The 267,492-nt window shown below is 43.1% G+C and overlaps 7 protein-coding genes across 11 annotated transcripts in view; 6 read left to right on the top strand and 1 right to left on the bottom strand.

Annotated features, from left to right (window-relative positions):
- Positions 1-8,750: 8,750 nt before the first annotated feature.
- LOC123001017 (60S ribosomal protein L39-like) lies at positions 8,751-8,909 on the top strand. The gene has a single exon (XM_044383953.3). It carries the CDS (start codon positions 8,751-8,753, stop codon positions 8,904-8,906), a length of 156 nt encoding a protein of 51 aa, XP_044239888.1. The 3' UTR covers positions 8,907-8,909.
- Positions 8,910-40,348: 31,439 nt separating this feature from the next.
- On the top strand, positions 40,349-75,559 carry RIMKLA (ribosomal modification protein rimK like family member A). Its single transcript, XM_026498353.4, has 5 exons — positions 40,349-40,562; positions 55,531-55,761; positions 59,744-59,830; positions 65,504-65,707; positions 67,656-75,559. The coding sequence occupies exons 1-5, from the start codon at positions 40,400-40,402 to the stop codon at positions 68,144-68,146; spliced, it is 1,176 nt and encodes a 391-aa protein (XP_026354138.2). The 5' UTR covers positions 40,349-40,399; the 3' UTR covers positions 68,147-75,559.
- A 3,635-nt stretch (positions 75,560-79,194) lies between these two features.
- On the bottom strand, positions 79,195-103,972 carry ZMYND12 (zinc finger MYND-type containing 12). 2 transcript variants are annotated; one of them, XM_026498351.4, is made up of 8 exons: positions 103,779-103,972; positions 94,676-94,817; positions 93,326-93,497; positions 85,995-86,164; positions 83,310-83,432; positions 82,966-83,077; positions 81,483-81,628; positions 79,195-79,694 (listed from the first exon to the last, which is right to left on the bottom strand). In XM_026498351.4, exons 1-8 carry the CDS (start codon positions 103,886-103,888, stop codon positions 79,569-79,571), a joined length of 1,101 nt encoding a protein of 366 aa, XP_026354136.1. In that variant the 5' UTR covers positions 103,889-103,972; the 3' UTR covers positions 79,195-79,568. The 2 variants fall into 2 exon arrangements, with proteins under 2 accessions (XP_026354136.1, XP_057166705.1); XM_057310722.1 differs by lacking the exons at positions 93,326-93,497; positions 103,779-103,972 and having other exon boundaries at positions 94,676-94,977.
- A 398-nt stretch (positions 103,973-104,370) lies between these two features.
- Positions 104,371-107,782, top strand: PPCS (phosphopantothenoylcysteine synthetase). 3 transcript variants are annotated; one of them, XM_026498347.4, is made up of 3 exons: positions 104,371-104,952; positions 105,122-105,225; positions 106,941-107,782. In XM_026498347.4, exons 1-3 carry the CDS (start codon positions 104,445-104,447, stop codon positions 107,259-107,261), a joined length of 933 nt encoding a protein of 310 aa, XP_026354132.1. In that variant the 5' UTR covers positions 104,371-104,444; the 3' UTR covers positions 107,262-107,782. The 3 variants fall into 3 exon arrangements, with proteins under 3 accessions (XP_026354132.1, XP_026354134.1, XP_026354133.1); XM_026498349.4 differs by having other exon boundaries at positions 104,391-104,507; XM_026498348.4 differs by lacking the exon at positions 105,122-105,225 and having other exon boundaries at positions 104,698-104,952.
- A 2,198-nt stretch (positions 107,783-109,980) lies between these two features.
- Positions 109,981-228,955, top strand: CCDC30 (coiled-coil domain containing 30). The gene is given in 19 exon segments (XM_048220523.2): positions 109,981-110,592; positions 118,620-118,696; positions 121,033-121,153; positions 124,866-125,059; positions 129,849-130,002; positions 136,110-136,160; positions 142,141-142,256; positions 143,839-143,937; positions 187,991-188,170; positions 194,772-194,981; positions 198,964-199,118; positions 203,484-203,646; positions 204,143-204,255; positions 215,202-215,343; positions 218,700-218,836; positions 221,262-221,376; positions 228,201-228,265; positions 228,613-228,769; positions 228,772-228,955. Coding segments are annotated over 18 exon segments (2,232 nt in total). The 5' UTR covers positions 109,981-110,592; positions 118,620-118,687; the 3' UTR covers positions 228,823-228,955.
- A 2,424-nt stretch (positions 228,956-231,379) lies between these two features.
- Positions 231,380-249,234, top strand: PPIH (peptidylprolyl isomerase H). The gene is made up of 10 exons (XM_026498345.4): positions 231,380-231,463; positions 231,805-231,869; positions 232,166-232,189; positions 232,463-232,507; positions 232,754-232,796; positions 236,811-236,903; positions 240,379-240,466; positions 240,948-240,988; positions 241,772-241,860; positions 249,056-249,234. Exons 1-9 carry the CDS (start codon positions 231,398-231,400, stop codon positions 241,838-241,840), a joined length of 534 nt encoding a protein of 177 aa, XP_026354130.1. The 5' UTR covers positions 231,380-231,397; the 3' UTR covers positions 241,841-241,860; positions 249,056-249,234.
- Positions 249,235-253,843: 4,609 nt separating this feature from the next.
- Positions 253,844-267,492, top strand: part of YBX1 (Y-box binding protein 1) — a 21,207-nt gene continuing 7,558 nt past the window's right edge. Inside the window, exons 1-3 of one of the 2 annotated variants that reach the window (XM_026498343.4) lie at positions 253,844-254,161; positions 254,854-254,917; positions 266,075-266,108. In XM_026498343.4, the coding sequence (XP_026354128.1) occupies positions 253,996-254,161; positions 254,854-254,917; positions 266,075-266,108 (264 nt within the window). In that variant the 5' untranslated portion in view covers positions 253,844-253,995. The remainder of the gene's footprint in view (positions 254,162-254,853; positions 254,918-266,074; positions 266,109-267,492) is intronic. The other variant, XM_026498342.4, reaches the window with a different exon arrangement.

The following is a 267,492-nucleotide window of genomic DNA, read 5'->3' as shown; positions in this document are numbered from 1 at the left end:
AGGAAATGGAATGATTGATGTAATGTGGTGAAAGGGTTTAAAATAGAAGACTTTTGGAGTGCCTTGGTGGCTCAGTCAGTTAAGTGTCTGACTGTTGGTTTTGGCTCAGGTCACAATCTCGCAGTGGTGTGATGGAGCCCCACATTGGGCTCTGAGCTCAGGGCAGAGTCTGCTTCAGATTCTCTCTTCTTCCCGCCTCTGCCCCATACCCACCCCCTCTAAAATAAATAAATAAAATCTTTAAAATAGAAGTTTTTTTTAAGATCTTTATTTTTTTAGGTAATCTCTACACCCAACATGGGGCTTGAACTCACAACCCCGAGATCAAGAGTAGCATGTTCCACTGACTGAGCCTGCCAGATGCCCCATAAAATAGAAGATTTGAAACTCAGTCTTGATCTATGGGTTTAGACAAGACTTTATAAGGATAAGAAAGGTTCCATAGACTATGTCATGTACCAGAAGAAGTTACAAAGATTAAGATATGATCTCTGAGACTTGAGACAAGAGCCATCCTCACATTCACTTTTTTTAACAATTTTATTTTTTTTACTTAAATTCATGTAATCAACATATAGTGTATTATTAGTTTCAGAGGTAGCGTTCAGTGATTCATCAGTCTTATATAACACCCAGTGCTCATTACATCACATGCCTTCCTTAATGTCCATCACCCAGTTATCCCATCCCCCCACCTTTCTCCCCTCCAGCAACCCTCAGTTTGTTTCCTATGATTAAGAGTCCCTATGGTTTGTCTTCCTCTCTGACTTCCTCTTGTTTTATTTTTCCCTCCCTTCCGCCATGATCCTCTGTTTTGTTTCTTAAATTCTACATATGAGTGAGAGCCTATGGTAATTGTCTTTCTCTGGTGGACTTATTTCACTTAGCATAATGTCCTCTAATTCCATCCATGTTGTTGCAGATGGCAGGAGTTCATTATTTTTTGATGGCTGAGTAGTATTCCATGGTGTGTGTGTGTGTGTGTGTGTATACACACCACATCTTTATCCATTCATCTGTTGACGGACATCTGGGCTCTTTCCATAGTTTGGCTATTTTCACATTCATTTTTAAACATAGCACCCTACTGAGTGCCTGGCACCCACAAAGCACTCAATATATTTTTGTAAAATTTTGTTGAACTAATGCTGTGGAATGATCTGGAATTATAACTCATGTCTCTTAACTCTCCACAAAGGCTCTTCCTATGTTGTGTTTGCACACTTGGGTTAAGGGATCTTGGAGGGGAAGGCTCTGGTAATATTTTTTTTCCAGTTTTACTGAGAAATAATTTACATACATCACTGTATAAGTTTAAGGTGTATAGTATGATGGTTCGAATCTTGTGAAATTATTACCACAGTAGGTTCAGCTAACATTCTTCTTCTCATACAGATACAACAAAGGGAAAAGAAAAAAAGGAAAAAAATATCCTTGTGATGAGAATTGTCAAGATTTATTCTTTTAACATCTTTCCTATATATCATACACCAGTGTTAACTGTAGTCATCATGTTGTACATTTACCTGATAATTAGAAGTTTGTACCTTTGGGCCACCTTCCTCCCATTCCCCCTCCCTCCACCCTCTGTCTCTGTTAGCAATAAGGCTGATCTTTCTCTATGAGTTCTGTTTCATTTTTAAATTCCACATAAAAGTGAGATCATACAGGATTTGTCTTTCTTGGTCTGACTCATTTCACTTACCATAATGCCTTCAAGGTCCAGCCATGTTTTCCCAAATGGTAGGATTTCCTTGTTTTTTTATGGCTGAATAATATCCCATTGTATGTATATATACCCCAGCTTCTTTTTTGTTTTTTTCTTAAGTAAGCTCTACACCCAACATGGGGCTCGAACTCTCAACCCTGAGATCAAGAGTCACATGCTCTACCGACTGAGCCAGCCAGGTGCCCCCTATACCACCACTTCTCTATCCATACATCCATCAGTGGACAGTTAGGTTGTTTCCATATCTTGGCTATTGTAAGTAATGCTGCTATAAACATGGGGTTGCAGATATCTTTTGAATTAGTGTTTTTGTTTTCTTTGTATATATTCCCAGAAATGTAATTGCTGGATAGTATAGTAGTTCTATTTTTAATTTTTTGGGGATTCTCCATACTGTTTTCCATACTGGCTGTGCCGGTTTACAGTCCCACCAGTGGTGCACAGGGTTCCCTTTTCTCCATATCCACGCCAGCATTTATCTCTTGCCTTTTTGATGATGGCCGCTCTGACCGATGTGAGGAGATACGTCACTGTGGTTCTAGTTTGCATTTCCCAAATGACTAGTGATGTTGAGCATCTTTTCATATACCTGTTGCCCTTTCATATGTCTTCTTTGGAGAAATGCTACTCAGGTCCTCTGCACATTTTCTAATTGGCTTGTGGTTTTTGCTACTGACTTGTGTGAGTTCTTTATATATTTTGGATATTATCCCCTTATCAGATATATGGTTTGCAAATATTGTTTTTTCCCACTCTGGAGGTTTTCTTTTCACTTTGTTGATGGTTTCCTTTGCTGTGCAGAAGCTTTTTAGTTTGATGTAGTCCCACTGGTTTATTTGTTGTTTTTGCTTTAGGTGTCATATTTATGGTAATATTATTAGCAAATTTATATGCATTTCATTTATTTGAAATGCCACAGAAATAAAAAGTATCTCGAACATTAGCATCTGCGGGGCTGGAGTATCGTAGGTACTCAGTAAAGGCACACAAACCTCCCTGAGTAAATTACAAAGAGTATAAACCCTGAAGAGCCCAGGGGACTTGGCAATGAGGAAACTAGCTTGAAGTGCACTGTGGATCAATTTTTTAATGGGACCGGACTAAGAGAATATACAGGCGAGGGTCAAACTCAGACAAAGGTGCAGGGCCCTGAGGCATCTCCAAAGGGTACAGAGCAGCAACCGGAAAACTTTCCTTGGAACATCCTCGAAGCAAGCACCGAAGAAAGTCCTGAAAACGAATTAGGACTGCCCAAATCTGTGGATCAGTCCTTCAAAACCAGGAAGAGATTCAATCTGTTATTATTATTATTCACTTAAAAAGTTAAGACACTGCAAATATGATATACATCTAATTCTGAAATATAACAGTATCTGGGCATAATTGGAATATTCAAAGGGCTAATGCAAAGCAGAGAAATGAAGAGCGATCCCGTGAACCTATTGGATTAACCAAACTGAATAACATGTGCAAAAAGATTCTTTCTTTCCTTCCTTCCTTCCTTCCTTCCTTCCTTCCTTCCTTCCTTCCTTCCTTCCTTTCTCTTTTAGAGAGAGAGAGTGCAGGGGGGAGGGGCAGAGGGAGAGGAAGAGAGGGAATCCTAAGCAGGTTCCACACAGGGTTTGATCCCACAACCCTGAGATCATGACCTGAGTTGGACACTTAACCCACTGAGCCCCCCAGGTGCCCAGGATTCTTTATTTTTTTACCAGGAGACTACAGTGGGGTCTTTTGGTAAATAAATAAACAAACAAACAAACAACAGAAATCCTTGCAACTGAAATATTTAAATAATGTCTGGGATTTGCTCTTAAATACTCCAGGAAAAAAATGTGTGGGAGATCTATGAAACAAGACTGGCAAAGTGTTCGTGTCTATAGAAGTTCAGAGGAGGGAACAATGGCTCCCTGTCAGGCATAGGGAGTGGGAAAGGAAGTAATAGTTGGCCTTACTAAATCGCTATAATGATGCTAAGTTGGAGATCATTGTCCCCACTTTACAGACAAAGAAAATTGAGGTCACATTGCTAGTGAATGACAATGTAAAAACTTGAGTCTCAGTCTTAACGACTTTGAAATCTTTCCTTTTGCTAATACCCCACATTGATTGTCTAAATATGTTTTCTCAGATTCTGACATTTTACTGGAAATGGAGAAGAGTGGTTTTTCTGTATAGAGGAAACTTATCTGTAATTCCTATATCTTTCACCTTTCATTATAGGTTCTCATCTCTACTTTTTTTTGATAAGTAATCTCTATACCCAACGTGGGGCTCAAACTCATACCGACTGAGCCAGCCAGGCACCCCCCCCATCTCTACTTTTGAGTAACTGTTTTGATTACTTCCTGACTCATGAACTTGATTTAATCTCATTTAATCTGAATTCGTGATCCATCTATGGTTGACTCCCAATGTTCAGCACAGAATGAATATGGCATTTTTTTTTAAAGATTTTATTTACTTGAGAGAAAGAGACGATGAGTGTTTGGGGGGAGGGGCAGTGCACAGAGGGAGGGGGGGAAGCAGACTCCTGATGTGGTGTGGGGTTCGATCCCAGGACACTGGGATCATGACCTGAGCTGAAAGCAGACACTTAACCGACTGAGCCACCCAGGCGCCCTGGAATGGTTTTTTTGGCAATGATTCTCAAAGCAAGAGATGGCACAATGTCTGCATACACATGCATGTACGCACAGACCCACAAAGTTTATGTTTAGTTACGTAAGCATAGTTTTTCCTTTTCAACAACTTAGCAGTTAATTTGTGGCCTGCTAGTCCCACTGTCTCTATCCAATTGCTTTTTCTGCCATGTTAAGGAGAGCCAAGCTCAACCCTTCTAGTGGGGTTTGTTGTTCCTTGCTACCATGAAATACATTTGTCATCCTTGTGCCTGTAAATTGCATCTGGATTTGATCTGTGTCTAAAATGAAATTTATTAGAAATACGGCTGTGATGGCTGTCCATTCATTCAGTAAACACTTATTCAATGCTGACTCTAGGCTGGGTCCTGTGCTCAGGGTTTGGAGTACAAAGATCAAAACAAGAGCTAGGGGGCAGCACAGCATAATAGTGATTCAGTGACTCTGGTCGTGGTAAGTAAGCGCTGGTGATAAGGGAGTAGGGGCTCCCTCGCCTGGGGTGAAATCCCAGCCCTGCCACTCAGTAGCTCAATGACTTTGGTTGGGCAAATCGGTTAATCTCTCTGAGCCTCAATTTCTTCATCCGTAAATGGGTATAATAATAGTACCTACTGCATAGATAGTTGTGAGTTAACTGAAACAATGCACTTGTAGAGAGTTTAACACGGTGCTTAGATCCTAAGTGTTATAAATGTGAGCTCTTTCTGTTCCCCATAGGGTTCATAGAGGAAGGAGAGTGGAAGAAGAAAGCTGATCGGACTGGGGGTGGATTTTATTTTTAAATTTTTATTTGAATTCCAGTTAGTTAACATACAGTGTAATATTAGTTTCAGGCATACAGTATGGTGATTCAGCACTTCCATACATCACCCAGTGCTCATCACGACAAGTGCCCTCCTCAATCCCCATCACCTATTTCCCCCATCCCCCCCCCCACCTCCCCTCTGGTAACCAGTTTGTTCTCTATAGTTAAGAGTCTGTTTCTTGGTTTGCCTCTCTCACTTTTTCTTCCCCTTTGCTTGTTTGTTTTGTTTCTTAAATTCTACATATCAGTGAAATCACACAGTATTTATCTTTCTCTGACTCATTTCACTTAGCATAATACTCTCTAGCTCCATCCATGTTGTTGCAAATGGCAAGAGGTCATGCCTTTTTGATGGCTGAGTAATATTCCATTGTACGTATACATCACATCTTCTTGATCCATTCCCCAGTCAGTGCATACTTGGGTTGTTTCCAGAATTTTGGCTGTTGTAAATAATGCTACTATAAACATCAGTGTGCATATATCCCTTTGATTTAGTATTTTTATATTCTTTGGGTAAATACCTTGTAGTGCAATTGCTGGATCATAGGGTAGTTCTATTTTTAACTTTCTGAGGAAACTCTATATTGTTTTCCAGAGTGGCTGCACCAGTTTGGATTCCCATCAACAATATAATGGGGTTCCCCTTTCTCCACATTCTTGCCAACACCTTTGTTTCTTGTGTTGCTAATTTTAGCTATTCTGACAGGTGTGAGGTGATATCTAATTGTAGTTTTGACTTGCGTTTCCCTGATGATGAGTGATGTTGAGCATCTTTTCATGAGTCTATTGGCCATCTGGATGTCGTCTTTGGAAAAATGTCTCTTCGTGTCTTCTGCCCATTTTTTAACTGGATTATACATTTAGGGGGTTTTCGATTTTATAAGCTCTTTATATATTTTGGATACTAACCCTTTATCAGGTACGTCATTTGCAAATATCTTCTCCCATTCTGTAGGTTGCCTTTTAGTTTTGTTGCTGGTTTCCTTCCCTGTGCAGAAGCTTTTTATTTTGATGAAGTCCCAATAGTTTATTTTTTATTTTGTTTTCCATGCCTAAGGAGACACAACTAGAAGGGTGCCTGGCCAGCTCGATCAGTGGAGCATGCAACTCTTGATCTCAGGGTTGTGAGTTCGAGCCCCACGTTGGCTATAGAGATTATTTAAAAATAAAATCTTTAAAAAAAAAAAAAGGAGACCTATCTAGAAAGAATTGCTATAGCTGATGTCAAAGAAGTTACTGCCTGTGCTCTCTTCTAGGATCTTTATGGTTTCAGGTCTCACATTTAGGTCTTTAATCCATTTTGATTTTATTTTTGGGTATGGTGTAAGAAAAGGGTTAAAACATCTATACTACCCAAAGCAATCTACACATTTAATGCAAACCCTATCAAAATACCGACAGCATTTTTTACAGAGCTAGAACAAGCAATCCTAAAATTTGTATGGAACCACAAAAGACCCCAGATAGCCAAAGCAACCTTGAAAAAGAAAAAGCTGGAGGCATCACAATTCTGGACTTTAAGTTATATTACAAAACTATAATGATCAAAACAGTATGGAACTGGCACAAAAATAGATCAGTGGAACAGCATAGAAAACCCAGAAATGAACCCACAATTATATGGTCAATTAACCTCCGACAAAGCAGGAAAGAATATGCAATGAGAAAGAGAATATCTCTTCAACAAATGGTGCTGGGAAAACTGGACAGCAACATGACAGTGGATGTTTTAAGAAAAGTGTGCAGACACAGAAACATTTGAGATCAGCCTTGAAGGATTAGTTCAGGTTTGTCAGGGCAAGGGAGGCAGGAGGGTGATTTCAAGAGCAAAGGCCTGGCCCCAGTGCTCCAGGCTGTACGTATTTGAAAGGCCTTCCATCTCCTGAGCTCTTAGGAGTTGCTCCTTCGGCAACAGTATCACAGGTCAACTCCTTCTTCTGCCCATTCTTCTTGACTTCACTCCCCCGCTAGAACTGATCACAAAAGGACACTTCACCCCCCAAAAAAACTTCTTCCCGCAAACTCCCTATCAGAGTCTGTTTTTTCAAGGAATTTAACCTACAACATATAAAAGATACTAATTGTAATTTGAAATAGAAAAAATATTATTTCTGTGCACAATGTAGAAACCTCAGTATGGAGGGCCACCTAGGGGAGATATACATTAATTTATTCATTGAACCAACATGGTGCAGTTGTCCAACACTGTAGTAAGGAATATTCTGCATTTCTTTACATCTAAACGTCTTTGCTATGCATCCAGTATTGGATAAATGGACTTACTGGGTTTTTTTAAGATTGATTTACTTATTTATTTCAGAGAGAGAAGGAGAGAGAGCATGAGCGGGAGGGGTACAGGGAGAGAGAATCTCAAGCAGACTCCACACTGAGCGTGAAGCCTGACACGGGGCTCAATCTCACCACCCCGAGATCCCAACCTGAGCCAAAACCAAGAGTCAGGCACCCAAGCAACTGCGCCACCCAGATGCCCCCGGACTTACTGTTTTCAATATGATTCCTTAACCTCTTCAAACTATTTTCTGTGGAAAACTTCAAACATATGCAAACGGACAAATAATACACAACCCTCCGCATCACCCAGCTTCGACAGGAATCAAGTAGTATCCACCCTGTTTCCTCTAGATCCCTACCTTCACCCTCCCTTTGCCCCTTCTGTGTGACTTTAAAGCAAATTCCAGATACCATACTTCATCAACGCACACATATCTTAAAAGGGAATCTCCAAAAAATAAGAACTGCTGTTTTAACACATCATACCATTATCTTACCTAAAAATTAATGGGAATTTCTGAAGTCAGAAAATACATATATGAAGACATAGAAGAAGACAGATCTTTGGGATGCCTGGGTGGCTCAGTCAGTTAAGCGTCTGCCTGTGGCTCAGGGCATGATCCCAGGGTCCTGGGGTCGAGCCCCACGTTGGGCTCCTTACTCAGCAGTGCTCTCCTGCTCTCTCTGACAAATAAATAAATAAATCTTAAAAAAAAAACCAGACCTTTGATCCATCCTGTCAGTATTTAGATTTCCTAACCGCTTATGAATTTCTTAAAATTTTTTTTGTTTGACTCAAGGCTCAAGTAATAGCCACAAATGGAAATTGGATGATCTGTCCCTTAAATCTTTTTTAAATTTATAAATTCCTTCTCCCTCTTTTTTTCTTGCAATGTGTTTATTGAGGAAACTACACTATTTTTCCTGTAGTATTTCTCACAATCTGGATCTCGTTGATTGCTTCCCTGTGGTGGTTTTTTAACATGTGCTCTGCCCTGTGTTTCCTACAAATCCGCAGTTGGGTCTAGAGGCTGAATGACATATTCATGTGTGACTTTTTTTTTTCTTTTTTGGCACAACTACTTCACTGGTAGTATGTTCTTCTATCAAGGAGGCACAAAATATCTGGTTATCTCTCCTCTCCTTTTTCTAATGAAATACTTAAAAAGGTTTTCTCCTGAGAAGTTAAAATCAGCATACCTTGGACTGCACGTTAAGAATGGCAGCCGCGCTTGCCCCTTTCCACCGCCATCCTGGTGTGTATGGCCCACTGATCTTTGCCATGTCTTCTCACAAGACATTTGGAATCAAGCGATTCCTGGCCATGAAACAAGAGCAGAATCATCCCATTCCCCAGTGGATTCGGGTGAAAACTGGTAATAAAATCAGGTACAATTCCAAGAGGAGGCACTGGAGAAGAACCAAGCTGGGTCTATAAGGCATCACACATCATGAAATGACACACCTAATTGGCACACATATTTAAGCTGCAGGAAGATCATGTGTTCCTATCCTATCTGTCCGTAAACATCCCTCCCACCTGGCCAATAGACATGTTTTATCAGGGAAATGATTTTTCTCTGTTACAATGCCTCTACACCAGTAGGTCGGTTCAGTAATAAATGTGAGAACTTTCAGCTGAAAAAAAAAAAAAGAATCAAGCAACTGAGGTATAGTTGGGCCATCACAGGACAAGTGATCTTTAAGGACCCAGGAGATTAAATCTCGTCCTACCGTTATCCTATCATCTGTCATCCTTGTCGTCTTATTCATCAGGTATTACTGAGTGCTACTCACGGCATCCAGGACTGGGCTGGGCGGCATGTTATAATAATCAGGACTATTTACTGAGCCCCGACTGCAGCCCAGCTACTTCATTTAGGTTATCAGTAATCATCACAACAACCCTGCAATGCACGTTTTATTATCCCCATTTTAGAGAAGAAAACTAAATCTCAGGAAGAGAAAATGACTTTCCTAAGGCCACACAATTGGCCAATGGCAGAAGCAGGGGTGGTATGTACACACGAATCTGGCCTAAAGGGCCAATTTTTTCCAATTACCCCCAGTCCTTTGAAAACACACTGAATTATAAGAATGATCCCTGCCTTCAACAGGATTACACCTATGTAGGAGAAAGAGATAAATTGCTGAAATAATTAAAGACTGTCAGACAAGAAAACACTTATAGAACACGAACAAGGAAAACGTGTGCAGTTTGCAAGCGGTGGTTGCTATAAATGAACAGGAAGGAGGAGGGGGGCCATCAATGTTGATTGAAGTTCCTGGGGGAGGTTTCATCAAGCAATGCAGGAATTATTGCAAATATAAAAGCTTTACCAATGAGCAAAGGGTCCTTTGCACAAGCATCTTCTCCCTTGGGATCCATGTCACACTGACACAAAGATTTTGTCACCATGGCAACTGGTCATTGGACCAATGAAATAATCAGTTGTCATGGTAACATGATCTCCATGTTACTCCCACCAGGCACCTGTTCCAAATCATCACATCCTCCAACAACCTCATGCCACCTCAGTGCTCCTTTCTTTTTTCCCTATTCACCCTGTTACCCCAGCCACCTATGTTTGAGCCCCTAAATTTACGGCTAGATGTATATCTGAGACTATTAGAGCGAGAGCAAAGGAAAGTGACTTTGTAGTGTAGACCTTCACTACAGACAGGGGAACCTCTAAAATGAAAGAGTTGAATGAGCCAGAGCCCTGAAGAAAAAGAGCATGTGATGCTTCCCACCCCTTACCCCCCACGTTTCCCTAAGTAAAATTCCTTTGGATCTTGAAAGCTTGCACTTCCTGATTCTCCTCCTACTTCTGTCTACTCATTCACTGGGTGCTTTCCCTCCTCCTGTCTCCTAAATGCAGATATCTCTCAAGGCTCCATCCTTTGTGTCTGTTCTTTCTCTAAACACCGCTGCCCAATAGAGTAGCCACCAACCACGTGATGGTTATAGAGCCCTTGAAATTAATTATAGAAAGACTGAACTGAAATGTGCCATAAGTATAAAATGCATACCAGATTTTAAAGACTTCATACCAAAAAAAAGAATATAAAATATCTCATTAATAAGTTTTATAGTAATTATATGTTGAAATGATAATAATTGAGATATGTTGAGTACAACTAAAAATGCCATTAAAATTTAGTTTTATCTGTTCCTTTTTAATGTATTTAACATGGTTACTGAAAAATTTAAATTGCAAATGTGGCTCACATTCATGGCTTGTGTTATATTTCTATTGTGCAACACTGCTCTGCATTTTCTCTTTCAAGCCATCTCACGCATGTTTTAGATGTCAAGTGCCTCCTCTATGAGATGATTCTAGGATCCCAGATCCCAACGTCTTTTCTGAGAGCCAAACCCACATTTCCAATGGACAGAAATTCTAGCCCCTTCACAAATAACCACCAGCTCCTTAGCTCTGCAAGAATAAAACCATGAGCTTTCCTTCAAATCCTGTCCTTTCTCCTGATTAACTTTATTACACTTTTGTGTTAGCTTCTTATTGCTGCTGTAACAGATTACCACAAACTTGGGGGCTTGAAATAACACAGATTTACTATGTTACAGTTCTGCAGGTCTGAAGTCTCAAACGGGACCCACTGGGCTAAACTCAAGCTGTCTCCAGGCTGGGTTTTCCTCTGGAGGCTCTAGGAAGGAATCCACGCCCTTAGCTTTTCCAGGCTGTAGAGGCTACCGTCATTCTTTGGCTCCTGACCCCCTTCCGTCTTCAAAGCCAGCAAGGACAGGTCAAGTCTTTCTCAGGCTCTATTCCTTGGGCAGTAACTCTCCCGCTTTCCTCTTTCACTTCTGAGCTCTGTTGTGATTACCCTGGGCCCATCAGGATAATCCAGGATAATCTCCGTATTTAAAGGTCAACTGATTAGCAAATCTATTTCCATATTCAATCTTAGTTCTTCCTTGCCTTATAAAATAACATATTCACCAGTTCCAGGGGTTAGGGTGTGGACTTTTCATCTGAAAGGGCTGGGCAGAATCTGTGTGCGATCAGGGCAGATAGCTCTCGTTGCTTTCAAGGCAACCACTGACAGGAATTAAAGGGTCTGGCTGGTATGGACATCAATGGTCTAACAGCTTTCTTAGTTTACTGCGTAATCTACCTCCTCTAAGACTCCTTTCTCAATCACTCCTTTTCCCCAGTTACACCTCTCCTCCATGGCAGTTTTTGTACATCTGAGACATCCTTCTTACTCTTTCTGTATCATGATTATGTATGTATGCACATGGTCTTAACCTCTCTACTAGATTGGAAAATATTTTGTGAACAGGAACTATTTGGCTTGTTTCTGTTTTCGTTTTTTTTATTAAGTAAACTCTACAACCAACGTGGGGCTTAAACTCACAACCCCAAGATCAAGAGCCATACAGCCTACCGACTGAGCCAACCAGGCACCCCAGGAACTGTTTGTTTCACCTTTGTGTTTAACCACGATGCCTAACATGATACTTAATGTAGTTTCCCGATAACTATTTCTTGAATTTAGTTGAATGGATACAACTCATGTTGACTTAGAAAGCATACACTTTGTCACCACAACCACTGATTTCCTTAAACAGTGAACACCTTTTTTTTAGAATTATTTTTAAAGATTTTATTTATTCCTTTGAGAGAGAGAGAGAGCACAAGCTGGGGAAGCAGCAGGCAGAGGGAGAGGGAGAAGCAGACTCCCCGCTGAGCAGGGAACCCGATGCAGGGCTCCATCCCAGGACCCTGGGATCATGACCTGAGCTGAAGGCAGACGCTTAACTGACTGAGCCACCCAGGTACCCAGTGGACACTTTTTAAATTGACTTCCACTTAAATGATACTCTCTATTCTGTTTTTAAAAGAACCATCGGGGGCGCCTGGGTGGCTCAGTTGGTAGAGCCTGTGACTCTTAATCTCAGGGTTGTAAATTCGAGCCCCATGCTGGGTAGAGAGATTACTTAAAAATAAAATCTTAAAAAAAAAGAAAAAGAACCATCAGTATCATCCTTGTAGGTAATGGGCTGCTGTGCACATGAGTTTTATGCCCACCTGGGGTCAGCTGTATTTGATTTCATAACCTATTGATGCCAGATGTACTTAAATTATAAAATATCATTTAATTTAAAGTTACATATAGCAATGTAATACGGACATGAAGAGAAAGAGAATTGTTTCTTTGAAGACTGAGCTGGTTATCCCCAAAACAGGTGGAAGTGCAACACCCTAAAATCTACTGATGTAGCATACCATGTGACCAGATTAAGGGAGAAAACCTGACCATTCAAAAAAAAAAATCGACAAAATTTAGCACTCATTAATGATTTCTAAAGATCTTTAAAACTAAGATTAGAAGGCCATTGTCCTTATTTACAAATAACGTGATTGATTACATATAAAATCCCAAGATAATCCACAGAATAGAATCTATTAAAACTAATAAGGGAGTTTAGCAAACTTGCTGTATTCAGGATTAATACGGAGAAATCAGTAGTCTTTCAACATCAATAAATAATCAGAACTTGTGGTAAGAACAAATATCCCATTTACAATAAGGACAAAAATAAGATTACTAGCAAAAAGTATCATTGTGAAGCAAATTACAAAATTGAAGAACACATGTACATACATACAGAGAGAGACTGAATAAATGGAGAGATCTACCAGGTTCATGAATTGGAAGATTTAATGTCACAAACATGTAAGTTCTTCCCAAATTAGTTCATAAATTCAATATAATTTTTTTTTAAAAGCAAGAGATCTTTCTTTCTAATGACCAGACTGGGTCTCTACCCAGGGTATCTCCTATTTTTTTTTTAAGATTTTATTTGTTTATTTGACAGAGAGAGACAGCCAGCGAGAGAGGGAACACAAGCAGGGGGAGTGGGAGAGGAAGAAGCAGGCTTCCAGCGGAGGAGCCTGATGTGGGGCTCGATCCCATAACGCCGGGATCACGCCCTGAGCCCAAGGCAGACGCCCAACGACTAAGCCACCAAGGCACCCCAGTTCAATATAATTTTAAATAAAATCCAAATATGACTATTTGTGAAACTAAACAGACTGGTCTTAAAATGCATATAGGAGAGAAAAAGGATAAGACAGTTTTGAAGATGAGAACAAAATAGACCATCGCACCAGCTATCAACTTATTTTAACGTTACAGTTAACACAGCATGACCCTGGCTTGAGGATAGACACACTGGTGAATAGAATAGAAAAGAAACACTGGAAAGAGGTCTGTGAATATGCAGACTTGATATATTCCACAGTGGCATTATAATGGCGGGGGGTGGGTGGGTGGGTGGAGAATGAACTATTCAATTATGAGAAAATTGGTTGTAAAGAATTCAAATAATATATCTGGACCCACCTGCCCCTGGAAGCCCCAGAAGCTATTGGCGTTTCTTCCTCTAACGCTTCCAGTTGTCTCAATCTCGCTGTAGAGTGAGAGCCTGGCTTTGGTGTGGCTTCCATTGCTCCCGACACAGCAGAAGACAAAGTGGTTCTGGTCACCCTATTAAAATCATGGAGGATGTGCCTCTTCCATCACTGTCAGGCTCAGATAAAGCATCGAGCTCCATACAACAGCGCTGGAGACTGGTTTGCCCACTGGCTATACAGACAAAATGTGTAAGTCAACCCAGAAGTGGGTTAAATTCCAGTGGAGTAAACTTCAACCAAGAACGGGAAGAAGAAAAGAGGATCTTGCAGATAAATGGTTTGCCCTTCCCCCTCTCTCTGCTGGACTGTTCTAGGTGTGGTGTGTACACGGAACATGTTGGAAAGATGTCCTGGGTGACCAAGGCTGGATTTCCTTGGGATGCTATGGCCAGCTTGGTAACATATCAACTATACTTGTTTTCTTTTCTTCTCCTCCCATTTCCCTTCTCCTTAACTCTTGCTGCCTTGGGATTGCTCCTCTCAGTACCTCAGCAAGAGGTAGTGCCTTGGGGGGCGCCTGGGTGGCACAGCCGTTAAGCGTCTGCCTTCGGCTCAGGGCGTGATCTCGGCGTTCTGGGATCGAGCCCCACATCAGGCTCCTCCGCTGGGAGCCTGCTTCTTCCTCTCCCACTCCCCCTGCTTGTGTTCCCTCTCTCACTGGCTGTCTCTCTGTCACATAAATAAATGAAAAAATCTTTAAAAAAAAAGAGGTGGTGCCTTGGGTTCTATTTTTCAGAGAACCTGGGGAAAGACGGTCGTGTATATACAAAGAAAGAAAGCTAGGTCCCTACCTCCACACCGTACTGAAAACCATATCAAAGTGGAATAAAGACCTAAACATTAGAAATAAAGCTTTAAAACATTTTGAAGAGAATGTTAGGAGAACCTTTTTCTCAGAATAAGCAAGTATTTCTTAAAACCCAAAAGCAAAAACCATGACAGAAAAGATTGATAAATGTGATTACCTATAATTTAGAAACATTTATTCAACAAAAGATGACATGAACAGGGGCACCCGGCTGGTTCAGTTGGAGGACTGTGTGATTCTTGATCTCAGGGTTGTGAGTTTGAGCCCCATGTTGGGTGCAGAGATTTATTTAAAAATCTTTTAAAAAAAGAAAAGATGACATGAACAAAGATAAATTATGAGCTGCGATCTGAGAAAGATATTTGCAATTCATTTAATCGACTAGGCTAGGTATCTGGAATTTGTTTTTTTAAAGATTTTATTTATTTATTCGACAGAGATAGAGACAGCCAGCGAGAGAGGGAACACAAGCAGGGGTAGTGGGAGAGGAAGAAGCAGGCTCCTAGCGGAGGAGCCTGATGTGGGGCTCGATCCCATAACGCCGAGATCACGCCCTGAGCCGAAGGCAGACGCTTAACCGCTGTGCCACCCAGGCACCCCTAGGTATCCGGAATTTAACAAAAATTTCTACAAGTCAAGAATAAGAGATAGCAGAGAAATGCGCAAAGGACAGAAACAAGCAATTCCTAGAAGACTCTGGATGGCCAATACACACATGAAAAGATAATAAATCTCATTACTGATTGGGTAAATTAAAATCACTTGAGATACCTTCCACACCTATCTCACTGGGGAAAAGCCTGAAAGAATGATAGGGTGAATGTTGGGTACGGAGCAATGACCCCCCCACGCTGCTAGGGAGGGCATCAACTCCAAAACCACGTTAGAAAATAATTTGTTGATATACTTTTAAAGATACGCATGCCCTTAGACTCCCAAATTCCATTTCTTGTTCTATTTTCTAGGCTACAGAAACTCCCACATATATCTTCAGGAAAATTTATGAAGGAATGATCGCTGTAGTGTTGTTTGCAATGGAAAAAAATGGAAATAACTCAAATGCTCAACAAGAGAAAAAAATCAAGTTTTGGAGTATTTACAAAATACTATGAGTTGAGTGCAAACGTATTGACTAGAGCTCTATATAGCAACAAGGACTAATCGCAAACACATAATGATGAGAGAAAAAAATCAAGTTGCAGAATCATGCGTGCAGTGTGACACCATTTACAGATAGATTCCAAGTATGTAAAACAAAGCATGTATTTATCGGCACACATATGTCATGAGTATAAAACACATGTGGGGTAGTGCCTGGGTGGCGCGGTCGGCTGAGGGTCCAACTTTTGATTTCAGCTCAGGTCCTGATCTCAGGGTCATCTCAGCCCTGCGTCTGGCTCCACCCTCCCTGGGGAGTCTGCTCTGGATTCTCTCTCTCCCTCTCCGTCCTCCCCTCCCCCCAAGTAAATGAACAAACAAACAAACAAACACCACAGATGAGTAAGGTAAATGCTGAATTCAGGAGAGCGGTCCTGGATGGGGAGGGTGGAATAGAGATGAAATCAGTGTGGAGTGCTTGTAGGAGGTTTCAACTCTATCTGTAATGTTTACTCCTTTTTGAAAACTCTGAAGCAACTTTAGCAAAATGTTAGCATTCATACAGCTGAATGTGGGCACAGGTGTTCCTTCTGTTTTTCTCCTTGTATGTTTGCAACATTTCATTAAGTTTTTTTTTTTCCTAAACTAAGTGGAGTGCTTTGAAAAGATCCAGTAAAAGCTGAGTCACGGAAAAACAGAAAAACAGAAAAACAAAAACAAAAACTACCATTGAAATAAGTGTGGGCAAAACAATTGTAAAAAGTTGGGTAAATAATTCTAAGCACAGTAATTTCAAGTCCTGCACACAGATTGCCTTCTCAGGGGTGTTAAAGTTCTTGTTCCACTTTAAAGAAACCCAAAGCGGGGGCCTGGCTGGCTCAATTGGTGTAGCATGAGACTCTGGACCTCAGGGTCCTTGAGTTCAAGCCCCGCACTGGGTGTGGAGTCTACTTAAAAAAAAAAGGAAACCCCAAATGGAAATCATCAAAATGCATATCATGGGTGTCGGCTGCCCAGGAAGGACAATGCAGAGCCCCAGACAGAGGACTCATTCCCAGCCTTGCCCGACATCAAACAGTGGTGAGTGAGTATATATAAATATGCTCGAAGCTAAAATGCAATATTTAAAGTAAGTGTAGGTCCCATTTTGTGATTTCTTCCTTTAACAGAATGATTCAGTTTCTGGTCCTGATCTGCTGAATGAGAAGACTTCTTCGGTAATCATTCCAAGGTCTAACAACTCATATTGAAGGCCTCCGCGCTATGCATTGACCTAGGTACAGATGGCTCCCTGCAGGATTGAGTGACCAAGGAGGTGAGGGTGCGAGCATCTTGGGCAGAGGATAAAATGGGAGAAAATTCAGCAAAACATGGACAGGAAATGGAGCATGGATTTCTTCTACTGGAAGATGTAGGGGCAGGAGAGAAGTTGAAATAGGTTATGGTAAGACTGAAGAAAGAGGTACTTGAGTTTCGTCTTAATCTCAGTTTTAGCGTACGGTGGTTTCCAAACTGAATGCATTTTATTCATGATATATTTTTTTTATTCATCATATTTTAAGTTGTCGTGTCAGAGAGTGGTCATCTGCAGTTTCTAAAGCACTTTGGAAAAAGCCTATGTTGGGACGCCTGGGTGGCTCAGTTGGTTGAGTGTCTGCCTTTGGCTCACGCCGTGATCTCAGCGTCCTGGGATCGAGTCCCAAGTCAGGCTCCTTGCTCAGTGGGGATCCTGCTTCTCCCTCTCCTTCTGTCTGCTGCTCCCCCTGCTTGTGCTCTCTCTTTCTGACAAATAAATAAAATCTTTAAAAAAAAAAAGGAAAAAGCCTATGCTGATGTCCTTTCTTTATTTTTTATTTTTAAAGATTTTATTTATTTATTTGACAGACAGAGAGACAGCCAGCGAGAGAGGGAACACAAGCAGGGGGAGTGGGAGAGGAAGAAGCAGGCTCCTAGCGGAGGAGCCTGATGTGGGGCTCGATCCCAGAACGCCGGGATCACGCCCTGAGCCGAAGGCAGACACTTAATGACTGCGCCACCCAGGCGCCCCTGCTGATGTCATTTCTAAGAATAACACAGTGGGATCAGAGTTATCTCTTTCACCTTCTATAATAATTAATAAATTGCCATATTCCATTTTTAAATAAATTCTGACACAAAAATTTCATTGCACCTTTACTTTTTTTTTTTTTTAATTAATGCACTTTTACAGGGTACCTGGGTGGCTCAGTCCGTTAAGCGTCTGCCTTCAGCTCAAGTCATGATCCTGGGGTCCCAGGATCAAGTTCCATGTACGGCTCCCTGCTCTCTCTCTCACTCATTCTCTCTCACTCAAATAAAAAAAAAAAATCTTTAAAAAAATTAATGCACCTTTAAACAAAATAAAGACATTACAAATTAGGCCATGGTTCCTTTTACCACCATCCCAATGCTAGTTCCCTCTCCCCACATATATTTAATTTTTTAAAGATTTATTTGCTTATTTTAGAGAGAGAGTGAGAGAGTGGGGGTGGGGGGCAGAGGGAGAGGGAGAGAGAACCTCAAGCAGACTCCCCACTGAGCGTGGAGTGTGATACGGGGCATGATCTCACAACCCTGAGATCATGACCTGAGCTGAAATCAAGAGCCAACTGCCTAACAGACTGAGCCACCCACATAAAGCCAAAGTAATATAGGCGCCCCTCCCCTTCCCCACATATAACTGAAGTTAAGACCTATAGCTATGGAGCAAGATTGTCCAAGTTCAAATCTTTTGTTTGTTTGGTGGGCTTGGGTTTGGGTTTGGGTTTTGATTTTTTCTCTTAAAAAAAACCCCACTTTATCGATGTATGATTCACATGTAAAAAGAGATTTATGTTTAATGCACATAATTCACGGTGTTTGGGATTAAGCGTATGCCTGTGAATTCATCACCACCATCAAGCCCATAGATGTTTCCATCCTCCCCCCAATTTTTCTTCCTTCCTCTTTATTATTATTTTTGTTATGTGGTAAGAACATTTAACATAATAGCTACCCTCTTAGTAAAATCTAAGTATAAAATACAATACTGTGGGACACCTGGGTGGCTCAGAAGGTTAAGGTACCAATTCTTGGTTTTGGCTTAGGTCATGATCTCAGGGTCCCCAGGACTGAGCCCCCTGTAGGGCTCCATGCTCAGCCAGGGGTCTGCTTCTCTCCTTTTCCCTCTCCCTCTGCCCCTCTGCTCTCTCTCTCTCTCAAATCAATCAGTCAATCAATCAATCTTTAAAAATAAAATAAAATATTGCCAGTTATAGGCACTATGCGGTAGAACAGATTTCCAGAACTTACTTACCTTGTGTAACTGAAACTCTGTGTTCTGTGACCATCACTTCCCAGTTTCCCTCTCCCGCAGCCCCTCTAGCCCCCGTTTGACTCTCTTCCTCTATAAGTTTGACTATTTTAGATTCCACATATAAGAGAGGTTATTTACAAATTCAATCTTGATCGTGCAACTTACTCATGACTTGAACAAGTCATTTAACCTCTCTCAGCTTCAGTTCATTATCATGAAGATGACCGTGGTACACATCTTATAGGGTCATTGTAAGAATTACATGAGATAAATCTTTCAGAGGGCTCAGAGCAGTTTTTTTTTTAATAGAAAGCACTCAGTAATATGCTATTATTGGCTATTATTTTCAGTTTGGTAGTAGCTCAGCCCTTACTCTTATGTTTCAAATATACCTGCAGATACATTGTTTTGTGTGAGGTTGTTTTACTAAATGGTATCACACCAAACATATTGGTCGGCAACTTTGTTTTGTCACCAAGAATAAATCCTGGAGGTCATTCTCTGCACATAAATATCAACCTTCTCTTTTAAATTGTGCATAGCCAGTCCACTTCCGATAAACTTAGACCTTTAAATTTCTTCCCAATTTGTCCTATGATGAGCAATGCTGCAATGAACATCTTTATATAAGCAGCTTGCGCACCTGTTTGGTTTTTTTTTTAAGATTTTATTTATTTATTTGAGAGAGAGAGCACAAAAGCAGGAGGAGGAGCAGAGGGAGAGGGAGAAGCCGGCTTCCTGCTGGGCAGGGAAGCCTGACTTGGGGCTCGATCTCAGGATCCTGAGATCATGACCCGAGCCAAAGGCAAACACTCAACCAACTGAGCCACCCAGGGGCCCCATTTTTGTTTTTTTGTTTTTTTTTAAGATTTTATTCATTTATTTGAGAAACAGAGAGGGCACGAACCAGGGAGGGAGAGGGGGAGGGGTGGGGGTGGGGGAGGGGCTGGGAAGGGGAAAGGGACAGGCAGACTTCCTGATGACCAAAGACCAGGGAGCCACGCCTGGGGCTCCACCAGGACCAAGAGGACCGTGAGATCACGCACTGAGCAGAAGTCAGATGCTTAACCGACTGAGCCACCCAGGGTCCCCGAGTTTGGGCACTTGTGCTTCACTGTGGAAGATGCTGAGAGAGGGGCTCCCAGGTCATAGTATACACACATTTAAAATTTCAGGCAGTGCTGCCATTTGCCTTCCCAAGCGGCTGAGCCAATTTACATTCCTATGAGAATCAGGCATTTCAACTTTGTGAAAGCTTTTCATATCCCTTCTAACACTGAATATTAGCAATCTTTCAAATTCTAATCTAATGGGTGAAATTTTTTTTTTAAGATTTTATTTTTAAGTAATCTCTACACCCCACATGGGGCTCAAACTCACAACCCTGAGATCAAGAGTCATTTACTCTTCCAACTGAGCCAGCTGGGCGCCCCTGAAATTTTTTATTTTAAATTAAATTTCTCCGATTCCTGGGAGAATTGGTCAAATGTGTGTTTTAATATGTATATTAGCCATTTGTGTTTTCCCATTTGTAAATTGTTGGTATCCTATTTTCTTTCTTTCTTTTTTTTTTTGTTTATTAACTATAGGCTATAAACTAATCTTTATACATTATGAGTCTTAATTTCGAATACATATACTAAAACTATTTTCTCAGCGTGCTGCCTTTAACTTTACTTATGGTATCTATTGCTCTACAGAAGTTTTTAATAGTGATATAGTCAAATGTATCACTTTCTTTTAAGGTTTTTTTCCTATATGTATCTCCCTCAGCAGGATTTTCCTTCCTCCTAAGGCCATAAAAATTTTTCTACAGTTTTTTCCTAATAATTTCATAGCATTTTTTTATATTTAGGTTTTTAATTAATCAGAAACATATATTTTTGGGGCGCCTGGCTGGTTCAGTCAGTAGAGCATGTAACTCTTGATCTTGGGGTAGTGAATTCAAACCCCATGTTGGGCATAGAGTTTACTTTAAAAAAATGTGTAGGGGCGCCTGGGTGGCTCAGTCGGTTAAGCGCCTGCCTTCGGTTCAGGTCATGATCCCCGGGTCCTGGGATCGAGCCCCACATCAGGCTCCCTGCTCAGTGGGGAGCTTGATTCTCCTTCTCCCTCTGCCACTCCCCCCTGGCTTGTGTGCGCTCTCTCTCACTCACTCTCTCTCAAATAAATAAATAAATAAATAAATAAATAAATGAAATCTTTTAAAAAATGTATATTTTTAATGGTATTGGTAAGAATCCAACTTGACTCTTCCCCAAAAGGATTTCCAGTTGTCTCCAATTCCATTTTTTGGACATCAATCAGCTTTATGGAGAGATAATTCACATGCCATATAACCCACCCATTTAAAATGTACAAGTCAATGGGGGCACTTGGCTGGCTCAATCGGTAGAGCATGCAACTCTTGATCTCAGGGTTGTGAGTTCAAGCCCCATGGTGGGTGTAGAGAGAACTTAAAAAAATAAAATCTTTAAAAAAATAAAAATAAAAGAAAATGTACAAGTCAATGATTTTTAGTATATTCACAGAGTAGTACAATCATCACCATGATCAATTTTGGAATATTTTCATCATCCCCAGAAGAACCCTCATCCGCTTTTCACTTCAAACCTTCTCCCAGTCCTGGACAACCATGAATCTACCTTCTGTCTCTACAGATCTGCCTATTCCAGACAGTCCATATAAATGGGATCATACGACATGTGATCCTTTGTGTCCTGCTGCTTTCACTTAGCATAATGTTTCAAGGGTCATCAAGTTGTAGAATGTATCAGTATTTCATCCCTTTTTATTACCAAAAAATACAACATTCTATTTATCTATGCATCAGTTGGCGGACATTTGGGTTGTCTGCATTTTTGTTATTATGAATAATGCTGCAATGAGCATCATGGCCCCAGGCAATCACGAATCTGGTTCCTGTCACTATAGGTTAGTATGCCCTTTTCTAGAATTTCATATAAATAAAATCATATAGTATGTATCCTTTTGTCTCTGGCTTTGCTTTACTGAGCACAAGGTTTGTAAGATTCATCCATGTTATTGTACGTGTCACTAGTGCACACCTTTTTATGCCTGATTGGCATTCCATTGTGTGGGTACATCTCCAAAGTTTTAAATTTTGATGGGACCCAATTTACCAGTTTTTAAAAATTCCATGTTTTTTGGATCTCATTCACAATGTGCCTTTAAAATTCATTCATTGGGGAAGATTTCCTCTCTGGTCCTGACGAATCTCAGGCATTCACATGACTCTTAGATAATAAACAGATCCCGTGGTCACAATAAATGACAGTTTTAGTTCAGGCCGTGGAATGCCCGATTCTATGTAATAATCTAAATGCCAGACTTCATTAAAGTGAAAACCCCTCTCCTCTCCCTCGGACCTTCTGCACGAACACTGACAGCAGGAAGGCAGGCAGGGAGGGCCATGGTTATGTTCTCTTTCCCTGTCTAGGTAATCGCCTCCTCTTCCAGGTGGCTCTCTCAGGTTTGGAAGAGTCAGGTAAGAACTTTCTCTTGGGTTTGGGAAAGAAACACTTTCATTAAATAGTTTCAAGTTCTTTGGGATTGGCAAATATTCAGAGTATTTCCTTCTTGGCCGTGTTTCTGGGTTCTGCATAGGCCCCCAGTAGACACATTTTGCCGTACCCGCCACAGCACCGGCGACACCATCTTTCTTCCATTGGCTGCTCCCGTCTCAGCTCTTGTGTTTTGGTGGTCCACTCTATGGTGGCTCTTTCTGCTGGAGTCCCATGGCTCTTCCAAGCCATTCTCTTGGGCAAGATTTAATAGGGTTTAAACCCTTTTTCCAAAGAAATCTTCCACCCTGAGTAACTCTTGGAGCGCAGGCCCCTTGACATCATCATTTCTCCCCCTCCCCTGTGGTTTGAACAGCGAGCCAGCCCATCTCTGCTCTTCCCATGCTCCAGGCCTGAGGTCGACACTGACCTACTACCTGGAGGAATTACAGATCAAGGTCTCCAGGTGGTCCCATTGAAATGGCTTCCTCTTGACTTGAGAAGGGGAAAGTACCCCCCACCCCTGCTCCCTGAGAGAGGGGAGGAGAGATACAGCATAGCTCTCTTCAGAAAAGTCCTCTTCACAAAGTTTTACAGCAACCTTTACACCCCCGAGGGTGAGGGGGTTGAGAATGTGCAACTCGTTTTTGACCATGTACTTTGAAACTCCTACAAGATGGCCTGCTGACAACTTTGTTATCCAGTATCTACTGCCTTAGGGTTTCTGGCTGAAACTTCCAATTTAAAATCCTATTACACTTTCATTTGTGAGCTAAATGCTACTTGGATGTGACGTATTAGACTTTGTACTATCCTAATGGATTAAATTTGTCAATGTTTTATTTAAGGTTATGGAATTTATGTTCACAAATGAAACTGACTATACTCGTGCTTTTTTTGTACTGACCTTGTAAGTATCATGCAGCAGGATAGAAAGTTGCATACTATGACTCAGATGTGCAAAAGAATATAATGTTCATTATTTTCTACAACTAATTCTATCTTAGACTCCAGCCTCTACTTCTGCTAATAGCATGGAGAAAAAAACACTTTTAATTATGTTTATGTCTCTATGAGTTCAAATTGAATTTAGTCAATTCAGAATTCTACTTCCTGCTGGCTGTTTTTCCCCCTCATGGCAGCAGGGGAGGAACCCCACACTTTCCTGCGGCCTTCCCTGATCCCACTGTTCAAGCCCACTGAGGAGAAAGCTGGTCCTACCTTATCTTTTGCAGTATTATTCCGATGTCTCCTACTGAGATCCATCATCTCTGCATTCTGCATTTCCGCGTGCCAACCGCAGGCAGGGAAATAATCCAAATTATTAAGAAGGGGAAAATGCATCAGGAGGTATTTTCTAAACATTTTAACTAGCTTCCTTACATTTAAATCCAAGACATTTATGGTTCCTACGCTTTTGATCCTAAATCAAGAATCCGATCACACAGAATAGCTCCCAGTTATACTGGTGGGGAAGCAAGCTGCTGATTTCCTCCAAGTGCTTTACTCAGCTCCTCAGAATCCTCTCATGGCACCAATGTTAATAACTATTTCTTCCCCTTCTTCTCCTCCTCCTCCTCCTCCTCCTCCTCCTCCTCCTTCTTCTTCTTCTTCCTCCTCTTTTTTAAAATATGCAACGCTTCATGAATTTGCGTGTCACTATTACTTCTAATAGCCCTGCCAGGTGCCTTCCTTATATTATTTTTAATTCTCGCTATAACCCAGTGGCGTACATAATGCCATTGCCATTTTAGAGAAAAATAAATTGAGGCATAGAAAAGTGGCCTGTACTCCTTAGGATACAGGCTGACCTGCTGTAAGAAAGAGGTAACAAACTACAGTGGTTTTGAACAAGCTGAAGGTTTCTGTCTCCCTCACGGAACACAACAGAGACAGGCAGAAAGTCTAGGGTGGCAGACGTCTCTGCCTCACTCAGTTATCCGGGACCCAGTACCTTCTGTCTCGTCACTCCACCACTGAATCATCCAGGGTGCTGTCCTCACCTTTTTGGTAAAAGCTGGCTCACCACCACACATACACGCCCCAGCCTGTGGGAAGAAGGAAGAGAGGATGAAGGACAGGCAGTTCCTTTAAAGAAACTCTACACAAACACTTTAGTTTGTGTCCTGTTTGTCCAGAAAGATCATAGTCACACGGCCACAACTGATTGCAGGAGAGGCTGAAAAATATAACCTCTACTTAGTGGCCCCAGGCCAAGGGAAAACTAGGGGTTGATAGGTATGGTGGTGATTCTGTTCCTAAAAGAAGGGAATCATGGACGTTGGGGATTGTTTAAGCCTCTCTGCACGGGATCTAGTATGATTCCTTCCTTCCAAATTCTGAGCAGCGTGTGCAGAGGGAAAATCACATTTCCCATGTACCTTGCAGATAGGAGCCGTCAATTAGATACACACCGAAGTCACTGTGCGGGGCTTCCCGGAAAACTTTTGTTGTCCTTCCTCCTTTCATCCTTCCTGCTGCTTGGAAAGCAGAAGAGGTGACCAGAGCCTCCAAAGCCACATCAGACCATGAGTGACCTAGAATGTGCTAAAGATGATGGGGGCATGCCGAGTGGAAAAATCTGGAAACGTAATGATCAAGGAGCTACCATCCCAATCTTGAACCACCGAACTCTGCACTTCTTTATTTTGAGGGAGAAATCAGCCTCTTTCACATTTCAGTTGCTTTATGACCTATGAGCAACCAAATGTAATTCTTAACTAACTCAAATTACTCAGTTAAGCAATGTATTCACAGTCATGCAGCTAGGAAGATGTTTATACTCCGATTTACCGGGCTCCAAAACCCATATTCTTGCTCCTGCTGGATTAAATTAACCTTTTACAAGACAAAAATGGTATCCTTTTGTTAAGATTCTGCAATGCAATAAAGAAATCGTGGTAGGCTCCATCATATTTAGGGAAAGATATTTATCCTTTACATCTAGAGTCCTTGATGGGATAGGGCATCTGGGCTAGCGAAGTGCTTGTCTGTTACATGCATGCAACACACGGTTACAGAAGAGCACCATGAGCTGTCGACGACGCATGAGTTGTTATTCTTGTCTCTGACTTTTTCTATTAATTTTAATTGGCTTCCTGTTCATTCCTTTTGCTGTCTGCTAGCGTGTGCTGACAGGAAGCAGGAGGAGGCACCAGTGTTAAAGAAGATGAATAGGGAACATCTTTGAAATGTGTAACAGTCTATTCATCACTGTAAATGTTTTCCCATTTGGAAAAAAATCCATCATTATTTAACTTAAAGTGTAATATGGTGGGTCCACCTTATGGGACACAGAGTCGAAGAGTCTCTGATCGACGTGATTGACTGATGGGCCTTATACTGTTAGGATGGAAAAATACATAGAAAAGGAACATGTTGGGGCGCCTGGGTGGCTCGGTTGGTTAAGCAACTGCCTTTGGCTCGGGTCATGATCCCAGGGTCCTGGCATTGAGCCCCGTGTTGGGCTCTCTGCTCAGCAGGGCATCTGCTTCTCCCTCTGCCTCGGGCTGCTGCTCCCCCGGCTTGTGCTGTCTCTCTCTGTCAAATAAATAAAATCTTAAAAAAAAAAAAAAGGAAAGAAAGAAAGAAAGAAAGAAAGAAAGAAAGAAAGAAAGAAAAGAAAGAAAGAAAGAAAAAGAAAGAAAGAAAGAAAGAAAGAAAGAAAGAAAGAAAGAAAGAAAGAAAGAAAGAAAAGGACCAGGTTATGAGAGCTATTATGACCCTAGGAACCTGGATAAAGGCTTTAGTCTTTCCTGTCTAGAGAGCCTTAGGGTAAAATCAACTACACAGATTACTTAACCCACATGTTCTAAATTGCTACTAGGAATAATATCACTAGAATTAGTGAGGAAAATTGTGCTACTTTTAATGGGCAAAATACCAGAAAGTTGACATAAGTTGTTTAAAAGGGTTTCTTAGATTATTTTTTTATTATCTCCTTTTGAGAAAAGGAGAAATGACTGTCTGCCGCTGTCAAAATGTTTAGATTCAGAAAGTCCTGTGTAGTACAAAGGAACTAGGTGAGACTGTGACTTTGTCATTGGAGGGGCTTGTGGTAGATAGAATAATGAATGACCCCCAAAGATGTTCATGTTCTCATCCCCAGAACCTGTGAGGATGTCACCTCACATAGCAGACGGGGTTTTGCAAGTGTGATTAAATGAAAGGTTTTAAAATAAGAATATTTTGAAGGCTGTAGAGGTTGCTGTGACACCACTGAGGAGGCCACGAGGCAAGGAACGTGGTTTGCCACCAGATGCTAAAACAGGCCAGGGACCGACTCTCCCTTGAGTCTTCAGAAGGAGGGCAGCCCTGTCAACACTTGAGTTTAGCCCCGTAAGGCCCGTTTTTAGACTTCTGACCTCCAGGACTGTAAGATAATAAATTTGTGGGGCACCTGGCTGGCTTAGTTGGTGGAGAATGTGACTCTTGATCTCGGGGTTGTGAGTCTGAGTCCTACGGTAGACGTAGAGATGACTTAAAATAATAATAACGATATTGATAATAAAAACTATGTGTTGTTTCAAGGCACAAATTTTATGGTTAGTTTATGGTCATTTGTTTAAGCAGTAATAGGAAAGAACACGTTACAGGAATATTTGGAAACTAATACAGGTTTCAGACTTTCCTGGGGTTAAGCATGGTACAATAGTTGAATCAGAAAAAGTGAGGTCCCGTTCATTATACTCCCAACCTCCCTCACCACTTTCTCGCTTTTTGTTTTAAAGATTTTATTTATTTATTTGAGAGAGAGAGAGAGAGAGCACAGAGGGAAGAGCAGACTCCCTGCTGAGCAGAGAACCTGACGTGGGGCTCGATCCCAGGACCCCGAGTTCATGACCTGAGCCAAAGGCAGACACTTAACTGACTGAGCCACCCAGGCGCCCCATCCCTCACCACTTTCAAATGAGTTCATTTTAGATACAAAAATGAGGATCAGGAATGAAGCCTGGCTCGTTGGACGAATGGCTGATTCTAGGGTTGGGACAGGAAATATTCAAGATGAGCCTGAAGCTCTTTAAAAAAAAGAAAAAGATTTATTTATTTATTTTAGAGAAAGAGAGAACGTGCAGGTGCTCTCGAGTAGGGAAAGGGGCAGGGGGGAGAATCTTCAGGCAGGAGCCCTACACTGAGCTCAGTCGCAGACCTAGTAGACCAGGACCTGAGCCAAAACCAAGAGCCAGGTGCTTAACCGACTGAGCCACCCAGGCGCTCTGAGCCTGAAGCACCTTGGTTGTGCCAGAAAGTAATGAAGTGCTAAAATACAAAACAGAACAAAAAACAGTAAGACAACGATGGGGATGTGTCAGAGAGACACAGGAACCACCCGAAAGAGCTCCTAATGGCTGAAGCTGGAAGAATTTGAGCAACAAAAGAAACAAATTAGTATTGGGTTATAACCCAATGTACAGAATAAATATCCATGAGAATCCAATGTGATTCTCTCCTAAATTCTGAGCATGTGACTGGAAAAAAAAAACCCCACTACATTTCCATTTCTTTTGCAGATAGGAACAGCAATTAAATATAAGAAGTCCCTGTGATACCAATGATTGAATGAATTAGTAAAAGGGGGAGAAGAGACAAATGTCCTGTGCAAAAAAATTCCAAATAATTTATGGAGATGTTCTGCCCTTAAGGGGGAATATAATTCCCACTAAGTGCGAGCTGCACAGAGTAACATCCCTCCAAAGAGTACAGTATGCAAAGGGAAGGTAAAGAGTAATTTCACAGTAGAAAAGCCTGGTGATCAAGGTCAACATCAGGAGTAACAAGTCGTATTGATGGTTTGTATCCTTGATATAATGTGATGAAAAATGGCCTCTGTTACAAAGAAAACCACAGGCCCCAAATGGTGTCACTTAGGTCAACTCACCAAACCCAGGCTTAATACCTAACCTAACTGCAGTTTCAACCTCCCCCCAGAAATGTAGTCTTCACAGGAAGTCCAGAATTTTCTGGGGCGCCTGCCTGGCTCAGTTAGTGGAGCATGTGACTCTTTGATCTTGAGGTCGTGGGTTCAAGCCCCAATGTGGGCACAGAGCTTACTTAAAACTTTTTTCTGATAAGCACCAATGAGATCATCTGTCACATGGGCCTCTCCATCCTCCTCCCCATCCCCGAAGGAAAAGGAGGTAATCTGCATGAAAAGACTACCTGCTCTTTCCCCTAAGGGAAAGTGACCTAACCTGAAACAATCTTTTCTTTCTTTTGCTAATAACTTCCTTGCCCCACCCTCCTTCCTACAAAAATCTTCTATTTTATACAACTCCTTCCAGCTCCTTCTTGTTAGGTGGGATGCTGCCCAACTCATGAATCACTTAATAAAGTGAATTAGATCATCAAATTTACTCAGTTGAATTTGTTTTTTTTAACAAATCCTACCTCTTGTGGTCTTCCTCCCAAAAGGCAATAATCTGGCTGGCTCAGTTAGCAGAGCATGCCACTCTCAATCTTGCGGTTGTAAATTTAAGGCCCATGTTGGGTATAGAGATTAATTAAAAAAAAAAATCTTAAAAAAAAAAACCCGACCAATTGTCCTGAAAACTATCATGGTTACCAAAAACAAGGTAAGTCTGAAATAGTGTCTTTTTTTTTTTTTTTTTTTTTTTAGAGGTAGAGCTTGAAGGGGGGCAGGGCATTGGGAGAGGGAGATAGAGAATCTTAAGCAGACTCCACGCCCAGCAGAGAGCCCAACAAGGAGCTCAGTCTCACAACCCTGAGATCATGACCTGAACTGAAATCAAGAGTTGGACGCTTAACCGACTGAGCCACCCAGGTGCCCCTCTCCTATTCTTGTAGACAATTGAGGGGGTATTTGGAACCTAAGCTGTGCCATCAACAAAGTACAGATCACATCTTATAAGCATGAACAGTACCACAGATCAAGAAAGGCCGGGAGGTAGCCAGTAGCCTTTGGGCCACATTTGGGTACATCTATAAAGGCTACAACAACATAATTCTTCATGCTGGTGTTAACCACGGGTCTGTTCTGTTGTGTACGACCTCAGCCTCGATAGGTACATGGAGACCTGTGTGAGTAGGTCTTTTTGGATAGATTTCTCTAGAGATAATAGACAAAAGACAAAAAAAGCAAATCACAGAGAATTCTTAGACGTATCTTAGTAAAATATTTGGACGTATCTTAATCTCACACCTAGATCATAAGGAACATTTAGTGAACCCAGGACTGTTTTCCCGGTACTGTCTGTCATGGCCGCTGTGCCCAGCCATCACACTCTTCCCTGGAAAACAAGGGCAGACTTCACAGCTGTCTCTCTGGTCTTCACCAGCTTGGGCTGGTTTCTTCCCGGTAGTTGGCCCAGTTCAGTTCATTTGCTCTTGGCTCCTGGTGTTTATCTGTGAGGTTCTTGAATACCTGGTGATGCTTCCAATGAGACTATGGAACTATAGCATTTTATTTTATTTTTTAAAGATGTTAAGTCATCTCTACACCCACTGCAGGGCTTGAACTCACAACACCGAGATCAAGAGCCCCACGCTCTACTGTCTGAGGCAGCCAAGCCTCCCAGAATAGTAGTATTTTAGAGCTGGCTTTAGAGGTTAGTTAATTAATTTTTAGAAAGAATTTATTTATTTGAGAGAGAGAGAGAGCACAAGCAGGAGGAGTAGCAGAGGGAGAGGGAGAAGCAGGCTCCCCACGAAGCAAGGAGCCCAATGCAGGACTTGATCCCAGGACCCCGGGACCATGACCTGAGCCGAAAGGCAGATGCTTAACCAAATGAGCCACCCAGGTGCCCCAATTAATTAATTTTTTAGATTTATTTATTTATTATTGGGGGGGAGAATCTCCAGCAGACTCCATGCTGACTGCAGAGTCCAACACGGCACTCCACCTCACGACCTGAGCCAAAATCAAGAGTCAGACTTGTAACTGACTGAGCCACCCTGGTGCCCCAGAGGTTATGTAATGTAAATAATGGGTTATCTCGTTTAAAATTCTTCATCTTGCAGATAAGGCTAGTGAGGGTTAAGTGACTCTTCTGACATCCCCTTGCTGGCTACTCAACAGTGCTGACGACGCAGGGCAAGAACCTGGGCCCCCTAATTCAGCGGGGTTTCCCCCTGCCTGTGCTGCCTCCCATGTAGGCCACCTCACGTCTGCTGTACACAGTCCACTCTCTTCTGCTGAACGTGACTAAATTCTCTGACGCATTAGCTGGCATCGAGATTTAAGGCTTCGGCAAGACCTGACAAGATAAACACCACACGGTATGTTGCCAGCTTCCCGGGCAAGAAGGGACTGAGTCAATGACTCTTAGTTTTCCCAAGTAACGGGTGTGACTCGTGTCACCGTTGCTCCCCGGCGGTTTAGTTCAGAGGCACAGGACCACTCTCTGTTGGCAAATCAGCTCGAGAGGGAATTATTCACAGCTGTGTCAGTCGCATTCCTGAGATGATCTTTCTCCGCTATTTGCTATTTTCTTGAATCTGAGCGACGAGACAGAAGCTCCCGTGATTCGCGGCATCTCTCGCACCCCGCGCACTGGCTCTGGATGAGTTTCTTCTCTCTTTGATGCATTCAGGAACCACCTCAGGAGACCTCCCTTCCACACCTGCCTCGGTCAGTGGCTAGAACCCGTCCGATGTCGTTTCACTGAGGATAACGCAGCAGCAGAACAAGAGAATGTCCGAGTGGCAGATTATGACGCACTCCCGTGTCTTCAGTCGTATGCTCTTCTAAGAAAACATAAAGCCGTAGGGCAGCCAGCGAGGGCCACGGGTTGAGAAATGTACACGTGTGTTTGACCACCTTTGACCTCACAGAGTCACCGCTCCAGGGGACGCACCAGGTGGCAACAGTGGCCATAGGCCCCTCTATTCCTACCACAGCGAGTGCCCACTGGGACGGAAGTGGGATCTCGACATTGCTGGGGTACAGGGAGAGGATTATCCTCCAGCTTTCTGTTGCCTCCTGTGCTGCCCGACTGTGGAGGAGGCTTCCAGGAAAAGAACTCAAGCCATACCCACACTTTCCATGTAGGTATGTCTGAGGGGCTGGGGGAAAGCAGGTGGGACTCCAGATTTCTAGGACAGCATTCTTCACAACAGCAGGGTGTGGTGCCATCAGCCACCGGCAGCATCAGGGCTCCAGGTCTGGTTAGTAGGGTAGTTCTGGGACCAAGGGTGGCTATTACCTCAACTTGTCAAACCCCAGCCAGTCACCACTGGAGTCTTCCATATGTTCTGGGGAGCGGGAGAGGGGCACGTTTAAGCTGCTTGTAATGTGAAAAGGCCTGCCTCGGTAGGTGGGAGAGCCGTCTCCATCTCACTGCGTGACTAGATGTGAACGGGCTTACTCTGACATGGTGGTGGGTATCGCCATGAGATGGTTCTCACAGTCTTTCAGATTTTCTTTCTTCTCTTTCTTTCTTCTTTAAGATTTTATTTATTTATTTGACAGAGCACAAGCAGGGGGAGTGGCAGAGGGAGAGGGAGAGGGAGAAGCACCCCATGTGGGGCTTGATCCCAGGACCCTGGGATCATGACCTGAGCCGAAGGCAGATGCTTAATGGACTGAGCCACCCAGGCACCCCTAGATTTTATTTTCTATCTTGATAAAAAATGTGCCCGTTTCAAGAAAACAGAACCCAAAATGCTTTATCGTTTCCACAGCTGATGGCTGTGTGCTTTTGACAGCTCTGTCACATTCGTGATGGCTTTTCATTATTTTTCGCTCTGGCACATCGGGAGGGTGTATGAGGAGTTATGGTTGGATGACAGGGTGGGCCTGGGGTCCCTGCTGCTCGGCCTGCATTATGTTTAAGGCAGTGGCATCTCTTTGATACACTGGCAAACAAGAGAGGGAGCTGTTCCTCTGCTTTTCAGCGGAAACTGTTGGAGCTGTGCTTGTGCTAGCCTTCAGCTGCCTCGGGGCAGTCACAGCTCCAGGGGCATGGCTCGGCAAGCTTTCAGAAATAGAAAAAGTGCTTCTTCCTCCTGGAGAACACATGTGGGTGGGTGGGTAGCTTAATCGGAGTGAACTACATTTTGTGCTAGACTTTGGTCCCCATGTGTGCCCTCACTGGGTGCCCTTGTTTGCTGAACAACTTCTACGACTGTGCGTAACTACACAAGTCTAGGCACTGGCCCCTGTGCAATCATCTGGCAGGCTCATGAGCACATCTCCAAATGGAGGAGTGAGAGGAGGTCCGGGAAAGAAACACAGCACAGGCATTGGCCTGAGCAGCAGAGTGGCCAACCACAGTCCAGCTAAGTGACGTCAGCATCAGCAGCAGGCAGTCCAAGGGAACCACGGAGCAGGGATCCACACAGCACCAAGCAGTGATCAGCGTGGAACATTACAAGTAGAAACATCAGAAGTATGAAGTGAAGCCTGAGCTATTTAGTGGGAACACTTGAAATATTTGCCAATGACCACAACCCCACTTCAGGCTGGTGCTTTTGTCCAAATGGGAAGAAGAATGCCCACTTATCCAGCCTGGCCGTTACGGATGAAAGCTGTAACTCAGCGGGCATGTCTGGGGGTCAGGCGATGGCGCAACTTACTTCACCCACTGGCAGGCAAGAGGAATTCAGCTCAACTTAGGTAGTAAGGATACAAATATGACTGAGACACAGCATAATTGCTCTCTAATTGCTTATAACCTAGACGGAGACAGAGCATAAAGAGATGATTTCAAACGTGTGCAGATACTGGAGGACTTGGACAAGTGCCAAAGGAGAGGAACGCATAATGTGTTATGGGAACGCAAAGAAGGGTCACTGACCTCTAACTAAGGTTTCGGAAGACTTCCTGGAGAGGATGCTACTTGAGCTGATTCCAGCAGGCAGAGAAAAGTGAGAAAGATTTACCATGAACAGTCATGGAGGTGGGACACAGAAAAGCACATTCGGGGCATTTCAAGAAACTGGATATTACTAGAGTGGGAAGTCCGTAGAGTCTCCTACGCCATGCTAAGGTGTTTATCCCACACAGGGGTGGGAAGGTATGGTGGGAGCTCTTCGTCATCTTCATGCCCATTTCTCCTCTTCCTTTTAGCAGTAGACGCCCTTCTCTCCCTGCACTGAGTTTTAGCTGGGTATACAAGTCCCCAGTTAGGGAGTATGGTCGCTTCCCTTGCAGATGTGACTATGGGACCAAGTTCTTGGCGTGTGAATGGAAGTTAGGAGTATAACATTCATGTTACAGCATTCAAGGGAAGCCACTCGTTCTCCACTTTCTTTTTCTTCTTGTTCTCCTTCCAGAAGTCTGGAACACAGATGTGGCCAAGAGAGCCAGCCTCAGACATGCCAACAATGACCACGCCCCACGGAAGGTGTCACCCTAAAGATAGAAAGAGCCTGGGTCCTGGGATGAACCCGTGAAGCTGAGCCACCTCCTCAACCCAGACGTCCTCTTTACTGGACTCCGGAAGGAGAGAGAAACACCTTTCTTGTTGAGTCACAGTCTTTGGGGTCTCTTACTGCAGCATAGTGTGTACTCAAACGTGAGAGGGGAGGAAAGATGGTGTTAGGTTTTCTAATAGGATTCCCAACTCGGTCAGCAACGGCTAAGGAGCTAGCAAAGGCTGAGAAAACCACCCTCTGTCTTCAATGATGAGAACTGAACGAGGCCGGGGCTGGCAGATAGCGAGATGAGCGATGATGCAGCCTTATCGCAAGAGAGAGAGGGAAAGCCCCTTGAGAACTATAAACTTCTACCCAGCGCTGAGAGCCCGGTTCCTCCAGGACGGCAGCCAGCAACCTCCCGCACGTCTTCCTTGTACTCTGCCTTGCAAAGCTGTGTCACTGTCATCTTCAAAAGCGGACTCCGACGAGCTTCACCTGAAGACTTCATGGACAAACCCCACTTAGTCATTTTGTGTTAATTGTGTTTGTGGAAGAAAAACATTATTTATAATCGCCTTCTATTTCCTGAAGAGGATGGGTCCTCTAATTGGAAGAAAGTCTGTTTTGCTAAACACGGTGCTTTGTCGGGCACAGGTGTGGAAGTAGAAACTAGGATAAAAGGCATTCCTCTGAGTAATAAAGGGTTGAGGAATCTGCATAGGGCTGGGGGTGGCCTGGTGAAGAGCAGCAAGGCTGGAGGCTGGGGGTGGGGATGGGGAAGATCCCTGTGGCAGAAGCAGAGAGAAAGTACTCTGGAGAAAGAGGTGTGTCATGGGGGTCTTTGGTTGCTGCAGCCTACGTGATATAAGTCCTGTCTCCCCTTCAGCAACTTCTGTCTTGTTCACGAAGACGTTGGTATGAGAGGGCATAAGGGTGTGAGTCTGAGTAAGAGGATGAGGGAAACGCTGACACGCCTTGTGTTAGTCATTAATTCTATCATTTGAAATGATGTGTCCTGGACCGTCTTAATCTGAGTTACCATTCACCCAGTAACCACCCAGTGCCCATTACTGGAATAATCATCGCTAGCACATATTAATCACTTATGAAATTCAGAAACCAAGAGCTTTCTTCTAGCTGAGGGTAGGGTGAACGCAAGGGAGACAACATGGCAGGAGCTGCGTTTGAGCTGGGCCCTGAAGAAAGGACAGGAATTGGTCATGCAAAGGCTTTTTGCAGGAAGGCAGCAGCATGGACCATCCGACCTAAGGCAAAGTCACGCATTTTTTTTCAATGTATACTTACCAATGTCCACTGTGTGCCAGGCGCTGTGCGAGGTCCCAGGGATGTGAAGATGAATTTGGCTTCACAGATTTCGGTTAATCTATCCTGCTATTTTTCTGTTCATTCTGTTATTGGTTTTCCACATCTGTCAGGTCTTCTTGGCCACATTTCTGCCTGGCCGGTTTTTCTTTCTTGAATTCATGTGTGTGGTGCTTCTTTTGCTCCCGAATGCATTTTAACCTGCCACCGATGACCATTTCTCTAGCTTACTGAGCCCGACTGAATTTTGATCTTCTATATACTTGGCATGTCCACCTGCTTGGGGTCATATGTAATATTTATGAAGACCATCACTTTCTTTCCACTGTCCAGACCTGCATCTCAGTACACTTTTGTGCCAATACATACCGAAGTAAGATGAGAAATACAGCTCCAGAATCCCAGGTTACAGAAGCTAGTACACGTGACCCGTGAACAACACAGACTTGAACCGTGTGCATCTGCTTACACATGCATTTGTTTCAATAAATACAGTATAGTACTCTAAGTGTATTTTCCCTCCCTTTTGATTTTTTTCTTTTTAAGTTGGCTTGAACACGAGGCTTGAACTCATGACCCTGTGACTAAGACCTGAGCTGAGATCAAGAGTCAGAGGCTTAAATGACTGAGCCACCCAGCCGCCCCTCCTTTTGATTTCCTTAATAACACTTTCTTTTCTCTCTTACTTTACTGTAATAATACTGTATAAAATACATATAACATACAAAATGTGTATCGTTTACGTGATCAGTAAGGCTTCTGGCCAATAGAAGGCTATTGGTAGTTAAGTTTTTATGGAGTCAAAAATTATACATGGATTTTTGGCTGTGCAAGGGGTGGCATCTCTAACCCCCATGTTATTCAGAGGCCAACTATGTATCTGTAATTGACCACAGTTGTGTCAACTGAAAATGCAATGATGTCTCTTAATGACAGTCATCACTATTTTCAACAGATACCTGAGTACCTATGACAGGTAGAAACAATGATACATGATGCGTGGCCCCTGTTCTTAAGAGGCTTACCGTCTAGATGAGGAGGCACATAGACGAGGCACCGGGGACTTCTCCGTTCCTCTTCCCAACAGAGCAGGAGAGAGCAGAAGTGAGAATGTGGGAGCATAGGAAGGAATTCCCTTCTCTTCTGCTCTGCCTTCTTAATGGCTTCCTTCAGAAGGAAGAATTTGTTAATCTGGTTGGTTGGAACCCAGGACATCAATGAATTCACATTTTACATGGTGGGGTCACTTTGGGTTGGAAGGTCACACGGCCCTGTGTGCTGCTGTGCTCCCCATTCCCCACTAAGTAGATCCAGCTCGGTCTCCAGCACACACTTAGAAGAGTACAGCTGGGCTGCTTCACAGATCTGATCATCTGCAGGCATGCCCACGCATCCTGGCCCCAAAATGCAGAGGGTGGAGGGGGAACAGGGAATTAGGAAGCTTCACCACAGCAGCCTTAAACCTACGCCCTGTCATTCCGCCTCGTCTTCTGGCAGAGTTCTACTCTAGAGGTTATCGGTGCTGGCTGAGCTATGACTAAAAGGACCCTTGGGTTTCAACTCCAATTTCTTTCTTGTGTACAGTCCCCTTGGGAACCCCTAAGGAGAGGAGAGACCATCAGCAGAGCAGGATTTCTGTTTCTGGTCCTTGAGTGTGGCACGCCATATTGTTGGCCATGGCTTTTCACAGGTTTCTGCTGTCCTTCCCTGCGGATGTCCGAGCTGGCCAGTGGACTTGTTCTGACCAAGGAGACATACCAGTTCCACACAGAAGTATGAAGAGCCGGTGTGTTATTCACCATAATCGCTTTTCTTCTTTCACGAGACCAACATTGTCCTGGATCAGGGTCGCTTTATAAGCTTGGGTCCCAGCATGAAGACAAATTAGAATAGAGCCAGCTGACCTGCCGTGAACATGTCGGTATTTCAAGAAAAAACCCACCTTGTTGCTATAAAGCCACTTTGAGATCATTTGTTATCACAGCCTAACCCAGCTGACATGTTTACCCTGTTACCATCTGTATTCAACTCTGTTGTTTGTCCTCTTAACATCTTTCCTCCCTTCATTTCTCCTAAAAAACCCTCATTTTGCCCAGGTTGTTCGCCTAACTCTACGTGCGCTTGGGGGAAGGGATTCTAATTCCCAGCTGCAGGAGCAAATCGTAGTTAATTTAAGCCATTCATGATAGTTTCTTCCTCCTTGATGGCAACTGGTTTAGATGTGGGCATATGAAACTGTGGGAAGTTGGCTTGAGGGCTTCCAAGACAGGTTTTCCAGGCAAATAAAAAGGGACACATGGGAAGAAACAGTCCCTCTACTTCTGCCAGACATTGGGTGGTTGCATGTGTTAGGTGGAATTGTGGCAACCATTTTGTAACAATGAGGAGCACTAACTGAAGAATGTCAGAGTGAAAAGATGGAGAGAATCTGGGTCCCTTGATAGTGTTACTTAGCTGTTAAATGAACTAACCCTAAAGCTGACCTACCTCTAAATTTCTTGCTATGTGAGATAATATATTTTCCTTTTAAGAGAGCAAAATCTGGAATGGAGGGGAAAAGAATGAGTTTAGTTTTAGGGACACTGAGGTGATGGCAGGACAGCATCCTTTTACATTGCTGAAGCTCGAGAGATGTCGAGATTAAATTTGAATTTGGGAGTCATCTATGGAGAAATATTATATACCAATACATCTGGGAAAATAATCCTATACCTGAGACAGAATCTCTGTGCTTGAAGAATTTTGGTAACACAACAAAACATTACACCTAAACAAGTATAGCCATCGCCTAACTGGATATGCCACTGTCCCAGGTCCTCACCTGTCACCTATTCTAGGAAAGGGAGACCACAGGGGTGGTCGGAACCTCCTAGCAAGGGAGAGCAAAGGCAGTGAGGAAGTGATGACACCAGCTGGGTCCTCAGACACTGCTCTCCTCAAGCCTGGATATGCACGAGCATCTGTATATGACTGAAGCATTCTAATCTTGCATAGATGGCTATGAACATGGATTATAAGCAACTGCTCGATTTACTGCCTCTTATATAGCTTTTAGTAAACAATCGTTCCAGGAAACTATGGTTCATCATCTCATAGACATCCTATGTGTGATACTGCAAAAGCCCCAAAGGACATACCAGGGTCAACAAAATGAACACCATGAAGTATCAAGGAAGTGATTAACGTAGAGGATGGAGTCTCTAGGGCCCAAGCTGATCTGTGGTTAGAAGACCGTTTTGGGGGTGCCTGGGCGGCTCAGTCAGTTGAGCGCGGGGATCTTGATTTCACTTCAGGTCACAATCTCTGGGTCATGGGCAGCATGCCCCCCTCCCCCCGCCGTGGCCTCCACATTCAGCGTGGAGTCTGCTTGAGATTCTTTTACCTCTCCCTCTGCCCTTGCTTCACTCATGCTTGCTCTCTCTCTAAAATAAATGAATAACATCTTTTTTAAAAAAGATGTTATTCATTTATCTGACAGAGAGAGAGAGAAAGAGAGAAAGAGCACAAGCAGGGGGAGCCACAGAGGAAGAGGGAGAAGCAGACTCCCCGCTGAGCAGGGAGCCTGATGTGGGGCTGGATCCCAGGACCCTGAGATCTTGACCTGAGCTGAAAGTAGAGGCTTAACCAAGTGAACCACAAGGCGCCCCTAAAATAAATAAATAAAATCTTGAAAAAAAAAAAAAAAAAAGAGGAAGAAAAAGAAGATAGTTTTGGAAGTCACTAATCCACGGGGCACTAATTTACTGATACTTCAAGAAAATACATGGGAGGGGGTTCTACTGCGACACAAAAGGATTTACCCAACATTGCCTGAAAAATAATTAATTTTTGAAATTCTGTTCAGATACCACTTTTCCAAAGGCGCATCCAGTGGGTAAATGCACACATCTGCATAATATTTACAGTGAAGCCTATACTTTACCTGAGACATCTTAAAATGGGTTTCTAAGTTGTCGCTGCTGGGCCTGCACTGAAATAATTCTTGCTTCCCTAAGCCAAAAAAAAAAAAAAAAAAGACATGTTTTAATGAGCTGGAAGAGCAAATGCAATAATCTTCAAAGATGGCTAACTTCAGTCTTGCAGTTATTTAGAAAGGATCTGGCTTCAAACATTGTTTGCAGGCAAAATTTGCAATTGGCCAGGACCAAGGACGGTATTTAAAGATGACTCAGTGGTACGGCGTGGGGGCGGGGGGAAGGGTGAGGGGAGACCAGCCAGTGGTCCTTCGAAAAGGAGTCTCAGGCCCGTTTTCATCACATTGAGGTTCTGAGGCCCAGAACCGCCGCCAACGAGGAGGTGCTGTCCAGTGTAAGGAAATCGGAGACCCTGAGAAAAGCACCTTCAAATTACCCGACTGGGAGGCGGCTAAAACGCAACTCCCCCCAACCCCACCCCCCGCTCCAGGCCAGGATTTCCGCAGAGAATTCCGAGGCCAGGGTCCAACTGGGGGCCTAGCCGGGTGACCTTCGCCAGGCCCAGAATCCCCCTTGGGGCGTCCCTGAGGCCCCGCTCCGCACTCCGCCGGGCCCGCCGGTGCCCTCGGCCCCGGATGCTCGAGACCGCCGTAGGGACGCAGCCCGCTGCGCATCAGCAGTCGGGGAGCCGGGACATCCTCTGCGCCCCGCGGGCCGCCGCCCCGGCCCCTCCCCCTCCCGGCGCCCCACCCCGACCGGCGGCGCCACGCCCACCGGGGTCCCGGGCGGGGCGGGGAATACCTCCCGTGGCCGCGCCGCCGCCCGCCGGCGGCCCCCGGGCTTCCCGGGCCCCGAGCCCCGCCCGCCGCCCCTCCCCCGGCCGCCGCAGGCCCCCGGCCCCGCCGCCCCTCCCCGGCCGCCGCCCGCCGAGGCCGCCTCTGCAGCCGGCCGCGCGGGGCCCGCGCCCGCCGCCGCGCGCTGATTGGCTGGCCGGGGCCGGCGGCGGCGCTGAGTGGCCGGGCGGATTCGCTGGGTCAGGGCTGCAGAGGCGCCTGGCGCACCGGCGGGAGCGGAGCCGCGGCGCGCGCTCGCCCGGGTCGCCGGCCGGCCGCCCGCCCGCCAGCCCGAGCGAGCGGCCCGGGGCGTCGAGGGGGCCCGCGCCGCGCCGGGCGCCGCCGCCCTGGCCGCCATGTGCTCCCAGCTCTGGTTCCTGACGGACCGGCGCATCCGTGAGGACTACCCGCAGGTGCAGATCCTGCGCGCCCTCCGGCAGCGCTGCTCCGAGCAGGACGTGCGCTTCCGGGCGGTGCTCATGGACCAGATCGCCGTCACCATCGTCGGCGGCCACCTCGGTGAGCGAGGCGGGCCCCGGGAGGGCGGGGAGGCGCGCCGGGGTCCCCGGGAGCCGGCCGGTGGGCGCGCGCACCCGGGCCTCCTCCAGCCAAGTCTCCTTCGGGCCCCCCAGACCAGCCGCCCTCCCCCGCGAGCCCTCCTTGGGTTGCAGAAAGCCCCTAACCTTGAGAGCTTCCTTTGACCACCACCATCTGCCCCGAGGCCAAGATTTGAGAACGGGATTCCGTGTACTTAGGGGACTTTGTTTTGGGAGGAACTCGAATTCGCCTGAAGCCGCCTGGAGGTACGAGGACAATCAGGCTGCAAACCCCAGATTTGCAAATTCTGCTCGCCTCCGTGCCCTGTCAGTATAGCTTTATAGCAACCCTCACCACATTTACGAAATTGCCATTAAGACGGATGTTTTTAAAAGTTTTCCAGGAGTGTGTAAGCATCAGTAACGCACTATAGAATATCGTGCCCGAACTAGGAACCTACGTAGGGGAGAAATTTAGGATTGGAGTCACCTCTTGAGGGTGTAAGTGGGAGAGTAGACCGTGGATGGGTTTTCTTTAAACTCATCCTCCTTCCTAAAGGTGTTGAATTCTGATTCCAGAAAAGCCAAGATTTCAGGTACAGACCATTCTGGCCTCATATTTCTCCACTGCTATGTCCAAGAGACATTTTTGGGTAAGACATGGTTATCATCTATGACCCTGACCTCAAAAGGTTAAGTATGTTTTTAGATATTCTTACCTATCTGTAATGCAGGCAGTCTCCGATGGGAATCCTTGGTTTAGGAAACCCCTCTATCCTGCAGTGTTGAGTGGCTCCAGCCTCCACTCTGGAAGTAAGCCAGCTACTTCAGGGGGATCAGATGTGGCACTGGGGGTGGGGAGAATTTGGGCCCAGTTCACAGTGCTTTTGGGGACATCATTATTATTTCAACCATATCTGGTTCAATAAGCTTATAATTTGTTACTTTTCTTTAGAAGGGGAAAGGGATTCCAAATTCGGAACAGGTTACTTATAGGGATTTTAAATATGACCTGTGTCTAATGTATCTGTTCTAGATGCTTCATCCATAAATTGATCTAAACCCTTCGTAAGTAATCTCAGACTGTATAGCCTCCCAGAGAAATCTACTACAAGCATTAGGTGTCATACATTTAGTCTGAAACAGTGTGTCGTCTGTAGGGGGTACTGTCTTCTCCGTTCTTGATCTGCTGAAACTCTTAGGGTTAATGCAGAGCTAGATTCCTGCAGAAGCGTCTGCAGACCTGGATTCTTAGCACAGCTTTGCTGCTAACAAGTATCTTGGCCTTGCCTTGGCCAGGTCACTTTATGTCATTGAATCTCAGGTTTCTTGTTTACATGAAACTAAGGGTTAAGGATTTTCCAGCTCTAAAACTGTTATATGGAATAATGTTATATTTTACTGATCTACACCTAGTATGTACACCTTTCTCCCCCCAGGGTCGGTTTGTGTGCTCTTCATTTTATTTATATATTTTACAGCTTGTGAAGATGCCTTTTTGAGATACAGCAATTGAAGTTCCACATCATACCCCTGTTGTAGACCCGTCACACGTTCTGTGAAAGAGTAGGGAGATTCTCTCTGTTTTGTATCTCAAACCCCATTTTAGGAGCACCCGGCTGGCTCCGTCGGTAGAACATGTGGCTCTTGATCTTGGGGTCATGAGTTTGAGACCCGTGTTGGGGATGGAGATTACTTTAAAAAAAAATAATAAAAAAAAAAACCCAAACATTTTAAAGAATTGGTCCTAGAAAAAGAAAATTATGTCGTCAGTGCTGCAGGAAACATTTAAACCTTTTTGTTTAGTGTCCTAAAATTTTTACGGGAATTCATGTGTGAATGTATCTCCGTCTGTTCACAAACTGGAAGTTACTTCTGTTTAAACTACAAGCAAATACACGTAGTTATTTGCCTCGTTGCTGGAGAAACTGAAGACAGGCATTTTTTGAAGCAGTTTTAATGTTTTGCTAATTCAGAGATAGCCAGATACAATTCATGACACACAAACCGATCACATCACTCTTTCTGCCATCCAGAGCAGTGAAGAGATTGATTGGTCACGGGGGTGGATTAATTGAAGCACAAGGACGAAGCTCCATGCAGAGTGAGCTCCCTTGCTTGTTCAGTGCTTTAACAATGCCTAGAACCCTGTCTTGCAGGAACAGGCACTCAGTAAATATTTTTGGGCGAATAAAGATATGCTCTATTTCCCAGTTTCTTCTATCGTCAGACTGTAGACGAGCCTTGGCAATTTGCTGCCAAATATTCCTCTGAAGTAAACTCTAGAACTGGCTTTGAAATACAGAAATAGTTACTGATATTCATGCCATTTCCCATTTGCAAATTATCGAGGGTGAGAGCTGGGAAAGCCTTGAGACCCTCCGTCCTGACCCTTTTGTTTTACTAACGAAGGACCGGATGGTCAGAGTTACTCAGTGCCATCGAGCTAGTTAGCCGCTAACGACAGTTCAAGACCTGGTCTGATGCCCAGCTCTGCGTATGGAGTAAGTATGTGAGAGGGCATCTGCAGCCCATAGTACCCTTGTCCGTGGATGTGGACTTGGACTGAATTGAATTACACTGAGGCTAGACGCTGACTTTGCAAAGGGATTTTAACGTTTAGGAGGTTAAGGCACCCCCTTTTACAAAGTCTGCATTCATACCATTTCTCCCTTCGTTCCTTCTCGAGATTTGTGCCGGCGTCGATGCACGAGTCCGTTTGGGACGGTGTGGGCAGGACCTCAGCCAATTACTTAAATTCTTTCCTGGGCTTCCCTCTGCGGAGTCTAGTGGGACTCCAAATCCAGAGACCAAAATTTCAGGTTCTATCTGGAAATAGGATTCATACAAGCGATGAGAAGTTCGGGATTTAAAGATTACAGGTATTGGAACAAGGTAATACAAGTAAGCTGAAGACGCCATGCAAATGCGAGGTTTCGTGATGAGTGACCTCGCTGGCCCAGCATAGGTTTGGACGGGGTGAGTGGCAGTGGCCACGGGGGAAGAGTGGAATGACCTTCCGGTGACCGGAGCAATCCTGCAGGGAACACTTTCCCTTCACCTCTCTGCGGGACGTAGCATGATGAGAGCCATGTCTAGCTCCGTTCCTTCTTAGAAGCCACAAGTTTTTCATTCATTCAACAAATATTTCTTCATTATTCTCCGCCGCGGGCTGGGATGGTGGGGACTGTGTCACCCGGATGCACATAATAGTCCAAGCAAAATACGCATAGTGTCCCTTGTGTGCTAGGCAGATGTCGAGGTTCTTTGACAAACTCACTCTTACAAACTTCAGGAGGGTATCTGGCACTTAGGACCAGTACTCAGGAATTGCAGGCTCAGCAAACTTGTTTCCTCTCTTGCACTCCACCCCGGCCATGCATCGCCCGCCCTGACTCCACCGGCCCCTCACGCTGAATTCCCTGGGCCCGAGGTGCCCATCCAGTGCAGCTCCCTCCCCCTCACGGGGCACACCTGCATTCCTCCTCCTCCTCAGCTCCCGTCACTCCTCTGTCTGAGGTCTGTCTTGAATTCCCTCCCCTTCCCTCGGGCGATCCCTCTCCCATCTGCTGCCAAGTAGCATTGTACATCCTTTTAAAATAGCATCCATCATATTTTATTGTAATTTTTCTGTTTCTAAAGTTCATCTCCTCTCTCTCCCTCCCCCCCCCCAAACGACTGGGGATCCCTCAGGGGTATGCTTCATACCTGGTACACAGTGGGCCTCCGGTTAATGTGTGGATGATTGAGTGAAGGGCCTGAGAGGCTAATTTGAAGCGTAGGAGGCTTTTACCGTGGGTAGGTTCTGTTTGGGAGATCATGCTTGTGTGAATGTTTTTGTGATGAGCCATTCTCGGAGGGCAGAGTCACGGGGCAAATTAAGTTCTTTGACCACCCACAGACCTTTACAATGATAATTTCGTGTCTCAGGAAACAAACTCAGGGATAGACAGCAAGACCGAAAAAATGCGTCTGACCTGGAAATGAGGGTGTGTAATAGTTGGTCTCTTAGGAGCAGAATGATTCAGCATTCCTTGCCTTCCTTTCAGAGCTGAAAACCTTGGTGGCCATATGGTGATTTCTAGGTCACGTTCTTTATTATTTTTTTTACTTTTATTTAAGATCTATTTACTTATTTACTTATTTTGGGACAGGGGAGAGTGTGTGACTGTGAGTGGGGGAGGGGCAGAGGGAGAGAGCCTTTCAAGCAGATTCCCCGCTGAGCACGGAGCCCGATGTGAGGGGTTCGATCCCAGGACCCATGAGATCCTGACTTGAGCTAAAACCAAGCGAGAGATTCCCAACCAGCTGGGCCACCCAGGCGCCCCGAGGTCAGGTTCTTTAAATTAAGGTGTCTGGGAAAGCTTTTCTTGTTTTTCTGCAGTAATCAGCTGAGTAAGATTTAAAAGTTTGGGTGGGGGGAATCCTAACTGAATTGGAGGAAGAGATCGTATGGCAGCCTTCCAGAAGACAACAGAGGCCTCATGGAGAAGGGAAGGACTGCGGTTGCCGTGCAAGGAGGCGCTAGTAGGCAAGGATAACCTAGGGCACAGAAGTTGTTGATCTTTGACCTCGTTCTCTGCCAAGGGCCTGTGCCTGACACCCTGTCATCTGAATAAGCCACCCTATAGGACTAGTGGAAAAGTCAGAGAGCAGATAGAAGCATCTATCATATGCTGTTTCTAAGCTGACGGGAGCACGGAATGGATCTGCTTTACTCTGTGGGTCCATGTTTATATCCGTGGGTGAATCTCGGGGACGGAGGATGGAGCGGATGTGTAGTTTATGATTCTAACAGATTTTAGGGATACCTCATGACCTGTGTTGGAGAAAGCTCTAGAACCAGTAGATTGGGATCTTTAGTAGATCTCAAAGCCTTACTTAGAGATTTCTGGACCACCTCTTGCTGCTACCATAACACTTCCACCAAATTTGTTAGGCTTGCCTGGTGGAAGGGGTGGAGCTATCATCAGAGAGGTCAGTGTCACTTCCATCCGTCCACACCTCCTCCTTGGCACTCCCCTTACAAGCAGGGAGTCCAATGACATGCAGGCAGGTCAGTGCTAGCCTCACCTCACTCCACCCCCTTCTCCGGTGGGTAAGTGCGCCACCTTGCCCACTTTGCTGAGACTTCACCTTATTATTTTAACAAACCTACAGCATGATCTGAAGTTTTAATCTATTTCTATTTGATCTTTCACCGTTAAAGAGTAACTCAAGAAGACCACTCACCCCCCATGAGAGAGTGATAAATTTAAGTTACTTTGCGTTGAAAAAATAACAGGAATAATGGTTCTTTATTTCGGTAACTCTGTTATTAATACTTCCATATCTTTTATGTGCCTTAATCTTCACAACCATCCTACTCCTTCAATGGCTGTTGCCTGCCCAGCAGAAGAGCAAGAACACAGTCTCCATCCTTATTGTTAAGATTTCATTCATTCATTTGGTCGACAGATACCCGCTGTGTAAGGTGTCATTCTAGGTACCAGAACAAAACAGGCAGAAATCTCTGCCTCTCCAGGAAATTACAGTCTAGATGGGAGAGAGAGGATATAAACAAGATAAGTAAAATATGTAATATGTTGGTGAAAAGGGCTAAGGAGGAAAAAGCAGGGAAGGGGAATGGGAGGATAGAATGTTTCTGGAGGTAGGGGAGGGGATGCAATTTTGGATAGTGTGGCTGCGGTGGTCCTCACCTAGGAGATGGTGCTCAAGTAAAGACCTGAAGGAGGTGAGGAAGCAAGCCATTTAGATACCTGGGATTACGGGCACCTGGGTGGCTTAGTGGGTTAAGTGGCTACCTTCAGCTCAGGTCATGATTCCGGGATCGAGTCCTGCATCAGGCTCCTTGCTCAGTGGGGAGCTTGCTTCTCCCTCTGTCCCCCCCCACCCACTTGTGCTCTCTCTCCTCTCTCTGTCTCAAACAAATAAATAAATAAAATCTTTAAAAAAATAGATATCTGGGATTAGAATAGTGTAGACTAGGGGGAGCAGCAAAGCAATCTGGCCAGAGCAGAGTGAACCAAGGGGCAAGCATTAGGAGAGAAGGTCAGAGAAGTGGACAGTAGGGGGAGAAGAGCCAATGTATAGGGCCTCGTGGGTCATGGAGGGATTTTTTTTTTTTTAAGTAGGCTCCACACCTAGTGTGGAGCCCAACACAGGGCTTGAACTCACAACCCCAAGACCAAGACCCGAGCTGAGGTCAAGAGTTGGACACAGCCGACTGAGCTACCCAGGTACCCCGGTCATGGAAGGACTTTGTGCTTTACTCTGGATGAGCTGGGAAGGGTTTTGGGCGGAGGGGTGACGTGATCTGCCTTACGGTCACAGGGTCATTTTGGTCACAGTGTTGAGAACAGACTGATAGTAGCAAGGGCAGAAGCAGGGAGATCGCTGGGGTCATTGCTACAATTCAGGTGAGAGATGATTATTGGACTAGAATGATTTCAGGGGAGGAGGTGCAGAGTGACTGGATTTTGGATAGATTTTGAGGACACAGTTGTCAGGACTTGCCTACCGAATCAGAGGCTGGGTGTTCAGGAGATACTGGACAAGGAGGACTCCAAGGTGTCTGGCCTGAGCAGCTGGAAGAATAGTTTGCCATTTACTGGAAAGGGTGGAGGAGTAGGTTTGGACAGGTGCTGAGGATCAGGACTGAGTCCAAGATGCCCATCAGACATCCAAGTGGAAATGTCAAGTAGTCAATTTCCTATCGTTTGGGATACAGGAGAAAGCCCTGGCCTAAAGATATTAAAAGTCAAAGCATCTCCATACACCTGGCAAGGGAGTGACTACAGATAGAAAAGAGAAGACATCAAGGACTGAACTCTGGGGCACTTCAGTTAGTGGCTGGGGGAGAGGGGGAGCAGCCAGCGAAGAGTCCCAAGTATACGGGATGAAGAAACCCAGGAGCGAGGGGTGTGTTGGAAGCCCGGTGGAGAAGGTATTTAAAGAAGGAAGACGTGATCAGATGGTGTCAGTCTTTGCTGGCTGATCAGGTCAGTTGAGGGATGAGAATGGACCGTTGAATTTAGCAACGTGGACTCAGCATTAGTGTCCCTTGTAAGAGAAGTCTCATGAAGCAATGGAAACCAACGAATATACACGCTGTCTTGGGAGTCTCGTGATAAAGGGAAGGTGAGAAATGGATTGATAGCCTGCTATGAACTGAATTGTGTTTCTCCCCGCAGTTTTTTTTCTCTCTCTGTCTGCCTTCTGAGGTTATAGCAAGAAGGCAGCTATCTGCAAGCCAGACACAGGGCTCACCAGAACCCAATCATGCTGGCACCCTGTCCGACTTCCAGTCCCTAGAACTGTGAGAAATAAATGTCTCTTGTTTGAGCCACCCAGTGGTATTTGTTACAGCAGCCTGAGTTGACTTAGACAATGCTCAAACAGGAGATGGGTTTGAGAAGCTTCTCTTGAAGAGAGAGAAGTAACAGCATGTTGTATGCTCGCATGAGTGATCCAATGGAGAGAAATTGATGATGCAGGAGGGGGGCCGTGAATTGCTGAAGCAGTGCTTTAAGCGACTGGGAGGGGTTGGGATCTATTGCATATTTCAAGGAATTGGCCTGAGCTAGGAGCAAGGACATTTGAGCTGTTACAATAAGAGAGAAGGTAACCTGTATGACCCAGGTGTCGGCAGGTGGACAGGTGTGCTTGTGGGAGCTTGTAGAGAAGTCCCTTTCTGATTGCTTCAGTTTCTGTCCTTGTAATAGGAAGAAGGAGAAGGAGAAGGAAGGAGGAAGTAGCAAGAAGAGAAAGTGAAATCGTTGTCTAGGGTCAGGGAGAGTGACTGGACCATGGAAATAGGGTGCTTGCCAGGCAGCAGGAAGGATGCCCTTGAGACCAGTCAGCAGGTCTGTGTATTCTTCTCTCCGCATTCCGTTGCACAGGAGGCACACGGAGTAGGCAGAGTTGGATCAGTCTAACCAGGGACGTGGTTGAGCCAAGCAAGAAACAGGTACAAGAGTTGAGGATGTACCGTAGGTTTGCAGATGTGTGCTATGGTGTTTGACTATGGAATTTAAATAGGTTAAAAGGGGAAGTGAGGGACTTTGAAAAGACGGGGACCCTTGCATGGTAGTTCCGGGGTCAGAGTGAGGGCAAAGTTTGGCTGGAGCTGGGGCACTAGAGAGAGTGAGCTGGAAAGATAGGAGACAGTGATTGGGGACTGGAATTATGATGAGTGCATCAAGTCTAGAATGTAACCCAAAGTGGTGGCTGAGGTGGGGTGGTGGACAGCGTCCTTGGAGGAGATGAGGCCAGAAAACTGGCCTGGGCATTGGAAGATTTCTGCACAGGGAGATTGACATCACCACCAGCTGTGACAGCGCGGGGAGCCGGTGAGTCAGGAGCTAAAGCTCCAGGGACAGAGGTAGGTGGCTGGGGTCCCTGGATGACCTGCACGGCTGGAGTGAGGTACAGCGTGATGAGAGTCAAGCTGGGAGTATTAGGGGAGAGAGAGGAGGATGGTCTGGAAGCCACAGTGAGGAGCAAGGAGCGTCTCTCCCACTGGCAAGCTCAGGAATGCAAGGGGCCAGGCAGAGAGAACAGCTGGGAAGGGATTTGGGGAAGCAGTGTTAGTGGGGAGAGCAGGGGGTCAGCTGCATGCAGGAAAAGAAAGGCCCAGGATAGGGGATTTGCTGCCCCTTGAGTCCTGGAGGACACTGCGAAGGGGAGAAGGAGTGGAATATGGGAGCAGAAAAGACGTCAGAGCCAGGCGGGGTTCAGCATCTAGTGAAATGAGGTGGCCTTAGAGGCTGGAGTCTTGGGTGACTGATCCACGAAAGGGGTAAAGGGCTTGATGAGCTTTGTTTTCATGGTTGCAAGGAGCTCGTGTTGGTAAGGTGGGGGTTGGGGGGGTCAGGGGGCGGTTTCCAAGTTCTGGGACTCTTCTGTTTTACAGAAGCGGAAGCTGACACCCGGAGACACATGTGTCTTGCCAAGTTGTTAAATGACAACAAGGAATTAAATCAAGTCTCTGACTCGGAGGCCAGTGCTTTATCCATTTCACCATAGTTGGCTTTCAGCTCAAGTCAGCCCAACCTCTTGCCATGCCTTTGTAAATACATTGGCCCTGAGATATTCCTCAGCTCAGGGCTTTGTAGATGCCGGGCCTTGACCGTGGATTTCTTTTGGAGAAGTAGACGTTATGCATTGACTCGTTTTACACATTTCTTCTGAGCCCAGAGGCACCATGAGTCAACAGCTCCTTTCTGAAACTTTGCTTGATTCTCTCTCAGAGATTATCACCAACTGCTTCCTCCTCCTCTGCCATCACCATACCCGGATTCATACGCCCGATAGACCACTTCTCATGTTGTGTTAGAATCAGTCGCCTCCTCTCCCCACCCACTGCCCAAACCAGACTGATGACTGCCTCCCCCCCAGGTGCTCTGCACAGAGTGTCAACGACTTCATCACAATTGCGTGCGGTCTTCAAGTCCAGGGATCACCCCTCCGCCCCCACGCCCAGCCTTTAAGATGGTGCCTGTTCCTTAGCTGTCATGCCCTGCTGTGTCCCTGTTGCCCTTACCATTTGACGGCCCTGGGGCCCACATATGCATGGCAAGCCAGAAGGGCCAGGAAATTACTGCCACACCGCTGAGCAGCTTTCAACCGAAGACAGAGTGGGTGTACGAAAATTACTGATTGCCAGCTCCCCCTCCCCTTGAGTGGGATAACTGAGGCATGTGCACTGAACCATTTCTTATTGTTATGAGTAAGCCCCAGTTGCTGGGGGGTCCCTTACTAGATAACACCCCTGTATTTGCCACACTGCCTCCTCTACTCCCCCACCTGCGTTTCCTGAAATTACCACCCTAATAGTAAACTTCCTGCACCTGTCTCGGGGAGTGCTTCTGGGGATCCCCGAACTGACACTGGACTTGGCCCAGAGTAGGTGCTAATAAATATTTGCTGAACGGATGTGTTGAGTGACGGGCTGAATGGATATTTAAGTTGTGTCTGTGTGTCCATAAGGAGACTAAGCTCCTCGTAGGCAGAGATTACCTGGTTCAGCCTGGTGTTCCTGCTTAATAGTGTGTCTGACTCATCCCAACAGTTCAGTAAAGGGTGAAGTGAATTAAATGACCTGAAAACAGCAGTTGGTGGAGAACAAAAGGGGCCACATAACGACTGTGGGTTTTAATGAGGAGGTAAGATTTCTTTGGGCACTGTAACAAAGAACTTTAAAAGGAAGGAGGAGTGGTGATAGCATGTATTCCTTAAAAATAAAAATAAGTTCCTTATGACCAAATAACTTCCTTGGGAGAAAGTGGTGGGTGTAGGGGAGAAAGTGGTGGGTGCAGGGGAGAAAGAAACCAGGGAAAACCTGGAGCATCATTGAGTCGAGAGCCAGATCGTGTTTCAAACGGCACATCTTCCTCCTAGCACAACAAGGTAATGCAGACCTCTCCATGGGTTATCCACTTACTTTATTTATATTGTTGATTCCTTTCTGACAGCTTGCAGAGCTCCCCTGCCAGCCACTGTCACACGATCCTGTGGAAATAGAGGGGTTCTAAAAGCTGCTGGAAGTGAGGTCCTTACTTGCCGCCATGCTATCGTGTCCTGTAATTTCTTATTTCTGCTGCTTGCTTTGTCCATGAAGGCTTTTTCTTAGTACACTAGAAACCAGTTTACTTTTGAAGCCTTTTCTTCTGAAGCCGGGGTTGTGTGTGCATATGTGTGCCTGGGTCGGGAGGGTCGTGACCCATGACGCATCGGTTCTTCGTCAACGTGGAGACTTTTGAAGTCAGATCTATTGCAGGGATCCATATAACAAGAAATGTTTCATTTATTAATTTAATTTAAAAATTATTTATTTTAGAGAGAGAGAACAGAGGGGGGAAGGGCAGAGGGAGAGAGAAACTCTAAGCAGACTCTGAGCTGAGCGCGGAGCCTGACGCAGGGCTCAGCCTCCCAACCCTGAGATCACAACCTGAGCCGAAACCCAAGAGTTGGATGCTTAACTGACTTTGCCACCCGGGGGCTCCTGATTTTTTAAAAAAGTAATCTCTACACCCAATGTGGGTCTCAAACACACAACCCTGAGATCAAGAGCCACGTGCTCCACCGACAGCCAGGCACCCCAAGAAATTTTTCCTTTAAATGAGATAATATATGTGAAAGGTCTTAGCAACAAATGCTGAATAGCAGTGCTCACTGGATTCAGATCTGAACGTCTACACCGCCGACTATCTCTGTATAGGCTCTGCTTCCCGCTATGGGTGTGAAGGGTTGAGAATGGTTTTTAATTTTTAGAGCTCTCGTTTTTCTTTTTTAAAGATTTTATTGATTCATTTGTCAGAGAGAGAGAGAGGGAGGGAGCGAGCGCACAAGCAGGGGGAGCGGCAGGCAGAGGGAGAAGCTGACTCCCTGCCGAGGAGGGAGCCCGATGCGGGGCTTGATTCCAGGACCCTGGGATCATGACCTGAGCTGAAGGCAGACGCTTAACCGACTGAGCCTCCCAGGGGTCCCTACAGCTGTACTTTCCAAGAATGATTTGCTTCTTTCTAAAGGTATTTCTTTGTATTATAGAGTACGTTTCTTCACTGTTGTACATACAATGCAGAAGTCTAGTTTTGTAGAATTAACTTAGTTTAACCTGATACATGAGTTAGAAAAGAGCAGATCCAGTTCTTTGGGAAAAGTTGTGCCATTTTTCTAGCTTGCTTTTAATGCAGTAAAATATTTCCAAATATAAATAACAGTTCAAAAGGACATCAGAATATAATGGACCATGGACATTGAAGACGTTTTGAGAAGTAATATGGAAAAAATATTGTGGTGGCTTCATTAGTTTGGGGTCTGATCTTTTTCACTATCTTACTGACCTGTTTGGGGACAGGGTGATTTAATTTAAAAAAAAAAAAAAAGGTGGTTTGAGGCTAAACAGTACATTTTGAGCCCATTGTAGGAGTCTGGGAGACGCCAAATAATATTCCAGAAACAACTCTGCTCCCTTCCTCCTGCCCTGTTCCCCACGTCAGGGTGATGCCCAAGAGCACTGGGCACTTAGTCACATGAAATCCCTTGTTATTTGAGGGCACGAGCTCTCATTTCCCTCCATCCACCCGCAGCCAAGCAGAGCCCTGCCCGCCCTGATGTCCTGCGTCGGCTCTTCATGCCCTTGGCTTGAGGCCCATAGATTGCAGTGGAAATGTTAAGGACTCTGGGAAAGGTGACCCATTTAAGCTGCATCCTATATTAAGTTCATCAGTCCTTTCTTGAGAGCAGATGTGAATGGGGAGAGGGGAGCCATTACTAAGTGGTTCAAGGTCTCAGAACTCAGCAGCGGGTTTGCCAAGAGCCAGCCTCGCACCCAAGTTGTTCTCGGCCATGGCCATGTGGATCGGCTGTTCGCACTGAAGCCACAGAAGAGTGGCGCCTCTTGTCTCCTACTTCTGGAAATGGTGATTTCCCTAGGAGTAGATGGCAAAGAGAACAGGGATGAACGGGGCAGGCGAAGATGCCCACGGCAAGAATGCTGGAGCCGTGAACGAGGGCAGAGGAGGGGCTGGTCGTGCAGATGTGCTCCTGGCCTGTCCCGGCCCTCAGCCCGGAGCTGGACGCCGGCCCGGTCAGAGCCCACACCTGTCTAACTGCTAGGTGTAGAGCCTTTTCGGCTCCGCTTTAACCCATTCCGTTCTTCATTTATTGAAGGCTTCAGTTGGAATGAGCCAGGCCCAAAGATTTACCTTTGGAGAAGAGAGATGAAGTTCTGGTAAGATTTCCTAGGTGTCTGTGAATCTGCTTGAGGCTGAGCTGTCTCCGTCCACCTGTGGTTGGTATCTCCAGAAACGACTGAATTCTTTTCTTCCCATTTAGAAGTTTAACTGTTCGTCTGTGGCCTCATGTTGGGATTTGAAAGCCAGACGTTTCTGCTGCTTCTCATTTCTCTAGGTCACTTTTCTGTTGCAAAGCCATTTTTCTCATCAGGTGGTACAAACCTCCATAAGCTGCCCTCCCTTGCTCAGTGGAGTGTGTGTGCCCTGGCGATGCCAGCCCCCCCCCCCCCCCCCCCCCCCCCGCGTGTGGATGGCTCTGGAGAGTTCTCAGAGCAGATCTGCATATATTACCGTATCCCGTGATGTCGTCCTGGGCTGTTGCTTCTGCCCTGAGTGTTTACTCACCATTCTCACCAACTGGGATACTTTTCTTTCTTTCTTTTCCTACCTTTTGAGGATGCTAATACAGGGTTTGCTTTCTTTCTCCTTTTATATTCTTTTCCCCGGGGGCTGTAAGTGGCAAAGGAGAAAAGCCAGTATAAATGATTCTGTTTTCTGATGGCCAAGTGAAGATATCCTGAATGCTCTTTATAAGTCATCCCTGAGAATCATGCTCCAGTTCCTCGGGTTCGTGCTGTCCACAGAAGTACTGAAAACAGTGTATCTTAATGATTACACCTGCCCGCTTTTGTTAAATAGAAGGAACATCTGGAATGGGGGGAAACTGCAACTTAGATCCATACAGTAGTTTCGGGGTTTTGGTTTCTTTGTTTCCTCGCGTTTTTGTATTGACATTATTCATCCCCCCAGTGGAGCAATAGTAACTTTTTCATCAGCATCTTTGGTGTTCTCGGAATTATCTGGTTGTAGCACATTGCTTACAGAGTGGAAGGCGCTGAGGTTAAAGCCTATATAGAAGATGGTTTTGAAATTTTTTGAAAGATTTTCTTTAGAGCCTTTTAAAGACTCTTTTAAGGCTTCCTAATAAGACCAACCACGTAATTCCCTGAACTCACTTCTCATTGCCCTTCCCATCCCATTTCTGGTCTCCATGGTTCCAAATCTGTCTCCCTGTGGCTTCTGAACAATTCAGCAAACATCAGGTGCCCGTCGTGCACCAGGCACTGTTCTAGGGGCTGGAGATAGAGGAGCGAACCGAGAGACAAACAATGCTCATGGATGGCTGTATCTCTTGGGGTCAGAGAAGACACACCAAGGAAGTCTTCTGCATGGAAGCCCTACAGATACCTGAACGCTGAACTCCGGGTCCTCCAAGTCTTCACTTCAAGCTAACACTCCCAGTTTACCAGTATGATACAGGCATAGGTCCTTTCGCCGTAGGGACCAGTTGTCTTTGGCTGCACTCTACATTTGTTTGATACCAAATTGATTTTTAGTAGATTGATTTTTTTTTAAGATTTTTTTTGTTATTATAAAGGCAATATGCACTTGGAGACATTTTGGAAAACACAGTTAAGTATAAAATAGGGAATCCCCCATCATCCCATTACCCACTGTTAAAATGTTGGTATATTTCCTTCTAGTCTTCTCTAACTTATATTTATCACTTTGCGTCTTGTTTTTTTTTCCACTTAACATTGGCATTTTTACATTCATTATATTCATAAAAATCATTTAAGTGGTTACATCATTTTCCGACGAACTTTTATCTTTTTTGTTGTTGTTGTTAAGTAATCTCTGTGCCTAACGTGGGGCTGGTACTCACGACCCCGAGATCAAGAGTCGCAGGCTCTACTGCCTGAGCCAGCCAGGCGCCCCTCCAGACAGACCTGTAAAGGTCAAGTCCTGAGAGACTAGTAAGGGTTCCTTAGGTGGGCTGCACTGCTTCCATTTCGTGACGTCTCCAGCCTCCTCACCCACCACACTTTGAGTAATACGAGGGCTACAGGGAAGGAAGGTACGGGGCTGTATTATCTATCCCCTGTGGATTCTTTCTAACTTGGATTATTCTCGATATACTGCTTTTCTTGTTTTTCCTCTGTCCATTCTTTTGTGTTTCCTCATAATCGTGCTCTGCCCATTTGTGTGGAGTGTGGCATTGACTGGCTTTCTCGTTACTACAGGATTTCCGGTGCCATTTTCAAGGCTGTCTTCTGCTGGGTTCAGTCTTGAGGAGTCGGCTGGAGCCAGTTCTTCTGGTGGGACTAGACTGGGGCCAGCACAGAGCTCACTCTTGTCCTTCAATTGCAGGCCTTCAGCTGAACCAGAAGGCACTCACCACCTTCCCAGATGTGGTGCTCGTGCGGGTGCCCACCCCCTCCGTGCAGTCGGACAGCGACATCACGGTCCTGCGCCACCTGGAGAAGCTGGGCTGCCGCCTCGTCAACCGCCCCCAGAGCATTTTAAACTGCGTCAACAAGTTCTGGACTTTCCAGGAGCTGGCTGGACATGGGGTTCCCATGCCAGACACCTTCTCCTACGGTGAGTGTCCTTGGGATTGGCCCGGACCTTTCCAAACCGCCTGCCTCTCTCTCTTGTCTCCCCCCAAAGCGCTCTAGTGTCTGGTTGGTTCTCACTGGGAACTTGTCCATCTTAGGTGATTCGGCATCTCTCGAGTCTTTAACGCGGACGCTCCCTCCATCGGTAACTCACTGATGCCGTGTGTGTGCGGTCCGCACTGTGCACCGCTGCCATCCTGGGTCCTGGGCTAGAGCAGTAAGCGAGAGCGTCCTGCCCCGAAGGCGCTCCCGGTTCGTCAGAGGTGGAGGCAGCAAGTGAACAGGCAGCGTCAGGGCAGCGTGCTGAGCGTCACGATAGTTAGCGCGTGGTGGTATCGGACACACGGACGGCTCCACGTGCACTCAGGAGACATCGAGGGAGGTTTCCTGAAAGAGAGGATAGCTCAGCTCAGCCGAAGTCATCCAGCGGAAGCAGCGGGGACAGGGCAGTAACCCAGGCAGAGAGCAGAATGTCGATCGACCTGGAGTCAAGTGAGACCTGACGGATGGGTGGTATTTTGAGTAGTTTGCAGGTATTTGGGAGACGGAGTCGAGATGTAAGAGTAGCTTATGCAGTACGGGGAGTAGACGAGTGTGAATCCGGAGGCTGACAGGGCCTCACGCAAGGGGGTGGCCTGACCGGCGTGCAGAATATCACGTCGGCTGCACGACCAAGAAGGAATCAGACGGGCAGAGTAGAGACAAGGTGTGTGGCGGTAGGCTTTTTAAACTACCCAGTGACGGTCTAAACGAAGGGGCCGTAGTAGGAATGAAGATAAGCGAACAGATCCAGGAATTACGAAGGAGATCGCAGCAACAGGACGTGACGATTGGCTGGATATGAGGGCTGTGGACGGAATATATCAACATGCGGGTTCTGGTGTGGGCAGCCAGGTGGGAAAGCAAACATTCACTGAGGCTGGAAACACGGGAGAGGAGACGCAGGTTGGTGGGTAGAGGGCGAGGGTCATCGGGCAGAGATGATTTCAGTTCGGGGCCCATTCCTTCTGAGGCGTCTGTGGTATAAGCAAGTAAGAGTGTTCTGTAGGCGGCAGATAAGTGGATCTGGAGCTCCCGAGGGAGCTGGGGAAGTCTAGGGAAGCGGATTTGGAAACCGTTGTTACGTTAACTGGAAGTCACAAGAATGGATGAGATCGCTCGGGGAGAATATATAGAATGAAGACAGGGCTGAACTATACGCCTCAAGTGGTAACTTCGATGTCTGTTTTACCACAATAAAAAGTAAAATTCAGTGAGAGGGTTCAAGAGGGAACCCTTCAGAGCGTGGGCCAAGGAAGAAGAATGTGTACAGGAGACCAAGCAGGAGCAGCCGGAGAGGTGAGAAGGGAAAGGAGAGATGGCAGATGCCAATGGAAAGAACATTCCAGGGAGGATGGTATGATTAAAAGTGCTGTCTGGTTCTGAAAGGACAAGTAACACAAGCGCTGAGATGTGTGTTGGGTTTAGCAACAGGGACTTGATGAATACAGCTTCAGTGGGGAGAAAAGCCACACTGTCAAGGGCGAGGGAATGAATGAATGAGAAGTGAGAAAATGCAAACCTGTTTGAGTAGCGTGATGGTAGAGATACAAGCTTGTAGATATGACCTTGTTTGTTGAAGATGGGAGAGAGCCCAGCATGTTTAAACTGGCGATGGAGGGGCGCCCAGGTGGCCCAGTCGGTTAAGCATCCGACTCTTGGTTTTGGCTCAGGTCATGATCTCCGGGTTGTGAGATCGAGCCCTACGTCGGGCTCTGCGCTCAGTGCGGAAACTCTTGAGACTGTCTCTACCTCTCCCTCTGCCTCTCCCGCTCGTGCTCTCTCTCATAAATAAATCTTTTAAAAAAATTAAATGGCGATGGAACTGGGAACTGGAAGGTTGAAGACCCATCAGAAAGAGCACACTTAATGGTGCAAGATCCCTGAGGAGGTGAGAGGGAAAGGGTTCTAAAGCACAGGTGCGGGGATGGCCTTGGATAAGAAGGACCCCTCTTTCACTGTTCTATAGGGAAGGAGAAGAGGTTAGCTAGAGAGGAGTTAAATATGTCAGTGGATGTCAGGAAGTTGGGAGTTCCCTTTTGTTTAAGGAGATAGAAGTTTATTAAATACACTGCAAGGGATCAGTGGGCAGGACAGCAGAGGAGAGACTGTGTGCCAGGAGGCAGTGGTGGGGGGCTGTGGTTAAGGGGGAGCGTGAGGGGGTGTGGGAACATTCGGAGTTTTTCTTTTTTCATTCCTGTGCCCGGTTGTAAGTAGCCCATTGGTCAGCTAGGGCTTATGGATATTTTGGGGTCACCTAACGAGTTTGTTAGTGTTCGGCCAGAGGGTCACTATGGGCCCTTCCGTTGCTCAAGCCTGTTGCCTGAAAGCAGCCTCTGCGTTCCCCCCAACAGATCGACAGCCCCCCCAACAAAATCTCCGGCATTTGGGCGAAGGTCTCGTCTTCAGTAGCTTCTTCACGCTGGAGAGGGGGGCAGGCTGTCCCTGCCTACACTGGTCGTCCATCCGGGGTTCTGTGCGGTTACAGACCAGAGCATGGTATTATGTCAACATGCAGGTCGGAGATTTGAGTGAAATTCCTTGGTGGCCAGGTCCGTGGGATTTAGGGGGAGGGGATCCTCCAGTGGTAGGTGCTGGGATCCTTGTTGAATCATCATTTGTATATGTAATTGTTGGGTTTACGCAGACACGTAGGAACAAACGCTTTTTGTCTGAGATCAAGATGGCAGCCGGATGCGAGGGAACAAAGAAGAAAAGTGGGGGCCTGCAAGAAGCAAGGTGGCGGAGAGTCAGCATCAGGAAAGGGTCCCAGCCGAGTCTCTAGCATGTGTGGATTCACTCTGGACGAGCTTCCACTGCCAGACGTGCCTCGGGTTGGAGGCCTCATGGGGACGGAGTGGGAGAGGAGAGGAAAAGGGTCCTTTGTCCTCACAGGCCCTGGGCAGTCTGACCTGTTCACCCTCAGACCTTCAGACCACATGGGGAGCTGCCCTGGCCAGAGACCTTCAGCTGTCTGAGGAAGACTGAGGTTAGCCCGCCGAAGGGCCTAAAAGAGAGAGGAGATGGAGGGAAGGATCCGTCCGAAGGGCAGGAGGGGAAATCCCTCACCCTTTCGGGCAAGGGCAGTCTGGCGGGTTCCCCCTGGGGCTTCGGATCCTCACCGAGGAGTAACCTCCCCCGGAGGTCATCGGTACCCCAAGGAGTACTGGAGTCTCTCCCCTGAGGGATCTCAGAGAATCCGGGGAGAGTCCTGGCCCACCGAATGTGGGGCATCTGAATCAGACGGGGCCGGGGGCCCGGGCTGTGGAAGGACCCCCCGGGCACAACAGAGCAGATAGGAGTTTATTGAGTGCGGTGCAAGGGAGCTGCGGGCGGGACGGCAAAGGGGAGACTGGCTGCGGGAGTTCTCTTCGTTCTGTTGTTTTAAGGATTTATGTATTTGAGAGAGAGAGGGAGTAGGGGGAGGGCCGGAGGGGGAGAAGCTCAAGCAGACTGGCCGCTGAGCGCTGAGTGCGGAGCCCGAGCTGTCAGGACCCCTGAGATCTCAGCCTGAGACGCTTAGCTGCCTGAGCCACCAGGCGCCCCAGGAGTCCCCTTCTGATAAAGTGCGCTCTTTGTGCAGATGCGCCGATCGTGGACACGGCCTCGTCATGGTTTTGTTTTCATCGTTCACGCTTTGCTGAACGCCGGCCATTTCACCGGACAGAACTCCTGCCCCCTGCGGGGCCGTTAGGAGGGTTGCATGAGCTAGAGCGCGTGGGGCCCTTGCCACGTTCACGTTCTTGGTCAGTGTTGGTTTCCTTATCTCTCTACTCCCACGGAAGTTCACGTCTGGGTGGAATGGGTTTGAATTGCTTTAATCAGAGGAACAGGAGGCCTTGAAGGAATTTGCCCAGAGGGGCCGTGCTGGGTGACCACTCCCGAGCATCAGCCTGACCTTCACTGACTTCACCTTCTCTTCGCAGGTGGGCACGAAGACTTTTCCAAGATGATTGATGAGGCTGAGCCCCTGGGCTACCCGGTCGTGGTGAAGAGCACACGGGGACACCGGGGTCAGTGCTGCTTCTCCTTGGCTTGTGTGAGGGCCGCACCCCTGCCGGCCTCATCAGGCACGGCCGAGCGCTGCTCAGAGAGGTGGAGCGCCCCCTCGCAGGGCCCGTGGTGCCGTCCGTGCCTCTGTCCCCTCCTCGCTGTCCCCACTGTCCTTGCTGCAGCAGACCCTTCTCGTTCACTCCCTGGACTCGGCAGCAGACTCCTGACTCGACTCTGACTGGTCTCCCTAACCCCAGTGCCAGCGCGTCCTCTCTTCTTAGGGCGTCATCTCTCTGAAACATCTCTTCTTGTCACTCCCTCAATAACAAGCACTTCCAAGGGCCTCGTTGCCTCTTAGACAAAGTCTGGATTCCTCGCTGTAGCACCGAAGGCCCTGAAGCTTCACCCTTCCTTCGCAGCCTTCTCCGGCCACGTGCACCCTCCATAGGCCGCTGCAGACTGCTTCTCCTTTGCTAGCTAGACCACGTACTTTCTTTTCTTTAAAACTGCTGTCCTCTTCCCTTTGCTAGCAACGCCATCTTCCTCTGGCCTCTAGTGAACCTCTGTTCACCCGTAGAGGCCAGCTGGCCTCTGCCTCCACTGTTGTTTCTTTCCCCTCCACATCCCTGGTCCCCCTCCCTCTCTGCCAGCTCTTCCTTTGTGTCTCCGTGGCGCTTTGTCCACGCCTCTAGCACAGCTCTACCCTTTATGACAGTTACCCAAGTGGATGTCCCTCTCCCCCCGGCTGGCTGGGAGCTGCTCAGGGGTGGGAACCCGGCCCCGGCCCCTCTGTCCCAGGGACCTGCTGCAGCTCTCGGTGTGGAGTGGGGACGGGTAACGGAGCGGAGCACGCATGCTGCAGGAAGTTCTCCTGCAGCGTGGGGGCGGGTACCCCTGACGGGACCCAGGGGTGACACTTCCACGCTCAGGGCATCTGCAGTGAGGGGAGGCCCCCAAAACAGACATGCGCTGAGCAGGTCCTGTGCTGTAGGGACTGGGCAGTGAGCTGAGCTAGCCTCGGTCACTGCTCTCCAGGCGCTGCAATGTGCAGGGAGCAGAGATGCTTGAGTCGCAGGGTGACAACCTCCATGGCAGGCTCGTCCAGCCTGTTCGCACCTGACAGAGGGGGCCGGCTTGGCCACAGGGCAGGGAAGGCCTCCCTGGAGGACAAGGAGACTGAAGTTGGAGTGTGGAATTCAAACTGGAGGAAGTGAGTAAGCAAACATACGGAAGCAGGTGTGAGCAAAGCAACCTGGGAGCCAAGGGGTCCTGTTGAGAAGGAGGAATGAGTTTGGGGGGCAGGCTGGGGCCCTTAATGCTGTTCAGATAGATACGCTACGGTGCTAAAGTTCAGCATCTAATTTTTTTTTTACTGTGCTAAAATATATATAATTGAGAATTCAACTAATATTTACTGAGTGCCAGGCACTGTTGTAGGCTCTGGGGATACAGAAAGGAACAAGAGGAAAACTCCTGTCCTCAAGGAGCTCACATTGTAGGAAGGTAAGACAGACAATAAATGGAAATTAAATAAAATATTTGGTATTTTCAAACGTTTTAAAAATTGAGATGTAGGGGCGCCTGCGTGGCTAAGTTGGTTAAGCATCTGACTCAATTTCAGCTCAGGTCACGTTCTCAGGGTCGTGAGATCAAGCCCTAGGTCGGGCTCCGTGCTGAGCGTGCAGCCTGCTTAGGAGTCTCTCTCTCCCTCTCCACTCCCCCCACTCCTGCTTGCATGCTCTCTCTCTAAAAATATAAAAATAAAAAAATTTAAAAATTGAGATGTAATTCACATAAACAGTTCACCATTTTTAAGTGTACAATTTAGTGGATTTTAGTATATTTACTACTGTATACAACCATAGCTGTTACCTAATTTCAGCACATTTCCATCCCGAAAAGAAACCCTGTACCTATTAGGGGTCAATCACAACTGTCTCCTCTAGACTCTGGCAACTGCTAATCTACTTTCTATTTCTATGGATTTGCCTCTTTTGGCCATTTCATATCAATGGAGTCATCCCCTAGGTGACCTTTTGTGTCTGACTCCTTTGACTTAGCAGGGTGTTCTCACGGGCCATCCCTGTGGATCCGTACTTCAGTGCTTCTGATCCCTCAGTAATAGTCCGTTGTGTGCGGAGCCCACGTTTTGTTTATCTGCTCACCAGCCGATGGGCATCTGAGTTGTTTCCACGTTGTGGCTGTTGGGACTAATGCTGCTGTGGACATGTGTGTACAGGTTTCTACGTGGACATACGTTTTCATTTCTCTTGGGTATCTACCTAAGCCTGGAATTGCGGAGTCAGATGGTAACTCTATGTTTAACTTCAGAGGAACTGCCAAACTGTTTTCCACAACGGTTATGTCCTTTTACAGGCCCTCCAGCAGTGCGCGAGGATTCTGATTTCTCCTCCTCCTCCCTGATCTTGTTTTATTCATTCACTCATTTAGGATTAAATTTTTTTTTTTGAGCACTAAGTAAAACTTTTTGATTGTATGTATTAATTTGAACGTTTGTAGCCTGAAAAGTGGGCAGGCCTAACTCTTAGAATATACATATATGAATGTCCCCTTTGCCTTGACAAACTAGGCTAATAGTCACCAGACTTCCACCATAAAAGCAAGCCACAAGCCAAAATACATGTTTCCCAAGCATCAGTAATGTAGAGGCCCACTTTACTTATTTATTTTTAAATGAATTTTTAAAATATTTTTTGCGGTCTAATTGATACACAGCATAAGGATTCGACATTTGTATACGTTGCAAGCTGCTCGGCACAGTAAGTCTAGGTAACATCCATCACCGTACAGAGTTTTTTTCTTATGACGAGAACTTGTAGCAACTTGCGAATATGAGATTTGTTTCTGTTACCACCATCCCCGTGGGTGTAAGGAGGCATCTTGTCGTGGTTTCGCTGTCTCCCTGACGATGAGTGATGTTGAGCGTCTTTTCATGTGCGTATTGGGCATTTGTAGATCTTTGGACAGCTGTCTATTCAAATCCTTTGCCCACTTTTCATTTGGGTGATTGGTGTTTTTATTACTGAGGTTTTTTTTTTCTTTTTAAAGGTTTATGTATTTATTTTGGTGGGGGAGGGGCGGAGGGAGAGAGAATCCTAAGCAGGCTCCACGCTGAGTGCAGAACCCTGAGCTCGGTCCCAAAACCCTGAGATCACGATCTGAGCCAAAGCCAGGAAGAGTTGGATGCCCCTTTTTATTGCCGAGTTTTTAAGAGTTCACAACATACGAACATAATTTGAACATGTTTTTTCCCCACCGTGTAGGCCGTCTTTTTACTTTCTTGATAGTGTCCTTGGACGTACAGAAGGTTTTGATGCCGATGGACTTCAGTTCATCTGTTTTTTCCTTTGGTGGCTTGTGCTTTTAGAGGTCATTTTGTGGCTACCTAATCCAAGGTCACACAGATTCACACTTGTGTTTCCCTGTAAACGTGTTTATAGTTTTAGCTCCTACCTTTGGGTCTTTGATCCATTTTGAGCTGATTTTTGAATATGGTGTGATGAAGGAGCCCAACTTCCTTCTTTCGCACGTGGATATCCAGTGTTCCCGGTAGTATTTGTTGAAGACGATTCTTCCCTCCGTGGGATGCTTTTGTAAGTCTTGTCATAAAGCACCTGACGATCCGTGTGAGGGTTTGCTCCGGGCTCTCAGTTCTGTTCTGTTGATCCGGACGTCTGTCACCGTAGGGCAGGCCACACCCTCTTCATTACTGTAATAATGAAGTAAGTTACTGTTGCAAGCTCATTACTACAGTAACTTACAGTGACTTACTGCAGTAAGTTTTGTCATTGGGAAGTTGGGCTCCAACTTTGTCCTTTCTTCTTTTCTTCTAGATTGTGTTGAATATTTGGGATCCTTCCTTTCCACATGAATTTTAGGATCAGCTTGTCAACTTCTGCAAAAAAGGAAGTTGGACTTTGGTGGGGACTGTGTTGACTCCATAGAGCAGTTGGGGGGTGTTGCTATCTTGACAGTATTACGTCCTCTGGCCCCTGAACAGGGGTGTCTTTCCATTTGTTTAGCTCTTTAATTTCTCTGAAAAATGTTTTGTAGTTTTCAGTGATAAGTCTTATACTTCTTTGGTTAAATTTATTCCTAATTTTTTTGTTCCTTTTGATACTCTGGTAAATGAGATTGTGTTCTTAATTTCATTTTCAGTTGTTCATTGCTAGTGTAACACGTAGTATCTTAGGGAAAAATGGATTGAGAGTAAACGAATTGTAGCGGCATTTAGACTCTAGTATATGGAAATAAATCTAAAGAAGGCATTGGAATGGTACGGGCTGTGCCCTTGAGAAAGTTACTAATCTTATAGACCTTTATTTCCCTCTCCTGTAAAACAAAAATAACTATCCTGTCCTAATGGCTTCATCGGGCTAGTAGGAAGTGTAAATGAACTCATAAAAGAAGTGTGTTTGGCACAGAGTATGATTAATCTTGGTCCTCTTTCCCACCCCCTCCCCCCTTTTCCTCTGTGCCTAAAGACTGTAGCTCCTTCAGTAACTGCAGACTAGGCCCCGTATTAGAACCTGCCACCTGCAAGGCACCAAGGCCCTGTATCTAGCCCCCATCTCTGCTGAAAATCCTACCTAATGTCCAGGGAACCCCCAGTGCCTATACTTGAATCCCAGCCATCTGCAGTCAGATGCCAGATCTCCTGGTGCCTGATGTCCAGTGATGGCAACGAGTTGGAGGTTACTTCTCAGTCTTCTGTGCCGCTAGGGGCTGATGTCCATCACTCTTTTTATTAAGACTTCAGAAGGGTCCCACTCCTTCAGTGTGGTGACACAGATCTTAGGAAAACCATCTCTTTGTTCCATATTTACTAACAAGGCTCAGACTGGGTGTGCTCTTGTCCGATTGGCAGAGCAAACCCATCAGGGACTCTGCTCAGATCTGTCAGCTAATACGCAAATGGAAAAGCAGAGGCCAACTAATTATAAAAGCATTGGTGATTCAAGCAGCAAATAAAGGATTTGGAGTCAAGAAGGAACGCTTTCCCTAGATTGCAATAGAAGTATGGATAATTTCTTTTAGAATTAAATAGGTATAGCTAGATCATAAGTTTCCTGTGTTTAAAAGGAGGAGGGGGTCTGTCAGTGGTTCCCTCTTTGACCTCCCAGGGCACTTGCATAGACCTGTCTTCACGCTCTATCCTGCTGTATTACAGTTACCTTTTGTGGGTCTCTGTCTACCTAGCCTTGGAATTCCTCCAAAATGTGTTTAGTTAATTATGTTCTGTAAACGTGGACTGACGCCTGCTTTGTACTCCGAGTCAGTGTGAGATCTGGGGTACTAACAAAGTGGGGTAGGGACGGACTCCGCCTAATCAGCATCCCGGGGTGATAGGACTTGCGGCCTGCTTTTGGAACTGAGTTGACTAGATCCTTAGGTTTTTATCGTGGCCTCTTCTCTGTGTTTCTGGAATACAATGTTATTTCATCCTGAAAATAGAGTTGTTGTGGAGGGAGAGGGACCTGAGTAAAACCAAGAGAAAATAAGGTTTGAGGCCATGATAAGAAGCGAGAGTCTGGTCAGAGAAACAGAAGGCGCGGAGGTAAGGCACGTTCAGAAAGAATCGACAGCCGTGTGGGACAGGGAGGTGGGAGGGCGAGGACCCGGCTCAGAGGCTTCCCTAACCACTCCTCTTGCTCTTGTCTTTCATCTTAAAGGAAAAGCTGTTTTTCTTGCAAGAGATAAGCATCACCTCTCAGACATCTGCCATCTGATCCGCCATGATGTGCCCTACCTGTTCCAGAAGTATGTGAAGGAGTCACACGGCAAAGATATCCGGGTGGTGGTGGTCGGGGGCCGGGTGATAGGCTCTATGCTTCGCTGCTCCACGGACGGCCGGATGCAGAGCAACTGCTCTCTCGGTAAGGTCGAAAAGCTCACACTCCGTTTCTCCGTGAGGGACTTTTCATTAGGATGCTTGCACCCATTCAGTAAATGTCGATCGATCCCTCCTATCTTGTCAAGTCCTCTGCGAGGCACCAGGATCACAGATAAGAATGAGAAACAAGCCCTGTCCTGTCACAGCAAGCAGCCCAGGAAAGGGACAGACGGGTGTAGGTGCCGTGACGGAGGTCAGGCCTGGGTGTCAGGCCACTGAGACCGAACCCTGACTCGTAGGCGTTGGGCCTCAGCAGTCCGGTGTAAAGCAGGGAGCGGCATGGGGATCCGTGTTTGAGAAGAGCCGACACGTGGGTGCAGGAGGGATTGAAGGCATGAGGCATCCGGAAGACTCTCAGTCGCTCTGGCGAGGGGATGAGCGCGTACGGTAGGGCAGCGGCAGAAGGCAGAGCATACCTGCTTTTGCGTCGTTAACTGAAGGCTGTGTTTTTCTTACGTGTATGATAGAAGCTGCAGTTCATGTTCGGATCAGATGCGTAAGTCCATCCCGTGAGCCGGGGTTAACCTCGTGTTCTGTTCCGGGGAATGGAGCTGTTGCAGGAGGGATAGACATTCTTGTCCCCGTCACAGAAGGTTATTGTCACCCTCATTGAATGAGCGTGTATGTTGTTAATATGAAAACAAATGCCCACGGTTATATCCTAAATGGCCCTGTGAGTGTCCCGAGGCTAGTGACTAATAAAGAGGCTGAGACACAGTTCGGTCCTTCCTTCACCAACACCGGTCGAGCAGTCGCCGCGAGCGGACTCGATCGAGTGCGACTAACGGGAGAGTCCCTGCCCTGGGACAGCTTACCGTCCCGCAGAGGACAAGACGCGAAAGCAGATCAACTCTTTTATAGCCTTTGCCTTGTACATTCTAACAGGTGGAGAAGGGACAGTGTTAAGGTGAAGGCATTAGTTGTTGGACCTGAGAATACAGGTCTTAAGTCTTTCCAAGGAGACTCTTATCCTGAGGTCTTAGCTCTGTCGTGGCTAAGGGCAGGCAGACGCTCTGTCTTTGGCATACGATTTTGTCTCATAAGCCTTTCCATCTCCCTCTTAGTAAAACATAATGTTAATTTTTTTTTTACAGATTTATTTATTTGGGGGGGGGTGCAGAGGGAGAGAGAGAGTCCCAAACAGACTCTGGGCTGAGCATGGAGCCTGACACGGGGCTCAGTCCCACGACCCTGAGATCATGACCTGAGCTGAAATCAAGAGTCAGACACTTAACCGACTGAGTCTCCCAGGTGCCCCAACACAATGTTAATTTTGCTTTTTCTGTACAAAAGGAATCCATTCTCATGTAGAAAATTTGGAAAACATAGCAAAGTCCTAATGAAAAAGATGTTTATCATTAAAAAATATTTATCATTAATCCCACCCTTTAAAGACAGGCATTGTTAACATTTCTGTATTGTCCTTTCCAGCAGTACCTTTTTGCACGGTTGTGGTCATGCTGCACAGTCTTAAATCCTTCCAGGTATTTTTCCATGGGATCACCAGCTCTCTACGAGCATTATTATTCATGATTGTAAAATATGCTGCTTTCCTCTCTTGTGAGATATTTGTAGTTTTTCATTTACTTATCAACAAATGTTTAGGGAGTGCCTATTATGTCCCAGGATTTTGATTGTTGGGTATCTTAAATAACCCTGCCATCAACATCTTTGTGCATAAAGCTTTTTTCCATTACATAAGATTATTTCCTTAGTGGTAGGTCAGAGGAAATAAACATTTTAAAAACTCTCAGATAAGAAATGACCCTATTGTTTTTCCAAAGGGCGTCCTGATTTCCAAGCAGATCTTCTGTCAGTACTAAGAATACCTGTCACCCTGCCCCTCCTCAGCATTGCCTGTCTCTTCTTTGAAGGGTCCTTGTGTCCTTGGTGTCTGATGTCACCATTATGTCACTGTGCTTTCCCCACAGGTGGTGTGGGCGTCATGTGCCCGCTGACAGAACAAGGCAAACAGTTGGCTATCCAGGTGTCCAACATCCTGGGCATGGACTTCTGTGGCATCGATCTCCTCATCATGGACGACGGCTCCTTCGTGGTGTGTGAGGCAAACGCCAACGTCGGCTTCCTAGCCTTCGACCAGGCGTGCAATTTAGATGTGGGTGGCATCATCGCGGACTACACCATGTCCTTGCTGCCCAATAGGCAGACTGGCAAGATGGCTGTCCTCCCAGGACTGTCCAGTCCCAGGGAGAAGAAAGAGCCAGATGGCTGCGCTTCAGCTCAGGGAGTTGCAGAGAGCGTCTACGCCATCAATAATGGGTCTACCTCTAGTGAGAGTGAGCCTGAACTGGGAGAGATCCGGGATTCCTCAGTGAGCACGATGGGGGGCCCGCCCCCCATGCTGCCAGAACCCGGCTACAACATTAACAACAGGATTGCTTCAGAATTAAAACTTAAGTGAATTCCTGCTTTTTGGCAGCATTTAAACCAAATCCTACCGCTTCCCTATAGTTTTGAGTGAATAAAATCTGGACTAATGTGATTTCATTTGCACAGAAACTAGGAATCCCATCTGGGCACTCAGCATTCTTCTAACGATGATTTAAGCAAACGGCTTAGCTTTGTGGTTTTTACAGAGACTAATTATAAAAACACTCACCAAGAGCAACATCCCGACCGATCGACTCGAGACCGATGTCTGCTGCGGGCACTTGGGTACCACGGCTGACGTTTAAGTCGCTGACTGCGTGCTGCTGCCTCTGGCTGTTACCAGCAGAGCCCGTGAACGCAGCTCCCGGCAGGAGGCACCGCCGGATGGAGGCGGGTGCAGAAGAGATGGATCGCGACTGCAGTTACGTGCTCTTCCATACGCGCGTGTGTGGGATGCTGGGAGAATACACAGTTCAGTCTCTGCTCCCCGTCAATCACCATCTTGGCCATATTTCTCTGACACTCAGGATATGGTGTTTAAGGGGGCTTCCTCATTAGCATTTTCGATGAAGCACTTTGTAGAAAGTTTGAGATGGAACGTTATTTGACTTCACTGGTTGGCAGATAGATACCCTGCTGGGGCTTTCTACAAATTGCTTTGCCACTCCGAACTTACAGACCCTGCTTCAACTAATGCCAGCCCCAGCAGCCTCTTGCACCTTTGCTGCCTTTGGCCTCAGCTGGAAATGCACTTCAGTGAGCTAGTGGCCACACACTTTATTTCTTATGCGTGCACTAGAATCGAACGCCATGAACTTTCTTGTCAGTGGACTCTGTTCATTTGTCATCCAGAAGCCGGTGGGTTTTTATCATAGAAAGCTACTGGAAGATAATCGTTTTCCCCCTTCTCTCCTAAAACTTTGTGTACTGCTTCGCTGTAGAAAGTTTTCTTGTATGTGCTGGTGTTGTGGGCCTGTTGGGTAGATAGAGCCATTGGAAACACACTATCTCATCCCCTCGACATTCTAGTCCTAGCCAGGCTCCAGAGACCTGTCCTTACCCACTTTTTCCAAACTGGGGAGACTCAGGAATTACTCATTGCACATTCAGAGGGGGTGGGGTTGGATAACGTAGAAAGGACACCAAGTGCTTTTCATTTTAACTCTTTAAGCAGTAGATGACGATCCTTCTCTTGGGTGAGATCATGGAGATGGCGTTTAATGAAGTATAATGAGAAGGAGCAAGGCTCCCTTTTTAACCAAATACACTAAAACGTGAGCACTCAAGAGTTACCATAATCTCTGTTACTTCCTTGGGAGACCACACTCTTGAGCTGGGATGTTGTATGTGCCGAGAACAGATAGGATTCCTCTTAGGAATTATCTCTGAAGCCATGCAAGGCAAGAGGCCTCACAGCCTTATAGTCAGACTTCAGTTTTCACGCCACCCTCCCCGGGGGTGGTCCCAAGCTTCATCACCTATTTTATTTATCAGATTTACCTTCTAACGCTCTTTGGCTGTTTAAAAAAAATGATCCCTCAAAACATCAATCTACCCATAAAGGACAACAGTGAGGAAGCTTTACAAGTGGACAGTTTCCAAGGAAGGCTCTAGAAACAGTGTGAGTTAAGGTCAGCTTCACTGGACTAAACACGCATCTTCCCAGCTGACTAGTTTGAAGGCAGCAGCACCCGTCCGGGTGCTTCAATTCCTGTGCTCACTCCGCTGCCGGCGTAAGATGTGCACACAGTCAAAACTATTACATTCTTCACGACACATTTAAATAGAAATTGGCTTTTAAAATATTGTGGCTAAAAGCACATCTCACCAAGTAACACTTAGACAATTGAAAAACGTTTGGCTCCACGTACTGGAGATACTGCACTAGACAACTGTAGTTTAAATGCAGCCAACACAGGGTGCATGCCACTCCGTTGTCACTCTAGTGATGTGTCTTGTACAGTTGACAAATGATTATACTTCACCTTTACGCAGCTTAGGACATTTACCTTATCTCTACCACTCAGGGTGGGTTTAGAAGGATAGTTCTCGGTCTGTTCTTGTTGGAATTGTCCAAATGCTTTCTACATAAACATCTGAACCGAGTAATGACCTTCTGGAAGCTGCATTCACACATTCCCACTGTTCAGTGGGAGCCCAGTCTCCCCACTTTATCCAAAAGGACACTAACAGGCCCTGTCCCGAGCAGAGCAGCTAGAGGATGCTTCCAGATTTGTCAGAGGGCCCGTCTTCCAGCTGCTAGTGACATCTATAGTCATTAGCACCATTGCTTGAAATCTAGCCCAGCCTGGAAGCAGAGAAAGCCGGATCACAGCTCCCGTCTCCCCGCCCTGCCACCCCCCTGGATTTCCCATACCCGCTGTGGGCCCTGTGAGCCTTGGTCATGGGTCTAGGCTACACTCATTACAGCTGCCTGCAAGGCCTGCTGGAAGGAACATGGGACACACAGCCAGTTCCTGGTTCTGGCTCTCCCCTTAAAGAGCCGACAACCTTGCACAATCAGGTAGGCTCTGCTTCTCGTTTTTCCATTCTTCCAATAGGGGACATGCCTGTTTACCTCTTGAGGGTGCTTTGAGGTTGAAGTGAGCTCATTAATGAGACTGTGCGTCACGTGGGAGGTGGTGGAAGAATTCCTCCCACATCTGGTTTTGTAAGTTTCTCATCACCCCTCCTCTGAGGGAGTCGAGGAAGAAAGAGGCCACGAATTCTTGGCATTAGCACACCAACAGTGGTAGGGGGCCTGAAAAGGGACGCAGCTTCTCAGAGGCCTTACCGCCTGAAGGAGTGAGGCTCTCAGTGTACACACACAGCCTTCTGGATGTATCGTGTATAATCTGAAACTCCTGACTCCTGTATCAACCAACAGTCTTCCTTGTGTTACAGAAATTGCAGCATCTGTGTACAGTCTTCCCATTACCTGATAGTAGCATCTTGAAACTGGTTAAAACTTGAATGCCAATAGCTCCGTCACTCAGAATATATATGATTCTGCACTTGGGAAAAATGTCTTCATGCTATCTGTCTGATTGCTGAGCGGTACGGGTTTGCGAGAATGTGGATTTGGGGCTTTAGGTCTTTAACGTCTGATAAAACAGTGTAAGTGGATTATAAGCTCTTACTATCACCATTGCAGACTCATCGCTCCCAGCTAAGGGGATTCCATGACAACTGGGGATGGGGCAAGGAGGAAAGGGAAGGAGAAAGGTCTTGGATAGTTTTATGCTGTTTCAGGGGAAGAAATACATTGGGATTTGGAATTCCAGGGGAAGGAAGAACAAATGGCTCTTCTGGGGGTTGTTTAGATGGAAGAATCATGCACACGTATGCATTAGAGGTGGGGATCTTTGACGCTCTTCTGTATAAAGAAAATAAATCCCACGGATTCTCCTCGGTCTTGGGGAAGTGGGGGAGACATGGCTCGGTGCTTCCTTAGGTCCTGATGGAAGCTGGTCTTGATGCAAGTGGAGGGGAGATGGAGGCGGCTTGCAGGGGGTTCCAGGGTCCCCTAGGTAACCTCTGGCTTTTCTGCAGAATGTCCTGTGCGGGCAGGCCTGGAGCCACAGTGCTCCGAGGGGGGGTCTAAGGAGCCACGTTGGAGTGAATCCAAAGCCAGTAGAACGGGGCACCGCAGCTTACCTCCCTTGCAGCTGCAGGTGAGGCTTCTGTTCGCTGTCAGTCTGTGCAGATGTCTGGGGACGAGCCCTGACAACAGCCGTCTTTGTCACTGTCCCTGAAGCTCGTGTCCTTCCATCTGCTGCTACAGCCTAATAGCTAAGGCTTGTGCTGTTTCTGACTTTCTCTGAGACTCGAGATCAGATCATGACTTTAAAATGCTTTTACCTGGAAGACCCCCTCTCCTCCCATCTCAGGAATATGTTGTCGGAATCCTTCCTGAAAACTACATTATGCTTCCATTCCAAGTCTCTGGCCAGACCCTGCAGCCCTTCCTTCTAAAGCACACAGCTGAGTATGACAGCTTGATGTTCCTTCCAGCTTTTCAGCGTCCTTCTCCCGGTGTGGCTCCCGTGGCACTCCCTTGGGCCCTGTGCTGGCGTCCTCCCCCAACCCCCCTACCCCCGTTTGGTAGTCTCACTGTGCCATTTCATGTTCACTGTGGCTCCGAGGCAACACTGAGAAAGTCACCCACCAAGCCAGATTTTTTTTTTAAAGATCTTATTTATTTGAGAGAGATCGAGAGAGCGCACGAGCAGCGGGGTGGGCAGAGGGAGAGAGAGAAGCCGACTGCCCGCTGAGCAGAGACCCTGGGATCAGGATCTGAGCCGAAGGCAGACGCTTAACCGACTGAGCCACTCCGGTGCCCCATCAAGCCAGATTCGAGGACATGGGAATAACAGCCCTCCGGACATGAATTCAGTCCCCCATTTTACAGACGGATCTGAATCCCAGGGGCCACGGTCACAGCTAGTCAGCCGCAGAGCTGGGACACCGGCAGTCCGATTCCCCGTTCTGGTTTAGCACCCTGCCAGAGCTGGCTGTTCTTCCCTAGTGCTCAGCACTTGCTGTCATCCTGGACTCCCGCCTGCCCTTTCCCCCGCTGAGCCTCTGCTCTGGATCCCCATGGCGTGGATGTGCCAGCTCTGAAGGCTTCACCTCTTGGACGGCTTAAATGAGAGCCCTAGAGGCGTATGTGAGATTTCTATGGTGCAAGCTGGCATATGGCCTGCGCCTTCAGACCCTCCAAGACCATTCAGCCCCACCTCACACCATCAGTGATGGATGAGGGGGGAAGGCCCCTGCTGGGCTGGCTGAAGGCTCCCTTGGTCCCAACTTGGCTGGCGTTTCCCCACTGCGGAATGTCTTGGATGTGTGGAGGCCTTTGTGGGCCTCTGTGGAGGTCAAGGGCTCGAAGGTCCCAAACTTCTTCCATCGGGCACTCCTGCAGGGGGTCCTGATGGATGCACGTGTTCCAGCTGCAAAGAGCCACAAAGTCAAAAGTGTCCTCCCACTTGGTTCCACAGCACATTCACCTGTGGCCAGCCACTAGGCCAGATTCTTCCCTCTTGAGGCCCCTATGTCAGCCGGGGCCCGTGTAGGCCTTGAGACCCAGGCACGTCTGGTAACTGGGCCTTTGGATGTCTGTGATCTCTAAGGAGCTGACATTTTGGCAGCCAGACTTCTACCTCATTTTCAGTAATGATGGGGTCTCCTCCCTGCAGTCCATCAATGACACGAAGCTCAGTTCTCTCTCCGATTCCCACACACAACGAAATTCAAATGCGCCAGTGCGTGTGGGTGTGTGTGTGTTTTCAATGACGTGGGAGCTAACGGAAGACATTACGGCAATGCAGACGTGGTACCCCCTTTGTAAAGTGTTCTTTGGATATACCACCAAGGAACCCATCCCCTTCTACCCCACACGTACCCGTCTCCCTACTTGGGATAAACCAAATCCACTTCGCGATCTCCCCTTCTCCAGCGGGTGGCTTAGTAAAGGCATTTTCCTAAACAAAGATGGCTCCCTCAAGAGGAACTCTAGCGTCATCTCTCAAGGGGATACATTTTTCACCCGCACGACGCTACCCAGGCATCACAAACAACCAGAGTCCCCACCGTCAGGGTCTTCGCGCTCTGTGGAAGGCAGCGCGGGCTCCCGTCAGTCGTGCCAGTTTGAGTCAGACATCCTCGGTGCCAATCCCACCTCCATAACCTAGAGCTCGTGTGTCCTCGGGAGAGTCACTGAATCTTGCCAAACCTTCGTTTCTCTACCTATGAATGTGATTATTTAATAAACAGTCGTGAATGTGAAGCACTGAGCCACATGCCTCGCTTTCCGCAGCCTCCTCCCCACTGTCAGCCACAAGCAGCTCCTGCCCGTGGTCGTGGCTCCGTGCCAAGGGAGGGGAGCAGGCAGACAGCGGCTTCACGGCTGGGAGGCCGAGGAGGGCTGGCGGCTGCTCGTGCATGCCATGGTCTGGGCTTCACAGTAGGAACGTTCCGTCCGTCCTTGAGATCCTAGGATGCCGGATAGTGTGAGATCTAGAGGTCTTGGCTTAATGATGAATTTGAAGGAAAGGCTGCCTCGGACAACTGGGAGGCTGAAAGCTGGCGAGCAGCCTGACCTTGGGTGATTTAGCACCTGGTTTCTTCGGCTTTTCCTGTATGAGGTTTGCTGGCTTTGCATCAGATGGAAGGAAGAGGTGCCAGGGACTTGCATGGAATCTGTCAGACAGAGGGTGAGGGGAGTGCAGGAGGCCAGGGCTGCGCAGGGAGCTCTGAGAGCCCAGCAGCACCATCTGGACTTGGCGGGGCTGACAGCCCTGAGAGCAGAACGAAGCAGCCAGTCAAGGGGCTCATATTCCTGCTGTCCTGCGCCTGTCCTGAGGGAGGCTCCCAGCATCTCCTGTCTGGAAAGAAGGCTCATCTCCTGCGAGGGGGGCTGGGGCTCTCAGTCCCTCCGCAGGACCAACAGAGGTCTCTGGGAAGACGGGATTCGGCAGGTGGCTGGTTTGGTGTAGTCCCCCCCGGGAGGTGGTGCCCGCGTGCCACCGGGGTGCTGGAGCCCGCTCATGCTGGCCCAGGAGAGGGGATCAGCGTTTGCAGGAATTTAGTGAGCTGGCTCTGAAACACAGCCATCATTTAAAAAAAAATTAAAGTGATATCAACCTACAATGAAAGTATATTCCAAAAAATATATTAAAAACATAGGTAATAAGCACTCAAAACTCATCACTTCCCTATTATTTTACTACATTTTTCTGTTATGGATGCTCTCGGGGTTATGCTGTCGGATCCTCGAGGCGGACACGCCCTTTGACGAAAGGATGAAGGGCGTGCTGCTGTGCGTCTCTGCAAAGGCCACCGTTTGGTGACATCACGTTGGCGACTGGACATCAGCCCTGGTGGGATATGTGCTCCCCCAGAGATGGGCAGATGCCGCATATCACGTTTCTACCCTGGAGGGCTGGTTGTGACACGCCGACCAGCACACCACTGCTACCCGGTGACCGAGAAAGACATGGAGCTACGTGAGCACTGAAACCCCTCGTTCCGGGGAGGCTGGCCTGGGCGATGGATTTCTTGAAGCAGGTGTCCTGGTAGAATGTGCAGAACCGACCGAGAAAAATGCTAGAAAACGCTGCTTCTCCGCTTGTTTTGTCTTGCTTCTGTTTCCACACGTGAGACGTGTGTTTCGTTGGCTTCTCTGCTTCGGGAGTGATGTGTGAGTTCTGTCTCACTGCGGGCTGTACTTCGGCTCAGTTCCCCTTCAGGAAAGTGAATCGTTGCTTCCCCTGCCTAACTGGCAAACTGAAAATGTGCTGTGTACAAGGAATATATCTCAGCCAGGCGCTGAGAGAGCTCAGCGGTTTCTACAGCAATAACAGTGTTAACTTCTCCAACAGGGAAGAAATCATTTATAAATGATTGTTTTGCTGTCTTTGCTTTTTATTAAAATTATTACTGTGGAACAAGATGCTTTATGTGCCTTTGTTCGCCAAACTCTGCGCCTTTTGGTTGTTCTTTTTAAGTGAGGACCACATGCTGAAGCTACATTTTATTATTTTCATATCATAAAATGAGGGAAAAGCTTCACAGAAACTTCATCCTATTCACTCGCACACCAGCTGCATTCTGAAAAACCATAATTTTCCTTTCAAACGCAGAGTGTCGTCTGAATTGTAATATTGCCAGCTCTCAACTGTCAAGATGATGGAGGAAAATACTAATGCAGATGGTATGAGCCTGTCATGGGCCTGCTCCGTGAGCTCTCCTGGGCTGACATTTGAATTGAGATTCAAAGAGCAAGCGAGAGCTGGAAGCCATTAACAGTGGCTGTGCGGCACAGTAAGGGCCCCGGGGGACTGAGAGAGTCTGTGGACCCACCTGCAGAAGGCTCCCAGGTCAGGCCGAGACACCGGGACCTGTGTTTGCATGAAACTTCACAGGCCTTCCCGGGAACACTGGTAAGACCTTTAGCAAATCACTCTGGTCAGCACCAGGCCTGAGACCCTTGAACTAAGGCTGTTCCCCAATTTCTGAGGGTCAGGGAACCCAGCCCGAGGCTAGAGATTGGCAGAGGTAATGCTCGATTGCCGTTGCGATGATTTGGGGGATGCTACTGTCCTACCACTCACATGTCCTTCGACCCAAACACTGGGGAATGTGCCCTACGTCTCTTTTTATTCTTTTTATTATTTTTTAAAGATTTTAATTTATTTGACAGAGAGAGAGCACAAGCATGGGGGAGCAGCAGAGGGAGAGGGAGAAGCAGGCTCCCCACTGAGCAGGGAGCCCCATGTGGGCTCAATCCCAGGACCCCAGGATCACGATCTGAGCTGAAAGCAGATGCTTAACCAACTGAGCCACCCAGGCGCCCCTATTCTTTTCATTTTATATGAAAATCTTCAAATGACACAAAAGTAGAGAAAATAGTTTAGTAAACCACCAGATTATAAATTACCAAATTTTCTATTTTTACTGCATCTATGCATTTATTTTCTTTAAGCATTTAAAAAAAAATCCCATACACCACATCTTTTTCTCCCCTGCATTCTCCAAGAGCAAGCATCTTCTTTTTCTTTTCTTTCTTTCTTTTTTTTAAAGTAGGCTCCACACCCAGCATGGAGCCCAACGCAGGGCTTGAACTCACCACCCTGAGATCAAGACCTGAACTGAGATCAAGAGTCCGATGCTTCACCAACTGAGCCCCCCAGGCGCCCCAGCATGTATCTCTTTTTTAAAAGAGGACACTTCCTCATGCCTTTGCCACGTCTAAAAAAACGAACAATAATCCCTTGGTGCCGTCGACTTCCCATTCTGTCCGATTCCCGTAGCTGTCAACAAGAACTCCATCTGGCTGCTCTGCAGACCGGGGTGTTTGGTGGGGCCGGAGGTACATGGGAAAGGGTGGGGACTGTTTCCCCGCCCTCCTGACTTTGGCTCGGGCGGAAACCGTGCCCACAGCAGAGACACCACCGGAGGGGCACCCGCTGGCTCGGACACCTTCCCAAGCTGTCGGATCTCGGGACTGCCTCTCCTCAAGGAACAAGGCGACGAAGCCCCCCTTCTATTTCCCAGGCCTGCGGTCTTCCCCGGAGAGCCAGCCAGCCTCCGAGCCGCTGGCACTGCCCGCTGGCACGGCGGCACCCACTGTGCTGCTTCTCCTGGGGCTGTGTCCTTTCACTGCCGCAGTTTCCGCAATCGGGGAAGAGGCTTCTCCCCAGGGTTCGCTCTTTCACCAGTCACAGCTTTTCAGATCTCCCAAGAGCCGGGGCCTCTTCCTGTGTAGGAAAATTTTGGCTGCATTCCTCATGGGATACGTGACAGAACATCGGAGCCGCAGCACGTTGTGTCACCTCCAAGGGCACACCCCCGACGAGAGACACGGCGCCGCTGATGCCCCGCCTGCTCGGGGATTTTCTTTTGCTACAAAGGACACGGAGACAATCGGTGGAATCTGGAATGAGGTCTGTACTGTTTTCATCTGCGAGTGTCATGTCCATGTTAATTTCCTGATTTCGGTGACTGTACTGCGGAGCACACGTAAGAGCATGGCCTTGTTTTTAGAAAATACACTTTCAGTGTTGGGGGAAAAGGGGCGTCAGGTCTGCAACTTACTTTCCAATGGTTTGGAAAACAGTGAATATAAAGAGAAGAAAAAAGATAAAGCAAATGCGATAAAATGTTAACATTTGGGGAATCTGGTACAAGGGGATTTTTTTGCACGAACAGTCGGGAGAAATCTGAAATTATCTCAGCCCGCTCTGCTGGGTTCGCTCCCTTAATCTTTCGGTTTGGGGCCTTTCCTTGTCTCTCTTCTCTTCCGCAGGTGATCGCCTCTACTTCCCTGGTATTCATTACCATCTGCGTGATACTCTCAAATTTCTCTCTGGAACCTAGGCTTCTTTTCTTAATGTCCGATTACACGCCCTTTTCTTTTCTTTTCTTTTTAAAGATTTTATTTATTTATTCATTCGACAGAGATAGAGACAGCCAGCGAGAGAGGGAACACAAGCAGGGGGAGTGGGAGAGGAAGAAGCAGGCTCCCAGCGGAGGAGCCCGATGCAGGGCTCGATCCCAGGACTCTGGGATCACGCCCTGAGCTGAAGGCAGACGCCTAACCACTGAGCCACCCAGGTGCCCCTGCATGCCCTTTTCATCTCTCCTGGAGTGTCTCACCAGTCCCTCAAACTTCCCCTGCCCCAGTCCGAGCACGCTCTCCTCCCTTCACAGACCCTGTCCTCTTCCAGGACTCCTCGCCTGAGGGCACGATGCCAAAGGCTTGCTCAAACCAGAACAAGGTAAACCGTGACTCCAGTACTCTGGGCTGCTATCTCATTCTCCACGTCTGCTTTTGTTTCTTGTGGTGAAACTCGACTCTCGAACTAGGAATAGCCTTTGTCACTGCCTCGTTCATTAAGATGTTCTGGGGATCTACGATCCTTACAAAGGTTTGCAAGCAAAGCACAACAATTTTATGATATATAATCCCAGGTTTATAACCTGGTTGCAGTAGTAACCTTGTCCACATGCTTTTAAAGCCTGCTAGTGTTTAAGTGTTTGTTAGCTACTGAAACTCTATGTTTGTGTGGACAAATATTAAAATATATTAAAATATTTATCTCCATCACATTGCCAGCAGTATTGATGTATATCAGAAAAGATATACTTTTTCTATCAAACAAACTGATGACATGGTCTGTCATTCAAGTAATGGTTCATTATCTTTTTTTTGAAGTATTTATTTTGTTAAACGTTGGTTTTTCATGACTTTTTTTTTTTTAAGATTTTATTTTTTTGTCAGAGAGAGAGAGCAGCAGGTAGAGGGTGAAACAGGCTCCCCACTGAGCAGGGAGCCTGATGCAGGGCTCGATCCCAGGACCCTGGGATCGTGACCTGAGCCAAAGGCAGACGCTTAACCAACTGAGCCACCCAGGCGCCCCTTAATTTCTTTGTCACTTTGTAATTATTTTTCAGAGGAATTTTCCTAGCTATTTCTCTAAGAACTACAATGGACATTTAAATCACAATCTACCTCAGATTAATGCTAACTTCATTCCAGTAGGATGGGAAAACTTTGCTCCAATATAACTGTCCCCCACACCCTTCTTTGGCAAAGACCTACAAAAAACATGTGTCACTGGGTGACTTCCGGTAAATATGATAAACTATTTGTGGTTTAATTACAAGTACGGTACTAATGAGCTGACAGCACATTCCTCAAAGTCATACAAAGTCACAGGAAACCAAGTGCAAAGGTCATGATAAAGATCAGTTTTACTGATTTCTATGCCTAAAGCTCTACATTTCCTCACCTATTCTGTGCAAGAATAAAAACATGGCTACGTGCGCAGGCCCAGGGGAGGGGGGGGGCTTCAGCAAGTCGTAGTACCTCAAAGCAGTTGTGCAAGCTGGAATATATTAGACGTTCAGTGGCCCGTCGAACAGCCCCCTGATGCCGAGTTCATGGGTCACTAAGGAATGGGATGAGCTTCTTCAGCTGAGATAAGACTTAGTAACTCTTCAATGGTGTTTTGTTCATGGAGGCTGAGATGCTGTTCTTTGGCTAGACTGAAGGCCCTCATGGCATATTCTTGTGCCTGGAACAGAATCACAGTTACAAAAAGAAATTGTCATAGGAAAGCTTTACGTGGGGAAGCCCCATCTCTGCTCAACCCAGAAACACGGGAAAAGACCCCTCAGCTTTTCACACCAGCCACTGAGCTCTTGTTGGAAATTTGGGAACGCCCACCAGCCACACACGTGCTGGGTGGGTCCTGGGGGGCCGGAAAAACCCACGTGGCTTGACAAAAAGTAAAAATTAGTACACTTTCCTAGAAGAGTGAGCTCTCTGTTGGATCTTCATCAGGACCCTCTGAACCAGCTCTGGGAGACACAGAGGTGATAGGGGCCATCCTGGGGGCCATGTGGCCCAGAGTTTTCACCTGGACAGAGGTCTCACAGGACATCCTGGGACAGCCAGCCTCTGGGCTGGCTCTTCTTTCCCACCCTCCTTCTCCCACCCTTCCTCACTCCCTCTCTTCCTTCTTTCCAATAAATATTTATTTATGTACTTAAAGATTTTATTCACTTATCTGACGGAGAGAGTGGGAGTGCATGCACAAGCAGGGGGAGCAGCAGGCCCCCTGCGGAGGAGGGAGCCCGATGTGGGACTCGATCCCAGGACCCCAGGATCATGACCCAAGCTGAAGGCAGACGCTTAACCAACTGAGCCACCCAGGCACCCCCCCAATAAAAATTTATTGCACGGCTACTATGTTCCAGGTACTATGATCACAGGTCAAAATTCCTGCCCTCGTGGAACTTACAGTACAGTGGGGAAGAGAGGCAAGAAACAAGACAAACAAGTAAAACACCATCGTATCTTCAATAGTGATACATAGTAAGGGCAAAAATGAAGTAGGAGAGGGGGCTGGGAAGCACCAGTGCCATTAGTGGGGTTTTGCAGCTTTCAATGCAGGCAAAACGTTCGTGGAAAAGAGGATGGCTGAGTAAAGACCTAAAGGAAGTGAGGTGTCAACTTTGATGTGTCCCTATTCTCTAAGAACTTCTTGTAGATGTAACACCCTTCACACGTGCCTTGGGGTGAGGACTTCCTTGAGTTCACAGTAGAAAATTGGATCCTGAACTGTAGGAAAGAGGTTTTGTCCAGTGTAAGCTTGGCAATTCAGTGGAAATGTGTCCTTGCTCCCTAAGCACTCTTATCCCGTGGTAGATAGTGCCCTGGTCTTCACTGTCCCACTCAATTTTAACGTGCTGACTATGAGCTCCTCTAGGTCCTGGTATACAGTAGGAGCTTAGTAAAGTTTGCTGAAGAAAAGTAGAGAGGAAGGGAGGGAGGGGGGAAGGGAACCTTAACTTTTCCATGATACCCACACAGAAAGGCCTCCTCTAGGCAGCCCTCCCTCCCTCCTTCTCTCCTTGCCTGCTTTTCTTTTTCTTTCTAGTGTTATTCACTATCTGAAATTATATCACGCACTAAGTGTTTCCTCGTTTATAGTGACTTCCCCGCCTCCAAGAGAAATTGGGCAAACAGTGGACCTCTCTGTGCTTCAGTTTCTTTATCTGCAGAGTGGGAAAATAATACAATACCTACTTCATGAAGTTGGCCTGACAATCACAGAGGATAGCTCATGTGAAGTACTTAGGCTAGTGATGGGCATGTCCCTAGGGAAGAAGACAATGCAGTTTCCATGGTGCAGGATGGACTCAACAAACGAGAAACATCTCGAGCATCCAGACTGCTTTGACAAGGGAGGGCTTACTCAGAGGGCAAAAGCCAGTGCAACTGGCCAAAACACAGCCAAATTCAACGAGAGGAATTTCTACCTCCATTTTAGACATGGTGCTTTTCTGGGGAAACTTGCCTTTGAAGAATTCATCATCAGGTAATAAAGCATGAACAGGGTTTTCAGAACAAAGATAGTTTTCTGGGGGGCTGTGTTGGATGTAGATTCTCGAATGTTCCAGATTGAAGTCAGGATCTGAATGGCTTCTGCTTCCTGGGCTTCATCTGCAATGGGAAGGGAGGAAGCTGGAACGAAGAAGGAGGCCCTGGGGAGCTGCGGAGCGTCCCCTCAAGGGTGAGCTCGGAGCTGTCAGGGCGCCGGCCTCCCGCACAAAGCACAGCAGCACAAAGCACCACCACGTCCGAGCGGGAGGCCGGCGGTCCCCGGCAGCCCCCCAAAACCTGCTCACCCCCACAGGCCTCAAGGTAGCTATACTTTCTCTCTTTCAGAGTCCTGAACTCTTGATTCCTTAAGTCCCAATGCAGGAAGCTGTCCCAGCGGGATTCCTTGGGTTCCATTCAGCTTCAGCTGGAGAGCGGGAGCCCCCGGGACTTCTGGGAGCCAGCAGCTCAGTCCTCTCCCAAACCAAGGCTGTGTGAGCACCTTGGCCTTTCTGCTTCCCCCAAGTGAGTCTGTTTACGCTTCCTCCCAGCAGCTTTGGGTCCTACTCTAGTGACCCTTTACTGACTTATTATGAGTTATTTGGGGCGGGTGCTTGTAAGCACTCTTTACTTACTATGCTTAGAGAAGAAGACAGAAAGGACACGCACCATAATAACACTAAGGATGGCTGCCTTTGGATTTCTATGATTTCCAAGTTTTCTGCTTTCACATAAACCACCTTTATAATGAGAGAGATCTCAATAAAGTTACTCATTTTTTAAAATCTTTGCTCAAAACAACTCCTCCAAGAAGTCTTCCCTCTTCAACGCCATCCAACTGTCCCCACCTGCTCCTTCTGGGACTCATCTTGTAATATAAGGTGCACTTGTAGGAACTTCCTTCTATTTCATCTAGGTTCTATCCCCTCAACCATGCTGTATGGGTCTTTTGAACAGAAACTAGATCCTCTGTCCACTTTTATTTCGTCTCGGAGGGAACGATGCTGTGCAGCGCCACTCAGCACTCACCCTTTGCTGAGCCGGGGGACAGGCCCATGGGTGACACTCAGCTCTGCCGCTGAGAAGCTCACTGTCCAGTAAAGGAAGAGGAGAAGGCACCAGAACAAATGAGCAGTGTGACTTCAGAGAGTTTACCCTGGCTTATGGAGGGATAACACATTAGAAATGGAGGCTCTGCAGAAATCACGGGGGGCTCCGGTAGGTCTTTCTCTCTCTGCATCTGTCCCTTATGAGCCCCTAGAAAGGCTGTGTGTGAATTCTTCCCAACACTGGTGGAATCTCTTTGATGCCCCCATTTCGGTGTCCTCATCAGCAAAATACAGAAGATGGCACCGATGTGCTCCACGACAGGGACAGTGGCTCTCCCTTGTGGGGACAAGGGCTGTGGATTAGGAGGGGTGAAGTCACTGTTCTGCTTTCCAGGGAGAGCTGCCACTTACCCAAGCCGGTGTCGGTCTCAAATCGTTTGCCCAGTAAGTCTATCTGCTGGATGCGAGCCTGTGAGAGCATTTGGTAGCGATCGTTCAAGTATTTGCTCCAGATCTCAGAGACCTGTTGGGAAAGCAGATGCAATCCGAGCAGCAGTCCAGACCCGAGCCTAGTCTATTTTGCTAGTGGAGAATCAGGGAGAAAGGAAAGTAGAATATATCATGTATCAGACCGTGTGATCTTGGGCAAGTCATTTCATCTCTCTGCGCCTCAAGTTTCTCATGAATGGTCTGACGCCAGTCGTAAGTTAACAGGCCGAAGTACCAAGGCTCAACTCCCACATTCCCCAGCTCACCTTGGTGTACAACGTGTCTGCCAGGTCCAGCTTTTTAAGGCCATAGAAGACATTAGCCAGGTGGAAGTAGCCCCCCGAGGTCCTGATGTCCTCTGTTCCAAATGCACAACTGGCAAAATAAATCTATAGCAAAAGGAAGAAGGGGTGCTTTAGTTCTCCTTGTAAATCATACATCTGATAAAGAATTTGTACACCCAGAATCTGTAATGAACTTTTACAAACGCCCAATTAAAATTAAAGCATGGGCAAAGGCTCTGAGTAGACATGTCTCTAAAAAGATACACCAGTGGCTAGTAACACATGCAGTGATGCTCGACATTACGAGTCATTAAAGAAAAATGCAAAATAAAATCACAAGGAGACACCGCTGCACACGCACCGGGACGGCTCAAAGAGGCAGAAAAGAAGTGCTGGCGAGGATGGGGAGGAAACGGACCCCTCACACACTGCTGGTGGGAATAGAAAATGAGGCCAAAAAAATAATAATAATGAAGAAAATGATGCAGCCTTGGTGAAAAGCGGGTTGGCAGTTCTCAAAAAGTGAAACGGTGAGTTACTGTATGACCCGGCTGTTCTATTCTTAGACGTATACCCGCGGGAAACGCAGGCATGCAGCCACACAAAGACTCGGACACGAATGTTCAGAGCAGCATTGTTCATAACAGCCAAACAGTGGAGACATCCCCAGTGTTCATCAAGTGACAGATGGCTACACAAATTGTGTATTTCCCGATGGTGGATACTACTCAGCAAGAGAAGGAACCAAGTATTGATAGGACGACATGGATGGTCTCAAAGAAATTATGCTAAGTGAGAGAAGTCAGATGAAAAGACCACATATCATTCTGCTTATATTAAATGTCCAGAAAAGGCAAATCTACAGAGATGGGAAGTGGCTGCCCAGGGCGGGGGTCGGAATGAGGGAGGAACTGCAAACGGGTGTGAGGGGCTCTTGGGGTGACGGGAATGTTCTAACACCGGATCATGCTGATGGCCCCACAACTGTAAGTTTACTCCAAATCATTCAGCTGTACACTTAGAGTGAGTGAATTTTATGGTATCTATCCATAAAGATATGGTTGGTTCGTTGCCAGTTTTTTTTTGAAAGGTAGGCTGAAGAATCGAGCTTGAATCTATTTCTTAACTGCGTGGCCCGGCTCAAGACAGCATCTGTGCCTCTGCTTAATTTGTTGTAGGTGAGCATATAGAGAGAAAACACAGATGAAGAAATGTATCAGACAGTCTCCTAGGTGGAAGTAGATGGCACTCTCAAAGTATTTCCCGAAGATAGTTTAATGAAAGGGCTATTTAAAGAGACATCTAGAGGTGAAGGAACCGACGAGAGCTGGTGAAACACCAGGGACTGTCAACAGCAAGAAACTGTTACTGTCCTGACTCCTGAACAGAAAGGGGGAGAGCAAGTCCCCAGGGCCCCACGAGAGCGGGAGCTACGGGAGAAGGCCACCTGCCAGCAGCTGTGGCCACGGAGGAACACTGCCCCTGCCAGAACTGGGATGGAGCAGAAAGGCAGCAGGGAGAGTAGATACCCAACCTCTATCTCCTCCCGACATTCACTCCTCTGCCATGCTTCTCACTCCCAAATCCAACAGAAGCCAGAAGGCAATGGATTCTGGGTTGTGTAGTCCGTAGAGGTCACCCTCCCAGGGCACAGCAGAGCAGAGAATGGATTTGGGGTCAGGGGATGTGGAGACTAACCAGCACAAGAACGTTTCCAGTGGATTTATGGACCTTGTGCAGTGGAGGCAACCAGAGGGAGCTTGCCCAGTGGAGAGGCTGAAGAGAGAACCAGCCGGGGCTGAGACCACCTCCTGACCCGAACCTCATGCAGATTCCGGGCTCAGGAACTTTTCTCTCTAGTCACATTGTCCACTACTGAAATCCTGACAGAACCCTCATTAAATTTTGGAAGACCAGCTCCATCGTCACCCTCCTCCTCATCTTATCCAACATTTGTGCGTAGTTTGATAGTTTATAAAGAATGTCCATATACAAACAGCTCCTTTAACTTTAATAACCGCACTCTGAAGTAGAAACACTGATGTTATATTAAGAATGATAGCAAAACGCTGCACATATGGTGTCCTATGACTAACCTCTCCAGCGACCCAATGAGGCACGGGCGATCGGATGATCTCTGTCTTATACTTGATGACAGAGGTGAATGATTTGTCCGACACTATGTCCAAGAGTAGAAGTAAAGTCCTTCTCTCAAGCACCGTGCTGTCCTACCTTTATTACCCTCAGAGCAATCGGGCTTGGAGAAGTGATGTGACCCGGCCAAGGATACACAGCCCGGAAGCGGAAAGGCTTGAACTCAGGTTGTTACAACCGTGTTCTTGCTACTATCTCACCAGTCAGTTGTCAACAGAAAGTTTTAGGGAAATGCTCAGTCAAAAAAGAACAAACAGGGGCACCTGGGTGGCTCAGTTGGTTAAGCATTTGCCTTCGGCTCAGGTCATGATCCTGGAGTCCCGGGATTCAGCCGCACATCAGGCTCCCTGCTCAGCGGGAAGTCTGCTTCTCCCTCTGGCCCCCACCCCACTTGTGCTCTCCCTCTCACTCTCTCTCAAACAAATAAAATCTTAAAAAAAAAAAAAAAGAACAAACCAAACTAAACAAAGCTGTTCCCAGAAACATTCAGGTGTTATAATTTAGCTTGTTTACATCATTGGCCAGATGATAACGGGCTTCCTCGTAGTTTTCCTTAGCTATATAGAGCAGTCCCAGGTTCCGATGCAGTAAAGAGTGGGTGGCATAACTACATTCAGTTGACTTGAGGACTGTCCACTGGGCTTGGGATAGATATTCCTCAGCTTGGACAATCTGGCCCAAACCTGCCCAAAAGAAGTAAAGAAGGTTATAATTCATACTCTGGCCGGAGGACACATGATGAAATGTGAGTCAGTGCCCATTCATTCATTTATTCATCGCCTCAAACATTTATTGACACACAAAAACTTGCACATGGACATTCATAGCAGCCTCGCCATAATAGCCGAAAAATAGAAACAGCCTAAATGCTCATCAGCTGATGAGTAGGTCCACAACATGTGTGTCCATGAGTGGAGTATTATCCAGTCATAGAAAGGATGTGCCACCACACAGATAAACCTTGAAGACACTTCACTAAGTGAAAGAAGCCAGACATAAAAGGTCACATATTGTATGAGTCCATTGATATGAAATGTCCAGAACAGACAAATCCATAGAGACAGAAAATGGTGGCCAGGGACTGTGGGGAGGGAGAATGGCATGTGACTGCTATTATGGGTATGGGGGTCCATTTTGGGGTGACTAAATGTTCTGAAATTAGATGCAGTGATGGTTGCACAATCTTGTGAATATACTAAAACCACTGAATTGTACTTTAAAAGAGTGAATTTTATGTATGTGAATTGTATCTTGGTTAAAAATATATGTACATGTATACTTAATATCTTTTATGTACCAGGCCTTGTGTTGAGTGATGAGGATTCCAAGATGAACCAAAGCCATTGCCTCTGAAAAATTTACAGCTGGGTTCAGGGAATGCATGTGTGAAATATATTTATAACACAGTATAAGTGCAATAAGGTTTGGAAGTGGCAGAGAGTAGGAGGTGTTTAATTCTATAGATGGGTGGAGGGGACAATGGAATGGGGAGAGGCGTGGTCAATGCTATGGACTGAATGTTGTGTCCCCCCAAAATACATAGGTGAAGCCCTAATCCCCAAAGTGATGGTATTTGGGGGTGGGGCCTTTGGGAAGTACTTTGGTCATGAGAATGGAGCCCTATGAATGGGATTAATGCCGTAAAAGAAGATATACAAGAGGGGTGACCCCTCTCTGCCATATGAGGATAAGTGAGAAACAGGCTGTCTCCAAGCCTGGAAGTGGGTCCTCACCAGACACCGAATCTGCGGATACCTTGATCTTAGACTCTCAGCCTCCAGAACTGTGAGAAATAACTGTTGATTGTTTAAGCCGCCCAGTCTGTGGTATTCGTTACAGCAGCTGAACTAAGACAGGAAAATCTGAGCTGAGTTTTTAAGATGAATAGAAGTTTTCCTGACAGAGAAGGGAGGACGGGCACCGGGCGGTGGTGACACAGACACAGAACGGTGCAGACATGAAACAGGGGGCTGCGTTTGGGGAAGCCTCTATGGTGTGATGCTGGAGCACAAAGCGCGAGGGAGCGAGTGGCGGGAAAGGAGGCTAAGGAGGTAGTCGGGGGACAGGCCATGGAGGGCTGGAGGGCTTAGTAAGTTGCACCAAGGAGCTGGAGGCATGTGGATAAAAACCGGAGGATTTTCAGAAAGGGAGAGAATTGGATTTCGATTTGGAAGGATCTCCAGGAGCCAGGGTGGTGGAGGGACCAGAGGAGAAGAAGTAGAGTGGAAGACTCACTAGAGGACTTTTGAAATAGTTCAGGCAAGGACTGATGAGGGCCTGGACTAAGGCAGTGAGTGAAGATGGAGCAGATACATAAGAGACACAGGAGCTAGAATGGACAACACACGGTTACTAAGTAAAAGGCCCCTTTATTTCTAATACTCAGATACTGTCGAAAACTTCTTGTTTGGTTGTAAAGATGCATAACAGTGTCCTGCCTCCCTGCTTGCCTCCTACGTAGGTTGTCAGAACTGGATAGGAAACTACCCTGCCAGCCTTCCGCAGAGCAGGAGGCATGCTCTGGGTGCGAAGTATTTCCTGTGATGGGTGCTGCAGCAGAAACGGCGCCAGGAAAGGTCGGGAGACGAGGACACAGACCCCTCATCAGTCAATCTTCTGTTCTGCCTGTCCTTCCTCCCAGGGCTAGCTCATACGCAGGCATTACTTACTCTAGCTGTAATCATAGGTCACTGAATTAAAGGAGGAGAGCCAAAGAAGAAACAATAGAAGGGAGGAAACAAGTAACTTCGCTTGACTGAAGTTCAAACTAAAATGGGAAAATACTAGATTAGAAGCAAGAGGCGGAGGCCCAGGATCCTGGCTCATGCAGACATGGCAAGTCATATCTTCCTTCTGGATTTTCTCTATAAAATAAGAGCTTTAGGCTGAGGTCATCCCAAATTTAAAGAAGCAAACGACTCTCAGCACAGGTTATTTACATGGGAAGAAAACTGGCAGAGGGCACTGACGTATGTTGGAAATTTTCACCTTCATCCTGCGGTTTCTCTTTAAGAAGGCAATGCCAAGAAGGAAGGCCCCAAGGCCAAGGTGAAGTAGCAACTAAACAAGCATCCCAAAGGAAAAGGCACACTTGGGAGAAAAACACCCTTGAGGCCCCGAATCCAGAGAGCGGGTATAGTGAGGTGGAGGGACGTGCTGCTCCCAGCAGGTCGGAGCAAAGGCTGGCCAGTGAGTGGGTAAGTTCAGGCATGCCTGCTACCTAGTGCTTGCCTGGACAGGTGTAGGGGTGGAGTGGGGGTACTACATACACACAGTTGCCAAAGGAAGTGAGACTATCCTAAAGGGTCACGTCACTAGCCTATGGAAGAGAAAGAGAAAGGATAGCCAGTTAAGGAGTAAAGGGCTCTTGTCTGCAAGGTGAGACAACAGGCTTACCCTGGGCTGGCAGCTGATCAGAGAGACAGTAAGAGGGAAGACTTTGGAAGGCTTGATGACGAAAGTAAAGGAGCACAGAATAAAGCAGTCACAGATAATCATCGTGAGGCTGGGAGGCACCCAGGGGAAGGAAAGGAATTCGCATTTACTGAGGGCCTGCTATTTGCTGAATGCACACTACACTAGGCCATCTGCCTCTGTGAGCTAACTCTACAACAACCCTGTGGAGTAACTACCCGAGGAGGAACGTACAGAGCAGGAAACTTCATTAGTTCGCTCCACCACACTTTCATTGAAGTTAGAATCTCCACCACTTTGCTGGGTGCTCAGTGCATACTAGTGAATAAAACAGACATGATCTCTGACCACAAAGAGCATATAATAAAGGGAACTAGATACACAATAAACAAAAATAAAGTGCTATGAAGGAAATGAACAGAACACAGTCATCCAAAAAAGCAGGAAGAAACCTACCTTGACTGGATGATTACAGAACAGCTATCTGAGAGGGTGATATCTAAGCAGGTACCCGATGATTGAAAAGAAGCCAGCTATATGTAAGGGAGAAAAAAAGCATTCCAGGCAGAGGGAAGAGTATGTGTAAGAGCCTTAGTGAGAAGAGCCTGATACCTAGCATCACCCACCCAGTACAGAAAGAGTGGAGGGGTCCCTGGGTGGCTCAGTTGGCAAAGCATCCGACTCTCGATCTCAGCTCAGGTCACGATCTCAGGGTTGTGAGACAGAGCCCTCTGTACTCAGCAGGAAGTCTACCTGAAGATTCTCTCCCTCTGCCCCCCCCTTGTGTGCACGTGCCCTCATGCTCTCTCTCTCTCTCTCTAAGTAAATAAAATTTAAAAAAAAAAGAGTTGGAATTTGAACCCAGGTTCCCTGGTTCCAAAGTGCTGACTAGAGTGGGGGAAGATGAGTAAGGTGGCTCTTTGAAGTGTTACTGAAAATATCATCTCTAGTTGATGAAAATTCCAAAGTTTTACTGAAAAGAAAAGGTTAAATACCTGTTATTTTTTCCACTCCAGTCTAGAGGAATCTCTTAGATGAGAAAGAGACATGTGCACAAGGAATGTGATTTATTTAGACTTTCAAAAAGGTTGGCAAGGTTTTCAATGACTGGGGGAGGTATAATGAGAACTTCCATTTAGACGGAACTTTCCAGCTTGCAAAGCACTCTCATGTTCATTACACACAAACTCATTTAATCCTCAAAACAATCCTGTGAAGGGGACTCAGATTCACCAAATGCTTTCCCAGTGCCCCCAGATGTCAGGTTCCATGAGAGGAGTTTCTGAGTACCTCCTCTGTGCTCAGGGCTGTCTGGGTGTGAAGACACTCTGATAGTAGGAACAGGGACAGCCGCAGTTCTCCCTGAGCTGACAGTCTAGCGGGAAAGAGAAACTTTAATTAAGTAATCTCATCAATGGATATGTAATAATTAGTAGTGGTATTTTGGGGTTTTAAAAAGATTTTATTTATTTAATTTTAGATAGAGCTCACACGCAAGATGGGAGAGGGGCAGAGGGAGATGGAGTGAGGAAGAATTTCAAGCCGACTCTCTGCTGACCACAGAGCCCAGGGCAGGGCTCGATCTGATGACCCCGAAATCATGACCTGAGCCGAAACTAAGAGTCGGTTGCTTAACTGACTGAGTCACCCAGGTGCCCCTGGATATATAATTATTATTGAAATAAGTGACTAGAAAAGAGGAAGAGGTTTTTAAAGGGGTACATAAAAAGAAACCTGATCCAGTCTGGAGGCTTGGCGAGGCTTCTAGACAAGGGGGTGGTAACTCTTGAGCCAAGACCTGAAGGATTTGAATAGGACTTATTTAGGTGGAGGGGTGTGGAGGAGAGGTGGGGAGCATCGCTCAAGAAGAGCCTTCCAGAACAAGTAGAGAGGCGGCCAGTGTAACCAGAAGGGAGAGAGAAGATGTAAGATGAGGTGACAGGATTCATAAAGGCTGGACGAGGCTGCATCTCACAGGCTGCTTGGGGGAATCCAGTCTTTCTTTAGTGGAGTGATTTGACCCACATTTTGTATAGAGGCCAGCCTGAAAGGAGGCCAGAGATGTGAAGAGTCCAGTTGTTAGCAAGCAATAGTCCAGTTAAGAAATGATAAGACTTTGGCTAGGGTGAACTTTTCCAAAATCCCACAGCTAGTCAGCATCAGAAACATACAGAACCTGGGCTGTATTTCCTTGTCCAGTGCTCTTCCCAGTAGTTTTGGTGGAGGGACAGTCTGGAATGGGGAGCCAGACATGAGGGGGGTGAGGAGGGCATTCTTGAAGTTATGTGGCCTGGTATGGGGGAGTCAGAGCCCAAACCAGTGAGGAGGGGATCTGTGCAGAAGAAGCAGCCTTGAATGAGGAGTCAGAGCCCCTGGAAGGAGAGAAAGGCATCTGCAAGGGGAAAGAGTAGGGTTGGAGATGGGAGATTGGTTCATACAGGGGAACTGATGAAATATATAGATATATTAATGAAAAAGGAAGGCAGTATTCTCACTGTCACAGAAGAGAACTACAGATATAGAATGGGAGGAAATTAGATTGAACCCTGTGGTAGTGTTGGACTGAATTTAGAGGTACTGGTATGGACCCATAGTCATATCTCTATCTATACAGAGAGAGAGTGGGAGAGGATGAATTTAGAGGTAATATGTGTATACATTATTGTATTTACACATATTCCCTAACTCTGTCCACCGAGAAGGCATGGGAGCAACCCTACCTCAAGAGCAAGGCATACGTCTAGTGTACAACTCTTGCCTTCTGAATTCCATTTTTTCACTAAAAACATCAAGGCTCGTTGGAGGTATGTTCCAGAAAGCAGGATGGTAATTGAAGAACCATGGGGATGAGTCGAGGAGCCATGGAAGCCACTTTGAATGGGCTGCCACCTGCCGGATCGGGAATAACCTCACACCAAATTAATGACAGTAACAGATTATTAATCCTTGACTAGGACAGGGAACCAAGAGTTCATACTGATATAAATAAATAGATGAATATATTGGAAGTCTGATGGGATGGGATATTTATATAGTTTCAGAAGACCTCCCCATAAAATACTTATTAATCGTGAAAAGGAGGAAGAGTATACAAAGAAGAAGCCTGGCAGATATCACCGTAATAAAGTGACTTAAATGAGTGTCATCAGGAATGGAACAAACTGAAAACATGTGCCAACCTGCAGGATGGGGCGTGAACAACACGGCAGCACTCCTGTGACACTCCCCCCGAAGACACATCGCCTGAGTGCCGTCGTGAGGGAACATCGGGGAAACCCAAATCGAGGGACGTTTGGAGAACACTGGCCTTTAATCTGAAAAGTGTAAGACTCCCACAAGTCAAGGAAAGACTGAGAAACTATTCCAGAATGAAGGAGACTAAAAACACATGGCAACAAAATGAAAAGCGTGATTTTGAGCTGTATGCTCCTGTTGACAAGGTGCAATTGGGAGGACTGCGGAAACGTTGAACCGCTCAGCAGAGGATAGTAGACGCCGGGGGTACAGTGGGTATGAAGGAGAACGTCCGTGGGAACGCGTCAGGCAAGCAACTCACCCTCCCATAGCTGGGGGAAAAGAGGTTCTTTGTACTGTATTTCCAACACTTTTGCCTTTTAAAAGTTTGCTTTTTAAAAAACACAGTGGCTATTAAAATGGATAAAGTGGTTGTACAGTAAGTAAAACACTGCAGATGCTCAGAAATGCTAATTCCCCTCCAAGACGCTCACTCTCTTCTTGTAGCACCCGCCACGCGGGATGGAGCGCCGCCGAGCCTGTGCTTCCCACTCTCACCCGCAGCGTGAGCTACTCGTTCTTGCCTCTCCCAGCCGCAGCAGCAGGTCCCCAGAATCCCGTTGGAACCACGTGACCCTGACACAAAGCTAGATAAAGGCAAATACCACACTCGAGCTGAGTCGACACAACTCTCCTAGGAATTTAGCACTGGGAATCAGATGCTAACTGCTCTACTACCCTCCGTGAATCTGGAGGCCATGTAAATTCCACGGAGATTCCACTACATCTGATATTCGGGGGAGCTGTTTCCACGGTAGGCATAGGGCAGAAAGATCTGGTCTGCAGAGATGGCAAATAAAGCGGATGCAGAGATAAAAGCAGAGACAAGACACAAGGCCCGCGCGAGAGAGTCTGTTACAACATTCAGATTCTAGGACCTCAGGAAGCCTCAGTTCCCCTGGGACACTCCAGGGTCCTCAGAAATGTCCTCCTTTGGCTTAGGCCAGCCGGAGCGGACTTCTGTCAGTAGTAGCCAAAAATGGATGACATCCGCTTCCCCACCTTGTGCCAAACCTTACAGCAACACTGCTCTTTTCTAAAAGGTATCTCGGTGCCGTTGCCAAGGCTGTTGACTGAACCCAGTATAGTACTCCTTAAGGGGCTGGGGGGCGGGGGTCTCAAGTCAATTCGCTTACCAAGGCTCGCCTCGGCCAGCAGCAGGTAAGCAGGCACCAGCTCCACGGAGCTCAGGCCGTGCACGTCCATGCGGAAGCGAAGCGAGTGCAGAGCTGCTGGAACAGCAGCTTCATGTTTTCCTTCAAAGAGGTATTTCTGGGCCACGGTGTAGCAGAATTCAATCAAATGCTTCTGTGGAAGAAGAAAACTAGACCATGTGAGGCAGTCTAAAGGTCAAAGGTGGTGGTGGACACGGGTACACGTGGGGTAAGGCCACTATCTAATGAACTGGTTGAGGGCACCTAGTTAACCTGCCTGTATTAAGGTGGACATGAGACCCAAAATAGGTGATATAAAAAGGGAAACCCGGACTGTGAGGGCCTTGAGGTCCAGGAATAAGTGTCTTTTCACCTAGATTCATTCATCAGCCTGAATGAGTGCTCAGTATAAAGTTATTAAGCAAATATTATTTTTGTGTTTATAATAAAGTTGTAGTTTAGCAAAACTATCATGTCTCTGGACATTCTAAAACTTTCTGACTTTCTATTTGAGTTGTAATTTTGAGAGAAACATCTTTTCCTCTGGAGTTATCCTGCTTAGCGAGTATCAGAAATAACTTAAATTTTGCATTGTTCCAAAGCCCTTCTCAAAGTGCCACAACACTAAAATTGATGACTCTGGTGTTTTGAGATTTATGGCTTATAAAAGCCTAATTTTTTAAGAAAAACTGAAATGCCATCAATGCCGTAATAGAAGTTTTTAAATCTCCTTTATGAATTCACTAGTGTATTTATACACCATTTTTGACCTCCTACTATGTACGTATGCTCTTATCAATATACTTGGCATATGCGGATGTTATGGCTGAATTTTGTTCCCCTCCCAAACTCATATGCTGAAGCCCTAACCCCTAGTACCCAAGAATGTGACTGCATTTGGAGACGGAGCCTTACAGAGGTGATTAAGTTAAAATGAGGCCATTAGGGTGGCCCCTGATCCAATTTTACTGGTGTCCTTATAACAGGAAGAAATTTGGAAGACACCAGGCATGCACGTGCCCACAGGAAACCAAACCTGCTGACACCTACCCTTGATCTTGGACTTCTGGGTTCCAGAATTGTGAGAAAAAAACCATTCCTGTCGTTTAAGCCACCCCGCGTGTGGTGTTTTGTTACAGCAGCCCTCGGGACCTAATATGGTAGGTATTCAGTAACTATGCGGAGAACGACTGACTGAGGACATAAAGTCATAAAACCAAGTCTCTGTCCTCAAACAGGTTCCAGTCTGGTGATCCCGACGCGGTACACCCTTTGTCCTGGGCGGTTTCGGGGCCCCGGGAGCTAGGCCTGCCCCAGCCCCGCAGGACCCACCTGCCGCTGCTGCAGCTGCTGCAGGCCGTGCCGCCGCTCCTCCTCTGAGTTGTAGAAGGGCATGGAAGTGCGCAGCGGGATCAGCAGCTGACATATCTTCTCATGGATGCTGCTCCAGTCCGCTCTTTGGTGAACCACACCACTGACAATAAAAACACGGACTTCGTTATCTTTCTCTTTGGCCTGGCCTGAGATTCTAGCGGCCCCACCGCTGGCCTCGCCCTAAAAACTAGAAAAGGGAGCCCAACACGTATCAGGCAGGGAACCCAACGCCATTTCTGACACAAATCTCTTTTCTTTCACGTGGTTATTCGATGGTGTAACGACTAGCGGGGGTGGGAGGCTGTTGTTTCTTCAGGCACAGGTCACACTCTGAAGTCACGTGGTGACGCTGGGGCTCTTCTGGTTTTCTGCTTCGTTAATCACCACAAAGTTGACTTTTAACCCAGCCTTGTTCTAAGGCCATTGTCAGAATATCTGAGCATCAAAGCTGATGGGCGTGAGGGTCTTTTTTGGGGGGAAGAGAAAGGAATTTCCATTTGCTGAGGCTCTAGGAGACGCTCTGCTGTCATGGGTGCCACTGGGTTGCGTGGCTCTGGAGAGCACCTCTGACATGGTCTTCTGTGTTCCAGGGGCACACTCACACCAGCACACCAGGAACGGCCCCCAACCCCAGTGGTGCAGCAGGTGCTTTTGCTAGTAACTATTTAACTTTTTGAGAACAAAACAAAAGCTATTTCAAAGATAAGGAAGCATAGGAGTGGAGAGCCTAAGGAGTTATGCTCAGCCTATACTCCAGAGCCCGCTGATTTTTAGCTCTCCAGAGGGAAGCACTGTGACAGTTTGGTAGAAAGCTTTTCCGAGTTTTACACACAGTTTTACATACTAAACTAAATACAGTTTAATATTTTTGAACACTTAATTGGACAGGACCGCCGTCCTACAGAGAATCCACTCCCATTCCTTAAAAAATCGCCTCTATGACTGATTCCCAAATCTATTACCCGATTCTGACCCTTTCTCCAATTATTTTTTTACACTTTTAAATTGATAGATAACTCACATACCATAGAAAATTCACCAATTTAAAGTATAATTTAAATTCAGTGGTTTTTAGTATAATCACAAGGTTGTAAAACCATCACCCTATCTAACTCCAGAACAATTTCATCACTCAAAAAAGAAACTCCATGTGTTCTAGCTGGTTCTCTCATTCTTTTCTCCACCCACTGGTGCCCAGAAACTACGAATCTACTTTATGTATTTGCCTGTTAAGGACATTACATATAAATGGAAACAGACAATATGTGATCTTTTGTGTCTGGTTTCTTACACTTAGAATAATGTTTTCAAAATTCATCCATTTCATCGCATGTATCAATACTATATTCCTTTGTACTACTGAATAAATATTCCACTGTATGGCTGTATCACTTTAAATGTTTATCCGTTCATCAGTTGGTGGACATTTTTGTTGTTTCTACTTTTCGGCTATTATGAATAATCCTTCTATGAACATTTGTGTATAAATTTTTGTGTGAACGCATGTTTTCAATTCTCTTGAGTATGTGCCTAAGAATGGAATTGTTGGGTCATATAGTAACTCTATGTTTAACTTTTTGAGGACTGCCTAACTGTTTTCCACAGAGGTTGTACCATTTTACAGCCCAGCAGTCATATAGGAGGGGTTCACTTTTTCTATATCTTTGCCAACACTTGTTACTGTTTTACTACAGCCATTTAGAGTGTGTGAAGTGGTACCTCGTTGTGGTTTTATTTTGCATTTCCTTAGCAACTAATAGCGTTCAGCATCATTTCATGTGCTTATTGACCATTTGTGTATCTTCTTTGGAGAATTGTATATTCAAATCTTCTGTCCATTTTTAAACTGGGTCTTTTATCTTCTTATTGTTGAATTTTTAGAGTCCTTTACATACTCTAGATATAAAATCCTTATCCGATATATGATTTGTAAATATTTTCTCCCATTCTGTGGGCTGTCTTTTCAGCTTGACAGTGTTCTCTGATGCACAGAAGTTTTAAATTTTGGTGGAGTCCAACTAATCTATTTTTTCTTTGGATCCTTGTGCTTCTGGTGTCATATCTAAACTGCTGCCTAATCCCAAATCGCACAGATTTCCAACTATGCTTCCTTCTGAAAGTTTTATGTTTTTAGCTCTTAAATTTAGCTCTTTTTGTCTATGGTGTAAGATAGGGGTCCAAATTCATCTTTTGCATGTGGCTATGCAGTTATCCCAGCATCATCTGGAAGGCACCAGTTGAATGGTCTTGGCACCCTTGTTAAAAATCAACTGACTATAAACGTACATGTTTATTTCTGGACTCTCAACTCTAATCCATTCACCTATATGCCTATCCTTATGCCACTACCACACTGTCTTCATTACTGCAGCTTTGTAGTAAAATTAGAAATTGAAGAGTATGAGTCCTCCAGCTTTGTTCTTTTAGAAGACTTTTTAGCTATTCTGGGTACTTTGTATTTTCATTTAAATTTTAGGATTAGTGTGTCCATTTGTACAAAAATGACAGAATTTTGTTAGGGATTGCATCAATAGATCAATTTGAAGTGTTACTATCTTAATAATATTAAGTCTTCTAAACTATGAATATGGAGTATCTTTCCATTTATGTGGGTCTTTAATGTCTTTCAAAAATGTTTTTTAGTTTTCAGCGTATAAGTCTCACCCTTCTTTGGTTAAATTTCTTTCTTTTTTTGATGCTACTGTAAATGGAACGGCTTTCCCAATTTCATTTTCAGATTGTTCATTGCTAGCATGTATAAATACAACTGATTTTTACACATTGATGTTGTATTCTGTAACCTTGCTGAATTCATTTATTAGCTCTAATAGTTTGTGTTTTTTTCATAGGTTTTTTAGGGATTTCTCTGTGTAAGATCATGTCATCACCAAATAGAAGTACTTTTACTCCTTATTTTCCAAGCTGGATGTCTTTTATTTCATTGTCTTGCCTAATTGCCCCAACTAGCATTTTTAGAGCAGTGTTGAATAGAAGTGATGAAAGCAACATTTTTTTGCCTTTTTTAAAAATATTATGTTAGTCACCAAACAGTACATCATTAGTTTTTGATGTAGTGTTCCATGATTCTTTGTTTGAAAGCAACATTCTTGTCTCATTCCTGATTTTTTGGGGGAAAGATTTCAGTCTTTGATCACTAAGTATGATGTTAGCTTTGTGCTTCTCCATAGGTTATTCATTGATACCCTTTACTAAGTTATGAAAGTTCCTTTCTATTCCTAATTTGTTTTTATCACAAAGGGTATTGGATTTTATCAAATGCCTTTTTTTTTTAAGATTTTATTTATTTATTTGACAGAGACACAGCCAGTGAGAGAGGGAACACAAGCAGGCGGAGTGGGAGAGGAAGAAGCAGGCTCACAGTGGAGGAGCCTGATGTGGGGCTCGATCCCATAACGCCGGGATCACACCCTGAGCAGAAGGCAGACGCTTAACGACTGAGCCACCCAGGCGCCCCTATCAAATGCTTTTTATGTATCTATTATTGTGTGGTTTTTTTCTTCTCTTCTGTTAAGATGATGTCTTAAACTGATAGTAGTATGTTGAACCAACCTTGAATTCCTGGGAGAAACGCCACTTGGTCATGATGTATAATCCCTTTTATATGCTGCTGGATTTGGTTTGCTAGTATTTTGTTGAGAATTTTTTGCATCCGTATTCATGAGGTATATAGATCTGTAGTTTTCTTGTGATGTTTTTGTCTGGTTTTGGTATTAGGATAACACTTATCTTATAAAAGGAGTTGGGGACTTTTTCTACCGCTTTTATTTTTTTGGAAGAGTTTTTAAAGAATTGATATTAATTCTTCTTTAAGTATTCAATAGAATTCACCAGTGAAGTCATTTGGTCCTGGGCTTTTCTCTGTGGGAAGTTTTTGATTGCTAGCTAAATCTCTTTAGTTATAGATCTACTCAGAAATTTTTTTTTTCTCTTGAGTCAGTTTTGGTAGTTTGTGTCTTATAAGGAATACATTTCATCTAGGTTTTTTTATATGCTGGCATACAACTGTACATAGTATTCTCTTATAATCTCTTTTTTTTCTGCAAAGTTGCTAGCAATGTCCCCACTTTCATTTCTGACTAGTAATTTGGATGTTCTGTTCTTGGTCAATCTAGCTAAAGGTTTGTCAATTTTGTTAACCTTTTTAAAAAACCAACCTTTGGTTTTGTTGATTCTCTATTGCTTTTCTATTCTCTATTTCACTTATCTCTGCTCTAATCTTTAATATTTTCCTCCTTCCACTAGCTTTGGGTTGAGTTTGCTTTTCTTTCACTAGTTTCTTAAAGTGTAAGGCTAGGTTATTGATTTAAAATCTTCCTTCTTTAATAACGTACGTGTTTACAGCTAGAAATTTCCCTCTGAGTACTGTTTTCACTGCATCCGTAAGTTTTAATATTTGTGTTTTTGTTGTCATTTCATTTCAAAGCATTTTCTAATTTCCTCTGTGATTTCTTCTTTGACCCATTTGTTGTTTAAGACTGTGTTATTTCCATACATTCATAAATTCCTCAGATTTCCTTCTGTTATTGATTACTAACTAATGTCATTCCACTCTGGTTACAGAACACACTTTATATAATTTCAATCCTTATAAATTTATTGAGACTTGCTTTATGGTCTAACACATGGTCTGTCCTGGAGAACGTTCCATATGCACTGGAGAAGAATGTATATTCTGCTGGTGGTGGTGGTGTTCTATAGATGTCTGTTAGGTTTAGTTGGTTTATAGTGTTGTTCAAGCCTTGTATTGCCTTGCTAATCTCCTGTTCATTATTTACAGTGGAAAACTGAAGCATCCAACTATTATTTATTTCTTCCTTCAATCTGACAGTTATTACTTCGTACATTTTGAGATTCTGTTTTTGGGTACATAAATCAGGAATTTTTGCATTTCTATTGCTTATTGTATATTTTTACTCAAATGTGACTAAGTTAACTGTTTGATTCCAATTACACATATTCTAAAACTGGTAACAACAAGCTAGCACAGGGCCAGCAAAGTTTTTCCGTAAAGGGCCTAATAGTAAATATTTTAGGCTTTGAAAGCTACATGGTCTCTGTTGCAAAAATTCAACTCTTTTGTTGTAGCAGAAAAGCAGTCATAGATAACATGTAGCTTTGTTCAAGGCTCTCTCGCCCTCCTTCCTTCTGGCGTAACAGAAATGCAATAAGGTATTTTCTTTATAAAATGCAACTGCTATCACAGAAATGATAAAAGCATTAACAAAATTTTTATATAGAATTATTGTAAACAAATCAATAAAAGCACTTAACAGCCAGGATATAGAAATAGTTGAGTTCCATAGGGTATTTATTAAATAGGGGCTTCTTGAGTAATTGTGTGAGCAATGGAAATATTAATTTACTGAACTACCTAGACTTTTTTTGACATATCTTGCTTTTCCAAATAAAATGAGCATTATTTATATATTCATGAGCTCCTTCCTTATTCGTCTGTTTCACCCCTAACACCCAACACAGGGTCATGCATAAAGAAGGAGTTGAAAATTATGTTTTCGATCAGGGCTCATAATCAAGTAGCTTGTGAGCCAGACGTGCTTTGTTTGGCCATTATCATGTTTTTAAAACTGAATTTGGATGTCATTAGGCAGGACACTCATTCTGCAGTTTACCACAGATTCTACTGTCTCCTGCTATGGAATACCACTTCACTGCTGTTTTCTCTTCCTGGCCAGTGAAAGCATTTTAATTGGTGCCCCATATGTTCAATAAAAGGAAAACTTATTTCAAATTACTCTTATCTATATGCTGTGATTTGCTCACTATAGTACTGAAGCCTCTTTTACCTGTCTGTAATGTTTCAGTGCGTACTTTACTAAAATTGCCTTTTCTTACAAATGATCAGTTCCCTGGGAACATTCTCACAATGCAATACAGAACAATATGTGCAAGATTACACAAACTGTATAAAACTGATATATGTATAGGAAAAGGATATAAGGAAATCAATCAAAATGTCAGGTCATTAATCTCTGGGTTGTGAGATTATGGATTATTTCTCTTCTTTATTTTTTATATTTTCAAGGTTTCTACAGTGAGCATGGGTTACATTTACAAAAGGAAAAAACTCTTTAGCAGAAAAAGAAAAAAAAAAAACTTTCACAAATTTGGGTTGACTGTCCTTCCTGCTCCTTAAATTAGAACGAGGAGAAAGAATATTTATTGAGTGCCAACTTGGTCTCAGGCATGATACTACATGCTTTACATTCAACCACAAAAACTCTGTGTGGGAGGAGTATTAAAGCCCCCATTTCTGAGATACAGAACAATTACCTCAGTTTTCTTTTATGGAAAAAATCTTGAAATCACCAGGACACAAGCATATAGAAATCTGGAGATTACATGCAAACAAAGAATCATGGAACACTACATCAAAAACTAATGATCTACTGTATGGTGACTGACGTAACATAATAAAAAATTTAAAAAAAAAAAGTAAGAAAGAAGAAATCTGGAGAAAAGAGGTGGCGTGGGCTGGGGGGGGAGGAGAAGACCTTAAAGAAAATTAAAGGCAGTGAAAAAGAAGAAAAGAAATAATGGTGGATAAAGGCACAGGAAATACTTTATTCATGCATTCATCAAATATTTAGTTTCAACTATTTCAAGACACTTTGCAAGAGACTGTAGGGTATACATAGATGGGTTTGACACAGATCAAAAGATACCATATGTATGACAGTCCTTCTATATGCCTTCAACATAATATCCTGCCTCAATGGAACACAATAAAATTGACATAACACACTTGCCGACAACTGAAATGAGGAAGGGAAGTAAGAGTCAACTGAGAGTAGAGAGTGACTACAAAGTGAGTTGAGAGGAAGAAGGAATTACTTCTGGCTGCAGGGATGAAGGCGAGAGGGAAAGAAGTAGATGCTCATATCAGCCAAAGGACTCTCACCGCTCCCCTGAGTGCCAGGCTGGTACTTGAAGTTGTTCACTAGCCATCTCTCCCAAGTGACCTGAAGGCCCTAAACTCTGTGTCCACAACCCAATCTGTCACCCACCACCACCTCCCTCTGTGTTAATAGGTTTACTATCCAATCAGAAGTTTGCTTATTCAACAAATGATCACCGAATGTCCGGTATGTGCGACCACTAGGTTCAGTAAAAGACACAGATATTAAACAAGTAAACACAAAATTAAAAAATACAGGAAAAACGAAGAAAAAGGTGAGACAGAAAAATAAGAGGAGTATTTTCAGAAGGACCTTTCTGAAGAAATAACATTTCTGAGAAATGAAGGATGAGAGGGCCCTAGGAAGATCTGTGGTTGAAACGGAGGTTCCCAGCAGTGAGGACAGCCTAGGAAAAGAAACTGAGGTAGGAAAAGACTTAGCAAATCAGAACTGAAAGAAAACCTCTATAATTACATCAAGGAAGAGAGGGGGTGAGTGTGGTGGGAAATGAAGGTAGAGAGCTAACTGGGGCTTTGTAGTTTCTGCTATAAATTCTGAATTGTATTCTACATGTAATGAAGAAACAGCAATGAAAACACAGATGTCATCCCTCCCTTCATGGGATATACAGACCTAGTGAGGAATACAGAGTATTAAACAACTGATTTCAATCTGTTCATAAGTTTTAGGATAGGGAATATATACAGTGCTGTGAGAGCACTGAGGAGGGACCCCTAATTCAGTCTGAGGAGGTATATTCACTCTCCACTGAGACCACTACAACAAATTCTTAATCAGTTATGCAGCCTCCAGGGTCTACCTTCCAATTTATCTTCCACACTGCTACCTGTCATCTTTCCTTAACACAAATGAGAGCCCATCAAAACCATCCAGGACCTCCCAGAGGATAAATTCCAAACGTCTACATCTCATGTCGCCATTTGGCCCTAACCTGTATCTTCTTGGTTTAAACTCTACTACTACCTACCACAATGGTTTTTAAACTTTCTTTTTAGTAATACATTTTATCATTACAAACACACATAGCCACATAAAACACTAGAAAGTTTCAAGAAACAAAGTAGGATTACTTTGATACTTTCTATTTTATTCTACTTTTTTTCCCCTAAAATGTTTGTTGATTTATTCATGAGGGGATTTATTCATTCAATGGGTCTAGTCTGCAATTTGAAAATCAGTGACTGCCTCCTCCACTACTACCTTCTCTAATCAGCTGTGAACAAACCATTCTTTCACCCTTTACCCAAGTAGACCTGGACACCAGGAGTACTCTGCCCTTCTGTCTTCGTTGTTCATTCACCTAGCAATTTCCTTCTGACCTTTCAAGAATCATCTCAAATTTTTCAGAGAAACCTTTCCAGATATTGCCCCAGTCATCACGCTTCCATCCTTAGAGGTCCCATGAAATAGCACACCCTGAGTGACAGTACTTGTCATGCAGGGTCTATTATAATGACTTTTCAAAAACAAGTTAGTCTGCTCTGGACTAGGTTTCTGGACATCAACAACCTAGCTGTTTTATCTCAGGTCCAACATAGGGTCTCATCGGAAGCAAAGGTCAGGGGGATGTTACGTTGAATAAATGAAAACTCACCTCATTTTCTCCTACCCTCCCCACACTCTGACCACCTTGGCTGTGCACTTCTTTCTGTTGCTCCAGCACACCAGTCCTTCCTCCCTCCGAGCCTTCCTCTTCCCCCAGCATTAACCAGGCGCACTGCTCCTACATCATCTTCAAATCAATATGTACCCTTCGAAAGGCCATCTGCCCAACCTCCCATCACGTTTCCTTTGTCCTTATGGCATCTATGACTCTCTGAAATGATCTTTTCTTTTTATTTACTTATCTATGTTCCTCATTAGTATGTTAGATCTTTGAGGGGGCACAGCCCACCAAGTATCCCCCAGTAACTTCGGCTGCTAGGACCATGCATAGCGCACGGTAGGCGGTCAACAAAACCTCTGGTGACGAACGAGGGAGCGGGAGAAGAGGCAGACACAGAAGTCTTAGGGACCTGTCTCGAAGCCCCCTTGAGTGTTCCCTGGCAGAGCCGGTGCTATGGCTTAAGCAAGGCAGCCAGGTGCCACATGTCAGGGCCTACCAGTAATAAGTGACCGTGCAGGCCGTGCACACCCGCTCGGCCGGGGCTTCGCACACCTCGCAGCAGAGCCGGCGCCCCTTGGGCACGGCCAGCGGGTAGATGATGTCCATGCTGCCGCCAGCGGAGTCAGTCTCCAGGACGGTTGCCCGGCGAGGAGACGCGGGACGCCGGCGTCACGTGACCGCCATCGGGCAGCCTCGGTTCCAAGATTTCAAGCGCAGGGGGGAGGGGCGTGACTCCACTGACATCTAGAGTGTATTTGTGGGGTTGAAAAACGACAACACAAAACTCCTTCTCGTTAAGTCCCGAAGGTTAAATGGCCGAGCAGTCTGACTTCACTGGAATCTAAGTCCAGAAAGGCCGATAGGGCGGCCGGTGGGAGGCAGAAGCGGCCAGTTCTTTACCCGAGCAACGAACGTGAGGGGACGTGGTCCTTCCAGACGCCTGCCCGGCCAACAACTCCGGCCGCTCAGGGTCACCTCTGCGAGGCTGTGGGCAGAGACCGTACGCAACCGCGCCGAGGAGAAGGCGGGCGCCGGCGCGCGGCGAGGAAGGGGAAGGCCCGCCCCCTCCCTGCTGCGGCTGCGCGGGGACCGGGTCGGGCAGGGGCGCGGCGCGGCGCGGCGGCAGCGGAGCGGGCGCGAGTGCGGGCGCGCCCGGGGGCCGATGGCGGACGTGGACCTGGTGGCCGAGTTTCCCAAGCCTGCGGATGCTGCGCGCTTCGCCGAGGTTATGGCTCGCTTCGCCGCCAGGCTGGGCGCGCAGGGCCGGCGGGTGGTGTTGATCACGTCCGGCGGCACCAAAGTTCCCCTGGAAGCCCGGCCAGTGCGCTTCCTGGACAACTTCAGCAGCGGGCGGCGCGGTGCTGCCTCGGCCGAGGCCTTCCTGGCCGCGGGTTACGGGGTCTTGTTTCTGTACCGCGCTCGTTCCGCCTTCCCCTATGCCCACCGCTTCCCGCCCCAGACCTGGCTGTCGGCGCTGCGGCCCTGCGGCGCAGCCCCTTCGGGCTTGCTGAGCCTGGAGGCCGAGGAGAATGCACTTCCGGGCTTCGCGGCGGCTCTGCGGAGCTACCAGGAGGCTGCGGCTGCCGGCACCTTCCTGGCCGTGGAGTTCACCACTTTGGCGGACTATCTGCATCTGCTGCAGGCTGCGGCCCAGGCGCTCAATCCTCTGGGTGCGTGCGCATAGGAGTTCAGAGTTTCCTGCAGGCAGAGCCTTTCTCCCCAGACACTTTCCCCCTCACCTTTTCATTATCCGCAGTCTAACAGCCGGGGAGCCTGAGTTGAAAGGAGCAGATCCCATATCCCACTCCAATTTATTACACCCTGTGCTTCTCTCTGCAGGCTCTTCTGCGATGTTTTACCTGGCTGCGGCCGTGTCAGATTTCTATGTTCCTGTCTCAGAAATGCCTGAACACAAGATCCAGTCATCTAGGGGCCCACTGCAGGTGATGGGCGCTTCTCTTCCAGAGATCTGACCCCCCATAATCAATCTTGGGTTAATTCCCTCTTGATCTGGAGATGGCCTTTCTGCATTCCGTATGTGATAGGCGCTAGGGATACAGAGATGAATAAGACACCGCCCTCCCTCAAGAACCTCACAATCTAGTGAGGGAGCTGGACACAGACTAATTACAATACAGAGTGAGCAATGCTCTAGTAGAGGTACGTACAAAGTGAAGTCAGAGCATGGGGTGAGTGAATCTTGGGGAAGCCAAGGAAGGCTTCCTGGAGGAAATGACATAAACTGGGTTTTAACAGATGAATAGCGAGTATAGCAGACAACGTAGGGAAGGTCATTCCAGGTAGAGGACAAATTGGAGTTTGGAAATGAGCCGTGTGCTGTGAACTGAAGTTGTTTGGTAAGGCTGGAGAGCAGGGAGAGTGGGGCGCAGGGTGGGCCAGCTGACCGAAGAGAGCTTATTTTATAGATTTTGTATTCCTTTTTAAGGAGCTTGGACTTTATCCTGTGGAGCTAAGGAAAACAAGTAGGAGAATGAGATAAAGTTTTTGTTTGAAAAGAACATTCTGGCATCAGTATTAAAGGTGAATTAGGGAGAGAGTGGCAGGTGTAGGTTAGATGACAATGGTTGCTGTATTTTAAGGAAAGGGTATGGGGTGACTAGAGGTGTGGTTGAGATGTTGAGGTGATCTGGCATCCTGGAACCTGAGAGAATTCTTAATCATTTATGATTCAAGCAGAATTTAAATAGGAGAAACTACCTGTGGGACACTTGCTGACTTTGTAGGATACTAATTTGTTCATTTCTTCAATAAATATTTATTGAGTACCTACTATATGCCAAGTACTATAGTAGGACCTGGAGATAAAGCAATGTGAAGAAACATACTGTGCCCTTGTGTTGCTTACAGTCTTCAGAGACATAAATAAGTCAAATGCATACTATGTTAGGTACTGAAAGATGCTATGCAGAAAAACTAAGTGAGGAATGGGAATATAATCCCTTTAACACTTGCTAACTTTCTGAAATCCTGATAATTATCATCGTAATTTCACAATTTTAAAATTCTGGGAGGATTAGTTTATCCTGTCTTTTTTAGTTCTTTCTTGAAAGTACACAAACCAGCTCAATATTGTTAGAACAGTCAAGACTGGTATAGTAGGAGTTTGATCAATTGAAAATAAAATCAGTTCTATTTCTTCAGTGCTACGATGTGTTATGAGTGACAGTTTTTAAATGAAATCAGATAGCCATTCTACCAGTGCAAGGGATATTTTAGGCTAAGAGGTTTAAAAACCCAACGTTAATTAAACTTCTGCCAAAGTTACATTTGCGTTACAGATTTGCGTGAATAGATTTGTTTGAGTGTTTGGTTTAAAATAAGGGGAATATTTAAGAAAATATAATGCTGTTTTTCAGAGCTCTGTTAATGGTGATGAGGGTGGTAGGGCAAGGTTAATTCATAAGACATGGTTTTGTCTCAGAATTTGTATAACGTCTTGGAATTACAAATCCTTATGAACCCTACAGATCCAAGGGTCTTAGGCTAAGCATTTAAAATGCTCTGAAAAGTTTGACAATGAGAAATCCCACTTAAATTGACACAGTCAAAAATCTGAGTCCCTGCGAGTTTCCCATGAGACTGACCTGGTAGATATTGACCTTTGTTTGCTTATTAAGCTTTTCTTTTTCCAATACAGATAACAATGAAGATGGTGCCAAAAATGCTTTCTCCTTTGGTTAAAGACTGGGCTCCCAAAGCATTTATAATTTCCTTTAAGTTGGAGACTGACCCTTCCATCGTAATTGATCGTGCACGGAATGCTTTAGAAGTTTATCGACATCAAGTGGTGGTGGCCAATAGCCTTGAGTCACGACGGTCCTCTGTAGTTATTTTAACGAAAGACTCAGAAACCAAGATATTGCTGTCAGAGGAAGAAGTAGTAAAAGGCATAGATATAGAAGAGAAGATAGTGGGTGATCTTCAGTCTCGACACACGGCTTTTATACATGACAACTAAAAAAGCCTTTGTAGGATAAAAATTGTTCAGTGGATCAGGGCTCTTCTAAGTGGTAAAAACAAATCCTTTGCTTTCATAAAGACAAAAAATGAAGGGAAAAAACAGTGAGTGGTATGCAGGTGAATATAGTTTGGTATTTGTCTTCTAAAGATCATTTCATACTCAGTAAAAATGAAAACAAAAGGAAAGCAGTTATGACCAAACCACCTGACACGCTCATCTGATTATCACCTGGATTTTGAAAATGAGCATGAGCTGTTCCTCACCTTTAAAAAAAGAGCTTATTGGAAATTATATTCCTCAACATATACATGTGAGGCCTGAATATCGACCTTCTTCGTACTAGGAGAAGGATTACGGATGCATGAATGGCCATGCCTTAAAGATCAAATATTTCTTGATGCCTAGTATGTGGTAGGCCCTGAGGATTATGAGGATTAAAAAGATGAATAAATATGTCTCTGTCTGGGAAATGGGTGTATGAAAAATAAAGTGCAATAAAGTGTGTGCCCAAAAGCCAACATGATGGAAATGATGTTTTTTGAAAATTTATCAAAGGTGGGAGTACAAGAGGAGGACCCTTCCCTTAAGATAGATTGCACGTAGAATGATGAGCTTCCCATGACCTTCACTTTTTGCTCCTTTTCCCAGGTTGACTCTCTATTTGAGTTAACAGTTTACCTTTCAAATATTCTAGAACTGTTCTTAAGGGAAACGACTTCTACCTGGGGCCTGGAAAGGGCCTATTAGTTAGTTTTGCCCTGAGGGAAGCTTTACTATGTGGTAAGAAGTAGGGGCTTTGAAGCCATCTCAGCCAAGTTTGACCCTTTAAGCTGTATTACCTGTTACCTTTGTAAGCTTAGACCATTGACTTAATCTCAAGTTCCTCATTTATAAAATAGAGATACCCGCACATAAATTTTCTCAGCAAGGAGGTGTTCTGATGGTGTCTGACCTGATCCCTGAATTCTTGAGTTTTCAAAGCTCCTCTCACTGTCCTGGGCTTTGGGTTGGGAGTACGCAAGAAGTGTGGTTCCCTACAAAAAATGCCCTAAATGGTCTGTAGGATGATCCAGAGTGCATGTCGAGAAACTACCATTAATAAGTAGGTAGAAGCAGGAAATATACTTCACATACTTGATTTAAAATGCGATGATATTTCATGGAGTCGGAAAGCGTAGCCCAATGTGTCTGATGACAGTGGTACAATAAATTTTAGTTGAAAAGATCTGAGCAGAGGTGCAAAGATGGCATTGAAATATGTCATTAAATCAAGAAATGTGACTTTCAAGCAGAGGAAAAATAACTGCAGCAATCAGGGCTGTTCTGGAAGCAGTAGTCCCACCGAACAAAAATTTTTAATTAAAGTCTAAGTAGAAAAATCTCAAAGACAACAGGCTCTGTCAGCAGTGTCTGCAGTACTGAAGGGATAGGAAGCAAAAGATTGATTTTCTTCCCTACATCTATACCTTCGTGTGGGTGATGACTGTCATGATGTTTGAAGTCCAACAAGGATAAATGGAGTGAAAACTAGAAGCGATTCTAATCTTTGTTTCTACCCTATCACTTCCCTTAGGAACCATTTCCTATCCTGTTTTGTTAGGCTTAAACAAACACCACTTTCCTACATGGAATTATTTAAAGTGTTTTCCAATTCCAATTTAATTCCCATTTGGAACACTTAAACAGTATTTACACATGTTAAAATTCCAAGAGGTTTTTTTGTTTTTTTGTTTTAACATTAAATAGAAGTATGCAAAGAAATAATGAAAAGGAATGCGAGTCAATGAGAGCAAATGAGAAAGCACTTGATCGAGATTGGAGGACCAAGAAATGTTTCCCTGAGGAAGTGACACTTGAACTAATAAGCAGGAGTTAAGTGGACTGGAAGTGATGGTGGTGAGCATTTTAGATCAGAGAAAACACACTAGTAAGGTGGAAATGGTTGAAGTAAGGGATAAGATCTGTCCAGGTAACTTGCAAAGCTTTGGAAAGGATCCCATGTGGAACTAGAGTAAGACCGAAATGTGGGTACCTATTTGGGATATCAGCAAAGCAAGGACCCCCAAAACATGGGTCAAATCAAGCTTTGATGAACTGACTAGGATCTTGTAATAAGAGCATTTAAATGACCATGATATAAACCAAGCTTCTCTCAAGTTGTCATTTACAAATTTTTATTTTGCACGACATAGGTGGAGGAACGGTTCACTTAAACTTAATTTTCTAGGACTTCCAAAGGGCTTCTGTCTTAGGGACAGTTCTAGTCAAGTCCGATTTCTTCATCTTTACAACAATAAAGCCGGGTCCAAAAAATGTGATTTGCCTTAGGTGCCCCAGGTAGTGACAGATCTAGGATTAAAATTCAGAACTCTGACCCTCTCCCTTTTAAGAATGAAATTACTTCTAGAAAAATAACTCCAAGGTTATTGGGCCGGGTCTCCACTTAAGGCCTGGCGGGAAGCTACTTGAGAGTTAGAAACGTCCGCTAATGAAAAGGAGCCTCAAAGTAGAAAAAGCGCACCTGTGTTGTTACCATGGTTACTGGAAAGCCAATGGAATGCGCCGTATTTTCGTTTCTCCCGAAAAACCCCGCCCCACGACCCGAAGGCCAATGGTGTGCACCGTCTCCACAGGAAGAGCAGCCCCCGAGCCAATGGTGCGCGTCGTTTCTATGGTTCCCGCCGGAAGGACGCCTCGGCGTCTCTGCGACCAGCGCGGTTGCTATGACGCCCGGACCTGGGTCGGCACCTGCCGCTGGCGGTGCGGCGGACTGGAGCGAGTCGGGACCCTCGCGGCGCTCTCCGAAAGACAGTCTCTGGCCCGGTTCCTGAGGTTGCCGCGGTTCCCGCCTCGGCCCCGAGGAGGAAAGAGCCTCTTGTGCGTTCCTTTTCAGCGTCCCAGGTCTCTCCCGCTTCTCTCAGCGGTGTGGCCCGAAACCGGAGGGGAGCCTCGCCTGGCTCTGCCTTTGTAGGGCCGGGCTGGAGTGATTCCGCCTGAAGAGCGATTCGCCGGTCCCCTGGGACCCAGCCGCCCAGGCCTTTAGAATTAGGCTGTCTGTCTGATTCAGACAGGGCTTGCGACCCCGTCACCGGAGTTAGGTGGGCGCTCCTTTTGTCACTGCCCAGGCGAAGACGCAGCCCTGCGCAGACCGCTGCGCCTGACCCGCCTGGCCGGTGCCGAGGCCTCCGAGCCACGGCTCCCCCTGGTCGGCGTGTGGACAAAGAGCTGCTGTTTTCTGCTTTTTCGCCCTATGTTCATCATGCGGGACCTTGAATGCCGATGAAGCTCTGGAGAGGCCTTTTGTATCTTCAGCATCAGACGTCATCAAGTCAGTTACCTTCTGCCTTTCGAGCGGCAATCTCATCCGCTTCTCTCATCGCCTTGAGCACCAGTTTTCGCATCCTGCTCATTCCACAGCCATTTTCACCCTTTCTTGTCCACGCTGTACGTCACTGAATGTCCATTCGTCTCCACCACCTTTGCCATCTATAGACCGCCTCCCTCTGCTTTCCTGCTACAATGCTTTGGGTCGCTAAGTATTCCACATTCTCCAGCTCTGGAATCATTTGGAAGATTTTCTTTGTTTCTCTGCACTATGGCAAGCTTCCTGTCTTGGGTAAACTAACTAGCATGGAGAAGCGCACATTGGTAAATACAGACAGTAAATTTCTGCAAGCCTAGTGCGTTTTGAAAACGGAGGGGGGGGGATCAAAATGCATTTTTAGGCCCGTCCCAGGCTTATATAAAGAAAGAAGAGTGTTCCTTGCTCAAGTGAATACTGTGTTAGATTTGCATGATGTACTCATGCACGCGAAAAGATCATTCAGAATGATCACGTAGCCATATTTCAGCTTTAAGCCCATATGAACACAATGCTTTGATACGGCCGAATTTTCTGGAGAGGAGATGCTTAAAACAGTTCTTGTGTCTTCTCTTCATGTCAGTTTCTTTCTTTCTTTCTTTCTTTCTTTCTTTCTTTCTTTCTTTCTTTCTTTCATTTTAGAGAGAGAACGGGTGTGCATGAGGGAGGAGGCAGAGGGAGTGGGAGAGAGAATCCTCAAGCAGGTACCCAATGAACATGGGGATGGGGGGTGGGCTCCCCCAGGACCCTCAGATCAAGACCTGAGGTGAAATCAAGAGTTGGCTGCCCAATGGACTGAGCCACCCAGGCGCCCCTTCATGTCAGTTTTTTTTCTTTTTTTCTTTTTCCTGATTTTATTTATTTGAGACAGAAAGAGAGAGAGAGAGAGAGAGCATAAGAGTCAGAGGGAGAAGCAGACTGTCCACTGAGCTGGGAGCCTGATGTGGGGCTGGATCCCGGGACCCTGAGATCATGACCTGAGCCAAAGGCAGATGCTTAACTGACTGAGCCACCCAGGCGCCCTCATTTCAGTTTCTTAATCAGAAAACATTCTTTGTGATGTGAGCTAAGAAACAGAAACAATGAGGCAGAGTGATTGAAAATAAATATTTTTGGCAAGGGACCAGGCTTAAAAAGACCAGAACATAGAACCTTAAAAAACAGAATGAGATTCATTTAGAGCCAGTGAAATTTTCTTTTAGTTGAAAAACTTTAATTTGTCTTAAAGTATCTGTTCCTTGTTGAGTCTTACTATTTCTTTTCAGTATTCAGGTTTAAATGTAAACTTATTTTGAAAATATGCACTTTTAGTGGGTATTTGGGGGGCTAGAATAATTTGGATATTGTTATTTTCTCATGCCAATTACAGCACTTATCTGTGATAGCTCATACTTGCAGCCAGGTCGAGTTTCCAAATACTGAGAAATTCAGCTTTCTCTTCTATAATAGATTGGAAAGAAAAGAAAAGTTCTAGGGGCATCTGCGTGGCTCAGTCGGTCGGGCGTCTGACTCTTGATTTCGGCTGAGGTCATGATTTCAGGGTCGTGAGATCAAGCTCTGTGATCAGTGTGGAGTCTGCTTGAGATTCTCTCTCACCCTCTGCCCCTCCCCTGCTCACACTCTAAATAAATAAATAAAATCAATCTTTAAAAAAGAAAAGAAAAAGTTCTGAAACTTTTTCAATTTTCCACATTTAATGGATAAATTCTAACTTTTGAAAAGCCGAGTATTAGATGCTGTATTTCAAGGGTCTTACCTTTCCCCTTCCAATATGTATTTACTGAACAAACATCATTAGGGCAACATTGAAAAGTAACTTTTTAAAAACTTTCCTCTTACCCTAGGACAGTGGCTCTAAACCCAGGGGGTGATCTTGCTCCCCATGAGACATTTGACAAAGGGTGGAGATATTTTCAGTTGTCACAGCTGGGGGTGTGTTACTGGCTCCTAGCTGGCAGAGGCCAGGGACGCTGCTGTACACCCTTCTATGCACAGAACACCCCCCCCCCCACGACAAAGAGTTAGCCAGCCCAAATGTCAATAACGCCGAGGTCAAGAAACCCTGTCCCAACATATCAAGTTCATTTTTCTGTTCTGGGTCAACCCTTGCTCACGAGTGTACATTTTTACATAGCTGTAATGATAGTGTATATTTTGCCTTTCTTTTTCCTGTTAATTTTATATTTTAAACATTTAAACATTGCTACATTGTTTTCAGTTTTTTGAAGAGTATATTCTTCCTCATTTTACTTGGGAATTGAGAAGGAAAAAACTATATAATTTTTATATAGTTTTATACAAAGTTTTATACAAAAATATAATATGTATTATATTTTAAGATGCCTATAATTTTTAAATTATATTTGTGTAGAAGGGAGAAAGAAGGGTCAAGGTAAATAGCTTATCCGGGTATATCAGTTTTTGTGGCCATGCTGTTTACTTTTGTTCCCTAATGTCACTCTAAGACAGTGAGATCCAAAAGACGTGCTGTAGCATGAGGTATGGTCCTGCCCCTTCACTGTAGTTTGAGGCACCTGTAGGGGAAATAAGAACAAAAAGCAATGACTCTGCACCCATTCTCCTTGCCCTCTTTCCATTTAAAATTCTTTGTCTCTCTCTCAGTTTGCTTTGACAGTTTTACTAACTCATTCTTTATATCTGGAAGCAAAAACTTTTTAAGATAGTTAATGAGCATTTATTCAGTATCTACTTTGTAGAGAATAGGTTGTGGGTATGCTTTGTTAGGTGGGTAATTTTAGGTGCAGTTTAGATGTTAGAGCATTTATAATTCAAATAATGGATTTTTTAAAAGATTTTATTTGAGAGAGAGAGCACAAGCAGGGGGAGCGGTAGAGGAAGAGGGAGAAGCAGACTCCCTGCTGAGCAGGGAGCCCAAAATGGGCTGGATCCTAGGACCCTGAGATCATGACCCGAGCAGAAGGCAGATGCTAAATAATGGATTTATATTACCTCAAGATCTGCTTTTTTAGAACTTCCAAATTACTTAACCATTGCGTCTCAGTGACTGGAAAAATGTGTGTTCTGGGATGTCATAGCAGAACAGGCAGAGCAGCCCAAATGATAAAGTCGTGGAAATATAAACAGCATGATGGGGATCCGTCAGTATACTGGCGTGGAAGACTGACGTCAAGGCGTGGCAGAAGATAAGGCTATAGAGACAGGCAGGACTAGGTTGCGGAGAGTCTCTGGTCCCAAGCTGAGGGATTTGAACTCTTCCTGAAAGCAATGGGAATGAAAAGCAGCAAGTGATTTGCATTCAGAACAGCCAGTCTAAGGGCTTTGGATGGGGGCCAGCCTGGCAGCAGGGATATCGGTGAAGGATGCAGTTAAACAAACTGGACAGTAATTGAGGAAAACCTCAGCTAAGGCAGCGCCCTTAGAGGTGGAATCTACACATTCAGCGACCGGTCATTAATGAGAGTGGGATGAGTAAGAAGGCAGGGCCACAGGAGACTCCCAGGTTTCTGGCTTGGGAAACCATATTGATGGTGATTTTATTAACCGTACAATACAGAAGGAGGAGCAGGTGGAAGGGAAAGATGAGTGGATTCAAGCTGAGTTGTTCATTAGACAATTTGATATGCATTGGTCATAAATAGTAGACTCATTTTATATTGTCTTCTTAGCCTACATCGTCTTCTCTGGAATTTGTATCTCTCCACCAATCCTTACTTAAAGAGTAGGCTTTAGTGGCCATATTTGTACCTTTGCTTTCAACCCATTCCAGTGACAACGGACTGAATGAGGATTATACAACTAACTTTGGAGAGGGGGACATGGTTCATTGGATGAGCAAAAAATAATCATCTCTCTTTCATGAATTTGAATTAAAAGATAAAGAACAGAAATGACTTAATCCGAAAAGTTAGTTAGGCTTGACATGTGAATGGCTGTTCCTAGCCTGGCTGAGGAGCAAGTGGAGAAAATTTATCCATGTGGAAAAGCAAGTAAATGGGGGCAGATTCATGTGGAAACTCAGAGATGAAGGACCTCATGGGTCAGGATAGAATAGTTCAGTCTGGTCTAGGATGGGCTGCCCAGTTCCGTATCCAGTTCCTATGTAGTCATATTTATTTTCCAGCATATGCCCTTATATCTTATTTTAAGTAACATTTCTGTAATAGTTGGGATTGGTTGGCCATGAGGGTCAGAAAGCTCAAAATAAAAATGGCTTTAAAAAGATAGAAATTTATTTCTCCCAAATAAGAGTGAAGAAGCAAGCAGTCCAGAACTGATAGGGCAGCATCTTGAAATTGTCAGAGAGTCACAGATGTCTTCTCTTATGATAGTATATTATCTGTGGCAGGTGGCTTCTACCCCATGGTGTCCAGGATGGCTGCTCAGACTTTAACTATCTTGTGTGTATTCCAGCTGGTAGAATGGAGGAAGGAGTGAGGAAGAGTGATCCCATTCCTTTCAGAGCACATCCTAGAGGTGGCGTAAAATTCCATTTATATTCCATTGGTCTGAACTTAAGTCACACGGCTGTATCCAGCAGTAAGGCAGGCAGCCATATGATCATTCAAGAAATCAGTTCTCTTATGCTGTGGGAAAAGGGAAGAATAAATATTGGGGGACAACTGGCAGTCTTTGCCACATGCACTTGTGTATGTTCTAACTTCAGTGTGTTTCTGTTTCTTCCCATTTTTTCTAGATAGAGCTGGAGCTTAGCAAAAATGGATTATTATTAAATCTAACAACCGCATGAGGTAGGCCTCATTAATCCATTTTATTTGGGGATAAATAAAAGTTTAAAGAAGTTAGGTGACTTGCTTAATCACAAAGCTAGAAAGTGGTGGAGCCAGAGTTTGAACCAAGGTATGTCAGACTCCTATGTCCATGTTGTGAATCACGATGACAGTGAGAAAGGCAGAGAGCCAAAGGCAGGATTCTTAGGAATGGCAGCATCTCAAGGGACTGTGGGAGAAGAGGAGCCCAGGGAGAATACAGAGAAGGAAAGGCCAGAGAGGTAAGAGCAAAAACAGGAGAAAGTGATGTCACAGAACAGAGAAAGGAAATGCTTTCAAAATAAGGGTGCAGAGAGATCATATAGAAAAATTACAGAAACATGTCCAGTTTGATTGGCATTTTGAGGGTTATTGGTAACATATTTTGAATACAATGGTAAGAACAGAAGTCAAAATGCAGTTGAGGAGGGGAAGACAAATTAGAAGGAGGAATGTGGTGGGGTCAAAGGAGGGCTATTTTTGTATCTTTATTTTTAAAACCAAAAACATCCTTTTTTTTTTTCCTTTTCTCTTTCTTTTCTTTTCTTTTCTTTTCTTTTCTTTCTTTCTTTTTTTAGAGAGAGAGAGTGAGAGCCTGTGTGGGGAGGGGCAGAGAGAGAGGGAGAGAGAATCTTAGGCAGGCTCCACATCCAGTGTGGAGCCCCATGCGGCGCTCGATCTCAAAGCCCTGAGATCATGACCTGAGCCAAAATCAGGAGTCCAACACTTAACCGACTGAGTCATCCAGGCACCCCAAGACCGGAAACATCTTGAGTGAAGGGCAAGAGATCAGTAGAGAGGGAGATAGTGAGTATACAGAAAAGAAAGAGCTTCCTTGAAGAAGCAATATGGGATGGGATCTAGAACACAGGTGAAGACACTTGCTTTGATCAGGAGGATGGACGTCTCCTCCACTGAGTGGCGAAAGAGAACGAGGTCTCTAAAGATGAAGGCGAGTATCTTGGTGCAGCGGAGGAAGTGGACAGAGCGTCATGATGACTATAGTTTTACTAGTGCTGTGGGAGACAAGGTCATCTGCCAAAAGAGGGGAGAGCTGAGATTTGGAGTTTGATGAGAGAGATGGAAGTTCTGAATAGTTGCCGAGTGAAATGGTAGCAGAATCTGGTAAAGAATGCATAGATTGATCTAGCAGAAGAGAAGCTTGGCTCCGGCTGCAGACCATGAATTTGCAGTGGCTCCGGTCTACTTGCTCGTTTTATTTTTCTCTACCAACACTCAGCAAACTTAAATAGATATAGAATAGTCAAATGGCCAAACTTTTCCAGAGCTTGGATTTTCAGGGAAGGTGGGACAAGGGGCAAGAAAACTGGGGACATTGAGGAGAAATTGCAATGATCAGCTATTGAGTCCAGGCTTGAGGGGAAAAGCCAAAAGGTATCTGGGAGCTTGAGAGATGTAATGGTCCAGGGACTGAGATCTCACTGTCATTGTAGAGTAAGTACAGTTTAAGAGAGCAACCATTTCACACCCATCAGTATGGATTTGTTATAGATATAAAACAATTATAACAAGTGTTGGCAAAGATGTAAAGAAATTGGAGCCCTTCTGCGTAGTATGATGAGAACATAAAGTGGTGCAGCTGTTTTGGAAAACAGTAGGGCAGCTCCTCAAAAAGTTAAGCGAAGTTACATGACAACAATTCTCCTTCTAGGTATATACCCAAAACAGTTGAAAGCAGGGACTTAAACAGATACTTGTACACCCATGTTCACAACAGTGTTAATTCACACTAGCGGAAAGGTGGAAACAGCTCAAATGTCCATTAACAGATGAGTGGATAAATGAAATGTGTTACATACACACACAGACACACACACGCATGCATACACCCATACACCGGAATATTATTCAGCCTTCAAAAGGGAGAAAGAGAATATGAATGGGGACCAGATGATGAGAGTTGGGTGAGGAGGAGCACAAGAAGATTTCTAGCTGTAAGTCATGAGGAGGACACATGGGGTACAAAGATTCAGGCCTGGGTCCTTTTTTCTTTCAGTGTGAGGTTCAGATGATAATTAGAATTCTATGTATTGTCCACTAGAACTCTTGATGTGAAAATGATAACACTGAAAAACAGCAAGAAAGGAGAAAAATAATACAAATAATCAAGAAAGCAAAACAGTATGGTTTGTGTGGACTGTCTGCAGTACAATAATAATTAGGCGGATCACTGCAATTTGGTCAGATTAACTTGGTTAAAAGTTATGTCTGGGGGCGCTTGGGTGGCTAGTTGGTTAAGCGTCTGCTTTCGGCTCAGGTCATGATCCTGGGGTCCCGGGATCAAGCCCCGAGTCAGGCTCCCTGCTCAGTGGGGAGTCTGCTTCTCCATCTCCCTCTGTTCTCACCCCTGCTTGTGCTCTCTCTCTCAAATAAATAAAATCTTTTTTAAAAAAAGTTATGTTTGGTTATAACAGCAAGTCCTCTTCAGCTAGAGGTTCTAGTAACAGAGAAACACAGATACAACTTCAATCAGAAATTTATCTTTCACCTACCATTATAGTGGAAGCTCTTTTGTAGCATGACTACTTTTAACTTAAAAAACTAAAGATAATATTGATGACAGGCTCATATCAAGAAGTTTTGGAAGAGAACTGAATGATTTAAAAGTCACCAGAAGTTATAAGTCATATTCTGTGAGCACAGTAATTCCTTGATAGTACAGAATCCGTGAGCTCGCTAGCTTCCAGAGGGGTCCTTTTATCTCTCAAATTCAGTTGAGGGAAAAAAAGTCTTCTTTGGAATTTATAACTTTGCAAGGGGGCTGTTTTCAGATTACTGAATTGTAAACTTCAGAACTGGGCATACAGAAAAGCTTGTTTTTTTAAAACACACATTTGCATTATATATGTAATATATATATATAATGTCATCATTTCTTATTTTAGAAGATGTTATAAAGCTGTTGAACCTTTAATTTTCTTTGTGCTGTTGGCTATTCATGGAAATGTTCATCATAACTGGGTAACATACCCATTAATTAACAGGAGAGCTAAACTACTTTGGACGGAGTCTAACTCTAGGTGCACATACATGGCCGCTCTCCTGCATGCCCCGCTGTGCGTATTTGTATGTGTGCTGTATGCATGTGCGTACATACACGTATGCTTATTTCTTCACCAAGGACAAGTTCAGATAGAATATATATTTCACCATCTCGAGAAAGAAGGGATTGAATCCCTTATTGCTATAAAAGAACCGCTCTATTTTATTTGGTGCTTATTCCAGAACAGTGAAGACAGCTGAGCACTGCTACCAGAAATTTAGAAGAGCTTGCAGTGAAGCCCGTGGAAGAAATGAAAGAAGTAAGAGCTAATAACATAAAGTTTTAAGATACCTGTCGTTTTGTTCATTGTCCTTCATTAAATTGACATGTTAAAAACCAACATTTGAATATTACGGTGCAGCTTGCAAAGCACTTGCCTGTACATTTTCCCCCTAAATTATTCAACAATCTGTATTCATTTCCAGTAGAGTGCACGTACAGGACGTTACTCAGAGATGACTGGTTGGACATCCAGATAGGTCTGCTCAAGGCGGCTTTCCTTATCTTTGTAAATTCATCCTTGTTTCAATAACCGATTTGTTTCAACTGTAGCCGACTCTCTTGCTTGTAGCTTGTAGGCTTAGAAACCTGCTTAGACAAGGTACCATGAGTGGATCTGTTTCTCAAAGGTGACCTTTACATTAACTGCACTCACAGAGAAGTTTGTAGAAAAATAGATTCCAGCTTACTAGTCGACAAAAAAATGTAATTTTGCCACAAGAAGCAGACACGTGTGTCCCGTGGCTGATGGACTCTTTCTCTACAGGTGCACTGCATTACAGATGTTTACTTGCTGAACAACTGATTCCAATTTTTACAGCACTGGCTAAGATAGTCTGATTTCCACCATAGGGCTCTCTATACCTGTCTTTGTTTCTGGACCTGTTACAGACAAGAACCAGGCAAGGTACCTAGCTCATAGAGGAGCAGATAATGGCATCTTTTGACTTTCTTGTCACTCTTTTGATGTTTCCAATACTGATCAACCTACTTTTTGACACATTCTTTCTTTACATGAGTTAAATTCTCTCAGGTTGCTTGGAAATCATTCTGCTGTGTTTCAACATCTCAGCTCAGGCAACTTACTGGTTTTTAAATTTAACCCTTTAAATCTTTTTTTTTAAAAAGATTTTATTTATTTATTTATTTATTTATTTATTTGACAGAGAGAGAGAGAGAGACAGCCAGCAAGAGAGGGAACACAGGCAGGGGGAGTGGGAGAGGAAGAAGCAGGCTCCCAGCAGAGGAGCCTGATGTGGGGCTCGATCCCAGGACTCCAGGATCACGCCCTGAGCCGAAGGCAGATGCTTAATGACTGAGCCACCCAGGCACCCCAACATTTAATTCTTTAATTTGATTTCCAAACTCTTAAAGAAGAATGCAGCTCCTTTAGAACAAAAGCAGGACAGCATAATAGACCATGAACTTTAACATTAGGCAGATGGGGGTGAAAAATTGCCTTTAGTACCGTCTTTCTGTGTAACCTTGGGCAAGTTAGTTAACTTCTTTAAACTTGAAATTCCTCATCTATAAGATGGGGATGATAATAGCTTCTTCAAAGAGATGTGTGAGGTTTACACAGGTTACATTCCATAAAACATTTCATATACGTGTACTTCACACCTAGCAAGGATTCAATAAATTATAGCTGTTACTATTAGAAATAGGTGTTATTGTTCCTGCCATTTTGAAGAGAAAGAAATCGAGGACTAGCAGGAAGTTATAAAGTTGGGTGGCAGTGCCGAGTTACCTCTGCTGTACCGTTCAGCTCTTTGTTCTTTTTATGAGGAGTTGTGCAATAGGCTTCAACACAATTCAGCAAAATGCAATTCATTTACTTTGGTAGTCTACTTCTCAGCAATTTGGCACACCGAGTAAGAGCTTAGCCTCTGGGTCTGGCCCTGCTGAGTGCGAAGTCTAGCTCTTCCCCTTATTTCCTGCATGACAGTGCAAATCCCTAGGCCTCTAACAGCCTGCTTCCTTCCCTATAAAGTGGGAGGATAAGCAGTCTCATGGGATTGTGGTGAAAATGAAATATTTGATGTCCTTAATATAGTGCCTGGAGCATCGAGTTAGCTTTTAATCTATTATCATGAGCCACATAAAAGTAACTTTTATGAAGCTGCCATGTTAACCAGAAGCTATTTTTTAAAAATACTCAGTATTTTAATACAATCTTCTGTTAACGTTTCAGACATGTTAATCGTCATTGTTAGCACAGGAATGTAAATAATTATTGTGGAGATTTTTCTCTGTTCATGGGTATCACGCTGTATTTCCTAAACCATAGATAAGGAGACTTGATTTGAAACCTGGTAAGTTAATGGAAAAAAAAAATATCAGAGACTGTGACTGTCCCAGAAATTTGTGGAGATGTGTCATCATATCTATGGGAATAACATAAAACAGCTGGGAGGAAGTTTAGGGAGAGAGACCCACACTTAAGGAAAGCCAAGTTTTCTGTTTATTTCTTAGATTATAGACACAGTAAATAGTATGGTGATCTCTCAATGACTCTTTCACTTCATAGATTTGATATGGGTTACTATATGAACCATGGACTAAGAGTAAGAAGATGTATTATTTTCTTTTTAGGTGGAAAAGTATGCAAACCATGTCCATAACTTAACAGAGGAAAGAGAAGCATTTTCTCACGGCTGTGAAAAGGAAAACAAACAGTTTAGACATGTGGTTAAAGAGCTCCAACCCAAACAGGGTACTTTTTCCTTTTGTAACAATGTGAAGTTTATTTTTTTTTCTACTTCTAAAAATAATATGTGACAATTATAGAAATTTGGGAAATGTATAAAAGTAGAAGGAAGGGGAAAAATTATAATCCTCCATTCCAAGAAAAGTGCTTATAATGTTTTGAGTGTATTTTCTGCCTTGTCTTTTTAAATTATCTATTCTGAAATAGTCAGGAATGTGTGTGAGAGAGTACAGCATGGTTATTTCCTTCAATGTCTATTCTAGCACTTACCACACTGTCATAGTGACCTGTGTCAGCTCCTCGGGGGCAGAGATAGGCCCTTGTCTTAGTGGTTTCTGTGTTTCCCACAGCACCTGCCTTGTAAAGTACCCAGCATATTAAGGACTCAGGAAATATTTATTAAGTACCACAAAGCTACAAGAGAAGACATGGATAAGACCCCTTTAAAATATTCTATTTTGTTTAACCTCACAAATTAGATATTGTTATTACATAGGGACAGCGATTACTTATACTTACCACACATGTATTATTTTCTTTGCTCAGCATTTTCCCTTGCATCTCAGATAGTCCGTTTGGGATCGTTTTTGTTTTTGTTTCATTTTAGAACTTCCTTTCACGAGGGTCTGCTGATGGAGGTTTTTTCTTTATTTTGAATCTCAGGTGGAAAGGTTGAGTCAAGCATAGGACATATTTCATACGTACTGCACTCTTGTTTCATTTCTTTTCCTTTTGGTTTTCCAGTGAATATACTGAGTTTTCTTCTGCTGGTTTAGAAGTTTGCATTCTATTTTTGTTTGTATGGTGGTTGCATTTTTAAGAATTTTTAAATTTCTTCTGGCATTTTTAGTTATTCTCAGCAGGAGGGTTGTTCAGGGCTCTACTCTGCCATTCAGTGAGAAATGGAAGATACTGTATGTCCTGCTGCCGACATAAATTAGTTCATGAAGGATTGGTAAATAGGGGAATTATGCCATTTTAATGCAGAGGTTCGTATACAGTGTACCCCAGCATGTTAATGATTTGGGCTTACCAGCAAGCCTTGGACTTTATACGTGAAGCTCGTTTGTCCCACATTCTTCTTGGGGACTCAGTTTGGCCGCATGTTTCTCCTGGGAAGTGCTTATTGCAAAGACAGCCCTAATCTTTGTGCATTTTGCCTTTGTTTCCATAACTCCACAGCCTCAGCTTTTTTAGTTCACCTTTCCAGCAAGCCTGATTTTGTAAAAGAGAAGTCCTATATTGGGGCGCCTGGGTGGCTCATCGTTAAGCGTCTGCCTCCGGCTCAGGGCGTGATCCCTGCGTTCTGGGATCGAGCCCCACATCAGGCTCCTTCGCTGGGAGCCTGCTTCTTCCTCTCCCACTCCCCCTGCTTGTGTTCCCTCTCTCGCTGGCTGTCTCTCTCTCTGTCAAATAAATAAATAAAATCTTAAAAAAAAAAAAAGAAAGAAAGAAAAGTCCTACATTGACTATAGTATTTCTTTATTTTTTAGGAACTTGATGTATCTCTCTAAGTGTACCAGTGTAATTCTTAGGATTGTCAGTGTTTTTTATAGCACTCTAGTTACACAATGACAGAGGTTTGGAATTGTCTGTACCAATCTGGCTTTTCAATAACCTTTATTATTTTTAGTGAGCAGTTTGCAAACTACAAGTTTGTTTATTTTAGGAACATAAAAATCACTTTAGAAATCTTACATAATTAAAGAATATTTTTTGAAGGGAGAGATAATATGATTTGATAATGGACTTAATGTTGGGTGGGAGAAAAGGGGAGAAATCACTGGTGACCCAAAACTTTCTGGCCTGAGCACCTGGATTATTAGAGTCCCAGCTACTTAAGTTGGGGAGACCACGGGAGGTCCCGTTTGGGGAAGATAGTAAAGAATTTGCTTTCGGACATGTACATTTTGATGTGTATATTAGACATCCCAGTGGAAATGTCAGGGAGACAATTGTGCATGTTCGGAAGGCCCCGCAAGCTAGAGCTGCGAACTTGGGAGTCATCGGCAAATAGCCAACATCTAAAGCCTTGGGATGATCGGCGATTACCTGGGGAATGAAAAGAAGATTCAGGGCTGGGCCCTGGGCATTTCTATGTTTAGAGGTTGGAAAGGTAAGAAATTAGTCAAGGAGTCTGAGAAGGAGTGGCGCACATGGTAGGAGGAAAACCGGCAGAGTGCGGTGTCCCAGAGAGAGATGATGAAAGCGTGTTGTGGGCATGGGATCCAGCGCCCAAGCGGAGAGTCTGGCCTTAGGATCAAGGGTAGTTTGTTAAATCTCACAAGAGGGGAGGGTATGTGGGAATTGGCAGATTTGGTAAGGAGAGTTTGTGGAAGTTGGAGTGTTGCTTTTTTCTCAGTGAAATAAGAAGCAGGGTATTCAGCTGAGAGAGAGGATGGGGAAGGAGGCGTTGGAGACTTGAGGAGAGAGAGGAATGAAATAATGGTCTAGATCTCTAGAAAATGAGAGAAAGAATTCCAGGGAACTGTGGGAGGATTGGTGGACAATAAGGACCCACTTGAGGTGAGTGGACATGAATTTAGAGTGAAACCAACCAGCACTGGCTGTGCAGTTTTCTCCAGCTACACTCAGCTTCTGGAGTGAGGGCCAGGAGAGGTGAAGGGTTGGTTTACAGGCTGGAGTTCTGTCAACCAAGTATACTGGAAGGAAAGAGGGGCAAGGGAGTTGTGAATGTTTTCAGGTGGGTGATTAAAATGACGAATTCCTTAGATGAATCTAAGCTAGGTAAGAAGATAAGTGAGAACGGGAGTAGGATAAGGAACATCGACAAGTGTTTAAAGTTAGCGGATTATAGTTGCAAGTATGGTCAAAAACTTGTTGACATCTAGCTAAGAAGTACATAGGAAAGGGTGATTGGAGAATGGGATGCTTGAAATTGAGATTGGGGAGTTGCTGCTAACAACACGGTCTAGAGAATTACTGTGGAGTAGGGGCTGGGATGGGGTGGAGGACTCAATTTTTGGAAGTTAGTTAGTGAAGAGACTGAGAAGCCAGGACACTAGAATAATCTACCTGAATATTGAAATCACCAAGAATCTTGGCAGGACTAGTTAAGTAACCTTACACAAATTAGTTGGCACGTTGGTGCCTGCAGCGTTGTCTTATAAATGGGATAATCATGTTTCCTACCTCAGTGGATTTTTGCAAGGATTAGATGACATAAATTTATCTTAAATGCTTAATACAATACCTACCACGTAGTAAAACACTCAATAAAACAACAACAAATTTTAAAGTTATGCAACAGTAAGAATATCTACCAGTTTTGAGAAACTTTTCCCACTACTTTTTTTGTTATTATTTCTGAAAGTTTGCAAACACCGTGGAGGGATGGGAAGAAGAGTGGTAGTAGCAGTATAGCTGATTTTTAAAAAATTAACTTGCTATTTCATTAAGAATACATTTCACATCTTATAACAGCAATTACTTGCCAGATTTCTTTTTTTTTTTTTAAAGATTTTATTTATTTATTTGACAGAGAGAGAGAGATAGCCAGCGAGAGAGGGAACACAAGCAGGGGGAGTGGGAGAGGAAGAAGCAGTCTCATAGCGGAGGAGCCTGATGTGGGGCTCGATCCCAGAACGCCGGGATCATGCCCTGAGCCGAAGGCAGACGCTTAACTGCTGTGCCACCCAGGCGCCCCACTTGCCAGATTTCTTTTAACAGTTTTGTTTCTGTTGTTTCTTCCTAACAGAAGTGCAAATAAAAGAGGTTGAAGAAATGTTGTATCAAGAGGGCTTATCTGAAATAGCTCTGAGCAGCCCCAATGAACAGATTGCATACTTATTGGTAGAAAGAAGAACACTCCTGAGGAAACTGGAAACTGGGGGCCCCAAGCCAGAGTCACAAAGACATATGACCAGTGCCCTACAGAAAGAACTTGCCCAGGTATTCTGAAATTAACTAGGTAATTGAATAAGAGGCAGGCCAGTTTTTTTATTTCTTTAATAATTCATTCATAAAATTATTAGGAAGCCAGTTTTAATAATGCTTAAGTATATAGGTTTTTTTTTTTTTTTTTTACGATTTACTTATTTATTTGAAAGAGAGAGTAGGGGAGGGACAGAGGGCGAAGGAGAGAGAGAATCTTGAAGCAGACACCCCACTTGGCAGGCAGCCGGATGTGGGGCTTATATCCAAGGACCCTAAGATCCTGACCTAAACCAAAACCAATAGCTGGCCGCTCAACCGACTTTGCCAAGGCACCCCAATATATAGGTTTTATATTTGGATGGACTTCTCTGCCACTTGTTCTTGGTATGAACTTGAGCACCGTAGTTAACTTTTGTGAGCCTTGATTTTCTCATCTGTAAAATCTGGAATTGACTCACCTACTCCACAAAGTGATCATGAAAATGAAATCGCGTACATAAGGCTCTAGAATAGTACCTCACACGTTAATTAGCATTATTGAGGGCCTTTTCTTCTCCACAGAAATCTGTAATAAAAGGTGAACGTTTTATGCTATCTGAAGAGAAACCAGAGTATTAATTAGCATTCTTATTGTTTCTTGAGAACTTTCCATGTGCCAGTGGATGTAGAAACAAAGTCAAATTAGACGTGATTTCGACTTTCAAGGAACTTACAAGCTAACGGAGGAAAGGAAAAGCTACTGATGAGAGTTCGGTGTGTAAAGTCCCGTAGTCAAGGAGGGCACAGAAGGCTCGAGAAACTCAGAGGAAGGGCTGAGTCAGATGTGATGGGTCAGGGGACTGGAAAGCCTTCCAGAGGAGATGTCGAAGAGTATTTTGAAAGCTGAGTATGTGTTAGCTGGATGAAGAGGCTGGGAAAGGCATTCTTGGCAGAGGAAACAGTGTATATCACAGACTGGTTCATGTGAGTGAATGCTGAGAAATGTGGCTGGACACTCTGGAAAACAGTGTGGAGGTCCCTTAAAAAGTTAAAAATTGAGCTACCCTATGATCCAGCCATTGCACTACTGGGTGTTTACCCCAAAGATACAGACGTAGTGAAGAGAAGGGCCATATGCACCCCAATGTTCATAGCAGCAATGTCCACAATAGATAAATTGTGGAAGGAGCCGAGATGCCCTTCAACAGATGACTGGATTAAGAAGCTGTGGTCCTTATATACAATGGAATATTACTCAGCTATCAGAAAGAACGAGTTCTCAACATTTGCTACAACATGGACGGCACTGGAGGAGATAATGCTAAGTGAAATAAGTCAAGCAGAGAAAGACAACTATCATATGATTTCTCTCATCTATGGAACATAAGAACTAGGATGATCAGTAGGGGAAGAAAGGGATAAAGAAAGGGGGGGTAATCAGAAGGGGGAATGAAACATGAGAGACTATGGACTATGAGAAACAAACTGAGGGCTTCAGAGGGGAGGGGGGTGGGGGAATGGGATAGACTGGTGATGGGTAGTAAGGAGGGCACGTATTGCATGGTACACTGGGTGTTATACACAACTAATGAATCATCGAGCCTTACATCGAAAACCGGGGATGTACTGTATGGTGACTAACATAATATAATAAAAAATCATTATAAAAAAAAATGTGGCTGGAGATATTTTCAGGAACCACATCATGGTGAGATTCATAGGCTAAGCTCAAGTTTGGACTCAGCACCCAGCAATATTCCTGAACCATACTAGAGGCATAAAAACATTTTTTAAAAAAGATTTTATTTTTCAGTAATCTCTAAACCCGGCACAGAGCTTGAACCCACACCCCCAAGATCAAGAGTTGCAGGCTACACCGCTGAGGCAGCCAGGCGCCCCAAGGCATAAAAACATTGGATGGACTTTGTAATAGAAGGTCTGGAGAGTCACTAAATAATTTTAAGAGGAAAGAGTAACATTCTGATTCATGTTATTACAAAATCTGGGATTTTGATTTTTGGTTGTATTGAATCAGTTTAAGAGGAATTTACTATCTTGAAATATTGATGTGATCTGTGATCATGGAATATCCATGTATTTTTTATGTATATAAGCAAAGTTTTATGATTTTCCCCACAAAATCTTGCACTCTTGTTGTTACATTTATTCCTAGGTACTTCGTATTTTTGGATGCCATTAATAGCAAATGCTATCTTTTTAAAAAGAATTTAATTTTCTAACTGTTGCCACTTTTAAAAAGTATATTTGTTTTATATACTGACCAACACCCAACATAGTTGCTAAAATTTCTTATTCATTTTACTTATTTATTTATAAAATACTTTTTGCTCTTTATTTTTATTTATTTATTTTTTTAAGGAGGCTCCACCCCAACATGGGGCTTGAACTCACAACCCTGAGATCAGGAGTCATGTGCCCCACTGACTGAGCCAGCCAGGCGCCCCCCCTTATTCATTTTAATAATTTTTTTGAAGATTTAAAATATTTTCTACCTGTACAATCACGTTATCAGAATAATGATACTTTTGTTTCCTCCTTTTCAGTCCTTATTCCTTTCAATTCTTTTTCTTGCCTTATGTTGGCTAGGCTCTTTACTATTATCTTGAAATTAGTATTATTATTAGTATTATCTAGTAATATCATCTTGTTATTAATATCGGAGAAAGCATTCAGTTATTCACTATTAAGTATGATGTTTGCTGAAGGTTTTGTTTCAAACGGTACTGTTTATTATTTATTATTTACACTCTTATTCCTAGTTTGCTAAGAGTTTTTATTAGGAACCAGTGGTGAATATTATAAAATGTTTTTATGTAGCCATTGATGATGAAATAATTTAGAAACTTGAATCTGTTAATGGGAGAATTTTGTTGACTTATTTTTCTAATGTTAAGCCTGACAAATAAAACTTGTTCATGATATGTTATCCTTTCTAGATATCATTAGATTAGATTTGGTAAAATTTTGTTTAAGATTTTTAATCCATGTTTGTGAATAAGAAGATTGCCCTGTGATTCTTCTTTCTCCTGTTATCTTTGTTGGGTTTTAATCTCAAGGTTTGGCTAGCCAGTGTTAGCCAAACATTTTTCATTATTGCCTCGATAATGAGACTTTTTAGGTAATTTTTCCTAATCACTCTCCCATGAAATTTTAACACCGCTGTAGAGTTCTATATATTGTAGGCGTATCATGCTTTGTATATAAAAAGAGTAAGATTTTTTTTGACCCCATAGGAACCAATTTCCCTCCCTTGGGGGTGATATTGTCTCATTGAAAATGCATGGCCTAACCTCATAAAATGGATTGGACTGTGCTCCTTTTTTTTTTTTTTTTTTGCTTTTTTAAAAAAAATTAAATGACATTTTTATTTATGAAGACTGACTGAGATAAATTTCATTTATCTCATTATTTACTTAGGAGAAATTTGAACAAATCCACCAGCCTCTGCAAAGAGAACATGAGAAATATCAGGAACCTGTGCAGCAGTCTGAAAAAAATCTGAGTGAGGGAAAAAAAAAGAAAAAGAAAAAAGAAAAAAAAAAGAAACCTTCACTTAAGAATAGCAGCTAATTACATATTAGCTTTTACCAAGTATTTTGAATATATAAAATGTAGATTCATGCTGTGAAGATTATAAAATTGTGCATTAAAGTATAAATAAATACATTACAAAGATTTGGGAAGAAAAATATTAATAGTTGATTTTTATTGAATGTATCAAAATTTAAATAATCAATGTGTGTTCTATCCTTTGAAAAATCACTTTGGGATAATCCTTCCCAAATATGTTTGGAGCCCTTTTTTTGGGGGTAGTCCTTTAATATATATAGCACATTATTTTAAGTATAATCAATTCTCTTCATGTAATTAAATTTTTTGATCTGGGGAAATGTTATTAATTGTTAAATCCAGTCAATAAAGTATATGCTAGGAATTTAACCACAGGAAGTAACCCAAGATAAATGTATATGGATAAAACTGTCTATCATAGTATTACTTTAAATAGCAAAAATTAGAAACTACCAAATGTTTAAATGATTATATAAATCATGTTACACCCACTATGGGACATTATGTAGACTTTAAAAATTATCATTACAAAATCTGTACAGTTTTTGGGGGAAATGTTTCTCATATAATGTTAAATGAAAAAGATAGAAACATACATAGATTGGGATTATGACTATGTAAAAATGTATATAATAAAAAATGCTGTAAGGATCTATACCAATATGCTGGAAATGGTTTTGTTATGCAGATGGTATTTTGGTTGTCTTCTTACATTTGGAAATATTTGTATGATGATTATATAAATTAATACATATCTTGGGGATCAAAAACAAGGTGTAATTGAGACTGAATTTCTTAGCTTTTAAAATGCTTTGAAAATAATTGCAGAAAAGGAGCTGTAAACATGATTTGAGTGTGTGCGTATCTTGACATTAAATGAAATACTCTATGTGAAAGCATTTTATAAACTGTATTTAATGGACCATATACATGAGGAGTCTTTGTCTCTCTTTTTTACCAGATGATACTCATTTTTATGATAAAATTTCTATTTTTTATAATCGTATAACCATAAACTCTTAGATGTATTAGGTTGAACTGTATGAAGTTATATGTTCATAGGTAAAAAAATCAAATATCACCAATTTTATACGGTTTCACTCAAAAAAAGAAATACATATAAATGAAGTACCGTTTGCTACTTTGTTAGCTTTCAAACCCTTGTAGGAAATAGTGCAGTGTTATAAGAGTATATTTAATTTTTGTTTTATTACTAACCATAGTTTTATTTCAGTCCCGTAATGAAGACCTGGAAAAAGAGAAAACTTCACAAAACCGCGTGGAGAGAAATGCCGAACAAGTAGCGGAGAGGTTAGGGGTGGCCCAGGAAGAGACCCGAAGGCTCACCGGTGCACTGCAAGGGAAGGAGAAGGAGCAAAGGCAATTAGGTGAGCTGTGGATGCACAGGAGCGTTGCTGATGATGCTTTTAATGTAATTGACCTTTTCTCGGGGTGAACATGAGGACACTGAGAAAAAAAAATCTTCTAAGACAAACACATAAAAGTTTGATAAACAGCTTCTTTTTGTACAGTGTCCAGAAATTTTTACTGCCACATAAGCATAACTTACCTCCCAAAACACACACAACCCCTAAGTGTAATCACGTAGTGCCAGAGGCTCCCAGCATTCCAGAGTCCCCTTTGTTTCTTCTGTCTAGGTCTACACCCTCTGTCCCACCCAGAAGTCACCACTATCCTGACTTTTAACACCATTTCTGAGTTTTGACTGCAGGCAACGTGCATTAAGTTTAGTTTGTTTCTCTTGCTCAGTCTTCTGTTCGTGAGATTCACTCACATTGTTGCACGTAGGTAGCAGTACTTATGCTGGTTGTGTGATAGTCCTCTGAATAGACGTACCGTGACCTGCTTTATCCAGCCGTTCTGCTGTTGATGGACAGTACGTTGCTCCAGCTGTGCCCTATGATGAATAGTGCTGCTAGGAATATTCTTGGGCTTATCGACACATTTCTGGTCGTGATGTGCCTAATCACTGGATCAAAGGGTTCTGCCCATACTCTACTTCGGCAGAGAACTGTGACACTGTCTTGCACATGGTTGTATTAATTTAAGCTCTCCTCAGTTGTACGTGAGATTTTGGTTGCTCCACATTCTTTGTCAGTATTGGGTATCGTCAGTCTTACCAACTTTGCCTTCTCTGGTGAGTGTGGTATTTAGTTATGGCTTTAATTTGCATTTCCCTGATGGCCGATGAAGTTGAAACCCCGTCATGGTTTGCTGTTACTGCTGCTGTTGCTCGTTTGGAAACACTGTTTTGTGAAGTACCTGCTTCAGTCTCATGATGTTTCTCTATTGGGTTGTATCTTTTATTAATTTGTAAAAATTCTTGATATACTCCTGGGACACCTGGCTGGCTCAGTTTGTAAAGCATGTGCCTCTTGATCTCGGAATTGTGAGTTGGAGCCCCACGTTGGGCATAGCCATTACTTAGTTAAAAAAAATTTTTTTTTAATTCTTTATATATTGCAGATATGAGCCTTCTATTGGTTATAAATATTATGCTGGGCTTTTTTTCCATATAGAAATGCTAATATTTATCAAGTTGGGTTTAACAGAGTTTTTCTGTATGGCTTCTGGGTTTTCATGTGTAAAAGCCTTTTCTGTGTCACTACAAGGTTTTTGAAAGTGTTCATCCCTATAGTGTTTTATTGTGCTTTTATGGTTTCATTGTTTATATTGCAATCTTCCCTTTATCAATAATATATTTTAGTATAAAGTTTAAACTTTAAAAATCATCCCCTTTCTATATTTATAATTTACAATGATTAAGAAATTGGGCCGCTTTTCAAATACAATATATAGGTTACTTTAGGATCATATTTTTAAACTGTTAAATGTTAAAACAGTAATGATTCTGCCAAATTGATGTGGATTTAAAAACAAAGAATATCAGGAGGGTTGAGATTTTGTTAAGAATGTGTTTAAAACAGTGAACACAAATGAAATTTTTGGAATATGGAATTGTTCTATATCCTGATAGGATTGGTGGATACACCTTTATGTTTGTCAAAATTCATTGAACTATACAGCTAAAATGGTGAATTTTACTGTATGGAAGCTGTACACCCAATTTTAAAAAAAGGAAGAGAAATTTGGCTATGTGAGTATGATGAGAGAGTCTTTGCTGCTTGCAATACAGAAGGAGAAAAGAAAAGCAGGACACCCATTCCTCTCTGTTACATTTGGACACAACAGAACACCATCACATGGCCCCCTCTTCCATCGGCAGTTGGTTAGTCTGGTAGATCCTAAACTGTTAACTGAAAGCTCTCTCCACAGTAAGAATACTGGGGGACTGCTGGGAAGCCGAATTAGCCAGTCCTGAGAAATATATGTGGTATCAAAAATAAAATAAAATAAAATAAAATAGAATAGAATAAAATAAAATAAATAAAATATATTAGTACCAATGTGTGCCCTACATAGAACTTCTTGAGTCATCAGTTTATAAGTCAGAATGTATTTCTTGGTAACTGTGTTATATGACAGTGTTTACCAACTATTAGTCTACTTCTTTCAACAAACTGACTCTTTTCTTTCTTTCTTTCTTTCTTTCTTTCTTTCTTTCTTTCTTTCTTTCTTTCTTTCTTTCTCTCTCTCTTTCTTTCTTTCTTTCTTTCTTAAAAATTTTATTTATTTGAAAGAGAGAGCAGGAGCAGAAGGGAGGGGCAGAGGGAGAAGCAAACTCCCCACTGAGCAGGAAGCCTGACGTGGGACTGGAACCTAGGACCCCAAGATCATGATCTGAGCTGAAGACAGATGCTTAACCGACTGAGCCACCCAGGCGCCCCCGTAATTACTCTTTTGGATGAAGTACTCTATTTTAGTTTATTTTCTAGCTCTCTCTGTATCACATCTAAAAATTTGGATGGGAGGTCGCCTGGGTGTCTCAGTTGGTTAAGCATCTGCCTTCGGCTCAGGTCATGGTCCCAGGGTTCTGGGATCGAGCCCCACATTGGGCTCCCTGCTCAGCGGGGGGCCTGCTTCTCCTTCTCCCTCTGCCTGCAACTCTGCCTACTTGTGATCCCTCTCTCTCTCTGTAAAATAAATAAATAAAATCTTTAAAAAAAAACAAAACAACACAACAACAAAAAAACGCAAAAATTTGGATAGGCAAGAAAAATTTTAGATAATAACAAAGATTTTTTTAAGAATTAAAAAGAATTCATGTCAAATATTTAGAGTATTCTTCAATAAATAAATTAAAAGAAAAAGATGAATTTTTTTTTATTTAAAGGAATTATTAAACAATTATAATGTGTGGCCTTTACTGGATTCTGATTCAAACACATTTGTAACATTTGTGAAAGAATTGGAAATGTTATGTACTGGATATATAAGAAATTGTTAAATTGTTAAATTTCCTTAACCACCTGTGGAGTTAGGTTTAGATAGAGTTCTTATTTTGTAATTTAACTATAAAGTAAAATAATGAGCAATATTTTTTAAAAAGTTCTTATCTTTTAGGGGCGCCTGGGTGGCACAGCGGTTAAGCGTCTGCCTTCGGCTCAGGGCGTGATCCCGGCGTTACGGGATCGAGCCCCATGTCAGGCTCCTCCACTATGAGCCTGCTTCTTCCTCTCCCACTCCCCCTGCTTGTGTTCCCTCTCTCACTGGCTGTCTCTATCTCTGTCAAATAAATAAATAAAATCTTAAAAAAAAAAAAAAGTTCTTATCTTTTAGAGATATATAGTGAAATATTTATAGATAAGCGATATGGTTTCTGGGATTTGCTTTATAAAGGCCCCTACATCATACCCACACAAAAATTAACTCAAAATGGACTGCAAAGCTAAATGTAAGAGTTAAAACTATAAACCTCTTAGAAAACATAGTAAATCTTCATGATCTTGGATTAGGCAATGATATGTTAGTTCAGCACCAAAGCAAAGGTGGTAAAAAATCTAAGATTGTCTCCAAGAGTCCCACGTGGTGTACACATACCTTTTCCCAGTTATTCAATCAAATACAATATAGATACTCCTGTGAAGAGCCTTTACAGATGTAATTAAGGCCCCAGATCAGTTGCCTTTAAGAAAGAGAGATAATCCTGGTTGAGACTGACCTAATCAGATGAGCCCTTAAAAGGGATTAGTCTTTTTCTGATGAAAAATACTCAAAACTGTGAGAAGGATTCAACATGAGGGAAATTCTCCTTTGCTGACTTTGAAGATGGAGGAGACCATGTGGCAAAGAACGTTGGTCACTTTTAAAAGCTGATAGAGCTCCCTGGCTAACAGTTAGCAAGGAGATGGGGACTTCAGTCCTTTAAGCATGGGACCAAATTCAGCGCATAACCTGAGGAGCTTAGAAATGGATTCTTTCCCAAAGCCTCGGAGAGGAACACACCCAGCTCACACCTTGATTTCAGCTTCATAAGGCTCTCATCAGAGAACCCAGCCACACCACTCCTGGACTTCCAATCTACAAAACTGTTAGCTGATAGATGGATGTCGTTTCGAGTCACTAGGTTTGTGGTGATTCACTATACAGCATTAAAAAGCCATGTTTAAGTATATAATATTTAAGGTTGTAAATGAAACAAGGTTGGCTATGGCTTGATAACTGTTAAAAGCTGGATGATAAATATAGGTATTTCCATAACTCTTCTATCTACTTTTATATATGTTTGAAATTTCCATAATAAAAAAGCTCTAAAAAGATATCTGGGGTAACCACTAGAGGAATAGACCTAGAAAGTAAAACTGCCAAACAATAGGTCTCAGAAACCTACAACCAGCAAAGTTTTAGAAATATTACTAGTTTAAGAGTCACAATGGAGAGCTGTGATTTTCAAGTATCTACATAAACATGGCAAGAGAAGCTAACCTGGCAGCATGAGTTAATGCATTTGGTGGTCTCTGATATATTTGAGATTGGTGTATGATATATTTGGTTGTATGTGTTATTGTAAAACTAGGTTGTTAGTGGTTTTTTTTAAGTGGAAATCAAACCAAATGTTTGCAGAAACATTTGAGGTGCAGAACCCCTCAGTTACCTCCTCAGTAATTTAAGCTTCCATAACAAATTTATTCTGTAAAATAAATTCTGAGCTATCTAAAGTCTTCCAGCTTCATATCTCACATTTCCCACAATCCTTTGCACTATAGGCCCAAGCAGTGTAAGACTACATGTAGTTCCCAGAGCACTCAATGTTCTCTCCTACCTGCTCTCCTTCACTTATGCTTTCCCTCTTTCTGGAGCATCCTTCCACCTGCTATCATTCTACTCCCTCTCGTTTCATTGGAAAACCATTGTTTTAATAAAACAGAAGCTAGTCTCATATCTCTGGCACAGTGTACTCAAACAGACCTGAGTGCAGATCCCACTTTACCATTTGCTAGTTGTGTGATACTGAGCAAGTTGCTTAATTTTTCTGAGCCTCCCTTATCTTATCTGTAACATGTGAATGCTAATATTTACTTTGAAGATTTGTTAAAATGTTAATATATCTGACACTAGCAGCTGCTGCTGCTGGTGGCAGTGGCAGTAATAGTATTGTTATGGTCAGGAATATAATTTTAGGTGAATCTGGTACATTAGACTGGGATTTACTCCAAAGAACTGAGTGTTTGGGGAGTAATGATAAAACATGAACAATTGTGCTGATGTATTTACTTTGTGATTAGGAATCATCTCTTAAAGGTTCACGTTAGTCTCTTACTTCTGGGAGGTTCTTCATTCTGACATAGGAAGCCACCAAACATATCACTGGTAATGACTAGATCCCAGGAGGCAAAGTGGTAAAACCTAGATTAGAGAACCCAAAGCCAATTGACTCCAATGCCCCATGTTCTTGCCCTATACCATTCTACCATCTTCATATAATTCTTGAATAGTATCAAAAGGTATTTCCGAAAATTTTGTTGTCTTGATATTTCTAGCAACTACTAGTAAAATTCTTTTTTAAAAAAGATTTATTTTATTTATTTAGAGAGAGTGCATGTATGGGGCGGGGGAGTTCAGAGGGAGAGGAAGAGAGAGAATCTCAAGTAGACGCCCTGCTGAACGCAGAGCCCAATGTGGGGTTCTGATCGCATGACCTGAGATCATGACCTGTGCCAAATCAAGAGCTGGATGCTCAACTGACTGAGCCACACAGGCGCCCCACTACTGGTAAAATTCTGAATATTACTAATTGCAGGAATTAATTTTAAGTATTTCTGAGTGTAATTAAAGCTGATAGTACCTTGCTTAAAAAGTTTAGTTGTTCCTATTGATCATAGTGGTCCCAGCTCTTCCACATGGACTCTAGTTAGGGAAACAGAAATATTACGAGATCACATAATCAGGAATAATAATAGAGTGCAGTAGGAACACAAAGAGAAGGAGTCTGGAAAAGTTCCCTGAAGGTGACATTTATGCAGGAACTCAAAGGACAATCAGCAGAAAGGGAGTGTTCCAAAGAAAATCATTTTAAATTTGATCATTACACTAACCATTTCCTCCTTACAGAAATATTTTCTTTTTTCTTTAGACTCTGCCCTTGAGAAGGCTCAGCTAGAAATTGAGAAACTGAAAGAAAATGGTGAGTCATGCATGTTAGCAGATACAACATTTAGTAATACATTAAATAATAACATAAGTGTATTACACAAATTTTAACATAATATCTTTAATAATAATAAAGCACTATTATCACTGTTATTATTTCTACTATTATAACTACTACTAGCACTTATTGTTTACTAAGTAACAGGTGCCTTATATGCATTAACTCTAATCCTCACAACAATTCCAAGTACTGAGTATTATTATTCCCATTTCATAGACAAAGAAGCTGAGTAATGGCAAGGTTAAGTGAGTTATCCAATAGCTACATTAAGTATTAAGGAATTAAGTAATGTAGAGCTGGTATTTGAATCCATATATATCTAACCCCAAAACCTGTGGTCAACACAAATAATACATATTTTACCACTGAGATTAAGACACCTTATGATGAATTTAACAGTACCTCACGCATACTTGTTCACTGGGAAGCCAATAGGCTTGGAATCCATGGTGAGTTAGTTAATCTGACCCTAGTTTGACTATGTAAAAATGCTATCAACTGGAAATAATACAACGAAATCTGAGTGTTATAATGGTAGCAACTACAAAAATAATTAAAAACATGTTATCCATTTTAAGTAATTCTAAAACTAGGTTTACCCAGTGATATTGTGATTTATAATAAGAAATATATGTCTGGTCTTTGGCCCTATTTCTTTTTTAAAAATTTTTATTGTAATTCAATTAACATATAATATTTTATTGGTTCCAGAGGTACAGGTCTGTGTTTCATCAGTCTTATATAACACCCAGTGCTCATTACATCACATGGCCTCCTTAACGTCCATCACCCAATTACCCCATTCCCCCACCCCCTCCCCTCCAACAACCCTCAGTTTGTTTCCTACGATTAAGAGTCTCTTATGTTTTTCTCCCTCTCTAGTTTCATACTGTTTTATTTTTTCCTGGTTTCCCCTGTGATCCTGTTTAGTTTCTTAAATTCCACGTATCAATGAAATCATATGATAGTTGTCTTTCTCTGATTGACTTATTTCACTTAACATAATACCCTCTAGTTCTATCCATATGGTTGCAAATTGCAAAATTTCATTTTTTGATGGCTGTGTAATATTCCAGTGTGTGTGCGTGTGTGTGTGTGTGCGTGTGTGTGCATGTGTGTGTGTGTGTGTGTGAGTGTGTGTGTATATATATCTATCTCACATCTTCTTTATCCATTCATCTGTTGGCCCTGTTTCTGGCACCAAGCTTCTAAAACCCTTAAAATTTCCTGTGATGGGAGTGATTAAAAGTCTTTTATTATGTTAATGAGGACTTTTGGAAAGCCCCTAGGTTACCAGAGGCTGAAAGGGGACAGTAGCTGGAGATTGAGTTCAATCACCAATGGCCAGTGATCTTGTCAGTCATGCCTATGAATGAAGCCTGTATAAAAACCCAAAGGACAGGGTCTGGAGAGCTTCTGGGTTGGTGACCCCACGGAGATTTGGGGAGAACAGTGTGCACAGAGAGGATATAGAAGCTCTTGGCCCTTTTATTTACACCTTGCCACATTCATCTCTTCCATCTGGCTATTCTTGAGTTATATCCTTTTATAATAAACTGGTAATCTAGTGATTAAATATTTCACGAAATTCAAATTAATTGAACTAAGATGGGGGTTGTGGCAACCTCTGATTTCTAACCAGTCAGTCAGAAGCACAGGTAACAAGATGGGTTTGTCATTGGCCTTTGAAGTGGTGGGCATTCTTGGGGGACTGAGCCCTTAACCTATGGAATCTGATGCTGTCTCCAACTAGATAGTGTCAGAATTGAGTTGAATTATAGGATACCCGGCTGGTGTCCAAAAATTGCCTGGATGTGTGGGGAAAACCCCCCATACATTGTAATTGGCGATCAAGATTGTTAACCCTCCTTTTCAAAAATATATGAATACAATTATAACATGAACACTGCTTTCTTAGTAACTGATAAAACAAGAAAACAAAATCAGTAAGGATAAAGACTTAAGAAATAGTACCAACCAACATGACCAAACTGATAATTATAGAAAACTCCACCAGATCACACATTCTTTTCAAGTACACATGGAACATTCACAGGAGAGGATGTACTAAGCCATAAAACAACTTTCTGTGGAAGAACTGAAATCACACAAATTGAATTCTCTGACCATAATAGAATTGAACTAAGAATCAATAGCAGAAGTATGTTTAGACAATCCCCAAATATTTGGAAGCTGAACAAGATATTTCTAAACTGCCATGCCTTCAGAGAAAAAATTACAAGGGATATTAGAAAATATTTTCCATGAATTAACTTGAATGAAAATGAAAAAAACATATCAATATTTGGGGGAAGTAACTAAATCCGTGCTTGGACAGGAATTTATACCATTTACCAGAAATTGAGAAAGGACTGGAAGTGATCCAACCTTTCACCTTAAAAACCCAGAATAAGATGAGCAAATTAAATCCAAAGCAAGTGAAATGAAAGAGGTATTAAAAATAAGAGTTGAAGTCAATAAAATTACAGACAGAACCACCAGAGAGTAAATTATGGAACCAAGAGTGGTTCTTTGGAAGGATCAAGAACACTGGTAAACTTCTAATTAGATTGATCATGAAAAAAGACGACAAATCACTAATATAAAAAATGACAGAAAGAACATTTCTATAGACCAAAAAGATAATAAGGGAATATTTTGAACAACTTTATGCCAATGTATTTGATGACCTGTATGACATGAACATATTCCTTCAAAGACAAACTACCAAACCTCTCTCAAGAAGAAATCCACCAAAGGAATTGAATTTGTAGTTAAAAATCTTCCCATGAAGAAAACTCTAGGCTCAGATGTCTTCACTAATGAATTCTAAAAAAAAAAATTTAGGGATAAATAATACAAGTTTTACATAAACTTCCCAGAAAATTGAAGAAGACAGAATACTTTCCAACTTTTAAGAGGTCAGCATTACCTTGATATCAAAACCAGACAAAGATATTTCGTTATCACTAATGACTAGAAGAATTTGTAAAAGTACAGAGAGTAAGAAGTAACGTTTGGGGTAGCAAAATTAAGTTGTGTTTTTTCCACAATGGATTGGCTAACTAAGTGACTGTGTGCCTATTAGTAAGAAGGACATAGATCAGTGTGTGCAGACATGAACAGATGTCTGTGATATATTATCAAGTGAAAAAAGCAAGTTGTAGAGTAATGCATGTGGTATAATGTTATTTTGGTTTTTATTTTTTCGGTGTGTGTGTCTGTGTGTGTATGTCCACAGGACTGCTATGAGGTGGTACACATTAACGTATGGTCATAAAGTTGTGAAGACACTGAAATAATTTTATCTAAGCTGTAAATAGCTGCTGTCCTGTGTCTTTCAGCTGTCTACCGCCTACCCCAACTGTCCCAGCTCCTTCCCAACCCTTGTCTTCCCAGCTGCTAAAGGGATAATACTTGGCAGTTCTCTAGAACTCTGCTCCGGAGGTACATTCTTTTAGGAGAGGGCCCATGCTTTAGCAGTTGTTAAATATTTTTAATACAACCCTTGTCTGTATGTTAGAATATGTATATAAAATATTTTGAAGAATATTTACTAAGTATTAACAATATTATTTTGGGTCAGGGTGGTGAATAAGGGATAGATGAGAATATTTACTTTGAACATAACTATAGTTTTTCTTTTTAACAAAAAGTCTATATTCCATTTGTGATCAGCAAAACAATATTACATTTAAAACAAGTCATTATTTGGAGTGCCAGGGTGGTGGGATTGGCTGTGTCCCACTCTTGCTTTTGGCTTAGGCCTGATCTCAGGGTTGTGCGATTGAGCCCTGTGTCAGGCTCCACACTTAGTGTGGAGTCTGCTTGGGTTTCTCTCTCCCTCTCCCTCTGACTCTCCCCCACACACTCTCTCTCAAATAAATAGATCAATGTTTAAAACAAGCCAATATTCAAATGCATTTTTAAGATTTATGAAAATTAAAATCCTGGTACATTCAATGTGGAGAAATGGGTAGTGTCATTGCACAGAGTAACTTTGTATAATCTTTTTAAAGAGTAATTTGACAATATCTATTAAATTTTCTAAATGCATATATCATCTGATCTAGCTGTCCCATTTCTGGGGATTTATTTTTTGGAAATAATGTTATAAGTGCCTAAAGATTGTCAAACAAGGATAATGATTTTAGAATTGTTTATAAGGGGCGCCTGGGTGGCTCAGTCGTTAAGAGTCTGCTTCGGCTCGAGGCGTGATCCCGGAGTCCTGGGATCGAGTCCCACATCGGGCTGCTCTGCTGGGAGCCTGGTTCTTCCTCTCCCACTCCCCCTGCCTGTGTTCCCTCTCTCGCTGGCTGTCTCTCTCTCTCTCTAAGAAATAAATAAAATCTTTTAAAAAAAATAGGTTTGTAAGAGTAAAGCATTGGCAACACACCTGAATCTCCTTCAGTAGGGAAAGTGACACACATGATGGCACATTTGGACAGTGGTGCCCTGTGTAGAACAAAGTGAGAGACTGGATGAAGACTGATAGATTAATAAGTGGTGTATGAATAAGATGGACTAAAGAGCAGAGAGGAATAAATTATCGATATGACAGATGGAATCCCCAAAATATATATGTGCAAAAGAAGCCTGACACAAAAGATACATACATTAAGATTCCATTTGTAGGAAGAGCAAGAACCAGTAAAACTAATCTAAAAATAGTTCCAAATGAGAAATGAAAAGTGACTTTATAAGGGTTGTCCTGTGAAGATATCGATGACAGAGTCACAAGTGGTAAAGTTGCAGACAGATTATGCGGCATCATTAAAGTCTTTAAAAAAACTGCACAGGCAAAAAACCAAATGTCTCTGTCTCCCTGTCTCTGTCTCTCTCACGATATATACACACCCACTCATACATATATACGGTGGGATTGTGAATGATTTTTTTTTCTTTTTGGTGTGTTTTCAGCACTTTTCCAAATTAAAAAAAAATTACATACCAAGGGAGAAAAGAAGATAGGAGGGGAAAAAAAGAAAAAAATGAAGAAAGAAAAAACACAAGGAATAATTAATATAGAACAGGTGATGAAGAAGGAAAACAAAGGAGACTTCTTTTTTTTTTTTTTTAAAGATTTTATTTATTTATTTGACAGAGAGAGAGACAGCCAGTGAGAGAGGGAACACAAGCAGGGGGAGTGGGAGAGGAAGCAGCAGGCTCCCAGCAGAGGAGCCTGATGTGGGGCTCGATCCCAGAACGCCAGGATCACACCCTGAGCCGAAGGCAGACGCCCAACCGCTGTGCCACCCAGGCGCCCCAACAAAGGAGACTTCTAAAGCAGCAGAAGAAAAATAAGAGAAATATGAACAGAAGTAGGTCAAAAGAAACAGCTACAAATTCAGGAAAGTCTCAGGCAGCAAGTTTGCAATATTGAAACTGATGAGCGCAGGAAGGAGCAGGTCTTACTGTGAGGCGCTAAGCTCCGAGCCGACTGCCATTTTATGGGCTGCGGTGTGGGCAGAAGGATGGTTTTGATGCATAAACTTGATTTAGCTAGGAAAATGTGTCCATTCACTGCTCGTGGCTCCCCACTCGTCATCTGTGGGGCCCTACTGTTGCTGAGTAGAAGAGAAGTGTCTAGGAGTATATGTGGTGTGTAAGAGAGACAGGACCACAAGCAAGATGGGAAGATCATTTTCTCGGTTGTGTAACTTTTAGGAGGTAGACTCCACTGCTTTTAAGGTACAGTTTCTCGAAGAGCCTCTATTGCTGGAAATCCTATTCTCAAAAAATCCAGCTCATTTGTCTGGTGTGAGAAATTAAAAAATTCTGTTTCGGTGGGTTGGTAGAATATTCTAGGGCTGGACTTGAGAGAATCACATATGCAGAGACGTGGTAGGACCGACGAGAAGGCAGGAAATAGCACTTCCTTAGTTTTAAAGTTAGTCCCTCAAATCGAAACTTTGATCCAGTTGAGCCAACGGTGTTCTGTTCTCTGTTTTAGATGCAGTTGACTTACAGAAGGCAAGGGAACATAATCAGAGACTGGATGAGGAAATCCTGGCTTTAAGAAATCGGGTTCGATCACTTGACTCAGAAAAAAAAATGCTTGGAGAAGTGGTAAGTTGTTTAATATAATCTGTTCTAAGAATTTACTTAAATGTGTATAAAATAACAGTCAGCGCCTGGAGCACTACATACGTGTCATTAGTGAGGCCCGATCCTGGTGGCCTGTATCCCAGACAGATGCCATACTCTGACCTAGATGCAGTCTATCAGTATTTATGTTTTATACACTTTAACTACCCATGCTCAACGGTAATGTTATTGCCATTATGTCAATTTAGGATCTTTTCTTTTTAATAAAGATTTAGGTATGATTTATACTTAATTTACCAAATAGAAATTATTTCCCAATTTTATTGGATAAGTTTGAATTGTGTCACATTTTTGAACCATTTCTTTTTAGTAATTTATTTATTTTTAATATGTACTTCCAAGTTCTGGATATATGTCTGTTCAGTTTTAGTTTACATTCATTGTACAATCCTATCTCTAGTGTCTCACTCAACACCTGGCTGTACTAAGTGCTCAAGTAATTTTGTTGCAAGAACGAATAAATACTCATTGGGATGGCTCTTATCAAAGCAGCAGAAAATAGCAAGTGTTGACAGTAATACGGAGAAATTGGAACCCTTGTGTATTGTTGCTGAGAATGAAAAATGATGCTGCAGTCACTGTAGGAACCAGTATAGCACTTTCTCTAAAAAGTAAATGTGGGATCACCATATGACTGAGAAATTCTGCTTTTGAGTATATACCCAAAGAATTGAAAGCAGGGACTTGAGCAGATATTTGCACACTCGTGTTCATAGCAGTGTTATCCACAACAGCCAAAAGGTTGAAGCAACCCAAGTATCCCTTGATGGATCAATAGATAAACAGAATGTGGAATATACAACAGGATATCATTCAGCCTTGAATAGGAAGGAAATTCTGACCTATGCTGCAACACGGATGAAACTCGAAGACATTGTGCTAATTGAAATGTGAGTCACAAAGGGACAAATAGTGTATGAGTCCTCTCTTATGAGGTACCTAGAATAGCCAAAATCATAGAGGCAGAAAGAATGGTGGTAGCCAGGGACTGAGTGGGAAGGAGGGCAGAATAAGGTGTTCTTGTTTAATGGGCATAGAGTTTCAGTTTTGCATGATGAAAAGAATTTTGGAGATTCATGATGGTGATGGTTACATAATAATTAGAATGTACTTAATAACACTGAATTGTGCACTTGAAAATGGTCAACATGGTAAATTTTGTATTATGTATATTTTATCATTATTTTTTAAATGCAGTCATAAAAAGAATGAATAAACAACTGTTCAAGTTGTCTTAGTCTTTTTACATTTACATATTTAATACCAACATAGTTATATATTTAATACATGCATGTACATGTATAGACATACATGATAAAATTCAAGAAGGGTGTATCCCAAACAGTGTTACTTCTGGAAAGGGAAACGGGATTGTGGGGTAAGGTTATGTGAAGGAAAATTTCACTTTTTACTCTATATACCTATGTGTTGTTGAAATTTTTTCATGAAGAATGTACTCATGTATTACTTGTATCTTTTAAAAACAAAGCAATCCACCTCCCCAACCCCATACTCTCATATTTAAAATACTTCTGTATTTAAGGTTGAAAGACTTAGAGGAGAGATTCATGAATCTCAAGAGAATAAGCAACGTGGAAACCACTCCCCTGGGAAAACTGTGGGTGCTGAACAGAGAGAACAGGTATTTTAAAGTCTACTCTTACTGATCTCGAATCTCGAAGGGAGCCCCATCTTTGCGGAGTACACCGAGTGATCGTGCTGATCATTCGCTGCTCTCCTCTCAATTGCCTGTCTTTTTCTATTTCTTGGCCAATTAGAGTGGAGGAAGAAATTGGGGTGCAGAGGGTGTGTTTTCGTTCACATCTTCCCCACAGGGAAAATTTATATGAAGAACATAATGGACTATATTCTTTTTTAAAGAAGAAAAAAGGGGTCTCTTACAAAGATACAACCAATTTGGGCATTTTTAATCATCAAGTCAAAATGAAGTTGATTTATAGAATCAACCAGTGATGGGGGAGTGGGTAGTTGGAGTCACACATAGAGTAATAACCTGTGGTAAAGAACCAGGAAGGTGTAGATGCTGTGCCCGCTGTCTGGTCTTTTCAGCATGATCAGCCTTTGAAATGCGGGGCAAAGTGATCAACCCCAAGCTGGAATGAAGCGGGAGCCCGTGTGTTTTAGACGGGGCTGGGTCAGACACTCAGGGCAAGGGGCTAGACTGCTCTGGGGGGCTTTCCTCTTACTTACCTAAGACAAGGACGTCCCTTGGCGCTGAGCTTGTTCTTAGTGTAGCTCCCTGGGCCCCGTAGCCCAGACCTCTTAGGTATCATGGAAACTACAACTACAGGATTTTTGGCTCTGACCCAAGGAATTAGGATCCTTCCTTGTCTTCTTAAACTTTCTTACATGGAAGCAGTGCATTTTTGTAGGAAGAAAGGGAGGAAAAGCAGAGAAGGTGGAAGAGAGGAGCTGAGGGAAGGACAGAAGGAATTTCCAGGCAAGACTTCAGTAACTTTCACCACAATTCCCAAAGAACTCAGTAGTGCTCAGGGTGCTTGGGGTGCCTGGGTGGCCCAGTCTGTTGAGCTTCTGCTTCTTAATTTTGGCTCAGGTCATGATCTCAGGGTCATGGGATTGACCCCCGAGTCAGGCTCCATGCTCAGTGGAGAGTCTGCTTGAGATTCTCTCCTTCTCCCTCTTCCTCTGCCCCTTCACCTGCTCATGCTGTCCCACTCTCTCTCTCTCTAATATAAATAAATAAATCTTCAAAAAAAAAAAAAAAAAGAACTCAGAGTGCTCTAATTAAAAGCAAGCTGAGGGGCACCTGGTTGGCTCAGTCTGTTCAGTATCTGCCTTCGGCTCAGGTCATGATCCCAGGGTCCTGGGATCGAGCCCCGCATTGGGCTGCCTGCTTCTCCCTCTACCTCTGCCTGCCGCTCCCCCTGCTTGTGCTCTCTCTCTCTGTAAAAGAAAGAGAGAGAGAAAGAGAGAGAGAGAGGGAGGAAGGAAGGAAGGAAGGAAGGAAAAGAAAGAAGGAAGGAAGGAAAGAAGGAAGAAATCTTTAAAAAAGGCAAGTTGATGTTTAGTAACATAAATAAGTAAGTTTCTTATTTATCCTTCTAGTATTTGTTTGTTCAAATATAAAAAATTTTAATATTTTTTCAGATTTCCTCCTTTCCTGGTTTCTTTTTCTTTTTACTAAAATGCTCTTAGAGATCCTTCCATATCATACAAAAAAGTCTTCCTCATTCTTTTTTTTTTTTAAGATTTTATTTATTTATTTGTCAGAGAGAGAGAGAGCACAAGCAAGGGGAGCAGCAGGCAGAGGGAGAAGCAGGCTCCCTGCTGAACAAGGAGCCCGATGTGGGACTCAATCCCAGGACCACCCTGGAATCATGACCTGAGCCAAAGGCAGACAATCGACTGAGCCACCCAGGCATCCCGTGTCTTCCTCATTCTTTAGAGCAGTCTAGCTTTCTATCGTGTGGGTGTACTATAATTTGTTTAACTAGTCTCCTTTTGATGGACACTTGGGTTGTTTCTAGTCTTTTGCACACACATATGGGTGTTTCTGTAGGATAGAGTCACAGAAATGGATCTGTAATTTGGGTAGATATTGCCAGATACTCCTCAGAGAGATTGTACCACTTTCCTCTCCTTCCACATGCATGTAAAAACCAGTTTCTTAAAGAATTCACCGAGTATATTGTCAAGCTTTTGTGTTTTTGCTATATGATAGCTGAGAATGAGTATCTAAGTGTAGTTTTAATGTTCATTATCTATTTATAGTGAAATTGGGAATTTTTCATATGTTTATAAGTTATTTGCATTTCTTTTATAAAATTAGCTTCATTGAAATGTTTAATACAATAGAAACATACATATTTTAAGAGTTGAGTTCAGTGAGTTTTGACAGGTACATACACCTATAACCACAACCAACCACTGCAATCAAGAAAGTAAACATTTTTCATGAACCCATAAAGTTCCCTCCCCTTTTGCCATCAACCCCACCTCCCACCCCTTGTCCCCACTCCGCCACTTTCTATTACCATACCTTTTCCAGAATTTCAAATAAATAGAATCATCTAGTATATACTCTTTTGTTTTTGGCTTCTTCACTTATAATGATGCTTTTGGGATTTATCCATATTGCTGCCTGTGTCAGTAGTTCATTTTTGATATTGCTTAGTAACCTCCCTGAATCTGGATATACATTAATTGTTGATCCACCCGCTGGCTGATAGACATTCAGAATGTTTTTAGGTTTTGACGGTTATAAATAAGGCTGCCACTAATATCCTTATACCTGTTTGTTTTAATTCTTGAATAAATACCTAGTAGTGAAATTATCAAGTCATAGAGTAAGTGCACGTTTCACCTTATAAAAAAACTGCCAGACTGCTTTCCACAGTAGCAGTGCTATTTTACATTCCTACCAGCAACAGAATGGAAGTTTCATTTGCCTCTCATCTTCATCAACATCGTTATTGTCAGTCTTTTAAATTCTGGATATTCTAGTGGAAATGTAGTTGTATCTCATTGTGGTTTTATCATTTTTTAAGGTATTATTTATTTTAGAGACAGAGAGTGTGAGTGGGGAGAGGGGCAAAGGGGGAAGGAGAGGGAGAGAGAATCTGAAGCAGACTCTGCATTGAGCATGGAGCCAGACACGGGGCTCCGTCTCATGACCCTGAGATCATAACCTGAGCTGAATTCAAGAGTCGGACACATACCGACTGAGCCACCAAGGCGCCCCTCACTGTGGTTCTAATTTGACTTTTAAGAGTGTCTAATGACAATGAGTATGTTTTGATGTGCCCATTGGCCATTAGTATATGTTCCTTTATGAAACCTCTGTTTAAGTATTTTGTTCGCTTTTAATTGAGTTATATGTATATTAAGTTGTAGGAATTCTTTATATATGTTGGATACCAGTCCTTCATTAGATATATGTATTTTAAATATTTTTTCTCAGTCTATGACTTGTCTTTTCATTTTTTAAAACAGTGTTTTATGAAGAGTAGTTGTTTTAAAATTTTGATGGAACACAATTAATCAAAGTTTTCTTTTATCATTTTATTATAGGACATACAAACCATCTAAGAAATCTTTGTCTACAGCAAGGACACAAAATTCTTGCCCTCTCTTTTCTTCTAAAGATTTTAGAGTTTAAGCTTCTACATTTAGGGTTATGATCCATTGGAGATAATTTTTGTGGTGTGAGGCGAGGTTTGAGGTTCATTTATTTCCAAATGTATATCCAGTTATTCTAGAATGATTTATTGGAAAGAGAATTATCTCCTTATTTAATTACTTTGGCACCTTTATCAAAAATCAGTTATGCAGCTCAATTTCTGGACTCTATTCTGTTCCATTAATCTACACATTTGTTCATAGGATAATACCATGCTGTTGTTTTATTGTAAGTATTGAAATCAGAAAGAAAACCTTTCCAACTTTTTCTTTTTCAAAGACTTTTGGACTGTTCTAGATCCTTTGCATTCATATACATTTTTTAAAAAGATTTTATTGATTTATATGAGAAAGAGTGAGAGAGGGGACCCTGGGATCATGACCTGAGCCAAAGGCAGATACTTAACTGAGTCACCCAGGCATCCTTCCATATACATTTTAGAACCAGCCTGTCAATTTTCACAAAAATGCCTGCTAGGATTTTCATTGGGATTGCACTGAATCTTCAGATCAACTGAGGGAGAATTTATATTTTAATAATATTGAGTCTGCCAAGTTGTTAACATGATCAATATCTTTGTTTATTTGGATCTTTAATTTGTCTCAGCAATGTTTTATAGTTTTCAGCACACAATTTTTACCTATGTGTAATTACATTTATTCTTTTAAAAAATTGAAGTATAATTTACGTATCATAAAATTCACCTTTTAAAGTATACAGTTCAGTGGTTTTTAGTATATTCACAAAGTTACACAATTATCACCACTATCTAATTTCAGAACATTGTCATCTTCCCCCAAAAAACCCCATACCCATTAGTAGTCAATCTCCATTCCCTTAACTTCCAGCCTCTTGGCAACCACTAATTTACTTTTTGTCTCTAATTGAATCATACAGTGTGTGGTCTTTCCACATCTGGCATAATATTGTCAAGACTGAAGCGTATTGTAGCATGAATCAGTACTTTATCTCTTTTTATGGCTGAATAATATTTCATTGCATGGATTCCACCACATTTTGTTTGTCCATTCACCAGTTGATGGACATTTCATAGTTTCTACTTCTTGGCTATTATGAATAATGTTGCTATGAACATACATATATAAATTTTTTGTGTGGACATGTTTTCATTTCTCTTGGGTATGTGTGTAGGAGTGGAATTGCTAGGTCATATGTTAACTCTATGTTTAACCTTTTGAAAATGCCAGGCTGTTTTCCAAAGCAGCTGCCCCATATAACATTCTCATCAGCAGTCTATGAGAATTCCAGTTTCCCCACACCTTCACCAGTATTTGTTATATTCTGTCTTTTTTATTATAGCCATCCTAGTGGATGTGAAGTAGTATCTTAATGTAATTTTGATTTGCATTTCCAGAGTGATATTAAGCATCTTTTCTTACTCTTATTGGCTATTTGCCTATCTTCTTTAGAAAATGTCTATTTATATCCTTTGCCAATTTTTAATGGAGTTATTTGTCTTTTTATTGCAAGAGCTCCTTATATATTCTATTTACTAGTCTGTGTCATAGACTGAATTGTGCCTCCCCCGAAATGTGTTGAAATCCTAACCCCCGGTTCCTGTGAATATGACCTCACTTGGAAACAGGGTCTTTACAGTTGCATTCAAGTTAAGATGAGATCATTAGGCCGGGCCCTACCCCAATATGACTGGTGTACCTATAAGAAGAGGAAATGCTGTGTGAAGACAGAGGTGCACAGGGAGTGCCATGTGACGACAGAGGCAGAGGTTGGAGTGATGCAGCTGCAAGCCAAGAAATGCCGAGGATTGACAGCCACCACCAGAAGCTAGGAGAGGCAAGGAAAGATTCTACCCAGCATCTCAAAGGGAACGTGACTTGGCTGATAGCTTGATTTCAGACTTCTAGCCTCCAGAGCTATGAGGAATACATTCTTGTTGTTTTGAGCCACCTAATCTGTGGTACTTTGTTATGGCGGCCCCAGGAAACTCGTGGACATTTGGTTCCAGAAAGTGAGGGACTTCTATAACAAATACCTAAAACTGAAGAAGGGGCTTCGTCATCGCATTACACGTAGAGGCTGGAATAACTTTGAGGTGCTAGATAGAAAAAGCCTAAACTGCCCTGAAGGGACTGTTGGTATAAATCTGAACTTAAAGTTGACTCTGGTGGGAGCTCAGAAAGAAGTGAGAGCTACAGGGAAGCTTCTGTGCTCTCAGAGAACACATAGATTGCCATGACCAGTGTGTTGCTAGAAATATGAACGTCAAGGGTGCTTCTGGTGAGGCCTCAGGGAGCAAACATGCTGTTTCACTCTGGAGAAGAGATGATCCTTGTTATGAAGTAGCAGAGAACATGGCTGTTTTACCGTTGGGTGGAAAGTAGAACCTCTAAGGGGCGGACTTGGTTGTTGAACTGTGCTGATTTCCAAACTGTGTAAGGTATGCTTTAGCCTTGATGCTTGTGGGAAAATGTGAGAGGAAAGAGATCAATTGAATGGACTGTTAATGAAGAGGACAACACTTCTTGTTCTAAACCCTGTAATACCTTGTTATTATTTCTGCTTTAGCCTGTTACCTCTTAAAGGGAGAACAAAAGTCTTTCACATTTAGCCACACATTCTAGAGCTCATCGTTACTGTGCAGAGATCCAAGCTTCCATCTGGTATCATACTTCTTTAGCCTAAAGAACATGAGTCAACTTGTCTTCTAGTGCAGACCTACTAGTGATAAACTTTCTCGTTTTGTTTGTCTGCAAAAGTCTTTGTTTTACCTATTTTTTTCAAAAAAATTAGTTTACTGTGGTAAAATGCACATAACAGAAAGTTTATCATGTTAACTATTTCTTTTTAAGATTTATTTATTTAGAGAGAGAGAGAGAATGCAAATGGGGGAGGGACCGAGGGAGAGAAGCAGACGCCACACTGAGTGCGGAGCCCAAGGTGGGGCTCGATCTCATATGACGTGAGATCATGACCCAAGATCATGACCTGGAGCCGAAATCAAGAGTCAGACACCCAACCCACTGAGCCACCCAGGCGCCTCTTATGTTAATTAACTATTTTTAAGTGTACAGTTCAGTGATAGTAGCACATTCACACTGTTGTGCAGCCATTACTGACATCTGCCTCCAGAACTCCCTTCATCTTGTAGAACTGAAACTGTATATTCATTAAGCAGCAACCCCCCTTTCTGCCTTTCCTCCAGCCCCTGGCAACCACCATTCTACTTTCTGCCTCTATGATTTTGGCTATTCTAGGTACCTCATAAGAGAGGACTCATACACTATTTATCCCTTTGTGACTCACATTTCAATTAGCACAATGTCTTCGAGTTTCATCCGTGTTGCAGCATAGGTCAGAATTTCCTTCCTATTCAAGGCTGAATGATATCCTGTTGTATATTCCACATTCTGTTTATCTATTGATCCATCAAGGGATACTTGGGTTGCTTCAACCTTTTGGCTGTTGTGGATAACACTGCTATGAACACGAGTGTGCAAATATCTGCTCAAGTCCCTGCTTTCAATTCTTTTGGGCTTCTACGTAGATGTGAAACTGTTGGATTATATGATAATTCTCTTTCATTTTATTGAGGAACCACCACATCATTTCCCACAGTGACTGCACCGTTTTACATTCTCACTAACCGTGGGCAAGGGTTCAGTTTCTCCAAATCATCATCATCCACACTTGTTATTTTCTGTTTTTGGTGCTAGCTATCCTCATGGATGCAGGGCGGTTTCTTACTGTGGTTTGAGTTGCATTTACGTAGTAATTAATGATGTTAACCATCTTTTCATGTGCTTATTGACCTTTCATATGTCGTCACTGGAGAAATATCTATTCAAGTCCTTTGCCTGTTTTTAAACCAGGTTGTTTTTATGTTGTTGAGTGTTAGGAGCTCTTTACGTATTCTGATTATATGAATCCCTTATCAGATATATAACTTGCAAATATTTTTCCATTCCGTAGGTTTCCTTTTCACTGTATTGATGCACAAAACATTCTAAATTTCATGAAATCCAGTTTGTCCATTTTTTGTTTTATTGCCTGTGCCTTTGATGTCATATCCAAGAAATCATTGCCAAATCCCATGTTGTAAAGCTTTTCCCATGTTTTCTTCTGTGAGTTTTATAGTTTTAGATCTTACCTTTAAATCTTTGATCCATTTTGAGTTAATCTTTATATATGCTGTTACAGTAAACTTCATTCTTTTACATATAGATATCCAGTTATTCCAACATCATTTGTTGAAAAGACTGGCCTTTTCCCATTGAATGGTCTTGGCACACTTGTCAAAAGTCATTTGACCATATACATGAAGGTTTATTTTTGGGCTCTGCATTCTCTTCTGTTGGTCTACATGTCTGTGTTTATGCCTTACCATACTGCTTTGACTACTGTGGCTTTGTAGTAAACTTTAAAATCAGGAAGTATGAGTCCTGAAGCTTTGTTCTTTTCCAAGGTAGTTTTAGCTGTTCACCATCCCTTGAGATTCCAAATGAGTTTTAGGTTGCGTTTTTCTATTTCTGCAAAAAATGTTATTGGGATTTTGATAGGGATTGCATTGAATCTGTAGATCATTTTGGGTAGTATTGACATATTAACAATGTTAAGTCTTCCAATTCATGAACATGGAATGTGTTTCTGTTTGTTTTCTTTAATTTTTTTTAGCAATGTTTTGTAGTTTTAATTGTACAAGCCTTTCACCTCTTTGATTATGTTAATTCCTAACTATTTTATTCTTTTTGATGCTACTATAAATGGAACTATTTTTGTAATTTCCTTTTCAGATTGCTTGTCATTAGTGTGTAGAAGTGTGACTGAGTTTTGTGTGTTGATTTTGTATCTTGTTACTTGGCAAATTCATTTATTATGTCTAACCGTTTATAGAATCTTGGTTTTCTACATATAATATCATCTTCAAATACAGATAATTTTACTTCTTCCTTTCTAATATGGATGTCTTTTTTTTTTCTTGCTTAATTGCTCTGACTAGAATTTCCTATACTATGTTGAAGAGAAGTGGTGAAAGCTTTGTTCCTAATCTTATAGGAAAAGCTTTCAATCCTTGACCATTGAATATGATGTTCACTGTGGGTTTCTTATAAATCTCTTATTATGTTGAGGTAGTTTTCTTCTATTCCTGGTTTATTTCATGTTTTTTTTTTAATCATGAAAGGGTGTTGGATTCTGTCAAATGCATATTCTGCATCAGTTGAGGTGATCAGGTCAATGTTCCCTCATACTTTTAATGTGGTCTATTACATTGATCAATTTCTGTATGTTGAACCATACTTAAATTTCAGGAATAAATTTCACTTGGTCATGGTGTATAACCCTTCTAATATGGTGTTAAATTCAGTTTGATAATATTTCGTTGAAAATTTTTGCATCAGTGCTCATAAGGGATACTGGTCTGTGGTTTTTTCTTCCTTTTTGTATCCTTGTCTGACTTTCATGTCAGGGTAAGCTGGCCTCACAGGATGAGTTAAAAAGTGTTTCTTCCCTTTCACGTTTTGGGAAAAGTTTGAGAAGGGTTGGTGTTATTTCTTTTTTGAATGTTTGGTATAAATTACTAGCGAAGCCATCAGGCCTGGGCTTTTCTTTATACCCGAGCTTTTTGGTTATTGATTCAGTATCCTACTAGTTATAGGTCTATTCAAATTTTCTGTTTCTTCATGATTCAGTCTTTGTTGGTTTTTTTTTTTTTAAGATTTTATTTATTTACGTGCCAGAGAGAAAGAGAGCGCACAAGCAGGGGGAGCAGCAGGCAGAGGGAGAAGCAGGCTCCCCGCTGAACAAGGAGCCTGATGTGGGATTTGATCCTCCCAGGACCCTGGGATCATGACCTGAGCTGAAGGCAGACGCTTAACTGATTGAGCCACCAAGGTGTCCCTGGTCTTTCTTGGTTTTGTGTTTCTAGGAATTTGTCCATTTCATGTAGGTTATCCAGTTTATTGGTATACAATTGTTCAAAGTACTTTCTTCTATGCTTTTTTATCTATAAAATCCATAGGAATGTACTCTCAACTTTTATGTTAGTAATTTCAGTCTTTTCTTTTTCTCTTAGTCATTCTAGCTAAAGGTTTGTCAATTTTGTTGATCTTTTCAAAGAACCATTTCTAGTTTCACTGATTTTCTATACTGTTTTTCTATATTTTATCTGTGCTTTTATTATTTCTTTCTGCTGTATTTAGATTTAGTTACTGTTTTTTAATACTTCTTTAAATTATAAAGTTGTTTATTTCAGATCTTTCTCATTCTTTAATGTAAGTATTTATAGCTATAAATTTCCCCCTTAGCACATCTTTCATTACATCCCATAAGTTTTGATATGTTGTAGTCTCATGTTTCATTTTCATTCATCTCTAGATATTTCCTAATCTCTCTTGTGACTTATTCTTTGATCCATTGGATGTTTAAGAGTATTTTGTTTAATTTCCACATATATATGAAATTTCCAGTTTTCCTTTGTTATTAATATCTGTCTCCATCCTACTGTGGTTGGAGAAGATACTTTGTATGATATCTGTCTTTTAAAATCTATTAAGACTTAGTCTGTGGCCTAAAATACGGTCTGTCCTGGAGAATGTCCTGTGTGCTCTTGGGAAGAGTGAGTATTTTGTTGTCATTGAGTAGAGTGTCCTATATATGTCTGTTAGATATTGTTGCTTTATTGTGTTGTTCGAGTCCTCTATTTCCTTACTTATCTTATATCTGACTGTTATATCCATTATTGAAAGTGGGATATTGAAGTCTCCAACTCTTATTGTAGAAATGTCTAGGTCTTCTTTCAATTTGGCCAATTTTTGCCTTATATATTTTGGTTGGTGATTAGGTACTATTATATATTATCACTGTATTGAAACTTTTATTAATATATAATGCCCTTCTTTGTCTCTTGTAATCATTTTTGATTTAAAGTCTATTTTGTCTGATATTAATTTAACCACCCCCGCCCTCTTTTGTTTACTATTTGCATCCTTTTGCTTGAACCTTCTTTGTGTCTTTGGGTCTAAAGTGAATCTTCTGTGGACAGTATATAGTTGGATCATGTTTTGTTTTTATCCATGATGCCAATGTCTGTCTTTTGATCAGAGAGATTAAGTACCTTACATTTAAAGTAATTATTAGAGTAGAACTTCTGTCATTTTGCCATTTGTTTCTATGTACCTTGTAGCTTTTTGTCTCCCTCATTTCCTGCTCAAGTATCACTCTTGTATGTAGTTGATTTTTTTGGTAATAAGACATTTTAATTCCTTTTCATTCCCTTTGAATATATTCCATAACTATGTTCCTTGCAGTTACCATAGTGATTACATTTAACATGCTCAAGTTATAATACTTTAATTTGAATTTATGCCAGCTTTACTTCAATAATATGCAAAAACTCTGCTCATTTACAGCTCTGTTCTCAGTAATTGACATCACAAAATTATATCTTTATATATTATTTATCCAAAAACATGAATTAATAATTGCTTTTTAAAATGTATTCATCTCTTAAATTATATAGAAACCAAATTATAGAATTAGAATGAAAGTTCCAATAATACTAGGTTTTAGGCTAATAATAATTTTTAAAGCAATATATCAATCTCTTAAGTCGTGTAGAGAACCAAAGTTGGAGTTTTAAACCATTGTTACCATAACACTAGCTTTTACCATTGCCCATGTAGTTACCTTTACTGAGAGATTTATCTCTTCATATGGCTTTGAGTTACTCTCTGGTGTCTTTTCTTTTTTTTTTTTTTTAAGATTTTATTTATTTATTTGACAGAGAGAGAGAGACAGCCAGTGAGACAGGGAACACAAGCAGGGGGAGTGGGAGAGGAAGAAGCAGGCTCATAGCGGAGGAGCCTGTTGTGGGCTTGATCCCAGGACTCCAGGACCACGCCCTGAGCCAAAGGCAGACGCTTAACGATTGAGCCACCCAGGTGCCCCTCTCTGGTATCTTTTCATTCCAACCTGCAGGACTCCTTTTAGGATTTCTCACAGGGCAGGTCTAGTAGTAACAAGCTCCCTTGGCTTTTGTTTATCGGTGAATGTCTCAGTTTCATCCTCACTCTTGAAAGGACAGTTTTGCTGGAGGTAGAATTCTTGGCTGACGGTTTTTTTCTTGTAACATTTCGAATATATCAGCCCACTGCCTTTTGGCCTCCAAAGTTTCTGATGAGAAATCAGCTGATAATCTTACTGAGGATCTCCTTTAAGTGACAAGTCACTTCTCTCTTGCTGCATTCAAGATTATCTCTTTGTCTTTGGCTTTCATTGGCTGGATTATAATGTGTCTCAGTGTGGGTCTCTTTGATTTCATTCTTCTTGCAGTTCAGTGAGCTTCTTGGATGTTTATATTCATGTCTTTAAACAAATGATTGTTTCCTTTTGTCTTTGATGGTCACCATTCCTTGTTCTGTCACCCATGTATCCACTGGGAGGAGGCTGATCTGGGAAGCAGGCACCAAGACAAACCTAGAATTGCAGGAGAGTTATTGGGGGTGGTACCTTAGAAGGATCAAGGGAAGGGAAGCCATGGGCTAGATTATGATGCAGGTCTGTTATCTGCTAAAGAGGAAGAAGGGAGGAAGATTGGAAAGGAAGAGCCTTGGGGTGCCTGAGTGGCTCGGTCGTTAAGCGTCTGTCTTCGGCTCAGGTCATGATCCCAGCATTCTGTGATCGAGCCCTGCATTGGGCTCCCTGCTCAGCGGGAAGCCTTCTTCTCCCTCTGCCACTCCCCCTGCTTGTTTTCCCTCTCTCACTGCCTTTCCCTCTGTCAAATAAATAAACAAAATCTTAAAAAAAAAAAAAAGGAAAGGAAGAGCCTCCAACTGTGGTGTAGTCTGAGAAGTGTCATTCAGACCAACAGGGCTTTGGCACAGTGATAACCTGTGAAGGAATTCCACATTAACCAGAAATGACCAGTCCACCATGCTCAGTTGTTCATTGGAGGCTGCCTGGGAAGAGTGTGCCAAGTTCTTTCCTGAAGGGAGAGATACCTAGCAGTGGTGCACTGCCATGTGGCCCTCTGTATCACAGAATTCTTGAAAGTAGAAAAGATCCTTGTAGAGTAACTTGTTAATCCACATCCCTCTATGATAGCTGTCATATATGACATTCTGAATAAATGAGCATATGTCATATTTTAAAACATGTTTAGAAAAGAAGATCATACATTTCCCTCTCATGTTTAATTTTCAATACCAGAAGTTTTTTTTTATTTGTCTAATCTCAATCCTCTAGGCTGTGATAAAAACCAGTTTTCTTTACCTTGTCATCAAGATTTGAAATACGTGCAGATTTCTAAAATAATACTAAGTAGATTTTTGCCATCAAAGTTCTCTCTTGATCTTCCATGAAGAAAAAGATTCAAGCTTTCTTGATTAAGTTTAGCAGCCAGGCAATGGTGATATCGCTAAGTATTAACTAAAGGATCATTCTCAGCTGTGGAATTGAGTGAACTGAGTGCTGTAATCAGTAGGTTAGGGGTTTCAGATCTTGATGCAGGGCCATGCTCCCCTTGGCATGGATCGTCAGCTTTTAAGTGAGTGTGTGGGTGCCTCATGCCATCATTCCTGGTCTCTTACTACTTTACTTTCTGTTCCCTACAAAAAGAAAGTAAGAGAATGGAAACTAAGATTTCAGTGCCTACGATCTTGTAATGACTCTGCTGTGGGTTTGATATAACTCATTTAATGTTAAGAGAAAATTCTGGGAGATAGGTATCGTTCACCCTGCTGCATAGGTGAGGAAACCAAGATCACAAATTCATAAATGTGAAGATTTCAAATTTCAGCTGGCTACAAAACCCGTTTTTGCCACTGTGATTTTCAAACTGTGTTTCAAGGATCCTTGATATTCCACAGATGCAGAGCTCTAGGTCTTCTGCCTCCACATCAACCAGGGAAGCCTCCATTGCTGGGCACCCTGTAGACAGTTTCCCCATAAGAATTCTTTTGAAAATAAATGGGAGGGGATGACTTTAAAAGGACAAATAATTTAGAAAACCAATCCCTTAAATCATGCAGGCTCCTCAAGATAATGACCTGTATTCCTTACCCATTTCTATATGCAGACAGATTTACCATTAATTAGACCAGCTTAATGCTGCTATATGCATATTCTCAGAGAAAATGCTTATAAAGAAGAAATGCTAGGTATCTGATAGGGATGATAATAGCCGGGGCACCTGGGTGGCTCAGTCAGTTCAACATCTGCCTTCGGCTCAGGTCATGATCCCAGAGTCCTGGGATGGAGTCCCACATGGGACTCTCTGCTCAACTCCCTTGGCCTGCCACTCCCCCTGCTTGTGCTCTCTCTCTCTCTCTCTCTGTGTCAAGTAAATAAATTAAATTAGGAATGATAATAGCCACAATATATTGAGCATCTCTCATATGCCATGATCTGTTTTCATAATCTCAAGTAATCCCTGTAACAGCCCTGCCCAAGGTCAGTAGGGATATTCCCATTTCATAGTTGAGAGAACTTAAAGAGACTTGAACAAAGCGAGAGGCAGAGCTAGGAGTTGTTCCAGTTTGTCTGGACTTAGAGCTGGTCATGTACATTATATCAACTCTTTTTTTTTATGTTCAGTTAGCCACCATATAGCACATCATTAGTTTTTGATGTAGTGTTCAAGAATTCATTAGTTACGTGTAACACCCAGTGCTCATCACAACACATCATGTCAACTCTTATGAGGATTTATGGAGGGGTTTATATGGGGATTGATTATAACTCATGGGGGTTACAACATGCTTCCCACTGAGCACATAAATCGTGTCCACCTGGAGGTGATGACTGGGCATGTTCCGTCCTCCCCAGTGCCTGCTCCTTCCACCCCATGGACTGTGTCTGTGAGAGGGCACAGCAATGTGCAGGCACGTGGTGGGGATGGCAGTAGCACTTGTCATACTGTGCCCAGGAGGGACAGTCTGCTTCGGAGCATTAGACGACCCCCACCTTGGGGGCGGTAGAACACTGGAAGTGCAAGATTCTGAGCTGTTACACCTTTCTCCAGAGTCGTTGGTGGCTACCCCACGCCAATGAGGCAATTCCCTATCAAGTCTGGTAGTGCTTCCCTTTGCTTACTGCTGCCTGACAGGTGAGGTGGGTTCCCATCAGCTACCCAGATCTCTGTCTATCACTGCTCATTTCTTACAGTATTTGCTGCCCCTCTGCTGTGTTTCTGTGCTTTAAACTTTGGTCACCATGAAGTACACAAAGGACATACTTCGCCTAAATGCATAACCATTTTTTTGTATGCCACAACTTATGTTAAACTTCAAATATATATTCTTTTGAAAAGCTATCTTCTAAAAGTTATAACATTAAAAGACATGACATTCTTTTTTTTTTTTTTTTTTTGAGTAAAGGGAAAGAAGTTTATTAAGTGAAGATATAGAAAAAGCTCTCAAGGGTGCCCAATATATGATATTCTTATACTAAGAAACACGAAGGAAAACACAAAGGAAATGGGAGTTTTCATTTTTAAGAGTTGAAATGTTTCTCACACTTTGCACTGAGGCATCTCAGGTGGTATAGGGGTGGAGCCAAGGAGATTCTTGCCTTGGGTACTGAGTGCATCAGCATGCCGTGTGTGGACGCGCAGAAACATTCATCGGGGCAAAGGGGGGCTGGTGAAGGGGAGAAGCTGCTATGAGGAAAAAAATATACCGTTTCCTATATCCTTGTGCAGCGCTGCTAGGAAGTCGACCTGATTCTTAACCAGGTCTTTTTTCTATACCCCGGGCAGGACGATTTGTAAAAGTTACACTGGGGTTTCAGCATCCGTTTTTCCAGTTGCTTGTCCCGTCCTTTCCAGTCCATCTCTTCCTATTTTATGAATGTTAAATACAAGAAAGGTAAATTATTGATCATCGACTTTACTAAACTAATAAATTAATTTTTGAAAAACCTCTTGGTTAAATTAATACATATCTGGCAGTAAACTATGAATCCAGAAGAACAAGCAAAGCCCCAGAATGCTTTTCTCCAAAATTTAATTAGGTCAAACTCCTTGGTAGACCAACCCTTTCCTCTTCAGCTTAAGTAAATGAATGTTTTTGTCTCTGAACTAAACTAAAAACTTAATTGAAGTTTCTGTTGAAACCTAATTCTGAATAAAAGTAATATCAGTGTTGGTGTCTTCTATTTCTAAATTACATTTAAATACTCAGAAGTTTCTTTTACATATAGTTGTGTTACTGGGCCAAACTACAATAAAAGGTTACTTTTCAAAAGTGAAAAAAAAAAAGACACATTAGCAGCTTAAATGAGGACAATGAGGACCCTGTAGTGTATTTTTCTAATACTTGGTTCCTTCGGTTCAGCTGCCAAACAGCAGCGAGGGCTCAGTCCCTTAACGAAGCAACTCTCCAAAGGATCCAAGACCAGACAAGAGGTGAAACTTGTTGGTGTGGAAAGTTTTCAAGGTGTAGCTTCAGGGAAGGATGCTTAAGAACTATAGCTTATTTTTTCAGTATTTTTTAGAATAACACATGTATGTACGTATTTTAACTGATGATTTATTTGGATTAAGATTTCCCTCTTAGAGCCTGAGTTATCAGTAATATAGAAAGACAGCAGAGAAACCTGTATGGAAAGTCAAGAGATGATGCAAGTACAAGATTTGAATGAGGTAAGAAATAAAAAGGTCATTTTCAGTGACAGCTGCTGACACAGGTGAGGCAGACTCCGTAAGCATGCTTAAGAATGGCTGACTATGGGCTCTTCTGCTGTGAGCCTGCTTCTTCCTCTCCCACTCCCCCTGCTTGTGTTCCCTCTCTCGCTGGCTGTCTCTATCTCTGTCAAATAAGTAAATAAAATCTTTAAAAAAAAAGAATGGCTGACTATGGGCAAAGGGAGAAAATACACCCCCAGGAATGGTAAATCTATATCCTGTGACTGTGATCAGTGGTTACAGAAAGCCTTCCCAGGAGTAGTCCGTTAGGAAGGAGCCCACTGAAAATGTATTTTGGATAAACTAGTGTGTCGAAATTGTAAGGATGGTTTAAAGGTACTGCCTCACAACTGAGTAAATGAAAATTCAGAACAACCCAATAACAAACTGCCATTTACAGAGCATTTGCTGCAAGTGAGGCGCCCACATGTGTGTAGGCATCATTATCCCCATTTTTCTGATGACGAAACTGAGTCTAAGTTAGGTAACGGGCTCAGTTTTCCCCTGTTGTAAATAGAACAAGACCGGTAAGACTTTGTTCCCACGAATCATTCTTGGTTTCCCAAGTTGGCGAGTAGAGACCTATCAATTTCACGCTGCTCCCTGGCGGGCTGATACCAACGAGCAGTTAGCTCACCTGACAGGTGTGCTCTGACCATCAAGGGTCTGCAGCTTGATGGCAGTATTACGAGAATTGGCTCAGTTCTCAGTCTGTAGCCACCAAATTACATTTTGGCCTCAATTTAATTTCCTAATAGGTTTTTGTAACAAGAGAAAATATACGTTGGCAAGTCTGAATAGAGTACATATTAAAAGTAAGGACTTATAAGTTGAATTTGGTTTGAATTCCAGGGCTGACTATGTGATCTTGGGGAAAATATCTAATATATCTGAGCCTCACCTCTGTTCTCTGTAAAAAAAAATTAAAATTAAAATAAATAAACAAACAAACGCATATACGTATGTGTATATACACATATGTATATATAGTATATATAGTAGTTCCGATTTCGTAGGGGTCCTGGGAAAACAAAATGAGATAAGGCACATAAAGCACGTATCATGGTGTCTGACACATGGCAAGCACTACCTAGTAGCTGCTCTCATTATGATTGCAATTATTATTATCAATCTGGAAAGATTTTAACAAGAGTTTGTATTTGGTAGGTGCTTAACAGAATACTTTCAAAATCTCACTTCATTCCTACTCTGATGATTATAATGTATGTAGAACAAGTATCCACTCCATTTTACAGCTGAGAAACAGACTCAGAGAGAAGAATGTCTCTTATGAGCTATAGTACCATAAATTACTTTTCCTGGCTTCATATCTCCCCTAGATGACTTTATAATTGATTAGGCAGGAAATTATTATTAGCAGAATTTATAAGAAACATGATTATTGTATATAGATTAATTACGTAAAATGCTTTTTGCAGATTTTGAGAATGAGCCAAGAAAAAATTGAAATCTTTGAAAGTGAGTTGTCAGAAGAAAGGAGAAAGCAATTGGCATCTGATTTTAATATGGTACAGAAGGCTTTGAAAGTTAAAAGTGAGGTATTTTGCCACTCAAGATGTTATTTCCCTCTTTCTGCATTCCTACTTTAAGGATTTCATGTTATCATTTATTTTGATTTTAAAATAAACTGTAGCTATAGAATATGTGTTTCTGTTAGTAATAATGGGATGAGTATCCTTTCCACGAGCTGAGTTCCAGCACCAGGCAAAGAGGGGCTTAAAGGTCATAGTAGCAGGTCATAGTGTCATGGACTTGTCTCTCCTTTTAACTGCTTGTCCCCCATCTTGGAAAGGTCTATCGGGAGACAATCAGCCTATAGTTAGAAGAGAGACCTGGAAGTGAGTCCATGGAAGTCTAGATCACCAATTTAGAGGACAGTGACTCTTAATCAGTTTACAGGGTGGGTGATAGCCAGTGCAATGCCGCAAATCCCATCCTGATGACCTACGGGAATTTTCGGTGCAATGAGGTAGGAAACTACTACCGCTTGCCCTCTTCCGGTGGTTGCCCTCTCTATTTTCTCTCCTTTTTGCCCAGTGCCTTCCTCATCAACACTCTCTTCCCCTTCTGATTTCAAGGCTTTGGGAAAATACCTAGTAACTCCTCTCCTAAAGTAAATTTTATATCACTTGTTCCCTTCGTAGGGCACCACAGATTCTCAGGTCCCAGTCGTCCACCAACCAAACTATATATTCCATGTCATCAGTGTAGAAATTTGATAAGAATCTACATATAACTGAAGTGTTTTCTCTCATGAATATAGAAAAAAAATCAGGATTGGAGGAAACCCGAGCTGATTGAGTCACTGAACATACATTATTAAGTAAGGCAGCATAATTTGTAGTTAGCACAGAGTTTGAAGTCGGTCAGACAGTTGAATCTCAGCTTTACCACTTCCTAGCTATGTGATCATAGGCAGGCCACTTACAATCTCTGAGCCTGTTTCAGTAACCCCACTGCATGGGGTTGTCACAAAATTAAAGGCATGGTTGTTCCGTAAAAAGTAACTTTTTAAAAAGATACATTTTAAAACAGGTAATGTAACTAAAGCAGGAGTGGCTGAAGAATTTACCTCTCTAGAAGCCTTGTTGAAAGTAGGAGTAACTCTAGAAACCTAGTCCTTCAACCTGTGAATGATAGAAACTAAGAACGCTCAGTTTAATTGATTGATTTAAGTAAACTTTAATTACTAAGAAAGCAGTTCTGCCAGAAGAATAATTTGGAATATTTAAAACAACAAAAAAATTTGTGAGAGTCATTTCAAAGATACCTTTTTAAAAGTATTATACCTTTTATGGGGAAAGTCTTATTTTATTTTACTAAATATCTTTATTTCTTAATCAGGGGTTGCAAAATTCAAAGTCAGAACTTATATGCCTTTATAATGAAATTCAAAGTCTTCCACGGGCATCAGAAGACAAAGACTATTTTTTAGTAGCCCATAACCTGCTACAAAGAGAGAATTCTGAATTAGAAGCAAAGGTGAGACTGAATTAATTTAAATGTCAGTGTTTGACTTTATCTTTTATCAGGATAAGAAAAAAGGAAATTAATTTTCAGGAAGAGATGACTTGGAAATTGTGGTTTCTTTCATTATTGTGGAATAAATCGCCATGTAGTATAGGTTATAAGCCAGGCTGCAGCTCAGAGTAGACTTCAACCACTACTTCGCTCTTAGGATTACTCTGTGAATTCTTTTTACTTTAAATCAGTTGCCCAACAGCTTAATTTTTGGAGCACATATTATAATGTAAAAGGTTTACTTAAAAATAGAACTACCAAATGATCCAGCAATTCCACTATTGGGGTATATACCCAAAAGAATTGAAAGCAGGGTCTTGAAGAGATAATTTGCACACGCATTTTCATAGCAGCAGCATTCACAATAGCTAAAATGTGGAAGTAACGTGAGTGTTTATTAATGGATGAATAGATAAGCAAATTGTGGTATGTATACACAATGGAAAGTTATTCAACCTTAGAAAAGGAGGGAAATCCTGCAATGTGCTACAATGTGGATGAATCTTGAGGACATTATACTAAGTGAAATAAGCCAATCACAAAAACACAAATACTGTATGATTCCAATTATGTGAGGTACTTAGAGTGGTCGAAATCATAAAGACAAAAAGTGTAATGGTAGTTTCAGGGACTGGGGGGGTGGAGGGGGTGTTACTGTTTACTAGGTATAGAGTTTGTTTTACAAGATGAAAAGAGTTCTGGGGATGGATGACGGTGATGGCTGCACAACAGTGTGAATGTATTTAATACCGCTGAGCGGTACGCTTAAGTGTATAAGGTTAAGACAGTAAATTTTATGTTATGTGAATTTTACCACCACCCCCAAAATTCAAAACAAACAGAAGTTTACTTAAGTGTCTTCAACCTTAAACCTTCAAATCAAAGCGGTTTTTTTTTTCAGCTATACTGAAAATTAGGTTCATGCTTAGAATTAAGAAAATGTTAAAATGTCCTGACCCCAGTGTGTTCCCCTAGTATAAAAATGGCTGCCAGACCAGGGTTAGATGGAGAATTGCAAAAATAGTACAAAGAATTCTCATGTACCTTCACGCCTCCGGTGTTAACATGGTACCACATTTGCTTTATCATTCTCCCACTTTCTCCCTTTTTCCAAAAATACCCTTCTTTAAAACCATGGATTTATGCATCCTTATGCCTTTGGTAAAAATGGATTAGATTACATAACAACTGTACAATGTTAAGTTAAATTAGAAGACTTCAAATAGGATGTCAATTTATATTATTTGTCAGTAATGATTTAAGCACTTAATGGACGCAATGTACTTTCTCATAATTATGTATTAGAGTATGCAAAATAGAATATTTGTCTTCTCACTTTACAGGTCTTGAAGCTCTCACAAGAATTTGAACAATTTAATCATTTTGCTATAGGGAGAAAAACTGCAGCTGCTAATTTAATTACAAGTAAAAACATCTGTAAAGATCTTGTGTCTAAACTACCAGTTTTGGAAGTAGAGATTCAAAGCCCAAAGGAAGACAGAGAGGAACTCTGGTAAATTGAGAAAGTCCATATCACATTAATTATTTATGGGGTCCACTCACCTTATTTGGCTTGACCATTGTAAGAATTTAACATTCATTTCCAAATGTTGTGAGTGGAAAAATTAATTATAAGCAAGTATTCCCCAAGGAGTTTGTCTTTTGAAATATTATTATTTTAAACTTTCTCTTGCTTTTTAAAATAAATTTATGCTTTTTGTGGAAAATTTGGAAGGCATGGAAAAATAAAAGGAATGATAATAACCCATAGTTTCACCAGGGAAATGTGTTACTACCCTAACTTAGAGTATACTCTGCGAAGAGATTTTTTGCTATTTCTATGTAACATTGTATCTGGTAATCATTTTGATAAACTTTTCTCTCTTCCTTCCTTCCTTTCTCTCTCTCTCTGTCTCCCTCCCTCCTTCCCTTCCTTCCTTCCTTCCTTCCTTCCTTCCTTCCTTCCTTCCTTCCTTCCTTCCTTTTTTGTTAATCTTGTTAATCTTTTGTTAATCTTTTTTGTTTATCTTTTTTGGTAATCAAACTCTTGTATTTCTGCTTTTTCACTAGAAGTATCTCTCACAGAAACTTATGAGACTTTGGGCAAATGCATTACTCTCCTTTGGCACAAAAACTAATAAATGCAATCAAATTTTGTCTGGGCAAAAGCCTAGAACGAGATCATCAGAAGAAAAAGTAGATGGCAATTTTGACTTATATACTATATACTGAAGGATACATCGCCAGTGTACTAGGAAAATATGGTCTAGGTGTAGCCAAAGTTCTATCTATGTAAACGTTTTAACGTAAAAGGAGGGGGTTTTGTTTTTTGTTTTTGTTTTTTTTTTTTTGCTAGTTTTGGACTGCTGAATTTTATGCCTCCCTAAAAGTTGCTTTTAACTTTAGGGTGTGCTCTGAGTCCAAGATTCACAATCATGGAATCTATTGCAGAAGTGGAAAAGCATATTGGAGATATGGTGAATAGGCATGATAGTGGTCACAAGAGCAAAGAGCCAAGAGGCTTGGTCCCAGTATTTAGGTTTGCTGTAGGGGGAAAAGGAAGTCTAGGTCTTGAGCACTAGAACAGTGTATTACCAGGTTTTTAAGGGAGATTGGTCTAGTATCTCTAGAAGAGATAAATTGAAGAAGAAAAACAGACCAATTAATCCAGATATGACCCACAGATGAAGAGATAGTGGCCTAGATTGAATAGGTGGCAATGGAGTTGAAGTGGCCAATCTGAACACTCTTCAGAGAAGCCGTTGACGTCAACTATCAAAGCTGACAAAAATCCACCCAGCTGACTTGGGATCATTGGTAGGGATACTTGCCACAGGGTGCAATGCTGTGGCCTTAATTCAGTTGGAGGTGGGGAACCTTGTCATGATAAAGATACTGGACTTCTCTCTAAAGAACTCCTTGCTGCCACCTGTTTCCATTACTTGATCCAAACTGTTTCCCATCACTGGGACTGTGAGAAGTCTCTGTATCTGCCCTATGCTTCCCTCTCCTCTTCTCGGAATGTTTCCTTGCTTTCTTATCTCCTGTGCCCCACTTCATAGCCTCCATTTATCTCAGATCCATTACACAATCACATTTGACAGTAAAATTGCATATCTACCACGTGCCAGGGACTGTAGGGAGATACTGAGGATACAAACTAAGACATAGCTCCTACCTTCATGGTCCATACAGCCTGCGGGGGGAAGATAGAAAATTAAGCAGTATTGAATACTATGGGAGCACAAAGGAGATGCCCTGGTGCAGGCTAAGAAACCAGAAAATATTCTTTTTTTTTTTTTTTAAGATTTTATTTATTTATTCGACAGAGATAGAGACAGCCAGCGAGAGAGGGAACACAGCAGGGGGAGTGGGAGAGGAAGAAGCAGGCTCATAGCGGAGGAGCCTGATGTGGGGCTAGATCCCATAACGCCGGGATCACGCCCTGAGCCGAAGGCAGACGCTTAACCGCAGTGCCACCCAGGCACCCCAGAAACCAGAAAATATTCTTAAAGGAAGTAACAGACTGAGTCCTGAAGTATAGATAACCCAGGGCCAAGCAAAAAGGTAAGGGAATAATTTTCAGGGGGGATATGACATATGCAAGAGAAGGCATGATTTGTTTGAGGAACTCAGTGACCTCGGTGCTGCTACAGCACAGAGCGTGAGAGAGGAAATGGGGAAGGAGATGACAAGAGTGAGGGGGTAGGCAGAGACCTGATCATGAGGGAACATGAGTACCCTCATGGGAACGTTTGGAGATTAAGAAACTACCTCGGGGTTTAGTAACATGGAAGAGACCACAACAGACCTGCTCTGTGAAAAATAGATTGTTAGTACAGGGATGAAGGTAGTGAGACTAGTTTGGAGGTGGTTGTTGTTTGTTGAGTTTGGTTGTGAAAGAGAGAAGGGAATACGGAGCTGAGGTAAGAGGAAATGTGTTATGTTTAAATGCTGAGGAAGAGTCCCCACATGGACAGGTTTAGGATTCCAAATACCAGAGGGGGACTAGCCTTAGGAGATGGGCCACCTGGTCCATTGTAATAGGAGGAAGAAAGGGAAGATGGACAGTGATCCAAGTGAGTTTTTAGCTTGAGAGAAAAATCAAAGGACCTGTTTGATAGTTTGTGCCCCCTGTGAAGTAGGAAGGAGAGTCATGTGCTGAAGGAGTAAAAGAAATACCAGAGTGAAAGAAGTTTGAAGTAGTAACTGTGGCAATTGGAAAAGAAAACTTACGAGAGAGGGCAGGTAGTCCAGAGGGCCCAGTTAAGGCTGGAGACCGTGACTTTATATGGCATTTGTCTTTGAGAATATGTGATGTGTGGGGCAACTATAGTACAGACATGAGAAGACGGTTGGATTTGTCTGGGGCTAAGGTTTTGCCACATGAGTGCTGTGGAAGGACAATGGGGGAAAGAAAGTTAAACATTTTATTTAGACAGTGATGAAAATCATGAACACTAAGCTTGGGGTATCTGGTTGGTTCAGCTCAGGTCTTGTTCTCAGGGTCATGAGTTTAAGCCCCTGCACTGGCTCCATGCTGGGCACGGAGCCCACTTTAGTCATCATCACCATCGTCATCCATCATCAACACTGGGCTCCACATTGGATAAAGAACCAAGTAAAGGGAGCTGATAGAAAAAGAGACAAGGAATTGAAGATATTTATGTAAAAATTATGTAAAAAGGAAAAGCTGAAATCTGGATATCTAATTTTAGTTGTTTCAGAAGTGAGGTGTTTGCTGCTGATACAACCCATGGTGTGGTTATTCAAGTAGTTGGCGAGGAGGGAGAGATGAGATCATTGGAGATAAGGAGACTGAGGAAGTGAGATGCCAAGGCATTGCTGGGTGATCTGTATGGTCCTTGGAATCTTCCAGGATTATGGCAGGACTTGGGGTGAAGAAGATGCCAGAAAGCCATGAACAAAATCTTCCACTGAGAAGGAGTAGAAAGTGTCACAGTACATCTAGCATGGTCCCTCGCACATAGAAGCTGCTCCATAAGCCAAATGGATTGATTCTTGTAGTATATCTCTTCTCCTTTAAGGTAATGGACTGTCTTGTTTTTCTGTTGTGTATAGTGCTTTTCTTGTAGAGTAACGAATCTTAGAACAGAGGGACCTGCAGATCTTCTTTAGTGGTTTTCACACTTCAGCCTTCCAAGACTCTAGGAGCTCTATGGGGGGCTTAGAAACTGCCTTTGGAGATGAGGAAAGACTGATGAGTGGAACTGGGAGCCTTCCACTCACATTTCAGCCAGAGAAGACCCACTTTATCTGTTTCTTATGTGGAGTTCTTTTTTTTTTTTTTTTAAGATTTTATTTATTTATTTGACAGAGACAGCCAGCGAGAGAGGGAACACAAGCAGGGGGAGTGGGAGAGGAAGAAGCAGGCTCCCAGCGGAGGAGCCTGATGTGGGGCTCGATCCCATAACGCGGGGATCACGCCCTGAGCCAAAGGCAGACACCCAACGACTGCGCCACCCAGGCGCCCCCTTATGTGGAGTTCTGTATAAGATTTTACTCCAAGAAAGAGGCCACACACACGTACAAAGAAAGAAAGAAAGAAAGAAAGAAAGAAAGAGGCCACAGCTAAAATGTTTGAAAACTACTGCTATTTAGCTAGTCCTCTCCTTTCATAGAGAGGTCTCTGAGACCAAGAGAACTGAAATGCCTATTTTGGTCACAGTCACATACTTAGGAAGTTATCAGCGAGACTGCAGGAGGTCCTGAGTCTCCTAACTGAGTCAGAGGTTACCACTATATCTACTTTGGAGAGGATATAGTCACAAATATCCCAAGGGCAAGAAGGTGCTGGGACACTTGGGTTCTAGGTAGTTGCTATGCAAATGAGCTTTATGGTATTAAAAATTACTCAGGACTCAGTCATATACAATACATATATACATATACTCATATACAATATGTGTAACATGGGGTGGGATGGGGGTAAGAATGAAGTCCCATCTGTCTTGTTCTGGACTGTCTCCAGTGTCTAGAACAATGCCTGACACATAAGTAGATAATTTAAAAATATTGGAATGAATGGAGTTTTCCCCCTACCCCGACTGTGTACTTGCAGTTGACCCCAAAGTTGGACTTCCAATGGCAGCCCTAAGCTTACAGAGCCCAGCGATCTCAGCCTGGGTTTGCCTTGTTAGGAAGCTTGGGCCAGAGCAGCTGGTAGCTTCCCTTGACCTTAATGCCTTAATGAGCTGTATTTTTTTTTCTAACACACTCTCATTAACCATCTCCTTGCATTCTTACTACCTTTATCAAGAATTATTTGATAAATGATCAAGTTGATTTTTGTTTCCAGTTCAACTTGACAGTGAATTTATATCCATTTCACAGACCACTGATACATTTTTCCTCTTCCTCTAAACTACTTCTTCCCAGTCCAATCCAGTCAGTGAATAGCCCCTCCATTCACACAGTTGATCAAACCAAAACCTACGGAGTCACTGTTGCTTCCTCCCCACATCTAAACCATCTACAAGTCCTGTCAGTTCCACCATGAAAATATAGAATACTTGATCTGTTTATTTCTGTTACATCTCCACTGCTACTACTCTACTCCATGACGCTGGTGTCACTCACTCGGACTATACAATATCTTCCTCACTCACCTCCCTGCTTCCACACCTCTTTATCAATCCAGTCTCCATAGAGCAGCGAAGGTGGTCTTTTTATAATGCAAGTTGAATGAGATTACTCCTCTCTTAAAAATCTCTCCGTGGTTTCCCATTGCACTTGAAATAAAACCTAAACCCTTACCATGACCTATAAGGCCTTCTGTGACTTGGCCTCTGTCCATCTCTCCAATTTCATCACTATACCACACTCTGCCTTGTTTATCATGCAGCCTTGCAGAGCCTCGACCCCTTAAAGTACTTTCCTACTTGAGGAATTTTGCACTGAAAAGCTGTTCTTGTCCAGAATGCTCCTCCCCCAGATTTTCACGTGACTAACTCCTTTGCACCTTCTCAGAGAGGTAACCGGTAAGCATCATGTTAGGGTAAATCCTAGCTCCTGCTCTGCCACATCACTGTATTCGTGACTTATCATAATCTAATTATCCTGTTTGTTGTGTGTCCTCATATCCCTCCTCTGGGCATGTGCTCTGTGAGAGCACGGTCCTGACTGTCTTGGTCACCGTTAACTTTTTAGTGCATAGAACAGTGCTTGGCGGGGCGCCTGGGTGGCTCAGTCAGTTGGGCGTCTGACCCTTGATTTCGGCTCAGATCATGTTCTCGTGGTTGTGGGATTGAGCCCCACATCGGGCTCTGTGCTCAGCGGGGAGTCTACTTGAGATTCTCTCCCTCTGTCCCTCCCTGGCTCACAGGCTCTCTTTCTCTCTCAAATAAATAAATAAATCTTGGGGGGGGGGGAAGAACAGTGCTTGGCATATAATTGATATTCAATAAACAGTTGATGAATGAATTAATTAATCTTTTCTTTTCCTTCCCCTCTTGACACAGAGGTCTATTGTTACCCGTCCCTGTTCTGTTAGGCTTGAATTCATTGTAATCATACCTTATACTCGTAGGTTTTCAAAATGCGTTCACATTTTACTTCAGAAGATCCCAACAAACTTATGAGTAAGGCGACTCAAGAGACTAAGACTCTGAGAGATTGTGCCTTGCCAAAGGTGATGTGAATAGTAGATAGAAGACCTAGGACTAGAACTCACAGCTTGTGCTGTGTTACAGTGTCTTTCTTGAATCTCCATATGTGTTCAAGACTGTGTATCTGGGTTACTAGAAAAGGAACAGGGTAAGGATGCTGCCTGGGCGCCTCCTACCAGCTGAAGCCTGGTGACAACTGCACACTTACAGAAGGAAATAAAAACAACAGACGGGGTGAGTTTCAGTCAGAACTAGGCAATAGATCCTTTCCAATAAAGATTAAGAACCAGAGGGGTGGGTGGGAGGTTGGGTGAAATAGGTGATGGGGGTTAAGATGTGCACTTGTTCTGATGAGTACCACATATTGTATGGAAGGGTTAAATTACTATATTGTACACTTGAAACTAATCTTATACCGTGTGTAAACTAACTGGATTAAAGTAAAAACTTAAAAAAACATAAAACCAAGATATTACTGGGGGGGGGGGAGGACCATGTTAGAGGAGAAATGTGAGAGTCACGGTGAGTTTTCCAGCCCCTAAAGTACAGATGTGCAGGACTGCAAGACATATTCTCAGCAACATGTCATTTCTGGCTGGTGGTTTCCTTTTGCCCACACAACTTTTATATTATTATTATTATTATTATTATTATTATTATTATTACTACTACTACTACTACATAAAAGTAAAATAAAGTAATAAATAGTATGTACTACTTTTTAAAATCTGTTCAATTTGCCTTAATTACTCATTTTCTCGTATCTTTTGAAAGGATAAACCTGTTCTTTCTGAGGGCATTTATTTAGTGGATAATTGTCCTCATGTATCAAGAACACTTTAAATTCCCATATTCTAAGATATTGCTAATTCTCCTTAATCAACTAATGAATTCATGTGAATGCTGTTAATTTATTCAGACCATTAATGAAGATGTTAAATGGCATCAGCCCCAGGATTGTGCCCTAGAGAGCACTTGCTCATCATTCCCTCCAAGTCAGAGAAGACTTACTGACTGCCTTGCTCTAAATATGGCTTTACAGGCACATCTCATAGACCCACCTAAGAGGAAAGCCATTTAAACTTTATCTTTTTTTTTTAAGATTTTATTTATTTATTCGACAGAGATAGAGACAGCCAGCGAGAGAGGGAACACAGCAGGGGGAGTGGGAGAGGAAGAAGCAGGCTCACAGTGGAGGAGCCTGATGTGGGGCTCGATCCCAGAACGCCGGGATCACGCCCTGAGCCGAAGGCAGACGCTTAACCGCTGTGCCACCCAGGTGCCCCTAAACTTTATCTTTTAACTATGGAAACATAATGAAGGCTGCTTCTCTTTTTCCATGTCAACATGGCCACTGTGCAATTATAGAAGGAAATTACATTAAGTCTGGCTAAGTTTACTCTTTATAAAGTAATTGGCCCTTCTAAATGTAACAAATCAAACACCATTTCATATTTGCCTTTTTTTTAAAGAAAGCTTTTTATTTTTAGGTACTTATAAATTCACATGCATACAGTTGTAAGAAATAATAGAGAGATCCCATGTACCCTTTATCAGTTTCCCTCATTGGTACAATCTTGTAAAATTACAGTATAATATCATAACCTGGATATTGACATTGATACAGTCAAGGTACCGAACATTTCTATCACCACAGCGATCCCTCATGTTGTTCTTTTATAGACCCTCCCTCCCAACATTCCTCCTCCCTCACCCACTTCTTTACTCTAGGCCCTATTCTAATTCAAATTAGTCTGTTTTCCATTTCTGTAAGTTTTTCATTTCAAGAGAGTTATATAAATATAACCATACAATACGTAACCTTTTGGAGCTGGCATTTTTCACTCAACATAATTCTCTGGAGATTCATCTAGATTTCTGTATCAACAGTTGGATCCTTTTTGACTGTTGTGTAGTATTCCATGGTATGGCTATTCCACAGTGTAACTGTTCATCCATTGGAAGATACCCAGTTTATTTCTAGTTTGGGCTGTTTTGAATAAAGCTGCTATAAATATTCAAGTTTTTATATGAATGTAATTGTTCATTTCTCTGGGACAAATCCTCAGGAGTGCAGTTTCTGGGTCGTGTGGTAACCATATGTTTAGGGGGTTTTTTGTTGTTGTTTTTTAAGACACTGCTAACCTGTTTCCCCCCAGTGGCTGTATCATTTTACATTCCCAGTAGCAATATAGGAGTGACCCAATTTCTCTGCATCTTCACTAGCATTTGGTGTTGTCACTTGTAAATTTTAGCCATTCCGGTAGGTGTATAGTGGTATCTTATCATAGTCTTAATTTGCATTTTCCTGAAGGCTAATAATGTTGAGTATCTTTTCATGTGCTTATTTGCATCTGTCTGTCCTCTTTAGTGAAGTCTCCTTTTGTGTCTTTGCCTATTTTCTAACGGGTTTGTTTTCTCACTGTTAAGTTTTGAGAGTTCTTTATGAATTTTAGTATTAGTCCTTTGTCAGATATGTGATTTGCAGTTATTTTTTCCTAGTCTGTAGCTTGTTGTTCACCCTCTTACGAGGATTTTCTCAGCATGAAGTTTTTCATATTGATGATGTATCAGTCTTTCCTTTTATGGATCGTACTTTTGGTGTTAAGTCTCAGAACTCTGCTTAACTTTAAATCTTGAAGACTCTCCTGTGTTTTATGTATATTTTTACAATATAAGTCCATTTTGCATTTGAGTTTTTATTTTGATTATCATACTTTTCAGTTCCAAAATTTCCATTTGGGTCTTCCTTATATCTTCTATTTCTTTCTTTCTTTTTTTTTTTTTTTTTTACAAACACACACATATAATATTTATTATTTTTTTCTCATTACGAAAGCAATATATGGTCATTCTGGAAATTTGGAATTATAGGAATTCACAAGAAAGAAGATTAAAAAAATCACTCAAAGATAATGATATCAATACTTTTTACATATATTCTTCTATTGTTCCTATACACGCATTTTATATATTATATAACTTTAAAAATTAGGCTAATAGTTTTGTGTTTTTTTTTTTTTTTCCGAGCTTCACTTCAATGATTTTTTATTATATTATGTTAGTCACCATACAGTACATCCCCGGTTTCCGATGTAAGGCTCGATGATTCATTAGTTGTGTATAACACCCAGTGCACCATGCAATACGTGCCCTCCTTACTACCCATCACTGGTCTATCCCATTCCCCCACCCCCCTCCCCTCTGAAGTCCTCAGTTTGTTTCTCATAGTCCATAGTCTCTCCCCCTTCTGATTACCCCCCCTTTCTTTATCCCTTTCTTCCCCTACCGATCATCCTAGTTCTTATGTTCCATAGATGAGAGAAAACATATGATAGTTGTCTTTCTCTGCTTGACTTATTTCACTTAACATTATCTCCTCCAGTGCTGTCCATGTTGTAGCAAATGTTGAGAACTCGTTCTTTCTGATAGCTGAGTAATATTCCATTGTATATATGGACCACAACTTCTTAATCCAGTCATCTGTTGAAGGGCATCTCGGCTCCTTCCACGATTTAGCTATTGTGGACATTGCTGCTATGAACATTGGGGTGCATATGGCCCTTCTCTTCACTACGTCTGTATCTTTGGGGTAAATACCCAGTAGTGCAATGTCTGGATCATAGGGTAGCTCAATTTTTAACTTTTTAAGGGACCTCCACACTGTTTTCCAGAGTGGCTGTACCAACTTGCATTCCCACCAACAATGTAGGAGGGATCCCCTTTCTCCACATCCTCTCCAACAATTGTTGTTTCTTGCCTTGTCTATTTTTGCCATTCTAACTGGTGTAAGGTGGTATCTCAGTGTGGTTTTGATTTGAATTTCCTTGATGGCTAATGATTTTGAACATTTTTTCATGTGTCTGTTAGCCATTTGTATGTCTTCATTGGAAAAGTGTCTGTTCATGTCTTCTGCCCATTTTTTGATTTGTTTATTTGTTTCTCGTGTATTGAGTTTGAGAAGTTCTTTGTAGATCTTGGATACCAGTCCTTTATCTGTAGTGTCATTTGCAAATATATTCTCCCATTCCGTGGGCTGCCTCTTAGTTTTTCTGACTGTTTCCTTGGATGTGCAGAAACTTTTAATCTTGATGAAGTCCCATAAATTCATTTTATCTTTTGTTTCTCTTGCCTTTGGGGATGTGTCATGAAAAAGGTTGCTTTGGCTGATGTCGTAGAGGTTGTTGCCTATGTTCTCCTCTAGAATTTTGATGGATTCCTGTCTCACATCGAGGTCTTTCATCCATTTGGAGTTTATTTTTGTGTATGGTGTGAGATAGTGGTCAAGTTTCATTCTCTTGCATGTAGCTGTCCAATTTTCCCAGCACCATTTATTGAAGAGACTGTCTTTTTCCCACCGGATGTTTTTTCCTGCTTTATCAAATATTAGTTGCCCAAAGAGCCGAGGGTCCATTTCTGGGCTCTCTGTTCTGTTCCATTGGTCTATGTGTCTGTTTTTGTGCCAGTACCATGCTGTCTTTGTGATCACAGCTTTGTAGTACAGCTCGAAATCTGGCATTGTGATGCCCCCAGCTTTGTTTTTCCTTTTCAACAGTTCCTTGGAGATTCGGGGCCTTTTCTGTTTCCATACAAATTTAAGGACTGTTTGTTCCAGTTCTTTGAAAAATGTCCTTGGTATTTTGATCGGGATAGCATTGAAAGTGTAGATTGCTCTGGGTAGCATGGACATTTTAACTATGTTAATTCTTCCGATCCATGAGCATGGAATATCTTTCCATCTTTTTATGTCTTCCTCAATGTCTTTTAAGAGTGATTTATAGTTTCTAGAATATAGGTCCTTTACGTCTCTGGTTAAGTTAATTCCAAGGTAACGTATGGTTTTTGGTGCTATTGTAAATGGGATGGATTCCCTAATTTCTCTTTCTTCGGTCTCGTTATTCGTGTATAGAAATGCAACTGATTTCTGAGCATTTATTTTGTATCCTGCCACGTTACTGAATTGCTCTATAACTTCTAATAGTTTGGGAGTGGCTTCTTTTGGGTTTTCCATATAGAGTATCATGTCATCTGCAAAGAGAGACATTTTGACTTCTTCTTTGCCAATTTGAATACCTTTGATCCCTTTTTGTCGTCTGATTGCTGTTGCAAGGACTTCTAGTACTATGTTGAATAATAGTGGCGAGAGTGGGCATCCTTGTCGAGTTCCTGATCTTAAGGGAAAGGCTTCCAGCTTTTCCCCATTGAGAATAATATTTGCAGTAGGCTTTTCATAGATGGCTTTTATGAGATTGAGAAATGTACCTTCTATTCCTACACTCTGAAGGGTTTTAATCAGGAAAGGATGCTGTATTTTGTCAAATGCTTTTTCGGCATCGATTGAGAGGATCATATGGTTCCTGAGTCTTTTCTTGTTGATATGATGTATCACGCTGATTGATTTGCGAATATTGAACCACGCTTGCATCCCAGGTATGAATCCCACTTGATCGTGATGGATAATCCTTTTAATGTACTGTTGGATTCTATTAGCAAGTATCTTGTTGAGGATTTTGGCGTCCATATTCATTAGGGAAATCGGTCTGTAATTCTCCTTTTTGATGGGGTCTTTGCCTGGTTTGGGGATCAAGGTAATATTGGCCTCATAAAATGAGTTTGGTAGCTTTCCTTCTGTTTCTATTTTTTGAAATAGCTTTAGGAGAATAGGTATTATTTCTTCTTTGAATGTTTGGTAGAATTCCCCAGGAAAACCGTCTGGGCCTGGAGTTTTGTTATTTGGAAGGTTGTTTATCACTGACTCAATTTCTTCATAATTAATTGGCCTGTTTAAGGAATCAATTTCTTCCGGTTTCAATCTTGGTAGTTTATAGGTTTCCAGGAAGGATTCCATCTCTTCCAGATTGCTTAGTTTATTGGCATATAGCTGTTGATAAAAATTTCTAATAATCCTTCCAATTTCAATGGTGCTCGTCGTGACCTCTCCTTTTTCGTTCATAATTTTAATAATCTGGGTCCTTTCTCTTTTCTTTTGGATAAGTCTTGCCAGGGGTCTGTCAATTTTATTGATTCTCTCAAAGAACCAGCTTCTAGTCCTGTTGATCTGCTCTACTGTACTTCTGGTTTCTGCTTGATTGATTTCAGCTCTAATTTTGGTCAACTGCTTCCTTGTGCGTGGATTAGGCCTGTCCCTCTGTTGCTGTTCCAGCTTCTTGAGGTGAGAATATAAAAACTGCATTTTAGATTTTTCTATTCTTTTGAGTGAGGCTTGGATGGCTATGTATTTCCCCCTTAGGACTGCCTTTGCAGTATCCCATAGGTTTTGGACTGTTGTATTTTCATTCTCATTGGTCTCCATAAATTGTTTAATTTGATTTTTGATTTCCTGGTTTATCGAGTCATTCCTGAGCAGTATGGTTCTTAGTCTCCAAGTGTTTGAGTTTCTTCCAAATTTTTCCTTGTGGTTGAGTTCCAATTTCAGAGCGTTGTGGTCTGAGAATATGCAGGGGATAATTTCAATCTTTTGGTATCGGTTGAGACCTGTTTTGTGTCCCAGAACATGGTCTATTCTTGAGAATGTTCCATGGGCATTAGAGTAGAATGAGTATTCTTTGGTTCTGGGGTGTAGTGTTCTATATATATCTATGAGGTCCAACTCGTCGAGTATGGCATTCAAAGCCTTTGATTCTTTGCTTAGTTTTTGCCAGGGTGTTCTGTCTATTTCTGATAGTGGAGTGTTGAGGTCCCCTACTATTAATGTATTTTTATTTATATGTCTCTTTATTCTGGTTAAGAGTTGGCTTGTGTATCTTGCTGCTCCCCTGTTGGGGGCATATATATTTATAATTGTCATATCCACTTGTTGAATACTTCCCTTAAGAATAATATAGTGCCCTTCTGCATCTCTAACTATAGTCTGTAGTTTAAAATCCAATTTATCTGATATGAGAATTGCTACCCCAGCTTTCTTTTGAGGTCCATTTGCGTGAAAGATGGTACTCCATCCCCTTACTCTCAGTCTGAATGCATCTTTGGGTTTGAAATGAGTCTCTTGTAGACAGCAAATGGATGGGTCATTTCTTTTTATCCAATCTGCAACCCTGTGGCGTTTTATGGGATGGTTCAAACCATTTACATTAAGACTGATTACTGAGAGATATGATTTTAATGTTGCCATGTTGCCAGTAAAGTCTTTGTTTGTATTGGCTGTGACTTTCTGTTCTGTATCACTCTTGGGGCCTTTTTACTTTTATAGAACCCCCCGTAATATCTCCTGTAGGGCTGGTTTTGTGGTTACGAAATTGGTTAGTGACTGGCGATTCTGAAATGTCTTTATTTCTCCATCAATTCTGAATGACAGCCTTGCTGGATAAAGGATCCTTGGCTGCATGTTTTTCTCTGAAAGAGCTTTAAATATGCTCCCCCAACCCTTTCTCTCATTCCAGGTCTGTGTAGACAGGTCTGACGTAATTCTGATGCTTTTGCCTTGGTACCTGAGAAATTTCTTTGCCCTGGCCGCTTTCAATACTGTATCCTTGCATCTAATATTTGCGAATTGCACTATGACGTGACGTGGCGTAGGTTTGTCATGGATGAGCTTGGGAGGGGTCCTCTCTGCCTCTTGGACACGAATGTTTGTTTCCCTTGCTAGATTAGGGAAGTTTTCAGCTACAATTTGTTCAAATATCTCTTCTAGACCTCTGTTTTTCTCCACCCCCTCGGGGATGCCGATGATTCTAACATTGGATCGTTTCATTGAGTCAGTAATCTCCCGTAACCTACATTCGTGGGCATGGATTTTTTTAAGACCATCTTCTATTTTCATTTTTTCCTCTATTAACCCATCCTCCAATTCACTAACCCGTTCCTCTGCTTCTGCGACCCTGGCCATCAGAGCCTCTAGTTTTGCCTGCATTTGGCTCATAGAATTTTTAATTTCTGTCAGATTCGCTCTCATTTCTGTCCTTAGGGATTCTATATTCTCAGTAACCTTTTCGTTAATAGTTTTTTCAATTCTACTCATCATTTTGACCATCGTTACTCTGAATTCCATTTCTGATAATTTGGTTACATCCATATCCATTATTTCTGTGGCAGAGGCCACAGAATCACTGTCTTTTCTTTGCTGGGGGGGGCTTCTCCTTCTTGTCATTCTGATGAGGAGAGGTTGCGGGGTTTCCAGAGCCCAAATTATTGACTGGGTCCCAGGCCGTGCCCCTTGTTTTATAGGGATCTTAGGGATGTGGGCTTCTTCTTTAAAGATTTTATTTATTTATTTATGTGGCAGCCAACCAGCGAGAGAGGGAACAGAAGCAGGGGAGTGGGAGAGGAAGAAGCAGGCTCCCAGCGGAGGAGCCCGATGAGGGACTCCTTTCCGGAACGCCGGGATCACGCCCTGAGCCGAAGGCAGGCGCTCAATGACTGCGCCACCCAGGTGCCCGGGTTGTGGGCTTCTTGATTTTTCAGCCTGCCTTCTGGGGGAGGGGCCTGCCGCGCCGATACTCAGGCAGCCATGTTTGGGTAGAGTTTCCGTGTCCCCTGCGAGAGGGGATGGGGATGGGCACTCCCTGAGCCGGTATTTCCAGGCTTTTGTTCTCTGGCGGCTTTCCCTGGCGGTTTGCTGTGCCTCTTCTGAGAGTCAGAGCAGCAGCGGCCAAATTTCAGCCTCTGTCACAGAACAGAGGGATTGCGGCCCGTTCTCTACTAATGTTCTGGCCACTTTAACTCTGTTTCTGTTGGTGCTGCTCAACCCTGCAGCGTCCCGGGATGTGCTCCCCACACCCGGCGTCCCACCCCTCACTTCCAGGGCCGGCGCATCTCTGTCCTTTGTGTTTCTAATGCCGCCAGCCGCCAGCCGCCCCGCGCGTGCTTCCGGATCTCCCGGTCTCAGTCTGGATCCTGTGAGCGCACCGGGATTCCGGTGTTCCGCGAGATGCCTGGTGGCGCGCGCACCCAGCTCACGGTCTCAGTCTGCTGTTTTGCGGGTGCCGACCGTGAGCCCCGCCCGCTCCCCCGTGCAAGTGGCTGCTGCTTCCCGGCGCCCAAACGCGGCGGCTCCCTCCCCCTTCCGTTTATCTTCCGATATCTGTGCACAGTTTCATGGCTCCCCGCTTCGTACCTCAATACTCAGCGCTGGAGATGTTCATTTGTAGAGATCCAGATGCGTCTTCCTGCGTCTCAGGCTGGTTCCGTGGTTGTTTAGGCTGGTCTGGTACCTATCCAGCTCGACTCGGAGGACCGGCTGAAAACGGTGTCTCCTACTCCTCTGCCATCTTAACTCCTCCACTATATCTTCTATTTCTGTGCCAAGACTTTATAGTTCTTTTTTGAGACCACATTTTTTCATGTGTTTCAACTGTGTTCATAAGTGCTCATCAAAGCATTTTTATAATGGCTGATTAAAAATTGTTGTCAGATAATTCTGACATGTTGGTTTTATCATCTATTTTTACCTTTTGCTCATTTTCCTTGGTGTTGGTATGAGGAGTAATTTTAAATTAAAATCTGAATATTTTGGGTATTATGAGACTCTAGGTCTTATTTAAGCCTTCAGTTTAACTGGCTTCTTCCGATACCACTCTGGCAGGGGGAGTAAGATGGTGTTGTCTTATTACTACCCCAGGTGAGGGGTACAAGTCAAGCTTACCCACTCAAGCTCCATGGACACCCAAGGAAAGGGGGCTCCTCATTACTGCAGGTGAGGGTGAGAGGCCTCTGCTTGTACTGCTCTGGCTGTAAGAGGGAGGAGTGCCTTGTTACTGCTATCCACTGCGTCTCCATGATACCACATGGAGGTGGGTAAGTGTGGTCTTGTTAGTGAAAAGCCTTACTCTCCACTAGGCCTCCTCTGACACCACCCTAGAGGAAAGGGAGAAAGGAGTCTCCTCACTGCCAGGTGGGGGTGAAAGTCCAGACTCCCCGTGTCTATAACTACCTGGCAGAGATGAAAGTCCCAGCTCCCTGTTGGCTTGTGACACCACCCCAACGGGGTAGCTGGGGTGCTTCATGATAGCTTGGCAGAGGTGGAAGTGTAGGCTCCTGGCCTTGGCTGACATGGGTGAGGGTGGGGCTACAGTTTCTTTTCTGTGGTGTTTGACTGGAGTAAAGTAGTTAAAATCCGGGAAGCTCACAGTCCTGTCACTCCTCAGCTCTTGAGTACCCTAGTTGGCCTACCTTCTCTCTATCTTTCAGAGTCTTCTTATGTTTGTTTTATATATAATGCCCGGGTTTTTAGTTGTACTTGGTGGGAGAAACAGGGAAAAGTAGGTTTACTCCGTCTTCCCAGAAGCAGAAGTTGGTTTTTCCATTTTAAAAATTATGTGGTGTACGTTTGCATTTTCCCCAGTCTTTAAGTGTATCTGGCTTCCACTGGGAGTAGGAAAAGGAAAAGAGTTTGTGAAGGATGGAAAAAAATCATTGTTATTTTATCAGAAATTTATTTTTAAAGCTTTTTAGTCTTTATTTTATATTGTTTTGTATAATTTGAGTATATTATCTTTACAAACCTGCTGAGTTAGGGCACCTGGGTGGCTCAGCTGGGTAAGCATCTGACTCTTGATTTCAGCTCAGGTCATGATTTCAGGGTTGTGGGATCAAGCCCTATGTTGGGCTCTGTGCTGTTCATGGAACCTGCTTAAGATTCTCTCTCTCCCTCTCCCTCTGCCCCTCCCCTCCCTTTCCTCTCACACTCTCTCTAAAATACAAAAACAAAAAAAGAACCTGCTAAGTTCAAAATAAAATATTTCTTTTGTTTTGTACAATGCCAAAGGAATTTTAAAAGGGAAAAAAAACTCCCTAGACCTAATTTTTCCCCTGTTCCTTTCCAGTTTTTTCTATATATACATTTCCCATGGTATTATGTATGTTTCTGCACATATACATACAAATATATAGTTTATTGTTCTACCATTTTATTTTAATAGTATTTTTCATGTTGATAAATAATTTTTATACCACTTTCAAGTTGATTTACCTTTGATTCTCTTAGCCATTTCTGTGCCTCCATTTAATCACTGTTTTAAATAGCATGCTTATGAGCATTATTATACATTCAGCTCTTTTCTTCTTATGAATTATTCCATTGCAGTAAATTCATTGGTAGTCAATTATTCAGTCAAAGGGTCTGAACATTTTTATGGCTCTTGATCTGTATTGCCAGATTGTCTTCTTGAAGAATTTGAGCACCAACTATAATTTGTGAAGCATGCCATCTAGGCTCCGAGGTAGCTGAAACAAATTTGCAAAGAATGAATCAAAATAAACTCTGCATGTTTGTGTCATGCACTGTCTGACCGATGAAGATACATTCCCTCCGCGTCCGCGTGGCTTCTGCGGCTCACAGTCTCTTGGTTTTCCTCCTCCTTCTCTGACTTCTCAGCCTCTCATTCCTCTGCTTGTTCCTTACAGGTCTTCAGGCGTCTGTCTAGAATGGTCCTCCTCCTCTCACTTTCTCCTTTCCCCTTGGCTCGCATTACCCAATCCCACGGCTGCTGCTCCCGTTCTTCTGTATCTGTATCCTCTCCAAAGGCATCTCTCCAATCTCTATCCACATTCCCCCTTCTTGGTCTACCATCCACTTGCCTGTTTGCCCCAGTCAGAAATCCAGGTGTCGTCCATTATTCCTTTTTCTTCTTCTCCTGCCACATCCAGTTCATGACAAATTTTGTCAGTATTGTCTTCTAAATATCTCTAGAACCCACTGCTTGTTTCCATCCCACCATCCTGTTCTAGTCATCATTGTTTATCACATGGATCACTACAGTCTCGGGTTTCCCACCACATGGCGTCCAAATGATCTTTCTAAAGGACATTCTCTCTTGTGCCTCCAGGCTTTCACCCATTTCATTTATTAAGTCATCCTGGAACACTTATTTTTCTCTGTTCCCATCCACACCAGCGCCTTCACCCATTATACATACACACGTGCAAGTATGCACACCTATAACTTTATGTTTGCCTGGTTTGTGCCCAGTCATCCATCAGTCCACAGATTACTTACTGCTAGTGTAATCTACTCACGTATTTTCCTTATTTCTCCCTAAACCGTAAGCCCTTTAGGGCAGGGATTATGTCCTATTGTAGCCCCAGTGCCTGCCGAAGTGCCTAGAGCTTACTGAGTAATTAGAAAAAAAAATCTTTATAAGCTGTGTCTGCCCTATGCCATACTTAATGTTGAAAAAGTGAAAAGCTCATTTGAATTGGTTGATTTTTTATGAACAAAAACCTCTAATGGGTCACCTCCCTGAATGTGAGTAAAAAAAAATATGACTCATTTGTTTTTAAAATTTATTTATAAGAGTAAGATAACTGTTCTGCTACAGAATTCAAGTTGAAAAATTTGCTTGCAGTACTGGTTGATTTTTTGGGGGGGGTCCATATTCTGCTACTATAATGAGAATTTTGACAGTTTTCTGTTGTTATATTTGTACCAAGTCCTGAACAAGGAGAAAGTAAGCAGAAGGAAATTGCAGAGGAGTCAGTAAAGGAGGGCACTTTGCCGAGGGAGAGGCAGAAGGAGGACTCACAACAGAACCAAGCTATGAAGGGTGAAGGACAGCAGTCAACCTTGAAGCCTGAGGAAATCGTGAGGCTTAGAGAAGAGCTGAATCGTATAAATGAGAGCCTCCTACAGTCTCAGAGCTCAGGGGATAGTTCAGATGACACCAGTGCCCAGGTAGGTGCTGTAAACGCACGCTCTGACTAGGTCCATGTCCTCTGGCCAGCTCTGCATGTAAGCACCATTTTTATATCAACGTTAATGTATGTTGTTAAGCAAGATCGTCACCCTGTCCTGAATGGTAATAAAATAGCAACCAGAGTGGGAGCTAAGCGCGACAGCAGATACACTTTGTTCTAAGGGTTCTTAGGCTCCATTTAAGGCTCAGCAGGAAGAAACGCTGATTGGTCCTCAACATCTGCCCTGGGGAGGCAGGATAGGGCGGGGCAGGATTTGTGCCACGTTTTCTATTCATCGTGCCTGGCTTAGAATTACAAAATAGTTAGTTTGGGTGAGGAGAAGACCACAGACTTGGAACTGTTTGTAAGTTTGGCTTTTGCTAGTTACTCAAGCTCTGCCTGCTGGAGAAATCGAGGGAGAGACTGCCAACTGCACCTCAGCACTTACGCCTCAGTTGTGAGGGTCTCTCTTGTTCACATGAAGATTTCCCTACAGGTGCCTTTCTAGGAATTATTTTGAGATCCACAGAGGGAGGCCTTTGTACACATACATACACCAACTTCAAAACACTGGCAATATACATTTAAAAATGGCTTCAGGTATACATAGGGGAAAAAAGGCCGAGTAATAGTAAAGTCAAAAGTATATTTGAAAAGTGATTCAGATATAGGGTCTGAAAACGAGGCAAGTCACAGTAAAGAAGGAAAATAGATCCCTGAAAGGAGGCTCATATGTTTGAAAGAGAAGGGAGCCATTGCATTTATTCAGAAGACCAAAGGGGAGTATGACATCAAATGTTCAAAAAGAGGTTAATTTTAAATCCCCCAGACAGTCCCTTTATTGGGCAGTGAGCAGCATAGGAGACTTGGGCAGAGGCTGGACACCATGGTCACAAAGTCTGTAAAATCTTGGTTTATGCGCTTAAAATGATCAATGCACTTACAGAACAGTGAGTTAGAGAGTATGACAAGTAACACCCTGGTTCATGTATTAATTTTATTTAATGTACACGTTCTCATTATTTGAAGAATCATCTCTCAGTACCCAGGAGGGAAGTGAAAAACGATTAAATATATACAAATTATATGGGGCATCTGGGAGAAGAGCCATTTTGTGAAAGGACAAATGGTCCTTTATACCACATAGCCTCTAGGGTTTCACTGAATTCTTGCAGAGTTCAGTAATTTTGTTCCATAGTAATGACTTTGGAAGATTGAAAGAAGGGTAAGTTACTCTTACTCGTTTATCCGACTGTTATTAATGGAGTATTTATGACGTGTCAGGCCCTGTTAGGACACATACAGCAGGAATCAAGACAGATGTGGGCCTCGTGGGAGAAAATAACATATTTATATTTTGAACTTTCCGTTTCCCAAAGCAGTATCACACACACTATTTCACTTCTTTAAGCAGGCAAGGAAGGAAAGATGCTTTACACAGATGTTTGTTTTTTTCTTCAGCGTTCTGTGCAATGATAATTTCCGAACCTTTTTCTGTGTAGAGGGTACTTGGACGTACTGGTGGCTGTAAATTGTTCTGCCTTTAGTTCTTGTGTATGCGAAGTTTTCGGTCTTCACCCCTGTTGTCGGGTTAGTGTCTAGTGCCGAGCTACTTACTGCTGCATCTTCTTAATCTCATAACACACACATTTAACCAACTGTAGCTTGAGACCAGGTGTCAAACTTTAAAGTGTATAGACGGTAAATACGTAGAAAAAGAACAGTGAGAGCCTCTTTTATGAGTAAGTAGGTGAGCTCTATTGTTCATTTGTATTTGTGACATCATCTTTGGCTGCTGATCGCCTTTGGTGGCCTAATTTCAGCTGTTCAACAGCATTCCAGGTAAGATTGTAATAGCTGAATTCAAGTTAATTACTTCCCCAGTGTTTGTGAAACAACCTGGAATCACCATTAATTAGCTTAATTTTATAGGTTTAAAAATCTAGCTTCGTGTTTCTCCACGACATTATTGAATATATGCTCTGTTCCGGGCACTGTTCTAAATACCTGTGTGTATTAAGCAGCACAACGAAGTCACCACTTTACAGATGAGGAAATTGAAGCTTGAGAGGGGTTAAATAATTTTCCCAGAATGACACATTGTGGTGGAACCTGGGTCTGTCTACTCTAGAACTTGACCTCTTAACCCCTATGTCATTTGCTTCCCCTTGCTGAGAAATTCAAAGAAAGCATACAGGTCTCATGTAGAGCTTATTTCCTAAGGAAGGCTGGCATGCTGTCTCCCAAAAGCCCTCCCAGGATGTTCTGTTATCGATTATCTTGGTGAATTTATTCGGGGTTTGGCCCTTAGGCTCGAAGGTTCCAAAACTTGATGCATTAGTCCCCCTAGAATAGATCTGTGTCTTGGTGGTAAACTCACATTAAACCAAACTTTCAAGACTATTGCGTGAAACCGGAATGTCAGTTAGTATTATCTGTAATAATTAATTATAAATAGCACTTGATCATGTTTAAATGAACAACGCATTCGCCTGTAGAGAGCTGAGAAAGACAAATACAGATCTGAAGGATGTTTGATAAGCAGGGAGTCTGGGCAAGGGGACTTGGTTTGATGATTGATATCTTCACAGGTTGCATAGCCTGTTCCATCCACATCCACTGTATTTAAGGCTCATAGGCTTTAATTGTTTCCACAAAAGGAATGATCTTGTCATTGGGACCAGTATATGGATTTGGCTCATATTAAATTTTTATTGTATGAAGATAATATTTGAAAATATTAAGAGCTAGATCTTAAGCCTATAAAATTAATATAATTAACACTGGTTCCGATTTGTTTCATTTTAATTCTTAAGGAATTACGAATTGAAGAGACATTATGTACGCATCATCTGGTCTTATGCCTTTAATTCGCAGATGAGTCAGCTGAGACTCGGAGAGGATAATTAGCTTAATAAATCTGTTGATTGGTCAAGAAAGGATGTTTAAGTACTTTACTTTGCACTCCTACATGGTTCCTAGTAGCCTGAGTGAGTCTAAATGCCTCTATAATAACTTTTCTGCCAGGAAGCAATTTACATTGTGGGGAAAAAGTAGAGATTCTTTATGTTGGCCACTTGACTGGTTGACTGGTAGCTTCTTTACTAGTTAGTTGCCTTTCATGAAAATTAATTTGCATTTCTACTCTGGCTAAGTGACTTTGACTAGAGAACGTAGGCAAGAAGAACTATTGTTCTGGCTTTTCTCATCTTCAAAACAGGCTAAAAACTTCTGTACATTGGTATAAAGGGGGTGTGTCTCTTGTGTATCTCTGTTTGGGCATGGTCAGTGGCCATATGGGCTGCTGGTTACTAATCGGTTATTAAAACCTGCTATCTGATAGTTAAATAAGAAGCTAGATTGGTGATCAAGCGTTTCCAACCTTCAGGAGAACTCTTGTTTTCAGATGGAAGCAGAAGGGAGTTAAAATAAAGCTGGGTAGCACCCACAGTACTGGGTAATGTTACTGAGTGCTTACTGCGTGCTAGGCATTGTGCTAAGTGCTTGCGTGCATTATCTTAATTACCCTTTACTCCATCCGGCAGTTTTCATTATTATCCCCATTTTCAGATGAAGAAAATGAAAAGCAGAGAAACTAACTTCTTCAAGATAGATTCAGGACTGAAACTAATTCCAAAGCGAGGGTTCTTAAATAATTACATTATAATTCCATTAAAGAATTTTTTCTAGGGATCTTAGACACTTGCAGCTCTAGAACAAGCAAATTGGATTTAGACTGCCTTCTTGACTAAACCAAGATAGGAATTCAAGGTCTTTACTGGACTTGGGGAATTCTGTGTTGCAATTCTGTTGTAAGCAAGAGAGAACCAGACTAATGACATGGGATTTCCAGAAAGTCATGGGCAGGAAGTACACTGGACCAGGACTCAGGAAACTCTAAACATATGTTATCTATTGAATTGGATAAGGTTGACTTCTTTATCTACATAGCATACCCATGTGAGCCTACCTTTTAGAAAACCCCATGATTCCTCCTTTGGTCAAGCTGGTTTTATTGCCCTGGAGACCTGCAGGAGGGTGTGCGGTGGTTGAATAGTGACTGAAGAAGAATCGTGATAGTAACAGGAAAGCAAAGAAGACTGGGAATTTAAGATCTCTTGTAAATGTTCTCTTTCTTTTTGCCAACAGATACCACACACACACACACACACACACACACACACACACAATGCATACATATTCATGCTTTCCTTCTTCACATATTGGCTCTTCGAACTCCCCGTTTAAAGCTTGTTTTACCCTAAAATGGTCCGTGCTTCTGTTTCCCTTCATTGGTATGAAAAATAAGAAAGTTAGTTGTCTATGCTTAACTGCTTTGCTCAGATAATTTCCTTGATATTTTCACTCCAAAATAACAGGAGTTAAATTATATGAACATGTACCAAATGGCCCTAAGTACAACAAAGAGTAATTTGCTGGAGGTTAGCCAACTCCAAGAATATTTACGTGTGAATAATCACTCTCTGACATTTCTGCTTCTGACAGCTGGGACCCATGTTTTACCAATATTCTTTCAAATTGCCCACGTTTCTCTTTTAAAACGTTTGTTTAGTATCCATCATCCGGAGAAAAACTGAAACACCAGCAGCAAGAGGAAGTACAACAGCTTCATCAGAATTTGCGCCGGCTCCAGGTTCTGTGCAACTCGGCTGAAAAAGAGCTCCGGTACGAGCGAGGGAAGAACCTGGACTTGAAACAGCATAATAGTCTACTTCAGGAAGAAAGCATTAAGGTAATTCTAGAGGTCATAGCCTCCATCGGAGGGTCTCAGTTGCTAATAGGCCCTGGGGATAAACGAATTCAAATTCCCCAACTGCATAATTCATGATAGAACCCCCAGGTGGGTGGGCAACTGAGCTGTCTGATGACTCACTCGGACTTTGCCCGACCAAGTAGGTACACAGTTGAGTGGTTGCCCTGCTGCTGAAGGCCTGTGTACGCTGTCAACTTACAAATGCGACAAACACGATCTTTTGGAATCATTAGCTAAAACTTTTAACACTTAACTAAATTTGAATGACCTGACCCCACATGCTAGAGGTCCTGCCCTCGTTCTATCTATAGATTTATTTATCCTTAAGAGCTGTATCCATTATTATTGGTTGAATCAAATGTCAACTGCTCCGAGGTACAATTCATAGGAGGGCAAACTTGTTCTATCAAAAAGTTAGGAGGACATCCCCCAAACATGCTTGGTTTAAAATAATCCACGTAGAACTGCCATCCACAGAGTCATCTAAATTTTATGAACCATATAAATATTCAAACTGAACCATTGTGTAAAATAGTGCTTCCTTTTAATTGAGGTTCAATTCTGTAAAAATTTATTAGGGACCTAGTTTCCATAAGTCCCTATCTAAAGTTCTGGAATTCAACATTCAACAAATATGTACTGAGCATCAGTCATAATCTAGGCAGGCAATGTTGTTGCTACTGAGGGTTTAACCGTAGGTAAAACCGATAGAGTTCTTATCCCCTGGTCAGTAGGAGTCCATGGGTCAAATCCTACCTGCCTCTTCTTTTTGTAAATAAAGCTTTATTGGCACACAGCCACACCTGTTTGTTTGTATATTTCGGTTGGCTGCTTTTGCATTGTAATAGCAGATTTGAGTGATTCTGACAGAGACCATGTGGCCCCCAAAGGCTAAAACATTTACTCTCTCGCCCTTTATAAGAAAATTCATCACACTTAGTGTAGTGGAAACAAGGTATCTTCTTCAAAAAATGACCTAAAAATGGATTAAGAAAGGTCCCTACTTTAGGAACTCACAATCTAGTAGGGGAAATACAGAGGAGAACTAGTCATTATGTCAAACTTTAAGGGAGGCCCTTCTAGCAGCCCTAGTATTCCAGGGTTATTTGAAGAACCCTCATACTTATCCTCACCCTTCATGATTTTTTGAATATTGACCATATTCAAATTTTTGTAGTTTTAAATTAAATTCCTTTGTAGTTTTAAATTAAATTCCAGATCTTTATCATATTTCCTTGTAAGACAGCTGTTCACTTTTCCTTTCAAACACGTTTCTGAGATCATTTTAGCTGTCTAATTCTCAACATATTCAAGCAATACTACATCTTTCTCAAGGTGTAATGACCGGAGCAACACAGATTATGATGCCTTATCTGTGGTTGGCACCCTAGAAATGTTTGTTGAATTAATGAATGAGTCCTTCAGGGATGGGCAAATGATAGATTTGCAAAAAGAGAAGTTATTTTTTGTTCTGTTTTAAATCCCTTTCATGGTGGGGTAAAATACTGGCCATTTCAATAATGAGACAACAGTGTTTGGGCTGGTTCCTTCAGCCAGGCACCTAAATGGAGTCATATACAATAACTAACTACCTGTTATTGACAGTTTGTCCACTTTATCTCTTACAAACCTCCCTAAGGCCTGGAGGGCCAGCATTTTATAGATGAGAAACTGTCCAAGGTTGCAAAACTAACACATCGTGGAGTCAGAATTTAAATCCAGGTCTGTTGCTCTCTTTTGGTAATAACCCTTTTGCTTTACTTTATAGTTTCACACAAGAAATTGCCATTCTTTATTCTCTCAATGGTTTATAGACGTCTTGTATGTCCGTACATACTAGGGGGCTATTGAGAAGAATGCTGTGGGCTTGCAGAGCTTCGGGCAGAGAACTGTTCTGCCACCACCAACACTGAGACACTGTACTGGATCCTCTTATTAGGGCTTGAATACCCCAACCCAAAGCTAGAGAAGAACTCCTAGATGCACGTCATTGGCCATAATAGTGTTTGCTCCACTGTCATCTCACCCCATTATCCAACATGACCAAAATGCCAAAATGCTGCGTGTTAATTCTGACTGATGATCACAGGTCCCAGAGGCCTTCAGCTTTCTTGGCCTATGAAGGAGGTGGACAATGTATTATGAAAGGACTTGACCTTTTCTATTTACAGTAAGAAGTTTAGGTCTCATAACCCTGAACTAATCAAATGTACCAAATATTCCAACACTTCATTTCTTCTTTTCCCTGATTTCTTTTTGTCTTTTCCCGTTCATTAGATATGCCTGTGTCTTACTGAGTTTTTCATGGCTACATTGTTCTTTTTTTTTTTAACCTCCTAATCCCCTTCACCTATTGTGCCCATCCCCCCACCTCCTTCTGGTAATACACAGATTGTTCTTCATATTTATGAATTCCTTTCCATTTTGTTTTGTGTTTCACATTCCACGTATAAGTGAAATCATGTATCTTTCTCTATACGTGGCTGTGTTGTTTTTGCAAAATGAAAGTCCCTATCTAATGGGTTAGAGTGCGTTTGAGAAGACATCAAGATTTAATAGGTTTGTTGCTGTCAATGAAGTTTTAAAAGCTGTACCAATCCTCCTAAAGAAAATGAGAAAATGAAGGGAAAAAAAATGAGAGAGGTTGAACTGGTTTAGAGTAGCAGGGCAGGGGGGATACACGAGGATTTTCACTGGAAAAATAGGAAGCCTATTAAAACTTGATCTGTAATTTCTTTCTGGTAAATCCAAAGAGCCTGGGTCTTACCGGAGTTGTTTCCTATTGCTCTACATAAACCACCAGTGATATCGAGGCGTATTACTCGCTTAGGGTTTAATTTCTTCATTGCTACACACATTCATTTCTACTCTGTTTAATAAATTGTTTTGGTCATTTTTACATGTCTGTTAACATTTTTGGAGATGGCATATCTGGTCTTCAGAAATTAATAAAAAAGGAGTTATCATAAGCTTAGCGCTCTGGACCCTTGAGCAGCTTTTATCCAAGGACCTTTGCTTTTAAACGGAGAGCATAAGGGCACATTATTTCAGATATGTTTGTTTATTGAACGTAAGACTCTTTCCTGAATAGTGAGATGTACAAAAGGATCTGAGTAATGCCTCTACTTTTTAAAAAACCGCTGCTGTGAACACCCATGTACATGCGTCCTGATGTCCATCCATAGTATGTGTTTCTCTAGGAAGAGAGTGGGAGCGGAATTAGTGCATTGTAGGGTATATATTACTTCAATTCCTGCTTAAGGTGTGTACTCCCCCCAGAAGGTATGAAGTCTTTACTGTTCTACATCCTCACCAACTCTTGATACTGTCAGAATTGACCATTTTTGCTAATCTCATATATGTGTATTGTGGTAGCTCCTAGCAGTTTTAATGTGCATTCCCCTGTTTATGAATGAAGTTGAGCAGCTTTCTATATATTTATTTGACATTTGAGTTCCTATTTTTGGGAAGCACCTGTTCAAGATTTTATTTACTCTTCTTTGGGGCTTCTGTCATTTTCATTCTCCCATTAATTTATAGGAATTCTTTATATATGAAGCCTTGATCAGGTGTGTATTACTCACATCTCCTACTCTATGGCTTATATTTTCACTCTCTAAATATATGTTTTGAGGGGCGCTTGGGTGGCTCAGTTGGTTGGGCATCTGCCTTCAGCTCAGGTCATGATCCCTGTGGGATCGAGCCTTGCGTCGGTCTTCCTGCTCAGTGGGGAGTCTGTTTCTCCCTCTACCTCTGTTCCTCTCCTTTGCTCCTGCTCTCTCTCTCTCTCTCTCAAATAAATAAATAAAAAATCTTTAAAAAAAGAAGAAAGAAATCTTTGTCAACCTTGAAGTCATAAAGATATTCTCCTACATTGCTATATTGTCACCTGAGTTGTAAGAATATTAGTATATATGTGGTCTGTTTCCAAGCTCTCTGTTCCATTGTCCTATTTTGTCTACTCTTGTGCCAGTAACATGCTATCTTAATTACTCTAGCTTTATGTAAATCTTAGTATTTGATAGAACGCACCTTTTCATCTGTTGTTCTTGTTCTAGGATGCCTTGGCTATTCTTGGCCACTTGAAATTCTATATAAATTTTGCCAGCAGTTTGTCAAGTTACACGCACATACCCATGTGTACTCACACACACACATATTTATACACATAACCTTTTGGGATTTTAACACTGAATTTACACACCAAATCTATAGATAAATTTGGGAAGAATTTAAATCTTCACAATATCGAATCCTCTACACAATGTGTGTGTATTATATTTAGTCTTCTTTAATTTCTCCCAATATCATGATTTTCTTTGTGGCGGTTGTACACATCTTCTGTTAGATGTATTCCTGGTGCTAATACTTTCCATACTATTGTAAATGGTAACCTTTTAAGAATTTCATTTTCTAACTATTGCTAATACATAAAAATACAATAAATTTTTTCTAGTAAAAACCTTGCCATACTTTTAAATTACTTCTTATAATTTATGTTTATATCATTTTGTATTTTATATGTAAGCAATCATATCATCTAAGAATAAATATGATTTTCTTTCTTTCCTTCCACCTGTTACACCTTTCATTCTTTCCTGTTCTAGCAATGGCTAGTGTAGTGCCAAATAGAGCTGGCGATTGTGGGTATATTTTCTCCTTCCCGGTCTCAAAGCTATCAAAATTCATTTAATATGTTTTTATAGGGTTTTTAAATAGACTTTTAAAAATCACATTAAGAAAATTCTTTTCTGGTATTTATTCAATGTTTTATGATGAACACATGTTGAATTTAATCAAATTCTTTTTCTGCATATTTTGATTTTTAAATATGTTAATATGGTGAATTACATTGACTGATTTTCTAATGTTAACTCAACTTTGCATTCCCGGGGAAAACCCAACCGCATCCTAAATTATTATCCTTTCTCTACATTGCTGATTTTAGCTTGCCAGTGTTTCTTTGGAATTTTTGCATCTTAGTTCACAAATGAGACTGGCCTGTCATTTTCCTTTAACATCCACGTCAGATTTTGGCATCAAGGTTACCCTGGCCCCTTAACATGAGATGGGTAACATACCCTCTTTTTCTGTTCTCTGGAAGAGTTTGTAAAAATAAATTACAGTTGCTTCTTCTTAAATACAAGAACTCATTTCTGGATCCTTCTGATTCTAGAGCTTTCTTCTGGGGGAGATTTTCAATTACTGATTGAGTTTCTTAATAGTTACAAGGAGTCACATTTTTTTTATCTCTTCTTGTATTAACTTTGGTATATTTTATTTTTATAGAAATTTTTCATTTAAATTTTTAAAATTTTTTTAGTTAAGTTAGTCATCAATTTTTAAATATAGAGATGGTCCTTTTTACTTTCATGGTACTAAGTGATCTGTGATTTAAAAGAGGTTGGCAAGGGGAAAAAAAGAGAGGGTGGCACATAGTCGGCTCGGTCAGTTAAGCCTCCAACTCTTGATTTTGGCTCAGGACATGGTCTCAGGGTTGTGAGATGGAGCCCTGCGTCTGGTTCTGTGCTGGGCATTGAGCCTGCTTAAGATTCTCTCCCTTTCACTCTTCCCCCAACCCCCCCAATCTGTACGCTCACTCTCAAAAAACGGAGAGGAAGGAAGGAAGGAAGAAAAGAAAGGAAAGAAAAGAGAAAAGAAAAGAACACTTGGGTTGCAATGTAGAGAACAGATAAGGGAGTTAAAATGGAAGTGGCAGGACCACGTTGTTATTGTGATGACCCAGGCGAGAGATGCTGATGTTGTAGACAAGGGTGGTGGACCCAGATGGGCCGGTGCGAGACATGTTGTGGACACAGCGTGCCAGCGGGTGCCAAATGGGCTCATGATGGAAGACTCAGAAGGACCCTCAGACTACTGGGCTGAACAAAACCTTAGATGGTGGCATCATTTACTGAAATCAGGAAGACTGAGAGAGAAAGATGGTTTTTTATATGGACAGACTCAAGGAGTTTCATTTTGGCAGTTATTGGCATAAAGGTGGTCTTTCAAATCATGACAGTGAACCTTAGGGAGAGAATGATCCACTCTCAAGGCCTAGGGTAGTCCAGTGATGTTTAGAAGTTGGGTAGCATTAGAATAGTCGACACGGGAAGGACCAGGAAGGAACAGCAGAGGTAGGAGAACACCCGGAGAGTTCAGTATCATAGACTCCAAGAGAACTTTCTGAGATGGAGGGAGTGAATGCTACCTAAGAGCTCAGTTGTCCATCAGATTCATTTTGGCAGTGGGGAGCTCTGCAGTGCCCCTGGCATAAACAGTTTGATGGAGTAGTGGGAATGAAAGCCAGCTTGCAGTAGGTTGAAAAAAAGGATGGAAAATGTTCAGACCATACGTGCATAGAAACTCTTAGGAAAATTGCTCTGTCCAGCTGCCATCTGGCTAGACAGACTTTGGCAAACCTGACACATGACAGCTCCAGAGAGGTAATCATCCATGTGACATTGGCTATTTGTCAGCTCTTGGGGGACTGCACTGCTATGAAAAGTGCTTATCCTGGCTCACATTCACCTTCTTTGTATGCTTATTTCTATCACTCTTGTTTATTCCCCACCTCCAGATCAAAATTGAACTAAAGCAGGCCCAGCAGAAGTTATTAGATAGCACAAAGACGTGCTCTTCACTCACAGCAGAATGGAAGCACTGTCAGCAGAAAATCAGGGAGCTGGAGCTGGAGGGACTTAAACAGGCTCAGAGCATTAAATCACAGAACGACCTGCAGGAAAAGCTGGCTCAGGAGAAATCAAAAGTTGCTGATGCGGAGGCAAAGGTAATTATCCTCATGCTTAATAAATAGCATGCTCTGGATACCGCTCCTGAAATCCTGTTTCCCTAAGGATTTTAAGAAGTAGCCACGACGCAGACTTGATAGAATTCCAGGGTTTTTCTTTGCTCTTCCATGCTCTCCTCTCTTTTGACTTCACCTGCTCCTGCAGTTCCCGTAAATCTCGTTTCTTTAAACTGCATGAACTTTAAAAGGTAGGTTTCATTAAAGCTGTAACATGAACTTAAAGTAACCGATTGAAGCCATAGGACTTTTGTTTTATACTTTCGACTTTTAAAAGACGGATTCTCCTCTCATTTGTCTGTTTATACGGTTTTTATTTTGTAATTTTGGGGGGATTTGTGTTGTGAAATGGACATTTTGGAATCATGACCCTGCAGTTCAGACCGTCTAACACCAGGTGGCAGTAGTATGTAACGGTTGCACGTTTAGATCTGTGGGGTTGAGTCCAAGCTCACATTAAAAAAATAGATCATAAAATAAGTAAGTAAATCATTTCATCAGACCATATAAATAGAAAGCAAACATCAAAAAGTAGATGACCGCAATCTTAATTATGCCCAAAAGCCTAGTTTTGAGCTAAAGAAACCAGAACAAGAGCGTTCATATGTGTGATTTCATTTATATGAGGTTTAAGAATAGACAAAACTCAGCTGGGATCAGAGGATGGTGGTTTTCTTTCGGAGGGCTGCTAACTGGGAGAGGCTGAGAGGGAATCTTCTGTGGTGCCGTGCCTGTTCTATATCTTGCTGTGAGAAGTGGTTGTTTAAGTAGAACTTCATCCAGTGTACTTAAGATATGCGCGCTTTATGTATGTTTTTACTCTTCTTTCACTTTTGTAAAAAAATCCAAACGTAGGAGCGCCCGGGTGGCTCAGTCCGTGAAGCGTTTGCCTTCAGCTCAGGTCATGATCCCAGGGTCCTCGGATCGAGTCCCGCATCAGGCTCCCTGCCCCGCGGGGAGCCTGCTTCTCCCTCTGCCTCTGCCTCTCTCTGTCACTCATGAATAAATAAAATCTGGAAGAAAAAAAAAAGCTAAATTTAGTTTTAAAAAAAATACAGATTAGTAAAAAACCTAAATTTAGACAGCACTAAATATTGGAGAGGATTTTGTGCAGCAAAGACAATTATATATTGACTGCAATTGGAAGAATAAATTAGTATAAACACTTTGGATTCTTTTAAAGATTTTTAAATTTATTTTAGAGAGAGAACACACATGAGAGTGTGGGGGAGGGGCATAGGGAAGGGAAAGAGAGAAAATCCTCAAGCACACACCCTGCTGAGCTCAGAGCCCCATGTGGGGCTTGACCCCAGGACCCCAGCATCATGACCTGACCTGCAATCAAGAGCCAGACACTTACCCGACTGAGCCACCAAGGCACCCCAGTATAAACACTTTGGAAAACAATTTGGCATTTGTATTTAGTTACGTTAAAGACATATATACCATACAACCCAACACTTCTGCTGGGCGTAAATACTAGAGAAAGCGTATACTGCCCATACGTGTCAGGAGATAGGAATACAATCAGTTTTGTAGAAACATTGTTCCAAATAGCAGAAAATTGAAAGCAACCCAAATGTCCACTGATATAAGATAGAATAAATAAACTGTATATTTACACAACGGCATAAAACAGTGAAAAAAGATAAATTATAGGTACATACTGTAGCTCAACATACGTTGAATAAAAAACAAATCACCAAAACACAGTATGATTCCCAAGGTTAAAATGGAGTACAATAAAACCCATTTTATATAGATTATATATTAAAGAAAAAGCAAGGAAATGATTAATATAAAATTGAAGATACTGGTTTTCTCGAGTAGGGAGGGAACAGGGATAATTGACAAGGTCCCAGAGTGGACTTCAAAAGTATTGGAAATGTTCTTTTCTTAAATTGGGTGACAGGTTCAAACATTTGCATATGTCCTTGGTAGAGAAGCCAACAGGGCGATATTGTCATTTGTGGAATTAAGAGTGAATATCTTTAAGGAAGCATTTTCCCTAAGTAGAACTAAATGGGGGCAGCTCAAAGGAACTTGAGTTGGCCTCAAGACAACTGGCTGTCCACTGCCATTGCCCTTAAATCATTCTGCATCTTCACCTCTCCTATGGTTTGTGGGCTCTGCAAGGACCTAAAGCCCTGCTCTTAAAAAAAGACTGCCATCCACTGACATTCAGTGAATGTTTGTGGGGAATGTGGTGCTAAACCATTGTAAAGCATGCATTGTTAGATCAAGAATACATTCGAGAGACAATAGCTGTTCTGCTAAAAACTATTCATTCCACAAATATTTATTGAGTATCTACTATGTACCAGTACATAGTATACAAAATTGTGTAAACAATTTACAAAATAGGTAAGCAAAAATAGACTTATCTAACAAAAAAATTTTAATGATACTTTTAATCTAATGTGTAAATTCTAAAATAAAATTATACATCTCTCTTTCCGACTCATAAGTCTTATTTTTAGTTCTACCAGTGCATTAAAGAACATATTACTGGTTCTAGGTGTTATGCTAATAGGTACTTGGTTTGTAAGAGGCTTCTACTTTGTTTTAAAATCTTATCGTGAGGGGCGCCTGGGCAACTCAGGTGGTTCAGCATCCAACTCTTCATTTCAGCTCAGGTCATGATCTCAGCGTTGTGAGATCGAGCCCTGCATCAGGCTCAGGGCCAGCATGGAGTCTGCTCGTCCCTCTCCCTCTGTTCCTCCATCCTCTCATTCTCTCTCTCTCTCTCTCACTCTTAAATAAATAAATAAATAAATAAATGAAATCTTTTTAAAAATGAAATAAAATAAAGATAAAAAATAAGATCATATCATGAAACTAGCCACACTGAAGAAACTAGACACGCTCTCACATTGCTGTTGGAAGTATAAATTGGCCTAATACCCATGGAGCCAGTTTGGCATTATCTATTAAACAAACAAATAATAACCTTTGCCCTAGCAAATTCATATCTCATAATTTATTCTAGAGCAATTGTTTGTAATAGCAAAAGATTGGAATCAATTTAAATACCCATCAGTAGGGACCTACTTAAATAAGTTATAGTATATCCTTATAGTAGAATGGCATACAGCTATAAAAGAAAGGCAATTCTACATAAACTCATAATACAGAAAATCACCAAGTGTATTGTTGTTTTTAAAAAGCAAGGTGCAGGGGGGCCTGGGCGGCTTAGTCGATTAAGCCTCTGACTCTGGATTTCAGCTCAGGTCATGGTCTCAGGGTCCTGAGATCGAGCCCCACAGGGGGCTCTGCGATGGGGTGGAGCTGCTTAAGATTCTCCCTCTGCCCCTCCCCCCCAATTTTTTTTTAAAAAGCAAGGTGCATAAGTACATATGATATGCCATCATTTGTGTAAAAATGTGTGTATGGGGGAGAACTATATAATAATATTTTTTATGTGGGCATAACAAATAAACCTCTGGAAAGGTGCTCAAGAAACTAATACCAGTGATCACCTATGTGGTGGAGGAAAACCGTCAGGAAGAGAGGGAAGGAGTTTTCACTATATAACTTCGTTTACACAAACAGACACTAAACTATGAGAATGTATCCTGTATCGTAAAACTTTTTTTTTTTAAGATTTTATTTATTTATTTGACAGAGATAGAGACAGCCAGCGAGAGAGGGAACACAAGCAGGGGGAGTGGGAGAGGAAGAAGCAGGCTCCTAGTGGAGGAGCCCGATGCAGGGCTCGATCCCATAACGCTGGGATCACGCCCTGAGCCGAAGGCAGACGCTTAACCGCTGTGCTACCCAGGCGCCTCCCTATATCGTAAAACTTAGGCAATTTATTTTAAAATTAAAATAAATGTGGCCGTGCTCTTTACTTTAGACTGGATTGGTTTGTTAGCACGATGTTTGCTATTTACTCATAGGGTATTTCCCTAGTAAAAAGGTCAGACTTTTCTTAATGTTTTACTCATGAAATTTTTCCTTCAAGATTTTGGACCTGCAGCAGAAATTAGAACATGCTCAAAAAGTCTGTCTCTCCGACACTTGTATTTTGGGGAAGAAGCAACTAGAGGAAAGGATAAAAGAAGCCCTGGAAAACGAAGCTAAAACAAAGCAGCAGTATCAGGAGGAGCAGCACAAGAGGTAAGAGGAGCAAAGCCGTCCGTGTCACCTGGGCGAACCACCGGGTCTAGCAGGTGTCCGCGTCCGCAGGCGTTTCCTCTGTGTTCCCGCTGAGGTGAACTCGGCGACGCAGCTGCTTATCACACTCCATTCTAATTGTTTTTCTTGGTTGCCTTTCATACTAGAGTGTCAGATCTTAAAGGCAGGGATTGTTCCTGTTGCTCTGAGACTCTTCGTGCACCAGTTGTCGTTGAATGACTGGATGACCTAGGAGATATACTCTGGGATTTGCTTTCCTGATTCTAACATGATTGGCATAAAATGCAAAGTAAATGACATTGATGTTTGTATTTATCCGCTGATTTCATTCAAAGAAGTTGCAAGTACTTTAAAGGCATCTTAATCATCAATAATCTGTTACCAGATAGGAGCTTTCATTTTTTTTTTCTAAAATTATTACTATTAGAATTCTTATTAAAATGACCTGCCTGGATGCCCTAAACTTCGGTAACTGATGGCTTCCTACTTCTGTGACACTCAGAGTGATCTGCATATACGTTAAGAAAAATATGGTTTTAGCCACTGAAAAGACATGCAGACATCCACATATGCTATGAAGCTCAGAAACTTACTTTCAGCTTTAGCTAAAAGCTCTAGCATAGGGCCTGGCACTTAGTAGGTACTCGGAAAACAGTGAATGAATGAATGTTTGAGTAAATGAATGAATGTGTGAATGAATAGTGGGTTCCCTCAGTGAGGTACGATAGAAAAACGCTCGTCTCACCGCCACCTCTAACAGGATGGTACACCACCCTCCGTGGTAATGCACCTAGATCCCGAATAAACTATAAGCATACCTTTCAAAGCATTGCCCACAATAAAGCAAGTGAAAGCACTAACAGCAAACATATAATAAACTCAAACAAAAATGATAAATATAAATAAACTTCTAAGTCAGGGAGCAAATAATATCAGCCCCAGGTTTGGGAAAAGGAAGTGAGGAAGTTTGCCCCAAGATGGGAGAAGTGAACTAGGGACTCCAATATTAAGCTGGCAGTCTTGAAGTGTTCCCCAGTAGGTAGCCCCCTACTTCCCCAAATTATCTCTGGAGGAAAGCAACTCCAAATTATATATTAAGGATTCCATATATTATTACTTTTTTACTTTCTTTTTAAAGATTTTATTTGTTTATTTGACAGAGAGAGAATGAGCACAAGCAGGGGGAACAGCAGGCAGAGGGAGAGGGAGAAGCAGGCTCCCCGCAGAGTGGGGGAACCCGATACGGGGCTCAATCCCAGATCCCCGGGATCATGACCTGAGCTGAAGGCAGACGCTTAAAAACTGAGCCACACAGGCACCCTTGATTTTTAGTTCCATAATATTTTAGACAGTTGTATAGCATTCCGTTACATAGATACATTGTAATTTATGTCAAATGGTTTGTAGATATTTTTGCTGTTACAAATAATGCTGCAATGACTATCCTCGTATGTAGACTTTATGAAGGTTTAGGGTGCTGTGATAGTGCATAGCAGAGACGCCTAACCTGCTCCAGGGAGCTCAAGAAAGCCTGCTAAAGGAGAGCTATTTAAGCTGAATGTGAGGTATTCGGGATGGATGGCTCAACAGAGAATATTAGGGGAAGGATGTCTTAGAAGAGGAAGCGAAGGAAAAGGTTGCAGGGGAGGAATAAGGGTAGAGGATGACTTGTTTCAGGAAGTGAAAAAAGTTCGTTTTGCCTGGAACAAAATGTTTACGGGTAGACTGAGTGGCAAGAAAACGAGGCTAGAAAGGTAAGCTAGCTAACAAGCTCTATTGAAGTGTTTGGACTTCATGATATGATGAGATTGTGATGTAGAAAGAGCATTCTGGTTGCTATGTAAGGAATGGATTGAGAGGCTGAGAGGGGAGACAGGGATCATCAATCTACTGATTTCTTAATTTCTTTTTTCTTTAGCTGGGTATAGTATTCTTAATTGATGGTACAGGACAACGTGGGGCTCCCCAAGCCCCTCCCCTTCTTCAGTGGGTCTGGGATGAAAACCGTGGAGGTCAGGAGATTCTCAGGGTGTTGGGAGATGAGTTGGAGCAAGGACTCTTCAGCAGCTGAGGTCCTCTCTCCTCCTCTTGTTCTCGCTGAGGCTGGTAGTCCCGGGGGCTCTTACTCCTTAGAGGCCATGTGGACCGTAAGGTCCAACACCCAGTTGCAAATTCACTGTCATCCAGGAAATCGGCTTGACAAAGTGGTCATTGAGAGCAATGCCAGCCCCAGCCCTGAAGGTGGAAGTCTGGGTGGCACTGTGAAAGTCGCAGGAGACAACCTGGTCTTCGGTGTAGCCCAGGATGCCCTTAAGGTACCCTGCAATGCCTGCTTCGCCACCTTCTTGATGTGATTGTTTTTGGCAGCTTTCTCCAGGCGGGAGGTCATATCCATGACTAACATGTTGGGGCTGGGGACACAGAAGGCCATGCCAGTGAGCTTCCATTCAGCTCAGGAATGACCTTGCCTACAGCCTTGATGGTGCCAATAGAAGCAGATGATGTTCTGGGCAGCCCCTTGGCCATCACACCACAGCTTCCCAGAGGGGCTGTCCACAGTCTTCTGAATGACAGTGATGGCATGGACTGTGGTCATGAGTCCCTCCACAAAGACAAAATTGTCATGGATGACCCTGGCCAGAGGGGCCAAGCAGTTAGTGGTGCAGGAGGCATTGCTGAAATCTTGAGGGAGTTGTCTTATTCTCAAGGTTTATGCCCATTACAAACATGAGGGCATCAGCAGAAGCAGCAGAGATGATGACCCTCTCGACCCCACCCTTCAGGTGAGCCCCAGCCTTCTCTGTGGTGGTGAAGACCTCAGTGGACTCCACAACACACTCAGCAGCGGCATCACCCCATTTGATGTTGGCAAGGTCTCGCTCCTGGAAGATAGAGATGGGCTTTCCATTGATGCCAAGTGTCCCATTCTCAGCCTTGACTGTGCTGTAGAATTTGCTGTGGGTGGAATCATAGTGGAATGTGTAGACCATGTAGTTGAGGTCAATGAAGGGGCCACTGATGGTGACGATATCCACTTTGCCAGAGTTAAAAGCAGCGCTGGTGACCAGGTACCAAATATGGCCAAATTCATTTACTCCGAGCTTCACCACTGTGTCTCAGGGACGTGGCTGGCACTGCACCGGGAGATGTGGCTGTATGTCTAATGGGGAGGGGCAGAGAGCCTTCTTAATTTCATTCATTGGCATAACTGGTTTTCTGTTAGTTTCTGCTCAAACTATATGTAATATGGGAATTAATTTCTAACATATTCATGAATTGCTTTTTAAATTTTGACTTGCTATGTTTCAATGCCAGTTTCCAACTCCTAAATTCCATTGCATATAACTCAAGTTTCTTTAGTTCTAGCAATTTAAAACTTCCCTTTCAGCTCTAAAGTTTATCTCTTAGTCTGGCCCCTTGATCAGAAATTCAGAACGGAACCAAAAAAGTAGACAATAATAGGCAGGAATTGCTCAGGTCTATAAAGAATGAAATGAAAACAGAGGTGAAGGGGGCGGTGCTGGTGCAGGGGCGGATGTGAATGGTAGGAGGTAAGCTTGTAGAGCCTTCACTTATATCAGGAACCATGACAAGAATTGGACGTGCTGGAGGTGGGGAGATAGGAGTCCCATGTCCCAAATATAAATCTTTCCCAGTAATCCACTGGTTTTTCAGGAAACTGGAGTTAGAGAAATTGAGCTCATTTGTGCAATATCAGTAGTGACCTAGCATGTAGGCGCTGCTCCATCGTGCTCATCCTATTCTTCTAGATAATCTCCTAAATCCAAAGAGCTTTGTTGGAAAGCCTCAGAAACTCTTCCACAAACTGTAGTCTGATGAGATTCCCTCTGAAGGAGTTAAGTACTTAGGGCCCTTCTGGAAAAGGTGAACTTCCTCATCAAACACAGGCTCGTTTATGATTCAGCCCCTGCAGCGTGGACATGCGTGCATTAGTATCAGTAGTGTTTGTAACTAACAACCCTGTACTGAACCACGAAGATCGAGGGACTCAACTTGTAAAGCAGGGAGGACGAGGAGAAAGAATAGAAAACTCAAGATTAGAGTCCTACGTCCATCTTGTCCTAGCAGGTTAATGAAACCTCTCTGTGCCACAGCTTCCGCTGTGAGATGAGGCAAGTTTGTCCTCTTCATAGGGTTGTTTTGATGAGTGAGAGAGAGAACTAAGAAAAGCGTCTGTCACAAAGGAGGTCCCCCGTGTTGGTCTCTATTTTATGGACACAGGTCCTACCTCATTGAACCAGTAAAATCCCTTGTGATGATATAACAATTTTAGGTCAAAGAATTTCATAAATTCAGTGTGATTTAATGGATATTCATTGCCCTCAGGACACTCCTGTATCAGAATGAAAAAAACCTACAAAAGCAAGTGAGAATCTTACAAGATAAAGGGAATCAACTGGAAATAACCAGTTCTCAGCAACAATCCAGAATTCAGCAGCAGGAGGCCCAACTTAAACAACTGGAAGATGAAAAAAGAAAATCGGAAGAGGTAAGAAAGTAAACAGATGCGCTTCTGAGTTTTCCTGTTCCCATAGACCCAAGTCATAGCCAACGGTAACTGAGTGCCTAGCATTTTACCCCTTGGGTTTATCGGTAAGGCAGAATCTGCTCTAGGTGTCTCCAGCAAGAAGGGATTCGACACAGGGAATAACATGCTTTTACAAGGAGGGAGATGCCGGGGTGAGGAGAACGTTGGAAAGAATTGCTGGGGGCTTTCAGTAATGCCAGAAGTCCAGAAACCCCGGGGAAACCTACTCCTGCGGCCCCAGAGTGCCCCTGCAAATGCCCCATCTGCCGTCTGCCCGCTCACCTCCCTGCCGGTGCTCGAGGGCGGCGAGGCTCCGCACCAGCACCTTCCGAACTGAGCGCACGTGCCTCTCATTTACGGAAACTAAGCTCTGCACTCAAGAGTCTGGGGAATGTAGTTTTCAGACTTCCAACCTTGCAGCACAGAATAGTCTCACTTAAAAAAAAATGTTTTTCAGCTTCTCAAGAGCAACCGAGAATTATCAGAAAAGGTATCTTCATTGCAGCAAGAGAAGGCGGCGCTATATGAGGAGTGCGTGCAATTTTTGAAGCAGCTTGATGTCCACGCAAGGTAAACAAGTCCCCTTCGGATGGGGAGTTCATGCTTTTCCCCAAACACACCCTTTACATTTGCCTTCGTGCTTTTCCCGCCTCACATACTTTGCTCAGTCCAGACCACACCCTCCCTGTTTCAACTCCTCATTTCAACTCAGAATCCTTGGGCTAGGACTCACCTTCTCCAAGAAGCCTTCCTTGACACCACCAGCCTAGGCTGGGTGAAGTGCTCGTTCTTTCCCTCGTAGCCCTTGGTACATGCCTCTTCGTGTTGATTTCAGAACTTGCTGCATTAGTTTGAAATAATACGTGATTCATTACCTGTCTTCCTCACCAGACTATAGGCTCTTCAAGAGCATGGGCCATGGTCTTATGCATCTTTTTATCCATAGTCTCCAGTATATAGTAGGCGCTCAATAAAAAATGTGTTTCTGAACTTTCTGCTCTTTCTTCCATTCCCTGCTCATCATTCCACCAGATTCCTCCCACTCTCCTCCTTTCTGGAATGTAGCATAGTAGTTCAGAGTATGGACTCTGGAGCCGTATTGCCTGGGTACAAATCCTGGTTCTAGCAGAAACTAGCTGTGTGACCTTGGATAAGTTATGTAACCTCTCTGTGCCTGAGGTCCCTCATCTTTAAAATGGGCAAAATAACAGTACTTATCTCATAAAGTTGTTGTCTCACAACAAATTAAATGAATAAGTACACATAAAGCGCTTACTTAGAACAATGTCTAGTGCACGACTATTATTATATCTGTTTATTTTTAGTTCTTTTTCCATGATCCACCTCTCTGCTCTCAGCTCTGTAGTCTTCTGCTCTATTTCTTTTATTAGGCTGAAATTTCTTATTCTTTTGTATTCTTACTCACCAACTAGGTTGATGGTATTAATGATAATGATTTAAAAACCATTGTTTACTGCTGTGTAGCAAGGAGTATTTTTCAGAGTCATTGGTATTCCTTATCTTGCTTTGATCATCGTATTACTGAGAAATGTAGACACCGTGGGGAGAATGTGCAGTTCAGGTCATGCTGCTTACAAATCTAAGGCTGGAACTCAGTCCTCTAATAACCTACATAGTGCTCTTTCCACATCTTATCTTGGTCTTAGAGGGAGTTGAAAGAATGAAGTGCTAGACCCAGAGCATATAAAATGCCACAGCGCCTGCCAAGTGAACTGATAGCGGAGCTAATGTGTGCATACGTTGCTTACCCAGACTCCTTCCTGTGTTCACTCCTAGTCTTTGTCAAAAGCACAGTTTTATGATTTTACTGTCATAGCTTGTAAAACAGTAAAATTTTATCTTCTCTTCCTCTTGTTGTTGTCTGGTAAGCATTGTGGTTTGAATTTGCTTATTTTTGTAGAACGTAATATTTCGTAAAGTCGATGTGCCCTTGCACTAATAGCGGCAGTTAAACAGGACCCGATTGCTAAAGACTAACAGAACTCAGTGACAGTGCTTCCAAAGGCACAGCTCATTGCGGGAGAAGGTTACAGTGGCACAACAGAATTAGGGTCAGGACATGCATTGTCTTCCACGGCAGTCTCACAGCAGACAGTCGCGCGAGGTCCGGCAGGGGCCCATGCCGGGTAGCACTTCCTGTCTCGGGTCAGGAACTAGTAAAGTGTGCCCCCAGTACTTCACAACCAAAGATCCCCAAATGGAGTCTCAGCTGAGTTTTTTTTTTTTTTTTAATATTCTGTTGGTCTTGGGAGCATATTTCTGCTATGTAACCAGCCGCAACAGCAGAGCCTTCTTGAGGTCTCACTGAGACCAAGTACAAATCATCAGTCTCACCGTCATCCGTAAACAGTGCTGACAAGCTGCTGCAAACTGCTGTCCGACTCCTCGGCCCTGTGATTACAAAGCCATGCTGCTTTTATCAGCATATTTCATTTCTGGACCGGTGGTTAGTGCCAAGCAAGAACTTCAGCAAAACAGCTTGGGTCAATTCTAGGCATGCTGGAATCAACCCTCACAACACAGTCCTAATTGAGTTAAGAATTACTCATTGGTCCTATGAGTGATATTTTTACTCAGAATAACACAGAAAAAAAGTATTTTGGTTTGTGTGTGCATATGTATATACTTTTTGTTTAAAACATTATTTTTATAGAATAAATTCCTGGGAGTGGAATTACTGGCCAAAAGCTGAAACTCTGGATCTTAAAATGTATTGACAAAAACTCAGAAGCATCCCGCCAAGATGTTCTGCCATAATTCTGTAAGAGTAGCAATTACACCACGTCCTCACTAGCATTGGGTGCTGCTAACGGGGGAGGGCTCTGATGACATTTTCCCCAATATTCTTTGTTTTAATTGAGGTATGATTAACATACAATAAATGCATAGATTTTTATAGGTACAGTCTTACATTTGGCAAATGTATAAACCCACATAACCACTACCCCATTCAAGATCCAGAACATTTCCATTATCCCTTAAGGTTCTATCTGGACTTTTTGCAGTCGGTCTGTATCTCCTGTGCGCCACCCCCTCCCAGACATCCACTCTTCTGACCTCTGTCTCCTCTAGAATTTCATCTACGTGGAACCTTACCGCACGCGGGCTCTTGTGGCTGAATTCTCTTGCTCAGCGTACTCTTTTATTTTCAGTGCTCACTGACAGTCGTAAATATTTGTCATTTTATTTTCAATTACTTTGATGGCTAATGAGGCTGAATGTTTTTCCATGTTATTTGCCCATTGCCTTTAGGACAGTGGGCCCTGACCCTAGCTGCACATGCCTGGGCCCCAACATAGGTTAGTTAGATCGGAATCTGGGGGGATAGGGCTTAGAGATCAGCGTTCCCCACGTAACTCTGATGTGCCATCCAACATTAAGAACACGGCTTTAAGAAAGAAAATAGAAGGAATTGTCAAAACTCTGGGTTCGTTTTTTATTTCATTCCCCTGACCCCAGCCCTGACCTTTGCAGACAATGCTTGTTTTTTCCATGTTTTCCCAACCACACTTCAGAAACAAATTCCTTGCCTTTTTGAAAGAGAAGTAATAGAAAATTCTATCTGGTTTTGCTTAAACATAAGCAAAAAATTGTCCCCAAATTTTAGAGCATGAGTATTATGCCGCCTCATAGATCTAGTAGTTAAGCCAAAAATGACCTTCCGAACTCCACATGTGCTCCAGGCGAGTGGGCCCACTGAGCCTCTGACCAAACGAGGGCTGTGCCGGCTAGCCAGCCAGCAATGGCGAGAGAAGGCTTCAAGGCCTCACCAGCTCTGCCGTGTCAACACACTCTTCCAACCATGCATAACACTGCGGAGAGAAGCCGGAGGGTCCCGCAACAGGAGCTAATTAGGACAAGCATATGATACTCACTTGATGGAAGCCCTTGCAACTGTAAAAGACGGGGGCCCTGAAGATTAGACAGTAGCACGGGGAAATGCTTACGATATAATAGAAAGAGTGTAAGACTAAACTTTAATGTAGGCAATGTCTAACAAAAGACACTTATAAAAAGACTAGAAGGAAATACAACTCTATTTTAATACTGGTCATATTGGGAATTGGGTTTTCTTCCCAAATTTTCTATAGCTTATCATCTTATTTTTTAAAATAAATTAATTTGGGGGCGCCTGGGTGGCACAGTTGGTTAAGCATCTGACTCTTGGTTTCGGCTCAGGTCGTGATCTCGGGGTCGTGATCTCAGGGTCGAGAGACCAAGCCCCACATTGGGCTCCATGCTCAGCAGGCTGTCTGCTTAAGACTCTCTCTCCCTCTCTTTTTGCCACCCCCCACTTAAATAAATAAATAAATATATCTTTTAAAAAATTAATTTCTTAGTAGTCCAAATGGCAGAATAAGAGAGAAAGCAGCTAAGATTTGGGTGTTTTGGTTTTTTTTTTAAAGGTTTTATTTATTTATTTGACAGAGAGAGAGACAGCCAGCGAGAGAGGGAACACAAGCAGGGGGAGTGGGAGAGGAAGAAGCAGGCTCCTAGCGGAGAAGCCTGATGCGGGGCTCGATCCCAGAACACCGGGATCACGCCCTGAGCCGAAGGCAGACGCTTAATGACTGAGCCACCCAGTCGCCCCTAAGATTTGGGTTTTAATATCCTAGGGCAGGATGGGTAAAAATAAGTGCCAGAAATACATGTTGTGTTTCAAATGATGTCAAGACATCAGAGTAGCTGATGAGCAGCTGAGAAGCCCAGAGGACGACAGGTAGATTGTACACTGCTAGATGTTACACCTCTGAAGCTATGGACCAGAGGATGCTGGAACCCAGTGATGTCTTCTGCCAAGCTCTTTTTAGTAAAAAGGGAAATAAGAACATTTATGAGATGTAAACATCGCCCTGTAAAGAATCTAAGTCGCAGCAGTGGTAATCGTGAACACAGTTCTGCAAAAATACGTGCCTCCTATTACATAGTGGGTACTGCAAGGGTCACAGAACTGAACAGGCCTGAGGCAGTTTTATGAACCCAGGTATCTAGACCAACTCTATTAATTAGGGTTTAGGTTGAGTTGCTGGAGCAGAGACTCCAAATAACAACGTCTTTGAAAGGAACAGGTTTCTGTCCTACCTAGCAGTGCAGACATAAGCAGTCCAGAATGGGTATTGTGGGTCAGTGTCACAGGAGTCTAGACTCCTTTATCTCATTGCACCAGCGTCTTTAACGTGTTGCCCTTATCCACATTCAAGCCAACAAAAAGGAAGAGGGGAAAGCAAGGACGTTCCATTTGCCTTTAGGACACACTACTTCCACTCGTGTTCTGTTGGCCAGAACTTACTCACACAGTTCATTCCATCTAGCTGGAAGGAAAGTCAGGAAGTATAGTGCATTTTAGGGGCAACCAAGTGCCCAGCTGAAAATCAGGGGCTCTGTAATGACGGAAGAAGGAGAACATGGACAGGGACAATCCCAGCAGTCAGTGACTGCCAAGTACACTGACAAGCTGTATCTAGCCTGGTATGCATGTCTCTGGCCTCCAGGAATCCAAACTTCTCAGCCGGGTATCTGGCTAACAGCTAAGGTAATCTTCAAAGGAAAAATATGCAAAATGATTCCTTTATGTACAATCAGCAAGCAGGAGAGAGAGCGGGGCACTATTTTGAAAAATGGAAGAGTCTTGCAGAAACACATTTAAGGGTAAGACATAATTTACAAGACAGAAGACTTCCTTGGAGTAGCTCTTCCATCAGAGTTTAACTAGAATTAGCATCTAGATAAGTCTGCTTTGCTCTTTCCCTCCCATCTTGTTCCTAGTTATTATATAAAACAAAATATCAAACCCATACATACATGGTCAATTAATTTATGATAGAGATGCCAAGAATATACAGTGGGGGGGGGAGGACCTGGGTGGCTCAAGTTGTTGAGTATCTGCCTTCGGCTCAGGTCATGATCTCCAGGTCCTGGAATAGAGCCCCATGTCCGGCTCCTGGTTCCCAGCTTAGGGGGAATCTGCTTCTCTCTCTCCCTCTGCCTCTCCCCTGCTCATGCTCTCTCTGCATCTCTCTGTCTCAGATGAATAAATAAAATCTTAAAAAAAAAAAAAGAAGAATATACAGTGGGGAAGGGACAGTCTCTCCAATAAATAGTGTTGGGGAAACTGGATGGCTACATGCACAAGAATGAAACTGGAGAACTGTCTTACAGCATACACAAAAATTTACTCAAAATGGATTAAAGACTTGAATATAAGACCTGAAATGTAGGCCTACCTACAGCTAATATCATATTCAATGGTGAAAGGCTGAAAGCTTTTCCTGTAAGTTTAGGAGGTATAAACTTTCAGTTATAAAATAAATCATGGGCATGTAATGTATAGCGTGGTAACTATAGTTAACATTGTATCGCATCCTTGGAAGTTGCTAAGAGAGTAAATCTTAAAAGTTCTCATTACAAGAAAAAAATCCTACGTATGGTGACAAATGTTAATTAGGCTGTGGTGATCATTTAGCAATATATGCAAATATCAAATCATCATGTTATATATCTAAAACCAGTATAATGTGTACAATTATACCTCAATTTATTTTTTAAAGATTTTATTTATTTATTATTTACGTATTTATTTATTACTTATTTATTTATCTCTTAGACTAGAGAAAGAGAGAGAGTGATTCTGAGCAGGAGGGACAGAGAGAATCTCGAGCAGACTCTGTACTGAGCAGAGCACAACGTGGGGCTTGATCTCACGAGCCTGAGGTCATGACCTGAGCCAAAACCAAGAGCCACCCAGGCGTCCCAATTATACCTCAATTTTAAAAATAATAAAATTTAATTTAATTTTTTGAAATGAAAAAATCAATATCTTACTGGAAGAAATCAGCAGTGTTTGGTTTGCTTGGCTTTGCTGGTATTACACTGGGAGATCACAGGCTCTGGGGTCAGATTCTTCTCTGTAGAAGTAACTTCCTTCTGTGTCAGGAGGCCCTAAGAGCACCCTCAGGTTTGGTGATTCATCAGGACTCAACAGAACTCAGAACAGCTGTTATATGCATGGTTAGGGTTTGAATTACAGTGAAAGGCACATAGGACAGAGTCCAGGAGAGACAAGACACAAGCAAACTTCGCGATGTCCTCTCCCAGTGTAGTAGAATGGACAGCAATGACATATGACAACACGTATGAAGTATCCCCAACCTGGAAACTCACCTGGGCCTTGACATTCAGAGATTTTATTGGGGGTCAGTCACATAGCCACGGAGTGCCCCAGTGATTAGCCTTAACTACTCAGTCTCTAGTCCCCCAAATCCCCAAGGTCACATTGACACAGCATGACCCAGGGCCCCAGGTGAACAAAAATGCACTCGCCAGAAATCATACTGTTAGCATAAAATATTGGTGTGACCCAAGGCCACAGGTGTACAAAGATGTTATTATCAAGCAGGATACTCCAAGGCCTTAGGGGTCGTCTCCCAGGAGCCAGTCAAGGAATGTGGAGGGTTTGGGTACCCCAGTCCCACTGAGTTAACTCTTCTGCGCAGCCTCCGTCTCCTGATTCATAGAGTACGAAGATAGGAGGCACAAATTTGCTTTAAAATCAAATGAGGTGTCTCGTGAAAAGCCTGGAGCACAGGTTTTTAGTTAGTTCCCTTCACTTAAGTTAGGGCTTCCCCAGTGTAAGTGTCAGAGGTGAGATCAGATAGGGAACAACTGCAGACTGCCTGCCACCACAGGCCTGACTGGGCCCTCGAGGTACTACAGTGACTAAGAGCAGCTTTCTCATACCTTAAACACTTTCATTTTCTCATTCCTTAAATATTTTTTTTTCCGTTAAAATGGCATTATCCAAATGTCTAGGCATTCAGGGGCAGTCAGGGGCTATAGAGACCATTAGAATAGGTTTTTTTTTTAAAGATTTTATTTATTTATTTGAGAGAGAGAGAGCATGAGTGAGGTGTGGGGAGGAGCAGAGGGAGAGGCAGAAGCAGACTGCGCCGCTGAGCAGGGAGCCTGACACAGGGCTCGATCCCAGAACTCTGGGACCGTGACCTGAGCCAAAGGCAGACGTTTAACCGACTGAGCCACCCAGGCACCCCCCATTAGAATAGTTTTGCTTTTCCTGGGGCGCCTGGGTGGCACAGTTGTTGGGCATTTGCCTTCGGCTCAGGGCGTGATCCTGGCGTTCTGGGATCGAGCCCCACATCAGGTTCCTCTGCTATAAGCCTGCTTCTTCCTCTCTCACTCCCCCTGCTTGTGTTCCCTCTCTCGCTGGCTGTCTCTATCTCTGTTGAATAAATAAATAAAATCTTAAAAAAAAAAAAGAATAGTTTTGCTTTTCCTCAAAAAGTTGTAAATAGAGCTACCCTACGATCCAGCAATTGCACTGTTAGGGATTTACCCCAAAGATACAAATGTAGTGATCCGAAGGGGCACCTGCACCCCAATAGTTATAGCTGCAATGTCCACAATAGCCAAACTATGGAAAGAGCCCAGATGTCCATCAACAGATGAATGGATAAAGAAGATGTGGTATATTTATACAGTGGGATACTACTCAGCCATCAACAATCCCTGGAATCTTGCCATTTGCAACGACGTGAATGGAACTAGAGGGTATTATGCTGAGTGAAATAAGTCAATCAGAGAAAGACAATTATCATATGATCTTACTCATATGTGGAATTTAAGAAACAAAACAGAGGATCATAGGAGAAGAGAGGAAAAAATAAAACAAAATGAAATGAGAGAGGGAGACAAACCATAAGAGATTCCTAATGATAGGAAACAAACTGAGGGTTGCTGGAGGGGAGTAAGTGGGGGATGGGGTAACAGGGTGATGGACATTTAGGAGCACACGTGATGTAATGAGCACTGGGTGTTACATAAGACTGATGAATCACTGACCTCTACCTCTGAAACTAACAAGACACTATATGTTAATTACTTGAATTTTAAAAAAAGGAAAAAGAAAACTTAAAAAAGGAAAAATCAGGTTTCTTTTGTTTTCTTCTTATATACAAATGTCTCTCAGGATGTTTTCCACATTAAACCAAGATCCGTACCCAAAAATGGTTTTTGTTTGCTTGGAGTAGTTTTGTTTTGTTTTTAAGATGTCAGGATGTAATTGACCACAAAACAAAACAAAACCTAAAACCCCAGCTGACATATTTAGAACAAACTTTTTTTCTCATATAGCAAGAAATGTGGAGGAAGGTGATGGCTGCATGGATTCGGCTGCTCGGCAGTGTCGTGAAGGACCGGGCTCTGTCCTGCGTTCTGTCCTGCTGTGCTTGGGGGGTTGGCCCCTTCGTCTTTAGGCTTGTCCCATCATGGTTCCAGGGCAGGGACTGCAGCTGCAGGGGGCGCAGCCTCAGCGGAGGGCAGCCAGGGCAGCCAGGGATGGTTTCTCAAGTTCCTAGGAGCGCCCAGTAGGCATACCTGTCTCACAGGCCCATCCGCCTGGCCACACACACACACACCTGGGGCCTACCCACCTCTCCTGAGATCAAGGGCTCTCTAAATGAAATCTGGGTTTTGTTAGCAGGAGAGAAGAGCTGTATACCTGTACCTTCTAGCCTGACACAGGTAGTTCTTTTCATAAGGAAATGCAAATGGTGAGGGGCTCCCTCCCAAATATGTCCAGGGCTTTCTCTCAAGCTTTAACCTGCACTGGAATCCCCGGAGGACTTGGCAAAACACGGATCCACTCCCAGAGTTTATGATTCTGTACTTCTGGGATAGAGCCTGAGACTTGGCATTTCTAACCAGCTCCCAGGGGAGGCTGATGTTGCCGGTCAGAACACGGCCTGAGAACCCCTGCTGTAGGCTTAGAGAAAGCCCAGTTTACGGACATTAGCTTCAGCGGTGGTTCTCAGCGGGCAGCGGTTTGCCTCCCAGGACAAGGGGACATTGCGCAATGTCTGGAGATATTTTGGGTTGTCACACTGTAGAAGGTACTACTGGCATGTGGTGGGTCGAGGCCAGGGACACTGCTGAGCAGTCTACAACGCGCAGTACAGACTTCCACAACAAAGAATTATCTGGCACAGAGCATCAGTAGGACAGAGGTCAAGGTATCCTAATTTAGAGTGATTTTGTGTGATCAGACCTAATAGGTTCAAAGTAAAATTTCTCCTCAATTTTTAATTTGCAGAAGTGATTTCTGAATAACAATATTCTTATTTGGAAAGCACAGTCGTCTTCAAAGAGGTTTGCCTAGTGGTGGTATTGAGGCTTCATTCTGTTTTCTTGCTTACTCAGATTAGCTGTTATAGTAGCTTAAAATGGTAATGTAGATTTTTGTTCTTTTTTTAAAAAACAGGTTTATTGATATGATTGACATACCACACAGCTCACCCACTTATAGTGTACAATTCAGTGGCTTTTAGTTGTACCGCCGTCACCACAGTCAATTTTAAGAACACTTCATTACCCCCAAAAGAAACCTTTTAGTTATCATCTGCCATCCCCGATTTCCCTCTCCCTCCACAGCCCCAGGCAACCAGGAATCCTCTGTATTTGCCTGTTCTGGACAATACATAGACGGGGAGTCATATAATATGTGGTCCTGTGTGCATGACTTCTTTCACTTAGCGTAATGCTTTCACGGTTCATCTGTGTTGTAGCATGGATCAGCGCTTCGCTCCTTTTTGTGGCCGAATCATGTTCCACTGCACAGATATTCCATAGTTTGCTTACCCTTTCATCAGCTGGTGGTCTTTGGGTTGTTTCCACCTTTTGGCTATTGCGAATAGTGCCACTATGAATATGCGTATATAAGTTTTTGCGCGGACGTATGTTTTCATTTCTCTTGAGTAGAAGCCTAGGAGTGGAGCTGCTGGGTTCTCCAGCTCTACGTTTAACCATTTGAGGAACTTCCAGGCTTTTTCCAAAGAGGCTGCACCATTTGACCAGCAGTGTTTGAGAGTTCCAGTGTCTTTACATCTTTGCTCACACTTGTTATTGTCTTCTTTTTTATTTTAGCCAGCCTGGTGGGTGTGAAGTGGTATCTCACTGTAGTTTTGATTTACGTTTCCTTAATGGCTAACGATGTTGAACATCTTTTCATGTGCTTATTGGCGATAAGTTTGATTTATGTCAGAAACTGAGTTAGAGTCTTGAGCAGAGACCTACATAGAATTGGCCTTCAGAAGTCCAGACTCGGGGAAAGGACTGAGAGCGGACTCAGTTATCAGAGATTGAAGTGGGTTATATCACCATTGAAGGGTATAGCCAAGACCTCAAAACTTAAATTAATGACTGACTCCATGGGGCAGGATTCGGAATTCGATGTCAGGGATCAGAAGTCAAGGAGTTTCCTGAGTTGGAGGCCACTAAAGCTGGTGCTGTTTAGGAGGTTACCCTTGGTCCATTCCCCCTGTTGGGGTCGGGAAGTCCTGCAGATGGGAGGCAGGACAAGTATCCGCCTCTGGTGGCAGCCCTTGAGAAAGCAAGAGGAGAAAATCCAAGAAAGGTGCATACTGAGGAAGCAGCATAAGTGTCCACCGTGCTCAGCTGCGCCTCTATGTAAATTTATTTTATAGAAACTATAACGAGAAGCGTCACCGTCACAAAGACAAGCTTCGCAGAGTCAAGGACCATTTATCTCATGAAGTAAAACTACGAGATGGTAGAATTGAACAACTGGAAAATGAAGCCAGATGTCTGCGTCAGCAAGTGGAAAAGGTGAGCAGAAAGGTGAAGAGCTCCCCGAGGCGCTGCGGCTCGGCTCATTCGAGAAAGCCCACTTGTGCTTTAATTCTCTGTGGCCTCTTCATACCCAGGTTCTCATTTCTTTCCTATGCACCTTCTTTCGATGTGAGTGATTCTGCCAAAAAGTATGTAAGACTCATGGTGTTGGTAAACTGAGTCAAACACTGAAAATATCCTGCACTTCCAACTCTGGTCAGTGTCTTGTCTTCAAATGAAAATGTCTTCTCTTAAATACCTGTCAGCAGAGACTTCCAGACCACCCTCCATAACTCATTCCTAGTTCACATTGCCCTCATTTTGCCTCAAACTCCCGTCAGTTTTAAATGGCAGTGAAAATTGGTGACCCCTACTTATCAGTCCTTGTGTAGTGTCTGCAGGCTTTTTTTCCTAAATATCCATGTCTTCTTCATCTTTGTCCCATGGCCCCTTACTGGTAGGCAGGAGGAAAATGAGACAGATGGCATGGAATCAACTGCACAATGGTCTTGGGATCATTAAACTACATGAATTCAGAGTGGAGAGCAACTGACTAGGCCAGTAATGCTTTCCCTTCTTGAGATGCCTAGCCCATCCGAATTTTGAAAACTCTGTGCTCACTCCTAAAATACTCATTTCTATGTATGTGCCAAGGATCCCAAAAGAATTCATGCAATTTCAGTCATTCCGTGGGCTATTATGGGATGGTTAAGAATTCTAGACTACACACAATAACACATTTTTGGATTATAACAGATGCGTCACCAATGTTTTTTTAAAAAATCCTCCTCATACTCTACACGATAGTGAGAGAGGAAAATCAGTTGGATTTTGCAGTACCCTTCTCTTTGGGCACTAAGTTGTCAAACTTTTAAAGACTCGGATCTAGGTTGGACTCACAACTAGGAAAAGTACATGAAAAGTACTACAGAAGAAAGTAGCAACCCTGGTTCATGGGCCCACCGGAAATAGCAGCCTACTTCTGATTACTACTCTCTTGGACTGCCTGCCTTCCACTGTTAGGCTTATATGACAGAAACGGCCCCCTGCTTCTTTCTTCCTGACTGTACTGGGTTGAACATTGTCCTCCACAAATTCATGTCTGTCCAGAACCTCAGAATGTGATCAATTTGGAAATAAGGTCTTTGCAGGTGTAATTAGTTAAGATGAGGTCATGGTGGATTAGAGTTGGCCCTAAATCCAATGTGACTGGCATCCTTATAAGAAGAGCAGGCACACATAGCCACTCGCAGGGGAAGAAGTCCACGTGAGGATAGAGGCAGCTCTCGGAGTGATGCCGCTATGCCAGGGAGCACCAGGGATTGCTTGTGAACTCCAGAAGCTGAGAGAGAGGCATGGAGCCCCCAGAAGGAACTAACCCAGCCAACACTCCAATTTTAGACTTGGAGCCTCCACAATTGTGAGAAAACCAGTTCCTGTTGTTTTAAGCCATCCAGTGTGTGGGGTTTGTTACAGCAGCACTGGGAAAGCGACGTGTCCACCCAGAGAGCCACAGATCTGCGGGAAACACTCTGGAGATGGCCAACAAGCAGAGGCGAAGGAAGAGCAGGTGGTTCCTTTGCTCACTGCCCTTGAAGGGTGCTGTGGGCTTTGGCCGCGGGCAGGTGCAAAGTCTAAACCTGCCACCTCTTAGTTCTGTGACCTGGCACAAGTCTCTGGGTATCATTTTCCTCGTCCGTGAAATGGCGGAACTAATCCACACCTCACGAGTCTTTTGTGCAGTTAAAATAGGAAATGCCTGCAGTGGCGCCTGACACGGACAACTCTCCAGAGATGTTCCTTCCTTCCCTTACGGTGTAAGCGCTCTTAGACACATGTTAATTGGTAGATGTACAGCTCACAGGAGGAATTGTTAATGGAATAGGAAATACTTAGCCTAGAGAAGCCTGATGTGAGATCTTTTAATGCCACAGTGGTACGAACCTGGAGGTCCTGATTTTACTTATTTTAGGGCCTGTGGACCAGAGCCACGAGCACAAAGAAGCTGGGCTCACCTTCTAAGCACCAAGTCTCCAGAAAGTAATGCCACTTTTTTGGGTTTTATCCCTTCAGCCTTCTCTTTATACAGTGAGCCAGTTGAGTCTCCTGACTGTTGTAAACATCCAAACCAGATTTCTCCAAATATTTCATCCTTTTATTAGAGCAGGTGTCCTGATTTTCTGGTTCAAAAAAGTAGGGCATTTCCAAAGCGCAGAGTGTCAGGACCCTGCCCCATCCAGTGTCCTTTCTAATCCAGTCGTAACTGCAGAGTAGTATTGGTGGGATGACTGCTTCTATTCTCAATCCTTACCAAAAACATATTTAAATAAGAGCAGACAAGACTATTGTTGGATATTGAAGTGTCCTGGCTGCAGGACTTTAAAATCTGGCGTGGTTTGTTTCGGAACATAATGTAATATCCTTTCTTACACTTCTTGAATAGTAGATGGAGTCTTTTCTGGATGATCTATATTAGTGCCTTATTTAAAAGAAAGAAAGTTGCCCCTCTTAACTCTGTGATTCGCCATCTGCCCGCAGCTCATTACGCTTCTCCCGTCCCCACTCACTCCCGCCTGTGGCAGCAGGAGGCACAAACACAGAAGGGTGAAGACACGTACCGTTGACAGGGCATCAGTGAGGTGACAAGGGCAATTCTATACTTTCGAGCTGCTAAACTCCTCACCAACGGTGATATTTATTAATAGCTACTGACTCTTTCAATATAAGAACATTAGTATTTTTTCACAAGCTACACTCCTTTATCATTTTAGCTATAATCTCGCTAGCTATTGCTTTCCGGAAAAATGTTGGTAGAAAATGAGACATGGTGTCAGGTTAGAAGTCTCTTCAGCATGATCGCTGCAAGGGTATTCTCAGTAGCCGGCTTACCTGCTTCATTTGCCAAGTCAACTGAGATCCCGAAGCTGGTTTCCAAGGATGGGGGCTAAATTCCCATCTTCTCCCTTTGCCATAAAAAGACGATCACCACAATGCAGATAGAGATGTTTTACATGGAAAAATGTCAGGCTGGAGCTTTGGGGAGTTCAGTTGCATTTGGTAGCAATTTGATACTTACGGTATTAGAATACACATGAAAGCCTTGGGACCTTACTGGAAGTTGAGTTGCTCAGATATTTTTAAATGTTAACCCAGGGAATGATAAATTGTTAAAAAAAAAAAAACACAGGACCTAAAATAACCAAAATAAACAGAAGAACTATCTAGCTGACAATGTCAGCAAACAGGTGAAAACATACTAGGGGACAGGAGAGGGAACGTAAAGAAGGGATATTTGCTGTCAACTTCATAATTCTTCCTCCTGCTGTGGTAATGAGGGGTTTTATTATCTCTAGGAGAAGGCATTCCAGGACGAAGTCACTGCTCAAAATGACATACTGTTCCTAGAGAAAAGGAAACTTCTGGAACAAGTCACAGAGCAAGAAGAATTAATCCGTGACAATAAATGGGTAATATCTTCCGTCCAGAACAGGTAGGTGTGGTCCTGCCTGAGGAGCCAATGAACTCTGCCAAGATGTTTCTCCCTCAACGAAGAGGTTGTTCCAGAGACTGTCCTCTGGGTTTGCAGCCTATCTTATAATTGTTGCTCTGCTGCCTGCTGTTTTCAGCAGTTCCTGCAAAAGTAATGAAATTAAAGAGAAAAGGATCATGGAGGAGGCGGGTGAGCCATTCGATGGGCTCTTGCATGGAGGCATTGCCTGACTGAGGACCTCGCTGGGCTCATTCTGGCCTCTGTCACTTTATGTGTTGACACTCATTTTTATCATCTGATACCTGTGGAATCAAGGTAGATCAAGAGAGGAACAGGTTCATACTAGTGACTTAAATTCACGAAACCGTGCGATACCAATTGTATTAATTTATAACGACAAATGGTCCCAGCAGAGAAGAATTCACATATCACCCAGCCCAAGCCCTCTCTCCTCTATTAGGAATCCCCAGTTACAATGAAAAGTGTTCTTGGAGCACAGAATTAGGGCAAAGAGAGTGGTTTGATCTTAACACATAGAGTCACCAATAATAACTATAATGATTAACATTTTTTGAGCACTTACACTGTGCTGGGCATTGTTCTTAGCTCTCTCTCTCACCAATCCTCATACCAGTCTCACGAGGGAGGCTCTGGGATTAGCCTTATTTTATGGGTGAGAAAGCTAACCCAGAGAAGTTCAGGAACTCAGGCAGCCTGGTCAGTGACAGAGCAGTGTGTGGACCTCAGTAGCTTGGCCCTAGAGCCCACAGCACCACAGTCTGTGGGGAGATCTGTCCAGCAGGCTGGAACTCTCCTCTCTGCTGTTATGGGCACACACTTCTCAGGGCAGGCCTGGGAAGTCTCTGATGATCTCTTACTGTCTGTGTCTCCCCTTTTGTAAGCCTTCTCTGTAAGCCATTGCCCTTCTCAGATTACATCATTGATTCTGAAATTCCCAATACAACTGACTTATTACCCGTGCTTAACATTAATGGTGTTCCCATCTTGCCCTCCTAAAGACACACTCTAGCCATCTGGATTGGACTTGTGTGTTTTCCTTGGAGTAAGCTTCTTCTACAGGATGCTTCTTCCTTTTACAGATGAGAAAACTGAGGCTCAGATTTGGAATTTGCCAAGGATCACATAGCTAGTATGTGGCAGAATCAGAACTCAAACACAAATCTCTGATCAGCACTATTGTACTATCATGTGTCCCGAATAAACCGTGGCCCTGGAGAGTGAGCCTGGTATAGTGGTTAGGAGCTCAGGCTTAGAAATCTGAAAGATCTGAATTAGCATCTCAGCTCTATGACTTTCTGGTTTTATGTCCTTAAACAAGTTGCTTTTCTCTGGGCTTCAGTTTCCTCATCTGTAAAATAGGCTCCATAACAACATCAATTTCATGGAGTTGTTGCAAGGATCAAATGAGCCAACACATGAGCAGGTTTAAGTGTTTACTCTGTGGGTAGGTTACAGGGACTAAGCACATGGTAAGTACTTGGTAAATGGTTATTGCCGCTATTGCTACTACTACTACTATTACTGCTGCTGCTGCTACTACTATTAATACTGCTACTACTATTACTACTGCTACTGTTACTGCTGGTGCTACTGCTACTATTACTACTATTGCTATGACTGCTGCTGCTATTACTACTGCTGCTACTACTACCACTACTACTGCTAATACTATTACTACAGCTGCTGCTATTACTGCTATTACCACTACTACTGTTGCTACTACTACTGTTAGTACTACTGCTGCTAGTACCACTACTACTCTTACTACTGCTGCTTCTGCTACTACTGCTGCTACTACTATTACTATTGCTGCTGTTATTACTACTGCTACTACTGCTGCTGCAACTGTTAATGCTGCTGCTACTACTACTACTATTACTACTGCTGCTTCTGCTGCTACTATTACTATTACTACCGCTGCTGCTGCTATTACTACTGCTGCTGCTGGTGCTACTATTACTGCTACTGTTGTTGCTGCCGTTACTACTACTACTACTACTGCTACTACCACGACGAAAGTATGGGATGACTATTCGAGATCAGAACCAGATGCAGGCTGTGTAGCTATAATATTTGAAGGGATGCAGAGAGATTTCAGTCCCACCCCTAAATGGGATCATATCCTTCATCAAGTTTCTCAAGGGCTAGAATTGTGCCTTCCATACTCTTGCAATATGGTATGTCTCTGTTCTCAATATGTTTTTAATGCCTGTGTATAAGCCAAAAGCTTATTAATTTCTACTTGGTCTTGGAACATGATGAGAATTACTCTGCCAAAGTTGGTTCCATAACCAACTAGGCAGTGGGCTAAGACCCAGAGCTAGTGGTAAGTGGGACATGGTTTTGAGTTTTTAGTAATGATACAGAAATTTTTAGTTATTCCTCTGATCTATCTCATTCTTAGAGTACTTCTTCTGGATAAAGAAAATAAGGAATTGCAGGAAACCACTCTCCGGCTTACACAGCAGGTTGGCCTCTTAGAGCGTATCATAAAGAACATCCAGATTCACAGAGGAGAGGTAAGATGCGTGCTTCTGTTGTGTCCCTCATATGAAGCCTAGTTGCTAAGGTTGTGGTGTTCTCTCTTCATGTTCATGTAGCTGTAGGCTGCACTTGGCCTCATGGGGGCCAGTGGCAAAGAAGCGCATTGGCCGCACGAGAGCAGCAGACGCTGAGACTGCTCTTGGCCAGCTTTGCTCTTCATTGGGTCAGCTTGGGCCTGGACTCATGACTCTGAGATCAAGACCTGAGCCAAGATCAAGAGTAGGGCACCCAACCAACTGAGCCATCCAGGCACTCCTGTGTCAGCTTTTAGTAAACACTCTCCTCCTATGTGATCCCAAAGAGACTGTGCATGCCTCGTAGCTTCTTTAACTGTATCCCCATTGTCTTTGTGCTTCTCTGTCTCAGCAAATCAGCAGTGAGATCCTGGAGCAATCCATAAGGATTGTATCTCTTATGCCATTTCATCTACAGACAGGTGCTCCGGGGTGCCTGGGTGGCTCAGTCCTTAAGTGACTGCCTTCGGCTCAGGGCGTGATCCCGGCGTTCTGGGATCGAGCCCCACATCAGGCTCCTCCGCTATGAGCCTGCTTCTTCCTCTCCCACTCCCCCTGCTTGTGTACCCTCTCTCGCTGGCTGTCTCTATCTCTGTCAAATGAATAAATAAAATCTTAAAAAAAAAAAAAAAGACAGGTGCTCCATAAATATTTGAGAATGAATGACTGTTAAATATTTTCACATGTATGCCTCATTCTCATTCCTGTTTGCCATGGATTATTCTAGCCCTGTTTGAGAAATGAGCAAATCTGAGGCTCAGAGAGGTAAATGAAGATAGTCTGGTCTGGCAAGGAGTCAAGCCTAAGGGGAACATCAGAGTCAGAGAAAAGCAATTTCTCTCTCAAAAATCCAAGCAGACAAGTAACCAAGTCCAGATAGATGTGGCAATAGTATAGTTTCAAAGACGGTCCAGAGTCTGGCTGGTAAACGTGTCAGCGAGAGGGACGTCGATGAGCAGAGTCGCATTCTGAACCAAGATAGAAGCTGCTTGCTTCCTCCTCTGGTTTGTATCACCTGCTAGATGTTTCCTTCCAGGATACTTAAGATAGATCCTGCTTGTTGGGTACTGTTGCTATGAGCATAAGACCCACATCTGGTTTGCTGTCAGAAAAGTGATTATTTCTGGGGTGCCTCAGTGGCTCAGTTGGTTGGGTGTCCAACTCTTGATTTCGGCTCGGGGTCCTGGGATCAAGCCCCATGTGGGGCTGTGCACTTGGCGCAGAATCTGCTTGGGATTCTTTCTTACTCTCTCCCTCCACCCCTCCCCCAACTCATGCACACACTTCTCTCTGTCAAATAAATAAATAAAATCTTTAAAAAAGAAAGGTGATTATTTCCGAACTATATGAGTTGTTCTGTAGATTTTGTCAAAAGTAGAACTGCCAGATTACATAGCTTAATTTCCAATACTTGATGTTTTTTCTTAATGATTTTTTATTATATTATGTTAGTCACCATACAGTACATCCCCGGTTTCCGATGTAAGGCTCGATGACTCATTAGTTGTGTATAACACCCAGTGCACCATGCAATACGTGCCCTCCTTACTACCCATCACCGTTCTATCCCATTCCCCCACCCCCCTCCCCTCTGAGGCCCTCAGTTTGTTTCTCAGAGTCCATAGTCTCTCATGTTTCATTCCCCCTTCTGATTACCCCCCCTTTCTTTATCCCTTTCTTCCCCTACCGATCATCCTAGTTCTTATGTTCCATAGATGAGAGAAATCATATGATAGTTGTCTTTCTCTGCTTGACTTATTTCACTTAGCATTATCTCCTCCAGTGCCATCCATGTTGTAGCAAATGTTGAGAACTCGTTCTTTCTGATAGCTGAGTAATATTCCATTGTATATATGGACCACAACTTCTTAATCCAGTCATCTGTTGAAGGGCATCTCGGCTCCTTCCATGATTTAGCTATTGTGGACATTGCTGCTATGAACATTGGGGTGCATATGGCCCTTCTCTTTACTACGTCTGTATCTTTGGGGTAAACACCCAGTAGTGCAATGTCTGGGTCATAGGGTAGCTCAATTTTTAACTTTTTAAGGGACCTCCACACTGTTTTCCAATGTGGCTGTACCAACTTGCATTCCCACCAACAATGTAGGAGGGATCCCCTTTCTCCACATCCTCTCCAACAATTGTTGTCTCTTGCCTTGTCTATTTTTGCCATTCTAACTGGCGTAAGGTGGTATCTCAGTGTGGTTTTGATTTGAATTTCCTTGATGGCTAATGATTTTGAACCTTTTTTCATGTGTCTGTTAGCCATTTGTATGTCTTCATTGGAAAAGTGTCTGTTCATATCTTCTGCCCATTTTTTGATTTGTTTATTTGTTTCTCGTGTATTGAGTTTGAGAAGTTCTTTGTAGATCTTGAATACCAGTCCTTTATCTGATGTTTTTGCTTGAGCTACAACTGTTCTCAACTGTCTGTTCACTCACTATTCTACTTATTCATTCAACAAACATCAATTCCAGAAACTATGCTAAGTCCTAGGAATATGAAGATGGACCCTGTTTCTGGAGGTCTTTAGTCTGCTAGAGAAGGACAGAGACATACATGACCAAGCACTATAGTATTATGGGTGCTGAGTTAGAGCCTTAACGGAGGATATACTAGAACCAATAGCTTTGAAATCCACAACATTATCCTCAAACAAGATAAGAAATGTGACAGGGTCAGGACTACAGCACATCAAGCTCCATGTTCCATGTGTGACAAAAGTACCAACTTGTAACATCTTCACACCTGTTAAAACAACTCCAAAATTGTTTTTAAATTTAGAATCTTAAGGCTCTTCCAATTCGATCCCCTCATTTTATACAGGAGGGAGATAAAACTCAAGAGAGGTTAAATGGTATGCCTGAGTCACACAGCTACTGCTGACATTTCCCACACCTCTTGGTTCTCGGTGATTGGGTATCATACTATAAACAAATGAGTATATAGATCCCTGAGATCAGACATAGCCTATATCTCCTCCTTCCTTGCAACACCTCAGAGGCTAAAAAGCTGAGAGCTTGACAATTGTTGAGTGCTTGCTATGCACCTGGTACTGTGCTAAGCATTTTATGTACATTATCTCATTTAATCTACAAAATAACCTTGCCATTTTCACATCTGAGGAAACAGAGCTCTGGAGAGGTGAAGTGACATCATTGCCCAAGGCACATCACTAATAAGTAGAAGAAGAGGGACTGAAACCAACTCTCTCTGGCACCTTGCTCTTAGCCACTAGCTTGTAATACCTCAAGTCTACTGTTTCCCTTTCGGGGTATGGGGGCAACCAGGGACATGGCCTTGTAAGAGACCATGTTGCTTCCTGTGTTGTAATCCCATCTTTCCTCACTCTTGGATTATAAACTCCATGAGAGCAGGAACTATGTCCGTCATGTTACCCTCTGCATCCCAAGCACTTAACACCAGGGTTATAGCAACAACTTAACTCATCTCCTTTCAGTCTCTCCTCCTGATCTGTCCTGCCCATGCCTCCAGACTAATCTGCATGAAGCACTGCCTGTCTTCATAGTACTTCATCTCACAGAGTTCCAGAGACTTGTTTTGTCTATCAGAAAAAGTTCATTTGTTCAACAAATGTTAGGCCTATTCAGGGTACCAGGCCTCATACTGTCCCCCTTGTGATTTGGATATGGTGAGGTACAAGATACAGTGTCTGGCTTCACAGAACTCAGCCCTGATGAGAGTGACCATCATATAACTGGCAACTACCATACGCTGTGGTAAGTTCTACAATAGCGGTAGGCCCAGAGTGCTGTGAAAGCAGGCGGAGGGGCATTTAAACCTGTCTGGGGTGATTAGGAAAGGCTTCCAGCGTTGATGTCTAAGCCAGAAGAACTGAAGCCACATGGGAACTTCTCATAGTCCAAATAACTTTCTGACATCAAACAAGCTTGATCAAATGAACCTGATCTACTTACTGTTTCCCCCAAAGCTCTGGTTTCCTCCCTCTGGATGTATTTCCCTTACTTGGAAAGACACATCCCACCTTCCTTCTTTCATCTTCCTGGCTTTTGTCTTTTGAAATCCTATTGTTCTATTAGTCTATAGCCAGAGGGATCTTTACAAAATATAATCTGACCATGTGACCCAAAGCCATACAATGACTTACCACAGTCTTCTTTAGGCTCTTCTAGGAAGCCCCTTTTCCTCCACTGCCTTCTCCCATGACTTCCCTCCCCCAGATTTTCTCTTGGCGGGTTCCTACTGTCCCTCATAATTTGACCTAAATATCTTCTCTTCCATAAAGCTTTTTCTGAATCCTCCCCTCTCCAAATATGGCTTTATGTCCTTGATATGTTTTCTTGTTGCACCTTATGTCCCAAATCCCAGCTCAGCATTTTACTAGTTGTGTGAAAGAAGAAAACCTTATTCACCTTCTGGTTCTTTCATCTGGGAAAATGAAGTAATAACACTCAAAGGTGGCTGTTCCACACCAAAATCTGTATATGAAGATTTATAGCAGCATTATTGATAATAGCCAAGAGGTGTAAACAACCCAAATGTCTATCAGCTGATGAATGGATAAATAAAATGGTCTATCTATCTATACAACAGAATATCATTCAGTCATAAAGAAGAATGAAGTATTGATCCATGTTATAATGCAGATGAACTTTACGGATATTATGTGAAATTTAAAAAATCCGGTCACCATATGTCATATGATTCCATTTATATAAAATGTCCAGAATAGGCAAATATATAAACATAGAAGTAGATGACTAGTTGCCTAGGGCTGAAGCATTGAGGGATGGGGGTGTAGCTAAAGGGTATTAGATTTCTATTGGGAGTGATGAAGGTGCTCTAAAATTGGTTGTAATAATGGTTGTACAACCCTGTGAATACACTAAATACCATTGAATCGTGCACTTTATTTTTTTTATTTATTTATTTGAGAGAGAGAGAGAGAAAGCACAAGCAGGAGGAGGAGCAGAGGGAGAGAGACAAGCAGACTCCGTGCTGAGTGCAGAGCCTGGCACGGGGCTTAATCCCATGACCCTGAGATCACAACCTGAGCCAAAGCCAAGAGTCAGATGCTTAACCAACTGAGCCACCCAGGCACCCCAAATTGTGCACTTTAAATGACTGAATTGTATATAGTGTGTGAATTATATCTCCATAAAGCTATTACAAGAATGAATGTATGGATGGATGGATGGATGGATGGATGGATGAATTTCAGATATGGCTACTGGGGATAAAGTAGAATAATTAGATAATATATATAAAGTACCTATAATATATAAATAATATATATATAGATATATAGTGTATCGCTTGGCAAATAAATGTCTTTCAATAATACAGCTTCTTTCTCTCTGTGAAAGAAGCTTTTCTATATTGAACATTTATTGAGTTCCTCCCATGTGTTTTATGTTAATTAATTTTCACAATAACCCTGAAAGATTAATGATTAATTGTTATTCTCACATTTTAAATGTAGGAACAAAAGTCAGAGAGGTAATGGGACATATCAGAGTCTAACTAATAGAGCCAGAATTCAAGCCTTGCTCTCCTAACTCCAAGTCTACTAATATTTTTAGCACATTATAAAGTTCTCTGAATGCTAGTTTATTCCTCCTTATAGAAGCTTCTCATTTATTAGGATAACTAAGAATTTCTCACAGAAATGAGTTGGCTTGTATCAAAGGTTAAACAGGGGTCCAAGTTTAGGGGAATCAGTAAACCCCTGTAACAATATGTAAAATTTGGTCTGTGTTGATCGGTTTCTGTGAGAAAGAGTATTTGGTTTTTAAAGTCACAGATCTTAAAAAAATAGATACTTCCTTTCATGATTTAAAGTGACAGAAAATGTTCACCAGAGTATTAAGTAAAAACTTACCTAATAGAACAGAATGATTTTATCAGCTAATATGAGATAATTCATGTAGGAAAATAGATATAATAAGCAGGCTTACAATGAAAGTGCTAATATGGAAGTATAAGATTTATAATTACCAGATATTTTATAGGTATTTAGGGATCACATTTTTTATTGAGATGTAATTGACATATAACATTCTCTGTATAAGTTAAAAAGTATAACTTGTGATTCATATAACAATGATTTGATATATATATCCAATGCAAAATGACTATCACAATAAGATTAGTTAACATCTGTCACCTCACATAGTTACGATTTTTTTCCTGGAGATGAGAACTTTGAAGATCTACTGTCTTAGCAACTTTCAAATATACAGTTCAGTATCGTTAACTGCAGTCTTCATGTTGTACGTTACATCCCCAGAATTTATATTATAGCTGGAAGTCTGTACCTTTTGACCACCTTTGCCTAATTCCTCCATCCATCACACCCCACCTCTGCAACCACAAATGTGATCTCTGCTTCTATGAGTTTGTTTTTTTTTTTAGATTGTACGTATATGTGAGATCATGCTGCTATGAACATAGGATGGGGTGCAGATATCTTCAGACCATGATTTCATTTTCTCTGGATTTCGAGAAGTGGAATTGTTGGATCGTATGGTATTTCTGTTTTTAACTTTTTGAGGAAAAGTTTTTTGCAGAGCGGCTGCACCCGTGTACATGCCCATGGGTAGTGCCTGAGGGCTCCCTTTTCTCCACGTCCTTGCCAGCATTTGGTATCTCTTGTCTTTTTTATGATGGCCATTCTAACAAGTAGGAGGGGAGGGAATTAAATTTTTTATCAAAAATATATGTAAAGCTTACGTTTTAGGATCATATTGCCAGTGGCTTGTAATTACAATTTTAATTATTCATTCTTTCTTTTCTTTTAGGAGACAATTTTTGAGATTCCTGAATTTGAATTATTGAATAAAATCTTGTCCTTACCAAACTCCAGGTTAGTAAAGTCAAGACAATCATCTGCAAGCCTGAGAGTCATGGCTGCCTAAGTTATCCTGAGTTGGTGGCTTGACAAAGCATAGCATTTGGGAGTAACTTTTCTATATTTAATATTTGAATCTTTTTCCAATTCCTTCTCTCTTTCCACCTCTTCACCCCCACACCTGACAGAATCTTGACTTAAGGTAGAAAGTAATCCATAAACATAAGGTACATGTTATTTGGTTTCCTTTGTGTTTGACAGTTGTAAAAAACTGAAATCCCATTGATACCTTATCCCTGTAACCCCAACATGCTACCAAGAGATGCTGTTTTCACAAAGTCCTCACATATGGCCCTTCTTAGTTTTTCAGGCACAAGTTTAGTAGAGCTGGTTGGAAGTCTTCAAGAGATTAAAGAACATACATCAGAAGCAGCAGTGGCAAACCCCAAGTCCCCCAAGTCTCTTTCGTGTTCACAGAATTCTGAAGCTGGATACATAAACGTGGCTTCTCTGAAAGAGACACACATTGCATCCAAGAACAAGACCAGAATTGTAAAATCACTGGTGGCTAAAAGCTGTTAACTTAAAGCTTGGGCGTGAGGGTGGAACATGACGTGGAGAAGAGTTACCATGGATCCCCACTGGACGTCAACCAGGAGTCCTCAGAATTTCTGATAAATTCATTAAACTGGTTGTAAAAATGGATTTCTCTCTCTCTCTCTTTTTTAAAGATTTTATTTATTTATTTATTTATTTGACAGAGAGACAGCCAGCGAGAGAGGGAACACAAGCAGGGGGAGTGGGAGAGGAAGAAGCAGACTCCCAGTGGAGCAGGGAGCCCGGTGTGGGGCTCAATCCCAGGACTCTGGGATCACACCCTGAGCCGAAGGCAGACGCTTAACGACTGAGCCACCCAGGCACCCCATAAAAATGAATTTCTCACGTTAGTTTGATATCCTCAAATATCCTTGTATTGATCAGTAATAGTGTCTTAAGTTCAATGGTTTAATTAGGGGTCTGTTCAGCAGAGCACATATATAGCTAATTCAGCACTTTCCCCCTATTTTCATGGGTATTATTTTTTTTAAGTAAAAACAATGTAATTATATTAAAGCAAATACTTTAAAAAGAAAAAGAAATCTCCCATAATCCTGCATTCTCAAGACAACTATTTTCATTTATTCCTTTTTGGTTCTTATTCAAATGTATATATTTTTAAGTTGTTGCTATATTGTATCTTCATTTTCACAGTCTGATATTTAGTTTAATATACCGTAAAGCGTTTTTTGCTATTTCAATAGTCTTCAGAATTATTCTGTCAGTAGCCGCAGGATATCCTATCATGTCGATGTTCTATAAATTCTCTCGTTGTTTACATTTAAGTTGTTTCTACCTTTTCACTATTTGAGATTATGCTGTGCTAAAAGTCTTGTGAATGTAGCTCTTTGTTTTCTCTTGAGTTACTCCAGAAAAGATTGGCATAATTGGGTCAGAAGATACAAATGTTATATAGTTTTGGTATATCACCTATTGCGTTGCTTTAAAAAAAAAAGTTGTGTCAACATAATGTTTCTATAGTCAACCTCTTTATTTTTTTCTTTTCTTTTTCTTTCTTTTAATTAAGTAGTGGAGCCCAATATGGGGCTTGAACTCACGACCCTGAGATCAAGACCTGAGCTGAGATCGAATGGGATGCTTAACCAACTGAGCCCCCCAGGCGCTCAACCTCTTTAAGCCTCAATTTCTTGATCCATAAAATGGGAACAGTAGTTGTTCCTGTCCCATAGACTTGTGAGGACCAAATGAAATGAAATGTGTATTTAGAACTTAGTAGCTGCGTAACAAATGCTAGGTATCATCATTTATTTTCACGAGCACTTTGTACTAGTTTTTCCACAACCTCATCAACATTGGATATTATCAATTTAAAAAAATTTTTAAAAAATAGTTGCTATAAACTATATTGGAGAGTGATTCCTGCTGTTCTTTCTTCCCATCCTTCTTCTCCTCCTCTTTCTTCTTCCTCTTCAATTGAAGATAGAGAAGGAGACCAAGGGGAAAGGAAAAGTAACCAAAAATAAAAGACACCTTAAATTGAGACATTGAATTTTTATATGTAACCCTTGCTTCCTCAGATGACTGACCTAGAAAGGATGATCAAAGGATGTAGGACATAATGGCTATGATATCAGATACATGCTCTGACTCCAAACCTTGCCCAAGGTCACCTTTCACTCAATTCATTGAATCATACTATGGGCTATTCAGTAGTAGGCATTAGAGCTACACCTGTGAAGACAGTTTCTGCTTTCCTGGAGTTAATATGCTATTAGGTTGGAAGGTAGGTATGTGTGTGTGACAAGGACACAGAGGTGGGGAGACAGACTATATAATTTTGGAAGGTGAGTGGCGTGAGGAAAATACACCAGTGGTGCATCTGAAGAGTGACCACAGGCAGCTTCAGTTTGAGTGGCCGCTGAGCTGAGGCCTGAGCTACAAGCAGCACTCCCTACCTTCATCAAGATCTAGAAGATTATTAAAGACAGTTAACAGCTAGTACTAAGACTCTAAAGAAAGTATCAATCTCCATGATTGATATGGGGACAGGAAAAGCCAGAGTATCATGACTGAGGGTGATACAAGGCCAGGTAATGTAAGGCAGGCCTTTGTACGTAAGGGATTGATTTTATTACAAATATGGGAAGCCAGGGATGATTTATACGCAGATTTATTTAAAAAGCTGTAGCTGCTCTGCAGGAATGAGTTGTAGGTGACAAGAGTGGAAGCTTGTGGCAGAACTAGAACTAAAATTCTGGTGCCCTGACTTAACTGAAGAGCTACATATGCCAGGCTGTTCCAAGCGCTAAGGATTAAAAAACTCTTCCTTCGTGGGGCTCAGAGACTCATGCCCAGGATAAGAAACCGCATACATGGTGGCTCAGAGGTCCTGGCCCCGCCTACTGCCGCAATATCCAGTTTGGGCGCAGGAGGTCGAGAGCGCTCCGCCGCCGGGGCGGGGCGGGACTTCCGGGGGCGGGGTCTGGCCTCGGTTGGCTCTTCTTGCGCCTGCGCAGTCCAGTAAATTCGCAAAGCGGGGATTAGGTTCGCCGGAACCCATGCCCCGTCTTCTGCTTCCGGGTCGGAGCCATGGCGGTGGCAAATTCAAGTCCTGTCAATCCCGTGGTGTTCTTTGATGTCAGCATTGGCGGCCAGGTGAGGCCCAGGCCGCCACTGCGCCGAAGGGACACTGCACGGGGTCAGCCGGGAAGATCTCACCCACCCAGGGATAGCGGATTCAAGAATCCAGGAAGCGAAACTGGACCAGACCCTACCGACTTGCGGGGCAGGGGCACGGGAGGGGGAGGAGAAGTCTTGCCCATCCTAGCGCCCCGCAGGGGGAGGGACTGGGCGGCACGGAAGGAGAGACTATGGAGGCGGAGGTGGAAGAGACCGAGTGGCATGCGGGAGAGAGGGGTCGGCCCCTTCAGTTCCCTGCTCGCTGAGGCCTTCATGGTCTTGGACCGGGCATTCTGACCATCTCCCGCCGTTTGCAGGAAGTTGGCCGCATGAAGATCGAGCTCTTTGCGGACGTTGTGCCTAAGACGGCCGAGAATTTTAGGTAAGGAGATGTTCCAGACCGAACCGAACCGGAAGGTGGATCCGGAACGCGTTATCCTCTGCCTGCCTCCGTCCGTCCGCTCTCTGCCCTTGAGATCGGAGTCACCGTTTTTACTCTTCCCATATCAATTTTGTTGTTAATTTGTATGCTTAGGTGTGTGGACATCGGCTGGTGGGCTTGCTGGCGGTGGGCTGGTGGGCTTGCTGGCGCGAATGTCTGTGCTCCCCATCCCCACCCCATTAGGGGCGCCCTCAGCTGTGATGTCATGGTAACTGAATCACTCTTTTCCCTTTAAGGCAGTTCTGCACTGGAGAATTCAGGTCAGTCTCAGACGTGGTTGATTTCTCTGCTTGCTCTTGAAGGGTGTCCTGGGGCTGCGGTGGGGTTTTGGGGAACCACCGGCCCGCCTTGAATGATTGCTGGTGACAGTAACAGAAGGTAATAGTCCAAGGGTCTGTCTTCAGTTCATTTGCCTTCTTTATCTCTCTTCTCCCAACCATCTTTAGGGGAGTCCCTTGGCGCTAGTGGGTGGTAAACTGGATAGGCCTATGATTACCTGTCGTCATTCCAAATTTCTTTCTTTTTGGTTATAGAAAAGATGGGGTTCCGATAGGATACAAAGGGAGCACCTTCCACAGGTAAGGCCTTGGCAAGCCATCCTACAGGCTTTTAGAGTTACTTCCTTGGGGGTAGTTCCCCCTTCATCTCTTTAGAGGGAAATAAAACCATAGGATAATTCCTAGGTCTTGAGAAAGAATGTTTTTGTGAACTCCACAATTGATTTGAAGGCTTATTAAAAGCCAAAGTAATAAACATTTTATTTTTAAATCAATGTTTTTCTAAATGACGAACCTTGTCTCAGGATCCTTTATTCTCTGTTTCAGGGTCATAAAAGATTTCATGATTCAGGGTGGGGATTTTGTTAATGTAAGTACTATTTCTTTGCTATCAAAGCCCTATAGGAATATTATTTTTTGTTATTGCTGTTACTGCTATTTCTACTACAAGGCCCAGTCCTAAGGTTTGAAATAGCCAAGTTTGATGGGGGGCTGGGGGTGATAGGAATGCCCTTTAGAGTTGCTGGCTACTACTCTTTATACCACTAGATGACAGACGTCAGCACTCTGAGTCACTGACTCCCGTATCTCAGCCTTTTAGGGCCAGGAACCGGACTTTCCCAGCACACCTCTAGATGATCCATGAGAGATACAAACTAGTCAGTCACATGAAATTTGGGTAGAAATCAGATGCAGTTTTGTTTTTTTTTCTAAATGGCAGTAAGTCCTTTTTCAGTGAGCTCAGTGCTTATGCTGTAATTCCCTTCCACCTCTGGTATCACAGTGCCTGGAAAGCTGAATTTTTCATCACAAATCGATCAGTGGGCAAAGGATCAGAGCAACAGAGGTAGATCATTCTGGAGGGATGTTTCCTCTATTTACTAGCAGAGCACAGTAGACTAGTTCTTCACTTTGAAGCATAACTTTCTTGTTATGTTCTAGACTGTATGCGTCTCTCATACCAAGCCTCTTCCCCTTCCTCTGACCTCGGAGGGTGTTGAATAAATCATAACTCTTCTTAACCCTCCTTTCGTCCTTAGCTAACCACTTGCATGCATGTGCATGGTGGTCTTATTAATATCATTTGGTTAGTCATACTGCTATTTTCTTGAATCTGGAAGAATGTCTTATGTGTATGTTTATTTAGTTTAACTCTTAGGAGTTTTTAAAGACGTATTTCCTGTCTAGGTAAGGTTACAAAGTGGCAGATTTTAGGTTGAACCAGGCTTTTCATTTGTTTCATATGTGTGATGTTGTAAAACTGGGACATTTCACTAGAAGATTCCAGAGTTTTGTTTTCTCTCTAAAGAATGGAAAATAGGGGTGCACTAGGGCTGTGTTTCTCATGTAGCACTAGGGGTTTGGAATCAAATAACTTCTCCCTTTAAACAGGGTCTGTCCTTGCCGTTTCACCTCAGTCACTATCATCTGCTTCCCTTATTTATGTCACTTGTCCCTGTAGGCATTTAAGTTTGCAACCCCTGGCTACAACTGATGACAGTAGGGCTTGGGCGACTGTATACTTTGTGTTAGCTGGTGAGAAGGGCTAAGAATCTATTCTCTGCCTTCTTTTCTTTTTTTCCACACGCTCCTATATAGCCATATTAACAGGGACAGGACCAGCTTTTTACTGGTCATTGCCAGGCACATCCAGTCTCTTGCTGATAGCTCCAGGGTCAAACAGCATAGTTGGTCAGCCAGAAGGCTGAGTGTCAGCAAGAAACAATTGTTCGGAGTCACTCTTAGGAAAGAAAAAAACAGAATGAGCAAGAAGCAGAAGTAGGATTTGAGACCTTCTAAAGTGGGACCCAGAATATATGTTTGTTTTAATAATTTTTTTTGGTTGCAAAAGTGCAAAAAAGAAAATAAGTCATCTCTCAAGGAATCTTGCTTCTCAAGAATATATTCTTGGCATTTTAGCTTACAGCTGTCAGTCTTATCATTGCATATGTATGTGTGTCAAATAGAATTTTTTTTTAAGATTTTATTTATTTATTTGATGTGGGGCTCAATCCCAGAACCCTGGGATCATGACCTGAGCTGAAGGCAGATGCTTAACCAACTGAGCCACCCAGGCGCCCCCCCAAATATAATTTTTTTTTAAAGATTTTTATTTATTTGACAGAGAGAGAGACAGCCAGTGCGAGAGGGAACACAAGCAGGGGGAGTGGGAGAGGGAGAAGCAGGCTCCCAGCGGAGGAGCCTGATGTGGGGCTCGATCCCAGAAACCTGGGATCACGCCCTGAGCCGAAGGCAGACGCTTAACGACTGAACCACCCAGGCGCCCCCCCCAAATACAATTTTTAATAGACTTAAGATCATGTATATGTTTTTATTTTTTTATACTTAATAATTGTCTACATTTTCCCTTGTCATGAAGTCATTCTTTGTAATAGCTGCTTAATATTCCATTGTGAGTAGGTAACAAATTTATTTGATCAGTTCACTATTGTTAAAAATTTAAATTGCTTTTATTTATTTTATAAAGATTTTATTTATTTATTTGAGAAAGAGAGACAGAGGGAGAAAGAGAGAGCACGAGTTGAGGGGGGCAGAGGGAGAGGGATAAGCAGGCTCCCCGCTGAGCAGAGAGGCTGATGCAGGGCTCGATCCCGGGACCCTGAGATCATGACCTCAGCTGAAGGCAGATGTTTAACCGACTGAGCCACCCAGGTGCCCCTCTTTTTAAAAAATATTTATTTATTCATTTGATTTCTTTTTAAGATTTTATTTATTTATTTGAGAGAGAGCATAAGCAGGGGGAGTGGCAGAGAGAGAGGGAGAAGCAGGCTCCCTGCTGAGCTGAGGGCAGGCGCTTAACCAACTGAGCCACCCAGGCATCTCTATTCATTTAATTTTTAAGTCGCTTTCTGTTGTTTGCTCTGAAAATTAATTTTGTCATTTTCCATACTCTGGCTCCTGGAGAGCAATAAATAATGTTATTATAGAGAAGGATGTGAGAAGTGATCTGCCCCCCAGGTTTATTGGGAAATTGGAAGTGAACTTGTTTTTCTCTTCCTTCTGTATGGACGTAGGTGTTTGTGTGGAGTTAAAGATATAATAGCTCTCATTTATATAGTGCTGTATCAGTTGCAAGGTCTTTTCGGATTGGATCATCATGGCAGCAGTGTAAAGAGCAGGTTTCCTCTTCACTCGATAGCTGAGAGAAGCGAGGCTCAGTAGTACGAAGTGACTTTCCCAGCTCATAAAGGATTGATCCGGAACTCACATCCAGATCTTTCTACTACACAGAGCTTGGTTTTAATTAATTTTTAATCAAATAAAGGTTTGATTTTGACAGTTTTTTTCCTTGTCTGGCTTACGTAAATCCCCTTTGGTAATCTTTGCCCCAATAAAGGCCCCTTGATTCTGCCCTATGTCAGTGCTTTCCGTTTCTGCCATGCACCCCATATTCGTTTTCTTTACCAACTGGCCGAAAGAGGTTGGTCTTTTGGCACCCTCTCAGGAATTCTGTTTAAGGTACTACAAGTATGGCTGTGCCAAGTTGCTTTATTGCCCTGACTTAAGTTGGCTCACCTGAAAAATGAGGAAGATAGTAGTGCTTATTCCATGTAGTTACTGGAAGAACAAAGAGATAATGCTAATAAAGCTAGTTTCAGTAGAAATTGGGGGTTTATGATAGGGTGTTTCAGGACACCCAAAGGAAGAAACAGAGCTAGGAACTGGAAAGCCACATAGAACCAAGGCAGTCCTTTTTTTCTGTTTCTCCAATGCTCTCTGTACATGTGTAGCCTTCTCTTTCTGTTCTCCAGTCCACTTTGCAGAGGATGGTCACTGCCAGCTTCCAGGCTCACATGATAAATTCAGCCTCAAAGAGGGCATCCCCAGTCCTCCTTCACAATTCCCAGAGAAGGAACTTTAGTGGGCCCTGCGTTAGTTGGGCATCCTCCCCTGGACCAGTCAGCTTTGGTCAGGAGGCTGGTATCTGTACAGACGAGGCTTCCAAGAGCCCATCCACCTGCTTAGCTTGGGGGCATAGGGATAGTGGTCAGTTAAGTGGGTAATTTTCTATGACTACAGGCATGAGAGTCTTTGGGAATGGCAAGGATTATGTATGTGATCATTGTACTGTTGTTCCCTACTCTGCCTGTGTCTTAACTGAGCTTTCTAGAGGCCCAGCTGTGACCTGTTTTACCCAATCTGTGCGATGCCCTGGCCAGTGTGTGGGCTGCAGGTGCCTTGAATGGGGCTGGCTTTGATTGTAAGATAGGGTCCAAGAGGTGTGACTCGCAAAGTGACCTTCAAGAGGAAGAGTGCACCTTAAAAAAGTTGGCTGTGGTGCAGCAGCATTCCTCCTCTGGGTTCGGGGAGGGGCGGGAGGCAATGCTCAAAACTTGCTAACACTTCCTTTTTTTCTGCTCAGGGAGATGGTACTGGAGTTGCCAGTATTTACCGGGGGCCATTTGCAGATGAAAATTTTAAACTTAGACACTCAGCTCCAGGCCTGCTTTCCATGGTAAGTAAGGTCCAGTCAAGGTTTTGGGTTAGATTTGTATCCGGCAGGTTTCTGGGCCCTTCTTGAGGCCCAGTGCTGTGTCTTAGGATGGAAGCAAATTCTTTACTTCTCTTGCTTGTCCCAGGACTCACCTCTGCCACACTCACCTCCTTCCTCAGGTGGCTTTGATTTTGTTGGGCTGGGTCCCCTAGCAGCCTGGGGAGCCACAATTGAACTCTCTGATGTGTGTTTTCTTACCTTTGTTTGAGCCGGGGTTCATGGCTCGGCATCCAGCCCTGCTGCTCAGAGCCTGGCCAGTTGTGCTTTCAGGACACAGAGTCCATGTGTCCAGCACCTTTCCACTCATGCTGCCTCCTGGCTGGTCCCCCTCTGACCACTCCTCCCCTGAACTGGCACCCCTTCCTACTGAGACCCACTCCCATACCTCACTCTCTTTCTCAGCCCCCCTCCCCGCTCCACTTAACCCCCTCATCTACCCCACTCCTCACTCTCCTGCATGCTCACTCCCCCTTCTTCCCCTTATTCATCCTGCCCTCCTTTTTCCTTACTCATCCCACCTTGCATCCCTCTCACTCTTCAATCCCCTTCCTGCCTCCCCTCATTATCCATTTCCCTAGCAATGCCTCCATTCTCCCTTCTCCAGACCCCATATTAACAGGCACATGCTCTGTCCTGCTTGCCTACCCTTCCACGGATCTTCACAGGCATTTATCAAGTGAAGGTTTACTAACTCCCACTCTGTTTCAGGCCTCAGGGTAGGTACAAGGGTATAGACCTGATCCCTGCCCTTGCCACACTTAACATCTAATGAGGGAATCACACATGCAAACTGACAACCCCAGCGTAACGTAATTCACACCACCACCTGTTAAGATGCGGGCCCCTCAGGGTATGTAAAAGTACCAGGAGGGCCCATGGAATGAGAGTCATTACTCTGAGGGGTCAGGCACGGCTTCACAGAGGAGAGTGGCATGGTCAAGGGACAGAAGGTGAGGAAAGATGAGAACATAGGATATGAATGGGGGAGGGAAGGGCCAGTAGAGACACTGGAGAGGAAGGTGGGTCTAGCTCAAGGGCTTTAAATGCCAAAATTAGGATGAAGTGTGTGGGCTTTCTTCATAGGTTACGGAGAGCCGTGTGCTTTTTTGAGCAGGGTTCACCAGCTTCGTGGTTTAGAGGGAAGCCCCTGGCTGCAGTGTGAGTGGCAGATGGGACTAGAAATTGGGGGCAGAGAAGCCAGTCAGGAGGCTGCCATGAGAATTGGGCGAGACCTGCCCAGCAAACAGTGTGCAAGCCCCCTTTTCGGAAAGCCAGGCTGGGCAAGCGCAGGTAAATGCTGCAGGAGTAGCTTAGGTGGGCTTCAGTCATCTCCAGGAGGGCTAGAACCTTCTAGCGGCATGCCATCTATGCAGGAGTCAGAAAAATGAAAGGAAATGTTGGTCTGTGCTCTCTCAAGCTGACCCTGGCGAAGTTGTACAATCACAGATCACGTGGCACAATTGTTTTTGTTTCCATCCTCCCCTAAATCCTAAATTCCTCAAGGGCAGGGACTGGACCTCAGTGGTCTCCAAGCCCTATTTCCTGATACAGAAAGGCGCGATGCAGATACCAACGAAGGAACAAAAGATCATCAGAACGATGGCTAACATTTATTGGCCAGTTGCTCAGCAGGCACTGTATTTGCATTAGTTCACTTTAATCCTCTCAACATCCGTTTGAGGTAGGTACAAATGAGAACACTGAGGCCCAGAGAGGTCATGTGACTAAACTGCGGTCGCATGGTCCGTGGTGGAGGGACTCCAGCGAGGTTGTCATCTGGCTCCAGGGCTTACTCTTGAGAGCAGTAGGCTGTAGGGCCTGAGACAGTGAGTAAATGCGTGGCTGAGGGCAGAGAGTGTCCTGGGAGCCGGTAAATGTGTATGACCCCTCTCCCGCCGGCTTGCTCATAAAGGCCCATACACTGGCAGCACGGTAGATCGAATGACTGCTCAATTGGGGAAAAGAAGGAAGCAAAGAATTGGGAGCCATGGGAAGTCTGTCCCTCATCCCGCAGCGTGTGCCTTCTCTGACTGGCTCAGACATTCCCTTGCTTTGGTGTAGGAGTTGTTCGTAAATCCACGCACAAAACCCGAAAGTAGCCCCATCTTACATGGGGCACTTCTGAGTATAAAATAAAATCCCTAGTGAGGTAGTGAGCACGTTCCCCTGGCCAGTGTCATGAATGTATTTCATACACGCTTTTATTCCTGCAGCTGAACACAGAATCAACCAGTTTAAATCTATGAAGCGTCCTATTACTGCTGGTGACCTACCTCATAATTTCCAGTCCTGCCTCGGTCATGTTAATCTTACAAGACCTGTGATTTTAATAGTACTCTCGGTTTCCCATCGTCTACTCCTTTTGTCCAAAACAAGGGAAGTATGCAATAAAATGTTCACAGAGACAGACACGGTCACAAGGCAGTTCTACTGAAAGGTAACGTGGACTTGGTGACGCACAAAAGCCTGAGTTTAGCATATTAAAGGCAGCTCCGGGTATCAACGTAGAAAGTACAAAAATACACTTCATAAGAAAGTCAAATATTGCTTTTCAAAGTGTCCCCGTGCACCGTAATCATCTCCTGTTCTTTTATACGGCATTGTGAAATGTAATGATGTAGAAACAGTTTCAAGGGAGGACATGGGATACGGCTAGAGACTTTCAGTTTCTCAATTAAGAAAATACTTCTTCGTGTAAAATTCAATAAGAAAGGATTTGGCGTGTAGCTGTACAAAGCAAACATTCCTGATTAAATGTGGTCTTTTTCCAGCATGGCCCTAACAGAGCAACTTCTCGCACCTTAAAGTCTTTTATTACCATTGTTATGGTGCGGCACAAAGCGATTGAGATAAAAGAGTTTATGGCACAGGCAACAGGCTTTTTCTCCGTGGTATCTAACTTGTAACTGTAATCCAGGGATAACCAGTGTTGGATTAAATACAGCAAATCAGTCCCTGTGAACAGTTGTTCGCGTTTTAAAAATTCACGCTGCAGGAGAACTGTACTTTATTCAGGGATCTAGCTCCTTGAGGGCAGTGATTACGTATCCTGTTTATCTCCATACCCTTGGATCCCAGCTCAGGACCTGGCTTATGGTAGGTATTCAGTAAGGTTTGCTGAAAGAAAGGAATCAGGGCTACAGGCTCTTTTGGGAATCTTTTTTTTTTTTTTTTTAAGATTTTATTTATTTATTTATTTGTCAGAGAGAGAGAGAGAGAGCACAAGCTGGGGGAGCGGCAGGCAGAGGGAGAAGCAGCTCTCCGCTGAGCAGGGAGCCCGATGCAGGGCTCGACGCCAGGACCCTGGGATCATGACCTGAGCTCAAGGCAGATGCTTAACCGACTGAGCCACCCAGGCGTCCCCTCTTTTGGGAATCTTGCCCTTCGGGTAGCATGGCCGGGAAGACTCACTGAAGGTACACTTGGTTTTTGTCAGGCAAACAGTGGTCCCAGTACAAATGGCTGCCAGTTCTTCATCACCTGCTCTAAATGTGATTGGCTGGATGGGAAGCACGTAGTGTTTGGTGAGTCCTATTCCTGTCCCAGAGTCTGGGCCCCATTCACACAGAGTGGGACTTCCAAAGGAGCCAGTCCTCAGACTGTAATCCCCAGAGTGCTCGACTGATGTGACTGCTCTGGGAAGGTGGAAGTGGTGGGAGGTGGGGAGGAGTGTGGTTAGAGCACTAGAGGAAAGGACAGAGGGGCTATCTCATGGAGGTGTAAACGCTGAGGTGATCGTATGTCTGGGAGGGAAACCCGGATGGTATCACTTAAGAAATGCCACACAGAGAGAGCGCGGTACAGTAGGGCTTTGCAATCACCCAGACCTAGTACTCCACTCCTTCCTACCTGTGATTTTGGGCAAATTATTTCACTTTCATCAAATCTCAATTTTCTGATGGGAGTATGAGGATCAAATGAGATGCTGGCTAAGAGTGGACATGGGAAGCTGGAAAGTGCTATGCAAATGAGAATGATAAAGTCTAGCTCATACTCTTCTTACAGGAAAAATCATTGATGGACTTCTAGTGATGCGAAAGATCGAGGTGAGCCCTGTTTCGATTTCCTCTATCTTGGCCATTCTGGTCTAGTAGCATGAGTGTATCAGGCCCAGTCTGTACCGCCTCCAGTTACATGGGCTCCCTCAGGAAGAGGGAGGAGTAATAAGGAGAAGTACTGGCCCCCCTCCCCTCCCTGTTTTCTTGGCTTGTGAGTTTGCCTCTCTGATGCTCACCACAGTTTGGCCTCTGGCGGCCCCTTCACCTACTTGACAAAACCCAGCTCAGCGGTGAGTGCAGGACCCTCCGTGACCTGGCCCCACCACCTCTCCACAGCCCCTTCTGCCGCTTCTCCTCTGCGGTCCACTCGCGCCACACTACTAGCTCTTCTCCAAACATGCCGTACACATTCCTGCCTCCTGCTCCTTCCTGCCTCTCAGCGTCTGCTTGTGCTGTCTCCTCTACTAGAATGCTCTTCTCCTTTCTTTTGCTCCTGGTGGGATCCCATTCATCCTCCTAGGCCTACCTCAAATATCTCCTGTTGTGTGAATCCTTCTTGACCTGTTTAAGCGTGGTTGCTTCCTCTGCCCTGTTGTGTAAACTCTATCTTATAACTTACTGCATTGTTACATATCATAGGTTCAATTTTTCTAAATGTGGGACATTTTCTGTTTGATCTGGATTATCTTTACCCTTCTGCTAGGACATGGACTGTTATCATTTCAGTCCCTGAGTCCTCAGTCCGTAGCACAGGGCCTGGCAGGTATCAGTACATGTTTGGTGAGCGTGTGTGGCTGAGCAGATGAATCTCCACTGTGCTTTCTCTCCTAGAATGTTCCCACAGGCCCCAACAATAAGCCCAAGCTGCCTGTAGTGATCTCACAGTGTGGGGAGATGTAGTCCAGAGCAAGACTGATCAGGTACGTGTGTCTTTCTCCTCCTGGTTAGGAGTCCCCGGTGAAGACAGCATGGTCTAGTGGAAGGAACTTTAGACTTGAAAACATGGGATTGAGCCCCTTTTCCTGTCTATGTGACCTTCGGGAAATCACTTCCCTTTTCTGAGCCTGTTTCCTCATCTGTCAAATGGAGACAGTAGGTATCTCAGGCTCATTGTAAGGATCAGAAGAGAAAGGGTTATTAGGGCACTGTACTTTTCTACCACTTTGTGGTCTACAAAGTATCAACCTGAAAACCAGTAGGTGGTCTCTGACAGCACTGTCAGTCTGTAGTTCCTTCCATTCATTGCACCTGCTGGAAGGCCCTGGCTCCACCCCTGGGTGACTCCCTGCCGGGAGCAGCCTGAGCAGCCAGGAGACACAGCTGTCATGCCTTTCTTGTCAGAACTGATGCTCGGGGCACCTGGGGGGCTCAGTTAAGTGTCTGCCTTTGGTTCAGGTCATGATCCCAGGGTCCTAGGATCGAGTCCTGCATCAGGCTCCCTGCTCAGTGGGGAATCTGCTTCTCCCTCTCACTCTCCCTTTGTGCTCTCTCTCAAATAAATAAATAAACTCTTAAAAAAAAAAAAAAAAAAAAGAACTGATGCTCATTTCCAGGCCCTGACTTTGTATCTGCCAACCTCATAAGTGAACGCAACACATCTCTCAGCCCGCACAGGCTCACTTCCTTCCCACATTTGCCACTGCCTGCTCTGTGCTGGGTGACAGAGGATTAAAACTACCTCTGTCTTTCAGGAGCTTATGGGGAATAAGACACATTCTCAGAGGTGATCACTAGCAATATGAGTGACCTTGCTAAGTGTTATCAGAGTTCAAGCGAGAAATTGATCACTTCAGCTAAGTGTGGGGTGGTGGTGTTTTGCCTTTCTTTTCTTTCTTTTTTTTTTTTTTTTTTTTGATTTTCAAACCTGCAGAAAAGTTGGAAGAATAGTACACTGAACCGCCATCTCCCTTTCATCCGGATTTACCAGTGGTTAATATTCTTGTGTTATCATTTTACTTTGACGTTGGTTTTTTCTTTCCCTTCTTCCCTCTCCTCCCATTCCCTTTCCTCTCTCCTGCTCTCCTTCTTTCCTTCCTTTCTACCATCGTTCCTTCCATCGTTTTCCTTCATTTCTTCCCCATTTGAAAGTTGAAGACTTCTTGACACTTTACCCCTAAATACTTCAGCAAACAACTCTTAAAACTAGCATCCTACATAACCACAGTAATATTCTTTAATATACATGTTCCAACTTCCCCAGCTGTCCACATAGTAACTTTAATAGCTCTAAAAAAAAAAAAATTCAATGAAGGTTCACGTATTTTATTTGGTCGTTTATTTTTAATTATAAAAGAAACATAATACAATGGCGAGAGAACAGTTCAAGTCTTTGTCGGTGCCCCTCTTTCCCATCCAGTCCCACTTCTGTCCCAGGAGGTAACTGCTTTATCAGTTTCATGTGTGTCCATCAGGGCCTTTTCTATGCCTATCTTATTTCGGGAGGTTTTGTTTTTCCTAAGTGTCATCATACTATTTTGTTCATTTGTTTTTCATTTGGCAGATGTCGTGAAGACTTTTCCTCTTCCATCACATGAAACTACTTCATGTAAGGGTGCCTGGGTGGCTCAGATGGTTGGGCATCTGCCTTCGGCTCAGGTCATGATCCCAAGGGCCAGGGATTGAGTCCCTTCTTGGGCTCTCTGCTCATCGGGGAGCCGCTTCTCTCTCTCCTCTGCCATTCCCTCTGCTTGTGTTCTTTGGCTCTATCTCACTGTCAAATAAATAAAATCTTTATAAATAAATAAATAAAACTACTTCATGTAAAAACAAAACTAACAATATGCTATGTTTGTAGCATATAGCTTATTTTACCCTTCTCTTATGATTTAAGTAGTTATAAATTCTGGGTCTTAGTTCTCTATTTTAAATGTTGTGACTGTTTGGTCTGGAACATATTTTAAGCAAAAACTGGCATTGTGTTGCTTATTTTAACTTTGGTGATATCCTTTGTTAAACAGAAGTTCTAAATTTTGATGAGGTCAAAATTATCAGTCTTTTCTCTTACCTTTTGTGGTTTTGTCTTGTTTTAGGAAGGTTCTTAGTATCTCAGATCATAATGTCTTTTGTATTTTTTTTCTAACATTTCTGTGGTTTTATTTATCTACTTTAAAAATTACCTAGAATTTATTTTTCTTTTCTCTCCTTTTTTTCTGAATGGAGATCTAGTCAAATGCCAGACCATTTTAATAACTGTACATACCTCTATCTGGGACTGACTTTGTGTTCATAGCATCTGGCACTTACAGGCATTCATTAAAAATTTATTACATGAGTTAATAGAGAGGGAGAATGCCAGGCATTTTAGGCAGGGAACTGGTGTGAGCAGATGCTGAGGCAGGCATGCACTGACGTATGCTAGAAGCAGCACGTGGTCCTCTCTCTCGTCCAGCCAAATGGTCCCTTTGGAGACACAGTTGACACCCTGTGCTTTCTTTTCTGCCAGTACTGGAGGTCCCTAGGGCTCAGCTTGCTCTCCCCCTTCTGTAGTGGCTGGCATTTCCCTCCTTCTCCCACTTCTTTCTTGGCTGAACCTAAGTCGAGCTACTGGGTCCTCTTCCTTCCAAGAATTGACCACTGACCACTACCGGAAGACAGAGATAAAAAGAATGGTGTTTAGAATTGTTTGATTGGGGCTTCTTTTCCATAGTTTTCTGAGTCCCTTATAGAAAGTTTGTGGAAATCCTTGTTGAGGGCTTGATTGCCGAGGGTGGAGATCACAGCCCTCCCCTCCCCATCTCTTCTTAGCAAAGGGCAAAGTAAACCTTTGCCCCCGTGGAAGCCTCTCTTCTCAGCCTGCAACCCAAGCAGAACAAATTCCACGGGGCCATTTGACGTTCCAGAGGCTTCTTAGACCAGAACCGTCCAATAGAAATTACTGTCTGTGATGGTGGAAATGTTCTGTATCTATGCTGTCCATCATGCAGCTCCAGCCACATGTGACAGTTGAGCACTTGAACTATGTGGCCGATGTGACTGAAGGACTGAATTTTTAATTTAATTTTAATTAAATATATGTGTGGTACCTCCAGTTCAGTCTCCTACCCGTGACTTGCTCAGAACCGAATCTTTCATAGCTGATACTTAGAGGCAATATCATAATGGCAGTTATCATTTATTGCACGTACTTCTTGTGCTCTAATACTGAGCTAAGAACTTGAATTGTCTCATTTAACTTTACCAAAAATCCTTATCATAAGTTTTAAGGTGTTCGGGGATCTAGGTGGCAGTCTGACCTAAAGGGGCCCCACTTTGGGTTTCTCAGTAATGTGATTTGGGAGAAAGTAAGGAAAAGTGGAGATTAATTCCCCAGGGAGCAGGGTATCATCCCATCATTTTTCTTCCCAGCTGTAAAGCTAAAAGCATCTCTAATTCTATGGGAGTATTTCAGATCCCTCAGATTGTTTGGGGCAGGATAATTGTTGACAGCTAATATCGATGCTGTTTTCAAACCGTACTGGGCAGTATTTCTCAAACTTTAGTGCACTTATGAGTCACCAGGAGATCTTATTAAGATGCTGGTTCTGGCTCAGTGGGTCTGGATGGGGACAGAGATTTTGCATTTCCTTTTTTTTTTTTTTTAAAGATTTTATTTATTTATTTGACAGAGATAGAGACACCCAGTGAGAGAGGGAACACAAGCAGGGGGAGTGGGAGAGGAAGAAGCAGGCCCATAGCATAGGAGCCTGATGTGGGGCTCGATCCCATAACGCCGGGATCACGCCCTGAGCCGAAGGCAGACGCTTAACCGCTGTGCCCCCCAGGCGCCCCGAGACTTTGCATTTCTAACCAGCACTCCGGAGATGCTGATGCTGACTTTGAGTGGCTATAGTGGAATATCAGAGCCTGCTTTTTAATTGAGAAGCCACCATATTCCAATCAGAAAAGACCCAGAAGGAGATCCTGTCTTGGTAGTACCGGTCCAGCAGGAATCTGCTGCATTCAAATCAAGATATCACCTAATCACACATGTGAGGCCTTGTGTCTAGGCGCTGGAAATAGAAGAAGATGGGAAGGAGATAGAAGACCACACAGTGACTTGATCAGCTCTGCCTCCCTAGGAAGCACTTCTAGAACTTCTTCTGGTTTTGCCTTAGGTCCCAACTTTAGTTTTAGTGAACCTGAAGTTTTCTGTACAGCTCTAGATATAGAGACCATGGTTTTATCTCAGTGGATCCTGTGAAAGCTTTTTATGATGCATTTGGTTAGATACACATAAGTGAACCTTGGCCCTCAGGATTCTCTGCTGGAATCTGAACCGGGTTCTTTGCTACTTACAACCACTTGGGGACTAGTGGAGCCTCTGTTTTGAAAGCTTGAGAGTTTCTTGGAAAAGGGAGTGGCTGCGAGCTCTGGCAGCCCAGCTAGTCTGAACCGCTGCTCTTCCAGTTATCCCCAAACCTGGTACCTGTCGCAAGCAGTAGATAGCTTTCTTCTGTCATTGTTTCCCAATCTTCCTAAAGAATTGAATCACTTGGGGGCATTTGTTAAAGCTACTTATTCCCAGATCCCTTCCCTGGAGAGTTTGAGTGAGTGAGTTTGAGGTAGGATCCAGGATGCTATGTTTGTAACAAGCATCTCAGATGCTTCTTACCAGAGAAACATGGGTAATACTGCCCTAGGTAGTGCTGTGATGAGTATCTTTTAACATTTGCATCTTAGAAAAAATGTATAATTAGTGCAACGCATCATTTTACATGGTGATTAAGTTCAAATGTGATTAAGTTAAAAATTCAAATGGTGATTAAGTTAAAAATTAATTGTACCTGTGGGTAGTGGCTAGAACAGTGGGGAAGGTGCTGTTGGAATGACTGAGCTCTAGAAAACACTGTCCCCCCATTCTGGGATTACTCATAGATGTGATATATTCCCGTAGAGGAAGATGTTGGGACATGTTAGTGGCACATGGACGGGTCTTTCATTCTTTCCACAACTACGCACTGAGGGGGTAAAATGGGTCCCATGTTGCAGAAGAGGCTGCAAATTTGAAAAGCCTGGTCCCTGCCTTCAAGGCACTCACAGTCTCTTGGGGAAACTGACTGTGACAGTACAGTAAAGCACTGGACTGGAGGCTTCAGAACGAAGTAAGGAAAGCCGGAATGCTTGTGTCTGCCTGGAGCAGTTTGGGGAGACTACAGAAGAGACGGTGCTGTGGCTGAGTACGCGAAAGAAGAGAACTTCTCAGATGGCTGAAACGGGAGAGCGTTCCAGGCAGAGGGAACAGCATGAGCAAAAGCACAAAAGCAGGAAACAGCAGGAAGTGTCAGGGAAACAGCACCTAATTCCATATGGCCAAAGCAGGAAGGTCTGAAAAGAAAAGGGTAAGAGGTGAGGCTGGAGGAGGCCAGGGCCAGTTGTGAGAACCAGTTCAGGCAGAGACTCATTATGTTATCCTGAGAGTGGGCTTCGGATACTAGGCGCATTTTCCCCCCTGGGGTGAGAGTCCATTGTACTCCAGAGATGGTCAAAAGGGAACCTAGCCTGGTCCTCCAAAAAGAGGCAGGCCGACAGGAGCCGCTGGAGGATCCCGAGCAGAACATTGTGACTGAGTTTTCTTATCCAAAGATGGTTCTGGCAGCAGTGTGGAGGAGAAGCTGAGGCCAGTGAGGTGTCCACTGCAGCAGTCCAGGCGAGAGAAGAGGTTCCATAGGAAAATACAGGTCTAGGGAGCACCAGAGATTTGGCAGCAAATATTTGCATGGTGCTGGGTGTGTGACACTGTTGTTCCCTGCCCTGAAAGACAGAAGTCCTGCCAGCTAAAAAGGAAGGGAGGGGAGAATGGCTTCATTCCAGTCCGATCCAGTACAAAGGCAGAGCTCCCAGGGTGGTCATCAGGTCTCAGGCGTTGAGGTGTGCCAGTTGGTGAAATACCACAGAGCCTTAAAAAAAAAAAAGGTAAATCTGTGTGTGTTGGCAGATTTCTAGGGTACGTTAAGTGACAAAGTCAAGATTTAGTACATTCGAAGAATTATTTCAGAAATTACTGTAGTGTGAAATATAGCCAACTGTTAGTAATGGTTTCTTGTGTAGTGTAGAGATGGCAAAGAGTTTTTTTCCTCTCCCATTTCTGTTGTCCCATCTATGCTTGAATTTTCTATATTGAGCATAGATCTTATAATAGAAATACATACCGTATATACGTAGTTTTAACTGATCCTAGTTGCTCCCAGCTGCTCCCAGGAGCATGTGGCTAACAGCAGTCTGAATCACTCCCTGGTCCCTCCGTCTCCCAGGTCTAGGCAGTCTGCAGTGCCTTCCTGGGTGCTCCCACAGTACTTGGTTCATCTCCCTGTAGAGCATTTAACTAGCGTATTACAAATGTGTTGGCCTGGTTTTCTCTAGACAGAACTTGAGCCAGGGACCATGCTGACTAACACAGTGCCTGGTCTATGATAGAGCTTAGGTCCTGGAGCACCATGGAACTTATAAAGTGCATTTATGCTGTTCTGTACATTCTGCTTGGGGGCCAGGGTTAAACTCTCTGAGCTTGCAGTGTGACACCAGGACTCACTGTATCCTGGAGGGAAAGGGGTGTGGCCATGTTTAGGGGGAGGGAGACAGAGTAGTTTCTGAGTGTACTCACTCGGTTCTCTGAGTTAAGCTAACTACCAAGGCCATAAACAGAGGGTGTGGACTTTACTTTCTGTATGACACTGGGACCAAAACCGGCAAGGAAGGAAGATTGCTCTTTGTTCTAGAGCTCCACAGAGAGCCATCGAGGTCTGGCAAAAAGCACACAGACTTTGAAGCCAAGGAGACCAGGAAGCCCCATCAAACCATTAAACCCCTTGGGACCCTAGTTTCCTCTTTTGCTTGATTACAGATAATATATACTGCACAGAGTTTATGAAGGGTAAATAAATGAGATGATATGTGTGGCCATAAATGTTAGTTTCTTTCTTTTTCGTTCTTCTGTAGTATACCTCTCAACTTTGTCCTGGGGAACCAAAGGTCTGACCGAGGGCAAGAGTCAGACCAGTTCTGCTGTTTTGGGAAGAGCAGGTTAGGAGTGTAGAGAAGAGCTGGGAGTATCGCCTGTCGTGGAATGTCCCCTTCCAGTGCCTCTGAGCTGCTTATCTCTTCCATCCCTAATAGACCTCCACCTCTCTGCCATTTTAGGCCTTCCCTTGCTCTGGGTGACGCTCTTGAGCAAGATAATCCGGATTGGCCCCTGTGTTTGCTTCCGTGCCTGCTGCGGCCCTTTTTGATCAAGAGACCTTGGATGTGTCACAGATACAGAACCCAAGATTTTCTGTTTAAGTTTTCAATTGTAAATAAAGTTTTGTTTTGTTTTGGTACACGTGTTGTTTTTAAACAGTTGTAATGATAGCCTGTCTCCTCACACCTTAGCTTCAGCTGGAAGAACTGGCTCTCACCAGAGGCTAGCATGGACCAGAGCCAAACCGTCACTGTGGTTAGGTGATGCCTCAGACTTGCAAGCGATTGTAGCAGTCCCCTCTTGGGTTCCAGCTGATTGGGCAAAGAAGGCAAAGCTCCAGGGCTATAAGCACAATTTGTTCCAAGGATGTTCCCAGTAGGTTCAGTGTGGTTGGTTCTGGAGCCTGTGGGGAAAGGATCGCTAACTTAGGATATTTTTGGATCAGAGACTATTTGGTAGAACGTGTCTCAATCATGATGAAGTGGGAAAAATTTACTCAAAAATCTTGGTTTCAATCTGGGGTCGTTTTTTTAAAGAGTAGAGGTTTCGAGAAGTTCTCGTCCCCTTTCAGAGCTTCAGTTTTCTCATCTGTGAAGTGGGGATAATAATACCTATCTACTTCATAGCATTGTTGAAAGGTTCAGATAAGCAAATGATATGGCTATATGAAGGTCACTTGTGAACAGTAACGTGCTTGGAAAATGCTTATCTGGAAAGGACATAGCCCAACACAGAAAGATCCCAGCAAGCATAATGTTCAAGAGGTAAAGAGAGTTCCATGGTGTTCCTTTCCCGAGGCCATTTCTATACATTCCTACTTTTTCTGTCTTGGCTTACAGGCAGGGGTGACGCAGAACTCCTGGCAGCGACAGACGTAGCACAAAGCTGAGCTCTGTGACAGAAGAGGACCTGGTTCTAAGTGCCATTTCCATGTATTGGGGTACAGGGAGCTGGGAGACATACAAGGGCCCTACGATATAGATATTTGCAACTCCCTATAGCTAAGTAAACAGGGTTCGGGGGACAAAGTGAAGAAAGGACTGACCTAGTGGAGGAGGGATCTTTAACTGGAAAAGGTGGAATTATAGAGAGGAAGGAGAATGAGCAGCTCAGATCCTGAGCTGATGTTTTTCTGATGGGCCTTTCAGTTGAATTCAGTTACACTTGGCACCTGCGTTCTAGGCCAGTCTCTGTCCTGGGCACAGGAGCTGCAAGATGAGTAGGATGAGGCCTGTGCTTGTGACAGAAGATAGGCACGTTTCCATTCCGTGTGGTATTAGAATGTGAGCCCTTATGAAGACAGGAAACTTGGTTGTGTTGTTTTTTGTTTTGTTGCTATGTCCCCCACCACCTAGAAAAGGTAAGTATCTAGTACCTAGCAAGTGCTTGAGAAATACCTGTTGTATGAATGGTATGAACCTGGTATGCTGCGGGGTGGGTGGGGGGGCATGAAAGGAAGAGGTAACGTTTGTGGTAAGTATTGACAGATTGGGGGCTTTCTAGGAAGAGGAACTACGTTCTTGGGCCAGAGTCTGTTAGGGATGGAGGACAAGGTGAACATTATTTTGCAAAGGAGATTCTTGGAATGAACCTCGCCTTTCATATCACTTAAGGGTGGCACCGGCATTGTCTAAGCTGTGGCCACCATGCTGGGCAGCGTGGGAGGGGCTAGCGAAACTGGAGTGGAAAGCTCCCACCTCCCTCCATTTATCAGGAACTATTTATCCTCTAGTGCTTCAGTGCCATCTCTGCGCCCGTGGGGAGGCGGCTACGAGGAAACCAGTTTCCTAAATAACTTATCTTTATGCTCCTTGAGCTTGATGAGAGAGTTTAGTGAAATAATTGGAAAGTAAGTAACGACACTATTAAGTAACATTTTAAGGACAGATGTTACAGAATCGACATTTCTGTTTGAGAAGCTATCCCTTCAAAGCAATTACATAGGGAACATTGCTCATTTATTCACAGAGGTGCTGCTCCCATTGTTCTAAGTGTCCACTTCGGGAAAAAGGTCTCAAACCTATAGGGCACACTTTTAAATGTCCCCAGTGTTGGCAGAACTGCCTTTTGAGGAAACATTTTCTTTTTAACAGTCAAAAGTTATCTGGAGCTGGAACAGATGAATAGCAGCTCTAGAATCTGCCTATTCTGTCCATACACATTATTACTGCAAGCCTTTTTCACCTGGATTACTGGCGCAGTTGCCCAGACAACCTCTCTGCTGCCGGCACCTTCTCCAGTCCATTTTCTGTACCACCTTATTCATAGAACAAAATTATTAAGGTACTGAGTGTTGGGTACTAGTCTAGGTGCTTCAGGAACTCAGTCTGAGGAGAGGAAGATGTAATTAATGCAACACAGTGTGTTAGGACAGGAGGGTCTCCTAACAAAGTCACATCTGAGGCAAGACCCAAAGGACGAAGAGTTAAGCAGGCACAAGAGAAGAAAGGAGGAAGGAGGAGTCTATGTGGAGGGGATAGTATGTGATAGCTCAAAGGGAGCAGTGGCTGAAAGATCACCTGGAAGGTTGAACAAGGAATGTGAAAGAAGTGTCAGAGGTAAGTTCGGAGAAGTCGTCTAGGGTCCTGTAAACCACAATAAGGAATTTGGACAAACCTAAGGGCCGTAGTAGTAAGACTGTCATGATCAGAGAGGTGTTTTCAAAAGAACACTGTGGATGTTGTGGTGGAGAATATTAGTGTAAGAAAGAGGTGGAGAGTCGCTAGGAGGCCATAGCAGTGCTCTAAAGTGAGGGGTCAGCAAACTGTGATTGGCAGGTCAGATCACACACCCCCTTTGTCAGTGGCTCATAAGCTAAGAATGTTTTTTAAATGTTTAAATAGTTGAAACAAAAGATATTTTGTGATATGTAAAAATATGAAATTCAAATTTCAGCGTCCACAAATAAAGGTTTTTTTGAACACAAGTGCACTTGTTTATTGATTGTCTGGCTTCTTTCAGGCTGTAAGGTTGAGCAGTTGACACAATTGTCTGGCCTGCAAAGCTTAAAATATTTGCTATCTGGCCGTTAGAGAAAAAGTTGGCCTACTCCTGCTGTAAGCAATAGATGATTGCCTATACTAGTGTCATGGCAGTAGGAATGAGAGACTCTGGTTTGGCATTTCAAGAGTTTTAGGACTTATTCAGGGAGGCCTTTAGGAGGTGGAATTGACATCCTAGATGATACTGCACTGGCGAACCGTCTCCCTACTCCCGTTTTGTTCCTCTACAGCCCCTTCTCCACTCAGTAGCCATTAAAAACAACTTGCCACTCCCTACTTAAAATTCTAAGATTACCCTTCTCACTGTTGCCCTTAGGATAATTTCAAATAAAGTGTTCCTAATTTGAACCTGCCTACTTCTATAACCCAAGGTCTTCATTCTAGTCTTACTAGACTACTTTACTTCCATACCCCACCTCGCGCCTCTAGGCTTTTTTTTTTTTTTTTTTTTTAAGATTTTATTTATTTATTTGACACAGAGACAGCCAGTGAGAGAGAGACAAGCAGGGGGAGTGGGAGAGGAAGAAGCAGGCTCCCAGCAGAGGAGCCCGATGTGGGGCTCGATCCTATAACACCAGGATCACGCCCTGACAGACGCTTAAAGACTGAGCCACCCAGGCGCCCCTGCCTCTAGGCTTTTGCATAAACCCCGTAGTGCCTGGAGTCAGCACTCCACCTTCTTCCTACCTCCACTCCCAAAATGCTTCGTGCTTTTGCAAAGCTGGAGTGTTTGGAGTTTGGGGTGCTTAAATTTCTGCCTTCATCCCTAGACTGAATTTAAGGCAGAAACTGAGTCGCGAACTAGTGCATCCCAGCTGATAGTAGACCCTTAATAACGAATGAAGGTGGAGGACTTCAGCTGCATCAGGTGGCACCCTCAATTATAAATCGTTTGTGAGATGAGTAATCCCTATTTCACACGGCTGTAGTAGGGATAAAATGCAAGAAAAATGCCCAGCTTGCTCAATAAACGTGAACTGAAATTAAATCTGATTTGTGGCCAATACAAAACGACGTGAATACTTAACGAGACAGTTCTTCTATGCCTGGTAAGATGGTTCAGGAGGCAGGTCCCCGTGGAGTACACCACCAACCTCCGCCCTAAATATGCTGAGTAGGGGCGGTCTGACGGACTGCGTGGTCCCTCCAAGGTGACTGCTCCGCCAAAACGGACGCTCTTGGAATGCATACATTTAAGTCAGTTCCAAAAACCCTCGCTGTGCCGTGAGTACACGGCCATTGTAGAAAAGAGGGCTCTATCCGCAGAAATGGTCTGAGGTCACAAGGACCACATTTAAAGCAGAGGGAGAGAAGAAGGCCTTCCCTCCACATGGCGCTAAGGTGTCGTCGGGTCCCCTTACAAGCCCCTGGGTCAGGCCAGGTAATCCCGGTCAAGCGTTTGGCGGTCCCCTTCCTTCAGCCAGAACCTAGCCCTGGACGTGGGGCCCGCCCGCCCGCGCCGCAGCCTCGTGAAAGTCACGTTCACTCTTCCTGTCCTCTCGGGTACTCTATGGTTCTCGTGGTGACTCTACTCTAATTCTAGTTCCGGTCTCTATGGCGGCGGCGGAGGCAGGAACGGTTGTAGGTCGGCCGAATTAGCCGCCTAAGAGCCAATGAGAGTGGAGGAGTGATAAAGTATTAGCCAATAGAAGCCAGGAGTTGGGGTCAGGTGGTGAGATTGACAGCACTACTGGCCACTGAACGATGGTTGGGGCGGGTCTATCGCAGGGCTTATCCCGCCCGTCCCGCCATTCTCGCTAGTTCGATCGGTAGCGGGAGCGGAGAGCGGACCCCAGAGAGCCCTGAGCAGCCCCACCGCCGCCGCCGGCCTAGTTACCATCACACCCCGGGAGGAGCCGCAGCTGCCGCAGCCGGCCCCAGTCACCATCACCGCAACCATGAGCAGCGAGGCCGAGACCCAGCAGCCGCCCGCCGCCCCCCCCGCCGCCCCCGCCCTTAGCGCTGCCGACACCAAGCCCGGCACCACGGGCAGCGGCGCAGGGAGCGGCGGCCCGGGCGGCCTCACATCGGCGGCGCCTGCCGGCGGGGACAAGAAGGTCATCGGTGAGGACTGGACGGGGACGGGGGTGGGGCCATAGGGAAGCCTGGCGGCGGAACCGTTACCCGAAGCGGGGAGAGCCTGCGGGCGCGCGGCCGGCGGGGACCGACGCGGCCGCGCGCGGCCGCCCCTCCCCCAACCCCCTTCCCCCGCGCCCTCGCAGACGCCGGCCCGCCCCGGTCCGCGTGCCCGCCTGGCGCGCGCGCGCGCTGCCTCCCGCGCCCCCTGCGGACCCCGCGCGGCCGCGCGCCCCTCCCCCCGGGCGGCCGCGCGCCGCCGACCGCGTGTGCGGCGGGGTCCCTCCCCTCGCCGGCGGCCGCGTGCGCTCGGGCCCGCACGCCGTTGTTCCGTCCCCCCAGCCCGCTCCCTTCCGCGTGTACCCTGAGGGCGCGGCGTGCCGCCTACGCAGGCCCGAGTGGGCCGGGCGCTTCCCCTTCTCTCACGTGCTCCCCGCCCCGCAGCCGCGCCCGCCCGCCGGCTCCGCGCCCCGGGCCTGCTCGCGGGCCTCCGCCTCCCCGAGCCCACCCACGTGTGCTGGGGAGCCCGCGCGCGGCCTCGGAGGAGAAAGGCTGTCAGGTGGTCGCGGGCCGCCGCGGAGCGCCTGCGGGGCCGGGTGCCCAAGCGTGGCGGGTTTAAGAAAGGACGTCTGGTAATCGTGGGTTTTTTGTGTTTTTGTGTTTTTTTTTTATTCCTCCAGCAACGAAGGTTTTGGGAACAGTAAAATGGTTCAATGTAAGAAACGGATATGGTTTCATCAACAGGTGAGATGACCGCCACCGTAGTCTCCGTCCTACCTTTTGCATGCTCTGCTCGGTGGGTAGCTCTGCTGACTTGGAAGGGTGTAAGCGTGTGTAGGTTGCTGCTACTTGGTAGTGAGATTGTTTTCCTTGAAGACTGAAGGGCTCAGGAATCTAGAGATGGTCTTTGTTTTACAGCTAAATATTAATCTGAAATCAATTTGAGAGTCTTCTTAGGTACGGTGAGATTTAAAAGGCAAGTGCAGTGAGTGAGTCAACTCTTAAAAGGGCAAACTGAGAAAACGGAGATCTAGTCTAGTTCTCTTAGGCGCATTTTTAGCCTTGTCACCCTTTTATACGTTATTGAAATTGGTAGTGAAAAACGTGATATGACCCACTGATTAGTATATATACGTTATTTCTAACACGTTAACCTTTGGAGGTAACAAGATTTGGCGGTGCAAGATTTGTCATCTTGACTGTTAAGGTTATATATCGCCTTTGTTTAACGTTTCAATATGTGCTGTCTTGAATGCTTTGGATAAATTTCACATTAGGACTACAGTAGTTTTTATTTGTTTCTGTAGAGCATCTGGAGGAAATTGCCCCTTTCTCAGTTTTTATTTCTCATACTTTTTTTGTCGCCATCTTTAGGATTAGTCCTTAGAATCTTTTGTAGCAAGAGTGATGGTAACGTGCAGTTTTACACAGTGTACTCTTCATGGTCTCCCTTGTGAGGCGGGCATCATTTTCAAGATGGCTGCCAAGCAAGGCTGCTAGTGCAGTTGCATATGGGTGTAGAGCATGGTGTGTGCTCATAGCATTTTGGCCTCACAGGTAGGATACTGTCATCTCAGCGTTTTCTTATATTCTTACTTTAGAAGGCATTAAACAACCAGATGTTTTAAAAGAGCACCTAAGAGTAAGAAATAATATTGAATGCATGTGAAATGGACACTACTGCAAGAAACCAAGTGGACAAGATCAAGCTTAAAGACAGACCTAATTGGCTGATGAAAAACCTTTCATTACTCAACCATAAAGTGTTGTGGAAATGTTCAGAACAAAAGAGATTGTAAGCATTTGATGGTCTGTTTTCCACGTTTGCAGTTGTGGGGAAACATTCTGTTTCTTCCAAAATTTTTGGGAATTTTCCATCTATTCTTACACTGCTTTTGTGACAGGCCAAGGCTACATTTTTCATCAGTTTTTTTGATAATGGGTTACTAGTGATGAAGGAAGGGAATGCGTGGGTGCTTATATTTTACCCCTTTTTAGTTGATCTCTGAATGTTAGCGTTTCAGTTAATATTTCCCTCTTACTCTGATTTTTCTTACTGTCCTAACCCTTAGACCAATAGGTTTCAACTTAAAGTAGGCTTATTATCCTGGAAGGTTGTTAAAAAACACAGATTGCTGGGGCGCCTGGGTGGCACAGCGGTTAAACGTCTGCCTTCGGCTCAGGGCGTGATCCCAGCGTTCTGGGATCGAGCCCCACATCAGGCTCCTCTGCTATGGGCCTGCTTCTTCCTCTCCAACTCCCCCTGCTTGTGTTCCCTCTCTCGCTGGCTGACTCTATCTCTGTCAAATAAAATTAAAAAGAAAAAAAGAAAATACAAATTGCTGAATTCTTCCTTCCCAGCCTGGATTCATTGGGTCTGGGGTACATTTTTAACAAGAATTCCAGGTGATTGTCTTGTGAGCCATACTTTGAAAAACACTGCTTTTAACCCTTCACCCAGTATAGTATAATGCTGGTGTACATGTTAGAAGAGACTGTAATTTGCAGCCTTTTCTGTGGTTAGATTGTAGTTTGTGCTTTAGAAATTGTGCCATGTGCCTTATGTTTTGCTGCATTTTGTTAAATGGACATAGGTTATGATTTTTTAAGTGAACAGTTGGTAATCCAAGATAAAAGAGTCGTATATTTACATACTCTATTTTATGAGATGCCATTCCTTGAATATCTCTTTTCCAACTTGAAATCAACCCTATTGGTAGTCCTCCAGGGCAAGTTAAATGTAAATTGACTTTTGATGATCCTTTGTTGGGACTGTCCTAACCTCAGTTATTTTGTCAAGTTAACTGGTTTAAATGTGCTTTGTGTTTCTAAACTGGTTATTTCAATGATTCTAAGACTTTTCAAGTCACTGTAAAATGTGACTGCAATTAAGTCCAGGAGACTTTTGCCTTGATTAAGGGAAAATGTAGGTCTTAAAAAACTATAGTCTGATAGTTTGCAATTTGGTTGGCTATGTAGGCACTTGGCTCTCGGTGGGGGTTGGGGGGGAAGCAGACACATGCTGCTTCTGTAGAAAGAGGATGTAGTGTTTGAGATGATTGCTGTGACTATAATTTTAACCTTGGAGTTCTGTGAATTATATTCTGGTTCTTAAGATTTTTGTAATGAAAATAGGGGATAATTTTTGTGTAAATTTTGATTTTAAAGAAACATTTTCATTGTAAATATTTTGATCTAAATTACTACCTGTGAAAATAATGTTACAGCCTTATCAAAATTATTTTTTAAAGGGTTTTCTTTCGGTGGTTTTCTTGGGTAAAAGGTCCTGAATAAGAGCATAGACCTTTAGAACATCAAACATTTTGGCTGTTTTTTGTTAGGCTACAGAATCTCGGAATTCTGAGAAATTCATGGTTAGTCCTTGGGTATGCTGTGTCTTGAAAACAGTAATTGGATTACGTGACTGGAGGGGTTTATTCCCCCCTCCCATTTCAGTTTATTATGAAAAGCTTCACTCAGAACTGTTGAAGAGGTCATTAGAAGGATGCCACAGGGGTCAGTGGTTTCAGGGCTTGGTTCTCTGCTTTTTTAAATCTGGAAATCCAATTTTGTCTTTGCTTCCAGCTGTTGAAGATTAATCCATACTCATCAAATTCATGAAAAGTTGGCATGAATCAGTAACAATTTTAACGGTTTTTCATTGGGACATGCGTCTTTTCATAGTGACCACAATCGGAATACTTCTCTGTTCTCAAGAGTACTTAAAAATGCTTAATCAATCATTCTAGGGTTTTGGGGTGGGCAAGGAATTTGGAGCAAAGAGAATCCAATAGGGCAGAGGACATAAACTGGTGATCTACTAGCTGGATCTACCCCCAGATACTTTGGAAAACTGTCTTAAAAAGAATTGGAATGAATTGCTGATACTTAAAATTGAGGTAATCTCCCAAATATTCAGATTGCCATCTTTTTAAGATCTGAATTTTAGCTTTGGGACCTGAAGTCCCATGTAAATAAAATCAGCTGGCCACAAGTATTATTGCCACCTTTAAATGGGGCATACATTCTCTTTGTTTACCACAATATGTCATGTTTGGTTTTCTCCTGTTGTTGACTTCCCTTCCTGCCCGGCCTCTGTGCTTTGAGTTTATTACCTATGGTCTAGGAGCAGGTATAATATACTAAGCCAAGGAAGGGTTTAGCTATCTTTCTTCAGGAAAAAGACTTGGTTGTGGCTCTCAGGCTTAGTCTCTCTTTTGGGGATTCCCTGTGTATGTAACTGATGAAGGTGACTTCCTTCACACAGTGGTGACACATAAAAAAGGTAGCTAATGTTTCCCAAGCACTTACACCAGGCATTATTGTAAATGCTTTACATGAACTAAGCCATTTAATCCTCAGAATCTTTAAGGTGTCAGTACAATTCTCAGGCACCGAGAAGTTGAGTAAATTGCCTTGGGAAGCATAGTAAGTGGCAGAGCTAGGGTTTGAACTCCCATTTTCTTTCTTTTTTCTTTTTTTTTTTTTTTAAGATTTTATTCATTTATTCGACAGAGATAGAGACAGCCAGCGAGAGAGGGAACACGAGCAGGGGGAGTGGGAGAGGAAGAAGCAGGCTCCCAGCGGAGGAGCCCGACGTGGGGCTTGATCCCAGAACACCGGGATCACACCCTGAGCCGAAGGCAGACACCTAACCGCTGTGCCACCCAGGCGCCTGAACTCCCATTTTCTGCCTTTGGAGTTTGTTCACTAGCTGCTGTTGCACTGTCCCTGAAAATAGGCCCCGGTCCTCTTCAATTTGGTTAATGTCCACAGTTGCAGCTAGTTTCTTAGGGTGGCTATTCTTAGCCATCAAAAGACTTCTCTAAATGATACCAAGCAGTCACTGGAGCTCCTGTGTGCTGACTTATTAGTTCCCCAGATTTGAAAAACTTTGCTTTTTGGACTGCTTATTACGTGCAGTGAGGTAGTGCTGTAATAGTTTAGTGTGCAGATCGGGTTTACAAATTAAAAGGACTCGCTAATACTGGGATGCAATTGAGGGGTTAAGGGAGAGAGCTTTTGACCCTTATTTGTGAATCTTTTCATTCTGTTTTTGTATGACTTACAGGCTAGGAATGGGTTTTCTTTTTAAGGGTTGTTTAAATAAGAATATGTGACAGACATGGCCTAAAGTATTTACTCCCTGGTTCTTAGTTTTAAAAATGTGTAGTTCTGTGGGAGAGTGACTGCCAAGTCTCTTGGACTATTAAAATCAGACTGAAATTGATCACAAGCGGTAAGGTTATCTCTAAATCATAGAAGGCATGGATAGTTTATAACATAATTGACTAAATGCTGTGGCACTAGGGAAGACTTGGTGGTGTGCTATTAAGGAAGGATGAGTGGGTGGAAGCAAAAAAAAAAAAAAAAAGATACCTAAGTAGTCCCCAAGTCATGGTGTATCATTGGCAGTCTTCAGAAAGCACTGTTACTGGTTGTTGGTGTGGGTAGGGGGTGTTTTTGTTTTGATTTCAGAACTGAGGCTCTTCAGACAATGGCTTCTATACAAGGCACTTTAGGATTAATTTGCATGCTGGTTGTGTTAGCTACTGATCTTAAGTTGGCCAGAATTCATCCTTGTTCACCAAGTCACTGATATGTAAAAGCTTTTCATCTTGAAATCCAGAGTAGAGAACTAGCTTATTTACCTTCTGTTTTCCAAGTATTGGGGCTGTTACTGAGTTTTTCACCCTTCAGTCTTAGCCCTTGGAAAACATCTACAATCCAGCTCACTGAGGCAGAATGATAGAAAATAATGTGGAAAATGGTGTGCCTCCTGGCCGAAAGAAGTGTTTAATAGAAAACAAGTAAAAAGATAAGTAGGGTTTATTATCTTATGGTCATCTGCAGAACTTGGATATTGATGTCTGGATGCTTTGGGTTATGGAGAATAAATGGATGCTAAATCCTAGACGTTTTTATGACTAGAATTAATAATTTGTGCAGTTGGGCCATTTAAGCTGTTAAAAGGGCTTGGCGTGGTAATCTGCAACAAGATAATAGGATAAGAGCATTTAGTTATCGATAGATGAGCTTATATGTTAGGTTTCATTTAAGGCAATGCTGTGGTTTGGGGGGGAAATGTTTCCTAAAATTTTAGGAGATTTTGAGACACTTTTTAATCTGGATAGATTTAGTAGTGTTGGAGTTTAGTGCTGGCTCCATGTTTTTACCTTCATTGTGCTACATTAGAAGTTTTTAAGAGACTTCTATGTGTAAATCCCAGCAGGATTTCTTTTTTTCTTTAGCATTTTCCAAACTTAAAACTGTAACCCCTTTTTTCCTTCAACCTCTCGCTATCTGTGATTCTTTTTTCCTTGAAATCCATACTGTGTCCTCATTTGCTGAATAAGGACAATACTACTAGTTAGGTGAGAAAACCTGAGAGGTGGGGTTTTTCTGAAAATTTTTCCATATAAATAATGCCCTTAGTAAGAGCAAGAGCTGGAGTAGTCGAGTACAGCAGAAAGTGTGTGCCTGAGTGCGGGAGAACAGGAGCACTGTGCTGTGTGGCAGGACGCTGTTGGAATATTGTAGGCCTGTGCCGTCCAGTACAGTAGCCATTAGACTTGTATGGAAACGTGGTTCTTGCAGCTGAGAAACTGAATTTTTTTTAACTTGAATTTTAAAACTGATACCCAGTTTAGTGTTTGTTTTGAACCACTTTCTTAGGAACAGCTTGCGTTTGTGAACCTACTTTTCAGAAGTGTAAAATAGAGAGCAGATTATGAAGGCTTAGTATGAAAAAAGAAATGTAAAATACTTCAGTTTTTTATATTAATTTGTACACGTTTAAATGGTAAAACTAATTTTACGTGCTTTTACTTTTTTCATTGTGGCTACTGGAAAATAAGCGTAGATACAGATTTCCCCATGCTGTCCAAAAGTAGCGCACTCCTATGGAACCTCTCGTGAAAGTGAAGTGGTATGAAGTGAACTTTCAGATAACAGGGCAAACCTGTATCGAGCTTGCATTTTATCTCTTTTGGGCGGCAGTATGGATGAGCTTGGGTTTGATTATAGTGTGGTCTTTAGGAAAGTGTTGTTTCATCCGCATCGTCCAAATAAGGCGATTTGCCCCAGATCACGTAGTTTAGTAACGAAGATAGCCGGGATTCTACCCTTGGCTCCAGTGGTTCTAGTAAGGAAAGCTAAAGCATTGCGCTATGGGTATATTGCCTGCTCTTCTTTGCTCTTTCTCCTCTCTGATCAGTAGGACTTAACATAACTATAATATGCGGAAGACAGTATTTGGTAATCGAGCCGCTGCACTGGATCAGAGGTGGTGGCCTTCTGGTTGAAATACTTGAGGATAGGTCGTCTTATTTTTATTACTGGTGCTTAGCACAGTGCTAAGGCAGCTAGCTAGCTGCTTTTTAAGATTTGTTTATTTTGGGGGTGGGGGGAGGGGGGCAGGGAGACAGGAGAGAGAATCTTAAGCAGACTCTATGCTGAGCACAGAGCCCTACATGGGACTGGATCTCATGGCCGTGAGATCACAACCTGAGCTGAAACCAAGAGTTGGACACATAACCAACTGTGCCACCCAGGCACCCCTAGCTAGCTAGCTAGTTACTTACTATACTAGTCTGCCCTGTCCGTAGTTTTCCACCCTCAGTAAAGTTAGAAGTATGTCTCGGTTCTCAGCATATACCACAAAAGGTAAGGTGCAGTACTAGGGATGTCTCTGTTTTTCCTTACTACATTAATAATAGCTAAAGGATGGTGTTTTGTTTTGTTTTTAAGATTTTATATATTTGAGAGAGCACGAGTAGGGAGGAGGGCCTAAGGGAAAAGGAGAAGTAGACTCCCCACTGGGCAGGAAGCACCACTTGGGACTCATTCCCAGGACCCTGGGATCATGACCTGAACTGAAGGCAGACACTTAACCGACTGAGCCACCCAGGTGCCCTGGTCAGCTTATTTTAATTGGTGCTTTTCCCTCTCCAGTGACCTCTCTAGTAGCCATGAGCTTGCTTTTTTCTCCAGTATTACGATAAATAGGGGTCAACAAACTACCACTAAACAGTTGTTTTTATGATGGCTTGTGAGCCCAAAATGGTTTTTACACTGGGGGAGGAGATACAGAGCAGAACCTTGGTCTGATTAAATGGAATAGTTCTGTAACGCAGGCGAGGATGTAGGGGTGCTTGTTACTTGTCCTCCAGGAAGCAGAGAGACCAAATTGCTGTAAGCTGCCTCTAGAGCTGAAAATGTAAAGATTTCCAGACTGGTGCTTTTTGAGTTCTTAACATAGTAGAGATCAGGGCCTGTGGAGTCAGATTCTACCACTGAGCAGATGCACATACTTCATTTTCCTGATTTGTAGAGTGGGGGGTTAATGATAGATAGTGTCTGCCTCACCATTGTGAGGATCGAATGGTGTGTATAGTAAAAGCATTTGGGACAATATCTGGAACTTTCATCCTCAGTAAGGTAAGCTGTGGTATCTGATTTTTCCCATTTTGCAGATGAGACAGCTTTTCAAGGTTGCACAGCTGTTATTAGTGGAATGAGGACTAAAAATTGGGTTTCCTTTTAGCACTACCTTGAATTTCTGCGTAGTCACTTAAGTTGTAACTAGATTTAATGCATCCAGACTATAGAGTTCTATTTTGGCTAAAACTGGATTTTTTTTTTTTTTGAGCTGTCAAATTTTTTCCTAAAATCCAGGTATGCTTTGGCCATAATTCCCTAATAGGCTGGTTTGTTGTCAACAGAGTAAATGAATGCCATTGTCCAGCACATCATTAATGAACCCTTTATAGGTTTCCATATATCTTTGTATCCACAAAACATCTCCTTGAGCTGTCTTTCAGGGGATGCATTCTGTGTATTGCCTACCTTGTACTGTTTTTAAGAAGATTGTTCTGGGGGCGCCTGGGTGGCTCAGTCAGTTGGGCATCTGCCTTGGGTTCAGGTTGTGATCCCAGGGTCCTGGGATTGAGCCCCACATCAGGCTCCCTGTCTGCTTCCCCCCACCCCGCTTGTGGTCCCTCCCTCTCTCTCAAGTAAAAATCTTTTTTTTTTTTTTATTTTAATAATTTTTTATTATGTTATCTTAGTCACCATACAGTATATCCTTAGTTTTTGATGTTAGTGTTCCATCATTCATTATTTGCATATAACACCCAGTGCACCATGCAATACGTGCCCTCCTTAATACCCATCACAGGCCTATCCCAGTCCCCCACCCCTCTCCCATCTGAAGCCCTCAGTTTGTTTCCCAGAGTCCATAGTCTCTCATGGTTCATTCCCCCTTCTGTTTACCCCCCCTTCATTCTTCCCTTCCTTCTCCTACCAATCTTCCTGCTATTTCTTATGTTCCATAAATGAGTGAAACCATATGATAATTGTCTTTCTCTGCTTGATCAGATAAGTAAAAAATCTTAAAAAAAAAAAAGATTGTTCTAAATATTAGATGAGTAGTTGGTAGATTTTCTAATTCCTTTTACAACCTTGAAGTAAAATTTGTAAATAAGTACTTGTGTTTCTTTTTATTGTAGTATGTAGTGTATTTTATGTGTACATAGGTATTTGCAGCTATATCAGAAGGTATGAATAATGCTACCACAAAGACCAACAGATAAAAGAAATGATGTGTCGGCTACACAGATACACAGTGGCATTACCAATAAATGAAAATTTCTCTCCATAGAAGTTGCATTTTTAGTAAATGTAATGCATATTAAAACTTAAAACATCAGATTCAAAACTCAAGTTATAATAAATGTACTTACATGAAAGTTGACTAGGATACCAAATAATTCTTCACCTAGTCCTCCAGCAAGCTTGACATCCTTCACCCCAATTATGGCAAATAGCACCCATCTTTGGAACAACTTTAAATGGCATATGGTGGGTGGTCGGCACTGCCCCTGTTAAGGGTTCCTGTTCTAGACTTTGCCCACCTTTCCTACTCTACCAGATTTTTGTTTCACTTTTCCTTGGGGCCCCGGGGTTTGGAATTCAATCCCAGTGTTGAAGATGAGAACTTTAATAGTGATGGCTATGGAACTTTGCGGGATGCCTGTAGACCTGTTTGACAGGTAGGCATCATGGCAACCATTGATTCCCTAGGTTTCCTAATATTTAACTAGCTGTAAAAGTCAGTTTTTAACCAGTTGCCTTGAGTAGCTTTTGCAGTATTCTGGGTGTTTGTAGATTTTTCTTTTAAAGATTTAAAATTCTGTTCCCATAAATGACCTGTCCTCATGTTACGATGACCCAGGCTGTGTGGGTTCTTTGGCGCATTTGCTGCTCCACAGTTCCACAAGGAGCCAACAGTCAGTACGCCGGACAGTCTCGTTCATTGCAACCTTGGTTCCTTTTGTCATTAAACAGTAGAACTCTCATTGAGCCCATTCTCTCTCTGACCTACTCGACAAAGTGAAGAGGTTGGGGGAGGTCAGTAAAGGTCTGGAAAACGGTTTCTCCTGTGGTTTTTGCTTGTATGGTAGCATCATCTTAACCCTAGGGTCCTAGCTACAGTAAGCTTATTCTCCCATTTTTACCTCAAGAAAGAGGTCCTCCAATACATTTCCTCACACATAGCCCCTTTTAGTTTAGGCTTCCATCAGTCCTGGTCTGGGCTTCTAGAGTAGTTTTTAGAACTAACTGGACTCCTCTTGTATTTGAAATTTCCCTGATAGCCACTAAATTTTAACGTCTGATGATGTTATCACGCCTGTTCACCTACTCCGAAGCCTTTGGTGCCGCCTCTGCCTACAGGATCGTTTAGCCCCTGTTCTTTACCCTCCCCCACCCACAGCCGTATTCCTCGTGCTCTAGCCAGTCGAACTTTGCTTGCCTTGAATTTGCTAGTTGTTGCTTTACCCATGTCCATGACCTCTTTTCTGTCTCTGGAACGTCTTTCTCATTTTCCAATAAACTTACTTTAAGACTTAAAGGCCCATGTTTCCTCCTTTAACGCTACTTTTAAGTCCTAAAGCAGATACTTCAACCGTATTTCTTTAGCACAGTTTGACTAGACGTTTAATGACTGCTGTAAAATGGTGTCTGATATGAAGTGAGGGGTTGTGTGTGCTAGTAGGAAGCTCGTTCATATCTTCGCCTCCCTAGTTCTCCAGTACGATGCTTGTTGCCACATGAATGATGTGGGTATTGACAGTGTCCGTGTTTGTACTTCATTGTGGTTTTTTTTCTTTCAAGAGCCGTTTTAGAGTCATGACAAAATTGAGCAGAAAATAGTTTCCATGTACTCTGTGCCGATACATGCAACCTCCCTAACATGGTCATACCCAGCATGACCTCTCCCACTTACAGCACCAAAGTAAGGGCGATTTGTTAAAATCGGGCAGCTTATTACATTGACACATCCTTATCACATCACCCAAAGCCCATGGTTTACACTGGGACTCAACTCCTGGTGTTGTACATTCAGTGAAGGTTTTTTTTAGGGGTCATCTTCTCTGACCTCAAGGAGAGTTGAGAATTGGAAATGGTGAGGAAGAAATGAGAAAGAAGGATGCTTGGTAATTGAATGAGATATTTATGGTCTACTTTTAAAATGAGTAACAAGGCTCTAGGAGTAAGAGTGTTGTATACTGGAAAGTTGTTAATGTTTGGTAGGGTAGTAAGGAGTGGTAGTTGCTAGTCACTTAAACCCTCTTAATGGCTTAGTAGGTCACAGACTTTTTTAAAGTCCTCCTTCAGGTAGTGAGGTTACAACTGTTGCCAACTGCTTAGTTTCAAAAAAAATGGAACAAAAACTGTGTTTCTGCTTTAAATTTCCTGGTGGCTGGTTGGCAGCCAGAAAGTCTCTAACAGTAGGAAAAAGAGAGGGGAAATCCACAAAGAACAGCGCTTATTCTTAACCTTTGGCAGCATGAAACATATTCCATTTACTGACTTGTTCAACTTGGTTCTGTCTTGCAGGAATGACACCAAGGAAGATGTATTTGTACACCAGGTGAGTGCTTGTGTAAAGGTTTACAGTCCTAGTTTTAAGGGTTGTGAGGAGAAAGAAAGCTGGATGTTTTCTCAACAGTTGTTCCTTGCAAAAAGGTTATTATATCCAACCACCAAACAATTTAGTTCCCACAGGAAGAGTGGGAACATGCTTAAATGTATACATTGAAACATATTGGCAGTTTACTTAATTAACATAGGTGTTTCAAATGGGTATTTTGTTAATAGCTATAGGTTTTTTAAATGAAGAAATGTGCTCAACTCATACTAAATTTTGAAACCCGATTTCAGAGGAAGAAGAAATTCCATTAACCTAAACTTGAACCAGTGTTACTATAAGTACACAGAAATTTTGGTGGGGTGTTTCACACACTGTCAGGATTTACCTCTATGTTAGGACAATTCACAGTAATCATGGGGGAAATAGGACTAAGCTGCAAAACCATATAAATTTGAAGTGAACACTGAACACCACCAAAGTTATCCTAGGTCCTTCTGTTTATGCTAAAGCACTTTGAATGGGAATTACCTTTGAGAATTTTGGTTGGCTTGGAACACTTATAAATCCTTACTAGTTTAGGGTTAAGTGAAAAGGCAGTGTGACAAAGTTGGTAATTACTCATTAAATAATTTTTAAATTGGTATCAGTGTTTTAAGAGGAAAAAACTAACATGGGATTAGGTGCCATATGCTGAGCTTTCACAAGTAGATTTAAGAAAAATATTTTGGAAAGTGAGCATTAAGCATTACTTGCCACTGCCAAGTAAACACGAATATCTCAAACTTAAGTATCTCATGGGCTTCCTTATCCTCACAGGTGTGCATTGGATAGGAAGAACACAGTTGTGTTTGTGTAGCTGTGTGCACTGCAGTTGTTTCACCAAGACTGTAGAAGTATTGTTATCTTATGTTGAAAATCACTCTAAGAACTTTTTAACCACTTTTTTGTACTTTTTATCCAGACGTCCAAAGATACAGTTTTCACACTCACACTGTTATTCAGGCAGGTGTGAGCTTGGACGGCAGCATGCTCTTCTTAGGAAGGGCTGTCTGAGGTTGGTCCTTTGTCGCTTTCTGAGGTGTCCTACACAGACAGCATTCAGTGGCAATCAAGGGAGCCAGATCAATTTCTAGTATGTGCAAAACCTTATCAGAAAATCTCAGAGTCAGATATAGAAGTATGGAAACATTTGAATTCTAAACGCATGGGCACCTGGCTGGCTCAGTAGGAAGAGTGTGTGAGACTCTTGATCTTGGGATCATGGGTTTAAAGCCCCGTGTTGGGTGCATAGAGTACCTTTTTTTTTTTTTAATGAACTTTAAAAAATAAATCCTAAATGTAAATATAGGACTGCTCAATGTTATTTTTAAAACAAATGTTTTAT

This window comes from Ursus arctos, unplaced genomic scaffold (genome assembly GCF_023065955.2).
Source record: "Ursus arctos isolate Adak ecotype North America unplaced genomic scaffold, UrsArc2.0 scaffold_12, whole genome shotgun sequence".
In the NCBI taxonomy this organism is placed as follows: domain Eukaryota; kingdom Metazoa; phylum Chordata; class Mammalia; order Carnivora; family Ursidae; genus Ursus; species Ursus arctos.
Note: the sequence above shows the minus strand (reverse complement) of the source record. Positions and strands in the feature narration are given on the sequence as shown.

Excerpts from the sequence above, each read along its gene's own strand:
- LOC123001017 (XM_044383953.3), top strand. The coding sequence starts at position 8,751 with ATGTCTTCTCACAAGACATTTGGAATCAAGCGATTCCTGGCCATGAAA.
- RIMKLA (XM_026498353.4), top strand. The coding sequence starts at position 40,400 with ATGTGCTCCCAGCTCTGGTTCCTGACGGACCGGCGCATCCGTGAGGAC. Across the intron at positions 55,762-59,743 it reads GCCAGACACCTTCTCCTACG|GTGGGCACGAAGACTTTTCC; the intron begins GTGAGTGTCCTT and ends TTCTCTTCGCAG. Across the intron at positions 65,708-67,655 it reads GCAGAGCAACTGCTCTCTCG|GTGGTGTGGGCGTCATGTGC; the intron begins GTAAGGTCGAAA and ends CTTTCCCCACAG.
- ZMYND12 (XM_026498351.4), bottom strand. The coding sequence starts at position 103,888 with ATGGACATCATCTACCCGCTGGCCGTGCCCAAGGGGCGCCGGCTCTGC. Across the intron at positions 94,818-103,778 it reads TGCACGGTCACTTATTACTG|TGGTGTGGTTCACCAAAGAG; the intron begins GTAGGCCCTGAC and ends TTTTATTGTCAG. Across the intron at positions 93,498-94,675 it reads AGCAGCTGCAGCAGCGGCAG|AAGCATTTGATTGAATTCTG; the intron begins GTGGGTCCTGCG and ends CTTCTTCCACAG.
- PPCS (XM_026498347.4), top strand. The coding sequence starts at position 104,445 with ATGGCGGACGTGGACCTGGTGGCCGAGTTTCCCAAGCCTGCGGATGCT. Across the intron at positions 104,953-105,121 it reads CCAGGCGCTCAATCCTCTGG|GCTCTTCTGCGATGTTTTAC; the intron begins GTGCGTGCGCAT and ends TTCTCTCTGCAG. Across the intron at positions 105,226-106,940 it reads CATCTAGGGGCCCACTGCAG|ATAACAATGAAGATGGTGCC; the intron begins GTGATGGGCGCT and ends TTTCCAATACAG.
- PPIH (XM_026498345.4), top strand. The coding sequence starts at position 231,398 with ATGGCGGTGGCAAATTCAAGTCCTGTCAATCCCGTGGTGTTCTTTGAT. Across the intron at positions 232,797-236,810 it reads AGGGTGGGGATTTTGTTAAT|GGAGATGGTACTGGAGTTGC; the intron begins GTAAGTACTATT and ends TTTTCTGCTCAG. Across the intron at positions 240,467-240,947 it reads TGGGAAGCACGTAGTGTTTG|GAAAAATCATTGATGGACTT; the intron begins GTGAGTCCTATT and ends CTCTTCTTACAG.